We start from the raw sequence: 288,358 nt of genomic DNA on the forward strand, positions 1-288,358 counted from the left end.
AGCATGCCGTGGTGCATTCTCTGCTGCACAGGAGCAGCTCTGTCCCCCCATTGGAGGTACAGTACCAGCACTTGTCCTAGAAATGGCCCAGCATGCCCTGGTACATTCTCTGCTGCACAGGAGCAGCTCTGTCCTCCCATTGGAGGTACAGTACAAGCACTTGTCCTAGCAATGGCCCGGCATGCCCTGGTACATTTAGGGTTGCCAGGTGTCCGGTTTTACACCGGACCGTCCGGTTTTTGTGCGCTGTGTCCGGTGCAAAAAGGCATGCTAAACCGGACAATTAAGTTGTCCGGTTTAGAGCCCCCCCCCCCCCCCCCCCGCAGCGCAGGAGGAGAACAGCGCAGCAGAGAGAGAGCTGGGAGCAGCGGTGGAGAAGGGGGGCAATCTCCCCCCCTTCCCTCACCTTAGGGTGCTCTCTCTCCCCCGCTGTCTCCTCCAGGATGATGTGCAGGCTGGCGAGTGGCTGCAGGCGGAACTTACCTCTGTGTCGCTCCAGCGCCGGAAGTTCGGGTCCCGCAGCCACTGAGATTCGACTCAAAAAAGATCCGGATCAAAGATCCGAATCATTCATGAGCCGGACAACACTAATCAGTCTGAATAGTGTTGTCCGGCTCATGAATGATTCGAATCTTTGATCCGGATCTTTTTTGAGTCGAATCTCAGCGGCTGCGGGACCCGAACTTCCGGCGCCTGCAACACAGAGGTAAGTTCCGCCCGCAGCCACCCGCCAGCCTGCACATCATATTGGAGGAGACAGCGGGGGAGAGAGAGCACCCTAAGGTGAGGGAAGGGGGGGAGATTGCCCCCCTTCTCCACCGCTGCTCCCAGCTCTCTCTCTGCTGCACTGTTCTCCTCCTGGGGGGGGGGGGGGGGGGCTCCTGGCTACCTAACCTATTCTGGGCACATATAGCCCCTGGCTACCTATTCCGGGCACATATACCCCCTGGCTACCTATTCTGGGCACATATAGCCCCTGGCTACCTATTCTGGGCACATATACCCCCTGGCTACCTATTCCGGGCACATATAGCCCCTGGCTACCTATTCCGGGCACATATAGCCCCTGGCTACCTATTCTGGGCACATATAGCCCCTGGCTACCTATTCTGGGCACATATAGCTCCTGGCTACCTATTCTGGGCACATATACCCCCTGGCTACCTATTCTGGGCACATATACCCCCTGGCTACATATACTGGGACATATATACCCCTGCCTACATATACTGGGACATTTATTTCCCTGCCTACATATACTGGGACATATATACCCCCTGGCTACATATACTGGGACATATATACCCCTGCCTACATATACTGGGAACACTGGCTGTTTGTCATTATGTGCATTTAGTGGTGAAAAGCTGTCTCTTTTGTGCATTTACTGGTGAAAAGCTGTCTCTTATTATGTGCATTTACTGGTGAAAAGCTGTGTCTTATTATGTGCATTTACTGGTGAAAAGCTGTCTCTTGTGCATTTACTGGGGAAAAGCTGTCTCTTATGTGCATTTACTGGCGAAAAGGTGTCTCTTATAATGTGCATTTACTGGTGAAAAGCTGTCTCTTATGTGCAGTTACTGGTAAAAAACTGTCTCTTATGTGCACTGGACCAGTACTACTGGTGAGGACAGTTAGTGACATGGCTATGTACTCTGTAATGTGCTGCAGAAGATGTCAGTGCGATATAAATACTATAAATTTTTTTTTTAAAAAGCCCATTGCTTAGCCCCACTCTACATAAAAGTGTGCTTCTGACTCCGCCCCTAACTCCACCCCTAACTCCACCCCCTGTCCGGTTTTCTCCATCAGCCGACCTGGCAACCCTAGGTACATTCCCTGCTGCACAGGAGCAGCTCTGCTCTACCATTGAAAGTACAGTACAAGCACTTGTCCTAGAAATATCCCAGCATGCCCTGGTGCATTCTCTGCTGCACAGGAGCAGCTCTGTCCTCCCATTGGAGGTACAGTACAAGCACTTGTCCTAGAAATATCCCAGCATGCCCAGGTACATTCTCTGCTGCACAGGAGCAGCTCTGCCCTCCCATTGGAGGTACAGTACAAGCACTTGTCCTAGAAATGGCCCAGCATGCCCTGGTACATTCTCTGCTGCACAGGACCAGCTCTGTCCTCACATTGGAGGTACAGTACAAGCACTTGTCCTAGAAATATCCCAGCATGCCCTGGTACATTCTCTGCTGCAAAGGAGCAGCTCTGTCCCCCCATTGGAGGTACAGTACAAGCACTTGTCCTAGAAATATCCCAGCATGCCCTGGTACATTCTCTGCTGCACAGGAGCAGCTCTGTCCTCCAATTGGAGGTACAGTACAAGCACTTGTCCTAGAAATATCCCAGCATGCCCTGGTGCACTCTCTGCTGCACAGGACCAGCTCTGTCCTCCCATTGGAGGTGCAGTACAAGCACTTGTCCTAGAAATGGCCCAGCATGCCCTGGTACATTCTCTGCTGCACAGGACCAGCTCTGTCCTCCCATTGGAGATACAGTACAAGCACTTGTCCTAGAAATGGCCCAGCATGCCCTGGTACATTCTCTGCTGCACAGGAGCAGCTCTGTCCTCCCATTGGAGGTACAGCACAAGCACTTGTCCTAGAAATGGCCCGGCATGCCCTGGTACATTCTCTGCTGCACAGGAGCAGCTCTGTCCTCCCATTGGAGGTACAGTACAAGCACTTGTCCTAGAAATTACCCAGAATGCCCTGGTACATTCTCTGCTGCACAGGAGCAGCTCTGTCCTCCCCTTGGAGGTACAGTACAAGCACTTGTCCTAGAAATGGCCCAGCATGCCCTGGTACATTCTCTGCTGCACAGGAGCAGCTCTGTCCTTCCATTGGAGGTACAGTACAAGCACTTGTCCTAGAAATTACCCAGAATGCCCTGGTACATTCTCTGCTGCACAGGAGCAGCTCTGTCCTCCCATTGGAGGTACAGTACAAGCACTTGTCCTAGAAATATCCCAGCATGCCCTGCTACACTCTCTGCTGCACAGGAGCAGCTCTGTCCTCTCATTGGAGATACAGTACAAGCACTTGTCCTAGAAATATCCCAGCATGCCCTGGTACATTCCCTGCTGCACAGGAGCAGCTGTGTCCTCCCATTGGAGGTACAGTACAAGCACTTGTCCTAGAAATGGCCCAGCATGCCCTGGTACATTCTCTGCTGCACAGGACCAGCTCTGTCCTCCCATTGGAGGTACAGTACAAGCACTTGTCCTAGAAATATCCCAGCATGCCCTGGTACATTCTCTGCTGCACAGGACCAGCTCTGTCCTCCCATTGGAGGTACAGTACAAGCACTTGTCCTAGAAATGGCCCAGCATGCCCTGGTACATTCTCTGCTGCACAGGAGCAGCTCTGTCCTCCCATTGGAGGTACAGTACAAGCACTTGTCCTAGAAATGGCCCAGCATGCCCTGGTGCATTCCCTGCTGCACAGTAGCAGCTCTGTCCTCCCATTGGAGTTACAGTACAAGCACTTGTCCTAGAAATGGCCCAGCATGTCCTGGTGCATTCTCTGCTGCACAGGAGCAGCTCTGTCCTCCCATTGGAGGTACAGTACAAGGACTTGCACATTTGGTGGACTACAAGGTTTATACCTTAAAGAAAACCTGAACTGAAAATTAAAAGTCAAAATAAGCATACACAAGTCATACTTACCTTCCATGTAGTCTACTCCTCAGTGTCTTCCTCCTGTCCCGCGTCCTGTTTGTTCACTGTGATGAAGGGAATTTTCCGTCCTCCATTTTGAAAATGGCCATTACCCATAACAGATTTCTGGTCAGCACACAGTTAAACTGTAACATCGCCCACTTGAGCCATAGGGAAACATGGACATTACCTGGTACATCAGTTTTCCTCTCAGCTATAACTGACAGCAACTGATATTTTACTGACAGCAACTCTTTAAAGAGAACCTGTACTGAGTAAAAATATCTAAAATAAACACATGAGGTAACTTCAAATGAACATTACATAGTTACCTTGCCATCAGTTCCTCTCAGAAGATCACCATTTTCTTCTGACAATAATCCCTTCCAGTTCTGACAACATTTTGTCAGATCTGAAATATATCAGTTGCTGTCAGTAAAATATCAGTTGCTGTCAGTTATAGCTGAGAGGAAAACTGATGTACCAGCAGGTAATGTCCATGTTTCCCTATGGCTCAAGTGGGCGATGTTACAGTTTAAATGTGTGCTGACCAGGAAGCTGTTATGGGTAATGGCCATTTTCAAAATGGAGGACGGAAAATTGCCTTGATCACAGTGGACAAACAGGACACGGGAGAAGACAAAGATATTGAGGAGTGGACTACACAGGAAGTAAGTATGACTTGTGTATGCTTATTTTGACTTTTAATTTTCAGTTTAGGTTTTCTTTAAGGCTGCATAGCCAGTCACTGAATAGAAGCAACTACTGGCCTCCTGTGAGTGGCTCCGATACCTCTATGGGTGGGACTTGCAGCACATGTCCTGCAAAACTTTCTGCTCACACTTGAGCAAATCATGAAGCCTCTCTTCAAACTGCAGCCAATCATGATAAGCCACTCGCATCTGTAATGCAAGTGGCTCTGATACCTCCGTGGGCGGGACTTAGCACTCTCCTCTGCTCTCTCCTTAGTTTTGCAGCGAGTAGGCCCGCTCTGTTCTGCACTACAAGTCAAAGTAGCCTGTACTGCGCTCCACATGCTACCAGGAGCGTCATCGCTAACAAGGGAAGAGATACCCGGGAGTTTGTAAAACCCGAGTTTATTATAAGGAGATTATGCTGTAACTATTTCTCACTCCCCGTCCCTCCAACAAGGGAAGGGATCTTCTCCAGTAAGGGCTCATTCACACTATGAGCATTTGCGGGGGTTTTTTAAGCGCTGACGATTTCAGAAGTCGCCCTAAAAGCGCTTGTGCAATGATTCCCTATGAGAGTGTTCACTTGTAAGCGGTTTGATTGCAATCCGCTTACAAAAGCACTGTCTCTACCGTTTCCGGGGAGATTTGGCTATAATGGAAGGTATAGGGAAATCGGAGGAAGTGACATCAGGAAGTGAAAAAAAATTGCTCTGCAAAAGCGCTTAGGAAGCGTAGGGAAAGGCGATTTTAAAAAACGCTATAAATTGCTCAGCGCTTGAAATATCGCTGGCGATTTATACTGTGAACATAGCCTAAGTCTGCAGACGGCAAAACAAGACCGACCGATATTAATTAAAAAGAAAATTTCAGCAGGGGTGTAGTTTAATCACTTTAGGGTCAGCAAATTTGGAGAGATCCCATCTAGGAGGGGCCCGGCTGTGTGATGTCAGAGGATAATCATGGCTCCCCAGAGATCTCACTTTACTGTCAGTCCGCCTCTTAATGTATTCCTGGCTCCACAAGGCCATACAGGAACTCTTCACTAAAGCCATAAAGTATCAGCTGGCAGACATTGCTGTCAGAGCATGATACATGATCTATAATGCACTGAGGATGGAGGAGGAGGTGGGGGAGTCTTCCGGGGTGACATCAGCCAGACTGTCAGGATACCTCAATCCGTCTGGACACTGCGTCACCCCGGGGGGCTCCCTGGCACCCCCCTGCGTCTCTCCGATCATGTCATCCTGCGTCCCACACTGCAAACATTGCATACACCTTGCATCACCTCTGCTACTGTTCCCAGATCATTCATACCCAGCAAGTTCCTGGCATGGAAAAGAGTATAACTAGGCTGTGTCCCCCATAGCTCCCAACTGTCCCTTTTTTGGATGGACAGTTCCTCTTTAGGGAACCAAATCACTCTGTCCCTCTTTCTTCTTCATTTGTCCCTCTTTCAGGACTGATGTACAGATCTGTATGCAGTATATACTCGCATATAAGCCGACCCCTGTATAAGCTGAGGTACCCACTTTTCTCTCAGAAACCAGGAAAAAGGGATGGACTCATGTATAAGCCCCTCCCCAGTATAGGCCCCTCCACAGTAGCCAGATGTGCCCCCAGTGCACGTCAGCCCTCCCTCCCCATAGCCAGATGTGCCCTAAGGATGGTACAGCTGTGTCTCAAGAGCCACTAAATGGCATCATGGATATGAGACACAGCGATTGCCACACAGGAAGAATCCCTGATCATTGCACCGCTGACATGTTGCTGGCACGCTCTGCTCCACAACCCAGGGGACACAGGTAGTCTTGAGCAGTGCACTCTGCACACCATGTTGTAGTGAATGGGGGGGCATGGACACAGCAGGGAGCCAGCTGGCAAGAGCAGCATCACTAGTGCCCGACCCTTACGCTTCTCTTCCAGTAACAAAACCTGCTCCACCATCCGTTCTGCTCCACTGACTCGCATATAAGCCCAGGGGGTAACTTTTCAGCGCTTTTTTTATGCTGAAAAATTAGGCTTTATATGCGAATATATACAGTAATATATGTATACATAGCTCCCTCTGGCCCTCTTTCTCCCTCATGTGTCCCTCTTTCAGGGCTGACGTACAGAGCTATGCAAATATAGGTATTTTTCTACTGAAAAATGTGTTTAATTGTTAATATGAAGGAAAACTACTGACGATAGAGAGGACTATTGTGTTCTGAATTCTAAAATTACATCTGTTAATTAATTCTTAGTGGTATGTGTGGCTAGGAGTGTGGCAGAGGTGTGATTAGAGGTGTGGCAGAGGTGTGATTAGAAGTGTGGCAGAGGTGTGATTAGAGGTGTGGCAGAGGTGTGGCTAGGGGTGTGGCAGACGTGTGATTAGAGGTGTGGCAGAGGTGTGATTAGAGGTGTGGCTAGGGGTGTGGCAGACGTGTGATTAGAGGTGTGGCAGAGGTGTGATTAGAGGTGTGGCAGAGGTGTGATTAGAGGTGTGGCTAGGGGTGTGGCTAGGGGTGTGGCAGACGTGTGATTAGAGGTGTGGCAGAGGTGTGATTAGAGGTGTGGCAGAGGTGTGATTAGAGGTGTGGCTAGGGGTGTGGCAGACGTTTGATTAGAGGTGTGGCAGACGTGTGATTAGAGGTGTGGCAAGGGCATGTCTTAAAGTGTCCTTCTTTTTCATAAAAAAAAATTGGGAGGTGCGTGTTCCTTTATTTTATCACTGTGGCCCGTACACACTAGGAGAGTTTTACAGCGATTGTTCTGATGACCGTTACCACAATCTCACGAAGTGAGTACGGGCGCACGAATATTCGAACAATGTTTGGCAACATGCAACGATAATGACCCCTGCAGAAAGTACTGCGATCATTTGTCTTCCCATTTGCGCCTGTTGCGTAGAGTCACATGTTCCCGCGGGTAGGAAGACGGATAGGGGAACCTCGATCATCGGGAGGCATCAATGTGAGGTTCTCCGATCCATGGTCAGGTGAGTATTCAGCTTCACAGTTTACACTTCCATGACTCAGAGGTTCAGCCTTTCTGCAGTCGGAGCTGTCGGATTGTAGCATAACTCATTCCCATAGAGTGCAACCTCACCGGACTAAACAGAGACCGCCACTGCGCTAGACCCAACCTACACTTCAACCACTGACAGAGAATACAACGGCACATTGTGACTGGACTGTGGAGTTCATAGTGACGGCTAAATCCAGCGCCAGTTGACCTCCTCCGTAAGAGGAGCTTACAGTCTAATCCTACCATAGTCATAGTCTAATGTCCTACCATATTATTATTATGTATTTATATAGCACTGACATCTTCTGCAGCACTTTACAGAGTACATAGTCATGTCACTGACTGTCTTCAGAGGAGCTCACAATCTAATCCCTACCATAGTCATAGTGTAATGTCCTACAATATTATTATTATGTATTTATATAGCACTGACATCTTCTGCAGCACTTTACAGAGTACATAGTCATGTCACTGACTGTCCTCAAAGGAGCTCACAATCTAATCCTACCATAGTCATAGTCTAACGCCCTACCATATTATTGATATTTATATAGCACTGACACATACCTCCCAACTTTTTGAGATGAGAAAGAGGGACACTTAAGCCACGCCCCTGCCACAACCCTGATAACGCCCCCGTCACACATACCATAAAGATGTCATAAGAAAAATATGTTGTTTTATAATTTAAACCACACTGGTCCTTTCTATCCTGGCTCATTTTCCTTCAAATTAACATTTTAAAATCAGTAATATATCAATTTAAAGGATGGGAATAAAGTTTAGAGTCAAACACATTTTAATAGAGAAATATATATATTTACATAGAAAGAGGGAAAGTGGGACAGAGGGACAGGGCTCCCAAAGGGGGTCTGTCCCTCCAATAGAGGGACAGTTTGGAGCTATGCTGACATCTGCAGCACTTTACAGAGTACATAGTCACGTCACTGACTGTCCTCAGAGGAGCTCACAGTCTAAACCCCACCATAGTCTAGAGCCAGTTAGGGAGGAATTCATTTATCTATTAACCTTGTAATACAGTATTTATATATTATCATGAAACACAGCCCCCTACCCCACGTCCCACCATGACCACAGGATGCCCATTACAGCACTAGCAGTTCATTGATCAGACCTGTACATTGCCTGGACTTGCATCATGAATGTCTGAAGTGTTTCCATAGATGACATCATAAAGGAGAGACAGGCAGGCTTTATAGCATGGTCCTGCAGTTTCCTGGCCTTGTATAAATGACAGGATATGCTTATCTCAGTCATAGTTTATGTGAAGCTCGATATAAGCGATGCTGTGATGGCTGGACTGGTCCCAGCATTGACATTACCAGGAAACCTGATCATTTACATTGATGATGAGTGACTGCAGTATGCGATTATTGTTATAGTTATTATTATTATTGTTATTTCTAAAGAGGAACTGTAACCAAGAATTGAACTCCATCCCAATCAGTAGCTGATGCCCCCTTCCCCATGAGAAATCTTTACCTTTTCTCAAATAGATCATCAAGGGGCTCTGTATGGCTGATATTGTGGTGAAACCCCTCCCATAGTGTGATGTCATGACCATGGTCCTGACCGTTTCCTGTCTGTGAGCCTCATTGCATTGTGGGAAATAACGGCTTTTTCCAAATGCCAAGCAACCTGTATCTCCCTCTGTGCATAGAACTCTCAGTAACGAACATTCTGGCCCCTTAAAAGGAACCCGAGGTGTGATCGCTGTAACCCGATTTAAACGTTAGCCTCAGGCCCCGGCTGAGGGGAATCCACCAGACACTGACTCAGATGAAATTATCAAAGATTTATTTGCGACCTAACGGTGGTCACTGGTAGCTTCAATCATCCCGTAACACTTCAACAACACAATACACCTCCCTTGCACATCACAGGTCAAAATACACAATCTTCTAGTCTTCACAGCCGGTGCACCGGTAAAAACTGCGGAATAAAAAGGTTACATACAAATTATATTTGAAAGTTGAGCTACAAAGGTCTTCTCGTACAACAATCAATCACTTTACATCACATTACCACTGTTGGGGTGTGGGCTGGGAAAGGGGATGGTCTACTGAGCAATTTCAGTTCCTAAACAGTTCTCAGTCCCTTGCAACCAAGTCCAAGCTATATTGCTCAGCAAAACCCGAAGGGAACTAGTGACAGTTCTTAAAGATGGTATTGTATGGCACAGTTCTTTGGTTGATCCCAAAAAGGATGTTCACCTTGCTCACAGATCTCTTATGCTGGGAATACACGGTTCGTTTTTGCCTTCGTTTAAACCTTCGTTTCGATTGTGCCTTTTGTCCTTTTCGATCCCGAAATAATCGGTCATACGGTTAATATCACCACCCACGGTTTCGTTTTTTTTTCGATTCTGATGGTTTCGTTTTTCCAATGATCGAAGGCTGCAAAGAAACGAAACGAAAATCCCTTTTTACAGGGACGGACTAGCATAAACGAATATATAATCGATCTGAACAGCCATCAAGCCTACCAATGGCTCGATTAGATGGATAAAGAGAGATAATATCAAACATGTTCGATCACTAGTCGTTCGTTTTTGGGGTCTATTAATCGAAACTATAATGAGATTATGACTATTTTCACATACGTTTTCAACACTCGATTCGTTTACCGAACGAATCGAAGGTTTAAACGAAGGCAAAAACGAACCGTGTATTCCCAGCATTAGACTCTTTAGCCTTGATAATCTACCACAAACCCACTTTACACTTAACACACCTCTCTGGACAGGGCCTCACAAAATAACAAACAAAACAAAAAATATAAATCAAATAATCAAAAAGGGTTAGGAAAATAAAGTAAACAAAATAAACGTCGTGACGTCACAGGGAGTCCCGATCCACCCCATAGCGCAGCCTGGCGGTGATTGGCCAGGCTGCGCAAGGGGTATGCGGGGGGGGCCCTGTATCCGCGGCAGGTAGCGGCGCATCGGCGGCGATCAGACCAACCATGCAGCTAGCGAAGTGCTAGCTGCGTGTTTGGAAAAAAAAATTATGTAAATCGACCCTGCAGGGCCTGAGCGGCACCCTCCGGCGGCTTACCCCGTGTCACACACGGGGTTACCGCTAAGGAGGTTAATACTGACAAGTTCTCTTTACCAGCACAGCCTTAGTTATCTCCTCTTTCTTTAGGATCGTGTACTCAGGAAATATGCATAAATCACACTTTATATTGGTAGGTGAACAGAGGCGCCAGAAGGATAAAAGTACATAAAATTTTTAAAAAATTGCTGGGAGGAAGTGGTGGACTCACCTCCGTTAAAGAAGACACCAAGGACTGTAAATATATAGATATACACATTTATTGAAAATACCCCAAAGATGCAACGCGTTTCACGGGCACAGCCCACTTCTTCAGGCAATAAGCAGGGGATAAACAACAGCAATTCAGTTATAGCAAGCAGAGCACCTCTGCTTGCTCTGGTTGCTGCGTGGCCTCCTCCCCAGTGGCGTAGCTAAGGAGCTGTGGGCCCCGATGCAAGTTTTACAATGGGGACCCCCAAGCACTCTATACATAACAATTGATACGGCGCACCAAAACCTGCCAATGGCAACTACAGTGTCAGAGGTGCATGAAGGGGATTGGGAGCAGTTTTGTTAATAATTACCACTATTCAAAATATCTACAGAAGTGATTATTATGAGCACAGAACCAATAGAGAGCTAATATTGTAGTTGAGGGAGGGCCCTTTGTGGGGCCCCTCTTGCCCAAGGGCCCCGATGCGGTGGCTACCTCTACACCCCCTATTGCTACGCCCCTGCTCCTCCCCGCTCTCTCTGTCACCTCCTGACTTTCTCTAAGTTCCTCTCTCCTCTGCTCTCTGGAGCGCTCTGGCTGGTTCTAACCAGTTCCCTCTGGCTACACCCCTCTAGCTCTGCCCCTCTGCGACTGCGCTGTAGCCTCCGACAGGCCACGCGGGGCTTCTGGAAAGTTTCACTGCTCTGTGTGCTTTGGTCGCCTAGCAACAGTCTATGCGACCATTACAGTGCCTCCACTCCTTTTTCCATGCGTCATTTTGATTCTACAGGCAAACATCTAAAGCGAAACTAGCCTTAGATGCTAAAGTTACCTCACACATAGAAATACATTAGCAAAATGTTTCTTTTAGAGGGTTACAGCGCTATGGAAGCTGCCATATTTATTTCCTTTTAAACAACACCACTTGCCTGGCAGCCCTGCTGATCTTTCTGGTAGTAGTAGTGTCTGGATCGCACACCTGAAACAAGCATGCAGCTAATCTTGTCAGATTTTTCATAGACATCTGATCTGCATTCTTGTTCAGGGTCTATGGCTTAAAGAGACAGAGGCGCTCTACCTGGTTCATGACCTGATTTTGCACCCTCCAAATAATCGTTTGCCTGAAGAAGCGGGACTGTTACCCGTGAAACGCGTTGCACTTTTGGAGTTACTAATAAATGTTACTTTAGACTGTAAGTAACCTGTCCATTGTCCGGCCATTTTTTTCAGAAGGGAGGTGAGTCCACCCACTTCCCCCTTTTTAACAATTTTAACTAATTTTATTCTGCTTGGCGCCTGTTATCGTATTTCAATAGTGTAACAAAATGTTCAGCCTTATTTCTTCTATCCTATAAGTTCCTATACCTAGTCTAATGTTCTCTGGCTTACTGCAGCCTTTCCTTGTTGCACAGTGGCTGTGTTATCTCTGTTATATAATCTAATCTTCTTTCCTCTGTCGGGCTCAGACACTCAGGCTGGAATGTGCTGGTCTGCTTGTGATAGGATAGAAGCTATACACACCCTCTCCAGGCCCCCTCCAAGCTCTGTATGGCTCACACACTGAGCTACTCTCAGCCTATCACATGCTGTTAGCAGCCATGTCTTTTGTTTGTAAACACTGCCTAAAACTGGCAATTACAAGCCAGGATTGCAGCAGGGAGTGGCAGAAACAGCACAGAGGGGCCCAGGAGAACATAATGAATAGAATGGTATGCTTTTTATTGTAAGAATTTTAGAGTACAGATTCTCTTTAAAGTATTAGAGGAAGAGGATGAGCAGGACAGCCAGGCAATGTGGAATATTTAAATGGAAATAAAAATGGCAGCCTCCATATCCCTCTCATTTGAGGTGTCCTTTAACCACTTGAGGACCCACCCTTTACCCCCCCTTAAGGACCAGCGCTGGTTTGATTGATCTGTGCTGGGTGGGCTCTGCAGCCCCCAGCACAGATCAGGGTGCAGGCAGGGAGATCAGATTGCCCCCCTTTTTTCCCCCCTATGGGGATGATGTGCTGGGGGGGTCTGATCTCTCCTGCCTGCTGTGGGTGGCGGGGGGGGGTACCTCAAAGCCCCCCTCCGCGGCGAAATTCCCCCCTCCCTCTCCTACCTGCTGCCTCCCCTGGAGATCCGGGCTGCACAGGACGCTATCCGTCCTGTGCAGCCAGTGACAGGACGTCCCCTGTCACATGGCGGCGATCCCCGGCCGCTGATTGGCCGGGGATCGCCGATCTGCCTTACGGCGCTGCTGCGCAGCAGCGCCGTACAAATGTAAACAAAGCGGATTATTTCCGCTTGTGTTTACATCTAGCCTGCGAGCCGCCATCGGCGGCCCGCAGGCTATTCACGGAGCCCCCCGCCGTGATTTGACAGGAAGCAGCCGCTCGTACGAGCGGCTGCTTCCTGATTAATTAGGCTGCAGCTGGCGACGCAGTACTGCGTCGCTGGTCCTGCAGCTGCCACTTTGCCGACGCACGTTATGAGTGTGCGGTCGGCAAGTGGTTAAAGCGGGATTGTCACCATAAAAATCAAATTTCAACAGCAACTGGTCTGAGTGTATTAAGTGATAAAGATGCTAATTCTGCATTCAAAACTTTCAAAACATTTTCTGCTGTTATGGTTTGGAGTTAAAACATACTTTAGGAGCACTGGCCCTTTAATTGGCATTGCGTGCTGGGGGGTCTTTTTATCTATATATTCCTCCTCCCCCCTTTATTTCCCCCTCCTTCTAATGACATAAGACAGTGCACTTCCTAGTATAGACCTCTGTGGGAGTGTCTGAAGACTGGGAGGAGGGGCTGGTAACTAATACACAATTAGCAAGAGGAGAAAAAAAGAGTGAGGGAGGAAATGATGTCAGGATTAGCTTCATTCAGAGGTAACCAACATGGAAACTGTCTAGAATATGATTATCTGCTTTGCCTTTATAAAATTCACAGGAATCATAATGTGGACAGTGCAATTCATCTGTTATGTAAAATAGAACTAGTATTTATCTACTTATATATGTGTTTTTTATTTCTAGGTTAGCATGGGTGTCACTTGTTCTTTAAGTGCACATAAGAGAGCCCCAATACGTGAAGTTTGACTTTTGTAACAACAATGCAAAAATACTTGAATTGCCGGGGTAACCCCCAAATTTGGGAAAACAGGTTCAAAAAGACACTTCTGCATTTAGTTTTTCCTACTTGGTTTATTTGCATCATACAAGAAATAAAACTAGAATAAAAATATAAAACAGTATAGACAGAATTTAGGTGCCGGAGATTCTGCTGAGGAGGACGGAGGTCCCGGCGGTCGTCAGTTAGTGACGCCGTGCAGTTATCTCACATACCGGCGCGTTGCGTAGTGACATCTATAAATAGACGGTCGGATCAGGAACTGGTGTGGCAGGTGGTCAGCGCGGGGTTAATTGCTTCCTGAGCTATATCTGTCCTTCCTCTTTTGGTTACAGCTGCGTCCGGCTAACCTTGTGCAAAGTCAGAGGAGGACGGTGACTCACGGGCTGAGCTATCCGCGGAAACGGCCGCAGTGACACGCAGAGCCTGCCCTCATTCTGCTGCTGATCTGCCCAGTGATGTATGAAGGATCACATAGCTACCTCTTTTGGAGGGACAGTCCCTCCCTCTTTCTTCCTTATTTGTCCCTCTTTTAGGACTGATGTATGTAAATATATGTAGTTTTCTACTGAAAAATGTGTTTAATTGACCCTAAGCTTTATTCTTATCCTTTAAACTGATACATTTCTTATTTTCAAATGTAAATATAAAGGAAAATGCACCAGGTTAGAAAGGACCAGTGTGGTTTGAATTATAAGGGCCGGTTCTCACTACGGCAATTAGCGGGTGATTCTCGCTCAATGCCAAAGTGCTCGCGCTTTTTAAAGCGCTAGTGCAATAGTAGCTATATGGCAGTGATCTCGCTGCATCGACTGCCGCCGATCGATTTCTTGAGTGCTTAACAAAGGGATGATCGCGATCATCGGGAATCGCAAGGTTGTCCATTGATTTTACTGCGCTAATCTCGGTAAAATCACCCGAGCTTTCAAGTGTGAATGGGCCCTACAACAACATTTTTCTCCTGAAATCTTTATGGGATGCATGACTAGGGGTGTGTCAGGTGGTGTGATTAAGGGTGTGGCTTAAGAGTTTCTCATCTCAAAAAGTTGGGAGGTATGGGATCAGAACAGCCCAATTCCCAGCTCTGCTGAATAAATCTGAGGTCTGTTCTAAGTTCTGCTGAATTACGACACTTTGAAGTCAGTGATGCCGATTTTCTCTGTTGTGTGCAAATCTCCCATACATGCTATGTTGTCAGACTGACGCCGTCACGTCACTACAAACACTTCCTCCTTCCGGGTTGAAGTAGGCAGTTTTTGTAATCACGTGACAGCGGATTGGAACGCATCATGGGAAGCGCCGAGGGACGAGCGAAGAAGACGTCAGATAGGTAAGCTTGACCCCCCCGCCCAGCCCGCACAGCATTACTGGGTGCTACCCAGATAGTTACTATCACCCGAATCCGAATTTAAGCCCATGCCTGGTCATGGCACTGATTGCAGTGCTGGGCCGAAATTACGCATGAGCGTAATTACGCATCGTAATTCAATGCAAATTTACACGTAACCGCTTCGCGTAACTTACGGTCTCATGCGTAATTTTTTACGCGTAAGCAGTTAAGTGGTATCGTAATTACGCTGTCTACCGTAATTGCTAGGTATGCGTAATTTTACGAAGACTTACACGTAATTTTACGCGTAATTACTAACGTAAAAACTCTCCTTTTCTAAGAGTAGCCAATCAGTCAACATCCTAAGCAACCAATAGTATCTTCTACCGCCCTTCAGTATATAAGCGTAGGTTTTGACGCATACGAATGATGTGTACGCAATAGCTGTCACATTGACGGCTATTGCGTACACATCGTCCGTATGCGTCAAAAAGTACGCATTAATGGTTATTACGGCACTACGCGTAACATCGTAGCGTAAGCACCTACATTATGGTATCCTTACGCGTAACTGCGTAAGTTAACACGTAATTACAGTGATGAACTGTAGATAATTTCCTACGCCGTAACCATAATTGCGTAATGCGTAATAGCGTAAAATTACGCGTAATGATCTGTAAGCGTAGATTTTTCCATTACGACCAGCACTGACTGATTGTCCTCAGAGGAGCTCACAATCTAATCCTTACCATAGTCATACTCTAATGTCCTCCTGTACTATTATTATTATGTCTTTATATAGCACTGACAACTCTTGCAGCACTTTACAGAGTACATAGTCATGTCACTGGCTGTCCTCAGAGGAGCTCACAATCTAATCCTACCATAGTCATCATAGTCTAATGCCCTGCCATAGTATTATGTATTCATATTGCACTGACATCTTCTGCAGCACTTTACAGATTACATAGTCATGTCACTGACTGTTCTCAGAGGAGCTCACAATCTAATCCTACCATATTATTATTATTACTAGCTGATGGCCCAACGTTGCCCGGGTATGTTTTTGGCTGGTGTTGGCTCCGCCCACTTTTCCTAACCCTAACACACAATTACTCAATGACCTAGTTTGTGAGCTTTGTGGTCTTTGGCATCAATATTTTGCATTGAAATGAAACACATTGCTTGTTTGTGGCTACACCCCCTTTCTGAATTTGAACCCCAGTCACCCAATGACCAACTGTACCAGGTTTGAGGCTTGTGTCATTAACAGTGCAAGAATGGCAGCAATTAAATATTCCCCTTAAAAATCAATAGGTGAATTTTGATTGGCGTTTGTAGGCTCCACCCATTTTTCTGAATATTAATCCCAGTCACCCAGTGACCAACCGTGCAAAGTTTGAGAACTCTGCCATTAACAGTGTAAGAATGGCTGCAGTTTACATTTTCCCAGTGAAATTTGTATTTGTCTCCGTCCACTTTTTGGTTATGGGGATATAAAGTATCCTATGTGTTGTTCCAGGTAATGTACTATGTGTGTGCAAAATTTCATTCACATCCGTTCAGCCATTGTTGCGTGATCGAGTAAAAAACATCCAAACTTTCGCACTTATAATATTAGTGAGATGCAAATCTAATGTGAATTGCATGCAGCCTTGGGCCAATCAGAATGGACAGGGAGCTCTGCTGGTGAACGCTGTCTACAGTTATCTAGTGGTGACCAGGTGTGGTAGGGAAAGGCTGTGCTGGGATTGGAGGCCAATTCCATGTAAAACAGTAAGTTAAAGAACTTTACTAAATAAAGCTGAACCACTCCACCTCGAAGGGTTTTTCCCCTTAAAAAAACCAGAGCAATTTTTACCTGTCAGCCTCCTTCCATTAATTCGCCTATAACTTTATTACTACTTATCACAATGAAACAATCTATATCTTGTTTTATTCGCCACCAATTAAGCTTTCTTTGGGGGGTACTTTTTGTTAACATTATTTTATTCTAAAAATGTTTTATCAGGAAAAAGAAGAAAAAATGGAATTATTTCTCAGTTTGCGGCCATTATAGTTTTAAAATAATACATGCTACTGTAATTAAAACCCACACATTTTATTTGTCCATTTGTCCCGGTTATTGCAACCTTCACATTTTTTTCCTGGTACAATTCATGGCGCCAATATTTTATTTGGAAATCAAGGTGCATTTTTTAAGTTTTGCGTCCATCCCTCATTACAAGCCCATAATTTATATAGTAATAGTAATATACCCTATTGACAAACATATTAACAAAGTTCAGTCCCTAAGGTAACTACTGTATATTCTGGCGTATAAGACTACTTTTCAACCCTTGAAAATCTTCTTAAAAGTCAGTGGTCGTCTTATACGCCGGGTGTCATTGATGCCGGGTGATACGCCCTATCCTGTTACCGCCTCTCAGATCTCGCTGCTGAGGACTGTAGTGAAGCGGCGCAGGTGCACATGTGTGAGATCTGAGAGGCAGAGAAGGAGGTAAATAGGATACAAGGGCGGGCAAGACGGGTGAAAAAGGCGTGTTTTATGGGCACAGCGTGATCTACTCTTATATACGTCTCTGATAAACAGGGAGACAAGGAGAGCCAACCAATCCACTTAGGGAGAGGAAGAGTTCACCAATCCAACCAGTCAATCGTCCATATACTGGATACCACATACAGTACAACACCAGTATCTGTTCATACATAGCACCAGTATACTTTTTTTTTTTTTTTTTATTTGGTGTACACTGAGTATATCCCAAACTCTATATTTTAACTGGAAAACTTGGGAGGTCATCTTATACGCCGGAATATATGGTTATTTATGTATTTTTTATTTATTTTTTTGTAAAAAAAAATTTGCCAGCTATTAGGGAGTGTGGGAGGTCAGGGTTTAATTTTAAAATGAAAAATAAGGTAAAAATAGATGCTTTATTGAAAAAAAAATGCAGATGTAATTTTACTATTTTGCCACAAGATGCCCTCACAGGCCCCTTCTGTATGCATACTATTAATACGCAGAAAGAACTACGTGGACAGGTTTTGTGAGTGGCAGAGCCGTCTAATAAGACTGCTGCGGTCATTCTCACTTCACACGGGGACTTAGAGCAATGAATGGTAACTGTGTTACGGCGGTAACGAGCACACCCAGTTGATGAGGGTCGAGCGGGAACGTGTGCCAGGGAGGGAAAATGGTTAATTAATAAAATTATTTGTTTTTTTTTTTCAGTATTGATATATGGATTATTTCATCAGTGTTTAGCCATTGAAAAATCTTTCCTCTCCCTGATTTCCCTTCTGACATTTATTACATGGCGACATATTTACTGCTGGCAGGTGCAGCACTGCGGAATGTTTGTTTGTTTTGTGCTCAGAGCAAAAATAACATCTGGTCTCCCAGAACGCATTGGGAGGAGAATGCTGCTAGCTGATTAGCCTAGACCAGGCATGGGCAAACTTGGCCCTCCAGCTGTTACCCATTTCAGCCGCCCAGACGTGAAGCTCACGTCCAGGCGGCTGCTGTGCTGCGCTCCCGCTTTTAGCCGCACTCCCGCGCGCGATCGCAGGCGCGCCCCGTGTCCCCGTGGTGTCCCCCGCTAGCCCTGGGATTAGTGAAAGGGAACATGGTTCCCGATCACCGATCCCTTTCCCCCGTTGAAAAACCGAAGCGCTCACCCGTGAGACTTCAGTTCTTCTGCCCGGAACAATTTCCGCATCCCCCTTGTACTTCCGCTTAGCGAGAAGTACAAGGAGGGAGGGAAAACAAACACGAAGGTGGCCATCTTGTGGCCAAATAGTAAAACTACATCTACACATTTTTTACATTACACTCTACACATTTTACAACATTAAAAATGCCCTGTTTATGTCCCACACCAAAATATTACCCAAATTAATTTTTTAATGAAAAAAAAAAAAAAAAAAAAAACATAAATAGTTACCTAAGGGTCTGAACTTTTTAAATATGCATTTGAAGGGGGTATACTACAAACATTTTTTAAATTATAAGCTTGTAAATAGTGGTGGATGCAAAACGGAAACAATGCACCTTTATTTCCAAATAAAATATTGGCGCCATACATTGTGATAGGGACAAAATTTAAATGGTGTCATAACCGAGACAAACGGGCAAATAAAATACATAGGTTTTAATTATGGTAGCATGGATTATTTTAAAGCTATAATGGCCGAAAACTGAGAAATAACGAATTTTTTCCATTTTTTTCTTATTAATCCTGTTAAAATGCATTTATAAATCAATAATTCTTAGCAAAATGTACCACCCAAAGAAAGCCTAATTAGTGGCGGAAAAAACAAGATGTCGATCAATAAATTGTGATAAGTAGTGATAAAGTTATTAGCGAATGGGAGGTGAAAATTGCGCTGATGCATAAGGTGAAAAATCCCCGTGGGCTGAAATGGTTAAGGAACTACAAGTCCCACAATGCATTGCAGGAGTCTGACAGCCACAGTCATGACTCATAAAGGCAAATGCATTGTGGGACTTGTAGTTCCTTAACAGCTGGAGGGCCAAGTTTGCCCATGCCTGGCCTAGGGAGGGTGGGGCCACATACCAATATACAGGAACATATACAGTAGATATAATCACATGCAGATCAGCCATGGCCACGGACCCTGAATAAGCATGCTGCATGCAGCAGATCAGGTGCTCTGACAGATTAGCTGCATGCTTGTTTCAGGTGTGTGATTCAGACACTACTGCTGCCAAATAGATCAGCAGGACTGCCAGGGAACTGGTATTGTTTAAAAGGAAATAAATATGGCAGCCTCTATATACAGTAGCTCTTGCTTCAGTTTCTTTTTCAATTGTACTCTACTCAGGTCTCCTGTACTATCTATATCTACCACCAGATGGAGACAAACTCCAGCATTGCACATATATATACTCTATGTCTATGCAAAACTATCTACGTGTGAAAACTTAGGCCTTGTTTACATTGCGTTCCGTCCGCGTGTGCGTCCACGTTGGGCGGTTTTTGACGCATATTTTTTTTCCTGATTCCCGGCGTTTGGTTGGCGATTCGTTTTTTGTGCTTAGCGGCTTTCTAAGTGTTTTTTTGGGGGCGGTTTTGTAATTCACTCCCTGACGCAATGTATTTATTCTTAAAAACGCAAACACAATTGCCTTATTGTGCGTTTTTGTACACGTTTTCCGTTTTTCCGATACTTTCCATTGAGGCGGAATCGGCCTGAAAATGGAACACGCACCGCTTTGCTAGCCGCACCGTGCCAGACCCGCGCTGATTTGAACCTTCTCATAGACATTCATTGGCCTCGCGGTCGGGGGGCGAAAACACCTGCAGTGTGAACAAACCCTTAAAGCGGACCTGAACTCTTGCACAGGACAGAAGGAAAACAGAGAAAAGCACCCTGTATGTATTTAGAGTTTAGCCGATCTAATTCCCTCTCGTCTGTGACTAAACGACAAGTGTAATTTGATCTCTTCAGTTGTGTCAGCTGACAGCCACGCCAGAGAGCTTATTGGTAATCACAGGCTGTTAACAATATGTCTGCTTCCATGAAAGCAGGAAGTAGACAAACTTCTGATTTATTGCAGGATTTGTATCAGCTGTAAAAAGGAATGCTTTTCTTTAAAGTTCTTCCGAAGCGAAATATCAAATCTATTTTTACAATTTAGTTGCTCTGCTGAGGACTGCCGTGCTTCCTGAGCTGACACAGCTGAGAGATCAAATTACAACTTGTGATTAGTCACAGATGAGGGGGAATTAGACAGGATAAACTCTCTACATACAGGGTGCATGTCTCACTTTTCCTTCTGTCCTGATGAGTTCACCTCCACTTTAATAACTTTTTTTATACATTTTATTACATTTTAACAGGAAGAATCTGGATGATACCATTTATTGGCTAACTTAGAGCAACTCGGAGGGAGAAATAATTCAGGGTTTGGTTATTGCTAGCACCCCAAATTACCCTTGCATGGGCCACAGGCATTGCTGCTATACCGCACCACATGAGCGGCGCACGGCACCAAGATGACCCGCTTTGTGGGAGAGGGGAGGAGTTGTCTCAAGGTTATAGGCCGAGGCAGGGTTTTTTCCAACTAGTGCTGAGGCTCTGGCCACCCCCATCTGCCCTGCCATGGCCCGCCCCCAGCTCGGCCGCTGCGACCCATTTGGAGCCCGGGCGTGGCAACACAGGCAGAAGTTTCAGAAATGTTACCGCAGACTTGGGAATCATGGCTGCGAGTGTGTTCCCGAGGAGCAGGGCGGAGTGTCGTATTCAGCTGACCAGGTAAGCAATTAACCCGCCCCCCGATCCTGCAGCTAGAGATATCGCGAACATAGAATTTTCTGTTCGCGAACGGCAGATGCAAACTTCCGAAAACTGTTTGCGAACAGGCGAATCTTGCGAACCGTCATAGCCTTCAACGCCATAGGCAGACAAATTTTAAAAACTACAAAGACTGTTTCCGGCCACAATGAAAAAGTTGTTTCAAGGGGTGTAACACCTGGACAGGGGCATGCCAGAGGGGGATCCATGCCAAAAGTCCCACCAAAGATTACGGAGATGATGCAAAGTCAGGTTTTAATCCCTAAAGAGCAGAAATCACATTATGCACAGCTCTGGTTGTCAGTGGGCTGTGGGGTGTCTCACACAGAGAAATGCAATAGTACTATCAGAATACAGTGATATAATAATGCACTGAAGTGGTTCTGTGCCTGCAACTTAATGAGGCAACAGCAGTAGTGTGCACACAGCTCTGGGTGTCAGTGGGCTGTGGAGTGTCTCACACACAAAAAAAACACAGGAAACCAATGTTGTTTGAAGTGCATTCACAGCAAGTGAGGAACAAGAACACAGGCCTAGCTAATGCTTTCCCTACCTATCTGCAGCAAGTCTGACCCTGCTCTCCCTAGCAGTCAGCAGCCAGCAGAGAATGAATCCAATATGGCCACCACAACTGCTTTTTGATAGGGGGTTGGGGGGTCCAGGAAGGGGTGCTAGCTGATTGGCTGCCATGTGCCTGCTGACTGTGATGTAAAGGGTCAAGGTTTATCTCAATGATAATGTATAGGGGCGAATAGAACACGCCAAATGTTTGCTGTTTGCCGCAAATGCGAACAGCCGGTGTTTGCAGGATACTGATCGCAGGTGAACAGTTTGGGCCATCTCTACCTGCAGCATTAGTCAGAGCCTGGCCTGACAGACTCTGTCTTTTATAGTGGACAGGTACTCTTTAAATTCACTGCATTTGCTGCATGCTTGTTTCAGGCGTGATTCAGACACTTGATGAATGAAAGACCAGCAGGACAGCCAGGCAACTGTTATTGTTTAAAATATGGCAGCCTCCGTATTCTTCTCACTTCAGGTGGCCTTTAAGGACCCCACCTGCCCCATATGTGAAGATAATGTACTCCAGGGTGGAGGTTACTCCATAACTCTCTTAGTACGGCAGTGATGACAGGTGGGCGGACAATCGTGGGGGCCGCCGCGGTCCAGACATATAATATGCACACAGAAGATCCTGGTGATAATATAACACTCTCTTTCCATTGCCATGGTGCCTTTTAAGCAGATTAGACCCCCGCTGGTTCCTGAGAAGCCCCCGCCAGCATCCTGGCTGTATATGTGCGCAATTAGCTGGATGTAAAGTGCACGGAATCCACTTATCTGATACAAGCCCTCCCCTCCCCCTCTAACAAATTCCTTATGGCCGATCGATAAGAAGAGTTTCCACTCCTTGCTGTGATTCTGGACCAGGTAATTAATGACTTAACCCCCGACGGTCCCAACTACAGTACAAGTCAGGGAGCTGCTTCCTCCGCACGCCAATACTGCAGCCAGGACTGAGGGGAGAGGTACATGGAGGCTGACATACTGCTTTCCTTTTAAACAATACCAGTTGCCTGGCTGTCCAGCTGATCCTCTTAAGCCCAATCTACACGATACGATTCTTTGTGCGATTCGATTACGATTCTTTTTAAGATCCAATTAAATCTGACATGTCCGATCGGGATTCGATTCGGTTCAATTGGATTTGCCATTGCAAAACAATGGCAAAACGAATTGAATCGAATCCCGATCGGATATGTCTGACTTAATCAGATCGTAAATAGAATCGTAATCGAATCGCACAAAGAATCGTATCATGTAGATGGGGCTTTAAAGCCGCATCTACACGAGTAGATGCGGTCACAGTGCTCCTTATCAATCGAGCCGCTGATGCGGCTCGATTGATAAAATCCGACAGGACGGATCTCCGCACCGCCGATTCCCTGCTCGCTCCCCGCTAGGGGACAATGGCAGGGAATCGTGCGGGAGATAAGCGGCGCCGGCGGGGACGAGCGGGCACGAGCGGGGAATCGAATGTGGCGCACGCGCGGCGAGCGGGGACGCGGCGGGCACGCGCAAGAGGCCGCCAATCGCCACATCTCCCCAACATCTCCCCGTGTAGACGGGGCTTAAAGGGAACCTAAACTGAGAAGGATATGGATTTTTCCTTTTAAAATAATACCAGTTGCCCGACTCTCCTGCTGATCCTGTGTCTCTAATACTTTTAGCCACAGCCCCTGAACAAGCATGCAGATCAGGTGCTCTGACTGAAGTCAGACTAGGATTAGCTACATGCTTGTTTCAGGGTGTGATTCAACCACTATTGCAGTCACAGAGATCAGCTGGACTGCCAGGCAACTGGTATTGTTTAACAGGAAACATCCATATCACTCTCAGTTAAGGTTCCCTTTAAGGCTCATACACAGGCCTGACTAAGGTGGCCATACACTGGTCGATTTGCCATCAGATCGACCGACAGATAGATCCCTCTCTGAACGAATCTGATAAGAGAGGGATCGTATGGCTGCCTTTACTGCAAACAGATTGTAAATAGATTTCAACATGAAATCGATTCCCCACCTGTGCCGCTGCCGCAGCTGCCCCCCCCCCCCCTCCCCGCATACATTACCTGATCCGGCCAGCGCAAGTCCCCCGGTCTCCACTGTCTTCTTCTCCACTCTGGACTCCAGCTTCACTATACCTCCTGTCCAGGGAAGTTTAAACAGTACTCTACTGTTTAAATTTCCTGCCCGGACAGGAAGAAGTGAAGCCTGGCCACATTATATTTTGCTTAACAGTCCCCTTAAAGTGGACCAGAACTCAGAACTTCCCCTCTGCTCAAAAAGATAAGCAACAGCATAATGACCTTTACAGAAAAATATTTCTTTGTTATAGCGCATGCAAAACCTGCAATAAATCTGCAGTGTGACTACTTCCTGCTTTCATGGAAACAGACGTAGGGTTAACATCCTGTGTTTACAAAACAGCTGCTCTGCTGAGGTAGGCAGCTGACACAGCTGAGACCAGGCCTGGATTTACATCACAGGTGCCTACAGGCACAGATGTCCTGGCACCCTAGACTCCGCCCTCCATGAACCTGCAAACACCCACTGAACAGGACTTCAAGTGTGCTGGCTGGTGTGTGCTCAGCTGTCACTTTTCCCTTACTTACTTAGCCCATCATAGATAGCTACAGATACCCTTTAGCATTAGATATCCAAAACTATCCTTAGACCGGCTGAACTCTATAAATACATGCAGGGTGCATTTCTCTGTTTTCCTTCTGTCCTGTGCAAGAGCTCAGGTCCACTTTAAGGAACTGCATTTATAAGAACTGTATATTTTCTTTATCCTCTGGCTGAGTTATATGATTGCGATGGGCTGACTGCTCAGTGGCGATGGGAGTCGGCGAGCGCAGCCGGCCCCACTGAGGCTTGCTCTGCACCTGCACGCGATACGCTCCCTGTCATCAGCTCAGCTGCTGAAATACGGGGCAATCAGAGCTGCCATTCTGTGTCTCATTCAAGGGAAACTGACAATGACCTTGTCCATAAACCCTAAACCCAACATAACAAAAGCCGGAGCTGACAGACTCATCATCGCTTCTTACACAGCTGGAACACCACTTATATATGTCCGCACTGCATGTGGCATGTCTCCCCCTGCATGAGCTGACAGCACTGTGACGCACGCAAGCCATGAAGAGGACCTGTCACTACGATGCCCATCACCTCACTACCTATTCCTGACTACCTATTCTGGCTACACCAATTCCTGACTGCACCTATTCCTGACTATCTGTACTGGCTGCACCTATTCCTGACTGCACCTATTCTGATTACTTTTCCTGGCTGCACCTATTCCTGGCTACCTAGTCCTGGCTATACCTATTCCTGACTACCTATTCCTGGCTGCACCTATTCCTGGCTATACCTATTCCTCCTGACTGCACATATTCCTGACTACCTATTCCTGGCTATACCTATTCCTGACTACCTATTCCTGGCTGCACCTATTCCTGGCTATACCTATTCCTCCTGACTGCACCTATTCCTGATGACCTATTCCTGGCTATACCTATTCCTGACTACCTATTCCTGACTGCACCTATTCCTGGCTATACCTATTCCTCCTGACTGCACCTATTCCTGATGACCTATTCCTGGCTATACCTATTCCTGACTACCTATTCCTGGCTGCACCTATTCCTGGCTATACCTATTCCTCCTGACTGCACCTATTCCTGACTACCTATTCCTGGCTGCACCTATTCCTGGCTATACCTATTCCTCCTGACTGCACCTATTCCTGACTACCTATTCCTGGCTGCACCTATTCCCGAGTAGCTATACTGACTATACCTATTCCTGGCTATACCTATTCCTGACTACCTATTTCTGGCTATATCTATTCCTGACTGTCTATTTCTAGCTGCACCTATTCCTATCTATACTGGCTACCCCTATTCCTGGCTGTACCTATTTCTGGCTACACCTATTCCTGGCTATCTATACTGGCTGCACCTATTTCTGGCTACCTATACTGGAGCACCACATGTACTTGGATATCTATACTGAGGCACCTATAGCTCACTACCTATACTGGGGCACCACCTGTACCTGGATTCCTATACTGCAGCACCTATAGCTCACTAACTACTACTGAGGGCACCACCTGTACCCTATCTCATATATTAATAGGGGACTACCTGTATTTTGCTAGTATTTGGCTCCACCCACATCATGTTTTGGCCATGCCCACTTTTTGACACGGCACTTTCTTCAATGGTGGGGCTACACCCATTTTTGCACCACTCCATTCATGGAAGGGGTTGGGGGGGGCTCAAGTTATAGTCTGCTCGGGCCACCAAAACCCCAGTTGCACCCAGGGCCGGTTTAAGCAACAATGGGGCCCCAGGGCAAATTAAACCTGGGGAGCCCCCCAACAGATACCCCGGAGCAAAAATTGGCATTAAGGGACCTTTTTTGCAGCTGGTATAGTCAGGGTTTGAAGCCCCAATCGGTCGGAGCTCCACATTCTGGCTACCCCAGTCTGCATGGGGGACAAGGGGTTAAAAAGTTTCAGGAGGGGGGACCCCACATAATTAAAAAAAAAAATTCCCACACTCTAAACATAAAAAAAAAAAATTGGGGAAAATAGAAAAAAATGCCAGAGATCTTCATACAGACATATTGCGGCTGTATAGCGATCCCTGGCCAAAGCGCTGCGGCTGCGTATGGACCCCCTGGAAACCCCGTCAGGAAATGTATTGCGCTTTCGTTTGATGCATGTAAAATTACACTACCGTTAGGTTTGCTACTAAAAGTGACATTTACCGCATTTAAAAGTATACTATTTTCCTTCGAAACTTTAAAATCGATTTTCTCAAAAACTATAAGGTCTTTTTGAAAAATTGTTTTTCCTCTTATTCCCAATGATCTCCTTAACATATCCTGCAAATTTAGGGTTTCTAGCATTTAAGGTGGATTTGCTATTAACCATCGGCTGGTTTTTAAATGTGTATTTTTTTTACTTTGAAACTTTAAAATCGATTTTCTCAAACTATAAGGTCGATTTGAAATGTTTTTTCCTCTTGTAGCCACTGGGGGCCCCTACAAGCTCTGGGGCCCTGGGGCAGCTGCCTCCTTTGCCTCTATGGTAGCGCCGGCCCTGGTTGCAGCCCTGTTCTTTTCTGGTTCATGATGGCTCCATTCACGTGAATGGACTTCTGGCAGCTGCACAGAGAAGAATGCTGAGCTCCCTGCACTAAGATCACGCACTTAGCTGGATAATCTCGCCTCTGATCCACTTGGCGCAGGATGGTTTGGCTGCAGGGCTCATCTCTACAGCTGACACATTGGACAGAGGGGGGTATATTGGAGGAAGAGTCATGGCAGTTTGCATGGGCTGAAAGAGCAGGAGGGACCAGAGAGGGTAGAAGGAATACTACTAGGCACTAGGGAAAACATATTAGGTTTGGCATATCCGGTAGTAGAGGTTTGGGGGAATAGAATTACTGGGCATAGCAGGATCATCCACAAGGCAACCTAGGCAAGCGCCTGGGGCGTAGCAAGCATCAAGGGGCCCGAATTCCATCTTCTCTGGCCCATCTCCCACCTCAGCTTACTAAAAGTACCATAAAGGGCAGGAAAAGTTTCTTGTTTGCCCCTCTCCTCCCCCACCTGCCCCACCTATCAGTGCCTTCGCTCCCAGGACATGCATTTTGCATACTCGCAGCTGGATATAAATAGCAAACCTATCCTTTGGGGGGCAGCGTGGAGGGTCCCCTCTGGGCTTTGGCCACACCTGGAGGGTGCACTTTCTCTGACAACAGTGATTGTGATGTGGAAATCGCTCCTATGGAATCAGCTCCAATAACGTAAATAAGCGATAGTACTTTTATATTCGCCGCCGATCGCCAGCGATACGGAAGTGCTGCTGAAACAGCTCTGTATAAAGTACTCAGCGAGCCGTATAAAGTACTCCTACGCAATATGTATTTGTCAAGGCAGGGGGTACTAGCGATGTTACTCACCACAGGGGGTACTTGGCCAACACAGTCAATAATAATGGGGGACATGCTGTCATAATGTTGAAAAAAAAAACACTGCTCTACAACAGAACATGCCTGGGTGAAGAACTAAATGCATTTTTGGGGGGATATCGCCTGATCTGGATAAATGAGAACCTTCACTGTAGTTGAATAACACTGAACCAGTGGCGTAGCAATAGGGAAGGCAGAGGTAGGCCAATGTTTTGCTTTTTCCAAGGTAAAATGAACGTCCATAGACTTTCATTTTACCTTTCACATCTAACGCTGCGTTTTGGCGCATTGACTTAGACGCACCCGGGAGCTTTGAATTGTCCGGCACCTGCATTTTCCCGTCAAGTGAATTATAACTACCACCGCTATTCAGCGCCGCTCCGCAACTTACTGATGTCACTCAACGCATGCACGAATTTCAGTTTGTGCATGCTTTGGCTAATGTGAAAGAGCCCTCGTCTCAGCTCTCCCCGCAGCCGTTCGCCACAGCTCCGACCCGGTCCCCGGCGATGACGTCAGAGCGACCTGGAGGTCGCTCTGTACGGTGTCTGCGCGAGCGGCGCTGTCAATCACCGCCACGCGGGCCGGAGCGGACTGCGCTTATACCGACGTCATCGCCGAGGACCGGGTCAGAGATGTGGCGAACGGCTGTGGGGAGAGCTGAGACGAGGGACATGCTGGGAGCTTGGGACTGGAGGAAGCCCCCGGTAAGTACCACTTATTTTCTTTGAACTTGCCTGATGACTCCTTTAAAGGACTACTGGGGTGGGGGGAAAAATAGTTACGCTTACCCGGGGCTTCTAATGGACCCCTGCAGACCTCCTATACCCGCGCAGCCACTCACCGATGCTTCTGTTCACTTCTGGAATTTCCGACTTTAAAGTCGGAAAACCACTGCACCTGCGCGGCCATGTCCTCGCTGCCACTGACGTCACCAGGAGCGTACCGTGCAGGCACAGACCGTACTGGGCCTGCACAATACACTTCTGGTGACATCAGCAGGAGGGAGGGCGCGGCCACGCAGGCGCAGTGGTTTTCCGACTTTAAAGTCTGAAATTCCAGAAGTGAACCAGAGGCGGGGCCGGAGCATCGGGGAGTGGCTGCGCGGGCACAGGATGTCTGCGGGGGAACATTAGAAACCCCGGGTAAGTTCAACTCATTTTCCCCCTACCCCCCTTACAGTCATCATTTAACTCTTCCTGTACTGGAAAACAATACGAGACTCTTTTTCTTTGCTACTAATGTTCTATTTCTTAGCTGTACAACACATACATTTCATTATCTCATATGTTTATTTTCAGGTTTGCTTTAACACACGGTTTCCCTCCTCTGCTTACACCTCTCATACTGTGCTTGTCCTTGGCTGGTATTGTGCCATATGCATTGTTATGTATAGAATGCTTGGGGGGGGGGGGGCAAGGTACAGCTTGCACTGGGGCCCCCAGCTCCTTAGCTACGCCACTGAACATATAAAGCCCAGCTTTGGGCAGCCGTGGTCCAGATTTGCAGCGGATGTGTAGCAGGAGCGCACGTCTCCTGGCAGTGAAGGAGTTAGCGGAGCCTGGGCAGCGATTCATGAATGGGAAGAGCAGTGACACAAGTGAGGCTTGTACCCTGCAGGGGATGCAGTGACTCTGTATGCCTGATGCTGGTCCATCTCCCCCCATCCCCATCCTCCCTCCCCTCATCCTGGGGGTGGGGCCAGCCAGAGCATCACTGAAAGCTGCATTCCCAGTGGATGTGTGGAGTGAGATGGGGGGGTGGAGGTGGTGCCTCTCTCCCTCCGCTTGTCCTGGAGAGAGATCCCTGATGAGGCAGCCTCACTAGGAGAAGCATGGCACAAACAGGACCAGCTGCTGCCCCCCACCTGCCCCGGAGCTGCCGCGTGACGCTGGGACCCCTGACGCCCGCGCCGGCCATGGCACGCCGGGACCCCTGACTTTCCGCACTTTGGGGATATGCAGCAGCCTGGGGACAGCCATGGAGAAACTGTCCGCAGGCATCTCGGAGCTGAACTGGAGCTCGGTGGCCTTACCCCTGGATGTGATCGTCAGCAAGTTCCGAATGCCCACCCTGGTGAAGCTCGGCAAAGGTAAGGACCCCCGTACTCCCACCGCGGTCCAGAGCCCACTGGCTGCATGCTTCTTCCAGGTCAGCGACTAAGCCTTGTACACACGCCAGATAAAAGTCATTTAAAACATCCGGCAAACTACAGATTTTGCCATTTCCGACAAAAATCATAGTTACATAGTTATTTGGGTTGAAAAAAAGACATACGTCCATCGAGTTCAACCAATAAACACAGTACAACACCAGCCTGCTCCCTCACATATCCCTGTTGATCCAGAGAAGGACGAAAAACCCTTACAAGGCATGGTCCAATTAGCCCCAAAAGGTAAAAAATTCCTTCCCGACTCCAGATGGCAATCAGATAAAATCCCTGGATCAACAAATCGTTGTTAAAAACTTAGCTAAATGACAACGATGGGAGACTGATATCGGGTATTCTGGCTTATCTAACTGGCAGATCAATCCAGATGACTGTTGGGCAGATATCGAGCAGTCGGCTGGTGTGTACAAGTCGTTCAAACCACATTGTTCCAAAGCATGTCATGTGACATCACTTCCGCTTGCCTGCGCAGTTTTCAAACATCATCGTTTGGAATATCGGTGTGTGTGTGGACGATGTCGTTTAAACTATATGTCATTTCTTTTTGCTGAAAAATGTTGTTTGAACAGCATTGGTCGCTTGTTGTATCAACTTTTTTGTAGCGTATATACGGACCTCAAGCCAGGATTGGGTTGGAGGTCCAAAGAGAGCGTCTTAGAAAAAAAAAGACAAATGTAGCTATGGCATCTCTTGTACTTAACATACAGCCAGTTCTCGTGTAAGATAATCCCACCTCCTTTCCCTGATAAATCTAGCATTAAAATGGCAAATTTAAGCAATGCTTAATGAGTTCTACAGAGTCACAAAGTCTTCAGTAAAACATCACTTTTATGGCATCACTTTAAAAGTCCATCTTTTGGATGAAATTCCTCCTGTTTCCTTACAGCAATGTGATTCCAAAAGCAGCCTTGTATTTGTGTGCTTTGAAGCGACCTCAGGAGATCTATACAGAAAACGCATCGCTGTCTTTTTCTTTCGCCTGTTTTCTGATCGGATGGCGGCTGTTATAACCGCTGTTTCTATATAAAGGTGATCGGATTCATTACGGTGGCGATCGGTGCTTTGACTGCCCCAGAGAGACTATTTGCGTCCCCTTTTCACTGAGCGGAGCTCCGGTTGACAGTGATATAGCAATGATCCGGAACTGGCTGCCGTATAACGCAACATCATAAAGGGGGCAATCTATGGTAAACTGGTGAATAGGGTGTCTTTAGCAAACCCTGTGAACTTTCCAAGCGGACTGTCTATAATGTGGTGATTGGCACTTTATAAATAAGCCAGTTACCGACTTCTGCTGTGTTAAACTCCCCATACACTATTCGACCGCAGCGCCGGTATTCCCACCATCAGTGAAGGCATTTTTCGTGGGATTGTCCCACAATCTCAGTCATGTTGATCACGGGACAATCCAGCAAAAAAGGCCTTCACTGATCCTGGAATATTGACTGTGGGTCGATTGCAGGACAACCGTTGCTAACCACAATTGTATTGTGTATGGGTGCCTCAAAGTTACTCAATAACGATAGAATCCTGATTATATAATTTTTCCATTTCTATGTAATATGAGGGACTACCTAAAATATCCATTCAAAGTATATTCACTCAGTTTACCCCTCTACTGCATGGATTTGGTAAGATTGTACAATCAAGATTGTATCATTAGTGGGCACTTTAAAGCCTGGTACACACTTTCAATTATGATTGGCCAATCACTGACCGATTTTACCAGCTCCAAGTAGTATGAGGGTTTACCTACATAATCTGTTCATAGTATTCAATATCTGTTGATCCTCATACTACATGGAGGAGGTAAAATTGGTCAGTGATTGGTCTATCATAATTGAAAGTGTGTACCAAGCTTAAGAGAGCAGATTGGCATGTTTATAAATATTGGAATCTGTAAAGTCTAATTGCGTCTGCCGGAATATCGTTACTCTCTGATCGATGACTTTATAAATAGACCCCCTACTGTTCCTATCTTTACAGGTGGTTAAAATGTTTCAAAATGAGGCTGTGATCGGTATTGCAATCTACTTGCATCATTATGTTAGAACGCTGGCGTGTGACTCATGCTGTTTACACTAACAAGACTCCTCCCCCTCCGTAAGCCATGCCCAGTACTCAGTGCTGCAGTGCTGAAAGACAAGCACAGGGATGATAATCAGTGCAGACTCATACAAGAGGAGGTAGAAATAGGGAAGAGGATGACAGAAGCACATTGTTGCTGTCACGAAACATTGGAATGTTGTGTATGCAGCAATAAAGATTAAAGCAAATTTGAAGCAAAAAACAAACCCTTATGATATACTGAATTGTATGTATAGTATGGATAACAAATAGAATGATTGTAGCAAAGAAAAGCATCTCATATTTTTATTTTCAGTTCTATAGCTTTTTTTTTATAACATTGTATCAGACTGTCACAGTTGCAGTTTTAAATGCACACTCTGTCTTTTAAGCAATAAAACAAAAAACAAAGCAGAAATAATGACCCTTTGAACCTTCCTGTAGTAAAACCTTATCCCAAGCTGTCTCTCACCGTTTCTTGGCTGCTTAAGTGCTTCAGAAAACAGGACTGTATTTCACCCAGTGGGTGGAACAGCTCAGAGAAGCTCTTTTGCATAGATAACTGAGGTTTTTTTTGTTTAAAGCCAATGGGTACCGGATTAAAAAAGAAAAAGTCAGATACTCACCTAAGGAGAGGGAAGGCTCGGTCCTAATGAGCCATCCCTCTCCTCTCCCGGTGCCCTCAGTGCTGCGCTGGCTCCCCCGTTCGCATCCGCCGCCGCAGGGTCTTCGGAGGTCTTCGGGAGCACTCGGGCTTCCGAAGACGGGCCGCTCCATACTACGTACGCGCGAGTGCGTCATAGAGGGCGCATGCGTAGTATGGAGCGGCCGCGTCATCGGGAGCCCCAGTGCTCCCGAAGGCTTCCGAAAGCTCCCTTCGGCATGCGGAAGTGGCAGTATTTGACCGAACTGGTCGAATACTGCTACGGGGGATCCTGCGTGGGACAGGGCACCGGGAGAGGAGAGGGAAGGCTCATTAGGACCGAGCCTTCCTTCTCCTTAGGTGAGTATCTGACTTTTTCTTTTTTAATCCGGTAAACATTCACTTTAACTCTTCATGTACTGGAAACAGCATGAGACTGTTTTCTTTGCTCCTAATGATTTATTTCTTAGCTGTACTAAACATACAATTTTATCTCATAAGTTTATTTTCACTCCAAGTTTACTTTAAGTCACATCGTATATCTGGAGTGCCGGCCATGCACTCTGATTATATGGGCCGAGGTTTGCACAATGTTTCTTGAATTGAATCCCTCTGGGAGTTTCAGTCCTGCTCTTCTCTTCTGCCGGTAAAAGCAGGGCTGGTTCTCTCATGAAGCAGGGTGAAACATTTGAATCAGGCGCAGAGATTACAGGGGAAGCATATTTCTACTGTGTTTACACTAACAGCATGCAGTCAGAGTAGGAAGATAAGGAGTCTCACAGAGGGACATTTATCAAGAGTGTCTGAGACAAAATATTGGTAGGATTTTAGAAATCCGTGCAAAACTGCCTCAGACATCCTAAGAAGTCACTAAATTGTGCAGGTTCCTTCTTAAACTGTTAGGAGTAGGAGGAGTTAGGAAGGCCTCTCAGACAGTGCAGTGTGTGAGGGAAATTGCTGTTGCTGAGGTAACCAATGCATCTGCTGTATTGCATCATTGCCCAGCACTGGAAGGGTTAAGCACAGAACAGCCTCACAGGACACCTGTCAGCACCCCCTGCTGACAGGTGTCCTGTGAGGTTGTTCTGTGCTTAACCCTGAAGTACCCTGAAGTGAAGTACTCCGCCCCCCGCGGAGTACTTCACAAATCAAGCCTAGCCTGCACTGCTGCACTATCTGTAGAAGTGCTATTAAGCACTTCTTAATCTGCAACAGTCTAGGGATGGATTTGCACTTTTCTTAACTGTAGTGCAGCCCTAGAAATCCACGCTAAACTGACGCTATTAAGTAGGATATTAGAAGTTTCTTATTATCATGCAGAACAGTTCCTCTGCTGGTTAGATCATAAAAAACTGTCAGTAATGCTTGGATAAATCTGGCCCACAGACTCACAGCCACCCAGTGTGCTATTGTGTTGAGCTGCAGCATGTCATGTGAGAACATTAAATGAAGCAGAGTATATTGTCGGGTGCTGTGCGATCATCCTCACAAGTTTGTCTCAGTCTAGAACCGGCCCTGTGTACAAGGTGGTCCACATGCCCAGAGAGACGCATAGCGATTTACCCTATGGAGAGTAGAACAATGGGGGAGAGTCAGAAATATTCCAACACACTGGAAAATCTTTAAATCTGTGAAAACTCACAATGACCCGACAGTCACAAGTTATTTCTTCAGAGCTCTGCTGTTGTTAAGTGCCAGGGAACAGAGACTTTGTAACTGACCAATAGCAACAGGTAAACGTCAAGCATCTATCAAGTTTATGCAAAGGATCAATAGATCTGCATATAGGTCACACCGCAGATCAATTTATATCTGTCAATAAATCAGTCTGTATTGATATACATGTTTGTGGATCAATATTGCTTAAAAGCGACCACTCTCCATGCACCATACAATTAAACGTTACAATTACAAAATAAAAATAAATCTACCCAGTGCATCATCATCCATTTCCTTCAATTTGATTCCAGAACACAAACCAAAGCTTAAAGGGGAACTGAAGTAAGAGGTATACGGAGGCTGCCATATTTATTTCCTTTTAAGCAATACCAGTTGCCTGGCATCTCTGCTGATCCTCTGCCTCTAATACTATTAGCCATAGCCCCTGAACAAGCATGCAGCAAATCAGGTGTTTCTGACTTTAAAGAGACTCTGTAACAACAAAAACCTCCCCTGGGGGGTACTCACCTCGGGTGGGGGAAGCCTCCGGATCCTAATGAGGCTTCCCACGCCGTCCTCTGTCCCACGGGGGTCTCGCCGCAGCCCTCCGAACAGCCGGCGACTGTGCCGACTGTCAGTTCAATATTTACCTTTGCTGGCTCCAGCGGGGGCGCTGTGGCGACTTTCGGCACGGAAATAGACGGAAATACCCGATCTCCGTCGGGTCCGCTCTACTGCGCAGGCGCCGGAAACTTGCGCCTGCGCAGTAGAGCAGACCCGACGGCGATCGGGTATTTCCGCCTACTTCGGCGCCGAGAGGCATCAGAGCGCCTGCGCAGGAGCCAGGAAGGTAAATAATGACGTCACCGCTGCCCGGACTGCACGGAGGGCTACAGCGAGACCCCCGAGGGACGCAGGACGGCGTGGGAAGCCTCATTAGGATCCTGAGGCTTCCCCCACCCGAGGTGAGTACCCCCCAGGGGCCGTTTTGTTGTTACAGTTCCTCTTTAAAGTCAGATCTGACAAGACTAGCTGCATGCATGTTTCTGGTGTTATTCAGATACTACTGCAGAGAAATAGACCAGCAGGGCTGCCAGGCAACTGGTATTGATTAAAAGGAAATAAATATGGCAGCCTCCGTATACCTCTTACTTCAGTTCCCCTTTAAACTACAAAATAGACATTTTTAAACATTGGTTATTTTAAAGAGGAACTGTAACCCAGGACTGAGCTTCATCCCAATCAGTAGCTGATACCCCCTCTCCCATGAGAAATCTATTCCTTTTTCTCAGACAGATCATCAGGGGGCGCTGTATGGCTGATATTGTGGGGAAACCCCTCCCACAATGTTTCCTCTCTGTGAACCTCATTGCATTGTGAGAAATAACAGCTTTTTACAACTGCCAAGCAAGTAGCATCTCTCTTTGTGCATAGAACTCTCAGTAACAAACATTCCATACAGATCACCTGACAGAACGAAAGATGTCACCACCATAAATGCCAGACTGTAAATCAGGGAGAGGAAAGATCTTACAATGGGCAAACACTGACTAAATCATCTATAAGTGAATATTGTAAAAAAAAAAAAAAAAGCAATTGTATTCATTATGTTATTTTCTCTACAGTTCCTCATTAAGTACCCCCTCCCCCCCCCCCCCCCCCAAAAAAAAACAAAAAAACTACCCAAAATCTATTGCCTAAAGGTGCCCCTTAATGATTCAATCTCCTGAACAATCAACCATATGATCGATTGGCTTTGTTGAGGTGTCCATACATGGGCAGATCAAATATGAAGCAGATCTCTCTCTGATTGAATCTGATTGCAGAGAGAGATCTGATGCCTGCCCATACACCAGTAGAGCGATTTCCAAGAGATTTCAGCATGAAAATTATCAGAAATCGGCATAGCAAGGCCTGCCTGGCCACCCCCTTAGTATGAAATTCAATACATTTATTGAATCGGATAGTTGATCTGCCTGCACAATCGCTGCATGTATGGCCACCTGGGATGTTGGCGATCGACCACAATCGTTTTATCAATCGTTCCGTCGATCTGAAGTTAGAAACAATTCTTTTAGTCTGATCATATTGCTTCTCGTCTTCCCCTCGTTTGTTCCGTTGAGCACCCTTATAGATGCAATACGTTGGGGCAGCAGATGTCTGGCAGATTTGATCCCAGTGATTGGATGGGCAGAAAGAGTTGATAAGTGTGCTGCTCGCTTTACTTTACTTTGGCTGAGTGATTTATTGATGGCGTCGGCAGACATCCGCAGGCGTGATTGGAAGGATGGATATTTTCCAGCACGCTGAGGAAGGGGGGGGGGGGGGGGGAGGTTGTCAATGGAGGATATAATATCTCTGAATCACATGATGTATTCATTTACTCAGCCTTCATTCAGCAAATGATCCTAAAGAACGCGTAGCTCTCTGCATATCTAGTTATCTACATATTCTATAGGCAGCCTGGCCTCAGGACAGCCTCTCGTATACCTATCATCTGGGCTACACTGAGAACAGCCAATCAGCAGGCCTTCTTGTTCTGAGTCACCTGATGTGGCGGCAGGAGCTAACTCCTGATTGGCTGTTGTTGGTGAGGAGTAAACTGAATTGTAGAGGACAGATATTGATGGGAAGATGCAGGAAACGCCATTCCATTCAGTGCTGGATTTGGACTTTTTACCGCTGGAAGCTTACTGTCACTAACTCCGCCTCCTACAGCCTGTCCCCCTGTCCTGTTTGTTCCCTGGTCCTGTGCTCTCGTCTTGTGCTCCCCCTATCCTGTGTATTTCCCTGGTCCTGTACTCTCCCCCCTCCCTTCTGTACTGTGTTTGGGGGGGAAGCACAGCACAGGATGAGGATGGACCAATGCTCCATTGGGGGCAGGGCTGCCACGGACTGTGCTTGTGACTCCTGTGGTTTGCATGTTTGGTAGGATAACTGCCTTGTGTGTCAGCCCGCCCCTTGCTTCCTGGCGCCCTAGGCCATGGCCTTTATGGCCTTGCCTCAAATCCGGACATGATCCCATTCATTGCAGAAATTATTACAAACGCTACTTCACCTACCTTGTTACTTTGTGTGTGTGTGTGTGTGTATGGGGGGGAGGGGTTCTGTACAGACAAAGTATGACCATCCCACAGTGTTCCTCACAGAGTCTGTCACATGACAATGTTAGGGCTTCATGAATAAGCGCAGCTGTGGCAAATGGGTAACAAGGGCTACTGCTCAGGGCAGCTAAAATACTTGTGCAAGAAGGAGGAATGTGTAAAGCAGTGTGTGCCTCTGCTGGCAATTTTTAATGAACTCTGAACTTCACTTTACAAGGAAGGCTTTTGGGGACCCTTGTTCTTAAAATAAGTTTATCCACAAGGTAACCCAGGCAGGTGCCTAGGGCCTAGCTGGTGTAAGTGGGTCCAAATGCAACTTTCTCTGAACCTTTCTCCCACCTCAGATTGCCAAACGGACCATCAGGATAAGCCTGCCTTGCCTAGGGCCCCATTTTATCCTAGAGTCAGATCATTCAGCAGGTACTCCTAGGAAGGTGCCTAGGGCCTGAAGAGAGACTAGGGGCCTGATTGACACTAGCTCCCAACAAAACTTACAAAAAAAAAAAAACAAAAGCCAGGTGACCATCAAGAGTGGGCACAAAGTTGCTATTTGCCCCCATTCCACCATGATTCTCATGTTCGAAGTTATTTGGTTACTTTGCATAGTACCAGCATTATAGATGGTCAATGCGATGCAAATATACAGCTGCATACAAATTGTATGCAGCTCAGAAGGGGGGGGGGGAATCAAAATCCACAGAAAGTGCTCTGTGTGAAGTTTATAGGTACAGATGGCTGCATTGTGCAGGGTGCTTTGTCACAAATGAACCCCCCCCCCCCCCCCCAAATGAAACCAGCTGAATCCTTCGTCACACAGTCCCGGCAGTGCAGAGATCTTCCCGGGTGTGTTAGGGGTTAAAGCCCGCGGGAGCGTTCAGCTCAATCCAATCATGTCTGTGATTAGCCGCCGCGGAGCTGTAGTGAAGGCCTTGTGTCTTCATATAGGTTTCAGGGGCGGCAGGCCTGGTCTGGGGGCAGCAATGCCCGATTATCAAGGTCAAAACTGGCGTTCATTTTTATTTTCGTGTAGAATGTTGTTCTTTGCAGCTGTGTGTTTATAAAGCTGCCCCTGCAGGTTCTCTCAGCTCGCGGGCGACACAGCTTCTCTGATCAGTCGTTTTCTGTGAAGAGGAACTGTAATCCAGGATTGCACTTCACCACAATCAGTAGCTGATACCCCCCTTCCCACAAGAAATCTTTACCTTTTCTCTAATAGATCATCAGGAGGCTCTGTATGGATGATATTGTGGTGAAACTCCTCCCACAATATGACGTCATGACCATGGTCCTGACAGTTTCCTGTCTGTAAACCTTGTAGAATTGTGGGAAATAACAAACTGCCAAGCACGCAATATCTCCCTCAGTGCTTAGAAGTCTCAGTAATGAACATTCCACACAGATCATCTGGCAGGACTAAAGATTTCACCACCAGTGATAAATTTAAGAATGTAAATCAGGGAGAGGAAATATTTTACAATGAGAAAACACTGACTAAATAATCTATAAATTAATATTGTAATAAATAAGACATTTTATTCATTATTATTTTCCCTACAGTTCCCCTTTAAAGTGTGTCTCCGGCCACAGAATTAGGGAATGGACCCACTAGGAATCGCTGCGGCACTTTGAACCCGCCATTTCTAGGGTATTTGCGACCGCAATTCCCGGTGTTTTAAAGCTTCAGATTTGCGTTTCTGATCTGCGTTTTCTAGAGGGGCCCATGAGGGGCATGTGACCCAGCAGCATGTACCGGGATACATGAGGAGTCACTCCTCATGTATCCCGGTACATGCTGCTGGGTCACATGATAGGAGGAGCCCCTGGAGCCATGGACACAGGATGCTGAGGGGAGGAAGATGCATCTCTGGAGTACGGACAGGTGAGTCCCTCTCTGCAAACTCTGCTCCATTCGCCACTCAGGGGGCCCACTGCAGGTGTCCATGAGGCTTGCTGCAGCCCCCTTACCCCTGGCCGTTCCCACAGGGCCCGAGGCAATTGCCTTGGTTGCCTTCTTGGTAATCCGGCCCTGGGGAACACGCTCAAACAACAACTGGAAGATTAACAATTCAGGCTATGATTTAAACAATTTCCTGCTACCTGACCCCAGTTTCTGGTATAGCTCCTTTAGAAAACATCAGATCAGACATCATTGTTATGTGGGGTATTTAAAGCGGACCTGAACTCAGAACTTCCTCTCTGCTCTAAAAGATAAGCAACAGCATAATAACCTTTACAGAAAAACATTTCCTTGCTACAGCTTATAGAGCTCGTCAGAGATGCTGCAGTGTAGTTACTTCCTGTGCTGGGAGCACAGAAAGGGTTTACCTCCTGTGTTTACATATTAGCTCTTAACCTGGCAGACAGCTGGGAGCTCAGATTACACTAGCTTATTACTTGCTGAGAAGGGAGAATTAGACAGTCTGTTAAACACATACAGGGTGGACACAGGTGGATTTCTCTGTGCTCTCCTACTCTCCTGTGAACCAGTTCAGGTCCACTTTACCTGTATACATTTGAATGATGCTTGTCATGCATTTGAATGGTGTTGATAAGCATGTAATTAAGAACAAGTGATTACCATTGCCATCAAGAGCCTTTGAAGGAGCGCTGGTGATGCTGATGTAACTCGAGTCACAGAAAGGACTGACTTACTATTGATGAAGAGGCTAATCTAATGTGATTGCTCTGCTCGCTTCCTGTGTTGGCTCTGCTTGCTCTCTGTGACCGCTCTGCTCGCTTTCTGTGATCGCTCTGCTCACTTCCTGTGATCGCTCTGCTCGCTTCCTGTGATCGTTCTGCTAACTTCCGGTGACCGCTCTGCTCGCTTCCTGTGATTGCTCTGCTCGCTCTCTGTGATCGCTCTGCTCGCTTCCTGTGTTGGCTCTGCTCGCTCTCTGTGATCGCTCTGCTCGCCTCCTGTGATCATTCTGCTCGCTTCCTGTGTTGGCTCTGGTTGCTCTCTGTGATCGCTCTGGTCGCTTCCTGTGATCGCTCTGCTCGCTTCCTGTGATCGCTCTGCTCGCTTCCTGTGATCGCTCTGCTCGCTTCCTGTGATCGCTCTGCTCGCTTCCTGTGATTGCTCTGCTCGCTTCCTGTGATCGTTCTGCTAACTTTCTGTGATCGCTCTGCTCGCTTCCTGTGTTGGCTCTGCTCGCTTCCTGTGGTAGCTCTGCTCGCTTCCTGTGATCGCTCTGCTAACTTCCTGTGATCGCTCTACTCACTTCCTGTGATCGCTCTGCTGGCTTCCTGTGATCGCTCTGCTGGCTTCCTGTGATCGCTCTGCTAACTTCCTGTGATCGTTCTGATCGCTTCCTGTGATTGCTCTGCTCGCTCTCTGTGATCGCTCTGCTCGCTTCCTGTGTTGGCTCTGCTCGCTCTCTGTGATTGCTCTGCTCGCTTCCTGTGATCGTTCTGCTCGCTTCCTGTGATCGCTCTGCTTGCTCTCTGTGACCGCTCTGCTCGCTTCCTGTGATCGCTCTGCTCACTTCCTGTGATCGCTCTGCTCGCTTCCTGTGATCGTTCTGCTAACTTCCTGTGACCGCTCTGCTCGCTTCCTGTGATTGCTCTGCTCGCTCTCTGTGATCGCTCTGATCGGTCTCTATGATCGCTCTGCTCACTTCCTGTGATCGCTCTGCTCGCTTCCTGTGATTGCTCTGCTCGCTTCCTGTGATCGTTCTGCTAACTTCCTGTGATCGTTCTGCTCGCTTCCTGTGTTGGCTCTGCTCGCTTCCTGTGATAGCTCTGCTCGCTCTCTGTGATCGCTCTGCTAACTTCCTGTGGTAGCTCTGCTCGCTTCCTGTGATCGCGCTGCTGGCTTCCTGTGATCGCTCTGCTGGCTTCCTGTGATCGCTCTGCTGGCTTCCTGTGATCGCTCTGCTGGCTTCCTGTGATCGCTCTGCTGGCTTCCTGTGTTGGCTCTGCTCGCTCTCTGTGATCGCTCTGCTCGCTTCCTGTGATCGTTCTGCTCGCTTCCTGTGTTGGCTCTGCTCGCTCTCTGTGATCGCTCTGCTCGCTTCCTGTGATCATTCTGCTCGCTTCCTGTGTTGGCTCTGGTCGCTCTCTGTGATCGCTCTGGTCGCTTCCTGTGATCGTTCTGCTAACTTCCTGTGATCGCTCTGCTCGCTTCCTGTGATCGTTCTGCTCGCTTCCTGTGATCGCTCTGCTTGCTCTCTGTGACCGCTCTGCTCGCTTCCTGTGATCGCTCTGCTCACTTCCTGTGATCGCTCTGCTCGCTTCCTGTGATCGTTCTGCTAACTTCCTGTGACCTCTCTGCTCGCTTCCTGTGATTGCTCGCTCTCTGTGATCGCTCTGCTCACTTCCTGTGATCGTTCTGCTCACTTCCTGTGTTGGCTCTGCTCGCTCTCTGTGATCGCTCTGCTCGCTTCCTGTGATCATTCTGCTCGCTTCCTGTGTTGGCTCTGCTCGCTCTCTGTGATCGCTCTGGTCGCTTCCTGTGATCGCTCTGCTCGCTTCCTGTGATTGCTCTGCTCGCTTCCTGTGATCGTTCTGCTAACTTCCTGTGATCGCTCTGCTCGCTTCCTGTGTTGGCTCTGCTCACTTCCTGTGATAGCTCTGCTCGCTCTCTGTGATCGCTCTGCTAACGTCCTGTGGTAGCTCTGCTCGCTTCCTGTGATCGCTCTGCTAACTTCCTGTGATCGCTCTGCTGGCTTCCTGTGATCGCTCTGCTGGCTTCCTGTGATCGCTCTGCTGGCTTCCTGTGATCGCTCTGCTCACTTCCTGGGATCGCTCTGCTCACTTCCTGGGATCGCTCTGCTCACTTCCTGGGATCGTTCTGCTCACTTCCTGTGATCGTTCTGCTCACTTCCTGTGATTGCTCTACTCGCTTCCTGTGATTGCTCTGCTTGCTTCCTGTGATTGTTCTGCTAACTTCCTGTGATCGCTCTGCTCGCTTCCTGTGTTGGCTCTGCTCACGTCCTGTGATCGCTCTGCTCGCTTCCTGTGTTGCCTCTGCTCGCGTCCTGTGATCGCTCTGCTCGCTTTCTGTGTTGGCTCTGCTCGCGTCCTGTGATCGCTCTGCTTGCTTCCTGTGATAGCTCTGCTCGCTCTCTGTGATCGCTCTGCTCGCTTCCTGTGATAGCTCTGCTCGCTTCCTGTGATTGCTCTGCTCGCTTCCTGTGATTGTTCTACTCCCTGTGATCGCTCTACACACCTCCTGCGATCGCTCTACTCGCTTCCTGTGATAGCTCTGCTGCTGACTTCCTGTGATAGCTCTGCTCTGGGCTGCTTGTCACTTATGGGCCCTATAACAATGTGTCCTTAAAGGTAACCCAAGGTGAGAGGGATTCCGAGGCTGCCATATTTATTTCCTTTTAACTAATGCCAGTTGCCTGGCTGTCCTCCTGATCCTGTGTCTCTAATACTTTTAGCCATAGACCCTGAACAAGGAGTTTACGGTGCACCATGAGCTTGCTGGGTATTCTGTAAGCCTTGGTGAAGGTATCCCTCCTAGAGAGAGTCCTGTGTTGTTGTTGTGGTAGCACATTCCCTGCAGGCGCCCCGGCCCCCCAGCCTGGCACCCGGCGGCTGCATCCAGCTCACGTTCTGAGGCTATAAAGGAATGACTGGCACTGAATAGAAGAGCTGGGCAGAGAGCGGCCCCTTTATAGAGCCAGTGAGGAGGGAGGGGGGAAGACACAACAACAAGAGAGTGACAAATATCCCATCACCAGAGACTGGAGGCAAACTGCACCATGCACACATAGCACACTGCCCATACTGCCATACATACACTGCTAACTGCACCATGCACACATAACACACTGACTCCCCATACTGCCATACATACACTGCTAACTGCACCACGCACACATAACACACTGACTCCCCATACTGCCATACATACACTGCTAACTGCACCACGCACACATAACACACACTGACTCCCCATACTGCCATACATACACTGCTAACTGCACCACGCACACATAACACACTGACTCCCCATACTGCCATACACACACTGCTAACTGCACCACGCACACATAACACACTGACTCTCCATACTGCCATACATACACTGCTAACTGCACCACGCACACAACACACACTGACTCCCCATACTGCCATACATACACTGCTAACTGCACCACGCACACATAACACACACTGACTCCCCATACTGCCATACATACACTGCTAACTGCACCATGCACACATAATGCACTGACTCCCCATACTGCCATACATACACTGCTAACTGCACCATGCACACATAATGCACTGACTCCCCATACTGCCATACATACACTGCTAACTGCATCATGCACACATAGCACACACTGACTCCCCATACTGCCATACATACACTGCTAACTGCACCATGCACACATAACACACTGACTCTCCATACTGCCATACATACACTGCTAACTGCACCACGCACACATAACACACACTGACTCCCCATACTGCAATACATACACTGCTAACTGCACCATGCACACATAACACACACTGACTCCCCAAACTGCCATACATACACTGCTAACTGCACCATGCACACATAATGCACTGACTCCCCATACTGCCATACATACACTGCTAACTGCACCATGCACACATAATGCACTGACTCCCCATACTGCCGTACATACACTGCTAACTGCATCATGCACACATAGCACACACTGACTCCCCATACTGCCATACATACACTGCTAACTGCACCATGCACACATAATGCACTGACTCCCCATACTGCCATACATACACTGCTAACTGCACCATGCACACATAACACACTGACTCCCCATACTGCCATACACACACTGCTAACTGCACCACGCACACATAACACACTGACTCCCCATACTGCCATACATACATTGCTAACTGCACCATGCACACATAGCACACTAACTCCCTATACTGCCATACATACACTGCTAACTACACCATGCACACATAACACGCACTGACTCCCCATACTGCCATACATACACTGCTAACTGCACCATGCACACATAGCACACTGACTCCCCATACTGCCATACATACACTGCTAACTGCACCATGCACACATAACACACACTGACTCCCCATACTGCCATACATACACTGCTAACTGCACCATGCACACATAATGCACTGACTCCCCATACTGCCATACATACACTGCTAACTGCACCATGCACACATAGCACACTGACTCTCCATACTGCCATACATACACTGCTAACTGCATCATGCACACATAACACACACTGACTCCCCATACTGCCATACATACACTGCTAACTGCACCATGCACACATAACACACACTGACTCCCCATACTGCCATAAATACACTGCTAACTGCACCATGCACACATAACACACACTGACTCCCCATACTGCCATACATACACTGCTAACTGCATCATGCACACATAGCACACACTGACTCCCCATACTGCCATACATACACTGCTAACTGCACCATGCACACATAACACACTGACTCTCCATACTGCCATACATACACTGCTAACTGCACCACGCACACATAACACACTGACTCCCCATACTGCCATACATACACTGCTAACTGCACCATGCACACATAGCACACTGACTCCCCATACTGCCATACATACACTGCTAACTGCACCATGCACACATAACACACTGACTCTCCATACTGCCATACATACACTGCTAACTGCACCTCGCACACATAACACACTGACTCCCCATACTGCCATACATACACTGCTAACTGCACCTCGCACACATAACACACTGACTCCCCATACTGCCATACATACACTGCTAACTTCACCATGCACACATAACACACTGACTCCCCATACTGCCATACATACACTGCTAACTGCACCACGCACACATAACAAGCACTGACTCCCCATACTGCCATACATACACTGCTAACTGCACCATGCACACATAACACACACTGACTCCCCATACTGCCATACATACACTGCTAACTGCACCATGCACACATAACACACACTGACTCCCCATACTGCCATACATACACTGCTAACTGCACCACGCACACATAACACACTGACTCCCCATACTGCCATACATACACTGCTAACTGCACCATGCACACATAACGCACTGACTCCCCATACTGCCATACATACACTGCTAACTGCACCATGCACACATAACACACACTGACTCCCCATACTGCCATACATACACTGCTAACTGCACCATGCACACATAACACACTGACTCCCCATACTGCCATACATACACTGCTAACTGCACCATGCACACATAACACACTGACTCCCCATACTGCCATACATACACTGCTAACTGCACCATGCACACATAACACACACTGACTCCCCATACTGCCATACATACACTGCTAACTGTACCACGCACACATAACACACTGACTCCCCATACTGCCATACATACACTGCTAACTGCACCATGCACACATAACACACTGACTCCCCATACTGCCATACATACACTGCTAACTGCACCATGCACACATAACACACTGACTCCCCATACTGCCATACATACACTGCTAACTGCACCATGCACACATATCACACTGACTCCCCATACTGCCATACATACACTGCTAACTGCACCATGCACACATAACACACTGACTCCCCATACTGCCATACATACACTGCTAACTTCACCATGCACACATATCACACTGACTCCCCATACTGCCATACATACACTGCTAACTGCATCATGCACACATAACACACAGTGACTCCCCATACTTCCATACATACACTGCTAACTGCACCACGCACACATAACACACACTGACTCCCCATACTGCCATACATACACTGCTAACTGCACCATGCACACATAATGCACTGACTCCCCATACTGCCATACATACACTGCTAACTGCATCATGCACACATAGCACACACTGACTCCCCATACTGCCATACATACACTGCTAACTGCACCATGCACACATAACACACTGACTCTCCATACTGCCATACATACACTGCTAACTGCACCACGCACACATAACACACACTGACTCCCCATACTGCAATACATACACTGCTAACTGCACCATGCACACATAACACACACTGACTCCCCAAACTGCCATACATACACTGCTAACTGCACCATGCACACATAATGCACTGACTCCCCATACTGCCATACATACACTGCTAACTGCACCATGCACACATAATGCACTGACTCCCCATACTGCCGTACATACACTGCTAACTGCATCATGCACACATAGCACACACTGACTCCCCATACTGCCATACATACACTGCTAACTGCACCATGCACACATAACACACTGACTCTCCATACTGCCATACATACACTGCTAACTGCACCACGCACACATAACACACTGACTCCCCATACTGCCATACATACACTGCTAACTGCACCACGCACACATAACACACACTGACTCCCCATACTGCCATACATACACTGCTAACTGCACCATGCACACATAGCACACTGACTCCCCATACTGCCATACATACACTGCTAACTGCACCATGCACACATAGCACACTGACTCCCCATACTGCCATACATACACTGCTAACTGCACCATGCACACATAACACGCACTGACTCCCCATACTGCCATACATACACTGCTAACTGCACCACGCACACATAACACGCACTGACTCCCCATACTGCCATACATACACTGCTAACTGCACCATGCACACATAATGCACTGACTCCCCATACTGCCATACATACACTGCTAACTGCACCATGCACACATAACACACTGACTCCCCATACTGCCATACACACACTGCTAACTGCACCATGCACACATAGCACACTAACTCCCTATACTGCCATACATACACTGCTAACTGCACCATGCACACATAACACGCACTGACTCCCCATACTGCCATACATACACTGCTAACTGCACCATGCACACATAGCACACTGACTCCCCATACTGCCATACATACACTGCTAACTGCACCATGCACACATAACACACCGACTCTCCATACTGCCATACATACACTGCTAACTGCACCACGCACACATAACACACTGACTCCCCATACTGCCATACAAACACTGCTAACTGCACCATGCACACATAACACACACTGACTCCCCATACTGCCATACATACACTGCTAACTGCACCATGCACACATAATGCACTGACTCCCCATACTGCCATACATACACTGCTAACTGCACCATGCACACATAGCACACTGACTCTCCATACTGCCATACATACACTGCTAACTGCATCATGCACACATAACATACACTGACTCCCCATACTGCCATACATACACTGCTAACTGCACCATGCACACATAACACACACTGACTCCCCATACTGCCATAAATACACTGCTAACTGCACCATGCACACATAACACACACTGACTCCCCATACTGCCATACATACACTGCTAACTGCATCATGCACACATAGCACACACTGACTCCCCATACTGCCATACATACACTGCTAACTGCACCATGCACACATAACACACTGACTCTCCATACTGCCATACATACACTGCTAACTGCACCACGCACACATAACACACTGACTCCCCATACTGCCATACATACACTGCTAACTGCACCATGCACACATAGCACACTGACTCCCCATACTGCCATACATACACTGCTAACTGCACCATGCACACATAACACACTGACTCTCCATACTGCCATACATACACTGCTAACTGCACCTCGCACACATAACACACTGACTCCCCATACTGCCATACATACACTGCTAACTTCACCATGCACACATAACACACTGACTCCCCATACTGCCATACATACACTGCTAACTGCACCACGCACACATAACAAGCACTGACTCCCCATACTGCCATACATACACTGCTAACTGCACCATGCACACATAACACACACTGACTCCCCATACTGCCATACATACACTGCTAACTGCACCATGCACACATAACACACACTGACTCCCCATACTGCCATACATACACTGCTAACTGCACCACGCACACATAACACACTGACTCCCCATACTGCCATACATACACTGCTAACTGCACCATGCACACATAACGCACTGACTCCCCATACTGCCATACATACACTGCTAACTGCACCATGCACACATAACACACACTGACTCCCCATACTGCCATACATACACTGCTAACTGCACCATGCACACATAACACACTGACTCCCCATACTGCCATACATACACTGCTAACTGCACCATGCACACATATCACACTGACTCCCCATACTGCCATACATACACTGCTAACTGCACCATGCACACATAACACACTGACTCCCCATACTGCCATACATACACTGCTAACTGCACCATGCACACATAACACACTGACTCCCCATACTGCCATACATACACTGCTAACTGCACCATGCACACATATCACACTGACTCCCCATACTGCCATACATACACTGCTAACTGCACCATGCACACATAACACACTGACTCCCCATACTGCCATACATACACTGCTAACTTCACCATGCACACATATCACACTGACTCCCCATACTGCCATACACTGCTAACTGCACCACGCACACATAACGCACTGACTCCCCATACTGCCATACATACACTGCTAACTGCACCATGCACACATAACACACACTGACTCCCCATACTGCCATACATACACTGCTAACTGCACCATGCACACATAACACGCACTGACTCCCCATACTGCCATACATACACTGCTAACTGCACCACGCACACATAACACGCACTGACTCCCCATACTGCCATACATACACTGCTAACTGCACCACGCACACATAACACACTGACTCCCCATACTGCCATACATACACTGCTAACTGCACCATGCACACACTGACTCCCCATACTGTCATACATACACTGCTAACTGCACCATGCACACATAACACACTGACTCCCCATACTGCCATACATACACTGCTAACTGCACCATGCACACATATCACACTGACTCCCCATACTGCCATACATACACTGCTAACTGCACCATGCACACATAACACACTGACTCCCCATACTGCCATACATACACTGCTAACTTCACCATGCACACATATCACACTGACTCCCCATACTGCCATACACTGCTAACTGCACCACGCACACATAACGCACTGACTCCCCATACTGCCATACATACACTGCTAACTGCACCATGCACACATAACACACACTGACTCCCCATACTGCCATACATACACTGCTAACTGCACCATGCACACATAACACGCACTGACTCCCCATACTGCCATACATACACTGCTAACTGCACCACGCACACATAACACGCACTGACTCCCCATACTGCCATACATACACTGCTAACTGCACCACGCACACATAACACACTGACTCCCCATACTGCCATACATACACTGCTAACTGCACCATGCACACACTGACTCCCCATACTGTCATACATACACTGCTAACTGCACCATGCACACATAACACACTGACTCCCAATACTGCCATACATACACTGCTAACTGCACCATGTACACACTGACTCCCCATACTGTCATACATACACTGCTAACTGCACCACGCACACATAACACGCACTGACTCCCCATACTGCCATACATACACTGCTAACTGCACCATGCACAAATTACATAGCTCCCAACTGTCCCTCTTTTGGAGCCCTGTCCCTCTGTCCCTCTTTCTTCCTCATGTGTCCCTTTTTCAGGACTGATGTACAGATCTGTGTAAATATATGTATTTTATCTACTGAAAAGTGTGTTTAATTAACTCTAAACTTTATTCCCATCTATTAAATTGATATATTTCTTGTTTTCTATTGGTATTGCTAATTTTATTGTTAATATGAAGGGAAATGAACCAGGATAGAAAGGGCCAGTGTGGTTTGCATTATAAAGCAACATATTTTCCTTATGAGATCTTTAACCGTAAAGTCCTGTGGCTTCGTTTTGCAGGAGATCGCGTGCACGCTGCGCGCACATCTCCACTTGGTGGGCGGAGTACAGCTCCGCCTTCAGTCTCCCAGCGTCGATCGCCGCTCGGAGACTGTTGGAAGGCGAAACCGCCGTCTAATTAGCATGCACAGCGCTGCGATCTGCAGCAGCGCTATACTGGGGACAGCTGTATGACACGGCTGTCCCCTCCAGAGTCTCGGCGGTGATTCGCTGTCATAGGCTAAGGCCTTTGACAGCCGATCATAGTGATAGGCTGGGCGGCGGAGGGAGGGTGGGGCCACGGCATAAATAATTTTTTTTTTAAAACGCAATTTTTATTAAAAATAAAACAAATATTTATAAAAAAACAAGCAAACATGGGGGGAGCGATAAGACCTCACCAACAGAGAGCTCTGTAGGTGGGGAGAAAAGAGGGGGGGGTGAATTGTGTGCTGAGTTGTACGGCCCTGCAGCGAGGCCTTAAAGCTGCAGTGGCCTATTTTTCAAAAAATGGCCTGCACTTTAGGGGGGGTTAACACTGTGGTCCTCAAGAGGTTAAAGGGGAACTTCAGCCTAAACAAACATACTGTCATTAAGTTACATTCGTTATGTTAATTAAAATAGATAGGTAATATAATCTCTTACCCACCCTTTTTTAAAAGAACAGGCAAATGTTTGTGATTTCATGGAGGCAGCCATCTTTTTGGTTGAAAGGAGGTGACAGGGAGCAGGAGACACAGTTCCAACTGTCCTGTGTCCTGATCACCCCTCCCAGCTGCTCCCGCTAGGCTTCAAATCTCAAATTCAAAATGCAAAAAAAAAATTGCACCAAAACAGCAGAACGAGAACTTCAGACATCCCATCATGCTTTACACAGCATCAGGGGAAAAATGCCCGGGCAGCTTTTTTCTGTTCTGATGCTGTGAAACTGTTAAAGAAACACCAAGCCTTTTCAGTGCTGCTGAGTAGATTTTTAGTCTGGAGGTTCACTTTATGGTATGCGTGACTGGGGGTGTGCCAGGGCATGGTTAGGGGTGTGGCAGGGGTGTAGCTTAAAGTGTACCAGAGACAAAGCACCCTCATGTATTTCACCATATATATCAGTGGGAACATTAAATAAAAGACCCATAGCCTATCATCAGGGGCGGCGCCAGGGGGGTGCTTGGGGGTGCTCGAGCACCCCCTAGAATTGTCCAAGCACCCCCAAAGCACCCCCTGGAGTGAACTGACTTCAGGCGTCTAAAAGACGCCAAGTCAGTTCACACACCGGCAGCACGGAGCAGCAGGCAGGGCTACGGTAAGATGGCCGCCTGGAGCCCTGTTCTGCAGACTTCGGGCGGCCATTTTCCCGTAGCCCTGCTCTCTGCATGCAGGCAGGAAGTCTCGTGGTGACGTCGGGAAGGAAGAGGATCGTGGGCGCGCGGGCGCTGCGCGCCACAATGAGGTCGGGACTCGGGACAGGAGGTCGGGAAAGAAGGTCTTCTGGCTGTAGGTGAGTAAATGGGTTTTTCTTTTCTTTTTCAGGTGATGCGGATTGTGCATATTGGGGTCATATCTGCTACGGATTGTGCATATTGGGGTCATATCTGCTACGGATTGTGCATATTGGGGTCATATCTGCTACGGATTGTGCATATTGGGGCGATATCTGCTACCGATTGTGCATATTGGGGTCATTTCTGCTACCGATTGTGCATATTGGGGTCATTTCTGCTACCGATTGTGCATATTGGGGTCATTTCTGCTACCGATTGTGCATATTGGGGTCATATCTGCTACCGATTGTGCATATTGGGGTCATATCTGCTACCGATTGTGCATATTGGGGCTATATCTGATAACGATTGTGCATATTGGGGCTATATCTGATAACGATTGTGCATATTGGGGCCATATCTGATAACGATTGTGCATATTGGGGCCATATCTGATAACGATTGTGCATATTGGGGCCATATCTGATAACGATTGTGCATATTGGGGCCATATCTGATAACGATTGTGCATATTGGGGCCATATCTGATAACGATTGTGCATATTGGGGCCATATCTGATAACGATTGTGCATATTGGGGCCATATCTGATAACGATTGTGCATATTGGGGCCATATCTGATAACGATTGTGCATATTGGGGCCATATCTGATAACGATTGTGCATATTGGGGTCATTGGACGTGTTTTTTGTTAAAATCTGCTCACATTACGTGTATTTTCTTGAGAAAACCTGCACAATTATGTGAATTTTCTGGGAAAAGGGTCACCAAAACTTGGGCCCTCTGTCTTTGCGTTGCACTTTTAAAGGGAACCCGAGGTGAGAATAATATTGAGGCTGCCATATTTATCTCCCTTTAAGCAATACCAGTTGCCTGGCTGCCGTGCTGGTCCTCTGCCTCTTATTCTTTCAACCATAGACCCTGAACAAGCATGCAGCAGGTCAGGGGTTTCTGACAATATTGTCAGAACTGACAAGATTAGCTGCATGGCTTGTTTCTGGTGTAATTCAGTTCACTACTACAGCCAAATAGATCAGCAGGGCTGCCAGGCAACTAGTATTGTTTAAAAGGAAATAAATATGGCAGCCACCATATCACTCTCACCCTGGGTTCACTTTAAATTACAGTTAGCCCCGCCCTCATCCGGTCATGACCACGCCCATTTTTTCGCCGCGGCGCGCTTCGCGCGCCGCAGGTTGTAGCCACACCCATTTTAGGCGCAGCGCGCTTCGCACGCCGCAGGTCGTCAGCTCCCCCGGAAATTGGTCCAGCACCTGCATAGCACCCCCTAAAAAAATTTCCTGGAGCCGCCACTGCCTATCATGAGGCTGCTGACAGACTTGGGGGGGGGGGGGGGGGGGGTGATAAGGCAGATAGTGGGTGCTGAGGATCTATGAACTGCTGAGGCTCAGAACTTCCTCTTTGCTCTAAAAGATAAGCAACAGCATAATAACCCCTAGAGAAAAACATTTCTTTGTTACAGCTGATGTAAATCCTGCAATAAATCTGCAGTGTGTCTACTTCCTGCTTTCATGGAAGCAGGCATATCCTTAGCAGCCTGTGCTTACAAATTAGCTGCTCTGCTGTGGCAGAGGATATTTTTGAGCTGACACAGCTGAGAGATCAAATTACAGTTGTGATTAGCCACAGATCAGGGGGAATTACATAGTTACATAGTTATTTGGGTTGAAAAAAGACATACGTCCATCGAGTTCAACCAGAGACGGGCTAAACTCTCTAAATACATACAGGGTGCATTTCTCATGTTTTCCTTCTGTACTGTGCAAGAGTTCAGCTCCACTTTAATCATGTTATGGTACCCATACACAGTACAGTAAAAAAAAATTCGATTTTCCCGTTTTTTTCAACCAAAACAATCGAATCGAAAAAGTTGAAAAAAAACTTTTTCTTTTCGATCAAAAAAAAACAAACGATCATCCTGTTTTTCTATTAAAATCCGATTAGACGTGTTGGAAAATGTTTTATATTCGATCTAACAGAATAATCAAGCTAAATTATCTAATCGAAATAAAAAAGAGAAAGTGTACCATGTATGGGCACCTTAAAACCCCAGGGCTGGATTGAAGGATTTAGCTGTGGGATGGTGTATTAGTGTCAGTGCCCAGAAATGGGCCCTCGTGTGGGACGGATAATGAAGTCACACTATCGGCCAATCCTTTTGGAAGGAGTAGAATGTTCCTGACAGGCGATGACACTTTATGGACGGGGAGACCAGTTCCCAGCGATGGAGGAATTAGGGGTGTCTGTAGGGGGACGGCAGTGGCTCCCCTCAGTGTCAGACAGGAAGACCCCCTAATCCGGGCCCCCCCTGCAGAAATGGCAGAGTGGTTGTGCCCGCTGAGAGTGGCATCCTCGGGCACAGGGACTCATTAGCATGCAGGCCCATGGAAGCATTCCCATACACAGCGCTGCCATTCTCACCACCCCTCCTCCCAAACTACCCAACCCCCCCAGCAAGAGGGAATTACAGGCCTATTAACCCCCGCTGTGCCAGCCCTAGCAGAAGAGGAAAGCGCTGAACCACTGAATGAGAAACTGGGTTTATTCAGTAGATTCCCTCTAAGTGGACCTGTCACCTCGCATGAAGTGGCCAAATAAAAAACTGGCTCTGAGATTAGGTGAATGTCAGACACGGCTGTAGTGTTACCAAAGTGCAGCAAATAAAGAAATCTAGTATATAGCATAAGGCAATGTAGTAAAAATCTAGGGAAAAAGTGGGTGGCCTGGTGGTATAGTGGTTAGCACTTTTGCCTTGCAGTGCTGGGAGCCTGGTGCGAATCTGTACAGAGTTTGTATGTTCTCTTCGAAAATAAAAAAATCCACTTACCTGGGGCTTCCACCAGCCCCTGCTAGCAGTCCTGTGCCTACGCCACAGCTTCGGTCACCGATGGTGGCCCCTCCGGCGCAAGAACCCACTGCGCATGCGTAGTTCTACACCTGGGTAGTTCTGCGCCTGTGCAAAATAGTCCGGTTGACGTCAGCGTGACCAGTGCGCTGCATGCTGGAGCGCAGAAGAAGCCGACCTGGACGCCGACCTGGTAATGTCGGCTTCTCCACCGGAGGGGACCGGGAGCCACCGGAGCTGCGGGGAGGGCACAGGACAGCTGCCAGGGGCTGGAGAAAGCCCGAGGTAAGTGGATTTTTTATTTTTAGGTTGCTCGGACCTTCCCTTTAAGTGACAAGACAGTATACTCTGTACAAGCTAGGGAGGATGTCGGCACTATATAAATAATAATAGAAGTGTTTTAGTAGTCCTGTAGAAGCTCCCTGATTAGCTGATGTCAAATTAAGAACTTTTACAGACCTTGCACACTTGACTTGTCCCCCCCCCCACACACACACATTGACTCCTCCCTGCAGCACTGACCATAGCTGCTACAGGCAGCAATCTTCTCCTTGCACTCTGAGCAGCAGGATGATGTAATCCGAGCAGCAACCCCTAACACGAAACCTAAAAGGAAACCTGAAGGGAAAAAAAGTGCTCTAAATGAGTACCCACCTCATTAGAGGAAAGCCTCCGGATAATGCAGGGTTTCCCCTGTCCCCCCACCTCAACCAGTCCAGTGCCCCCAAACCACAACAAGGGAAAAAGGCAAGCCGGAGTGGCTCTGTGCTACTGCACAGGTGCTAGGTGTGTTACTCCTGCGTAGTGCGGCTGTGCTTGTTGACAGATGGGAGTGTGCCCACCATACAGCTCATCTAGCCTGCACTGCTGCACATCTGTAGTACTGCTATTAAGCACTTCTTAATCTGCGGCAGTTTAGGAATGGATTTGAACTCTTCTTAACTGTAGTGCAGCTCTAGAAATTCACGCTAAACAGCCGCTATTAAACACTTAAGGACCGGGGTGTTAACTCCCCTAGTGACCAGGCCTTTTTTTACAAATTGGGCCACTGCAGCTTTAAGGCCTTGCTGCAGGGCCGCACAACTCAGCACACAAGTGATCCCTCAGCTGTCTGCTTACAATTCTCTTTTGTAGTCTACATGTGGGGTTCATATAGCTCTGTAGAATTTAAAGCTATAGGCTTGCTATACACCAGCGATTCTGGATGCAAACCTGGCTACAGTGGCAGAAAGAGATAATTTGCATATTCAGTGGTGCATTGTGGGTAAGCAAAGATGTTCACTTAAAGCTGAATTATCACAAGTACTGGATCTTCTGTTTCAAGAAGGCAAATCACCAATGATTTTTAGTAGGAGGGCATTTTCGGTCACTTTTAGTCCCCTTTACATTCCTATTGGTTTGGGTCACCCCGTGCTGCTTGGTTACTCTGTAGTAGAAGTTGTGAATGTGCCCTCATTGGAAGTACAATACATCTTCCACAGATACTATCCAGTGCTGTGTATAAAGTGTACACTGTCCAGGGTACTAGCTCCACAGACAGTATCCAGTGCTGTGCATACAGTGTACGCTTTTCAGGGTACTAAACACCACATCTGGAAATACAGGGCATAGGCAGGGTAGGCAAATCTCATCCATGCGTTTATTCAGCTATCTGCTTATAATTCTCTTTTCTATTAGTTGTGAATGTGCCCTCACTGGAAGTACAATACAGCTTCCACAGACAGTATTCAGTGCTGTGCATACAGTGTGCGCTGTCCAGGGTACTGAACACCACATCATAGCCATATATTACTGAGATCTGGAAATACAGGGCATAGGCAAGGTAGGCAAATCTCATCCATGCGTTTATTCAGCTGCCAACTTATAATTCTCTTTTCTATTAGTTGTGAATGTGCCCTCATTGGAAGTACAATACAGCTTCCGCAGACAGCATCCAGTGCTGTGCATACAGTGTACCCTGTCCAGGGTACTTCCACAGACAGTATCCAGTGCTGTGCATACAGTTTACGCTGTCCAGGGTACTGCCACAGACAGCATGGAGTGCTGTGCATACAGTGTACGCTGTCCAGGGTACTTCCACAGACAGTATTCAGTGCTGTGCATACAGTGTACGCTGTCCAGGGTACTTAACACCACATTACAGCTGTGTATTACAGAGATCTGGAAATACAGGGCATAGGCAGGGTAAGCAAATCTCATCCATGTGTTTATTCAGCTGTCTGCTTATAATTCTCTTTTCTAGTAGCAGTTGTGAATGTGCCCTCACTGGAAGTACAATACATCTTCCACAGACAGCATGGAGTGCTGTGCATACAGTGTACACTGTCCAGGGTACTGAACACCACCTCATAGCCATATATTACTGAGATCTGGAAATACAGCCACGCCATTCTTATCCTAATGTTTTACTTCTGAACAGAGTTGGTTAATGAGATGTTCATATTTTACAGCTTGCTACTATATATGCAGCCCAGAACTGAGTGAATCTCAGCCCCTGGCAGCCGTCCTGTGCCCTCGCCGCAGCTCTGCTCCCTGCCACTGGCTCGAGGTCCTCTCCAGTACAAGAGGCCTACTTGTGCTCCAATGTGCGTCTCACGTAGTCGCGCTGACGTCAGCCGGACTGTACTGCGCAGAAGCAGTAGTTCTGCAGAGATGCACCTGACAGGACTAAAGATGTAGCCACCTGTGGGCGTGGAAAACTGTGTGCGGGAAAACTCAATCACAATTGCGAGCACAGGACGACAGAAAGCTGGGAATCATGGGTAAAAATGCAGCGACGAGTGTGTTCCCTGCCTAAAAGAACAATAGATAGATATGAGATAGATAGATATGAGATAGACAGACAGACAGACAGACAGACAGACAGACAGATAGATACCAGTAGATAGATAGATATCAAATTCCTTGTAGGTGCAAACTTACTTGGCGAAAATAAATTGATTCTGATTCTGATTCTGATAGATAGATAGATAGATAGATAGACTGACAGATAGATAGATCAATATTTAAGTTTGCCTATCCTCAAGAGGAACTGTAGTGAAAATAATGAATAAAATTGCTTATTTTTTGACAATATTTATTTATAGATTATTTAGTCAGTGTTTTCTCATTGTAAAATCTTTCCTCTCTCTGATTTACATTGTAAAAATGTATGACAGGTGGTGGTGACATCTTTAGTCCTGCCAGGTGATCTGTACGAAATGTTCGTTACTGAGAGGTCTATGCACAGAGAGAGATACTGCTTGCTTTGCAATTGGAAAAAGCATTTTTTTTCCATGGTCATGACATCACAGCGTGGAAGGGGTTTAACCACAATATCAGCCATACAGGCGTCCCTGATGATTCTATACAGAAAAGGTAAAGCTTTCTGGTGGGAAAGGGGGTATCAGCGATTGAGTGGAATGAAGGTCAATCCCAGGATAAAGTTCATTTTGAAACCAAGCCCAACTAGGGAGTACTCAGTGCTCTACATTGAAACCAGACATCTACTTATATATTTCCATCCAATGAGGCAAAATGAATGATTCTTCTCTGATTAGAATCGATTCAAAGAGGTATTGATTCCTACCACACACAGCACTTCAATGTTCAATAGATTCCAGCAGACACAGACAGCAGTAAAAAAAACCTTTCCACGCTGTCCATGGCATAAGTAAGATATTTGCTGGATTTGGGATCTCATCACTGAGCCCTCCCTGGTGTTACTCTTCCACAACACATAAATAGATGTGTGGCTGCCGGTTGTGACGCTGCGGTGAGTCACGGCGAGGGTGCGCTGGATGAATGGCGGTGTGACGCAGCCCACGTGGAGCGGGCAGCAGCTGGCAGTGCAGATGGATGGTTACACAGACCGCAGAGGGACGCAGAGATGACAGGATGATATCCGGGTCCCCGGAGTCATCATAGCGGGACAAACAGGCTGACACACACACAGCAGGGCTCGTCTAATGGAAACACTTCTGCAATTTCAGCACACTTAACACACAGGAAGCTCTTATTCATCCCGGTCCCTGCCTGTGACGCCATCATGTTCAGGTCATCCATTCACAGCTGCGGCATACAGAAACACACTAAAGGATGGCTCAGAGAATTACGTGACTACACTGAGCACTAGTCAGACCTGATGAGCAGGGGACAGATGTCAGACCTGATGAGCAGAGGACAGATGTCAGACCTGATGTGCAGAGGCCAGATGTGTGAGTTCCACTCAGACACTACCTTGCGGGATTACACTGAGCACTGGTCAGACCTGAAGTGCAGAGGACAGATGTCAGACCAGATGTGTGAGTTCCACTCAGACACTCCCTTGCAGGATTACACTAAGCAATGGCCAGACCTGATGTGCAGAGCACCGATGTGTGAGTTGCAGAGAGCAGGAGAGGCAGATATCCACTCAGCGCTAAGCACTGGTCAGACCTGATGAGCAGAGGACAGATGTGTGAGTTGCAGAGAGTACCAGAGGTAGATATCCACTCAGACACTCTCTTGTGGGATTACACTGAGCACTGGTCAGACCTGATGAGCAGAGGACAGATGTCAGACCTGATGTGCAGAGGCCACTCAAACACTCCCTTGCAGGATTGCACTGAGCGCTGGTCAGACCTGAAGTGCAGAGCACAGATGTGTGAGTTGCAGAGAGCGGGAGAGGCAGATCTCCACTCAAACAGTCTATTGCAGGATTACACTGAGCACTGAACAGACCTGATGAGCAGAGGACAGATGTCAGACCTGATGTGCAGAGGCCACTCAGACACTACCTTGCAGGATTACACTGAGCGCTGGTCAGACCTGAAGTGCAGAGGACAGATGTGTGAGTTGCAGAGAGCAAGAGAGGCAGATATTCACTCACTCCCTTGCAGGATTACATTGAGCACTGGTCAGACCTGATGTGCAGAAGACAAATGTGTGAGTTGAAGTGAGCAGGAGAGACAGATATCCACTCACTCCCTTGCAGGATTACACTAAGCACTGGTCGGACCTGATGTGCAGTGGACAGATGTGTGAGTTCAAGTTGTAGTGAGCAGGAGAGACAGATATCCACTCAAACAGTCTGTTGCAGGATTACTCTTAGCAATGAACAGACCTGATGTACAGAGGACAGATGTGTGAGTTGCAGAGAGCAGGACAGGCAGATATCCACACAGACACTCTCTTGCGGGATTACACTGAGCACTGGTCAGTCCTGATGAGCAGAGCACAGATGTGTGAGTTGCAGAGAGCAGGAGAGGTAGATATCCACTCAGACACTCCCTTGCGGGATTACACTGAGCACTGGTCAGTCCTGATGAGCAGAGCACAGATGTGTGAGTTGCAGAGAGCAGGAGAGACAGATATCCCCTCAGACACTCCCTTGCAGGATTACACTGAGCACTGGTCAGTCCTGATGAGCAGAGCACAGATGTGTGAGTTGCAGAGAGCAGGAGAGGCAGATATCCCCTCAGACACTCCCTTGCAGGATTACACTGAGCACTGGTCAGACCTGATGAGCAGAGCACAGATGTGTGAGTTGCAGAGAGCAGGAGAGGTAGATATCCACTCAGACACTCCCTTACGGGATTACACTGAGCACTGGTCAGTCCTGATGAGCAGAGCACAGATGTGTGAGTTGCAGAGAGCAGGAGAGGTAGATATCCACTCAGACACTCCCTTACGGGATTACACTGAGCACTGGTCAGACCTGATGAGCAGAGCACAGATGTGTGAGTTGCAGAGAGCAGGAGAGGTAGATATCCACTCAGACACTCCCTTACGGGATTACACTGAGCACTGGTCAGACCTGATGAGCAGAGGACAGATGTGTGAGTTGCAGAGAGCAGGAGAGAGATATCCACTCAGCACTAAGCACTGGTCAGACCTGATGTGCAGAGGACAGATGTGTGAGTTGCAGAGAGCAGGAGAAGCAGATATCCACTCAGCACTAAGCACTGGTCAGACCTGATGGGCAGAGGACAGATGTGTGAGTTGCAGAGAGCAGGAGAAGCAGATATCCACTCAACACTAAGCACTGGTCAGACCTGATGTGCAGAGGACAGATGTGTGAGTTGCAGTGAGCAACAGGAGAGAGACAGAGGAAGTTGTTGAATTAGCCGGCAGATTTTGCTAATGTGATAGCAGGATGTCTGTCTAGCAATTCTAGGTTTTCAGCAATGGCAGGTTCTGCATTATTCTCAGCACAGTCCGCCTTTTGACTATTATTTACTGAGAGGCTTCCATTATTCAGTTGGGCATGTCCCTGTAGTGCAGCCGCCCCCCTGTACCGTGTGCTACGAGTCACATGCAGGCCTCTGCTCGGCAGTCTGAGCGGTTCATTTAGGGACAATCCAATAGGGCAGCAGAAATGGACCTGTAAGTGATGTTGTGGGGATACAGCGCTCATTACACATCACTCAGTCACCAGCCAGGGCAGCGATTAGGTTAGCAGTCTCCGCCGGGGCCTGCTGGCTGCATGATGGACAGGTAAAGTGCTTGTGGCTCCATTACTGGGAACAGGGAGACCACTCCGGGGTCCGCAGCTATTAGAGGAGGCGCAGTGTTTAGAACTTCCGGCAAGTCTCCTCAGTCCTCTGACAGATCGTGTGTGTGCTGAGATCTCTGCGCTAGTAATGTTATTGAGAGGAAGATGAGGCATGCGCCTTAGACATTGTCGGTCTCCTGACAGCAGGGGCGTAACAATAGACCCTGCAAGGGATGCAGCCACAAGGGGGCCCAAAAGCCGCAGGGGGCCCTGTGGGGGGGGGGGGGAAGAAGTTTATTTTCCCTGTCCTGAAAGACTGACAACTAAAGGCACAGAGAGAAAAAAAAACTTTCTGCTCTTTGCACAATTGTTCTAATGACTGCATCTGCTCAGCCACTGATAACAAATAATACAAAGTTTTGTAGACAAAAATTCTTAGACAGTCCCTATTTAATGTGGCAGCCGGGTCTTGTGTACAGCACCCAACCCCCAACCTCTCTACCCCACCCCAAGTGCTCTGTACTGCAGTGATGCTGGAGGAGTCTGCAGAGCCAGTTCTGCTTCATCAGAGATGGACAGAGTGAGTGTAATAAGCTGAGACTGGGAGCTCACTCATCTGTTAGCTTTCTCTATGCGTTTTCTGCGCACCATGTGTGTCTGTTTGCATGAAAACATGCACTTTTATCACAGAATCTAATGTAATAGATAGAGTAAATGCCTGCAGTGCTTCACTGCTGTCTGTGTATGCAACACACATGGGGGTTGATTAACAAAGCCGTGCTAACTAGTAGCATGGCCGCGCTATGCTTCACTTAAAACTTTACATGCGCTATAACAAACATTTGTGCTCGTTCACGCGGCCCAACGTGCGCACAAGTACACATGGCGCCGCATGAACGCGCGCAAATGTTTGTTTTAGTGCATGTAAAGTTTTGCGAAGCATAGCGTGGCCGTGCTACTAGTTAGCATGGCTTTGTGAAGCAACCTCTTGATGTCATAGGCATCAGCCTATGAGAGCCAATCGCTCCTGTGCCTCTCCGGGGGACAGCTGTGTTACACGGCTCTCCCCAGTACAGCTCTGCCATAGATCGCAGCACTGTACATTGTAAATAGATGGCGTTTTCACCCTCTAACAGTCTCCTAGGGAGACTGATGGCGGAGTGGAGCGATCTCCTGCAAAACCACATTCCAGGACTTCACGCCAATTGGTGTTGAGCTGTCCTGGGACTGCCGCCACGTCCACGCCAATTGCCGTGGAGCGGTCGGCAAGCAGTTAAACAATACTAGTTGCCTGGCTGCAGGGTCGGGCCGAGGCATAGGCTGGAGAGGCTCCAGCCTCAGATCGCAGTGTAGGAGGGGGCGCACAATTCATTCAGCTGTCATTCCTAATTGTGTATGAAGCAGAAAGAAATAAGAAAAGGGGATACATAACAGTGACTGCAAGCCAGATAACTAGAGATTAAGGTGTTGGGGAGGCTGTGGGCCCTGTGGCCCTCTTAGTCTAACAGCAATCAGTGTGTGACGGCTGGGGTGGCAGGGATGGAGGGGCGCACTTTGGTGTCTCAGCCTTGGGTGCTGGAGGACCTTGTCCCTGCTCTGCCTGGCTGTCCTGCTGATCTCTTCGGCAAGGCAATATAGGCACTTGGCTGGGGTCGGGGGTGAGATTGAGAGGCCTGTACTGAGTGAGATCGGAAGTTCAGCAGAAAGGTATGTGAGTGCAAGGAGTGACAGCAGCTAGTCAGTGGTGTGCAGGGTAGCACAGTACCCTGTAACTACTGCATATTCTTTACACCCCCCCCTTGCAGAATGTCATAAATGAGCTGTGCAGCATGGCATGTAGGTGTATAGCGGCTGGAGATACAGTACATTATAATTTCCTGTAATAATGGGATATATTAATGTGGTGGGATCAGATGGGATGTCTCCTGACTGTGTAGCACTGAGTGGGCGATGATTACAGCGGGTGATAGTTTATTTCTGCCCACCAATGTCCTCAGCATGAGTCAGCTGAGATGGAATTAGTTTTCTCTTCCTTCTTATTCATAAACGATATATTGGTTGCTAACCAACTGCACCTCAGACAGGCCATAGAACTCTTGTACTGGAGCAACACATTTGTTTTTAGGCTTAGGCATGCTAGGTAGTTGCTTAGGGCACCATTTGTTCATGAAGGGCACCAAAAAAACATTTATCACATGATGACAATATTATTGCTGGCAGGTGATGTCAGTGGAAGGAGATGATGCTTGTTTTTCAGGTTCTATTTACATAACTGCATGGAAAAAAGGGAAGATGAGGTATAAATTAAGCTATGCACAAGGGCCTAATTCAGCAAACAATGAATCACTTCATGGGCTAAAACCCAGCAGTTATAATCAATGTACCACATTATACCACATGCTACTGACCTGATTAAAGAACCAATGAAGAACCATGGCCTGACTCCTATAACCACACCCCCTAACAATGCGATAGGCTAAAAGGTTGTTTTTTTTATAGTTACGGTATATATATGCACAGAAGGGATTTTGATTTCTTGGCAGTTGGAAACAGTTGTTATTTCCCACAATGCAACAAGGCTCACAGACTGGAAACTGCCAGGACCATGGGCATGACATCACACTGTGGGAGGGGTTTCACCACAATATCAGTCATATAGACCTCCCCCTTATGATCTATTTGAGAAACGGTAAAGATTTCTCATGAGAAAGGGGGGTATCAGCTACTGATTGGGATGAAGCTCAATCCAAGGTAAAAGTTCCTCTTGAAGATGAAAGTTTCAGGAAGAGCAGAGTGTGGTCACCAGTGGGAGATGGTCCTAGGAATCAGGATCGCGGTACCTGGGTAACAACTATGAACAGAGAGATGCTGGGAGGTGGTCTGAACATCCTCCGTAGTCTGGGGAACATTCATCTGTCTCAGTGACAGAGGCGCTAGGCTGGGACATAGACACTTGTTGCTGTATGCTCCATCCCCTATTGCCTGATGAAGCGAGGCTACACCTGCGAAACGCGTTGCCATGACCCTTTGGAGTGTATATATAAATAAATCTGCTTGTTGATATAATATCAACCTGTTTTTGTGTCTGTTTGGAGGGGGTAGGTCCACCACTGCCTCCCCCCATTTTATTTTACATTTTAACTACTTTTATCTATTTGGAGCCTCTGTTCATTTCTACATTGTTCGAGTCCACCCATGGTGGAAGGGTGCTAACCCCTTGTTTCCAGATCTACAGAGTGAGACTTCTTAACCACCTTAGCGGTATGGACGAGCTCAGCTTGTCCATTACCGCCAGAGGGTGCCGCTCAGGCCCTGCTGGGCCGATTTGGATGAAATAAAGTGCAGCACACGCAGCCGGCACTTTGCCAGCCGCGTGTGCTGCCTGATCGCCGCCGCTCTGCGGCGATCCGCCGCGAGCAGCGGCGAAAGAGGGTCCCCCCAGCCGCCTGAGCCCTGCGCAGCCGGAACAAATAGTTCCGGCCAGCGCTAAGGGCTGGATCGGTGGCGTCGCCATGGCAACGAAGTAAGCAAAACACGGAAGGCCGCTCCTTTTGGCCACCGGAGGCGATCAGAAGAACGCCTCCGGAGCGCCCTCTAGTGGGCTTTCATGCAGCCAACTTTTAGTTGGCTGCATGAAATAGTTTTTTTTTTTATTTAATCCCTCCCGCAGCCACCCTGGCGATCTTAATAGAACGCCAGGGTGGTTAATCCTGAGTGTGGTCAGGTCTAATCTCCCCACCTGTATCTACAGTGGTTGCCTTAGTGGTACCCCATGTTTGTGAGTATAACTTTACATACTTGCCTCTCATCACCCACATCCATCCAGTACATACTGCACTATATTGGGCTCTCGGTGTTCTCTCTCGTTTTCTCGTTGCAAATTCCTATGTCTCAGGCTGGGCACACACGTAGCAGTGTGGGAAACGTCACGTTTTTATGCATATGCGTTTGTATTGCGTTCCCCATGCGTTTTTGATATGCGTTTTATGCAAATCACTAGGAAGACAACAGGAAGCGGAAATACATCAGAAAACATTGTTTTTTTTTAATAAAAATGCATATAAAAACACATGAAAACCGCATAGAAAATACATTACATTGCGTCACCATTGACTTTCATTATGTGCGTTTTTGATAAATATGCAACAAAACCAGCGTTTTTAAAAACGCATATTACAAAACGCATAATCATGCATTTTTTATGCGGCCCATTGAGTAGCATTATACGCAACGGTAGTGTTTCTGCCACGTGTGTTCCCAGCCTCGGTGGAGGCATGCGGCTCCCGCCAGGAAGGACAAGGCTCTATGCTTGATTTGTTGGGAAGTTTATTGACAGGACTATATTATGTCTCTGAATCTGTCCGCCCAGCTTTTACCATATTGATTGCTAAATGAGGAATGACCATCGGTGCGGAGTAGACATCGGGCTCACCCTAATATCAACCGAAGGCCAGCCAGATCTCACTATATACACCTGGCACACAAGACTGAGGGCTCTTTCAGATGGGAGGATGAACTACACAATTGTCGGCAGAGCCGGGAAAAGGTCCTCCAGCCCCCAAGGCTGAGACACCAAAGTGCACCCCACCCACCCCAGCTGTCACACACTGATTGCTATTAGACTAAGAGGCGCCCCAGGGCCCCCAACACCTTAGGGCTCGTTTCCACTATAGCGAATCCGCACGCGGGCACTGCATGTGGATTCGCATACTCAATGTTAGTGGATGGGGCTGTTTCCACGTGTGCGGCGGCGGCGGCGTTTTTCGGTGCGGGAAAAATCTGCACGACAGGGTCGTCAGATTTCGCGTGCGGCAGGAATGCGGGCGAATCGCCGCTAATGCATTCAATAGGGAAATCGCATGCGGCTTTGTCATGCGGATTTCCCCGCGATTTCGCAGGCGATTTCGCATGAAAGGCAATGGAACTTTACACAGGCAGTGACATGGTTAAATTCGCCTGGCTCCTTGCCATGCAAAATCGCATGCGAAATCGCGGGTAAATCCGCATGGGGAAACGCAGCCGCATGCGATTTCTTCAGCGGTGGAATCCAGGCGATTCCGCACCACAACAGTGGAAACGAGTCCTTAATCTCCAGTTATCTGGCTTGCAGTCACAGCCTTGTATATCACCTTTTCTTATCTCTCTCTGCTACACACACAATAGAGGAATGATAGCTGAGTGAGTTGTGCGCCCTCTCCTACACTGCGCCCTGAGGCTAGATCCTCTCTCCCCTCTGCCTCGGCCCCACCCTGTGTCCCCCTCCTACACTGCGCCCTGAGGCTGGAGCCTCTCTTGCCTTGGCCCCGCCCTGCACCCCTTCCTACACTGCGCCCTGAGGCTGAAGCTTCTCCCGCCTCGGCCTCGGCCCAGCCCTGATTGTCAAACCTTTGTGACCTTACCAGAAATCTGGCCCTGGGCAGGCATAGAATGTACTATCTTCAACCAAAAAAACAAAGATTAAGATGAAATAAGGCCCTAGGCAAGATAGCAGTTTTTGCCCACCGTTGATGATCACCTGGCTTTGGGGGTGGGGCTGGCATCCACCAGGCACCTAGACTCTATAAACTGCCTACAATTGTATGCATAGTAGAGGGCAGGACAGTCAGAGCCCCGCTGGTGCTTTGACCTGTACTCAGGGTTGTTTTTTGGCATAGGCAGACCAGGCAGCTGCCTAGGGTGACAACTGTAGGAGGTGGCACCACAATGCTAGTCTGAGAACGTTACACTTTAAAGAGGAACTTCAGCGAAAATAATGTAATAAAAAAGTGCTTCATTGATTTAGTCAGTGTTTTCCCAATGTAAAATCTTTCCTCTCCCTGATTTACATTCTGACATTTATCACATGGCGACATTTTTACAGCTGGCAGGTGATGTCAGTGGAAGGAGATGCTGCTTGTTGTTGTTTTTTTGGCAGTTGGAAACGGCTGTAAACAACTGTTATTTCCCGCAATGCAACAAAGCTTCCACAACGTGATGTCAGAACCATGGTCCTGACATCACACTGTAGGAGGGGTTTCCCCACAATATCAGCCGTACAGCGCCCCCTGATGACCCGTTTGTGAAAAGGAACAGATTTCTCATGGGAAAGGGGGTATCAGCTACTGATTGGGATAAAGTTCAATTCCTGGTTACGGTTTCTCTTTAAAGAGAACCTGCACTGAAAATAAAAAGTCAAAATAACCATACACATGTCATACTTACCTCCTGTGTAGTCTACTCCTCAATCTCTTTCTCCTCTCCCATTTGTCCACTGTGATCAATGGAATTCTCTGTCCTTCATTTTAAAAATGGCCATTACCCCATAACAGCTTCCTGGTCAGCACACTTTTAGGGCTGGTGCACACCGAGCGGCTTTTTGGGCGTTTTCAGATCCGCTTGCGGCTGCGGATCTGCTTGGTCAATGTATCTCAATGGGGTGGTGCACACCAGAGCGGCAGGCGTTTTGCAGAAACGAAAAATGCCTGGGTGAGGCATTTTTTGGATTTCGGATGCGTTTCTGCCCCAATGTTAAGTATAGGAAAAACGCAAACCGCTCTGAAAAACGCCTGTTCAGAGCGGTTTTGCAGGCGTTTTTGTTACAGAAGCTGTTCAGTAACAGCTTTACTGTAACAATATATGAAATCTACTATACTGAAAACCGCAGCAGCAATCCGCAAAACGCTAGCAAAACGCCTCATAAAAATAAAAAAAAGCGTTTAAAAATCTGCTAGCGTTTTGCGGATCTGCTAGCGGGATTTGGTGTGCACCAGCCCTTAAACTGTAACATCACCCACTTGAGCCATTGGGAAACATGGACATTACCTTGCACATTCAGTTGTAACTGACAACTGCTGATATATAACTGACAGCAACTGGTATATTTCAGTTCTGAAAAAATATTGTCAGAACTGGAAGGGATCACTGTAAGAAGAAAATGATGAGCTTCTGAGAGGAACTGACGGTGAGGTAACTATGTAATATTCATTTGCAGCTACGTCATGTGTTTATTTTAAATAATTTTACTCGCTTCAGGTTCCCTTTAAGAAATTCTTATAGCCAACTGCTAGTTTTGTTGAGAAAGGGCTGGTGCACACCGAGCGGCTTTTTGGGCGTTTTCAGATCCGCTTGCGGCTGCGGATCTGCTTGGTCAATGTATCTCAATGGGGTGGTGCACACCAGAGCGGGAGGCGTTTTGCAGAAACGAAAAATGCCTGGGTGAGGCATTTTTGGGATTTCGGATGCGTTTCTGCCTCAATGTTAAGTATAGGAAAAACGCAAACCGCTCTGAAAAACGGCACTTCAGAGCGGTTTTGCAGGCGTTTTTGTTACAGAAGCTGTTCAGTAACAGCTTTACTGTAACAATATATGAAATCTACTATACTGAAAACCGCAGCAGCAATCCGCAAAACGCTAGCAAAACGCCTCATAAAAATAAAAAAAAGCGTTTAAAAATCTGCTAGCAGTTTGCGGATCTGCTAGCGGGTTTTGGTGTGCACCAGCCCAAAGAGATGATTGGTTATATTAACAGCTAAATGGGCACTGCTGTGTTGATTGTTGAAACTCTGGTTTCAACCCAGGCTGTACATAATCAGTATAATGTTTATAAACTGGATAAACAGCCCTCAAAACCATTATTGGAAGGGTTTGTGCCAGTGGTTTGTATGTGTATAAAGCTGGGTAATAATGTGTGTATCCTTTACAAACATTATTTTTATGTAAACTATTAATTTCTTATTGGAGCCCATCAAACAAATTGACGTAGGTTATGATCTTCCTGTTCAAGAGATTGGGGTAAGAAGACAAAAAGTGCCTTGCCAGGGGCCCAAAAAGGCCAGAAACAGCCCTGCAGCCGTACTGTACTTGAAATGCCCAGAAAGGCAGAGCAATGAGGGCCAGTTCACAGAAGCAGGAGAATTGGGGGCCTCCGTAGGCGTCCATAGTAACTTCCGCTATTTGTAGCCATAGTTTGCATAGGGGGCGGCCCCGGCGTCCGAGACAAACGTCGAGATACAGAACACAAATGTCCCACCCCATCAATACGCCGCCGGCATTTCTAGAGTGTCTCTGTTTGCTTACTACCGGAGAAGTTTGCATTTTTCGATGACTCACCATCAGAGACTCAGAGACTCATTAGTGATTTATTATTGTGCCAGTAATCAGGTCATTGTGCTCACAGCCCTTTCCTGTTGGTTGATTAAACAATCAGCCCATTTTATGTAAAGAATCGGCTAATTAGAAGAAGACAGAAATAGTGCCCAGGGCCGCGCTGTGATTGGCCAGTTGCTATAGCAAATCAGTGCCTCTCTTTCCATTGGTAGCAGCCAATCAGTGGCTTTGCAGAAACTAATGTGGAAAAAAAATGCTATTTTTTGATGCAGAGTTGATTGTGCCCGAGGTTTCTGGGTAGCTGTGTCGCGGGATAATGTATCAGAAAGCATTGGGGTTAGGTGACTATTAGTATCCACAGGCCTGTCTATTATTATTTAGTATTTATATATCACCGACATCTTCCACAGCGCTGTACAGAGTATATTATCTTGTCACTTAAACAGAAACTGTGACAAAGAACTGAACGTCATCCCAATCAGTAGCTGATACCCCCTTCCCATGAGAAATGTTTATCTTTTCACAAATAGTTCATCAGGGGTGTCTGTATGGCTGATATTGTGGTGAAACCCTGCCCACAGTGTGATGTCAGAACCTTGGTCCTGACAGTTTCCTGTCTGTGAACCTCGTTGCATTGTGGAAATTAACAGCTGTTTCCAACTGCCAAGCAACCAGTATTTCCCTCTGTCCATATGCATATCTATAAAAAAAACAGCATTGTTAGGGAGTATGGTTATATGGCAGTTAGTGGTGTCTGTTTTTTTCATGTCTGGCAGTTGTAAAGTTGATGACCTGCAGGCTGATTGTGGATCAAGCAATATGAACAAATTACACGGCAAATATCAATCATTTCTTGCTCTCTCTCGTTTTATCTCTCTTGTTTTACTTTTTAACTTCTCACTTTGCCATGTTTTGATTTATTCCCCCCCCCCCCCCCCCCCCTTTTCACTAAATTTCCTCTTTTACATTCCCTCAGAGGAGCTCCTAATCTAATCCTACCATAGTTATTTGTCCATCAAAGGCCAAGTAAGGAGGAAGCTAGTTTATCTGTTTGCTTTTGAGAGTGGGAGGAAACGGATGTGCCCGGAGGAAACCCACACAGAGAGGACCTTCTTGAACTGGCTGGGATTTGAAACCTCAGACCCAGTGCTGCAAGGAGAAAATAAATTAAAGAAATAAACGATTGTATCTATCTTCCTTCTCCTAAAAATGACTTTTTAAGATATTCCACAGTTTTATTTTATATTTAAATCTACTTTTTACTGTTTTTGCTCAATGACACATTCATTGAAGTATGCCATAACTAAACTCTATGAACTAATTTTCCCTTTTTATCTCTTTCCTGCTCTCAGAAGCCATTTTCTACTAGGAAAGTGTTTTATAGTTGGAATTTCTTATCAGTGAGGGTCACACTGTGGTCACTTCCTGTCTGAGTCAGGACTGAGTCAGCCACTTACATACCTGATATTTAACTCTTTCAGGCAGAGAAAGAAAAAATGGAACTCAGCCTAGTTATTTGTGTGCTAGGCACTGTACATACCCATGTCTATCTCATCATGTCACATGTCACTTCAGGTATCCTTTAATAATGTATCCATAGCCCCAGCCTGGTGGTAACATCCAAGCGGCAGGCTGGTAGCCATAATAATAATAGCTATTGCAGTTCAAAATATATGCAGAGTTCAAAGGGAAAGTGTGCTGAACATTGCAGTTTATATAGCACTAGTAGACCCAAGCCCGTTTAAAAACGTGCTCTAGGGTCTGTTTCTCGCCGCTGCCGCATGTTAGTGTGCACGCGCACCCGCCGCGCGCCCGGCTCCCTGGCCCCATCCTCCTGTCTCTGTGAGGCTGGGTCCGTGCTGCGCACATGCGCAGTAGCAAAAAGCACGGACCCAGCTACACAGAGACAGCGTGATGCAGGGACGCAGGGTTTTTATTATAGAGGATTGTGTTCCTCCTCTTCAGGAAGTGACATCACTGGTCACAAGATCCTGCAGGGCACTTAGGAGACATGCTGACCAGCACAGCGTCCCTGCAGACTCTGCATCTGTGTCCATGGGCTGTAATAGTGTACCTGGGGCAAGGGAGACATGCTGACCAGCACAGCACCCCTGCAGACTCTGCATCTGTGTCCATGGGCTGTACTAGTATACCTGGGGCAAGGGAGACATGCTGACCAGCACAGCACCCCTGCAGACTCTGCATCTGTGTCCATGGGCTATACTAGTGTACCTGGGGCAAGGGAGACATGCTGACCAGCACAGCACCCCTGCAGACTCTGCATCTGTGTCCATGGGCTGTACTAGTGTACCTGGGGCAAGGGAGACATGCTGACCAGCACAGCACCCCTGCAGACTCTGCATCTGTGTCCATGGGCTCTACTAGTATACCTGGGGCAAGGGAGACATGCTGACCAGCACAGCGTCCCTGCAGACTCTGCATCTGTGTCCATGGGCTGTACTAGTGTACCTGGGGCAAGGGAGACATGCTGACCAGCACAGCACCCCTGCAGACTCTGCATCTGTGTCCATGGGCTGTACTAGTGTACCTGGGGCAAGGGAGACATGCTGACCAGCACAGCACCCCTGCAGACTCTGCATCTGTGTCCATGGGCTGTACTAGTGTACCTGGGGCAAGGGAGACATGCTGACCAGCACAGCACCCCTGCAGACTCTGCATCTGTGTCCATGGGCTATACTAGTGTACCTGGGGCAAGGGAGACATGCTGACCAGCACAGCACCCCTGCAGACTCTGCATCTGTGTCCATGGGCTATACTAGTGTACCTGGGGCAAGGGAGACATGCTGACCAGCACAGCACCCCTGCAGACTCTGCATCTGTGTCCATGGGCTATACTAGTGTACCTGGGGCAAGGGAGACATGCTGACCAGCACAGCACCCCTGCAGACTCTGCATCTGTGTCCATGGGCTATACTAGTGTACCTGGGGCAAGGGAGACATGCTGACCAGCACAGCACCCCTGCAGACTCTGCATCTGTGTCCATGGGCTATACTAGTGTACCTGGGGCAAGGGAGACATGCTGACCAGCACAGCACCCCTGCAGACTCTGCATATGTGTCCATGGGCTATACTAGTGTACCTGGGGCAAGGGAGACATGCTGACCAGCACAGCACCCCTGCAGACTCTGCATCTGTGTCCATGGGCTGTACTAGTGTACCTGGGGCAAGGGAGACATGCTGACCAGCACAGCACCCCTGCAGACTCTGCATCTGTGTCCATGGGCTGTACTAGTGTACCTGGGGCAAGGGAGACATGCTGACCAGCACAGCACCCCTGCAGACTCTGCATCTGTGTCCATGGGCTATACTAGTGTACCTGGGGCAAGGGAGACATGCTGACCAGCACAGCACCCCTGCAGACTCTGCATCTGTGTCCATGGGCTGTACTAGTGTACCTGGGGCAAGGGAGACATGCTGACCAGCACAGCACCCCTGCAGACTCTGCATCTGTGTCCATGGGCTATACTAGTGTACCTGGGGCAAGGGAGACATGCTGACCAGCACAGCACCCCTGCAGACTCTGCATCTGTGTCCATGGGCTATACTAGTGTACCTGGGGCAAGGGAGACATGCTGACCAGCACAGCACCCCTTCAGACTCTGCATCTGTATCCATGGGCTGTACTAGTGTACCTGGGGCAAGGGAGACATGCTGACCAGCACAGCACCCCTGCAGACTCTGCATCTGTGTCCATGGGCTGTACTAGTGTACCTGGGGCAAGTGAGACATGCTGACCAGCACAGCACCCCTGCAGACTCTGCATCTGTGTCCATGGGCTGTACTAGTGTACCTGGGGCAAGGGAGACATGCTGACCAGCACAGCACCCCTGCAGACTCTGCATCTGTGTCCATGGGCTATACTAGTGTACCTGGGGCAAGGGAGACATGCTGACCAGCACAGCACCCCTGCAGACTCTGCATCTGTGTCCATGGGCTGTACTAGTGTACCTGGGGCAAGGGAGACATGCTGACCAGCACAGCACCCCTGCAGACTCTGCATCTGTGTCCATGGGCTGTACTAGTGTACCTGGGGCAAGGGAGACATGCTGACCAGCACAGCACCCCTGCAGACTCTGCATCTGTGTCCATGGGCTATACTAGTGTACCTGGGGCAAGGGAGACATGCTGACCAGCACAGCACCCCTGCAGACTCTGCATCTGTGTCCATGGGCTGTACTAGTGTACCTGGGGCAAGGGAGACATCCAGAATGTTGTTATGGAATCTTATGATGTGTAGCTTTTCCTCTGCCAAGCTGTATCTGTTATTGTCAGAGTTCTGTGCAGCACTGTCATTTTTCCCCACCTATCTCTCACAGATCCCACCTTCTTATGGCCCATACTCATGGGCTACTTTTGCTGCCTGTCGCTAGCACACGGGAGCGTGTGCACGACAGTTTGGCGACAGCTTGTCACCAGGTCCCTCCGCATACACACGCGGAAGTTGGACTAGGGATGCGACGGAAGCTGTTGCCGACGTTCCTCCCGCTGCCGGAAACTCAATGCTCCGGTTATTAGGTTGCTGTCGCTAGTCCGCATACACACACGGACTAGCGACAGTTGCGGCGAAGTTGGGGCGGCAACTGTCGCCATGCGATTGACCGCCGCCAATCGCCTGACGACAGCAGCGACGAGCGACGGTTTGGGGTGCGCGCTTCATACTCACGGGCGACCTGTCGCCGCAACACGCGCGCGCCACGTGGTTGTGGCGACAATTGTAGCCCGTGAGTATGGGCCATTAGTCTGAGACCCACCAGCATACCGGACACACCCCTGCCACACCCCTAATCACACCCCCACCACACCCCTAGTCAATGATACCAGAAAGAATTCAGAAACAAAAGACAAAGTTGTATAATTCAGACCACTCTGGTCCTCTCTATCATCATTAGTTCTCCTGCATTTTATCATTTTAAAATAAGAAATACATCAATTTAAAATATAGAAATAACATTTAGGGCCCTGGCACAGCAGAGAGCTCTTTGCGGGTCGTTTTCATTTAAAAAAAACCCTCTTCCATTGACTTTCATTAAAATCACACTAAAATCACAGCTAAAATTGATGTGTATTTTAAAAATTGCTGCAATTTAGCAGTGATTTTAATGCAAGTGAATGGAAACTTTAAAGGGGTTCTCTGTGGGGGTGTTGAAAATGAAAATAGACACTTACCATGGGTTTCTACCGGCCCCCTGTAGCAGTGATGTCCCACACCGTCATCCAATGATCCGACGTTTTCCGCTGCCGGACCCGGTCTAACGCGGCATCTCATCCGGCGCGTGCTCATTCCTGCGCGTGTCATTGGAAGTTTAGTGCGCAGACGTAGTGGTGCTCAAATACCCCTTTTCAAAATTCGAGTTAGGTCGAATTCGAATAGTAAATTATTCGAGATCAGTCGAATATTCGAGTCGAATAATTTTTACTATTCGATTCGACCTCGGAATTCAAGCTCACTATTCGAGTCGGTATTCGAGCTCATTATTCGAGCTGACTATTCGAAATGGCCTTAAATAGCTTCCAACACTTGTTTTGGGGGTGAATGATGCAAGAAACCTCTTTTTTTCCAAGTAACAACAGCAAGTGATTATGTGGGGATGTTCCTTTAAAAAAAAAAAGTTGAAAAGAGAAGTTGTGTCCAGAAATTTGTTCAGTACTGTATATACTTCTTCTTCTTCTTCTTTATCTTCTATATCATCTTCTTCTTCTTCTTCTATATCTTCTTCTTCTATATCTTCTTCTATATCTTCTTCTTTTATATTGTCTTCTTCTTATTATTCTTCATCTTCTTCATCATCATCTTCTTCATCATCATCTTCTTCTTCTTCATCTTCTTTTTCTTCATCTTCTTCTTCATCTTCTTCTTCATCTTCTTCATCTTCTTCTTCTTCTTCTACATCTACTTCATCTTCAACTTCTTCATCTTCTTCTTCTTCTTCATCTTCTTCATCTTCTTCATCTTCTTCATCATCATCTTCTTCTTCTTCATCTTCTTCTTCTTCATCATCTTCATCTTCTTCTTCATCTTCATCTTCTTCTTCTTCATCTTCTTCATCTTCTTCATCTTCATCTTCTTCATCTTCTTCTTCTTCATCTTCTTCATCATCATCTTCTTCTTCTTCATCTTCTTTTTCTTCATCTTCTTCATCTTCTTCTTCATCTTCTTCATCTTCTTCTTCATCTTCTTCGTCTTCTTCGTCTTCTTCTTCTTCTTCTTCTTCTACATCTACTTCATCTTCAACTTCTTCATCTTCTTCATCTTCTTCTTCTTCATCATCTTCATCATCTTCTTCATCTTCTTCTTCTTCATCATCTTCATCTTCTTCTTCTTCATCTTCTTCATCTTCATCTTCTTCATCTTCTTCTTCTTCTTCATCTTCTTCTTCTTCTTCATCATCTTCATCTTCTTCATCATCTTCATCTTCTTCATCTTCTTCATCTTCTTCTTCTTCTTCATCATCTTCTTCTTCATCATCTTCTTCTTCTTCATCTTCTTCTTCTTCTTCTTCTTCTTCATCATCTTCATCTTCTTCTTCTTCATCTTCTTCTTCTTCATCTTCTTCATCTTCTTCTATATCGTCTTCTTCTTCACTTATTTCTCTTTTCAAATTTTTTTTAAAGAAATGCAGCTATTTTTGAGCGTAACAAATAGCTGGTGGCGCACCCAGGGCTGTAAATAAACACAGCAGGCAGGAGGTCCCAGACAGCGGTCGTGCAGCCCACATTGTGTCCAATACACAACTGGGACAACACAGTTTTCAACCCGGGCACCTCAGAAAAATTAAACCTTTTTTTTTTTTTTTTTTTATGGTTTTGTAGTTTTGGTTTTACAACCAATTACACAGATATAGCTATTTTTTGACGTAATAGCTGGTGGCAGAGTGGCAGCAGAAGGTAAATCTGTGTACCCTGGCGTTGGGAAACACAGACAGACAGACAGACAGCAGCAGCAGCAGCAGGAGGAATGGAGGAGTAATGTGAGCAGCTATTGTTTGACGTAATAGCTGGTGGCAGAGTGGCAGCAGAAGGTAAATCTGTGTACCCTGGCGTTGGGAAACACAGACAGACAGCAACATCAGCAGGAGGAATGGAGGAGTAGTGTGAGTGTGGCAGCAGGCAGGCAGCGTGACATAATAGCCCTGGTACCTAGCGGTGATACCAGGGCTGTAAATAAACACAGCAGGCAGGAGGTCCCAGACAGCGGTCGTGCAGCCCACATTGTGTCCAATACACAACTGGGACAACACAGTTTTCAACCCGGGCACCTCAGAAAAATTAAACCTTTTTTTTTTTTTATGGTTTTGTAGTTTTGGTTTTACAACTAATTACACAGACAGATATAGCTATTGTTTGACGTAATAGCTGGTGGCAGAGTGGCAGCAGAAGGTAAATCTGTGTACCCTGGCGTTGGGAAACACAGACAGACAGCAGCATCATCAGGAGGAATGGAGGAGTAGTGTGAGTGTGGCAGCAGGCAGGCAGCGTGACATAATAGCCCTGGTACCTAGCGGTGATACCAGGCCGTAAATGAACACAACAGGAGGTCCCAGACAGCGGTCGTGCAGCCCACATCGTGTCCAATACACAACTGGGACAACACAGTTTTCAACCCGGGCACCTCAGAAAAATTAAACTTTTTTTTTTTTTTTTTTTTTTATGGTTTTTTGGTTTTGTTTGTAAAACAAATTACACAGATATATAGCTATTGTTTGACGTAATAGCTGGTGGCAGAGTGGCAGCAGAAGGTAAATCTGTGTACCCTGGCAGTGGGAAACACAGACAGACAGCAGAAGGGCAGTACACAGCAGCCCACTGTAGGTGTAAAATGTGTGGCTGCAGGCGACGTAATAGTCAAAGTGAACCAGGCTGGCTTAGTGAGCAGGAGCCAGGAGGTGGTAAAGGGTGGTAAGGCACATTAACGATGGTTCTTAGCCAGTTCATGTCCCCCTCTCGCCGACAACAGGGGCCAGGAACTCGCCTTCCACCAACGCCTGGTTCATCTTGAGAAACGTCAGTCTGTCCACAGACTTGTGAGACAGACGTGAGCGTTTCTCGGTGACCACACCACCAGCTGCACTGAAGCAGCGCTCGGACAGCACGCTGGAAGGGGGGCAGGACAGCACTTCCAGGGCGTACTGCGCCAGCTCGCTCCAGATCTCCAGGCGCTTGACCCAATACTCCATGGGATCAACAGGGGCATCGCTGTCAAGCCCGCTGTAGGACCCCATGTAGTCAGCCACCATGCGGGTCAGGCGCTGGCTGTGACCGGTGGAGGATGCTGCTGCATGCACCTCCTCTCTAGTCACTGCTGCCGGAGCCTCTACAGTCCTGTAGAGCTCGTGGCTGAGAGACAGCAGGTCTGTGGGGCGCTTGCTGCTGGATGCAGGCACCTGCTGCTGCCTCTGTGCTGGCTGCTGGACAGTGGGGGTGGAAGGCTGGGGGAAGGCTTCCTCCAAGCGCTCAACAAGGGCCTGCTGCAAGCTCCTTATTTGTTGCGCTGGGTCTCCTCCTGCAGGCGGCAGGAACTGGCTCAACTTCCCCTTGAGGCGTGGGTCCAACATCATGCTGATCCAGATGTCCTCCCTCTGCTTCATCTGGATCACCCTGGGGTCTCTGCGCAGGCACGTCAGCATGTGCGCTGCCATTGGGAAGAGGCGGGCCACGTCTGCTGGCACATCGACGGCAGTGCTGCTGTCCTCATCCTCCTCCTCTGCCTCGTCAGCCTCATCCTCTCTCCACCCCCGCACCAACTCAGCTGCACTGTGCTGATCCCCCTCATCAGCAGCAAGGTCAGGGACCTCCACTAAGTCTTCCTCCTCCTCCCCCTCAGAGGTGGACTGTGCAGCTGCTTGCCGCTCCTGCTGGTCCAAGGCTGCCGCTCCCTGTTCCAGCAAAGCATCGAGGGCCCTGTTCAGCAGACAAACCAGGGGCACCCACTCGCAGACCATAGCATGGTCCCTGCTCACCATGTTAGTGGCCTGCAGAAAGGGAGCCAGCACTAAGCACACCTGCTGCATGTGCCTCCAGTCATCATCGGGGACGATGGACGGGATGTTGCTGGTCTTGTCCCTTCTCTGAGCGGCGGAAACAGTGGCCAGGGCAAGGTACTGTTTGACAGCGCGCTTCTGTTAAACCAGACGCTCCAACATCGCCAGGGTGGAGTTCCAGCGAGTCGGAACGTCAAGGATCAGCCGATGGCGTGGCAGATCCAGCTCCTTTTGCACGTCTTCCAGGCTCGCACAGGCTGCAGCCGAGCGCCGGAAGTGACGCACAACGTTCCTTGCCGTTTCCAGCAGTTCGCCCATCCCCTGGTAGGTGCGCAAGAACTTCTGCACCACCAGGTTCAGCACGTGGGCAAGACAGGGGATGTGGGTCAGGTTTCCCCTGTCTATTGCGGCAACCAGATTGGCCCCATTGTCGGCCACCACCTCTCCGACTCTGAGGCCTCTGGGGGTCAGCCAAATCCTCTCCTGCTCCTGGAGTTTGGCCAACACATGGGTTGCCGTCAGCTTGGTCTTCCCAAGGCTGACCAAGTGCAGCAGCGCTTGGCAGTGGCGGGCCTTCACGCTGCTGCTGAGGCGGGGGGTTTGGCCAGGTGTGCCGGAGGATGGCAGAGGATCGGAGGAACCTGCTGCAGTTCCCCTGACCCTGCGGGGTGGCACCACCCACTGTGTTGCTGCTGCTGCTGTGCCCGCTGCTGCTCTCCCATCCTCACCACCTTCCACCAAGCTGACCCAGTGGACAGTGAAGGACAGGTAGCGGCCTGTCCCGAAGCGGCTGCTCCAGGAGTCCATGGTGACGTGGACCCTTTCACCAACCGCGTGCTCCAGCCCTCGCTCCACATTGGCCATCACAAAGCGGTGCAGTGCAGGAATGGCCTTGCGGGAGAAAAAGTGTCTGCTGGGGAGCTGCCAGTCTGGGGCTGCGCAAGCAAGCAGCGCACGAATGTCGCTCCCCTCCTGCACGAGCGTGTACGGCAGGAGTTGGGAGCACATGGCCCGTGCCAGCAAGCCGTTCAGCTGCCGCACGCGACGGCTGCTGGGAGGCAGAGCCCTAACCACCCCCTGGAAGGACTCGCTCAAAAGGCTCTGGCGTGGCCTTTTGCTGGCACGGGAATCAGCAGACACAGCGGAGGAGGCCACTGAGGACTGGCTGCCAGAACAGGCCTCAGTGTCGGCGGCAGGAGTTGCAGAGGGGGGAGGAGCAGTGCGTTTCCGCACTCCTGCTGGTGCTGCTGGAGGAGCAGGAGGGCGGGTGGCTGCTGTTGCTGCTGCTGCTGAAGGCTGTGCAGTGATGGGTGTGGTGCCACTGCCAGCACCAGATGCCTTCAGCCTCTGGAACTCCTGATGCTGGTGGAAATGTTTCGCAGCAAGGTGGTTGATGAGCGAACTGGTGCAGAACTTTAAGGGGTCTGCACCTCTGCTCAACTTCCGCTGACAGTGGTTGCAAGTGGCGTACTTGCTGTACACTGTGGGCATGGTGAAAAAGCGCCAGATTGGTGACAGAAACATCCCCCTACGGCATGGAAGCGCTGCTGCCTGTCTCCCTGTGGTGGTTTGGGGGGGGGGCTTGGGGGGCTTGGGTGCGGCTGGTGGTGGTACTGGCAGATGCTGCTGCTGCTGCTGCTGAGCCTGAGACACCAGCAGGCTGTGGGACCTGCCTACTGCTGCTGCCAATGCTTGCAATGATGCGCCTCCTTGCAAGGCCCACAAGAGCATCCTCCTCCTCCTCCTCAGAGCTGCTGAGGACGACATCCCCTGGAGGTGGTGGCACCCAGTCTCTGTCTGTCACCGGGTCATCAACATCCTCCCCCTCCTGAAACATGTCCTGCTGGGATGAGGACCCCCCAAACTCCTCTCCTGATGCATGGATGGGCTGCTTGACTGTCGCCACAGTCTTGCTGTCCAATCCCTCATCCCCCAAAGTGCCCATCAGCATCTCCTCCTCAAGATCGCCAACAACAGCAGACAATTTACTCATGATGCCTGGGGTCAAAAGACTGCTGAATGACAGGTCGGCGAGTGACGGTGAACTGGCCTCCTCCCCAGACCCTGCTGGGCGGCTGCTGCGAACAGGGGTGGTGGTGGTGGTGGTGAGGGTGGAGGCCTCAGATGCAGAGCTGATGGCGGGCTGCTCATCCTCCGTCATGAGTTGCACCACAGTGTCTGCATGCTTTTCCTCAATGGGACGTTTCCGACCCGGCTGGAGGAAAATCGGAGCAGGTGCTACACGCTGCTGCTGCTGTGTCTCTGCAGCGTGAGTTGCAGATGCTCCTGCTGGGCGGCGCCCAAGGCGTCCACGGCCAGTGGCTATGGGAGGAATGTTAGCCACTGACGCTGCTGCTGCTGCTGCGGAACTGTGCATGGTGGCGCGCCCGCGCCCGCGGCTTGCCACAATGCTGCTCCCTCTCCTCCTGATTCCCTTGCTGCCCTTCCCCTTGCCCAAACCGCGCTGGCTGCCACTTCCAGACATCTTCGATGTTTTGGGCGTATAGACAAAAGTTTTTTAAAAGGGCGGGTGAAAAGTGGGGTACTTTAATGGAGTGGGTTGGTGGGTGAGGTGACTGAGTGAGTGTCCCTAGTACAGTAAGTAAGTAGTAACAGTCAGGAAGTACAACTAGCAGTTACAACTTACAATAATCAGTAGTAATCACAAGTAAATTTAGTGTGTGTACACTACAGACAGTGAGTGCACGCACGCGCAAACACGCGCAGGAGCTAGCCTATGAACAGTGACTGAGTGAGTGTCCCTAGTACAGTAAGTAAGTAAGTAGTAACAGTCAGTAAGTACAACTAACTAATTACAATAATCAATCAGTTATCAGAAGGAAATAGAGTGTGTGTAGTGTGTACACAGACAGTGAGTGCACACACGCAGGAGCTAGTAGCCTATGAACAGTGACTGAGTGTCCTAGCCTCCTAGTACAGTAAGTAGTAACAGTAAGTACAACTAACTAATTACAATAATCAATCAGTTATCAGAAGGAAATAGAGTGTGTGTAGTGTGTACACAGACAGTGAGTGCACACACGCAGGAGCTAGTAGCCTATGAACAGTGACTGAGTGTCCGAGACTCCTAGTACAGTAAGTAGTAACAGTGAGTACAACTAACTAATTACAATATTCAATTACAATAATCAATCAGTTATCAGAACTTGGAAATAGAGTGTGTGTAGTGTGTACACAGACAGTGAGTGCACACACGCAGGAGCAGCTAGTAGCCTATGAACAGTGACTGAGTGTCCTAGACTCCTAGTACAGTAAGTAGTAACAGTAAGTACAACTAACTAATTACAATAATCAATCAGTTATCAGAAGGAAATAGAGTGTGTGTAGTGTGTACACAGACAGTGAGTGCACACACGCAGGAGCTAGTAGCCTATGAACAGTGACTGAGTGTCCGAGACTCCTAGTACAGTAAGTAGTAACAGTGAGTACAACTAACTAATTACAATATTCAATTACAATAATCAATCAGTTATCAGAACTTGGAAATAGAGTGTGTGTAGTGTGTACACAGACAGTGAGTGCACACACGCAGGAGCAGCTAGTAGCCTATGAACAGTGACTGAGTGTCCTAGACTCCTAGTACAGTAAGTAGTAACAGTAAGTACAACTAACTAATTACAATAATCAATCAGTTATCAGAAGGAAATAGAGTGTGTGTAGTGTGTACACAGACAGTGAGTGCACACACGCAGGAGCTAGTAGCCTATGAACAGTGACTGAGTGTCCTAGACTCCTAGTACAGTAAGTAGTAACAGTAAGTACAACTAACTAATTACAATAATCAATCAGTTATCAAAAGGAAATAGAGTGTGTGTAGTGTGTACACAGACAGTGAGTGCACACACGCAGGAGCTAGTAGCCTATGAACAGTGACTGAGTGTCCTAGACTCCTAGTACAGTAAGTAGTAACAGTAAGTACAACTAACTAATTACAATAATCAATCAGTTATCAGAAGGAAATAGAGTGTGTGTAGTGTGTACACAGACAGTGAGTGCACACACGCAGGAGCTAGTAGCCTATGAACAGTGACTGAGTGTCCGAGACTCCTAGTACAGTAAGTAGTAACAGTGAGTACAACTAACTAATTACAATATTCAATTACAATAATCAATCAGTTATCAGAACTTGGAAATAGAGTGTGTGTAGTGTGTACACAGACAGTGAGTGCACACACGCAGGAGCAGCTAGTAGCCTATGAACAGTGACAGTGAGTGTCCTAGTACAGTTACAGTATATAACTACAATACTAATACAATCAGTAGTAAAGGACAGCAGAAATACTGGTATAGAATAGAGAGAAATAAACAGAGGACAGGAGGACAGCTGCCCACACAGGCAGGCCCTGAGGCCTAAAGCTGTACGCCTGCAGCAGCTGGCCTGTCTCTATGTAACACAAAAGCTACTAACTAAAATACAATGTCTAACTAACTAACAACAATATAGGTGTGTATAGGAGGTGTATGTGAGCAAAAACGCTAGGTAAATGACCACAATAAAGCTCTTGCTAAGCCAAAGCACAAAGGAGCAACTCTCTCTCTATGCAAGTCTCAGGCAAGGACGGAGAAACGTAACATGGCGGCCGCTATTTATAGGGTAGGGGCTGGCCAGGGTCCCCCTCTGTGATTGGCTGCCGTCAGAGGGCCTGGGAGCCCTCTGATTGGCTCTAAGGACATCAATCTGGGCTATGACGCTATTCGAGCTCGGTACCGAGCTCGAATAGCGCCGTTTGCTCGAATAGCTCGAATAGTGAATGGGCTATTCGAGTGTACGCGAATAGCCCATTCGAATAGCTGCAGCTATTCGGAGCTCGAATACCGAGCTCGAATAGCTGAAAAAGAGCTCGAATATTCGAGCTACTCGAATATTCGAGCTCTGCTGAGCACCACTGCGCAGACGCAGTACAAGAAAACTTCATACTGGGCCTGCGCAGTAAGCTCCCGATGATGCGAACTGGAGCGCAAATTATTCGTCTTGTTAGATGAATAATTGCCCAGCGATGGGGGACGGGTGATCAGAGGAGGACAGCGCGGGACATTACTGCTTCAGGAGGCCAGTGCCGGCGACGGGTGATCAGAGGAGGACAGCGCGGAACATTACTGCTTCAGGGGGCCGATAAAAGGCCCAGGTAAGTGTCTGTTTTTATTTTCATTACCCCCCAGAGAACCCCTTAAAAAAAAAAAAACAGGAAACGACTTGCAAAATGCTCTCCGGTGTGCCAGGCCCCTTAGGGCTCATTCACACTGGAGCGTTTTGCGGGCGTTTACCACAGATCTTCGAATCACCGGCTGCTGCTAGTGCTAGTGTGATAAAAGGTATATGGCAGTGATCTTACTGCCGCAATCATGGCAATTCGCTGTAAACACAAATGCGCAGCGTGCAGCGCTTTATTGCAATTTTGAATGATCGCGATTGAAATGTAAAAACAATGCGAATCGCGATTGCTCACAAATCTGGAAAATGTCCAATAAAAAAATACGTGTTAAAAATGAAAAAAAAAAACGAGTGCCAAAACGCTAGCGGCGCTTAGAGTATAATAAACACATTTTCAGTAAAAATATACATATATTACCATAGATCTGTACATTAGTCCTGAAGGAGGGAAAAAAGAGGGGAAGAGGGGTACTTCCCAAAGAGGGACTGTCTTTCTAAAAAAAAGGGACAGTTGGGAGCTCTGCCCACCAGCCCTGACTACTTCTAGACACCAATAATGTCACTGACAATATTAACGGTATTAATAAGGATTGAGATAACACAGCTGTGTGCTGCCAGGAAGATGTCGGAGGGACAGCAGGAGGTAACAGCTGAGTCTAAAGTATAGAGACCGTGAATTATAAAAAATTAATTGTAACTCATAATGTGGTCGGGTTCTCAGCAGGTCAGTCGACTAAGCAAAGATCAGCACATTGTAAGACCTGGGTTGAGGCGCGGTAGTTTTATCTGCATTAAGAGAGTTGAATTATGCATTAAAAAGTTTCGTAGATACAGCTGTATACTTACCAGATACAATCTTCCAGACTTCACCTCCCTCTGCTGTTTCCCAGCAGTCCTGTCCCCTGCCACGCCCCTTTCTTGATGGCGTGCATGACTCCTGACGTAGTGGTTACTCCACCCTAGCAGTACTGGAAAGGTCTGGCAGACGAGGATGTTGTCCGACGCAACAAAGTAGTGGAACATCCAGGAAAAGAGGTGGGAGGAGCATATGTAGCCCTGCCCATCCCTAAAAGATACATTTGACTTTAAAAATGAGAAGGCCCGTCCCCTGCCACACCCATTCTTGATGACGCCTGACGTGGTTAACGCAGTGGTTACCCCACCCTGGCAGTACTGGAAAGATCTGGCAGACGAGGATGTAGTGTGACGCCACAAAGTGGTGGAACATCCAGGAAATGAGGTGGGAGGAGCAGATGTAGCCCAGCCCTAAAGGATACATGTGACTTTATAAATGAGAAAAGTTAGATACTCACCTTAGTAGAAGGCAGCCTTTAGATAATCCAGAGGCTCACCCCGCCCCCCTTTTATCTCTCATTTCTAGCGCAGGTACCCCCTGAAGCTTCTTGACAAGGTCTTGTTGACAGGAAGGAGGCCCAGAGTAGGATCATCCACCAGGCAACCTAGGCAGATGCTTGTAGGCAAGTGGGCGATAAGGGGGCCACCTGCCACCTTCTCTGACCTCTCTCCAATTCAGCTCACCAAAAGGACCACAAGGGGGCCCCAAAATCAACTACCTTGCCTAGGGCCCCGTTATATCTTAATCCATCTTTGGTGGGCTGCACTGTGCAGTAGCATGGGGCCAATCGGCCTCTGCTTTTTGCAGTGTAGCTATGCCTGTTCATGGATGGGAGCCCCCCGCAAACTTCAAGGGGGACCCCGCAGCCAAGGAGGATGTGGAAAGCCTGAGGAGGATACAGGGGCTTCTCTCTTTGGGTAAGTACAGCGCTGCCTAATATGTCGGCGCTATACAAATATTTAAACAAATAAAGAAATAAAATACGTATAGAATGTTTCCTTTTAAAAAAGTCACTGGTTTGCTTTAAAGCCCTATCGGCCTTTTGAGCTCCCCTACCCCACCTCCCCAGGTAACACTAATGTGGGTACTACTCTTTCAGAAACTGCCAGCCCAAGGTTTCAGTACAGATGTTGGTCAACGGAGAGTGTTGTTTGGGGGCCACAGGGATTTGGGAGTGGTGCAGAGGATTCTGGGAAGCAGAGCAGGAGGTTGTGAAAGGGGGAGGAACTGGGAGAGCACCATTTTGTGCCAAAGCAGCCGTAAGTGCTTTACAGTGGCGTAGTTAGTTAAGGAGCTGTGGGCCCCGATGCGAGTTTTACAATGGGGCCCCCCAAGCACTGTATACATAACAATTGATACGACGCACCAAAACCTGCCAATGGCAACTACAGTGTCAGAGGTGCAAGAAGGGGATGGGGAACAGTTTGTTAATGATTACCACTATTCAAAGTATCTATAGAAGTGATTATTATGAGCACAGGACCAATAGAGAGCTAATACTGCAGTTGAGGGAGGGGCCCCTCTGGACCAAGGGCCCTGATGCAGTCGCAACCTCTGCACCCCCCTATTGCTACGCCCCTGGCTTCATTTCTGTTCTGGCAGATGGTGAGGTCACATGAACCTGAAGGTAAAGACCTTCATAGGTGAGTATGGGGATGGAGAGAATTAGAGAATCAGCGCTGCGTAATATGTTTGTGCTTTATAAATACAACAAATAAATAAATAAATTAGAGTGGGGGAATTCTGTAAGGTTGGGGAGCATGATTAGGTTAGTTGAGGGAAGAGTACAGTTTAAAAACAATTGGTAATGGGGTTTTAGGGCCGGTTTAGACTGACGACTGCCGGCATTTGTGCATGTTGCTTACCACCGGAATCCACCGCGTCTCACCTTGAGATGAATACTTGTACCGTTGATTGCGCAAGCGCTGCAGGCGATCTGATTTTCTGAGATGCTTCATGTAGCTTCTAGTCCCAGCTGCCTTCGCAGTTCCATATCCGCCTAGGGGCTAAGAACGCAACACAGCGTCGCACCAACGGGAAACCATGCCAAGCACGTTTCTGTTTGGTAGCAGAAGAGCGTTTGACAAAACGAGCCGCCAGCAGCAGGGCAAGCCAACCGGCCCTTCTGCAAACAAATGAGGCGTTGAGACGGTAGGGCTACGTTCCTCTAGAGGAATGCAAATCACATGTGGTTATTCAAATGCGAAACAGCATACGCATGTATGCAATTTTTTACATGCAAATAAGCATGCACATTCGCACAATTCTTTTTGTATGAATTCCTAATGCTGCTATTGATTGTGCATGCAAAAATGTGAAAATCCCATCGCAAGCGATTTTCCTGCATGTGATGGCTGAAAAAATAGAAACATCAGGTTTTTTTCTGGATGCGAATTTCACATGTAAAGCGAAAAGAGTCGAGGCACTGCTGCAGTAAAAAAGAGGTACCTTTAATCCACGGTGTTCAGACACAGCGGGGTATACAGTGGGGGTGAGGGGATGCCTGACAGCTGTTTCGCTAAGAAAGCTTCTTCAGAGGCCTCTGAAGAAGCTTTCTTAGCGAAACAGCTGTCAGGCATCCCCTCACCCCCACTGTATACCCCGCTGTGTCTGAACACCGTGGATTAAAGGTACCTCTTTTTTACTGCAGCAGTGCCTCGACTCTCTTCGCTTTACATGATTACTGTTTGTCTCTGAGTGCACGCTGCAATATGGAGTACATAACCCGGTGAAACCCAGGACCTCTCTACCCGCATTTAGTGCCTGTCTTTCCTCCTCTCACTGCCGAATTTCACATGTAGTGGAAATCATTGCTGTGAGAATTTGTGTGGCAATAAAAAACCGCACAGATTTGCACCTAGTAGAAAAAAGCTCTAAACAAGATGCAAATAATTCTGACTTTTTTTTTGCAAATTTAGTGCAGATTCTATGCAACTTGAAATTGGGCCAGTCTACTCCCCCTCCCCACACTAGAGGGGAAATGTACAGATCTGCATATAAACATAGACCTAAATATGAGAAGCTGGGAAATAAGGACAAACCCCATTAACTCATTAGCAAAGGAATTATCTTGTTTGAGATAAGTGCACTGCTTCTGACCTCAGCCAGCAACTCGTTGTGCTGTAAATTATTGGAATGCTTTGATCTCTCTCTCTACTTAGCAGAAAATAAAGAAACTGAAAGCAGAAGTCCTTTGTTATTGCCTCGCAGTCCGCTCCGGTCCACGTGGCGGTGATTGACAGCGCCGCTCGCACAGACGCAGTACAGGCCGACCTGGAGGTCGGCCAGACGTCATCGCCGGGGACCGGGACGGAGCTGCAGCAAACGGCTGCGGGGTGAGCTGTGGCGAGGGACATGCTGAGAGCTTGGGGCTGGAAGAAGCCCCGGGTAAGTTGCGCTTGTTTTATTATTTTTTGCCTGATAACTCCTTTAAAGTGAACCCGAGGTTAGAGTGATATGGAGGCTGCCATATTTGTTTCCTTTTAAGCAATGCCGGTTGCCTAGAAGCCCTGGTGATCTATTTGGCTGCAGTAGTGTCTGAATAACACCAGAAACAAGCATGCAGCTAATCCAGTCAGTTCTGATAATACTGTCAGAAAACACCTGATCTGCAGCATGCTTGTTCAGGGCTGAAAGTATGAGAGACAGAGGATCAGCAAGTATTGCTTAAAAAGAAACAAATATGGCAGCCTCCATATAACTCTCAACTTGTGTTCACTTTAAAGGTTCCAGCGCTGCCCTCCGTATGAAGCTGCTCTGTATCCCCCGCAGGTATTCTTTCCTCACAGCGCGGATAATTGTCTTCTACTTGTAAAACCTGACAACAGTGACAGAGTGACGCTTCCAAAGAACTGATAATCAAAATATTAAACTTCTTCCCCCAGCCGTGACCTACTTAGTAGATCAAGCCAGTAATTAAGGCTTATCAGGATATTCTGGGGGCCTGACACGCTCCTGACAACCGAGAGTTAAAGAGGATTGTCGCTGCTAATTACCACCCCCCACATATAAAGCCCGCACTGTATTCACAGAGCTGTCAGCAGCACGGTACACGGTGCAGTCACCCCACTTATCACTGGCGGAAGTACCTGAAAATAGCGCCTATCTGTGCCTATGTGCATTCATCACTGCTGGGACCTCCCTGATACGCCTAACAAGTCTTATACCGCTACCTCAGCAATGTACTCTACACAGGCATCTATATATGGGGAAAATACAGGGAACGTATGACTATATACTGTAGATTTCCTCCCACCTGCCAAAACACACAGATACATTAGTTGGCTTCTCCCTTGCATTTGCCTAGACTACAATGGTCATATGACTATGGTAGGATTAGATTGTGAGCTCCTCTGAGACAGTGACATGACTATGTACTCTGTAAAGTGCTGTAGGAGATTTTAGCGCTATATAAATACATAATAATATGGTAGGACAATAGGCTATGACTATGGTAGGATTAGATTGTGAGCTCCTCTGAGGACAGTCAGTGACATGACTATGTACTCTGTAATGTGCTGCAGGAGATGTCAGTGCTTTATAAATACATAATAATAATATGGTAGGACATTAGACTATGACTATGGTAGGAATTAGATTGTGAGCTCCTCTGAGGACAGTCAGTGACATGACTATGTACTCTGTACAGTGCTTAGATTGTGAGCTCCTCTGAGGACAGTCAGTGACATGACTATGTACTCTGTACAGTGCTGCAGAAGATGTCAGTGCTATATAAATACATAATAATAATATGGTAGGACATTAGACTATGACTATGGTAGGATTAGACTGTGAGGTCCTCTGAGGACAGTCAGTGACATGACTATGTGCTCTGTAATGTGCTGCAAGAGATGTCAGTGCTATATAAATACATAATGATAATATGGTAGGGCATTAGACTGTGACTATGGTAGGATTAGATTGTGAGCTCCTCTGAGGACAGCCAGTGACATGACTATGTACTCTGTAAAGTGCTGCAGAAGATTTTTGTCATTTTTTGCATTCTAATTATTTTATTCTATATGCATTTTAATGGGAATAATAAGAAAAAATCATTATTTCTCAGTTTTTGGTTATTATAGTTTTGAAATAAAAATGTTCTATGGTGGATAAAAACCACACATTTTATTTACCCATTTTTCTTGGTTATTGCAATGTTTAAAATATTTCCCTGGTACAATGTATGGCCCCAATATTTTATTTGGGAATAAAGGTGCATTTGCGTCCATCACTAATTACAAGCCCATAATTTAAAAATGAACAGTAATACGGTATACCCTCTTGACATAGATATTGAAAAAGTTCAGTCACTAAGGTAACTACTGGGCTGATGGTGTAATGGTTAAGGGCTCTGACACAGGAGACCAGGGTTCGAATCTCCGCTCTGCCTGTTCAGTAAGCCAGCACTAATTCAATAGGAGACCTTTGGCAAGTCTCCCTTACACTGCTACTGCCAATAGAGCGCGCCCTAGTGGCTGCTGCTCTGCTCTGGCGCTTTGAGTCCGCAAGGAGAAAAGCGCAATATAAATGTTATTTGTCTTGTCTTATTTATGTGTTTTGTTTTTAATTGTCATTTTTTTTAAAATGCAAAATTTTTTGGGAGGTAGTAAAGGAGAGTGTGGGAGGTAAGGAGTTAATTTTAAGTAAGTGTGGGGCTTTTGTATGTAGGTGTAATTTTACTATTTTGGCTACGAGATGTCCTCGCGCATTATTTCCTATTTGCGTACTATAAGTATATGAACAGGAAGTAATGCTTGGATGTGTTATTTCCTTAGTTACAATGATGCAGGCAGGTCCCTAATGCCGGCGATCATTGACACAGGGACTTAGACCAATAAATGGGAACTGCGTTCCCCTCACTGATCTCCCTACTAACCGGCGGCAATGTGAACGAGCACGGGAGCACGCATGGGAGACAGCGGGGAGCGCGCACAGCGTCCTCCTGCAGGGTGAAGATATACTGCCTGAAAAACAGCAAATGGTTAAGTTCCGTGAAATCCAAGTGAGCACCCCTAGTATCAGCCCTTCCTGTGAACATCTGGCTGGTCCCATCTGGTTGGTGCGTACAGCATAGTAGCAGCTATTCCTGTCTGGTGGTTATCCATTAATCTGTCTGCACAGCGCTCCTGACATTATGTATTGATCAGTGCCTCTTTGTGGAGCGGGTGGACTACATGTGATTGGCAGCACCTGACCTGCTTATATCTGGCCCTGCCAATCTCCAGACAGCTGAGCAGTGTATTGTGCTGCATGATTGCTATGATCTGATATTATTATTATTTACTATTTTATATAGTGCCGACATCTTTCACAGAGTATGTTGTCTGGTCACTTGACTGTCCCTCAGAGGAGCTTAGAATCTAATCCCTATGTATGGCCCAGTGCACACCGAGCGGTTTTTGGAGCGATCCGCCGGCCGCATCCGCCTATAAAAACGCTTGTCTAATGTTTGCAATGGGATGGTGCACACCGGCGGTTTGCGGTTTTTGCCAAGCCGCAAATGCGCCTCCTGCTGCGCGTTTGCGGTTTTCGGAAGCGTTTCATCCTCAATGTAAAGTATAGGAAAAACGCAAACCGCTCTGAAAAACGCTAGTTCAGAGCGGTTTGCCAGGCATTTTTGTTACAGTAGCTGTTCAGTAACAGCTTTTACTGTAACAATATGTGTAATCTGCTACACAAAAACGCACCCAAAACCGCTAGGTATGTTTAGAAAACCTCTCTAAACATACCTAGAATCGCTCTGAAATCAGCTCCCAAAACCGCTAGCGTATTGCGGATCTGCTAGCGGTTTTGGTGTGCACTGGGCCTAAGTATTGTGTAGTGTATGTATCAGGCCTGGAACACACCAGAGGAGTTTTTCTGAGCATTTTGAGTTTTTAAATCTGCTGCTAATGTTATCCTATGTGTCTGTGCACACTGGAGCAATGAGGTTTTGTAAAAAACCCATAGCATTACATTGGGAAGAGCTTTTGAAACCTCTAAAAGCTCTTCCCAATGTAATGCTATGGGGTTTTTTACAAAACCTCATTGCTCCAGTGTGCACAGACACATAGAATAACATTAGCAGCAGATTTAAAAACTCAAAATGCTCAGAAAAACTCCTCTGGTGTGTTCCAGGCCTCATAGTCTGGGGCCAATTTAGAGGGAAGCCAATTAACTCATCTGTTTTGGGATGTGGGAGGAAAACAGAGTGCCCAGAGGAAACCCACGCAGACATGGGGAGAACATACAAACTCCTTGCAGATAATAATAATAATCCTCTGTAACACGACTGCCCAGTGTGTATGGTGTATCCATGTTACAGACATGTTCTTCAGACAGCGATCTAAGCATATCATCTAGTGACACAGCAAGCACGTTGGCCAAATGTTACTTCTTCTGCCAAATGAGCTTCTACGGCTAATGTCCAGCATTAAAAATCAAGTTTTCTTACCTGATAAGCCTAGCTGAAGGTGTTAAGCCTAATCTACACGATATGATTCTTTGTGCAATTCAATTACGATTATATGTACAATCCGATTAAATCCGTCATGTTCGATCGGGATTCGATTCAATTTGATTTGCCATTGCAAAACAATGGCAAATCGAATTGGATCGAATCGAATCCCGATTGGGCATGTCGGATTTAATCGGATCGTAAATAGAATCGTAATCGAATCGCACAAAGAATCGTATCGTGTAGATGGGGCTTAACACCTTCAGCTAGGCTTATCAGATAAGAAAACTTGAGTTTTAATGCCCGACGACCTACGCAATACAGCGGGTATACATTACCTGTTCCGCCGGCGCGACTCCCCTGGTCCCCGCTGTCTTCTTTCCGCGCTGGGCTCCGGACCGCTGCAGCTACACAGAACTTCCTGTCCCAGCAGGAAGTTTAAACAGTAGAGCGCCCTCTACTGTTTAAACTTCCCCTGGACAGGAAGTTCAGTAGCTGCAGGAACGGTCCGGAGCCCGGAGCGGAGTAGAAGGGGGGGAAGGGGGGCGGCAGCAGCGGCAGCTCCACAGATTGTGATCGGTTTCAGGCTGAAATCGATTCACAATCTGTTTGCAGTAAAGGCAGCCATATGATCCCTCTCTGATCAGATTCGATCAGAGAGGGATCTATCTGTTGGTCGATCTGATGGCAAATCGACCAGTGTATGGCCACCTTTTAAAGTGAATTAATTCCCCCGACTTGCCAGAATAAACAGCGTGAGTAAGCTACAGTTAACAGCCTTAAAGGACAACTGAAGTGAGAGGTATATGGAGGCTGACATATTTATTTACAGGACCACTCCAACAAAAAAAGCAGTTGAAATCTGACAGAACTGACAGGTTTTGGACTAGTCCATCTCCTCATGGGGTATTCTCAGAGTTTTCTTCATTTTCAAAAGCATTTCCTGAATGGCAGTTTTTAAGTCTAACTAACAAAATAGGGAGTAGGGGGGGCTGGCTGGTATCTTACTATTTTGGCAGTAAACTGTCATTCAAGAAATGCTTCTGAAAACAAAGAAAACCCTGAGAACTCCCATGAGGAGATGGACTAGTCCAAAACCGGTCAGTTCGGTCAGATTTCAAATGTTTACTTTTACTCGCTGGAGTGGTCCTTTCATTTTAAACAATACCAGTTGCCTGGCAGTCCTGCTGATCCTTTACCTATTTGCCATAGACCCCGAATAAGCATGCAGATCAGATGTTTCTGACGAAGATATGACAAGATTAGCTGCAGGCTTGTTTCAGAAGTGATTCAGACACAACTGCAGCCAGAAAGATCAGCAGGACTGCCAGGCAACTGGTATTATTTAAAGGGAAATAAATATGGCAGCCTCCATATACCTTTCGCTTCAGTTTACAGGCAATGGCCCCCCTGTCACCCTTGTCTTGACACGGGATGGGACCTGAATCTCCACTTTCATTGGCGCACTCAGTGTCTCAAAGAGGCCAGAAAAATGTAAATAAATTAGCTGTGGTTCTTTTACTGTGACACTGGGTGGGTATGAAAATGTTGCCCACCCTTCAGCAGAGACATTTAATATAACAAGTCTAGGCTTGCTGGATCATGCTATCTCTCTAGACCATACATGTCAAACTTCGGCCCGTGGGCCAAATCTGGCCCTCAAAGCCATTAAATTTGGCCCCCAAGTGGTATCCCCTCTTTGCATTATGTTTGGCCTACTCTAGACCACCAGAGAAGCTATACTGGAGGTGAAGCCCTAGAGACCACCAGGGAAGGCATATGAGGGAGGTAGGGGGAAAGCACCTATCACTAGGGAACTGTATAGGGGAGGGTGGAGGCCACTAGACACCGGGAAATATATTTGGGAGGGAGGACCACTAGACACCAGGGACCTGCATAGGGGTTGTTGGGGGGGCCATTAGACACAAGGGAACTTTACTTTATAAGGGAGGAAGGTGGCTAGCCCGCGACTTGGTCCCAGTGTTCAATTTCCACTTTGTATTTGACTTTGACACCCCACGTCTAGACCTTTAGTAAATCAGCAATGCATTTAGCCTGTAACCAGACAGACACCATTTTGCTCTGGACCTTTCTGTCCTCCCAGGGTCGGATTTCAGGAGAGTCTGAAAAGGCTAGGGCCTTGGGCGGCTGCAGCCCCGGGGGGGCACCTGGACATGAAATAGGGTCTGCTGCATATGAAAGACGAGGCTAAAAATGGGGAGCAACACCTGGAAAATGGAAACTTATGCTCAAGGTTCATGAAAGAAAGGGTCCCTCTGTGAAAAAGGGAGACTTCAATCAGCTTTTTATCTTTGTTTCTGTGTAACTCCTGCATGAACTTTTTCTCCAGACTTTACAATTAGCTGGGCGGCCAAATACCGCTCACTGGGGGATCACTAAAAATAACAGCCTCCTCATCCCCTGTCAACACCTCCAAGGGAAAAGCGAGTTTCATCGCTTGACAGGACCGCACTGACTGGAGCAGCCTGCGAGGGGTTGCCATGGAGACACTCTAGCGAAGGCCTGAGGCCTTTCTAAAATAGAAAATCAATGGAAATCAAATCCATTTAGGCTACAACTAAAAGCAAGAGTGCTAATCCTCTGCAAATCAAATCAGGCCTCATCGCCAGGCCCGAATGAAGACCCATCTCCTCATTACACATGTGCCTTCAGACCTCCGCCATCACCTGACCCATGAAGAGACCGCTCTATTGATCATTTTATGGAGCATTTGCCAGGAAACCGGCCTTCTTTACAACATGCTATTCTGTTACAACTCAGGCTCTACAAAAAGAAAATAATAGCAATAAAAACAGGGGGGAAAAAAAATCTAAAAGCCATTAGATATATCAGACTCCTATATGTCACATTTCCTGAAATTATTATTATTATTATTACTACTACTATTACTACTTAAGCCTAAAGTACACACTTTCAATTATGGTTAGCCAATCACTGACCAATTTTACCACCCCCATATAGTATAAGGGTCAACAGATATTGACTACTATTAGCAGATTGTGTAGGTAAACCTTCATACTACATGGAGTTGGTAAAATTGGTCAGTGATTGGCCAGTCATAGTTGAAAGTGTGTACCGAGCTTCAGACCATTGTCCTGTATTATTCATACTATAATTAAACTGTTTATTATTATTATTTATACTTATTTCCCCCTGAGCCCCATGCATTTGGTACAATGTTTTTCTTTTTCCAGGACGTTTAAATAAAAGTCCTTTGATTACCCCTCAAACCAGCACGTTTGGAGTCAGAAAGGTCCTCAAAACGTTGCTCTTCAGGTGTTTCTTTAAGTTGAGAAACAGATAATAGTTCAAAGGGGCGAGGTCAGGTGAGTTGGGGGATGGTGGGCCAATCGTAAACCCAGAGTACTCAATTTGGCAGCCATAGGGCTTGATTCACAAAGCTGTGCTAACTGTTAGCGCGCGATCTGATTGAGAAATCCGGTGCTAACCTACTTAGCACCCTGGTTAGCACGTCTAAAGACTTTAGACGTGCTAAGTAGGTTAGCACCGCTTTGTGAATCAAGCCCATAATGTTGGAGGTGCATTGTGCATTGTCCTGCAAGAAAAGAATCCCTTTGGTCAACTTTCCATCTTTTAATTGCCTCCTTTAGCTGGTCCTAGAGGTTAGCAGAATACTGTCCCGGCAATACTGGAACCCTAAGGTAGATAGTCCGTCAACAGTATACCATCTTTGTCCCAGAAAACAGACACAATGACTTTTATGGTTGATTTCTGGGTTACGGAACTTGTTTGGCCGCGGGCACCCACTGTGGCGCCATTTCTTTGACTGTTCCTTGGTTTCAGGATCATAGATGGGAAGCCAGGTTTCATTCCCAGTCACTAACCTAGTCAAAAAACCTGGTGCAGCTTCAAAATGGGCCAACATGGCTTTTGATGCTTCAACTCATTACTTCTTCTGATTACTGTTCAAACATTTCGACATATTGGTGATAACAAAGCCAACATGCTCCCGTGAGATGTCCAGTATCTGGGCTATCTTTCTGTGGTAATTCATTGTTCCTCAATAATCAGCTCATGGACAGCATTGCAGGTTGCCGGGTCAGTTGAGTTCGGAAGGGGGGGGGGCGGGGTATACTGCAGGGCGCATTTTTAATGTCAATGTGCCCAGTCTTGAAACAAGATATCCAGGCTCTGACAGGGCTTTAGGAAGGAAACGTTTCATCCAATGTTTGTGACATCTCAGTGTCTTGACTTGAGAAACAAAAACTTCATGATGGCCCGTTTCTCCATTAGTGTGAAACTTGCTGGTGCCCAGGGCCGGTTCTAGTGTCAATGGGGCTCCTAGGCAAAATTAACTTGGGGGGGGGGGGGGGCAGCAGACACCCCCATGACCAAAAAAAACAGCATTGGGGCCCTTCTGTCTCCCCCCAGGGACCTTGAACCAGCTGCACCTCCCCAAATCACCCCCCAACTTAATCCCCTGGGGCCCTGCAATTCACTGAGACAGGTGAGATGATACTCAGCCAAAGACATTGTAAGGCCCCAGAGAGCACAGTTAAGTTAAGGGGAGAAGGAGGCACCTTGAGGGCCCTACAAGCTTCGGGACCCTGGGGCAATTGCCCCTTTGCCTCTATTGAAGCTCCGCCCTGCTTGTGCCTCAGCCATCACAGCTTCTTACTAAACAAAGAAGAAAAAAACAGTTTTAAGAATCACAAACACCTGATATTTGCACAGTAACACACAGTACTACAATATTAGGCTGCCATGTGCCCCCACACCCCTCTCTGGTACTGTCGTAGTGGGTTCATATACTTGGATCCATACTCCACTCCAGGATCCCTATAAATAACAGGAGAGTCAGTCATCCTGGGCAGGTAAAACTTCTCAATCAGAGGATTATTACAACAAGCGCGTATTTGTGGCTGATTCTCCTTAATGGGAACAAATCATTCAAAGCTTTCTTTGTACAGACAGGAGTCTGAGGTTTAATGAGCTCAGGAAGTAATTCCTTCCATCAGAAGTATCCCGGCCTTGTCTATATATCACCGGGGAACTGATCAGATGTCTCCAGCCTGATAGCTTGTGAATCATCATCACCACATGAGAAGCATCAACAGAAAACTAGGCCGAGAGGGATACGGAGGCGGCCATCTTTATTCCCTTTCTCAAAGCAAACATCCGAGCAGCAAAAAAAAACAATGAGATCTACTTATCTGGGGCTTCCTCCAGCCCCTGGCAGCCGCTATTTCCCCTACGCTGCAGCTCCGGTGTGCTGGATCCCTTCCGTTTCAGATGCTGACCTCGACAGGTCGGCCTCTATTGCCTCTGCGCAAGCGCTGCTCTCAATCGAGCTCGTGTGGTCCTGAGTATTCTGTGCAGGCAGAGCTGGGACAAGGTCCTCCAGCACCCAAGGCTGAGACACCAAAGTGCGCCCCTCCATCCCTCCCACCCCAGCATCACACACTAATTGCTATTAGACTAAGAGGCACCCCAGGGCCCCCAACACCATAATCTCTAGTTATATGGCTTGCAGTCACTGCCATGTATCCCCTTTTCTTATTATTACAAACACAATAGGGGAATGATAGCTCAGTGATTTGTGCTCCCCTCCTACACTGCACCCTGAGGCTGGAGCCTCTCTTGCCTCGGTCCCGCCCTGCGCCCCCTCCTACACTGTGCCCTGAGGCTGGAGCCTCTCTCGCCTCTGCCCGGCCTGCACTGTAGTTCTGCGCCTGTGCAGAACACTCAAGACCACGTGAGCGTGATTGACAGCGGCGCTTGCGTGGGCGCAGTAGAGTCTGACCAGGCGAGGTCAGCATCTGAAACAGAGGGGGTCCTGGGATACCGGAGTTGCAGCGAGAGACAGAATTTCAAGAAAACCTGAAGTGAAATTTAAATTTAGGAGATTGAATTGTAGGAATTCTATGTGTAGTACAGCTAAGAACATTAGTAGCAAATAAAGGAGTATTATATTGTTTTCCAGTACAAGAATAGTTAAAAAAAACTTTTGTTATCTATGCAAAGGAGCTTCTCTGAGCTATTTGACCCACTGGATGTAATATAGTCCTGTTTTATGAAGCACTTAAAGGATATCTTAGCTCAAAAGCCAATTTAAAAACAAGGGGAGCTGGCATGTGTAGTTGGCTCTCGTCATGCCCACCGCTCCCTCCGTTCTCCTTTGGTGCCCTCTGTTACTGTGTACCGGCCCTCCGAAGCTACTTCCATGTCGGGAGGGTCAGTAAAGACTGCGCAGGCGCTGCCTGGCGACACGTGTCCTTGGTTGTGCGCCCGCAGCTGGGAGCGATCTGCACATACGCACTACGTCACAACTATGTAGTGCATATGTACAGAGCACTGACGGCCGCGTGATTAGACCAGGGAGTAGCTTAGGTGGATTGGCACAGAGTAACAGAGGGTACTGCAGGAGAACAGGGGGGGGGGGGAGTGGTGGGCCTGGGGAATGCCCACTAAGAATGCCTGCTTCCCCCATTTTTAAATTTGCTCTTAGGCTAAGGTATCCTTTAAAGGGACTCCGAGCACCTCTCATGGGCATGCCTTTGAAGAAAATCTGTAACGGAGGAGCCTTTTGCAATGGCCATGCGTGTCACTTCCTCTTCCTGCTTCATTCAGTGATGCACTTCTCTAACAGAGAAGACAGGGGTGACCCAGAAGTTATAACATAGCCAAGATGGCAGCCGCAATTAGGATCCGGAGGCTTCCCCCTCCCGAGGTGAGTACTCCCCAGGAGACGTTTTTGGTTTTACAGTGTCTCTTTAAGACTCCAACCAGTACTGCAAAGTACTTAAAGCATACCTCTCTGTAGCTTGTGCTCTCTTCTTTCATTTGATGCCAGAATCGCCGTTCTACACCAAATAGTTTTCGTTCAATTTAAACATCGCAGCTGCCATCTTGGCTATGTTATAACTTCCGGGTCACCCCTGTCTTCTCTGTTAGAGAAGTGCATCACTGAGTGAAGCAGGAAGAGGAAGTGACACGCATGGCCATTGCAAAAGGCTCCACCAGAGGGGTCATAGCACAAGTTTGTTGGAAGTGGTCTGGCTTAGGCCTCTTGCACACTGCAAACAAATCAGATTCAGATTCCGCTTTTTAATCAGTTTTTACCTCCGATTCAGATTCAGATTTGCAGTGTGCAAGGAGCAAACTGCAAATCTGAATCGGAAGTAAAAACAGATTAAAAAGCGGAATCTGAATCTGAATTGCTTGCAGTGTGCAAGAGGCCTTAAAGAGAGGTGTTTGGAGTCCCTCTAAAGGACCACTATTGTGACAAAAGTAGGCAGTTAAAATCTGACAGAACCAACTTTCTTTGTTTTCAACAGCATTTCCTGAGCAGCAGTTTAACTGCCAAAATAATAAGATACCAGCCAGCCTCCCTACTTACTTGCACACTGTTTTGTCAGTTAGACTTAGCAACTGCTGTTCAGGCAATGCTGTTGAAAACAAAGAAAACCCTGAGTATCCCCCATGAGGAGATGGACTGGCCCAAAACCTGTTGGTTCTGTCATAAAAGTGAAAAGCTTGGATTTTGACTTGCTTCAGAGTCTATAGCTAGTGCTAAAACACCGCATCCCCACGGCAAAACGAGGGGTTTATACCCCCCTAATCAAGACCAAATCCACAACTTCCTTGGTCGTGGATTTTGCTGCCCGGGGAGGCAGAGCTTTGAGCTGCAGCTCTGCCTCCATGCGCTTCAATCTGCCCGCGGATCTCCGCCTCTCCCCCCCCCCTCTCAGTGAAGAGGAAAGGCGGCAATCAGTGTGGATTGATGCGACGAGAGGCAGAGCTACAGCCCTAAGCTCTGCCTCAATCAGAAAGCGCTCCCCGCATGTAGCCCGGGGGATTTGGGGGGTATAAACCCCTTGTTTTGCCGCGGGGATGTGGCGTTTTAGCACTAGCTATAGTGCTTAACATTAATAAAAGCATTGATTTTGACTCGCTTCAGAGTCTCTTTAACTGCCTACTTTTTTTTCCGCAATAGAGTTCCTTTAAACAGCCAAGGACCAGTGAGAGAAAGGCTTGAGACAAGGTTTTACTTCAGGAAAGTTCAAAGGGTCATTATTTCTGCTTTGTTTTATAACTTAAAAGACAGAGTGTGGTATTAAAACAGCAACTGTGACAGTATGATGCAATGTTATTAACAAAAAAACAACCACAACTAAATAACTGAAAATAAAAATAGGAGACTCTACAAACAATATCATTATATCAAGTTTTTGCGCTTTAGATTTGCTTAATCAACGTCAGAACTGGTTGAACTAGTTGTGGTTGAACTTGAAACGGATCCAGCGCTGATAGGGATATAATGAGGCTCAGAGCAGTGATGTACCGACAGCCTGCCTGGCAAGGAGTTGGGTTTGGGAAATGCCAGTTTTGTGAAGGAATGGGGGAAGAATCGGGGCTTGGAATAACATTGGGGGGTCCCGGGGAGCCGTTGCCAGGCGCTGGAGTGTCGGCAATCTTGATTAAACTTCTGTCCAGGGAGGGAATCTCTCCGCTTTCTTTATATCAGGCTGGGAAGCTCTGCATTCCGTCACCTCAGGGCACTAAGTGGGAGCTGAACAAAGTCTGTCTGGATTATCCTGCAGGGGGGTGATGGGGGGAGGGGGGGCTTTCTGCTGATTAAACAAGCAAAGCTGTGAGCTGCACAGGCCAGATTGTGTTACCATAACGTCCTGTAACTGCACATCTGATACCGGGCAGCTCGGGTTATGACTAGGGCATGACTTGCGATTAAAGGGGAACTGAAGTAAGAGGTATACGGAGGCTGCCATATTTATTTCCTTTTAATCAATACCAGTTGCCTGGCAGCCCTGCTGGTCTATTTCTCTGCAGTAGTATCTGAATAACACCAGAAACAAGCATGCAGCTAGTCTTGTCAGATCTGACAATAATGTCAGAAACACCCAATCTGCTGCATGCTTGTTCAGGGGCTATGGCTAATAGTATTAGGGGCAGAGGATCAGCAGGGCTGTCAGGCAACTGGTATTGCTTAAAAGGAAATAAACATGGCAGCCTCCATATACCTCTCACTACAGTTCCCCTTTAAGGGCGTTCACTCTTTCGCATCAAACTATGCAAATTTAAAGAGGAACTGTAGCAAAAATAACGTAATGAAGAAAATTGCTTACATTTTACAATATTACTTTGTAAATTATGTAGCCAGTGTTTGCCCATTGTAAAATCTTTCACTGATTTACTCACCCTGACATCACTGCGCAATGTTGATTATTGAGAATTACTGGGGGGAGGGGGGAGGGGATAAGGGCCCTTTTCCACTGGCTGTGATCCGATTCAAAAAGCGGATCGCAGCCATTTTTTTAATCGCTAGAGCACCGCGATAACATGTAAATCGCGGTGCTCATTTTCCACTATGGCGCTTCGATCGCGATTCGTTTTTCGCCAAAACAAGATCGCCATCCAGCGCGATTCTCGCCGCGATTGCGTTACATTCCTGATCGCTGTACAGCGGAATGCGGACAGTGGAAAAAGGAGCTTGCGTGATTGCAAACGCAGGTGATTTGTGCTTGCGATCGCGCTTGCTAGTGGAAAATGGCCCTAATTCTATATAGCTAGTGAACCTAGGCTGAACATTACTGGGAGGGCAGTTTTTCCCCTTTATGGACCTCACATTTCAGAGCTCCTCCCTTTCATTTGTCAATAACTTTACCACCACTTATCACAACAAAATGATCTATAACTTGTTGTTTTCGCAACCAATTAGGCTTTCTTTGGGTGGTACATTTTGCAAAGAATTATTTTATTCTAAATGCATTTTAATGAGAAGAATACAAAAAAAAATCATTATTTCTCAGTTTTCAGCCAATATAGTTTTAAAATATTTTCTAGTAACAGCATTATTTGCCCATTTGTCCCAGTTATTACACTGTTTAAATGATATCCCTTTCCCAATGTATGGCGACAATATTTTATTTGGAAATAATAGTGTATTTTTTCTGTTTTTCTTCCATCACTAATTACAAGCCCTTTTTTGCAAAAATAACAGTAATATACCCTCATGACATACATATTTAAAAAGTTCAGTCCCCATGGTAACTATGCATGTATTTCTTTTTAAATGTCACTTTTTTTAGACAAGTGTTTTAGTTTGGTAACTATGGATAGATAAGGGGTTAATTAATGGGGTATTTTATGTATTTTTATTTAATGGAATGTATTTAGGTGTAATTTTACTATTCGGCCACTAGATGTCCCCCACCACTTTATTCCTGCTGTGTACTGTTTACTGCATACACTCGGTACAAGAAGTAACACGTGGATGCTTTACTTTCACTTTTATTAATGACCACCGGCATCTCATTAATGCCGGTGATCCCTGATCACAGCAACTTAAATCAGTGAATGAGAGTGCGCATGGGAGCGAGCGGGAGCGTGCACCGCAGCTATTGCGGCGGGAGACGTATATCTACACCCTTGGAACGGTAACAGTCCTCCCACGGGGCATAGATATACTGTCTAGATTGAAGTGGTTAAGGAATTTACACACATACAATTTTTATTGGCCACTGATTTGCCAATTTTGCCACTTCCATGTATAACAAGAGCGTACTTACACAATCTGTTTATAGTGTTCAAAATCTGTTGGCCCTCCTACTACATGGAGGTTTTAAAATTGGTCAGTGATTGGCCAATCATAATTGAAAGTGTTTACCTGTGTAGTGGCTTAAGAGAGAGGATCAGCAGGACAGCCAGGAAATGTGCATTGCTTAAAAGGAAAAAATATGGCCTTTATAGCCCCAGTCTCATTTAAGGTGTCCTTTAAAGAGGAACTCCAGTGAAAATTATGTAATAAAACAAGTGCTTCATTTTTACAATAATTATGTATAAATGATTTAGTCAGTGTTTGCTCATTGTAAAATCTTTCTTCTCCCTGATTTACATTCTGACATTTACCACGTGGTGACATTTTTACTGCTGGCAGGTGATGTCACTGGAAGTAGCTGCCGCTTGCTTTTTTGGCAGTTAGAAATAGCTGTAAACAGCTGTTATTTCCCACAATGCAGCAAGGCTCCCACAGTGTGATGTCAGCACCATGGTCCTGACATCACACTGTGGGAGAGGTTTCACCGCAATATCAGTTGTACAGAGCGCCCTGATGATCCGTTTGTGAAAAGGAACAGATTTCTCATGGGAAAGGGGGTATCAGCTACTGATTGGGATGACGTTCAATTCTTGGTTACGGTTTCTCTTTAAAGAAAACCTGTAACTTTAAAAACCTCCCCTGGGGGATACTCACCTGGGGTGAGGGAAGCCTCCAGATCCTATTGAGGCTTCCCCCATCCTCCTGTGTCCCACGGCGGTGGCGATAAAGCTCCCCGAACAGCGGGGATGTAAATATTTACCTTCCCGGTTCCAGCGCAGGCGCAGTATCGGCTCTCCACTCGGAGAGAGGCGGAAATAGCCGATCGCTGTCGGGCTGCTCTACTGCGCAAGTCTCCTGCGCCTGCGCAGTAGAGTGGACCCGACAGATCGGCTATTTCCGCCTCTCTCCGTGCTGAGAGCCACAACAGCGCCCCCGCTGGAACCGGGAAGGTAAATAAATCAGCGCTTGTCAGGCTTGTCGAGGGAGGATTCCATGACTCTTCGGGGGAGCCAGCGCTGGATTGCCTGCAGCTACAGGGGAGGGGGAGGTCTCATTGGGACCCTGAGGCTTCCCCCTTACGAGGTGAGTACTCCCCGGGGAACTTTTTTTTTTGTTACAGGTTCTATTTAAGTCACAAACTGGCTTATGTAAAGAAATGTGGTATATTATTATTTTTAATACCAGAGTTCTTCTACTGTAATGAGTGTGAAGTGACGGTGAATATTGCTGTCTCGCAGGGGAATACGTTGAGGGGGTCAGTGACCAAGACGTCATCCTCATCCATTCCTGCCGCCAGTGGACGACAGTGACCGCCCACAGCCTGGAGGAGGGGCACTACGTCATCGGGCCCAAGATAGACATCCCGCTCCAGTATCCAGGTACTCTTATAATATAATCAATTAATCAATGTGCCTCTGAGATAAAAATATATATATTACCGGGTTCTGCTGTTCCATACATCTGTCTACATCAATAGCAGAAGTCCTGCATGAACGTCATATCTACAGTAACAACATTTTGAGATAAGAAGGAGGTACACCTTTAAGAAACGCCCCTGCCACACCTCTAACCACGCCCCCACCACAACCCTTGTCATGCATGCCACAAAAAATCACGAGCAAAAAACTTACCTCCCAACTTTTTGAGTTAAAGGATATCCGAAGTGAGGTGTGACATGATGAGATAGACATGTGTATGTACAGTGCCTAGCACACAAATAACTATGCAGTGTTCCTTTTTTTTTTCTTTCTCTGCCTGAAAGAGTTAAATATCAGGCGTGCAAGTGTATGCTAAGTGTATATATCAGGTATGCTCAGTCCTGACTCAGACAGGAAGTGACTACAGTGTGACCCTCACTGATAAGAAATTCCAACTATAAAACACTTTCCTAGCAGAAAATGGCTTCTGAAAGCAGGAAAGAGATAAAAAGGGTCAATAGTTGGAATATGGAATATCTTAAGTCATTTTTAGGAGAAGGAAGATAAATACAATCATTTGTTTCATTAGTTTATTTTCGCTTCGGGTGTCCTTTAAAGCGGAATTGAAATATGGTTAAAAAAAGACTTTCATTTACCTGGGGCTTCTGCCTCCTGCAGCCCCCCTGTGCCCGCGCCGTCTCTGACTGATTCTCCGGTCCCCCGCCGCGGCCCTGTTTCTTGACCGCAAATCCTCGTCCACTGCACCTGCGCGGCCCTGACTGCGTGCGTCCTCATTCGCGTTCCTCTCGCCGGGAGCATCCTGCGCAGGCACAGTAGAAGGTTTGTTCATACTGCATTGCGCAGAACCTTCCAAGCGGCTGGGGGCGCAAATGAAAACACGTGTGGCTGGGGCCGTGCAGGTGCAGTGGCCATCGACTTGTAAGTTGGCGGTCAAGAAACTGAGCCGCTGCGGGGGACAGAGACAGCGTGGGCACAGTGGGGCTGGAGGAGGCAGAAGCCCCAAGTAAGGGAAAGTCTTTTTTTAAATCATATTTCAGTTCTGCTTAAAGAGAAAGGGACAATTTAGGACACGCCCCTGCCACATCTCTAGCCACGCCCAGCCACACAACTAGTTACACATACCACAATTCATAACCAAAATATGTGTATTTCTATCATTATTAGTTTTAATTCAAAATAACCTTTGAAAGTAAAAAATACATCAATTTAATGGATGAGAATAAAGTTTAGAGTCAACTAAACACAATTTTAAGTAGAAAAATACATGTATTAACACAGATCTGAAAGAGGGACAAATGAGGGAGAAAGAGGAACAGGGAGATTTGATTCCAAAAGAGGGACTGTCTCTCTGAAAACAGGACAGTTGGGAGGTATGCTGTGACTGCTGACAGTACATATCCTTCAGACAGGGGTGAAGTATGAATAGGAGAGTGACCAGAGAGGTATATACATCCCTGCTTCCTGGCCCAGCTCTATGCTGACTGGCATCCCTTGGGCGAGGGTCCGGTCTGGTTCATTTGATCACCATCTCATGTGTATGGAGGGCTGAGGACAAGGACGTACCCGGCTCTCTGCTCGCTCCGGTGACTCTCATCTGACCACCGTCTCATGTGTATGGAGGGCTGAGGACCGGACGTATCCGTCTCTCCGCTCGCTCCGGTGACTCTCATCTGACCACCGTCTCATGTGTATGGAGGGCTGAGGACCGGACGTACCCGACTCTCCGCTGGCTCCGGTGACTCATCTGATCACCGTCTCATGTGTATGGAGGGCTGAGGACCGGACGTACCCGGCTCTCCGCTCGCTCCGGTGACTCTCATCTGACCACCGTCTCATGTGTATGGAGGGCTGAGGACCGGACGTACCCGACTCTCCGCTGGCTCCGGTGACTCATCTGATCACCGTCTCATGTGTATGGAGGGCTGAGGACCGGACGTACCCGGCTCTCCGCTCGCTCCGGGGACTCTCATCTGACCACCGTCTCATGTGTATGGAGGGCTGAGGACCGGACGTACCCGACTCTCCGCTGGCTCCGGTGACTCATCTGATCACCGTCTCATGTGTATGGAGGGCTGAGGACCGGATGTACCCGGCTCTCCGCTCGCTCTGGTGACTCTCACCTGACCACCGTCTCATGTGTATGGAGTGCTGAGGACCGGATGTACCCGGCTCTCTGCTCGCTCCGGTGACTCATCTGACCACCGTCTCATGTGTATGGAGGGCTGAGGACCGGACGTATCCGGCTCTCTGCTCGCTCCGGTGACTCTCATCTGATCACCGTCTCATGTGTATGGAGGGCTGAGGACCGGACGTACCCGGCTCTCTGCTCACTCTGGTGACTCTCATCTGATCACCGTCTCATGTGTATGGAGGGCTGAGGACCAGACGTACCCGACTCTCCGCTGGCTCCGGTGACTCATCTGATCACCGTCCCATGTGTATGGAGGGCTGAGGACCGGACGTACCCGGCTCTCTGCTCGCTCTGGTGACTCATCTGATCACCATCTCATGTGTATGGAGGGCTGAGGACCGGACGTACCCGGCTCTCTGCTCACTCTGGTGACTCTCATCTGATCACCGTCTCATGTGTATGGAGGGCTGAGGACCGGACGTACCCGACTCTCCGCTGGCTCCGGTGACTCATCTGATCACCATCTCATGTGTATGGAGGGCTGAGGACCGGACGTACCCGGCTCTCCGCTCTCTCCAGTGACTCTCATCTGACCACCGTCTCGTGTATGGAGGGCTGAGGACCGGACGTACCCGGCTCTCTGCTCGCTCCGGTGACTCTCATCTGACCACCGTCTCATGTGTATGGAGGGCTGAGGACTGGACGTACCCGGCTCTCCGCTCGCTCTGGTGACTCTCACCTGACCACCGTCTCATGTGTATGGAGGGCTGAGGACCGGAACTATCCGGCTCTCTGCTCGCTCTGGTGACTCTCATCTGACCACCGTCCCATGTGTATGGAGGGCTGAGGACCGGACGTACACAGCTCTCTGCTCACTCTGGTGACTCTCATCTGATCACCGTCCCATGTGTATGGAGGGCTGAGGACCGGAACTACCCGGCTCTCTGCTCGCTCTGGTGACTCTCATCTGACCACCGTCCCATGTGTATGGAGGGCTGAGGACCAGAACTACCCGGCTCTCTGCTCGCTCTGGTGACTCTCATCTGACCACCGTCCCATGTGTATGGAGGGCTGAGGACCGGACGTACACGGCTCTCTGCTCACTCTGGTGACTCTCATCTGATCACCGTCTCATGTGTATGGAGGGCTGAGGACCGGACGTACCCAGCTTTCCGCTCTCTCCAGTGACTCTCATCTAACCACCATCTCATGTGTATGGAGGGCTGAGGACCGGACGTACCCGGCTCTCCGCTCGCTCCGGTGACTCTCATCTGACCACCGTCTCATGTGTATGGAGGGCTGAGGACCGGACGTACCCAGCTCTCCGCTCTCTCCAGTGACTCTCATCTGACCACCGTCTCATGTGTATGATGGGCTGAGGACCGGACGTACCCGGCTCTACGCTGGCTCCGGTGACTCATCTGACCACCGTCTCATGTGTATGGAGGGCTGAGGACCGGACGTAGCCGGCTCTCCGCTCGCTCCGGTGACTTTCATCTGACCACCGTCTCATGTGTATGGAGGGCTGAGGACCGGACGTACCCAGCTCTCCGCTCTCTCCAGTGACTCTCATCTGACCACCGTCTCATGTGTATGGAGGGCTGAGGACCGGACGTACCCGGCTCTACGCTGGCTCCGGTGACTCATCTGACCACCGTCTCATGTGTATGGAGGGCTGAGGACCGGACGTAGCCGGCTCTCCGCTCGCTCTGGTGACTCTCATCTGACCCCCGTCTCATGTGTATGGAGGGATGAGGACCGGACGTACCCAGCTCTCCGCGCGCTCCGGTGACTCTCATCTGACCACCGTCTCATGTGTATGGAGGGCTGAGGACTGGACGTACCCGGCTCTCCGCTCGCTCCAGTGACTCTCATCTGACCACCATCTCATGTGTATGGAGGGCTGAGGACTGGACGTACCCGGCTCTCTGCTCGCTCCAGTGACTCTCATCTGACCCCCGTCTCATGTGTATGGAGGGATGAGGACCGGACGTACCCAGCTCTCCGCGCGCTCCGGTGACTCTCATCTGACCACCGTCTCATGTGTATGGAGGGCTGAGGACTGGACGTACCCGGCTCTCCGCTCGCTCCAGTGACTCTCATCTGACCACCGTCTCATGTGTATGGAGGGCTGAGGACCGGACGTACCCGGCTCTCTACTCGCTCCGGTGACTCTCATCTGACCACCATCTCATGTGTATGGAGGGCTGAGGACCGGACGTACCCGGCTCTCTGCTCGCTCCGGTGACTCTCATCTGACCACCGTCTCATGTGTATGGAGGGCTGAGGACCGGACGTACCCGGCTCTCTGCTCGCTCCGGTGACTCTCATCTGACCACCATCTCATGTGTATGGAGGGCTGAGGACCGGACGTACCCGGCTCTCCGCGCGCTCCGGTGACTCTCATCTGACCACCGTCTCATGTGTATGGAGGGATGAGGACCGGACGTACCCGGCTCTCTGCTCGCTCCGGTGACTCTCATCTGTCCACCATCTTATGTGTATGGAGGGCTGAGGACCGGACGAACCCGGCTCTCTGCTCGCTCCGGTGACTCTCATCTGACCACCGTCTCATGTGTATGGAGGGCTGAGGACCGGACGTACCCGGCTCTCCGCTCACTCCGGTGACCCTCATCTGATCACCGTCTCATGTGTATGAAGGGCTGAGGACCGGACGTACCCGGCTCTCTGCTCGCTCCAGTGACTCTCATCTGACCCCCGTCTCATGTGTATGGAGGGCTGAGGACCGGACGTACCCGGCTCTCCGCGCGCTCCGGTGACTCTCATCTGACCACCGTCTCATGTGTATGGAGGGATGAGGACCGGACGTACCCGGCTCTCTGTTCGCTCCGGTGACTCTCATCTGACCACCATCTCATGTGTATGGAGGGCTGAGGACCAGACGTACCCGGCTCTCTGCTCGCTCCGGTGACTCTCATCTGACCACCATCTCATGTGTATGGAGGGCTGAGGACCGGACATACCCGGCTCTCTGCTCGCTCCGGTGACTCTCATCTGAACACTGTCTCATGTGTATGGAGGGCTGAGTACTGGACGTACCCGGCTCTCTGCTCGCTCCGGTGACTCTCATCTGACCACCGTCTCATGTGTATGGAGGGCTGAGTACTAGACGTACCCGGCTCTCTGCTCGCTCCGGTGACTCTCATCTGACCACCATCTCATGTGTATGGAGGGCTGAGGACCGGACGTACCCGGCTCTCTGCTCGCTCCGCTGACTCTCATCTGACCACCATCTCATGTGTATGGAGGGCTGAGGACCGGACGTACCCGGCTCTCTGCTCGCTCCGGTGACTCTCATCTGACCACCGTCTCATGTGTATGGAGGGCTGAGGACTGGACGTACCCGGCTCTCTGCTCGCTCCGGTGACTCTCATCTGACCACCGTCTCATGTGTATGGAGTGCTGAGGACCGGACGTAGCCGGCTCTCTGCTCGCTCTGGTGACTCTCATCTGACCACCGTCTCATGTGTATGGAGTGCTGAGGACCGGACGTAGCCGGCTCTCTGCTCGCTCCGGTGACTCTCATCTGACCACCGTCTCATGTGTATGGAGGGCTGAGGACCGGACGTATCCGTCTCTCTGCTCGCTCCGGTGACTCTCACCTGACCACCGTCTCATGTGTATGGAGGGCTGAGGACCGGACGTACCCAGCTCTCCGCTCGCTCCGGTGACTCTCATCTGACCACCGTCTCATGTGTATGGAGGGCTGAGGACCGGATGTACCCGGCTCTCCGCTCGCTCCAGTGACTCTCATCTGACCACCATCTCATGTGTATGGAGGGCTGAGGACCGGACGTACCCGGCTCTCCGCTCGCTCCGGTGACTGTCATCTGACCACCGTCTCATGTGTATGGAGGGCTGAGGTCCGGACGTACCCGGCTCTCTGCTCGCTCCGGTGACTCTCATCTGACCACCGTCTCATGTGTATGGAGGGATGAGGACCGGACGTACCCGGCTCTCCGCTCGCTCCAGTGACTCTCATCTGACCACCGTCTCATGTGTATGGAGGGCTGAGGACTGGACGTACCCGGCTCTCTGCTCGCTCCAGTGACTCTCATCTGACCACCGTCTCATGTGTATGGAGGGCTGAGGACTGGACGTACCCGGCTCTCCGCTCGCTCCAGTGACTCTCATCTGACCACCGTCTCATGTGTATGGAGGGCTGAGGACTGGACGTACCCGGCTCTCTGCTCGCTCCAGTGACTCTCATCTGACCACCGTCTCATGTGTATGGAGGGCTGAGGACTGGACGTACCCGGCTCTCCGCTCCCTCCGGTGACTCTCATCTGACCACCGTCTCATGTGTATGGAGGGCTGAGGACTGGACGTACCCGGCTCTCTGCTCGCTCCGGTGACTCTCATCTGACCACCGTCTCATGTGTATGGAGGGCTGAGGACCGGACGTACCCGGCTCTCTGCTCGCTCCGGTGACTCTCATCTGATCACCGTCTCATGTGTATGGAGGGCTGAGGACCGGACGTATCCGGCTCTCTGCTCGCTCCGGTGGCTCTCATCTAACCACCGTCTCATGTGTATGGAGGGCAGAGGACCGGACGTATCCGGCTCTCTGCTCGCTCCAGTGACTCTCATCTGACCACCGTCTCATGTGTATGGAGGGCTGAGGACCGGATGTACCCGGCTCTCCGCTCGCTCTGGTGACTCTCACCTGACCACCGTCTCATGTGTATGGAGGGCTGAGGACCGGACGTACCCGGCTCTCTGCTCGCTCCGGTGACTCTCATCTGACCACCGCCTCATGTGTATGGAGGGCTGAGGACCGGACGTACCCGGCTCTCCGCTCGCTCCGGTGACTCTCATCTGACCACCGTCTCATGTGTATGGAGGGCTGAGGACCGGACGTATCCGGCTCTCCGCTCGCTCCGGTGACTCTCATCTGACCACCGTCTCATGTGTATGGAGGGCTGAGGACCGGACGTACCCGGCTCTCTGCTCGCTCCGGTGACTCTCATCTGACCTTGTCGTTGGCTTGCTGACATTAATAGCTGAGGCGGCAGATCGTGATCACCGCGTTCAGCTCTTTTCTGATTCATTAGATGGGAAAACCACACAGTGACAAAAGCTTTGTCTTCTGCAGGAACCTCCCGCTCGCCGTGACATATTAATTACAACCTTTCCTCCGGCAGTCAGCGCACGCCTGCAATAATTACATCTTCCAGCTGCGACATAATAAAAATCATATTACTGCCGCTAACATTCGCTCCGGGAGGACCTCGTGCTGGAGAAACAGAGCTGACTGGGATCCAGCAATAAATCTGTACATGCTCTCCGGCCATTGTTGCCAATAAAGTTATCTTCGCATCCATGCTCACTCCATCTTGTATTGTCCCTGTCATGCCCCTCTAGATTGGATGAGTTATTATTATCATGCATGTAGGGGGCACTAAATTCTGTGATGGTCCTCATTTATCTGGTGCATGGGGAAATGTTTATGGGCCCCTCCTGTAAGGGTCACAAAACAAGTGTGGACATCATAATCAGAGCCGGGACAAGGTCCTTCAGCACCCAAGGCTGAGACACCAAAGTGCACCCCTCCATCACTCCCACCCCAGCCGTCACACACTGATTGCTATTAGACTAAGAGGCTGGAGCCTCTCTCACCTCTGCCTCGGCCCGCCCCCAATAGCCCCTCCTACACTGTTCCCTGAGGCTGGAGCCCTCTGCCTCGGCCTGGCCCTGATCATTATTGTCACACCCATAACAAGTGTAGCCACAGTAACACCTGATCTGAAGGCTGGACCCTTTTATCCGAGAGAGTGAGGTAGTAGAGTGAAGTTAGGGGGCCCCATTTCAGCTATGGGCCCCTGCAGGACAGGGAGCAACATGGGGTGGATTTTGCTATAATTATCATTTAAGGGTTTTCTGTGCAAAACATTACAAGGGGCTTCTGTCGAAAAAAGGTGCATGGAAATTTGGGTGCCCAGTGATACCGATAGTAAATACCGATATTTTACTATGGCTAAACCTAAGCCTACTCTCACTAGAGATGGCCCGAACCTCCAATTTTCGGTTCACGAACCGGGAACACGAACTTCCGCAAAAGTTCGGTTCGCGCAAACTTCCGCGAACCGCAATAGACTTCAATGAGGAGGCGAACTTTGAAAACTAGAAACACTTATGCTGGCCACAAAAGTGATGGAAAAGATGTTTCAAGGGGTCTAACATCTGAGTTTTTGCATGGAGGAGTGGGATATACACCAAAAGTCCCGGGGAAAAATCTTGATTTGACGCAAAGCAGCGTTTTAAGGGCAGAAATCACATTGAATGCTAAATTGCAGGCCTAAAGTGCTGAAAAAAACCTTGCATGTGTATACATCAATCAGGGAGTGTAATTAGAGTTCTGCTTCACACTGACACACCAAACTCACTGTGTAACGCACCGCAAACAGCTGTTTGCGTAGTGACGGCCGTGCTGGACTGGTGCGCACCATGGCAAGAGTGCAGGCCGTGGCGGTTTTCAAGCCCATGTGGTCGCCGGGCTGTGGTAGCTCAATGATAGAACAACAATGACTGTCCAGCTGATCAAATTTGGTCTGACCACAATGAACCAACGACCTTATTATCTTTGGTGTGCCCCCCCCTCCCCATAGACACTCATATAGCCGGCAGTCATTGCTTCATTGTGATACGCAAGCCCCTTCACCGCGGCAAGGTAATGATCACGAAGGGGAATTGACACATGTACATGCCTTTTGTTACAACCCCAAATATCCCCCCCCACGCACAAACTAACGCCTAACCCTAAACCCCCATTCACAACTTCCTACCTAATGCTTGACCCTAAGCCCCTCCACACACTTAACCTTCACCAATCGTCGCCAATCCCACCACAAGAAAAAAAACCAATTTCTGGGGCACCAACATAGTAGGCGCCTATTGAAATATCGACATTGAGGTTAAATTTTGGCAACCGAATAGCAGGTACTGTACCAGTGCCCACTCTTTATTGGGCACCGCGGGTGCTCAAATTATCACTCATTGCCAATATCTCAATAGGCGTCTATGGCGGGGCCCAAGCGCCCGGCACTAGTGGCTGCCTAAACTGCCTGCTTTGTACAAGAGTCCCTCCCTCTCTCTGTATTGGATTACTAATATTTGTTATTTTAGATATGTAACCATTATAGCAATTTAATAGTGTGCAAATTCTGAACGTCATTCCAGATCCACCTGAACAATTCAGCACCATTCAGCAACAATTCAGAACATTTGAATTCACCCAAACATCCTACTTTAGTACCATTCAGCACTGAACAAGCGGACAGGGTAAGGTGGACAGAGCCACCTTCAGGGCACCACAGGGGGGACTACTGTGTGGGGCCCGAGTGAATATGGGGCCCGGCAACCAGTGCCACACACAGGCCCAGCTACAGTCTGTGTCTTTCCTTCTTGCTGCCCAAGTGCCCATTAACATGGTGAGAGCTGTTGGGAGGCACATGTAGGAGTTAAATCAACAAGTAAGAATTCCGGTATAAGGATCCGGCACTGCATCATTGGTATAAAAAGAACTTTATTTCTAACGGCTCTTCCAAATTGCTAAAAGTTATTGTTGCATATCATCAGATATTTTGCACATACCCGTTGTGGTCAGATGAGGTTGTGGGGCATGGTGGTGGTGGTAACGGCCCGCCTAACGTCCGTTTCGCTTTACAGCGTCTTCAGAGGCAGTGTGGCCACACGCTGGATTGCGGGGCACTGTGCATGCGCTGTTCTGGGCTGCCTGTGCTCCTCCTCCATAATGTTCCCATAGCAGGGAGCATTCTGAACATGCGCAGTTACAGTCTTCATGAACTGAACATGGACACATAAGCCTTAGTGTGATCAGGCTGTCAAACATTGGGATTTACCATGTGGGACAGAGGAGTGAGGGGGCCCAGTAGGTTGGCCCAGTAGGGAATCCAAAAATTTCTGTTGGCAGGTGGAATTCACTAACTTACACTTCACCACATATTCCAGGTGACTCTGATATTTACTCCTCCTGGCTTTGGAAGGAAGAAGACTCGGAGTTACATGAAACGTATTGTGAAGCACAAGCAAGTGACCTCCCCCTGGCCCCGTCCGCTTCTTCGGTGCTGAATGCTGCTGAAGTGTTCGGATGCATTCAGATGTTCTAAATTCGATGTCCCGAAGTTGAAGACCAACAACACTAGTAAGAGTGAGTCTCCCAGATGCAGCGCCCCGCCTTCACCAACAGAAATGGGTCTCTAAGCCCTCTTTCACACCATTGCTGGATGGTTCAGCCCCCCCCATCTGGCAGTACTGGCACTTTCCAGCTGCAATTTAACCCATTAGCAGCTTCCACAGAGTTATCTTGTATGAGATAAGTGATCTGCTTTTGACTTGTCGTGTTTGTAAATTCTTGGAATGCTTTGATCTCTCTCTATAATATAGAAGATATAGAAAAGGAAAGCAAAAGTCCTCTGTTATTGCCTCACACTGCCCCCTAGTGACATGTGGCCATAAATACACATTACAGCAGTACTAATTAGAAGCTGGGAAATGTAACAAATAGGAAGAAAAATGTGCTAAAATAAATTGGCCTGGAACAGTTGCAGGCCTCTAAATAAATTGGCTGCTAACGGGTTAATACAGTCATGTGGCGGTATTTGTAACTCCACCACGACAAACGCCTCTCCGCCACCCATGGTGAACGCTAGCAAGTCCCTTGCCGGTGAACAGGAGCAGGTGATGGGTGGCGGATTCACTGCCCTCCGCGTAAAATGGGCCTAAACCAGCGCTGGGCAAACCACGGCCCGCTTGTACTGTACGTATCGGCGGGCCGGATTCCTCTGTCTCCTCACTCCCTCCCTGCAGAGTTGTGAGCGGGTGATTAGCAGGGGTTAAAATCCATCTGCTCGCCGATTCCAGCACGGTGTCTCCATGGCAAAAGGGCATCACATGACATCTGCCGTTGGGCGATGTGGAAGCGTAGTACACACTGGCTGCCAGCATGTGACACGTGTCACGTGATGCCCTGTTGCCATGGCGATGTGATGCAGGAATGCAGCCCGCGGTTCTCAGAATGAGGCCCGTGCTGCGCAAAGTTTGCCCAGGCCTGGCATAAACTCATTAGAAACTGTTCTGGAAGATCACGCCTCTCGAAAATGCACAAGAAATATTCTGATCCAGCAGTCGTGTCGGCACACATTTACCGATGTCACATTACTATCTGGGTTTGTATTTGAGATTCCTCCCTCGGCCATTTGACACCCAATCCAAGAAACGTCTGAGGCCCTCGTTATCACTACCGCCAGCCCACAATCACCAGAGGAAGCGGTGATGAAATCCTCCCATCGTCATAAACACGCTAATTATATCTCACCACATCCGCAGTGACTAATGGCTTGATCACACTATCACACGCCATCTATCAATATCCTTGGCTGATTATCGCCATGGCGACTATCGTCACGGCAAAGTGATGCTGAACTTCCTGCCTTTTATGCAGTAGGAACCAAACATTCCTCATTAACTGCTAACGGATCATTAGTCCTCTGCTACTGAGGCGCTAATTTATAAGAATACTATACTTGTCCAACTTTCATGAGATTAATAAGAGCTGACAGCTGGTGAAAGAAGTGGGCGGGTGAACGTTTCAATTTCATCACAGGTCTGGGTCATAATTTTAGGTGTATTTTTCCCCCATGACCTGAGAACATTTAAAGGCCTATTCCATTATTTTTTTCCCCTCTAACCCCTTCAATGTCTTCTAACCGTCCGTATGTTCCAGCCACGTTTAATCTGGGTGCAGAGAGAAGCCAAAAAATGCCTCGCCTTGGGCTAGATAATCTTAGGAATATATTAAATATATTCCCCTACTGATTGCTTCCTTTGGACGTGTAACTCGGGGGTCCGACCCAAATTACAGTAATTTTAACGTAATCCGGTCTGTGCCACTATAGCCGTATTTAATATTATGGCCTATGGCGGTGCCCAAATCAGGCACTGCCTGGCGCCGAGATGACCTGACTAGTAGCGCTAAAGCCCCACCTACAAGAAACAATAAATGTTGGGTGTTTGATATTATGTGCCATGGCTCCTCCTACAAGGAACAACAAGAGGGTGGGTGTTTGGCAATGTTCACCATGGCTATTCCTACAGGAAACAACAGGAGGGTGGGTGTTTGGCACTATGCACCATGGCTCCTCCTACAGGGAACAACAGGAGGGTGAGGGATTGGTTCTATGAAATATGGGCCCTCCAACAGGAAACCCTGGAAGAAGGGGTGATTGGCACTATGGCTCCTCCTACAAGGAACAGGAGGGTGGGTGGGTGTTTGGCACTATACACCATGGCTCCCCCTACAGGGAACAACAGGAGGGTGAGGGATTGGTTCTATGAAATATGGGCCCTCCAACAGGAAACCCCGGAAGAAGGGGTGATTGGCACTATGGCCCCTCCTACAGGGAACACCGGGAGTGTGGTTGATTGGAAATTTGGCGCCTCTCACAGGGAACACTGGGAGTTTGGATAATTGACACTATGGCCCCTCCTACAGGGAACACCGGGAGTGTTGGTAAATGGCACTAAGGCCCCTCCTACAGGAAACACTGGGAGTGTGGGTGCTTGGCCCTATGGCCCCTCCTACAAGGAAAACACCAGAAGTGTAGGCGACTGGCACTATGGCCCCTTCTACAGAGAACAACATGGACATTATCAATAGACCATCAGTGGAAATTTTGGTAGTATCAGGGTTTTTTGGATGAAGATGTTTTCTTAAGCTGGACTAGAACATTGAGGAAATGACCAGGGAAAGACAATTCTTTGCCTTTCATCACCTTGGGTCAGTTTTGGTTGGAGACGGATACAGTTTAGCTTTCAGGCCGTATCCAGCTGCCACGCTGACCACAAAACCACAGTACGGGGTAAGACGAGGCCACTCTCTGATATCAGTAATGTGGAATCATCAGTTTCCCCCTCAGAACACTTAGCTCGGATGGCGTTGTCGTCGTTGTGCTGATATTTTAAGGCCTCTGAGATCATCTCCATTGAGTCGAGGTTTAATGAGTCTCTCATTGTGACATTGATTCACCCTCATGAATTTATAATGTGAAATGTATCCAGGCCTGGCCACACTGAGGAGCGGAGAGGAACATGTTAACATCTCTTTCCGTCTCCATTCATAAAGCCGCCACGCTAGGATAAATGGCTCTGTGTTCCTCCATGTTTCTCAGCAGCTGGACCAGGCTGGGACTTATCCTCCGCACTGCTCGCCTCTTCTAAACTCTGCGATCTGCAGGGACTCTGCATGTCGTGGCAGGAGAAGGTTGTACGGTACACCTGGGTGGGTATAGCCAGGGACCCAGTCTTGCAAGGTCCACCAAGCTCTTGGCCTGGAGGGCTGCTTCACATGGAGGTTCTGCACATCTTAATGGGGCTGCAAATGGAATAGGAGATCTGTACGCTGCACATAAGGAGGAGGGGAGGGGGGCTTCTGAACATGAAGAGCTGGACATGGAAGAGGTTACCCATGGGGGCTGAACGTGGAGGAAACGGACTGCTATACATGAAAGTGCAAATAGAAATCAGCACAAGGAAGAAATGGACTGATTCCCATTGGAGCTAAATATAGCAGAAGAGGACCATCACACCTGGGGGGCTGCATAAAAAGAGGGTTATGTGTCTGAAATTGGAGTGAGCTGCTGCACATGGAGAAGGGGGCTGCATATGCAATAGGCACTCTTGGTGTCCATGGTGGGAGAACACTATCAGGCACAGGCAGCAATGACTTCTGGGTAGAGGCCTTAACTTAAGAACACTCTCAAGCAGCAATGCCTTTTGGGTAGAGGTCTTAACCCAAGAAAACTATCAGGCAGCAATGCCTTCTGGGTAGAGACCTTAACTTCCAGATCACCACCACACAGCAATGCTATCTGGGTAGAGGCCTTAAAGAGAAACCGTAACCAAGAATTGAGCTTCTTCCCAATCAGTAGCTGATACTCCCTTTCCCATGACAAATCTTTTTCTGTTCACCAACAGATCATCAGGGGGCGCTGTATGGCTGATATCGTGGTGAGGCCCCTCCCACAGTATGATATCAGGAGTCAGACCATGGTTATGACATCACTCTGTAAGAGCCTTGTTGCATTGTGGGCAATAACAGCTGTTTACAACTGCCAAAAAAGCAAGCAGTATCTCCTTCCACTGACATCACCTGCCAGCAGTAAAAATGTCACCATGTGATAAACGTCAGAATGTAAATCAGGGAGAGGAAAGATTTTACAATAAGGGAAACACTGACTAAATCATTTATACATAATTATTTTAAAAATGAAGCACTTTTTTTATTACATTATTTTCACTGGAGCCCCTCTTTAACTCAAGACCACTATCAGGCAGAAATGCCTCCTGGGTAGAGGCCTTAACTCAAGAACACTATCAGGCAGCAATGCCTTCTGGGTAGAGGCCAAGAACACTATCAGGCAGAAATGCCTTCTGGGTAGAAGCCTTACCTCATCAACACTACCAGGCAGCAATGCCATCTGGTGGAAGCCTTTACTCAAGAACACTATCAGGCAGCAATGCCTTCTGGGTAGAGGCCAAGAACACTATCAGGCAGCACTGCCTTCTGTGAGAGGTCTCAACTAGGGATGATCGGAACCAGCAAATTCCGTTCCGCCGGAATTCACGGATTCCGTCAATGATAAATTCCGTCGCTATGAAAATTCCGCCGGATTTGTATGAAATTCCGCGGAATTCCAGATTCCGTCGGAAATTTTTTTTAAAAAAATCTCTCTCTCTCTCTTTCTCTCCTTAATCATCTCCTCAATCCTTAATCATGCTACTTTTTCTATTGGATTGATCATAATGGTACATGCTAGGCCAGCTTTAGCATGTAGTGTGGTTGGTGGTCTAGGGGGTAAGACAGATACCTACTACACACTGAGACCTGGGTTCAAATCCCAGCCATGAAATGTAAGCTGTTTCGAAAAACTGCAATTCCCTACAGGATGATACAAGAAGATGGATGGATGGATGGATGGATGAATGGATGGAGGGAGAAGGAGGAGAAGGAGGAGGAAAATGAGAGAGAGAGAATTCCGCGGAATTCCGTTTGAGAGGTTTAGCAATTCCGTTCCAACTACCGGAATTGGAATTGACCTAATTCCGGCCGGAATCACGGAATTAACAATTCCGCGGAATCCAGCGAGCATCCCAAGTCTCAACTCAGGATGTCCAAGCGTTCCTAAAGCTGCTGAAGACAAAGTAGCCCAGTACATTATATTACTCCAGCCTTTCATGGCACCTACATGAACTATAAGGGAATCAGACATATTCCTCGGCCTGTCTCTGATGCCCTATTGATATAGCATTGTACACAAGTTGGTGGTGAAGGCTCATTGTCCCGCCTACACTAGAGGAATCCTCCTGATATCCGGGAAGGTAGACTGAACCTTCAGTGTGTGAGCTCAGTAACATTCAATATTTACTCCGGAAGGAAGACAGATGATAGCCTGAATTATTGCTGGCGGGGTCCCTTGGGGAAAGGGGAAAGATAATTGCAAGAGCAGGTAGAGTAGTGGAGGGGAGGGAGATCCAGGGTCAATGAAAATAAACAACGCACAAGGTCAATATATGGCTTAAAGTGAAGGTCCGAGGTGAATAAAAATAAGAAATCTACTTACCTGGGGCTTCCTGTAGCCCCTGGCGGCCGCCCTGTACCCTCACCGCAGCTCCGCTCCCCAGCCGTGGCCCGGGGTCCCCTCCATTACAAAATGCGTCATTCTGCGCCACCGCAGTACAGTCCGGATGATGTCACTGCGACTCCATGAGCCGCACGCTGGAGCGCAAGTAGATGCCGACCTGGCAAGGTCTGCATCTGCACCGGAGGGCACTGGGAGCCACCGGAGCTGCGGCGAGGAGCAACTTTAGGTCAATGGCATCCATATACTGTATAAGTATTAGGCTTTTGTTTATGGAAGGTAACCCCTGTAAGCATTAATCGGTGTAGCACAAGTTTGGGGTTTTTACCCCTGTTATTTAATGCTAGCAGAACCATCGTGGTCTTCACTTTGAAGTTCAACTTGCTAAGAATTAGTCAAAAAGATTCCAGAACTGACTGTGAGTTCCAGTGGCAGTTGGTGACTGCGGCAACAGTATTCTGTTTGGAATACATACTGCCAAGTTACCCCCATTGCAGGACTAATAAGCTGCACAACTAGAAGCTCTTGTTACTTTTTTCTAAATGCCTGCATTTATCCAGAAAATATTGACACTTGTGTTTGCCAGTTTCTGTGAAGGGCACTGTGGAAGGGGTTTGTTTTATAGGCACAGATAAAACAAAGTAACCAAGCTGAATATTCACAATGATTCTTGCTATAGACAGGAACTGTTTGGGAAGTGCTGCTAAGTACTGGTGTATACATTTGAATTCTTATCTCTTTGTTTACTGTTATCTAATTCCTTTCACACTTTTCTGCTGCAATTCTGAGGGCAGACTGAGCTATGAGGGGAGGGGGGAATTCCCTCACAGTGCATCTGTTAACCCTGTGTGTGCAGAGAGCTCAGTCAGAGACAGGCGGAGCTTTCTCTCACAGAGAGCAGTGGAAATGTATCTTATGTGCAACATAAACATTTGTAATTGTGTGTGTGTGAAACCTGATACCTGACAGGCTTTTAATATAGCTCTGCTTCAATATCACACTGTTCTTAGCATGTCAGGTTGCAGAGATTCATACAGATTCATACCTTTGCAAACGAGACATTCCAAACGTAGCTAAAATCCTACACACAATGAATTACAGCTTTTGCCTCTGATATTTAACATGAAAAGCAGGAAAATGTTTACACAGCTACATCGACATTATTTGTATATTGTCCTTTTAGAACACTTGGTGTAAAAGTGTTCCTTTAACACTGTACACAGGATGGGGGCACTTATACACTTGGGGGACACCGGCCCTGGTCCCGTCGGTCATCACAATATCGAACGTGTACGCAATTGAGCTCTTGCGACCGATATTTTGCCAACATTCCTGATCGATCCTTTTTCGACGGATTTCGCTCCCGTGAGGCTGGCCATGTTGCGGCACTGATTCTCTTCAGAATTGATAAAATGATGAAATCAGAAGGGTGATTGGGCCGCAATTTCGGGTGATGTATGCGCACCTTTTTATTCTGCTATCGGGCATACCTCCCAACATTTTGAGATAAGAAAGAGGGACACTTAAGCCCCACCCCTTCCACACGCCTAACCACACCCCTGACACACCCCTAGTCATGCACAGCATAAAGATTTAATACGAAAAATATGTTATTTTATCATTCAAACCACACTGGTCCTCTCTATCCTGGTTCATTATCCTTCATATTACCATTTCAAAGTAAGAAATATATCAGTTTAAAGAGAGTCTGAAGCGAGAATAAATCTTGCTTCAGACCTCATAGTCAGCAGGGGCATGTGTGCCCCTGCTAAACCGCCACTATCCCGCGGCTTAACGGGGGTCCCTTCACCCCCAAATCCCCTCCGTACAGCCGGGGAGCGCTTCCGCATTGGGGCAGGGCTAACCGGCGCAGCCCTGCCTCCCGCGCGTCTATCAGACGCATACCTCCGCCTCTCCCCCGCCCCTCTCAGTCTTCCTTCACTGAGAGGGGCGGGGGAGAGGTGGCGATGCGCGTCTGTCTCTTTAAAGTGAATTAAACACATTTTTCAGAAGATAAATACAAATATTTACATAGATCTGTACATGAGTCCTGAAAGAGGGACAAATGAGGAGGAAAGAGGGACAGAGGGACAGGGTCCCCGAAGAGGGACTGTCCCTCCAAAAGAGGGACAGTTGGGAGCTATGTATCAGGGCTGTGATCCTTGCCCAAGATTTCCAAATGACTCCATATCTATTTTGAGAATGAGTATTAGGGTGCAGGAGTCACCCAGCGTTAGAATTAGATCCCCCCCCCCCCTAAAACCGCATATTGTTCCTCCTCTTCCTCCAGCCCCATCACAGCCTCCTTTCAGTGAACCGCTAATGAACTTGCAGCTAATTAATCTGAATTTCGGAGCATGTGGCGTACCAGGGTAATATCCATACAAGAGACGAGCGAGGTGCCAACTGTACCCGCGCCAGCCTGCCTCTGCCATCTGCTTCTAGCTCAGAGGGGAACCATCGGAGGGGCTGTCATAAAGTCAGCTGTCTGAAATGTCAGCGTCAGCCCTGGAATTTCACGTATTGGTGGCAGCTGATTGGTCCGGTTCCCTTGGCACACGTGTAGCGGGAGAATGTATGCTGGCCGCCGACGCCTTTCAAAATCAGTGTTGATATTTAGCGGAACTCGGCTGCCAGTCCCCGCGATACCCCTGACTTGTCTGACTTGTACAGTGACAATTTACCTAAAGTGCACCCGAGGTAAAAATAAACTGGTGAGATAAACAATTGTATTTATCCTTCTTCTCCTAAGAATGATTTTTTTTATTAGATATCTCTGCTCAGTGGCAGCCTATTAGATGTTCCTAAATAAAATTACATGAACTATTGACCTTTTTGTATCTCTTCCTGCCCTCAGAAGTTGTATTCTGCCAGGAAAACTTTTGTGGCTGTAATTTGCTTATCAGTGATGTTTACTATATTCCTGACAAGCATCCGACAAGACAGAAACTGTCACTTCCATGCCTGGAAATGAACTCTTTCAGGCAGCAAAATAAAACAAGTAAAACAGCCTGGTTATTAATATGTTTGGCACTGTACATACACACGTTTTATCATCATGTTACATGTCGCATCTGGTACACTTCACAGTGGATCTACCACTGTTTAATATTATTTTGCAAATGATTTAGCAAAGTCCAAACAGATATCCTAAAAAGAAATATTTTTAAAACTTGAGATGCATTAAAGGGGAACTGAAGAGAGAGGTATATGGAGGCTGTCATGTTTATTTCCTTTTAATCAATACCAGTTGCCTGGCAGCCCTGCTGGTCTATTTCTCTGCAGTAGTATCTGATTAAAACCAGAAACAAGCATGCAGCTAGTCTTGTCAGATCAGACTTATAAGTCTGAACCACTGAAACACCGGATCTGCTGCATGCTTGTTCAGGGGCTATGGCTATTGGTATTAGAGGCAGAGGATCAGCAGGGCTGCCAGGCAACTGGTATTGTCTAAAAGGAAATAAACATGACAGCCTCCATATACCTCTCTCTTCAGTTCCCCTTTAAATTCATTGTAGGCGGAGAGTACTTTTTAACCTTTTGGGCACCGACGTAGTTTGAATCTACGTCCAGCAGGTGGTGCTGCCGCCTTGACTGGACGTTGATTCAACGTCTGCACTAACGAACCATCCTGACGCGATCATGCGCACCGGAGAGGGGAGATTAAGCTGTCGTATGACAGCTGACATCTCCTCTCAGTGATCAGCAGCCATCGCGTACGGCTGCTGATCACGTGATCACTATGATCGCCGGCGGATCATAGTGATCACATACAGAGCTGCGGCGGTAGGGGGAAGGATGAGGATCCACTCACCTTCCTGCCGTTCCCCCGACGATCGGCGCTCCCCTCCGCTCTGGCCGGCATCCCTGCTGTATTGACACTAAGTGCCAGGCCCTGGCTTGATGACGTCATCAAGACGCGACCCGGGACTTAGCGTCAGTACGGGGAAGCCAGCGAGAGCGGAGGTGTCTACAGCTGCTCATTGCTGGAGCCTGGGAGGTGAGTAAAGGCTGCCAGCAATACAGGGGACACCTGGCCACCCAGGGGGGACCATACCTAGGTGCCCACAGTAGGGATCCGGCTGCCTGACCCCCTCCAAACACGCCCCCTCCCCCCCCCCCCCGCATGTAAAATGCCTGGTCCTTAAGGGGGGGTAGACAGTTGGTTACGAGAGGGTTAAAGTACACTTGAAGTGAGAGGGATATGGTGGATGCTATATTTATTTCCTGTTAAACCATGCACATTGCCTGGCTGTCCTGCTGATCTAGTTGGCTGCAGTACTGTCTGAATCTCACCAGAAACCAGCATGCAGCTAATATTTTCAGATCTGACAATCATGTCAGGAACACCTGATCTGCTGCATGCTTGTTCAGGGGCTATGGCTAAAAGTATTAGAGGCAGAGGATCAGCAGGACAGCCAGGCAATTGGTATCGCTGATTCACTTCACAAAAGGAAATATAAATGTCAGCCTCCATATCCTTCTCAGTTCAGGTGTGTCCTTTAAATATGACTTATGGAGAAAATGTAAGAGACAGGCTGCTTTTCAAGTGAAGTAAGATTTATGGTGCCCACACATGGTACAATTTTTGTCATCCAATCTTACCATTTCTATGTAGTATAAGGGGTAAAGTAAGTGAATATACTGAAGGATAATTTAGGCAGTTTCCTTATATTACATAGAAATGGTAAGATCGGATGAAAAAAATTGTACCATGTATGGCCACCACCCTCTGTGCTCCCAGCAAAGCAGGAAGTAACTACACTGCAGCATCTCTGAAAAGCTCTATAAGCTGTAACAAGGAAATGTTTTCCTGTTAAGGTTATTATGCTGTTGCTTATCTTTTACAGCAGAGAGGAAGTCCTGGGTTTAGGTCTGCTTTAAGTGAAGTACCGGTAGTTGCCCAGGGCAGCCAATCAGGTTTCAGATGTGGAGTGACACGAGGGTTCTGATTGGCTGCTATGAGTTTTCATGGCGCCTGCCTTAATAAATGAATCTCAGTATTCTTCCTGTTACAGCAAATAGGTTTTACTAATGTTGTTAACTGTAAACTATGATCTCCTCTTGTGACAGTTCTGGATTAGGCCTATAGAGCTCTCCAGAGGCCGATTAGGTTGGGTTTGCCCCCCTGACCCCCCACTTGTCTCTGAATGACAAATGGTTTGACCACCTCAGCAGAGTTCAGGAAAGGGGAGGCCCCCTTAGCACCCGGCAGCGCTTCCATCTTGTCATATTCACTTATAGGCCTTGTAGTGATGGCGTTTGATTGCCCCCCCATCACGCCTCTCAGCCCGGGGACTCTGCAGGAAGTGGCCAGGGGCTGCGCGATTGAAGCCATCTGTCAGGGGAAGCGGAGCGGGGGCTCTTTAACTCATCCAGCTCATCAATACTGAATGATGGTAATATGGCGTAATGAATAAATGATAAGCTGTGCTGCGGATGGGGGAATGTGCGGGTCCAGCTGGGGCCCGGCGGTGAACATATGGAGAGTAATGGGGGGAGGGGGATTATGGAAGGGAAGCTGAGAGTATATCATACACATCCATAACCTATAGAAAACTTTACAAATCAGTTTAGTGACTGATAGATCATTGTGCAGGGGAACCTTAAAGTGACACTGAGGTGAAAAAAAAACTTATGAGATAATGAATAGAGATGTATATTACAGATAAGGAATAGAGCATTCGTAGCAAAGAAAAGAGTCTCATAGTTTTATTTTCAGTTATATAGCTTTTTTTTTTTTTTTTTTTTAGAACTTTGCATCATTTTGTCATATTTCCAGGTTACAAACTACACTTTGTATTTTAAACTATGAAACAGAGCAGAGCTAATGACCCTTTGAAATTTTCTGCAGTAAAAATCTTATCTGAAGCTGCCTCTCCCTGTTTCTTTCATGTATAAGTGCCTCAGAAAGTAGGACTGTCACTGACCAAGTTGGTCGGAGAGCTCAAAGAAGCTCTTTTGTACAGTATAGATAACGAGTGAAACTTCTTAACTCTTCCTGTACTGGAAACAATATGAGAATAATTTCCTAGCTAGTAATGGTCTATTTCTTAGCAGTACTATACATACAATTCATTATATCATACGTTTATTTTCACTTCAGATTCCCTTTAAGTGACATGTGACATGATGAGATAGACATGTGTATGTACTGTGCCTAGCACACAAATAACTAGGCTGTCTTCCTTTTTTTCTTTCTCTGCCTGAAATAGTTAATATTCAGCTATGCAACTGACAGGTTCTCTCCAATCTGGGACATGGTGGGACTACTGATAAGGAATTACAGCCATAAAATACTTTGCTCTAAAGGTGGCCATACACTGGCCCGATTCCCGGCTGTTTCGACAGCAGATTCGATCCTGGGATCGAATCTGCTGCCAATCGTTCGCGGTAAACGCCGCCGACGATCCGATTTCCTCCCGAAATCGGATCGGTCCGTCGATCGCGCCGTGCGGGAAATTACCCTCGATCGCCCGCGGGTAAAGTGCGCGTCGCTAGCGGCGGCCGATCCGATGAAAAATACATTACCTGATGTGGGCTCCCGGGCGTCTTCTCTGCATCTTCTCAGCGCTGCACCCGCTCCATCCCGGCGCTTCCTGGGTCACTGCAGTGACCCAGGAAGTTCAAATAGAGGGCGCTTTATTTGAACTTCCTGGTCACGGAGTGACACAGGAAGCGCCGGGATGGAGCGGGTGCAGCGCTGAGAAGATGCCGAGAAGACGCCCGGGAGCCCACATCAGGTAATGTATACGGGGGGGGGACAGGCGGCAGGAGCAGCTGAACAGATTGTGATCGGTTTCAGGCTGAAATCGATTCACAATCTGTTGGCAGTAAAGGCAGCCATACGATCCCTATCTGATCAGATTCGATCAGATAGGGATCTGTCAGCTGGTCGATCTGATGGCACATCGACCAGTGTATGGCTGCCTTTAGAAGCCCAGTTCTCTGCCAGGAGAGGATAGATAAAAAAGGTCAATAGTTCATATATTTGAGGCCTCTTAAATACTGGGAATACACAATCCGTTTTTACGGTTGATTTACCGTTCGATTGTTTTTTGAATTCGTTTTTCTGCTCGATTTCCCGCTCAATTCTCTTATCTTTTCTTATCCATTTCCATTCACTTCTATGAGAAATCAAACGTAAGATCGGCTGTAAAATCGAACCATCTATCTGCCGAAAAACACATGGTGTATTCCCAGCAGAAGACACAGAGACATTACTATATCTATAAATCTGTTTGTTTGGTTTTTTTAAACATACCGTAATATAAAACTGTGGGCATCTAAAAGTCATATTTAGGAGTTGGAGAATAGATACAATTGTTTATCTCTTCACTTTGTTTTAACTTTAACGTGTACCAGAAAACGTCATTTAAATAAGATTTGATACTTACCCGGGGCTTCCTCCAGCCCCATAAGCACGTGTGAGTTCCTCACCGTCCTCCCGCGGTCTGCCGTTCAGCCGCAATCAGACTCCGGTAACTGGCTTATGTGCAGTAGACCCGGACTGATGTGACTGAGCCAGTTACCTGGGCTGATTGCGGCTGAATGGAAGACCGCGGGAGGACGGGGAGGGACTTGCACGTGCTTATGGAGCTGGAGGAAACCCCGGGTAAGTATCAAATCTTTTTTAAATGCCGTCTTTGGTTTCCCTTATGGTGGCCATATATCTAGCAATTTTGCAGCCTGATCCACCATCCGATTCTATAATTTAATGGAATCTGATGAAAATCCGTTCCGCAACAAGTACGCCCGATTGATGATTTGATTGATATTGGCCAGGATTTGGTTGAATGTATCAATCGACCATGATGGAAAATCTCGATCTGATACGGTCGATCGGATGTGCGGTAAGAATGTGTAATATCGCGATGACCAGTGAATGGGACAGATGCCCCCAGTGCCCATGAAGTGTAAAATCTCACCTGTCCCACTCCTGTCACTCCCGGCCTCCTCTGCTGTCACTCCGTGTGGCACCAGGTATGTGTGTGTGACATCACATGTGCCATGTGGTAGGGGCGCCACCGCATGGTTGTGATCGGTGCGACAGCAGACACGGGGTGATGGTGAAGGAAGCTGGGAGTTGCAGCAGTGGGACAGGTGAGATTTTACACCACGTGGGCACCGGTGGAAGGGCAGGGCCGGTTCTTTCATGAAGCAAGGTGAAACCAATGCATCAGGAGGCAAAGTTTACAGAGGTAGCATGTTTGTACTGTGTGTTTACACTTACAGCATACAATCAGATTTAGGAGGAGAGGAAGAGATCATCATTGGGGAAAATCAGCTTGTTGTGCTGTGTGAGGAGTCAGTGAGTGGGGGGCGGCAGGAGAGCAGCAGTGTTTCATTTGACTTGCACAGCAGAAGGAAGGAGGTGGCACTGCTGTCCTGACTGAGGAGGAATGGAGGACGGCCGACTGGCTGAGGGTGAGCAGTTTGTCACAGACTCACAGCCAGCCAGTGTGTTATTGGGTTGAGCTGCAGCAAGTCATGGCTCAAGTTGCATATGCTCCCTTGCTGACTGAGAACATTACATGAAGCAGAGTAAACTGTTGGGTGCTGTGCCATCATTCCAAATCGGGGGGGGGGGGGGGGGGGCGGTACCACAATAAGTTTGCCTCAGGCAGCAAAAAGTATAAAACCGGTCCTGGGGAAGGGGGGTGGAGTCATTTACATTTTAGGGGCACCCAGGCAGGTGGTGAAAGCGCCGGTTCCTGATAGATTTCATGCTAAAATCTACTATGAATCAGCCTGTGACGTATAGGCAGGCACAGATCGCTCTCTGATCAGACACAATCAGAGAGAGATCTGTCTCTTGGTTGATCTGCCGATACATCACCAGAGATCGGTTACTGTGTTGGAAAACTCGGGTACTGATGGTGACTGTGGCACAGTGGCAGTGGAGGTCGGACACTGTGTAGCTAAACTCCGGGTAGTGACAGGGTTAGTGTTCGGCATAGGTAGGGGGAAGGTTAGTGGGAGGAGAGTATAAGACATGGTGATGGAAGAATATTGGTAACATTACCAATATTCTACTATTGGCAATATCTCACGCCCAAATTGCCATGTGGTAGAGTGACCAGACGTCCCGGCAGGGGTGAGCCTGGGGTGCCTGGCACCTGGGTGCAAGATTTTCTCTGGTGCCTATGGGAGTGGTTAAATTAACCACACCCAACCACATAACCACACCCATGTCCTTCCTAATCACACCCACACCTTCCACCTCTTTATGCATGCATGTGATACCCCATTCCTACCCCTCTTCCATGGGCTTGCTCCTGGCTGGCTTTGGCTTCCTGCGAGTGACAGTCTGCTAGTCTCTGGACTGACTCAGGCTGAGAGGCTCTGCGAGTGCGACGCAGTCACACACTGCGTATTTATGGCTGCCTGCGGCCACCCTACTCTCGCTCGCTGACGTCGGCTCCTCCCCCTGCCAAGCCCAAGGTGGGCTGCCTGTATCTTTCCCGTTGCGCCACACAGCCTGCCAGTGTTGCCAACCTTTCACTTTATTTTTTTACTGACAAATACCTAAAAATTTACTGACAAAAGATTATTTTTACTGACAAAAATTCCCCACTAAATGCACATAAGAGACAGCTTTTCCCCATGTAAATGCACATAACGAGAGACTGCTTTTCCGGATGTAAATGCACATAACGAGAGACTGCTTTTCACCAGCAAATGCACATAACAAGAGACAGCTTTTCACCAGCAAATGCACATAACAAGAGACTGCTTTTCACCAGCAAATGCACATAACAAGAGACAGCTTTTCACCAGCAAATGCACATAACAAGAGACTGCTTTTCACCAGCAAATGCACATAACAAGAGACTGCTTTTCACCAGCAAATTCACATAACAAGAGACTGCTTTTCACCAGCAAATGCACATAATGACAAACAGCCAGTGTCCCCAGGATATGTAGCCAGGGGGTATATGTGCCCGGGATAGGTAGCCAGGGGGTATATGTGCCCGGGATAGGTAGCCAGGGGGTATATGTGCCCGGGATAGGTAGCCAGGGGGTATATGTGCCCGGGATAGGTAGCCAGGGGGTATATGTGCCCAGGATAGGTAGCCAGGGGGTATATGTGCCCAGGATAGGTAGCCAGGGGGTATATGTGCCCAGGATAGGTAGCCAGGGGGTATTATGTGCCCAGGATAGGTAGCCAGGGGGTATTATGTGCCCAGGATAGGTAGCCAGGGGGTAATATGTGCCCAGGATAGGTAGCCAGGGGGTAATATGTGCCCAGGATAGGTAGCCAGGGGGTAATATGTGCCCAGGATAGGTAGCCAGGGGGTAATATGTGCCCAGGATAGGTAGCCAGGGGGTAATATGTGCCCAGGATAGGTAGCCAGGGGGTAATATGTGCCCAGGATAGGTAGCCAGGGGGTAATATGTGCCCAGGATAGGTAGCCAGGGGGTATAGGGTCCCCGTTTAGGTAGTGACAGGAGCGCACCCAATCCTCCCCTCCCGCCGCTGCTGCCTCTGCCGCCGCCGCCGCTCCCTCCTCACCTTGCAGCAGCTTCAGACCTCAATCAGCGGGCGACCCGACCAGTAAGAAGGCGCCAGGCGCACCCGCTCTATATGCGGAAGTGATGTCACTTCCGCATATCAGTGCGGCGTGCTAGGTCCTAGCGCCCGCCCGCCTGATCGAGGTCTGACGCGGCACCGGCGGCTAGAGGGAGGGAGGGAGGGAGGGAGCGAGCGGCAGCCACAGGGGGAGAGCGGCGGCCGGGCGGCGCCTCTCAGAGGCAGGCGCCTGGGTGCCTTGCACCCGCAGCACCCGCCCAGGCTCGGCCCTGCGTCCCGGATTGCCCGGGACGCGTCCTGGATTCTGGGTCCGCTGTCCCAGGCTTAATGAGGTCCCGGGAAACGTCCCGCTTTTAGCAGCGGGACGTCCCGGCCTCGGGACTCTGGCCACTCTCTCCTCAATGAACTGGCAGCGGCGTCTATAGACGCCGTGCCAGTTCATTGCCTGCAGCCCCGCTCCAGCCTCCTCTTCCGGTGTCTGTTTCCGACACCGGCAGGCGAGCAGGGCTACGGCAAGATGGCTGCCGAAGCCCTGTACTGGAGACCTATTTGTGTCTCCAGTGCAGGGCTTCGGGCGCCATCTTGCCGTAGCCCTGTCAGCGCGGGAGACTGCAGGAGAAGTAAGACGGTCCTAGGAGCAGCGCGCCAGAGGCCGGAGACTTCTGCCAGGTGAGTAAATGCTTTCTTTTCCAGGTGTAATGTTTGCCCGCATTGTTTCTTTTCTAGCGAAATGTTTGCCCGCATTGTTTCTTTTCTGGTGAAATGTTTGCCCGCATTGTTTCTTTTCTAGCGAAATGTTTGCCCGCATTGTTTCTTTTCTAGCGAAATGTTTGCCCGCATTGCGTTTCTTTTCTGGTGAAATGTTTGCCCGCATTGCGTTTCTTTTCTGGTGAAATGTTTGCCCACATTGGGCTCTATTCTCAAAGAGCCAAAAGTACCACAAAATTTTACCGCTAAATTCCCGCCAGCGGTAAACTCCGCATTTTTTCAGCATTCACTAACATTTTCCGCATGTTTGCCGCATGCGGGAAAAAAGATGCGGAAACAGCCATTATTCATGCGGGAATCATGCGGTAAAAAGGTCGCATGAAAAAGTGTTTAAAAAAAAAAAGTTAAAGTCCAGCAAGCACAGCCCTTAAGCCACCAGACTTCATTAAAGTCAATGGGATGCAGAATATATCACCTACTACTTGTAGGTGATAAAAAATCGGTAATTAACGACGAAATGATGCGCCTGAACATTTTTGAGAATTGATCTGGTCACTCTACATGTGGTGCTTTGTAATATAAGCAGGTGGGAGGAGTTCATAGCGGTTCTGTGTGCTCTGTGTTAAATGAAGACGGTTGAGCTCAGCACTACCGCCAGTATCTGTTCCATGCATGGCCCTGTGCGCTGTATTCCCAGGGCTGTGGTCACATGGCAGGTTACGGGGAACTCATGTAACCAGACCCGGCGCCCCCTCCTCCCCCTCTCACGCCAGTCCTTTCTGTAAATGGGAGAACTGTGCCCTCTGGAAGCTGCAATGAGGATAAATCAATGTTTAAACAAGGCCTGATCGATAAACGCTGGCTGCCTGCTATGGTGGAGTTATAGACTCCGAAATGACATGACTTAGGCTTCCTGTGTAAAAACAACATATGAAGTGCAGCAGCAACCCTGCACTATGGCCTGGTGCACACCAAAAACCGCTAGCAGATCCGCAAAATGCTAGCAGATTTTGAAACGCTTTTTGTTATTTTTCTGTAGCGTTTCAGCTAGCGTTTTGCGGTTTTGTGTAGCGGTTTTGGTGTAGTAGATTTCATGTATTGTTACAGTAAAGCTGTTACTGAACAGTTACTGTAACAAAAAACGCCTGGCAAACCGCTCTGAAGTGCCGTTTTTCAGAGCGGTTTGCGGTTTTCCTATACTTAACATTGAGGCAGAAACGCCTCCGCAATCCAAAATCTGCAGCAGCCCGGGAGTATGCGTTTCTGCAAAACGCCTCCCGCTCTGGTGTGCACCAGCCCATTGAAATACATTACCCTAGCGAATCCGCACCCGCAAGCGGATCGCAAACTGCAGCCGAACCGCTCTGGTGTGCACTAGGCCTTAGGGCTGGTGCACACCAAAACCCGCTAGCAGATCCGCAAAACGCTAGCAGATTTTTAAACGCTTTTTTTTATTTTTATGAGGCGTTTTGCTAGCGTTTTGCGGATTGCTGCTGCGGTTTTCAGTATAGTAGATTTCATATATTGTTACAGTAAAGCTGTTACTGAACAGCTTCTGTAACAAAAACGCCTGCAAAACCGCTCTGAAGTGCCGTTTTTCAGAGCGGTTTGCGTTTTTCCTATACTTAACATTGAGGCAGAAACGCATCCGAAATCCAAAAAATGCCTCACCCAGGCATTTTTCGTTTCTGCAAAACGCCTGCCGCTCTGGTGTGCACCACCCCATTGAGATACATTGACCAAGCAGATCCGCAGCCGCAAGCGGATCTGAAAACGCGGAAAAAGCCGCTCGGTGTGCACCAGCCCTCACTGCTGATTTTTTTCTTCTTCATACAATCAGCTGGTAACTGTGTTGGAATTTGAACACAGCAGGCTTAGATCTACAGCTCCGCCCATCCTGTCTGCTGACTTCCTTCACAGCCCCTCCCCTCTGATGAGTCATGCTGTCTGGTTTCCTGTGCACAGCAACAGACAGTCTACCAGAGAGAGTGCTGTACACACAGAGCAGCTGTCTTGTCTCCACACACACATAGGTGCCCTCTGCATCAATCTGAAGGCACAGGAAGAGATTGCATCGGGAGTGGTGTTGGGCTGCACGGGCCTCATCAGGAACCAGGATGTGGTGGGTCGCACAAGTTAGTGGATGTACACCTACTTCCACAGCAGCAGGAATGTAGAAGAAATGGTAGAGCCTTGAAGAAAAGCAGATTTTACATAGACACAAGACATTAAGGGCTAATCACTAGAGAGCGAATGAGATGCTTGTTGGCAGTATCAACAGAATTACTTTAAACTGCAGTATAGTAAAGCAACCACAAGATGTCGCTATCTGTAGAATGATGTGATGATCTCTACGGTATTGTTATTGCCTGTATTCACTCTATTCTCTGTTCTAAGTAAGCTGCATTTCCTGATGGTGTAGGATTTATGTCTGCATGTTTTCTTCAGTAAAGAGTTCTAATTTGTTATACTGGGTGCCTGTCTGGGTGTACAGAACACTCTGCTCCATCAATGCTAAGAATTCTGGCTTGCATGCAAATTTAATGCAAATTGTGTACAATCCCAAGATGCATACAATTTGCAATAAATTCACATATAAGTCAAAATTCGTAGCATCTCATTGAACATCTCATTATTAATATCTCATTGAACACATCACATGTTGAGCAAATCAATATGGCTGCACTTCCTGTGACCTCAGCATTCAATGTTATTCATTCGGGAATCCCCGCCCACCTTATGCACTCAGCACTACTGCTCAGCCAATCCCTGATCGTTCTCCGACACAGAAGAGTATGAGCAGCTAACAGCTGCTGCAAGGCATCATGGGAAGCGTAGTCTTGTATCTCTTGCATCATTCCCCCTCCAGTAGCCCTCCTGCTGGAAAAGTGCATCAGGGCTAGCAGGATGAGGTCATCGGGATAATTAAAACTTAGAGAACGCAAGCTGCTGGTTAATAGAACGTGAGTGGCCTTCCACTCAACAGAGATCAATAACCAGCAAAAACAGTGTGTCCGTCAAGCACAATCAATAAACACAAATTAAGTGCAAGCAATTTAACTGACCATAACAAACCAGGAAGAAATCGTATAAATCCGTATATACAGGTGAAACTCGAAAAATTAGAATATCGTGCAAAAGTCCATTAACTTCAGTAACTCAACTTAAAAGGTGAAGCTAATATTAAATAGGAACCCTTTGCAGATGTTTTGGATGAATTAGCTTATTAGGGTCTGACACTTTGAGCCGAGAATATTGAACATATTCACAATATTCTTAATGGTCTGAGATTTTGAGGTTTTTATAAACTGTAAGCCATAATCATAATCAAAATTACACTGCCACCTGGTGTTGGAGGAGGGGTGATGGACGAGTCTCTTCCATTACTTCCATCACCCCTCTTCCACCACTGGGTGGTGCTGTAACACACGGTCTCCTGGATCCCGATCATATGTCATATCATGTGATCGGGACCCAGAAGACATGCTGGAAGTTCAGAATCACTGGTGGAGGAAGAGAAGAAGCCATCCAGAACAGGTGAATATAACTGCGCCCTGTCGTCCACTACACTAGGCAGTCACACGATATGCCGACAGAGAGCGTGCAGAGCAGTTTCAAACTCAATATTTCTTATGAAACTGCTAACAGGATAATGAGCCCCCGGCCCGCCTTCCCATGTGTCCTTATTCTTATAGATGAGGCCCTCTAGGCTGTCCACAAATACCCATGATCCCGCATAAGTCATTAACTGAGCAGAATAGGGGCCAATTTACTCTTCTTGAAGTAAAACTGAAGCAAAAAAAAAAAAAAAGCCAGATACTTACCTAAGGAGAGGGGAGGCTCTGGGTCCTATAGTCTTCCCGTTCCTCTCGTCTTGGGGTCCCCTCATTCCATCACTGTATCCCCCATTGCACATATGCCACCAACTGGTCAAATACGGCTTTGGGGATCCTTGGAAGCACTTGTGTCCCTGGTTGCTTCCGAAGACCGGCTGCTCTGTACTGCGCATGCACTCTCTCACACACTCGCACATACACAGTATGGAGCCACCACTCTTTGGAATCACTGAGGATACGAGTGCTTCTGAAGCCTTCTGAGGGCTACTTAAAGTGAACCTCCGGACTAAAAATCTACTCGGCAGCACTGAAAAGGTTTGATGTTTCTTTAACAGTTTCACAACAAAAGAACTTTGTTTTTCTTACCCAAGCCTCATTTTTAGCTGCACAGAAGCTAAGCCCCACCCCATCAAATAAATCTGCCCGGGCATTTTTGCCCTGATGCTGTGAAATGCATGATGGGATTTCTGTTGTTGTTGTTCTCCTTCTGCTGTTTTGGCGCAATTTTTTTTTTTTTTAAATTATGAATTTGAGATTTAAAACGTAGCGCGCGCAGCTGGGAGGGGTGATCAGGACACAGGACGGTTGGGACTGTGTCTCATGCTCCCTGTCACCTCCTTTCAAACAAAAAGATGGCTGCCCCCATGAAATCACAAACATTCGCCTCCTGTTCTTTAAAAACAGGGTGGGTAAGAGATTATTATATTATCTATTTTAATTAACATTACTAATGTAACTTAATAACAGTATGTTTGTTTAGGCTGAAGTTCCCCTTTAACTACTTAAGCCTACAGGGTTGTTCATTTTGTGCATCTGAGCAACTTTCACCTCCCATTCATTCGCCAATAACTTTATCACTGCTTATCACAATGAAATGAGCTATATCTTTTTTTTTTCCGCCACCATTTAGGCTTTCATTGGAGGGTACATTTTGCTAAGAATTATTTTATTCTAAATCCATTTTAACAGGAAGATTAAAAAAAAAAATTATTATTTCTCAGTTTTTGGACATTATAGTTTTACATTAATACATGCTACCGTAATTTAAAATCCATGTATTTTATTTGCCCATTTGTCCCGGTTATTACACCATTTAAATTATGTCCCTATCACAATTTATGGCTTCGATATTTTATTTGGAAATAAAGGTGCATTTTTTCAATTTGCGTCCATCGCTATTTACAAGCCTATAATTTAAAAAATTATATTAACATACTTTCTTGACATGCATATTTAAAAAGTTCATACCCTTAGGTAACTATTTAGGTTGTTTTTTTTTTTTAAATTGTAATTTTTTTTATTTTTATTTTTCAATTAAAATTTTATTTGGGTAATTTTTGGTGTGGGAAGTAAACAGCTAATTTTTAAATGTAATAGAATGTATTTATTTATTAAAAAATACATGTGGGCGTAGTTTACTATTTGGCCACAAGATGGCCACAGTCAAAAAAGTCCTGGAAGTGTATGATCACGCTTCCAGGAAGTAGAAAGAGGAACTTTTTTTTTTTTTGCAGAAATACAGCGGTCTCTGATAAGAGATCGTCAGTTTTTCTGCGGGGGACAGGGATCAATGAATGGAAAGTATATTCCCATCCATTGATCAGGGAGCTAACGGCGATCGCGCGCACCGCACACTGACAGCGGCACAGCCTATCCGGACGAACATATTCGTCTAGATAGGCTTAAGTGGTTAAGGGGGAAAATTTGAACCGGTGACAGCACTGGAACAAGGACACCAAGAGGGCCTGAAAGGCTATATGAGATCCAAAGCCTTCCCTACTAGTGAGTAGTTAACATTTTTTTTTTAAATATCCAGTCTCTGAGCGCAAACTTTCACCCTGTCATCTGACGGTTTTTGTTAGGTTTGACAGTGATTTTCATGCACCTAAAAACAATGTTGCCATTAATCCTTCCAGTATATACTAGACTTTTTGCTGCCCGAGGCAAACTTGTGAGGATGTACCCTACCCTCATCAGATCACACAGCACCTGACAATTTGCACCGCATGTTATAGCTGCAGTGAGCCCTCCAAAAAACACCCTCAGTATAGGTAGGTAGCCCCTAGTGTTGGTAGCTAGGTAGATTTTCCCCCAGTATAGGTTGGCCAGTCACTCTCTTCACTTCCTGTTTCTGCCTGGTGCCGCCCCCAGACTTCTGCCGCCTGAGGAAGTCACCGTACTTGGCATCATGGGCCTGTATACAGCTGAACTGAATGCTGTAGTTTTCCCTGTAGAATGTCCCTTTAAGTTCTGCCATAGCAGCCCGTATCTATGGTCTGGAGCAAGTCCTGAGTTTTTAGGTTCATATTGACCTATTTTGGGTTAATTCTCAGGGAGAGCTCTCCAGTTAGGCCTCAGTCCCTCGTCGCCATGGTAACATGATGCTAGGCAAGGCTGAACAGGAGGCCCAGCCAGTCGCCGATACATAAATCTCATTTTCCAGCAGCTGTCAGTTGTGGCGGACATAAACCATCCCGTGTCAGACAAGGCTGAATCAACATCAGATTCCGACAGCGCTGGGCAAACATTTGCAGAGAACGCGAGGCGTTGCATAAGAATATGATGGCGGTGGGGTCAGCGTGGGCAGTGGTTGTAGTGTGTTTCCATGGTTACTGCCAGCCAGTAGCTCACATTCCTGTACACAGCGCATAATCATTTTCCATAACTTCTACCTCCCAAGTTTATTTAATAAAGTTGTTTTTTTTTGTGTAAATCAGCATGGAACAATTAAGTTTTCTTAAGAAGATGATGCATGGAAGAGCGGTGTCATGGCAACCGATATTAGCTTTATAAGTTCAAACCAGGCCGACATTATCCTGACAACCGCTAGCTTCTGAGACGAGTCCTCTGCTACTGGAAAACAGCTCACCTGTGTGCTGCAACATAAAACTCCACATTAACACACTGGAGGCTTTTTTTTTTTTTTTTAAGCGCCTGCGATTTTTCAAAATCACCCCGAAAGCGCTTACACCACGCTATCCTGTACGCTAGTTCAGATTAGGGCGATCCGTCCACTTTCCGCTCAGAAAAGCGCTGCATGGACCATTTTCGGGGCGATTTTGCTTCAAGCTTGGAAGGTATAGGAAAAACGCAAAACGCTCAAAAAAGCGCTTTGTGCAGCGATTCTGTTTGCGTTTTTAACAATAAATACATTGTATTTATTCTCTTCCGGATCAAAGTGTTCACTTCCTGTCTGACGTCAGGAAGTGAAAAAATGTAATTGCTCTGCAAAAACGCCTACAAAAACACTTACCAAAAACGCCTAACGAACAGAAATCGCCGGGAAGGGGAAAAAAATCTCTTCAAAAAAACATCCAACGCAAACGCTAACGTGAAAGGAACGCAATGCGAACGAGGCCTTAGGGCTAGTTCACACCAAAAATCGCAGAATTAGCAAATGCTTAGCGATTTTATTTACCATTCACACTTACAATCGCAAATCGATAGCAATTAACGCTAGCGTTTTGCCATGGCGTTTTTTTTTACGTGATAATTGTGTATTTTTTACTAGACATTTTTACGATTTGCAATTGAAATACATTGCAATTGTGATCGCTTTTAAATCGTGAAAATATGCTGCAAGTAGCGTTTTTTGTGTTTAGAGCTAATCGTGAACTACCGACGATCATTGCACTAGCTCTTACGATCGCCAACGTTTCGGCGATTAGCAGTAAACGACCGCTAATCGCCCCAGTGTGAATGGGCCCTTAGTAGCAATTTGCAGCAGCGATATCGGGCACGTGCCGAGTGATTTCCTCTTTATACCTAGCGTTTTTGGAGCGTTTCGGTTTACCGATTTTGTAGCTCTCATACATTTTGATCTGGAAGGGAACAGTTTTTGCCAAAAAAAAGAACACTTTAAAAATTGCCCCGTGGAAAATACATTATATCCTGCTTTTTAGGTGCCCCCAAATAATCAGCCCCTTTTACAGGACAGGCTTTGTGGCTTGTGGGATTGTTCCCTGTGTTTCCCAGTCTTGTATATCACCAAGGCTGACACTGAGAACAATAGCGACCAGCCTCCCTCACTGCAGACCGCGGGACGAGAATGCGGGGGGTTATAATTCTACACGCCGCAGTGAACGTTGGAAGGAAAACAGTTATGCCGCTTCATTCACTGGGGCTAATTAGCTGCCGATGACTTCTCCTTGAACCCGGCGCTATGGATTAAAGGCTATTTTCGTGTTTTTGCGGACAGCCAGTGCGATTCCTCAGTGCCAATCGGTGCACTGACACTATTCCTGAGAAGAGGCAATACCTCTGGTCTATACATCGCGAAAGACAAATGGCAAGCCTTAAAGGGGAACTGAAGAAAGAGGTATATGGAGGCTGCCATGTTTATTTCCTTTTAAGCAATACCAGTTGCCTGGCAGCCCTGCTGATCCTCTGCCTCTAATACTGAACAAGCATGCAGCAGATCAGGTGTTTCAGACTTTAAAGTCAGATCTGACAAGACGCTTGTTTCTGGCGTTATTCAGATACTACTGCAGAGAAATAGACCAGCAGGGCTGCCAGGCAACTGGTATTGATTAAAAGGAAATAAATATGGCAGCCTCCGTATACCTCTTACTTCAGTTCCCCTTTAATTCAGATGCTTACAAACCATTTGTGTGCAAAACAGCAGGTTCCTCACAGAGATTCTTTTCAGCGAATAAATAGCGGAGTATTTAAGTCTTGGTTTTCACTTTGGGCGGCCAGGGAGAAGGTGGAGGCAGCGTCACTAGGCCGATTCTGGGTAGATTTCATGCTGAAATCTATCAGAAATTGATGTGCGGTAATATGGGCAGGGATCAGATCGCTCTGCGATTAGATTTGATCAGATCTGTCTCATGGTCGATCTTCCCATACATTGCCTGATATATGGACACCTTAAAGGACAACTGAAGTGAGGGTGATATGGAGGCTGCCACATGTATTTCCTTTTAAACAATACCAGTTGCCTGGTAGTCCCGCTGATTCTCTGCCTCTAATACTTTTAGCCATAGCCCCTGAACAAGCATGCAACATATCAGGTGTTTCTGACATTGTCAGATCTGACAAGATTAGCTGCATGTTTGTTTCTGGTGTTATTCAGACACTACTGCAACCAAATAGAACAGCAGGACAGCCAGGGAACTGGTGTTTAGAAGGAAATAAATATGGAAGCCTACATATTCTTCTCACTTCAGTTGTCCTTTAAGAGTCAAAAATAAACTTTCCATAAGCAGACTGTGGTGGGTACAATACGATGACTAGATTCGCAGTTGATTAGACGTTGCTTTATATGCTGAGGTCTGCGTTCTTCATCTGATAACGTCTCTGCGTACCCTCACGGCTCTCGTAACGAAACAAAAATACCATTTAATGCCAAACGCTATAGAGCGCTCTGCAGGTCTGTCTGACCACAAGCGTAACACGGTTAATGCAGCACAGACAGCGATCACTCAGTGATGCTGCTGGTATGCAGCGGAGGGGCTAACGGCCCTGGATACACGTAAGTGGTCGGCTATCCCAGGGGGTCACTTACTAGCATGAAACAAAGGAGAAGATTGCCGGTAATAGTCTGCACCCCCCCCCCCCCCCCCCCAGGTCTGCACACACAGCATAAGAGGCCAAGGCCCCCTCCCTCCCAGGTCTGCATACACAGCATAAGAGGCCACATACAGACAGGCATAGAGAATGCCCCCTCTCCCAGGTCTGCACACACAGCATAAGAGGCCACATACAGACGGACATAGAGAACGCCCCCTCTCCCAGTTCTGCACACACAGCATAAGAGGCCCATATACAGATGGACATAGAAGAATGGAGGCTGAGAGGACACCTGTAGCTGACATGACACGTGAATCAATCATGTACATGTTAGCATTAGCCTATCATTATTGTTCAGAGTAAGCGTTCCTCTCTTGCCATCAGCAGAAAGCCGCGTCTCCCAATCTCTTGTCAGGTCTCCTGCTACCCAGGCAAACGTTCACATGGATTGCCGGGAGCATTAGGGATGTTACACAACCACTTCCTGCTCCTCACAATAGGCACTAGAGGCCAAATGGAGAAACAGGAAGTGCAGAGCAGCAACACTAAAGAGAAGACAGACGGACCTGCAATGCCTGGAACTTGGAGGAGGCGATTGTGTGCCTGTTACCACTACCTCTGTAACGCTGCGGAGGGAGGGTGAAGGAGATATCTAGTGAGGTGGTGGCAAACACTTGGGGCCCCTATGAACGCTGGGACCTGGGGCAATTGCACCCTTTGCCCATATGGTAGCGCCGGCCCTGTACACAACTTTGAAATGTTAGGGCACTAACAGTAAATGCTTTCTCCAGGCACACGTGTTTCTGGTTCTAACTGACCACTTAGTTACAGACCTAGTCTTTGTTTAATTTGCTGATCTACAATCATTTTTAAGGTACCTCAGTTTTAACTGAGCACCTACAATAAAAAAAATCAAAATATATCTAAAATTGGTCCCTATATGTCCCTCGATTTTTTTTCTCTCTTTTTACAGCATGCAAATAGCAGAAAGCTTCCTATTTAGGATAAGATAAGTACAGTATGACCGGTAATTAATTGAACTGGGGGGAACTTTCTGTAATTTGCATGCTGAGATAGCAGTTATTAATCTGCTGCCAACTCTATCTGAAATTAAAAAGTGAAGGTAGGTGTGCCTGGAGTCCCTTTAAAGTGAGAGGGATATGGAATCTGCCATCATTATTTCCTTTTAAACAAAACCAGTTGCCTGGCAGCCCTGCTGATCTCTTTGGCATCAGTAGTATTGGAATCACAACCCTGAAACAAGCATGCAGCTAATCCAGTCAGACTTTAGTCAGAAACCTTTGATCTGCATGCTTGTTCAGGGTCTATGGCTAAAATGAGTAGAGGCAGAGGATCGTCAGGACAGCCAGGCAATCTGCATTGTTTAAAAGGAAATAAATATGACAGCCTCCATATCCCTTCACTTCAGGTGTCTTTTAAGGCCTGGGGCCTACATGAGCTGTTACTGCTATTACTACTACAAATTAACACCTTACTAGCTCTCCTCTTAAAATCCTTTGGGATACTCAGGAAACGCAGAAGGGGGCGGAGAGGTAGTGGATCCAAAAATAAACACCAGGGAAGCAACACCAGGCAAAGGATAACAAGTTTGACAGTGAAGCCTAAAAAACATAGCTGTCCCCAGGAAAGCTCAACCACAGCCACACTCTGCAATGCCAGATCGATAAATAATAAGACTGCAACTATACATGACCTAATAGAGCTCTCTGATTTGACCTTTTTGACAGAGACCTGGCTTGGGAAACATGCAGGCCCAACTCTTGAAGCAACGGTGCCGACCAATTATTCAGTCTTGCACTGTGAGAGACAAGTCCGCAAGGGTGGGGGGTGTTGCCATATGCTTCAGATCCTCTTTGAACATAAGGCCCCTGGCCATAGGCCCCACTGAAACCTTTGAATGTCTTGCAGCTCAACTGTCAGCAGAAGTAAACAACATATTGCTCATATACCGCCCCCCCAAAAAATGGTCCAGCCTTTCTTAAAGAAATCTCTGAACTCTTATCCTGCCTTACAGTGGAACACCCTAGATGGATCATTCTGGGAGATTTTAATGCATGGGTGGATGATCATGACTCCCGCCTAGGAAGTGAACTACTTCTCATAATGAATGAACTGGGTTTCTCTCAGGCTGTCAACCTCCCCACCCTCAAGAGAGGGCACACCCTGGATCTTATATTTCATTCCGGACTTTTAATATCACACATGGATGTAAACCCAGTGGTATGGTCAGACCACCACACCATCCACTTCTCTCTGACAGCACCAGCGATAAAACACAGAGGGAAAGAACTCACCCCAGCACGTTCAGAATATCCCCAACTTCGACGCATTAACCAATCATTGCGCAGACCCAGACTCCATGGTCTACACCACTTCACCATGCACGGTGGTTTGACAGCTCACTAAAGGACCTAAAGAAAGAAGTGCGCAGACTAGAAAGGAAGTAGCGAAAATCTCAGAATTCAAAAGATAAACACACCCTTGTCTCTCACCTGGAAAGCTACCAAAATGCGATCACCAAGAAAAAATCCTCCTACCTATCACTAGTGTTGGGCGAACATCTAGATGTTCGGGTTCGGGCCGAACAGGCCGAACATGGCCGCGATGTTCGGGTGTTCGACCCGAACTCCGAACATAATGGAAGTCAATGGGGACCCGAACTTTTGTGCTTTGTAAAGCCTCCTTACATGCTACATACCCCAAATTTACAGGGTATGTGCACCTTGGGAGTGGGTACAAGAGGAAATTTTTTTTTAGCAAAAAGAGGTTATAGTTTTTGAGAAAATCGATTTTAAAGTTTCAAAGGGAAAACTGTCTTTTAAATGCGGGAAATGTCTGTTTTCTTTGCACAGGTAACATGCTTTTTGTCGGCATGCAGTCATAAATGTAATACATATAAGAGGTTCCAGGAAAAAGGACCGGTAACGCTAACCCAGCAGCAGCACACGTGATGGAACAGGAGGAGGGTGGCGCAGGAGGAGAAGGCCACGCTTTGTGAGACACAACAACCCAGGCCTTGCATGAGGACAAGAAGCGTGCGGATAGCATGCTTTGTACCGCCATGCAGTCATAAATTTAATAAAGATAAGTGGTTCAATAAACAGGGACCACGCGGCAACGCTAACCCAGCAGCAGCAGACGTGATGGAACAGGAGGAGGCGCAGGAGGAGAAGGCCACGCTTTGTGAGACACAACAACCCAGGCCTTGCATGAGGACAAGAAGCGTGCGGATAGCATGCTTTGTACCGCCATGCAGTCATAAATGTAATAAAGATAAGAGGTTCCATAAACAGGGACCGGCAACGCTAACCCAGCAGCAGCAGCAGCACACGTGATGGAACAGGAGCAGGCGCAGGAGGAGAAGGCCACGCTTTGTGAGACACAACAACCCAGGCCTTGCATAAGGTACCGCCATGCAGTCATAAATGTAATAAAGATAAGTGGTTCAATAAACAGGGACCACGCGGCAACGCTAACCCAGCAGCAGCAGACGTGATGGAACAGGAGGAGGCGCAGGAGGAGAAGACCACGCTTTGTGAGACACAACAACCCAGGCCTTGCATGAGGACAAGAAGCGTGCGGATAGCATGCTTTGTACCGCCATGCAGTCATAAATTTAATAAAGATAAGTGGTTCAATAAACAGGGACCACGCGGCAACGCTAACCCAGCAGCAGCAGACGTGATGGAACAGGAGGAGGCGCAGGAGGAGAAGGCCACGCTTTGTGAGACACAACAACCCAGGCCTTGCATGAGGACAAGAAGCGTGCGGATAGCATGCTTTGTACCGCCATGCAGTCATAAATGTAATAAAGATAAGAGGTTCCATAAACAGGGACCGGCAACGCTAACCCAGCAGCAGCAGCAGCACACGTGATGGAACAGAAGCAGGCGCAGGAGGAGAAGGCCACGCTTTGTGAGACACAACAACCCAGGCCTTGCATGAGGTACCGCCATGCAGTCATAAATGTAATAAAGATAAGTGGTTCAATAAACAGGGACCACGCGGCAACGCTAACCCAGCAGCAGCAGACGTGATGGAACAGGAGGAGGCGCAGGAGGAGAAGGCCACGCTTTGTGAGACACAACAACCCAGGCCTTGCATGAGGACAAGAAGCGTGCGGATAGCATGCTTTGTACCGCCATGCAGTCATAAATTTAATAAAGATAAGTGGTTCAATAAACAGGGACCACGCGGCAACGCTAACCCAGCAGCAGCAGACGTGATGGAACAGGAGGAGGCGCAGGAGGAGAAGGCCACGCTTTGTGAGACACAACAACCCAGGCCTTGCATGAGGACAAGAAGCGTGCGGATAGCATGCTTTGTACCGCCATGCAGTCATAAATTTAATAAAGATAAGTGGTTCAATAAACAGGGACCACGCGGCAACGCTAACCCAGCAGCAGCAGACGTGATGGAACAGGAGGAGGCGCAGGAGGAGAAGGCCACGCTTTGTGAGACACAACAACCCAGGCCTTGCATGAGGTACCGCCATGCAGTCATAAATGTAATAAAGATAAGTGGTTCAATAAACAGGGACCGGCAACGCTAACCCAGCAGCAGCAGCAGCAGCACACGTGATGGAACAGGAGCAGGCGCAGGAGGAGAAGGCCACGCTTTGTGAGACACAACAACCCAGGCCTTGCATGAGGACAAAAAGCGTGCGGATATAGCAGCAATGCTTTTTGCCGCCATGCAGTCATAAATGTAATACAGATGAGAGGTTCAATAAACAGGGACCGGTAACGCTACACCATCCCAGATGTTCATTGGTCATGTTACTTGGTTGGGGTCCTGGAGTGTTGCGTAGTCGTTTCCAATCCAGGATTGATTCATTTTAATTTGAGTCAGACGGTCTGCATTTTCTGTGGAGAGGCGGATACGCCGATCTGTGACGATGCCTCCGGCAGCACTGAAACAGCGTTCCGACATAACGCTGGCTGCCGGGCAAGCCAGCACCTCTATTGCGTACATTGCCAGTTCGTGCCAGGTGTCTAGCTTCGATACCCAATAGTTGAAGGGTGCAGATGGATTGTTCGACACAGCTACGTCATCTGACATGTAGTCCTTGACCATCTTCTCCAGGCGATCGGTGTTGGAGGTGGATCTGCACGCTTCCTGTTCAGTGGGCTGCTGCTGCATGGGTGTCAGAAAATTTTCCCACTCCAAGGACACTGCCGATACCGTTCCCTTTTGGGCACTAGCTGCGGCTTGCGTTGTTTGCTGCCCTCCTGGTCGTCCTGGGTTTGCGGAAGTCAGTCTGTCGGCGTACAACTGGCTAGAGGAGGGGGAGGATGTCAATCTCCTCTCTAAAGTCTCCACAAGGGCCTGCTGGTATTCTTCCATTTTGACCTGTCTGACTCTTTCTTCAAGCAGTTTTGGAACATTGTGTTTGTACCGTGGATCCAGAAGGGTATAAACCCAGTAATTGGTGTTGTCCAGAATGCGCACAATGCGTGGGTCGCGTTCAATGCAGTCTAGCATGAATTGAGCCATGTGTGCAAGAGTCCTACCAGAATCCTCATCATCCTCTTGTGAGCGTTGTGATAGTTGTTGTGATGCATCATAGTCGTCACCTTCCTCCTGGTCTGCTTCTGCTGACCATTCGCGCTGAATTGTGGAAGTCCAACGTGCACCGCTCTGGCCCTCGTCAGTGGTGGCATGAAATTCCTGCTCCAACTCCAGCTGTTCCTCCTCCTCTTCTTCGTCATAGCTGCTGGGGCCAGCGTTCCCTGAGGCGGATGGCCTGATGTTGGTACCATCACGCTGATCGTTTTCTCCTTCAGATTCCCCCAGTTGCATCATGACAGCTGTTTCCTTGATTTTCAACATTGACCTCTTCAGTAAACACAGCAGTGGTATGGTAATGCTGACTGAAGAGTTGTCACTGCTCACAAGCAACGTGGATTGCTCAAAATTTTGGAGGACTTGGCAGAGGTCCAACATGTTGGCCCAATCGGATCCACAGAAGCTTGGCAGCTGGCCGGATGCGCCTCGGTACTGCGCCGTCATGTACTGGACCACTGCACTCTTCTGCTCACAAAAGCGTGCTAGCATGTGGAGCGTAGAATTCCAGCGCGTAGGGACATCACACAGCAAGCGATGGTGGGGGAGATTGAAGCGCTCCTGCATCTTGGCGAGTGCCCCCGAAGCAGTACTGGAATTTCTACAATGTTTGGCCACTCGACGCACCTTCAACAGAAGATCGGCCACGCCTGGGTATGTCCTCAGGAACCGCTGAACTACTAGGTTCATCACGTGCGCCAGGCAAGGGATGTGTGTCAGCTTAGCCAACCTTAAAGCGCGAATAAGATTACTCCCATTATCACACACAACCATGCCCGGTTTCAAGTCCAGCGGTGCCAGCCACAAATCCGTCTGTTCCTTTATTCCCTTCCAAATTTCCTCCCCTGTGTGCTGCTTATCCCCAAGGCAGATCAGCTTCAGCAACGCTTGCTGACGCATGCCAACAGCTGTGCTGCACTGCTTCCACGATCCTACTGCTGCTGGGTTAGCGTTTCCGGATGAGGTACAGCTTTGAGATGCGTTGGAGGAGAAGGAGTCAGAGAGGTAGGTGCTGCTGTTGTTATCCAGTGGGAGGGACGGCGGTGCAGCTGTTTGCGGCGTGGGCAACACCCGCGCCGTAGCAGGTGAGGAATCGCTGCCAGGCTCCACAAGGTTCACCCAGTGCGCGGTAAGGGAGATGTATCGACCCTGGCCGAACGCACTCGTCCAAGTGTCAGTGGTGAGGTGAACCTTGCAGGCAACGGCATTCTTCAAGCTTCGGGTTATTTTGCTGACCACGTGCTCATGCAACTCAGGCACTGCAGAGCGCGCAAAGTGGTAGCGGCTGGGAACCACGTAACGTGGGATGGCCACTGACATCATGCCCTTGAAGCTGTTTGTCTCCACCACTCGATATGGCAGCATTTCGCAGGCCAGAAGCTTGGCTATGCTGGCTGTTACTGCCACGGCCCGGGGGTCATTTGCTGGCAATTTCCTCTTGTGCTCAAACATCTCCGACACAGACAACTGAACCGTAGCGCTGCACACGGAAGGGCTGTTGGTTGTTGTGTTTGATGAACACTGGGAGACCTCAAGAGCACTACTCCGGAAAGTGACAGTGTCAGCGTCGTCTGATGTTTGTGAATGTTGTGAACCACGCAATGGCTGGGCTACTGCTGCTGCTGAGGCGGGTCTGGTGGTGAGTCTGGTGAACCCAAGGGAGGCAGTGTTGCTGGTACCCTGTCCTGCCGCGTTTGCCCACAGAGTGGGATGTTTGGATAGCATGTGGCGGCTCATGCTGGTGGTGGAGAGGTTGTTAATACTTTTCCCCCTGCTCAGGCGAGTCTTGCACACCTTGCAAATCGCCATGGTAACATCCTCAGTGCAGTCTTCAAAGAAAGCCCAGACTTTGGAGCACCTGCCTCCTTGCTGGCGATTTCTGTTTCCTCCTCTTTTGCCTCTCACTCTAACTTCCACGCTTGTGGTGCCTGAAATTGCGCGCCGCCTACCTTGTGGCACAAGGCGAACTCGTGCAGCAGTGGGTTCTTCAACAGACTCATCTGTGCTGCTGCTACGACGGCGATGTTCTCGTTCACAAATAAAATCTGGGTCTCTGTCCACATTGTCCATACCCTCCTCTTCCATCTCCTCAAACTCGTCATATGTCATTGTGGGGGGCCGCCGCCGTGGAGTAGAGCTCCCCAGAACAACCTCTGCGCAGCTCACTCCAACGTCGTCTTCCAGATCTTGTCGGCTGACCTCCTGCAATTGCAACCCCTCCTGCTCAACTTGCTCTGGGATTTGGGTTTCCGAGTCCTCCTCGGACTCGCCTTGTATTTCAGTGCGCGGTGCATTTCCCACAGTTAATGGTTGTGAATCCGGGCACAACATTTCTGGCTGTTCCTCCATTGACCTTTCATAGGTGGAAGTTTGTTGGGCTGGGAATAGCTCCTGCGAATACCCCATTGTGTCCTGAGGTAATTCATAGGACTGGTTATCTGGCAGTTGTGTGCGTGGTGTCGCTGCCGGTTGTGTCAGCTTTGTGCCCACTGGCTCCTTGTAACTGGCTGAGGACTCGGACCTCGTGCGTGATGTGCTGGTGCTGCTTAACCCACTGCTGGACGCTTGAGAGGTCATCCAAGTAATTATCTGGTCCTGTTCTTTTGGATTTGTGAGGGTTGTTGTCCTGGACAACATGGGCGGTATTGAGTGGGTTTTCTTGGGTGCTCCCCTGTGGCCTGTACGTGAACCGTCAGGGGAAACACCTCTTCCCTTGCCCCTTCCTCTTTCACCGGATTTCTTCCTCATTTCACTTATCCTTACAGTACACGCTGACTGGCAGCAGTACAGTGGCAGTACAGAAATGCTATACAGTACCACTATTCCCAGCAGCGACACAGAGCACAATGCTATACAGTGGCGGGTGAGCGGTGTACTACTGTTCCCAGGCCCAGCAGACACAGAGTGGAAGTAAACACAATGCTATATAGTCTGGCTGAGCGGTGTACACAGAGTGGCAGTACACACAATGCTATATAGTCTGGCTAAGCCGTGTACACAGAGTGTCATTAAACACAATGCTATATATAGCGTGGCTGAGCGAGGTGCACAGTGGCAGTACACACAATGCTTTATAGTCAGGCTGAGCCGTGTACACAGAGTGTCAGTAAACAATGGTATATAGTCTGGCTGAGCGGTGTACACAGAGTGTCAGTAAACAATGGTATATAGTCTGGCTGAGCGGTGTACACAGAGTGGCAGTAAACACAATGCTATATATAGCGTGGCTGAGCGAGGTGCACAGTGGCAGTACACACAATGCTATAGAGCCAGGCTAAGCCGTGTACACAGAGTGTCAGAAAACACAATGCTATATATAGCGTGGCTGAGCGAGGTGCACAGTGGCAGTACACACAATGCTATATTAGTCAGGCTAAGCCGTGTACACAGAGTGTCAGAAAACACAATGCTATATATAGCGTGGCTGAGCGAGGTGCACAGTGGCAGTACACACAATGCTATATTAGTCAGGCTAAGCCGTGTACACAGAGTGTCAGAAAACACAATGCTATATATATAGCGTGGCTGAGCGAGGTGCACAGTGGCAGTACACACAATGCTATATATAGCGTGGCTGAGCGAGGTGCACAGTGGCAGTACACACAATGCTATATTAGTCAGGCTAAGCCGTGTACACAGAGTGTCAGAAAACACAATGCTATATATATAGCGTGGCTGAGCGAGGTGCACAGTGGCAGTACACACAATGCTTTATAGTCAGGCTGAGCCATGTACACAGAGTGTCAGTAAACAATGGTATATAGTCTGGCTGAGCGGTGTACACAGAGTGTCAGTAAACAACGGTATATAGTCTGGCTGAGCGGTGTACACAGAGTGGCAGTAAACACAATGCTATATATAGCGTGGCTGAGCGAGGTGCACAGTGGCAGTACACACAATGCTATATATAGCGTGGCTGAGCGAGGTGCACAGTGGCAGTACACACAATGCTATATATAGCGTGGCTGAGCGAGGTGCACAGTGGCAGTACACACAATGCTATATATAGCGTGGCTGAGCGAGGTGCACAGTGGCAGTACACACAATGCTATATATAGCGTGGCTGAGCGAGGTGCACAGTGGCAGTACACACAATGCTATATTAGTCAGGCTAAGCCGTGTACACAGAGTGTCAGAAAACACAATGCTATATATATAGCGTGGCTGAGCGAGGTGCACAGTGGCAGTACACACAATGCTATATATAGCGTGGCTGAGCGAGGTGCACAGTGGCAGTACACACAATGCTATATATAGCGTGGCTGAGCGAGGTGCACAGTGGCAGTACACACAATGCTATATATAGCGTGGCTGAGCGAGGTGCACAGTGGCAGTACACACAATGCTATATTAGTCAGGCTAGCCTAAGCCGTGTACACAGAGTGTCAGAAAACACAATGCTATATATATAGCGTGGCTGAGCGAGGTGCACAGTGGCAGTACACACAATGCTATATATAGCGTGGCTGAGCGAGGTGCACAGTGGCAGTACACACAATGCTATATATAGCGTGGCTGAGCGAGGTGCACAGTGGCAGTACACACAATGCTATATTAGTCAGGCTAGCCTAAGCCGTGTACACAGAGTGTCAGAAAACACAATGCTATATATATAGCGTGGCTGAGCGAGGTGCACAGTGGCAGTACACACAATGCTATATATAGCGTGGCTGAACGAGGTGCACAGTGGCAGTACACACAATGCTATATATAGCGTGGCTGAGCGAGGTGCACAGTGGCAGTACACACAATGCTATATATAGCGTGGCTGAGCGAGGTGCACAGTGGCAGTACACACAATGCTATATATAGCGTGGCTGAACGAGGTGCACAGTGGCAGTACACACAATGCTATATATAGCGTGGCTGAGCGAGGTGCACAGTGGCAGTACACACAATGCTATATATAGCGTGGCTGAGCGAGGTGCACAGTGGCAGTACACACAATGCTATATATAGCGTGGCTGAGCGAGGTGCACAGTGGCAGTACACACAATGCTATATATAGCGTGGCTGAGCGAGGTGCACAGTGGCAGTACACACAATGCTATATTAGTCAGACTAGCCTAAGCCGTGTACACAGAGTGTCAGAAAACACAATGCTATATATATAGCGTGGCTGAGCGAGGTACACAGTGGCAGTAAACAATGCTATATATAGTGTGGCTGAGCGAGCGGTGTACTACTGTTCCCAGCAGCGACACACAATGACTGGGGGGGACCCTGGCTAGCGTGGCTGGAGAGCGAACTACCCTGCCTGCCTACCCAAAGCTAAACCCACAGACAAATGGCGGAGATATGACGTGGTTCGGGTATTTATTTACCCGAACCACGTGACCGTTCGGCCAATCAGAGCGCGTTCGGGCCCGAACCACGTGACCCGTTCGGCCAATCACAGCGCTAGCCGAACGTTCGGGGAACGTTCGGCCATGCGCTCTTAGTTCGGCCGGGTGGCCGAACGGTTTGGCCGAACACCGTCAGGTGTTCGGCCGAACTCGAACATCACCCGAACAGGGTGATGTTCTGCAGAACCCGAACAGTGGCGAACACTGTTCGCCCAACACTACCTATCACAGGAGATTGCAAAGGCTGCCAACAGACCAGCCCAACTATTCCGCACAGTTGATAGACTATGTAACCCATCCTGCCTAAAGCCTACTATAACTCCCTCAAAGGAGCTATGTGAGAAATTTGCTTGCTACTTTGCTGCCAAAGTATCTTCTATTCGGTCTCTCATTCAGTCCACAGCACCCAAGACTCATGCAACTAATGGAAATAGCTGCAAAAACAACCTAACACCCTGGACTGACTTCAAAAGTATTAGTGAGGAAGAGATCTCAGACATCCTCCGTCGCCTCCGCCAGACAACCTGCGACCTGGACCCTGGACCAACTAAACATATGCTGAAATGCCCTGACCTGCTTGGTCCAGCATTTCACAAAATAGTAAATTGCTCTCTGCAAGCAGGGAGGTTTCCTACCTCTCTAAAAGAAGGAATCATCAAGCCCCTTCTTAAAAAACCTTCCATGGATCCAGATGCTATGAGCAGCTACAGACCTGTCTCCAACCTCCCCTTCTTAGGTAAAGTTATTGAAAAGGCTGTCTATCTGCTACTTGAAACCAGGCTGTCAGTAAACAACATCCTGGACCCTCTACAATCTGGCTTTAAGAAACACCACAGCTGTGAAACAGCCCTCATCCAAGTCTGCAACGATCTGCTCATGGCAAGGGACAGAGGGGAATGCTCCATCCTAATCCTGTTGGATCTCTCAGCGGCTTTTGATACAGTTGACAATGAAATCCTGCTTAACAGACTGCAGGAGTACTGTGGCATCAGTGGATCAGTCCTCCAGTGGTTCAGCTCATTCCTGACTGACAGAACACAGAGAGTATCCCTAGGACCTATAATGTCCAAACCTGCACCTCTACAATTCGGAGTGCCACAAGGATCAATCCTATCCCCTCTGCTGTTTGCAATCTACATGTTGCCACTCGGTACACTTATCCAACGACATGGCCTGACGTACCACTGCTACGCCGATGACATACCTGTCCTTCAAACCTGGTGGAACAGACCCTACTCCAAAAATAAACTCTTGCTTAGCTGAGCTTCAGGCATGGATGAATGATAACTGGTTGAAACTGAATGCTGACAAAACTGAGGTCCTCTTTGTCCACAGCCAGTGCTCGCCATCAAAACAGCTCTATCCTAAAGCAACACCAATCAGGATTGGGAATTCAGACATAAACAGCTCCAACCTTGTGCGCAGCCTTGGCGTACTAATCGATGGGGATTTGAGTTTCAGAAACCAAATTTCATCTGTAGTTAAATCTTCCTACTTTCATCTAAAGAACATTGCAAAGATTAAACATCTGATTTCCCCAGAGGATCTTCCAACCCAAGTTCACGCCTTCATCACATCACGGCTGGATTACTGCAATGCCCTTTATGCTGGCCTCCCCAAAAAGGACCTGCGTCGCCTGCAATTAGTGCAGAATGCTGCTGCCAGATTGCTAACAAACCAGCCTCGCCACTGTCACATTACACAGATCCTTCGCTCACTGCACTGGCTACCAGTAGAATGGAGAATACTCTTCAAGATTGTACTGCTGACATTCAAATCCCTGCACAATCTGGGCCCTGGATACATAAAGGGCTTGCTGAAGCTGCAACACACCTCTCACAACCTCAGATCAGCAAGTTCTATAAACTTGGTCACTCCCAGAGTGCACCTAAAAAAATCTGGAGATAGAGCCTTCTATCATGCTGCCCCTACTCTTTGGAACTCCCTGCCACACCCAGTAAAGACAGCACCATCCCTGGAGCTATTCAAATCCAGACTGAAAAGCCACCTGTTTAGCCTGGCATTTCCGGACTTATAAAATTCTTCCTCTGTACCACGATGGTCTGAGCCATGCTTATGCGCTTTGAGTCCTATGGGAGAAAAGCGCTCTACAAATATTATTTGTTGTTGTTGTTGTTGCTATACATGAGTGATTGTGATTACCGTATATACTCGTATATAAGCCTGCGTATTAGCTGAGGTACCCACGTTTCCCTCAGAAACCAGGAAAAAGTGATTGACTCGCGTATAAGCCCCCTCCCCAGTATAGCCCCCTCTCCAGTATACCACCCAGTATCCACAATAGCGAGATGTGCCCCCAGTACAAGTCACTCATTCTCCCCATAGCCAGGTGTGCCCCAAGGATGATACAGATTTGTCAAGGGCCGGTTCTAGTAACAATGGGGTCCCCAGGAAAAAGTAACTCAGGGGCCCTTCAATAGACACCCCCAGCCAAAAAGCATCAGTATGGGCCCTTTGTTGCAGTCAAATCTCCCCCCAGGGCCCCTGAGGCGTGTTCTTCCCCCCCCCCCCCCCACCAGCCCTTAACTGTGCTCCCTGGGGCCTCTGCAAAGTCTTTGTCAGAGTAGCATCTTACCTCCTCTGTCAGTGTGTGGCTCCATGCACTTTCCGACTTCATCCTCGTAAGGATGCCTCTCCATGACCTGGTGCAAATTACAACACAATAACATGCTGCAGGTCATAGAGAAGATGCAGCCATAGGTGGATGAAGACAAGAGAGCAAGGAGTCACAGACTGGAAGAGGAGTGTGCCCACTAGGGCAGGTAAGACACTACTCTGCGAAAGGGAAGCAAGCATTAAGTTGGGGAAATGACATCTTGAGGGCCCCTACAGGCTCTGGGGCCCTGGGGCAATTGCCCCCTTTGCCTCTATGGTAGCTCCGGCCCTGGCTGTGTCTCAAGATGTCACTAGATGGTGCTATAGATATGAGACACAGCGAGTGCCAAACAGGAAGAACCTCCGATGATTACACAGCTGACTCGTTGCTTGCACGCTCCACAACTTTGGGGACACAGGTAGTCTTGAGCAGCGCACTCTGCACACCATGTTGCAGGAGATGGGGGGCATGGGCACAGCAGGGAGACAGCTGGTAAAAGCAGGATCACTAGTGCACGATCCTTGCGCTCCTCTGCCAGTAACAAAACCTGCTCCACCATCTGTTCTGCTCCACCGACTCGCATGTAAGCCAAGGGGGTAACTTTTCAATTAGGCTTATACATGAGTATATAAGGTACTCTAAATTGCGGGTCTTGCAGCATTTTTGCAAGCATTTGTGCCTCAATGCAAAGTATAGATACACAAATTGCAATTACTGTACAATCATTAGCATTACACTAAAAATAGTTTTAAAAGCAATGGAAATTGTTTCAAAAATGCCACAAAAAATACGCTAGCAAAAGAGTTCAGCGATTGCGATTGGGATACACAATTTCTAGTGGGCTCCAGCCCTAAAGCCTGCTAGAAGAGACAGTCTATTGTTTCTTTTACTAGCACCCTGTATTACGACATCAGCACTAAGCAAAATTTTAGTTGTTTTTTTTTTTTGTGAAACGCAGAAGCCAAACCACTAAAATTCTTTTTTTTTTTTTTTTTTTTTTTTTTTTTATGAAAAGCAAAACTGTATGTTTTGTAAATTTTTTTCAGGTTTGCACCCAAAAAAAATAAATCTTGAACCATGTGTAGTTAAAGTGAAGCTTAAGTCAAAACAAAAAGAGTTTACCTTACCTGGGCCTTCTACCAGCCCTCTGCAGATGTCCTGAGCCACAAACAGATCCTCTGGTCCCCCGCAGCGGCTGAGTTTTGATTTCGTTGACTGGGCCAGTCGATGGTCACTGCGCTTGCACGGCCGGGCTGTGCGCATCCTCAAACACGCTCCCGTCGCTGGGAGACTTCTGCGCATGCACAGTACAAGAACATCGCTCCAAGCGATGGGAGTGTGATTGAGGACGCGCACGGCCCGCAGGTGCAGTGGCCATCGACTGGACGTCTGCAGGGGGCCGGTAAAAGGCCCAGGTAAGGTAAACTCTTTTTTCTTTTTCTTTTTTTTAGATTTCCTAAAAGACAACTGCAGTGAGAATATGGAGGCTGCCATATTTATTTCCTGTTAAAAAATATCAGTTACCTGGCACTCCTGCTGATCCATTTGGCTGCAGTAGTGTCTAAACCACACCAGAAACAAGCATGCAGGTAAGCTTGTCCGATCTGACAATAATGTTAGAAACACCTGATCTGCTGCATGCTTGTTCACTGTCTAAGGCTAAAAGTATTAGAGGCAGAGGATCAGCAGGACTGCCAGGCAACTGGTATTGCTTGAAGAGGATCTGTAACCTCAAAAAATCCCCTGGGGGGTACTCACCTCGGGTGGGGGAAGCCTCCGGATCCTAATGAGGCTTCCCACGCCGTCCTCTGTCCCACGGGGGTCTCGCTGCAGCCCTCCGTGCAGCCGTGACATAATATTTACCTTCCCGGCTCCTGCGCAGGCGCTCTGACTGCTGTCGGCTCCGAACTACACGGAGATACCCGATCGCCGTCGGGTCTGCTCTACTGCGCAGGCGCAAGTTTCCGGCGCCTGCGCAGTAGAGCGGACCCGACTGAGATCGGGTATTTCCGTGTAGTTCGGAGAGGAAAGCAGCCACAGCGCCCCCGCTGGAGCCAGCAAAGGTAAATATTGATTTTACAGTCGGGCCTGTCGCCGGCTGTTCAGAGGGCTGCAGCGAGACCCCCGTGGGACGCAGGACGGCGTGGGAAGCCTCATTAGGATCCGGAGGCTTCCCCCACCCGAGGTGAGTACCCCCCAGGGGATCTTTTTGTGGTTACAGAGTCTCTTTAAAAGGAAATAAATATGGCCGCCTCCATATGCCTCTTGCTTCAGGTGTCCTGTAAGTGTTTGTTCACTTGTGGCCACAGCAGGTCTGGCCAGCAGTCAGTCAGTCAGCGTGGTACAGGACAGGCCTGAGCAGAGAGTCCCCTCCACACTCAGACAGGCCTGGCCAGCAGTCAGTCAGGTGGTACAGGACAGGCCTGAGCAGAGCGTCCCCTCCACACTCAGACAGGTCTGGCCAGCAGTCAGTCAGGTGGTACAGGACAGACCTAGCCAGAGGAGTCCCCTCCACACTCAGACAGGCCTGGCCAGCAGTCAGTCAGGTGGTACAGGACAGGCCTGAGCAGAGAGTCCCCTCCACACTCAGACAGGTCTGGCCAGCAGTCAGTCAGGTGGTACAGGACAGGCCTGCGCAGAGAGTCCCCTCCACACTCAGACAGGCCTGGCCAGCAGTCAGTAAGGTGGTACAGGACAGGCCTGCGCAGAGAGTCCCCTCCACACTCAGACAGGCCTGGCCAGCAGTCAGTCAGCATGGTACAGGACAGGCCTGGCCAGAGGAGTCCCCTCCACACTCAAACAGGTCTGGCCAGCAGTCAGTCAGGTGGTACAGGACAGGCATGCGCAGAGAGTCCCCTCCACACTCAGACAGGCCTGGCCAGCAGTCAGTCAGGTGGTAGAGGACAGGCCTGAGCAGAGAGTCCTCTCCACACTCAGACAGGCCTAGCCAGCAGTCAGTCAGCATGGTACAGGACAGGCCTGGCCAGAGGAGTCCCCTCCACACTCAGACAGGCCGGGTGCTGCCAGGAGAAGTTCCCAGACACTTCTGCAGCCCTCCATAAACCTCTCCAGCCCGCCTCCTTTGTTCCCAGCACAATCCTGGGACACGGCCATTGTCTGCTGGGGAAAAAGGACAAGTGTGAACAATGCGTCATTCAGCAAGCAGCGAATCTACTTCTCATCGTCTGCTGATACATGAACAGTCCGCTTCATCCGGGGGGGGGGGGGGGGGGGTGTCCGAGAACGTGACCTGGATTCACTACGCTGAGCACATTAGGGGAAGAGGGGTTCTATCATCCGTATACATGGAAAACTTTATAAAGTAAATATTCAACCTAAAATACAAGTACAACCAGTTACAGCTTTGCCATTGGCGGAGGGTCAGACGCTATCGGTGGAGGAGCAGCGGATTGGGCGGCGATGTTTGACCAATCCGTAGCCAGAAGTTAACTTATCATGATCAGGGTGGGATTTGTACATTTTACCGCCAAAGGCCCACTAACCGCCCACCCGCCCCAGACCTGTGCTTCCTTCACCCTGTCCTGTGATGTCCTTCACTGACACGGACCGGATCTGTGACCGCTGCCATTTACATGTTTGCCAATTTAACTGCCCGAGTTTTCTGGACTGTCGCCCTCCCCTTGCTTCCTTGTGCCCTAAGCCATGGCCTTTGTGGCCTTGCCTTAAATACGCCCATGATCACGGTATTGGAAGCTCAAAGAAGATAATGATGGCGTAACACCAAATAGGATTAGTATTAACCTCCTTGGCGGTAATCCCGAGCTGAGCTCGGGGTATGCCGCCGGAGGTCGCCGCTCAGGCCCTGCTGGGCCGATTTCGGTTCTGAAAAAAGCAGCACACGCAGCTGGCACTTTGCCAGCCGCGTGTGCTGCCCGATCGCCGCCGCTCCGCGGCGATCTGCCGCGTGCAGCGGCGAAAGAGGGTCCCCCCAGCCGCCCGAGCCCAGTGCAGCCGGAACAAACAGTTCCGGCCGGCGCTAGGGGCTGGATCGGGCGGCTCTGACGTCAGGACGTCGACTGACGTCCATGACGTAACTCCGCTCGTCGCCATGGCGACGAGGAAAGCGAAACAAGATAGGCCGCTCATTGTTACTTTCGATTGCCGGAGGCGATCGAAAGTACGCATCAGGAGCGCCCTCTAGTGGGCTTTCATGCAGCCAACTTTCAGTTGGCTGCATGAAATATTTTTTTTTTAATAAAAAAAAAACCACATTGCAGCCTCCCTGGCAAAATAAATAAACCGCCAGGGAGGTTAAAGCAAACCTGTAACGTTAAAGAAGACCTGTAATGAGAAAAACCTCCCTTGGGGGGTACTAACCTTGGGTGGGGGAAGCCTCCAGATCCTATTGAGGCTTCCCCTGTCCTCCTGTGTCCCACGGCGGCGGTAAAAATCCTTCCGGGATGGCGGAGATGTAAATATTTACCATCCTGGCTCCAGCGCAGGTGCAGTATCGGCTCTCCGCTCGGAGATAGGCGAAAATAGCCGATCGCTGTCAGGCCGCTCTACTACACTGGTGCAAGTCTCCTGCACCTGTGCAGTAGAATGGACCCGATGGAGATCGGCTATTTTCGCCTATCTCCGAGCGTAGAGCCACAACAGCGTCCCCACTGGAGCCAGAAAAGGTAAATAAATCAGCGCTTGTCAGCCTTGTCGCGGGAGGATTGCGGGATGCTTCAGGGGAGCCAGCGCTGGACTGCCTGCAGTTACAGGGGAGGGGGAAGCCTCATTGGGACCCTGAGGCTTCCCCCTACCAAGGCGAGTAACCCCCAGGGGACTTTTTTGTTACAGGTTCTCTTTAAGACCAAAAAAGTTACCCTAGTAGAGGGAAGTTTCCAATATCCTACTCAAACCCACCATTTCTTGCAGAGTGCCTCCGAAAATATCCAACAAGAGCTTGTCTGATAGGTTGTCGTGGACACACACACACACACTAAGCCAAAGCCACTTGTAATCCTTGCAATAGTCTAATATGACTCAGGAGAGGGATGGAAACTTTAACTGCCCAATCTTGAAGTAACAATACGGTTTGTTTGGGGTTCTCTTCAGGGATCTGAACATTCTATTATTTCTGAAAAAAATGGTTTTCTGATGAACAGCTTTGTCTCTTTATCAAACTCCTGGTGTTGTTTCACAGGAAATAAATATGGCAGCCTCCGTATCCCTCTCACTTCAGGTGGCCTTTAACACCGTGGCCCATATGCAATTCACTTTTTTATCCTGCATTTTCTCCTTGTCATAAAACGCCTTCTAAGCCACCAAAATACTCAAAATAATTCTGATACTTTTTCACCAACTTTTAGGTACTTTTTCAATTGTAAAATGCTTAAAAGTTATTTTAAATAGAATATAAAAATTATCTCCCAGGAGATAACACAGGAGAAAAAGTGAATTGCATTTGGGCTTCAATGTTGAAGGGCACCTGAAGCGAGAGCAATATGAAGGCTGCCATATTTATTTCCTTTTAAACAATACCAGTTGCCTGGCAGCCCTGCTATCTCTCATGCATCATCAGCACTGTCTGAATTACACACCCGTAACAAGCATGCAGCTAATCTTATCAGATCTCCATGCTTGATCTGGGTCTATGGCTACAAGTATTAGAGGCAGCAGAGGATCAGCAGGGCAGCCAGGCAATCTGTATTGTTTAAAGAAATATGTCAGCCTCGATATCCCTGTCAGTTCAGGTTCCCTTTAAAAAAAAAAAAAAAACTTTTCTGCCATCTGTATTGATAACAATAATATTGGTATTAAAAAAATGAAGTGTAGCATTCCCCTACAGTAATGTGATGTGATAACTCCAGCCAATGCCCAGGAATAGAGGCAGCGATGTGCGGAGCACACTCTATCCTCCTGCTGAATACTAACACTGGCCTCTCTTGTGTCTGAGCTGTCCTGCAAGATAGATAGTTTTCCTGAGTTTCCCTGCAGCCCCCTCCAGACAAACAAATCTTCCCAGCTACCAGCCCTGGAGACTAGAGAATGTACCACTGCTGGTGCTGAAGGGACAGCTCACACTGGCTCATCAGCTGGGGTTTCCTGCCCTCTAGTGGAGACACTGCAGAAGACATTTATGCATGGAAACCAGATTAGTTCTAAAGGCCCTTAAACTAGACTAGTGCCTGATTTTGCACTATGTCTAGCCCTTGACAAATGGCACTTTCTTTGTGATGACACTGAAGGCCATGTGACTGACTCTCTTACTGATGCTCTTGTGTCTCTCTTCTGATTGGACAGGCAAGTTTAAGCTCCTGGATCAGGACCGGGATGTGCGGGAACCTGTGCAGTACTTCAGCAGCGTGGAAGAGGTGGCCAGCGTCTTCCCGGACAGGGTGTTCGTCATGGAAGCCATCACATTCAGCGTCAAGGTCAGACACTGCTGGGGGAGGGGCAGGGGGGGTCAGTGATGATGCAATAAAATAGTCATTTGATTTTTTTATTACAACTCCTTTTACGATCCGTATAACAATTATTTTATGACTAGCTGAAGACCAACATTGTGGATCTCTCAGAGCCAGATTATCAACAAGGCAATCCTAGGCACTTGCCTAGGGCCCGGAGAGAGTCTAGGGGTCTAGTGGATGCTACTTCCCCACCAACACCACCAAGTCTTATTAAAAAAGCCAGGTGACCATCAGCGGTGGGCAAAAACTGTTAGGTCCCATTCCATCTTAATCCTTTTCTGGGGAATACTCTTTAGGACCCACTACAGAGACTCCTGCAGCTGGCTTTTCTGATCGCTGGCAATCGATGCAACAGTGGCACCCTATGAGAGTGACTCCACTGTCACAGGAGCACTGCATGAAAAACTTTTGGAAAAGATCCCAGAGTGATCGCATTCAATGGCTGCAAAGCCAAACTGGGATTCTTTTAGGAATAGCGCTAAAATTGTGGTACTTCCTGATTCGGAAATCACAAGTAATTTCCAAGTCGGAAATGTGGCTGCTAGTTGGGGCCTTGTGTCATGCTGCCCCTACACAATGGAACTCCCTGCCACACCCAATCAAGACAGCATTTAAGTCTTAAAGTGAATGGGAACCGCATTTAAAAAAAAAATGAAGCAAATACTTACCTAAGGAGAGGGAAGGCTCTGGGTCATATAGAGCCTTCCCTCTCCTCTCTCGGTTGTCTCTCTATCCTGTGCTGGCTCCCCCCCCCCCCCCCCGTTTCAATCCCCCACCAGGGTATTTGGAAGTCTTCGGGAGCCGTTTCCTCCCGAAGACGTGCGGCTCCATACTGCACAGGCGTGAGCGTGCAAGAGAGCGTGCTTGTGCAGGTGCAGTACAGGGCCGCCCTTCTTCAGGAGCACTCGGGCTCCCTGAAGACTTCTGAAGCCACCGTGGGCCTGATAAATCAGTATTTGACTAATTTCGTCAAATACTGCTACGGGGCGAGCCAGCACTGGAACGAGGGGACCAGGAGAGGAGCCGGAAGGCTCTATAGGACCCAGAGCCTTCCCTCTAATTGGGTATCTATCTAATTTTTTTTAAATGCGGTTCCCATTCACTTTAACCTCCTTGGCGGTTATCCCAAGCTAGAGCTAGTTGGAAAACCGCAGCGAAGAGCGGTAATCCCGGCCTCTGCTCGGGGCAGCCACCGGAGGCAGAGCAATGCGCGCAGCGGGAGAGTTTCTACTTACCTCCCGGGGTTTCCGACATCTGCTGGCATTCTTCTTCCTCTCTTCCGGGGCTCTGCTTCCTGCTGGTGAGATCACTGGTTCACGACAACCGGCATTTTCACTTTATAGTTGCAGCGCCACCCGGAGGATGGAGGCTTAGCTGCAGCACTAGACAGGGAGGTGAGTGATTGCTGGGCTGTTGCAGCTCTCCCTGGCAGCAGGATTTTTACAGGTTTTAGGGTCTGAAAGGGTGCAAAAAAAATTGCACCGCTTTTAGACCCTAAAATCCGGAAAGAAGCAGAACGCCAAGGGGGTTAAGGTACCCATAGACCTGATGATTATGGGCAGATTCGACAAAGAGCCAAATTTATCTCTAATCGTATTTGACTAGAGGTAAATTAGTTTTTTGTTGATTCTGCCCATACACTACAGGCCGATTCCCATCTGATTACAGCATGACATCTTCAGGGAATCGGCTGAGTCCGCACCGCCGCTGCCCCCAATGTATAATGTGCACCCCCAGTGTGTGCATTTATACGTTACCTGTCCTGTAGCAGCCTCCGCGCGCAGTCAGTAATCCTCCTGGCGGCTATCCGTACACGTCACTGGCGCATAGCGTCTGACGTCAGACACTATGTGCCGACATCAGACAATATGCGCCAGTAGCGTGTACGGAGAGCCACCCGGAGGATACAGACACCGCACGAATGCTACTACAAGACAGGTATTGGGGTTTTGTTGTCTCGTCGCTCGTTCCAGGAACTCACCGCCGTACCGCCACACACCCGACCATAGGCCTGAACGATTTTGAGAAAAGATTGAATCGCACGATTTCTGTCAGAAATTGCGATTTCGATTCGATTCACGATTTCTTCAAAATCGAGGTAAAGCATGTGCCTGTTCGTCTGCGCAAAGGAGGCGGAGCAGAGCTGTGATAAATCCTAAGCTCAAACAAATAGACAGTAGGTCAAAAGTAAAAAAAATTAGACCAAGTCGAGGGGGTGGGGAGTTATCATGCCACTGTCCCTTGATTCCCCATGCAGTACAAATTACTATGCTTGGGGTGTGTGCTTGGGATAAAAGCCATGTCACAGAGGCGGTGGGGACGGTTAATGTCAGGTGTGGGATAGGTAGCGTAAAGGTAAGCCGTGGGGGGTTGCGCTGATACACATCCATCTCGCACTCAGCACTTACACACACACCACACACACACTTCTCCATCTTGCAGCACTCACCGATACACACATCCTGCAGCATATCTGATATACACATCCTGCAGCACACACTAATATGCGCACACACACAGGGCCGGCCCGCTCATGAGGCGGGGTGAAACTTTTGCCTCAGGCAGCAAACTTCTAGGGGCGGCATCCGCCCGTCCGTGGGTGCGGGGGTGGCCGGCCGCTGAGCTGGACGGGTAGTGGGCAGGACGGGGGTTTTGGGCCTAGCGGTGGGGAGGGGGGTCAGACCCCCCCCCTCCCTCGCCTGGGTCCCCCGATCTGCGCTCCCCTCCAGTTTTAAATAGCGAGTAAGCAGCCGTCCAGCCGACAGTAAGAGGCACGGGCGGGGGATCACTCACCTCTTCCTTGTTCCAGCGTGTGCTCCACTGACGTCACTTCCTGCAACGCCGCCCACTGTATTGTACGTAAAATTGTCATTGGGGCGACAATTTTTTCAAAATTTGCCTCAGGCGGCAAAAAGTCCAGGGCCGGCCCTGCACACACACAATCAAACTTCTCCAGCACTCACTGATACGCACATACTGAAACACACAGTCATGCACTCAGTCTTGCTTACTCAAACTCCCCCATGCTGTGCAGCTCCATTCACATGCTCTCTTCTCCTGTACTTCGGCAATGAAGGCAACCGTTTGTTTTTCTCGGCAATGAAGGGTTAGGGAATTCCTTCTCTGCTCCCTGCTTTCATGGGAACTGTTGAATAAGGGGGGAGAAAAAGTCAGCCAGACATTAGCTAAATAGCCGTTGTCTCTCCCCTCCCCGTGGTCTGCAGAATTAAACAATCTGTGGAGGAAAGTGTTTGTTCACATTAGCGAGAGCGAGAGCCTGAGCCGCTCTCGCAGCAGGGCTGATGACGTAGGAGGGGAGGAGGGGGAACTAGGCAGAGAGAAAGATAAGCTGCCGCGGGGAGTGAAAGCCACTGCTATTTTACACACAGAGCTGCGCACAGCGGGAGGGCACAGGTCCGCAGAATATCGGCAAAAATCGCCACTGTGGCGATCACGGAATCGTCGTTTCCGTGATCGCGATTTCGATATCAAAACGATAAATCGTTCAGGCCTACCCGACCACTCAACTTCGGCCCGACATCTTGCGGCATGCGCGATCAACCATGACGAAATTGGTCGCTTTGTCGGTCGGGAATGCACTTGGTGACACCACCTTTTTTCATGATCGATCGGCCACCAAGTCACCTGATGTATGCCCACCTTAAATTGAAAAGTCACCTGTTTAGTCTGGCATTTATGAACACCTCCATAACACAGTCCAGCCTGCAACCCTGTATTGATCTGAGACATATCTATGCGCTTTGAGTTCTATTGGAGAAAAGTGGTTTACAAATGTTATTGTTATTATTAGATATACACTAATCTGTACCATGTTCCATTCTTGCAGGTGGTATCGGGGGAGTTCAGCGAGGACAGCGAGGTCTACAATTTCACGCTACACATGGGGGATGAGTTGACTCTTATGGGGCAGGCGGAGATCCTGTGCGCCAAGACCGTCAAGGAGAAGTCCCGTTTCAACACCATCTTGAGGAAACTGGGCAAGACGGGCACACTGGGCAAGCAGGTGAAGGGTAAAATGCCCTGCCTGATCTGCATGAACCATCGCACCAACGAGAGCCTGAGCCTTCCGTTCCAGTGTAAGGGCAGTTTCAGCACCCGCAGCCCGCTGGAGCTCCAGATGCAGGAGGGCGAGCACACCATCCGCAGCATTATCGAGAAAGTGCGGCTGCCGGTCAATGTCGTAGTGCCTACCCGCCCTCCACGCAACCTCTACGACCATCACATCATCCGTGAGGGTCACCGCTACAAGCTGGTCAGCATCATCTCCAAGACTGTGGTACTGTGTTGTCTTCTACGGAAGGAAGAGGTTGCCCCCTTCCACTTCCTGCTGCTCACGGACATGCCCCGCTTCTCCCTCCCCGAGGGTCTCCTGTGTGGAGACCCCCACTTTGACAAGCTAGTCAGGGATTGTGCCCACTACTGCCAAGAACAGAAATTTAATCCAGATGACTATTCTAAGGCCGTTCGGGAGACTAAGACGGACTTTGGCGAGGAGTGCGCAAGCCCACGTAAAATTCGGGTGTGTTTGCAGGGCTTCTCGGCGAGCTCGATAAACTACACGAGGGAGGAACTAAGTCAAGGGCTTCAGCGATTATCCCTGTGCGTTTACAGTGGGACGGTGCCTGAGGACACCAGCCCACAGGACTGTCAAGAGACCCAACGGCGGGGCCTGAGATCGACTTCCGAGAGCTCGGACTTGGATAGGGAATACATGACTCCAGACTGGGTGGAGCATGACTTTAGGACTCAGGAACAATTAGAGATACCCTATGAGGAACTTTGGACAAACCAGAACGTGGAGAACTACTCTGAGCCCAGCAGTAAGCCCATTGGGTTAGAAAGTGGCAACACCAAAACCCATCAAGACCTTATCTCCTTCGTGACCTCTCCTCCTTCTCCTGTAGAGGGGAAATCATGTTCTCCAACCCCACCAGCCTTAACCGTCGAAGAAGTGAAGACCGAAATACCTCCACCAGTGCCCCCGAAATCTGAGGCAGTAAGTGGCAAAATCTTAAACTCATCCTACCTAGCCTGGTATAGAAAGAACAGCAAATCTGATGAATGTTTTGGTTTCTACCATGCCGTTGAATACTTTTACATAAATTTGCTTGACACTTTGTTGAAAATGCATTCCTTCCTGTTTTGCGGGGCTTTTTTTTACGTTTGTGAGTTTACATGCAAGTCAGAATTATTTGCATCCAACTGGCCACCTCTAGCATTCTTACAACTATAGTGTCACCAACGTTTTAGTAATCCTTGCTGTAGTCTGATATTGTTGGAGCTTAGTGTTCTGTACACACAGACAGGGCTGCCATCACAAATTTTGGGGCCCCTCACACATCATCAGGCCTGGGCCCCCCTCCTCCCTGGGCCTACCCACTGGCTGCTGTGCCCACCCACTAGCCACCATACCCTCATGTATGTGCAAGAAGTGCGCAGCGGCGAAAAATGTGCATGGCTCTGACACTGATGAAAGCAGCATGCACAGCGTGATGCGGCAAAAAGTGGGCATGACCATGGCATATTATGGGTGGAGCTAAATACTAGCAAAATACAGGTAGTCCCCGGTTTACAAATGAGAAAGGGACTTGTAGGTCTGTTGTTATCCTTTATCCATTCTCTTTTGACGCCTCTTTTCTTCCTGTGCCTCTTTTGTCCCCCTCTGTCTCACCTCAGTTTGTGCCTCTTTTGTCCTCCTCTGTTTCACCTCAGTTTGTGCCTCTTTTGTCCTCCTCTGTTTCACCTCAGTTTGTGCCTCTTTTGTCCTCCTCTGTTTCACCTCAATTTGTGCCTCTTTTGTCCTCCTCTGTTTCACCTCAATTTGTGCCTCTTTTGTCCCCCTCTGTCTCACCTCAGTTTGTGCCTCTTTGTGTCCCTCTGTGTGACCTCATATTCCCGTCTCATCTCTTTTCTCCCTGTGCCTCTTTTGTCCGCCTCTGTTTCCCCTGTGCCTCTTTTATCCCCCTGTGTTACCTCCTGTCCCCTTCTGTCTCAGCTCGTCTACCTCCCCTAGCCAGGTATAGGTGCCCCTATAGTGCTGGAACGCGATGTGCAGGCCCGCAGTCAGCACATGCGCCCTTTGCAGCGCTTTGGGGGGCCCTGGGCCCCCAGAAGCCCTGGGCCCCTCACTGCAGTGTCAGTTGTACCCCCCCTGATGGCTGCCCTGCACACAGATAGGCACCCAGTAGAGTAAGTTAGAACTATTTATTCTGTCACAAGTGTCTGTTGTGCATGAGGTACCCGTCCTTAGATCCAATCTGTGTGTATGGTGTATCTCCTTGCTGAGTAACACAGGGGCAGATAGCTTACTCACAAAGAAAACTGCTTTTGGTTCCAATGATTCTTTAATCCAGTTGAGAATGTACAGGATACAAGATATCTTTGAATTATCTTTGAGTTTGAGATTCCTTAGTAATCTTTGAGGTAAAAAACAATAATTCTACAGCCCTACTGCTCACTGTGGCTGGGACACTCACATATCTAAAATGGAGGAGTCTGAGAACAGGGAGTGGCTAGTGGGGCATACTACATAGCTAAAAAGTGCAGGTGGAGAAAGGGCATACCAATACAAAGAAAAATAAACAGGTTGTTGTGACAGCACACACTTTACTGAAGAAAAACCTGCAGTGATATATCATACACAACCATCAGGAAGTGCAGCTTACTTAGAACAGAGAGAATACAGAGGGAATACAGGAAATAACAATCCCATTAAGATTATCATCACATTTTACACACAGTGACATATTGTGTTTGTTTTACTATACTGCAGTTTAAAGAGACTCTGAAGTGGGTCTAAATTCATGATTTTAACTTTTATTATTGCTAAGCACTATAGCTAGTGCTAAACCGCAGCATCCCTGCGGCAAAACAAGGGGTTTATACCCCCCAAATCCCCTGTGAAAAATCCACAACTTTCTTGGTTGTGGATTTTGCTGCCCGGGGAGGCAGAGCTTTGAGCTGCAGCTCTGCCTCCATTCGCGTCAATCTGCCCTCGGATCTCCGCCTCTCCCCGCCCCTCTCAGTGGAGGAAGGTTGAGAAGGGCGGGGAGAGGTGGCGATCAGTGGGGATGGATGTGTGAAGAGGCAGAGCTACAGCCCTAAGCTCTCCCTCAATCAGGAAGTACTCCCCGCAATTAGACCAGTGGATTTGGGGGGTATAAACCCCCCGTTTTGCCGCAGGGATGCGGTGGTTTAGCACTAGCTATAATGCTTAACATTAATAAAAGTTAATAACGTGAATTTAGACTCACTTCAGAGTCTCTTTAAGGCATACATGTCAAACTCCGGCCCGCGGGCCAAATCTGGCCATCAGAGCCATTAAATTTGGCCCTCAAGTGGTTTACCCACTTTGCATTATGTTTGGCCCACTCTAGACCACCAAGGAGGCTGTATTGGAGGTGAAGCCTTGGATCACCAGGGAAGCCATATGGAAAGGGAGAGGGAACGCGCTAATTACTAGGGAACTGTGTAGGGGAGGGAGAGGGGGCCATCTGGGACCTTTAAAGGGGTGAAGGTGGCCAGTAGACATTGAGGTTGGCCTGTGACTAGGTCCCAGTGTACAATTTTGGCCCACTTTGTATTTGAGTTTGACACCCCTGCTTTAAGGTAATAGGGATTTTTAGGGATCTGAAATCGGTGCTGCAAAAATCATCTTTTTATCTTTTATAGCTTTTGAGATATTCAAGTTTTTGTAAAAGTCAAAAGTTCACTCAGCCTTGGTAATGTTGTAGGAGGGGCAGAGTGAACTTTTGAACTTTATAAAAACTTGAACATCTCAAAAACGATGAAAGATAGAATGATGATTTGTTTGGCACCAATGAGAACAAACATTGGGGCGGTGTAGTGCGTCAAATAGATTCACTGCTACCACACTCCAACGTAACCCTATGGAGGAATTCACATTACCTGCATCGCAGTGTGGTCCACAGGAAGTCCTCAATCTGACGCGGCTCCTAAACTACGTTATTGGCCATCTTCTGCAGCGACTTGGAGCAGTCTGCGTCAGCCCAGAAGTCATGTTAGTCTATGGCGATGTCTGGATTTTAAAAAAAAATACCGACACAATGGCCTCTATACATAAAGCATTCCCGCATGCGGTAATGCTCAAAACAGCTGACTTTACCGACCATTTAGCAAAGTGTCTATTCATAAAAGCTGTTGCCGCATGAAAAGCTACAATTCGTGAGCCGCGTTATGCAGTGATTATCACAACACATGTCACTAATGTCAATTCATAAAGATTAGAGCAAGCGGAATTGGGACGGAGAATACCGGCTGTTTAGAAAAGGCAATAAGCCAGCGGATAACAGCTAAGTTAAAGGGGACAGACCTCCCAGGCAGCAGCAGTGAGAACAGTACAAAAAAGGCTTTCCGGAATACCCACGCTGTGTTTTTAACCCCTTGGGTACCCGTTTCCAGATATATTTCACATCAGAAAGCCTGCATGTGTAACATTTCTTGAAGTTCTTCTAAGCTACGGCAATAAAATTGATTGTTTAGAAAGACTAATAGACAGATTGAGAGAAGATTCAGGGCAAGGAGAGGCAGTTTAAAAAAAAAAATGCACATCTAAAGGGAAATTGGGGCTGCCTCCATTATAGTAACTCTGTCTCTGCACAGAGAAAATGTAACAACTCAGCAGCAAATGTAACAACCCAGCCAGCACCACCAGTTTAATGCGGGAATTCCCCGACCTTTCATCGCAAGTGTAAACATTTTTATGAATTAGCACACAAAAGTCTAAAATACCGATGCAGTGTTTTCCCTCCAAGATTTTTTTTTACCGCAAATGTTTTATGAATAGAGCCCATTGTCGTAGTGGGCATGTGCGTAAGCATATTTTTGCAATAGGCTTTCGTGCACTTACGCATACCCCGAAGCAGGAAGTGACTGCAAGCGCGCGTCACTTCCTGCTTGGCCCAGTGCAATATGGGGAATACGGCATAGTGACGCACTTACTTCTAAGCTGTAATATTCTCCATCTTTCTGCTTGGTGTCTTCCTGTGTCATCATGGCACTACCATTACTCAGTTATTGGGGAGAGGGGGCGTCTTCACACTTACAGTATATGCTATAAGGAAGACAAGTAAATGTGCATTAGTGTGTGACAACATGAAACTTATGTTGCAGAGTTCTGTGAATGTGACGCTGTTGTCATTTTGTTGCAGGTGAGGCAGGAATGCCGTCTTCTGAATGCACCGCCTGTGCCCCCGAGAGACGGACGACTCTTCTCCTCCAGCCCTCCGGTCCCACCCCGCCTTCCAAAATCCCAGCTGTCCCAAACACAGTCGCCCAGCCCCAGCCTGTCCTACTACTCCTCCGGGCTGCACGACATGTGAGTGGCTGACAGTGCTTGCTGCATGTGCTCTCTATCACTTATTTCATTATATACGCTCAAATATTACTTAAAGTGGCATACTTCGAGTAGAAAAACACATACAAAGTCAATGCATTAGAGATTTTAGCTCTGTTTTAAAATACAAGCATGCCATTTCTATTTTTAGGTTATACTTCTCAGGCTCTAGTACTGGAGTGCAGAAAAAAGATAACACCTACACTACGATAAGGAACAAAGAGGGCATGCTTCACTAGTAGGGACTAGGGAGACAAAAGAGGTACTTACAAAGCAGCGGACACCAGAGACTAAACTGCTTGCTAGTTGTGCAGTTCAAACTCTAACCTGCAGGCCACTAAGTGCTTTCTGGCTGCAATTTAATGCAGCGTTTGTGACCTCGCGAGTGTCAGCGTTTCACACGTCATGCGGTTATCTAGCCGCAAACTACGTTATGTTATGTCTAGGTGCAGCCATGGGCGCAACTACTATGCCAGGCATGAGCAAGTGCCCGGCAGGTCTACTGGAGCAGCTGACCGTTGGTGAATGCACTGCCTGCAGCTGATTGTGTGAAATAGGCTGTGCAAAAGGAATCTCCAAAGATTTCCAGTAATTGCCCTAAACCTCAGCCTGTTTGATTTTCATATTATAAGTGCATCAATCCTTTGAAGGATACCCGAAGTGAAGTGTGACATGATGAGATAGACATGGGTATGTACAGTGCCTGGCACACAAATAACTATGCTGTGTTCCTTTTTTTTCTTTCTCTGTCTGAAAGAGTTAAATATCAGGTATGTAAGTGACTGACTCAGTCCTGACTCAGACAGGAAGTGACTACAGTGTGACCCTCACTGATGAGAAATTCCAACTATAAAACACTTTCCTAGCAGAAAATGGCTCCTGAGAGCCATTTTGAAAGAGATAAAAAGGGGAATTTCTTATCAGTGAGGGTCACACTGTAGTCACTTCCTGTCTGAGTCAGGACTGAGTCAGCCACTTACATACCTGATATTTAACTCTTTCAGGCAGAGAAAGAAAAAAAGGAACACAGCATAGTTATGTGTGTGCTAGGCACTGTACATACACATGTCTATCTCATAATGTTACATGTCACTTCGGGTATCCTTTAAAATGTATTTTTTTGACATCAGATGACATCTGTATCAGTAACATGAGATATAGAATACCTCTGCACCTAGCCCTGCACAGAGACAGGAGAACATTGGTGCCCATATGACATGTTATTGGGGAGGGTCCATGAGATGCTAGTTATTACTGTTGGTGTTGTTCAGATTCAGGGTTCTTCACTCCAAAACACGAATTATGCCACACACAGCACTTCAACGCCAAAGCTAGTGGAGCGGGTCATGTGACTGATGCTTCCTCCTTCATTATCAAAATCACATGACCAAAACCCCTGACCCTCTCCACTAGATTTGGTGCTGAAGTGCAGTGTACGGCATAAGTTGTGTTTCTGAATGGAGAAACTCGTATTTGACAATCAACACTACTAATTTTGTAAGACAAAAAGAGGGAGAGCCCAATATAGTGTAGTATGTTAGTAGATCAGGTGGCATATGAATAGTCATGTAGTGATATACTCACAAGCCTCACAAGCAAGTTCCAAGGCAACCACTGTAAGGGCAAGTGTGGAGAATATACCTGACCCCACTCTGGTTAGAAAGCCGTTCTCTGTAATAAATAAAGGAGTAACATCCCTCCACCAAGACTGGACAATCAGCAACAAAATCAATGTAACAGAGCTGCCAACAAATGTAAAATATACCAAAGATTGGTGGGAAAGAGGAAGTAGTGGTGGTGGACTTTCCTCTTCAATGATGACCCAAATAGTTAATTTTAGTAAAGACTTAATTGTCATTTTAAAAACTCCAAAATGCTGATGCGTTTTATGGGACACAGCGTGCTTCTTCAGGCAAAAAAATGTAGCGTCTCTATCAGGATCAGTGTGTCCCCTTTTTTGCCGGAGGAAGCAGGTTGTACCCCCATGAAATGCGTCAGCTTTTTGGAGTTTTTATAGTTACAATTAAAAATGCTTACTAAAAATGACTATTTTTGTCATCATTGGAGAGGTAAGTCCACAACTACCTCCTCTTTCAATCAATTTTTGATATATTTTACATTTGTTGGTGCCTCTGTTACTTTGTTTTTGATGACGCTACTAAGTATTCCAGGCAGATGCAGATTTTATGCAAATGTGTGCAGCTGCTGCATTTACAAGTTACCTACCAATTCCATAACATTTACATCTTATTGACCACCCCTACTGGTTATATAATACACCGATATCTAGCTGCCTTGATTGTGAGTGATTGCTCTCTTCACGATAAACAGTTTGATGTGTGTCTTCACAGATCAGGAAATCGCAGTGGCAGTTGTTCCCCCTCTCCGGACTCCTATTCGCTGTACTGTTACCCCTGTACCTGGGGAGACTGCAAGGCTGGAGACTCTTCCACCCGCCAGATGTCCAACAGCATGGCCTCCACTGCTCAGCCCACTCAGACTTCCTGGTCGGACTCATGGGCCTACGCGGACACCGGTCCCAGTGTGGCCAGCGGCCGCTCCACCCCTCTGCTGAGCACAGATACTACTATTAAGACTTACTACAGCTGCCCCAGGCTCAAGCCTCCTCAAACTCAAAAACGCTTTGCCCCCTTTGGAGCCTTAAACCCTTTTGCCAACCCAGCCTTTACCTCTACTCCTTCTTCCTCCGGAGAGTGGTTGGACCCTCCGGAGCATCCAAAATCAACCTCCTCTTCTGTCTCAGATGTTCTTGATCCTTTCGATGTCAGTAACAGTCAAAGCACATCGCCTGATTCATCTTCTATTGGGTCGGAGTTGAGATTCATACCAGATCCTGTATTTAAAAGTGCAGGGACAGGGACTTGTCCTGCCCCACCACCCCGACCAGCGAAAGGGTTTGAGACAGAAAATATAGTCATTAGGAGCACAGCCCCCCTGTCACCGACTATTGTACGAGGCGCAGAAGGTGGAATCACAAGAGTGTATCTTACTCAAGGTGTTATTGAGGTGCCACCAATCTCATCCAGGAGTAATTTAGATGCCTCCTCTCACACTCCTGGTGTGGCCAGAGTCCCCGCAGAACCTGCAGTTTGGCATCCACCACCTGATCTGTCAGCTCTGTCGGTGGAGGAGGTTTCGAGATGCCTCAGGTTCATCGGACTTTCTGAGGACGTTGTGACTTTCTTCGTAAGGGAACGCATCGATGGCAGCATCTTCGTCCAGCTGACGGAGGAGATACTCTCCGACGACTTTAAACTAACCAAGCTCCAGGTCAAAAAGATCATGCAGTTCATCAAAGGCTGGAGGCCGAAGATTTAAGTGGCACGGGCTCAATGGACGACAAACTCAACTTTTTGCATGACAGGAAGTTGATAATGTGAAGTAGATCAAGCTCCCAGGACATAGACTAAAGGATATTTTCTATCAATAGACTTAACAAGTTTTCAATCTCCCATATTTTGTGGAGGATAATTGTTTGTAACAGATAGGTCCTCACAACGGTACACATAGCACAATTTGCACAAAATGTAACACAAAGCAACAACTGATGAAAGTTTATTATTGGAGCTGAGTATTAAACACTGAAAATGGCACAACTGCTGGAAATTGGTTGAACATGATGCTTGTATGAGTCGGTCTGGGCTATTTTATTATTTATTGGTTACTAGGGTAATAAGCTACAGGAGGGGGGGGGGGGGGGGGCTGAGTCAGATAATATAAGTGAAAGGAAAAAATATTAAGAGACTTAAAGCGGACCTGAACTCATAACTTCCTCTCTGTTCTAAAAGATACACAACAGCATAATGACCTCTAAAGAAAAAATGTCTGTTACAGCTGATACAAATCCTAAAATATATCTGCAGTGTATGTACTTCCTGCTTTCATGGAAGCAGACATGTTGTTAACATCCCGTGCTTTCAAATAAGCCTCTCTGCAGTCAGCTGACACAGATCAATTTACAACTTGTGATTAGTCACAGATGAGGGGGAGGGATTAGACAGGCTAAATTCTCTAAATACATACAGGGTGCATTTCTTTATGCTTTCCTTCTGTCCTGTGCAAGAGTTCAGGTCCACTTTAAAGAGGAATTTTAACACAAAATTGAACTCCATCCCAATTAGCAGCCTACACCGTTTTCCTATAGGAAATCTTTACCTTTTCTCAGATAAATCATCAGGAACATCCATGTGGCTGGAATCGAGACAAAACCCCTCCCACAGTGTGATGCCATGGCTACGACAGTTTTTTGTCTGTGGCCCGTGTTGCATTGTGGGAGATAACTGCTATAGCCAAACCTAGCAGTACCCCCCTCTGTGCATACACATACATACATACATACATGATATATACTGTACTTTTCGGAATACAAGATGCAGTTAACGGTCATTAAATGGGGGAGGATACATCTTCCACAGCTTAAAAGGAACAAACCTTAGGAGGGCAAATACTACTTGAAGTGGATTTTATTTCAGGCATACATAGTAATGGATGCCGTAGAACAGTGCTGTCTAACTTCAGAGGCATGGAGGGCCAATTTTTCTTTTTCAGAGTACACAGTGGACGGCCGACTTCAATAAATAGTGTTCTTGCTATTCCCCTTTCCCACAAGAAACCACCTCCACAAAACCTGGCTGCAGCTCCCCACAAAATACACATAATCTGACAACAGTTTAACATAAAAAAACAGCCGACCGCTCCACACAAAATACACATAATCTGACAACAGTTTAACATAAAAACAGCCGACAGCTCCCCACAAAATACACATAATCTGACAACATCTTAACATAAAAAAACAGCCGACAGCTCCTCACAAAATACACATAATCTGACAACAGTTTAACATAAAAAAACAGCCGACCGCTCCCCACAAAATACACATAATCTGACAACAGTTTAACATAAAAACAGCCGACCGCTCCCCACAAAATACACATAATCTGACAACATTTTAACATAAAAACAGCCGACAGCTCCTCACAAAATACACATAATCTGACAACAGTTTAACATAAAAACAGCCGACAGCTCCCCACAAAATACACATAATCTGACAACAGTTTAACATAAAAAAACAGCCGACAGCTCCTCACAAAATACACATAATCTGACAACAGTTTAACATAAAAAAACAGCCGACCGCTCCCCACAAAATACACATAATCTGACAACAGCTTAACATAAAAACAGCCGACAGCTCCCCACAAAATACACATAATCTGACAACAGCTTAACATAAAAAACAGCCGACCGCTCCCCACAAAATACACATAATCTGACAACAGCTTAACATAAAAACAGCCGACAGCTCCCCACAAAATACACATAATCTGACAACAGCTTAACATAAAAACAGCCGACAGCTCCCCACAAAATACACATAATCTGACAACAGCTTAACATAAAAAAACAGCCGACAGCTCCCCACAAAATACACAAAATCTGACAACAGTTTAACATAAAAACAGCTGACAGCTCACCACAAAATACACATAATCTGACAACAGTTTAACATAAAAACAGCCGACAGCTCCCCACAAAATACACATAACCTGACAACATCTTAAAGAGAACCCGGGGTGGGTTTGAAGAACATTATCTGCATACAGAGGCTGGATCTGCCTATACAGCCCAGCCTCTGTTGCTATCCCAAACCCCCCTAAGGTCCCCCTGCACTCTGCAATCCCTCATAAATCACAGCCACGCTGCTGACAAACAGCTTGTCAGAGCTGGCTGTGTTTATCTCTATAGTGTCAGTCTGCTGCTCTCCCCGCCTCCTGCAGAACTCCAGTCCCCGCCTGCATCCCTTCCCTCCCTGCTGATTGGAGGGAAGGGACGGGGGCAGGGACCGGAGCTATGCAGGAGGCGGGGGAGCAGCTGAGACTGACACTACAGATGTAAACACAGCCTCACAGCATGGCTGTGATTTATGAGGGATTGCAGAGTGCAGGGGGACCTTAGTGGGGTTTGGGATAGCAACAGAGGCTGGGCTGTATAGGCAGATCCGGCCTCTGTATGCAGATAACATTCTTTAAAACACACCTCGGGTTCTCTTTAACATAAAAAAACAGCCGACCGCTCCCCACAAAATACACATAATCTGACAACATCTTAACATAAAAAACAGCCGACAGCTCCCCACAAAATACACATAATCTGACAACATCTTAACATAAAAAACAGCCGACAGCTCCTCACAAAATACACATAATCTGACAACAGTTTAACATAAAAACAGCCGACAGCTCCCCACAAAATACACATAATCTGACAACAGTTTAACATAAAAACAGCCGACAGCTCCCCACAAAATACACATAATCTGACAACAGGTTAACATAAAAACAGCCAACAGCTCCCCACAAAATACACATAATCTGACAACAGCTTAACATAAAAACAGCCGACAGCTCCCTACAAAATACACATAATCTGAAACAGCTTAACATAAAAACAGCTGACAGCTCCCCACAAAATACACATAATCTGACAACAGTTTAACATAAAAACAGCCGACAGCTCCCCACAAAATACACATAATCTGACAACAGCTTAACATAAAAACAGCCGACAGCTCCCCACAAAATACACATAATCTGACAACAGCTTAACATAAAAAACAGCCGACAGCTCCCCACAAAATACACATAATCTGACAACAGCTTAACATAAAAACAGCCGACAGCTCCTCACAAAATACACATAATCTGACAACAGTTTAACATAAAAACAGCCGACAGCTCCCCACAAAATACACATAATCTGACAACAGTTTAACATAAAAAACAGCCGACATCTCCCCACAAAATGCACATAATCTGACAACAGCTTAACATAAAAACAGCCGACAGCTCCCCACAAAATACACATAATCTGACAACAGCTTAACATAAAAAACAGCCGACAGCTCCCCACAAAATACACATAATCTGACAACAGCTTAACATAAAAAACAGCCGACAGCTCCCCACAAAATACACATAATCTGACAACAGTTTAACATAAAAACAGCCGACCGCTCCCCACAAAATACACATAATCTGACAACAGCTTAACATAAAAACAGCCGACGGCTCCCCACAAAATACACATAATCTGGAAGCAGTTTACCACAAAATGCAATTAGATTGCCAACGTTGTCCCCCATGTGCCACCTCTTGTGCCCCTGTTCCCCCAGTGCCTTTTGTGCCCCTCGTCCCCCTATACCACTTATTGTGCCCCCCCCCCTGGTCCCCCTGTGTCACCTATTGTGTCTCTCTGCTTCCCATGTGCCACCTCTTGTGCCTGTTCCCCCTGTGCAACTATGTTCCCCATGTTCCACCTCTGCACCCCCTGTGGCACCTCATGTCCCCTCTGTACCCCCTGTGGCACCTCTTGGCTCCTGTGTCCCTCCTGTGACACCTCATGTACCCTCTGTACCCCCTGTGGCACCTCATGTCCCCTCTGTGGCACATCATGTTCCCTCTGTTCCCCCTGTGGCACCTCTTGGCTCCTGTGTCCCTCCTGTGACACCTCATGTTCCCTCTGTACCCCCTGTGGCACCTCATGTCCCCTCTGTGGCACATCATGTTCCCTCTGTTCCCCCTGTGGCACCTCTTGGCTCCTGTGTCCCTCCTGTGACACCTCATGTCCCCTCTGTACCCCCTGTGGCACCTCATGTCCCCTCTGTGGCACATCATGTTCCCTCTGTTCCCCCTGTGGCACCTCTTGGCTCCTGTGACCCCTCATGTACCCTCTGTACCCCCTGTGACACCTCATGTACCCTCTGTACCCCCTGTGGCACCTCATGTCCCCTCTGTACCCCCTGTGACACCTCATGTACCCTCTGTACCTCCTGTGGCACCTCATGTCCCCTCTGTACCGCCTGTGGCACCTCATGTCCCCTCTGTACCCCCTGTGGCACCTCTTAGCTCCTGTGTCCCCTCGTCACTCTCCCTGTGCTCTGCCTCTGTGGCCCCCTTCTGCCATTATCTCACATAGCGCTGATCCAATGCTGAACCTCGCTGCTCTCCTGCAGGCCACTCAGCTCCAATCCCCAGTTACTTCAATCCAGCGCCTCTGACATCATGAGAGGCGCAGGCTGTGGTGACAGGATGCTAAGCAAGAGAGTTTAGCGTCGCTACTCGCTACACCATGGTTAAAGGACAACTGAAGCAAGAGGGATACGGAGGCGGCCATCTTTATTTACTTTTAAACAATACCAGTTGCCTAGCAGCCCTGCTGGTCTATTTGGCTGCAGTGGTGTTTAAATCACACCAGAAACAAGCATGCAGCTAATCTTGTCAGATCTGACAATAATGTCAGAAACACTTGATCTGCTGCATGCTTGTTCAGGGGCTATGGCTAAAAGTATTAGAGGCAGAAGGTCAGCAGAACAGCCAGGCAACTGGTACTGCTAAAGACCCTGAAGCGGAAAAAAAATTATGATATAATAAATTGGTTGTGTAGTACGGATAATTACTAGAACATTAGTAGCAAAGAAAATATTCTCATTTTTATTTTTACTACTCAGCAATCTAAATGATTTTACAGAGCAGGCCAGTGAACTATCGAACTGTTCTCTGTAGAGAAAAAGAAGATAGTAACTGATACTTGAGATAAGAAGCTTCAGAAGACAAAGCTCTCTGCGACTTTGAAAGTCGTGGAGCTTAATGGCTTTTTTGCATAGATAACTGGAGTTTCTTAACTCTTCCTGTACTGGAAACGATATTAGACTTATGTCTCTGCTGCTAATGTTTTATTTCTTAGCTGTACTACACTAACAAATCATATCATTTTTTTCACTTCAGTGTCTCTTTAAAAGGAACAAAATATGGCAGCCACCATATCCCTCTCGCTTTAGTTGCCCTTTAATGCCAACCTGCGCCTCTCATGACATCAGAGGCGCTGGACGGTAGTAACTGGTAATCGGAGCTGAGCGGCCTGCAGGAGAGCGGTGAGGTCCGTGGTTGGATCATGGCCATGTTATGGCAGAAGCGGGCCACAGAGGCGTGGCACAGGGAAAGGGACGAGCCAGCAGCTGGCGAGCCGCAGCAGGATTACTTGAGAGCCGGATGTGGCCTGTGGGCCGCCAGTTGGACAGCGCTGCCGTAGAAGATGGTTCTGCTATTGCAGTATGTAATGTGCAGTCTTTCTTAACCTTTTCACCTTGGAGGAGCCCTTCAAATCATTTTTTGGAGACAGAGCGCCTCAACACTAACCCACCGGAAGTGACAGGGCACCTGTGCATAGCGCTTTGTAGTGGGTTCCAGGCCTAAGGGCCCATTCACACTACAGCATTTTGTCTGCAATTTTGGCAAACCGCTCAAGCGCTAGTGCAATAATACCCTATGGTATTCTCATTCTCACTTGGGCGACTCGCCAGCGCTTAACGCAAATCGCCAAACGTAAATGTGTAGCCTGCACCATTTTCAGGCGATTTCCTGGCGATCCCGTTTCAGTGCTATAAAAGCGCTAAAACGCGATTGCTAAAAAATTGCCAAGGGTTAATGGCGATTTTTTTTCACACAACGCAAAAAAAAATAATCGCCATAGCCAAACGCTAGTAAAAGCTCTAGCGGTTTGCATTTAGCAAGTGTGAATGAGCCCTTACTCCTGAAGGCAAGAGCAGGAAGATGGAGTGAAAAGGGTGAGGGTCAAAGGGAACCTTGGTCGCTCTCTTTCTGCACCTGCAGGCAGTGCTGGTCATCCAGATTCCGGATATCCGGGTACCCCGGATATCCAACCTTTTTTCAGCTATCCGATTCGGATTCCGGATTTCTGTAGAAATCCAGATAGCTATCTGTGGATATTTGGTCGCATACCCGAGTATACAGTTGCTAGGCCAGCAGCACTGGAGCATGTCTCTCAGTGAGCAGTCACAAGCTAGGACGATATTTCTCATCATGGCAGCCCTCATTATATAGGGGAGCCTGGCCAGGGTTCCTTTCTGTGATTGGGTGCCAGGGGCTTAGGCTGGGAGCCCTCTGATTGGCTCAATGATGTAATCTCCTTAGTTACAGTATTCGGATCCAGATGCGATATTTGGTCGCATACCTAGATCCGAATACTGTAACGAAGGAGATGACATTGAGCCAGAGGGCTCCCAGCAGAAGCCCTAGCAACCAATCACAGCAGGGAACCCTGGCCAGCCCCACCTGACCTCACTGAGCCAAACAGAAGGCTCCCAGCCTAAGCCCTGGCACCCAAACACAGAAAGGAACTCTGGCCAGCCCCTCCCCCCCCCCCCCCCTGTATAAGGAGGGATGCCATGATGAGAAATATCGTCCTTCCTAGCTTGTGGCTGTTCACTGAGAGACATGCTCCAGTGCTGCTGGCCTAGCAAGTGCTGTATACAGTGATAAACCTAAAGCTGTTCAGTGGTTAACCCCTTCACTATCACTACACTATTGTTGTATTGTTAATTAGCTTGATTTTATTGTGTGAGTCAGAGTGTGTGCTGCAGGGCTGCTGCGTGTCTGTGTGCTGTGCACAGGCCAGCTGTTGCCTGCTGGCCAACTAGCCTACTGCAGTCAGCGCTAGTAGTTGTTAGAGTAATAGTACTACTGTGTTAGTTTACTACAGAACTGCTGTGCTGCTGAGCAGTGCCAGTGTCTTCTCCTCTGCTGTCTGACGTGACACGTGCAAAAGTGCCACTGCCAAGTGCCACATCCAGCATGCTCCTGGCAGACGTTACACCTGCTGCTGCTTTGCCCTGCTGCTCCCACCGCCACGGTGCCACAGGCCACTGCTGCTGTGCTGATACCACCTATATTTAACCAAAAAATTACACAGCAATTGTGTTTTGGGAGGTCTCTGGGCTGAAAACTGCCAGGTCCCAGTTGTGCGGTTGGACTTTGGACACAATGTGGGCTGCACGACCGCTGTCTAGAACCTAGGCCTGATGTTAATTGACAGCCTTTTTTTTGGGGGCGGGGGGAGATTTTAAGTTCCCACATCATCAGTGTTTCTCTTTGCAAAATAATGATGCTACATGCCTCATTTACTCTAAAAAAACATTTTTAAGGCAATTTAAAGGCCACTTCTGGTTTTTCTATCCAGATATCCAAATTTGCCCGGATATCCCAGATACTGGGTTCAGATATCCGACCCGGATATCTGGGTAATCAGGTCCAATCCGGATTTTGAAAAGGAGTATCTGAGCAGCACTACCTGCAGGTTAGAATGTAAAAGCTGAGGATATCAGCAAAAAATGGATGTGGATATGGAACTGGCGATGAAGCAGAAGACAAGTGGTGGAAGTAAATAGATCATTCTCAAAATAGGAAATAGTTAGCAGTGGAGAACTGCAAGGCTCAGAACTTGGTCCAGCTCTCTTTATGCATGAACTTAATGGAGTAGAAAGTTATGCTGCCATTTTAGCAGATAAAACAAAAATTACAATATGTAGTATTGTCAACAGACCGTTACAAGATTTTGATAGCTTGGCTATAGGGGAAGGTATATAGCAGGTAAAGTTTAAAGGGAAGGTTTAGGAAGAGAGGTAAAAAAATAAAAATCAATATCCACTTACCTGGGGCTTCCTCCAGCCCGTGGCAGGCAGGAGGTGCCCTCGCCTCCACTCCGCAGGCTCCCGGTGGTCTCTGGTGGCCGACCCGACCTGGCCAGGCCGGCTGCCAGGTCGGACTCTTCTGCGCTCCAAGGCCTGGCACTTCTGCGTCCCACTTTGGCGCGCTGATGGCATCGTCCGATGACATCAGCGCGCCCGCGTGGGACGCAGAAGTGCCAGGCCTTGGAGCGCAGAAGAGCCCGACCTGCCAGCTGGCCTGGTCGGGTCGGCCACCAGGAGCCTGCGGAGCGGCGGCGAGGGCACCTCTTGCCTGCCACGGGCTGGAGGAAGCCCCAGGTAAGTGTATATTGATTTTTATTTTTTTTTTACCTCCCTCCCTGAACCTTCCCTTTAAAAGGCAACTGGAGTGAGAAGAATATGGAGGCTGCCATATTTATTTTCTTCTTAATATCAGATGCCTGGAAGCCCTGCTGGTCTATTTGACTGCAGTAGTGTCTAAACCACACACCTGAAACAAGCATGCAGCTAATCTCATCAGATCTGACTGTCAGCAACACCTGATCTGCTGCATGCTTGTTCAGGGGCTATGGCTAAAAGTATTAGACATAGAGGAGCAGCAGGGTTGCCAGGCAACTGGTATGGTTTAAAAAGGAAATAAATATGGCAGCCTCCATATACCTCTCACTTCAGTTGTTCTTTAATACTAGGTACACCCCATACAGTTTTCTGGCAGATTTACCTGCATGATAGATTATTTCCAACATGTCCGTTCTGAATTTCGATCGACTGTCTGGTCGATTTCCATAGAACTGAATGGAAATTGACCGGGCAAAAAGCAGCTCTAACATGTTGGAAGTAATCAATTTGTCAGGTAAATCTTCCAGAAAATTGTATGGTGTGTACCTAGCATAAGGTTGATAAATGTACAGTCATGCCAGTTGGTCATGCCAATTGCAGGGCGCTAATTAAAATAAATGGGATACAACTAAAAACATAAGACTTGGAAAAAGACTTGGGCATACTGGTTGATAAGTTAGGCAACTGTATCCAATGCCAAGCAGCCAGCACAAGATTGCTAGTACACTACTCACTGTATAAACCACTTGTGAGGCCATATCTTTTTGTAAACATTCTATAGGAAGGACAAAGATTTTACAGCAAAAACAAGCTACTAAATTCATGGAAGGTGTAATTTTATCATTATGTATTTATATAGCACTGATATCTTCTGTAGCACTGTACAGAGTACATAGTCATGTCACTGACTGTCCCCAGAGGAGCTCACACTCTAATCCTACCATAGTCAGTGTAGTATCTTACCATATTATTATCATGTATTTATATAGCACTGACATCTTCTGCAGCACTTTACAGAGTACATAGTCATGTCACTGACTGTCCTCAGAGGAGCTCACACTCTAATCCTGCCATAGTCAGTGTAATATCTTACCATATTATTATCATGTATTTATATAGCACTGACGTCTTCTGCAGCACTTTACAGAGTACATAGTCATGTCACTGACTGTCCTCAGAGGAGCTCACACTCTAATTCCTACTATAGGTATATGCATTGTATCCATCTTGTATCAATTGTAGCCTAGGGCCAATTTGATGGGGACGCCAGATAAAAGACCTGTATGTTCTTGGGATGTGGGAGGAAACCGGAGTACCGAGAGAGCCATCCGTACAGATAGTGCTCTGGCTGGGACTTAAAGGCGAGAGTACTATCCACTACACCACCGCATTCACCTAGATAGGTGCCATATTTACTTCCTTCTAACCAATACCAGTTGCCTGGCTGTCCTGCTGCTCAGCTGCCTCTAATACTTCTAGCCACAGCCCCTGAACAGACATGCAGCAGATCAGGTGTCTGAAGTGTGACTGGTTTAGCCACATGCTTGTTTCAGGGTGTGTGATTACGATACTACTGCAGTCCTCGAGATCAGCCAGGTAACGTGTATCGTTTAAAAGGAAATATAGCATCTTCCATATCACTCTCACTTCAGGTGTCCTTTTATTGCAGTGTTGGGTATAAATAGTAGTTCATAAGCAGCTTCTGTCTCTCAGATCAGATTTTCTTACTTGCACATTGGAGTTAAATATATATATTTAAAAAAAAAACACGTTTTGCTCCCAGCAGTTGCCATTTACAAACACTTTACAAGCCTGTGAATGAACCCTCCGCACTTTACTATTGATTTCAGCTCACACACCTGCTATGCTAGCCAAATCAATAGTACAGTATCTAAATGCCACTAAGAACCCTTTCTAAACAGAAGGTGGTACATACCAGCCTTGCTTTTATGCAGAGGAAGGCTCTATTAGTGGAGTCAATAGCAAAGCGCACGTCACAGCTCAGTGCTCTATTACTAATCCTAACAGGCCTCAGGCGGAAATCCAGCAAAAAGAAGTTGTATGCGACACTGAAAGGGAGACTGAAGCAAAATAAAAAAAACAAAAAACAAACAGATCCTCACCTATGAAGAGTGGAAGGCTCTGGGTTTTATAAAACCTTCCCGTTCTCTTATGTTCCCTTCATTCTAGCGCTGTGCGCCCCGTTGGCAGTCTCCGACCCATGTGTCTGTGCCGCCGCGGTAGACTTCAGAAGCACGAGTGCCTACAATGGTATTTCTATCCATACGGACTTATGACCTCTCTTGCCTGGCTAGCTTCTGGTTGAATAGTTGTAGGACAACAGTCTAACATCTACTTCCTGCACCTCACAATGTTAAGGGACCACTATCACGAAAATTGTAACATTTAAAATCCATGTAAACACATACAAATAAGAAGCCCATTTCTTCCAGAGTAAAATGAACCATAAATAACTTTTCTCCTATAATGCTGTCACTTACAGTAGGTAGTAGAAATCTGACATTACCAACAGGTTTTGGACTAGCCCATCTCCTCATAAGGGATTCTCAGGGTTTTGTTTATTTTCAAAAGCAATCAGTGAATGGCAGTTGCTCTGTCCGACTGCCAAAAAACTAGCGAACAGGGAGGCTGGCCAGCATCATTGTATAAATCCTTTTTAGGTAATATCTTTATAAAGAATAAAAGCCTTGCTGAGAATCCCCTATGAAGAGATGGACTAGTCCAAACCCTGTCAGAATTCTACTACCTACTGTGAGTGACAGCAACATAGAAGAATGGTATACGCGATAGTGGTCCTTCAACACAGTTTCCTGCACAAGTCCCTCCTCCTCATGTGGACACACTTTCTACTGTAATGCAAGGATGTTGGGAAATGCTAGTCCTATTTTTCTCCCTACTTTGGGTTTCACATCACATTGACCTGCCCACAAGCTAAATTCAGAGAAGGGAGGAAGTATGATGTATTGCACTGGCAAGCACATCTGGCCCATGAAAGGGTATTATGTCCGCCATTTTCAATCTATATACTGTTTATATTCACCTACTGGCTACCAGGATGTGGCTTATTCAGTGTTTAGTTGGGCTTCTTTCCCTGGACCATGCTAAGGTCTGATGTCTGCTATGTAGCTTTCAGTCACTCAAAGCACGGAGGAGATAACCGAATAAAAAGACCTATCAAAGCTGCACCCTTTACACCCCTCATAGAGCCAAATACTGGAAAAGGCTTTGACATTGGGGGCCATCTTGGGAGACATGGCTGTATGATCTTCACTAGAGAAACAGGGAGAAGACATCCAAAGAAGGAAAGAAGAGGAAGTCCAGGGACCAACGAGATGCCTTTCCTTGGATAGGATTGTGGGATGATTCCTGGTGGTTATACTTCAAACCACCAAGGTTCTGTAATGAGAGGGACCAGGAGCCCCATGGTGCAGTATCGTTAGGTAAAGGTGGTTAGGATAGAGTAAGGCCCAGTCCACACTAGGTCCGGAAACGTATCCGTGGCTGCATTTTTCAAACCTGATGAAAAACGGAGTCCCGGATTCTAATGTTGAAAATAGCAGCCGTCCTCACCCAAGAAAAAAACGGATCCGTCTGCGTTTGCGGGGATCCGTTTTCAAAACCTGAACGGAAGGTCCGGACCTGCTGCATTTTCACGCAACGGATCAGGACCACGGATACACGCAGGGGGTAGTGAAAAGCAATGAGAAAACGCATCTCCAGCTCCACAGGCAAAAAACTGATGTGAAAACGGATAGCCTGAGCTTTATGATTGGCCCCAAAAAAATCCTTCCTAATGATGGAGACGTTTTCTGTCAGGGAAAAACCTGAACGGAAACTGATGCAAAACTGATGCACTTTCAGTTTGCAGTACGGTGGGTACTTCCCCTGATCCGGACTGCAGTGTCCGTCCTGCAACCGGGTCTAGTGTGGACCTAGCCTTATAGATTATACTCACAAGGGTGGCTTTCACTCCTGCAAACCACCGACAGAGCCTACAGGAAAATAACCGTTCCCGTTCGGTATCCCAGATCTGTTGGTCTCTCTCCTTAGGCATTTGGACATGTGGTGTACCATATACTGCCCCGAAGGGTTGGACTATAGCTGAGAAATACTTGTAAGAGGACCAAGAATATAACAAACTTTTAATCATAGAGTACAGAAGTAAATCGTTCTGAACTCCATCAACAAACAAACGATATGATGGGTTGAAATACATTTAATGATGCACAAAACAATAAGACAATGCGTTTCATGGGTACTGGCCCGCTTCCTCAGGTTAATAAAGTGCCTAAGTCTGCAGCAGTTGCGGGCGCCTCTAAAGATTGATGGAGGTTAGAAATTGACTTCTATATTCTATGATTTAAAGTTTCTGGGCACCTCCTACAAGTTTTTCCTCAGCTTTCCATGGATAAGGAGTCATTTGTCTTCTCTCTACTGGTTAGTATTTAATCAAAGCTGGGAATTCCACTTTGGGTTCACCAGTAGCCGCTTTTTAATGATACCCTTTAATACAAAAAAGAATCAGGACCAACCCCAAACAAAAAAGGAGGCGAGAGACAAATGAAAAGAAAGGCTTTATTAATCTTGTCCACGTTGCATGGAATGGACGTTTGGCTGGGGTGCGAGCAACCTCGTTTCCTCATCCACAGGGGACATTAGAGTCTATCAGCCAGCGCTAAGTGCAAAAATTCAACTCCATCCGAGAAAAGCTTAATCAGGTCAGGGACGTGGTACCTCAGTAGTGGTAAATCTAAGGCACCTACGGCTTCAAACTTTAGTAACGGTCAAGCCTTGTCTCTCCTCAGCAGCCTCCATACAATCACCCGTCCTAGGTGTTCAGATACTGATCGGGACCCCCTATGGGGGAGTGGGGGCAGGTGGTTAGTGGTGGAACTTCTTGTTGGGGTCCTTCGCGTGATCAAGAAGAAGCTGGCAGGGTGTGAACTGGCTTCCGTAAACGCTCTCGTATTTCCTCATCTTGTCTACGATCCGACTTGCTCCAAAGGCGTCTGTGTATCTAAATGGGCCTGTGGTGGATAGAGAAGTTTATAATTAATCTGCAGCATGTGACATTACATCCAGTGTTCTACTAGAGAGGTACCATGATCCTTGTTAAGCCCAACAATACAACCCAGGGTCCCTCAATATCTATTCGACTCAGTGCAAGTTGAATAAATGCCTTCTGGGGGTGCTCCCGGCTGTGGACAAGCACATTCGGACTGGGCATGTCTGAGTAAGGTCTAAGCATGCCCAGTAGAGCAAAGTGCATGGAGGAATAAAAAAAGCTGTGGATGAGTGGCTTTGTTCTACTGGGCACAAGAGGACCTTACTCGTCCACAGCTGGGAGTATTGCCAGAAGATAGAGGGACCATGCACTGGAAGGGTGGGCTTGACTGGGACTGAGGAAGCCTCTAGACCAGGGATGTTAAACCGGTCCTTCGAGGGCCAAGATCCTCACACATTTTTGACACAGCTCAAATTAATTGATGGGTGTGAATCGGGAAAGGTGTGGTCCACCAAGTAGAACACATTCCTCTCTTTCTCAGTCCATCTAAACGCTGGCATGGATCTGGCCCTCCAGGCCTGGGGTTCGACACCTGTGCTCTAGACTACTCAAAGCTGAGTTAAGTATCTAATCGCTTCAAGGGTACTTTAGGAACTGTATACAGTACACTGAAAAAGCAGAATTAAAGCCTGGAAGAAAAAAATGCTGAGACTGTCAGGACAGGACTGTCTTCTTCCTAGGCTGTACTGAAGGTGGGCTTAGTGGCATCATCTTCTAGTTTGTGAAGGGATCACACACTTACCCCCAAGGCATGGTGGGAAGCCGAGGCCAAACACGGCACCGATGTCTCCTTCAACGGGATTGCTCAGGATACCTTCCTGCAGACACAAGACGGCCTCGTTCACAAACCGGGTGAGCAGACGCAACTGGATGTCCTCATCGGAGGAGCTACGAGGGAAAGAGACACCATCACAAAGAATCCAAGTTGTACAAGAAGGACAAATCCTGCTAAAATAATTGTATGAATTCTGGTGAGCAAAAGCACTTGGCGGCTTCCATCTTCAAGAGGCTTTAGCGGGAAGACCTCCAGACCAGAATGCTCAGGTGTTATTGAAGCGGGATGGTCAGCCACAAAATCAAATTACATTTACTCACTTGCTCTGTGTTTATTATGCAGTATGCAGCCTGACAACACATTGCAAGCATTCCAATATAATCATAAATGTGTCTGCTGTAATCAATCTTATCTCAGTAAACCTGGCTCTATTCTGGCACATTTCGGAGAGAGTGAAGCTTGTTATCTACCTTCCCACTTTCCTGCTCCTCACCGACTGGCTGAGGGCTGTTCAGTGAGCTGCTGAAATCTGATCTATTCTGTGCTTACAAAAAAGCTAGATATGACAGTGCAGTTTCAAGGAGAAAAAATAAACAAACTAAAGAGTAAGGGAGGAAATGACATCAAGACTGGCTTCAGTCAGAAGACGTAAAAATGGAAAATGCCAGGAACCAGTTTCTTTATTTACTATACAAGATTAACTGAAATGAAATGTGAACAGTACAATACATATGGTATGCGAATAGAACAAGTATTTATCTAATATATGCGGTCCCCCCCCCCCCCCCCCCCCCCCCCGTGATAGTATAACTGTCCCTGCTTTAAAGGACAACTGAAGTGAGAAGAATATGGAGGCTGACATTTATTTCTTGTTAAGCAATACCAGTTGCCTGGCAGCTCTGTTGATCTATTTGGCTGCAGTAGTGTCTAAATCACACCAGAAACAAGCATGCAGCTAATCTTGTCAGATCTGACCATAATGTCAGAAACACCTGATCTGCTGTATGCTTGTTCAGGGTCTATGGGATTTGGGTCTGAACGGGATTTCCTGCTTACTCCGATCGCCGGAAGCGATCAGAGTGGCTGCAGAGCTGCCGCTGCTCAGCGGCTATCATGTAGCGAGCCCTCGCTACATGATAAAAAAAAAAAAAAAAAAAAAAAAAAGTGCTGCGCTGCCCCCTTGCCGGCGGGTATTGGACCGGCAAGGGGGTTAAAGGGAACCAGAGACGAAAGCACCCTTGTGTATTTTACCATATATATCAGTAAGCACTTTAGAGAAAACACCTACCCTGCTCTCTGTTTCATCCTCACTGCTAGAAGTGTCTGTTCTCAGCTGTGATAAGAATCCCGGACTGAGCATTCAGTCTGGCTTTGCAAGGAATAATTATAACAGTCATTATAGCAGAGCCACAAGGGGGCAGGCTTGGGCTTGAAAAGACACCAGAGAAGACAGACTCAGCTATAATCTTTCCGTAGCAAAGCTAGACTGAGTGCTCAGTCGGGGATTCTTATCAGAGGTAATAACAGTCAGATTAAACAGAGAACAATGAAACAAAGAGCAGATTAGGTGTTTACTGTCATGTTCCCACTGATTTATAAGGTAAAATACAAGAGGGTGCTTCATCTCTGGTTCTCTTTAAAAGGACTTCCGAGGCCAAAATGAAGAAAATTACACTATACCTTTTTATTAGCAGAATCCACGGAGGACGTCCTGCACGTCCCCCACTCCGTTCCACCCATGGCCCGACCCCACCGAACGGGTCGCATCGATTCCACCTCTAAGATGGCCACCGCCTTGATCCGCGGCTGCGCAGTACGCTTTGCCGTGAGTGCGACTGCGCAATGATGTGAGCACGCCCGACGTACACATGGGGAGCATGCCGGGACCCACTACGCGGCGGGAGGCGGGCTAAAGGCTGCGCAGTCGCACTCGCGGCAAAGCGTACTGCGCAGCCGCGGATCAAGGCGGTGGACATCTTAGAGGTGGAATCGATGCGACCCGTTCGGTGGGGTCGGGCCATGCCCTGGGGGAACGGAAAGGCCTGCATTGACAGCGGAACGGAGTGGGGGTCGTGCAGGACGTCCTCCGTGGATTCTGCTAATAAAAAGGTATAGTGTAATTTTCTTCATTTTGGCCTCGGAAGTCCTTTAAGAAACGTGAGGAAGCAAAGCTGAAGTGACAGACTGGATAGAAAAGTTTTTTCAATCAGGGGCAGGGCAATAGCGGTAATCGATAAATGGGCATATTTCAGATGCAGTGCGACGCTTCGATCAATTTCCGATGGAAACAATTGATGTGCAGTACAAGTAAATTCTGTAGAATGAGCAACTGCACAGGCACATTGGCTCAAGCAGGCCATGTATTTATAGCTTTACATGCCAGAATAAATGGGATCACTTGTTTGCCGTCATCTCGCCTCTCATTCCTGACAGCTGGACTGGCACAGTTGTAGATCTAAAGGCAGACACACACACACACACACACACACACACACACACACACACACACACACACACACACACACACACACACACACACACACACACACACACACACACACACACACACACACACACACACACACACACACACACACACACACACACACACACACACACACACACACACACACACACACACACACACACACACGTCTTTGGAAAATGAAAGATCACAGACCAATGTTACCTCCCTTCATGTAGTATGAGAGCCATACTCTACACAGTCTTTTCTATGGAGCTGAACTCCCCATCAGATAGAAATCTTTGCAAGATGCTGCACACACAGATGCTGTACACATGCAACAGATCAGTATCTGCAAAAGATCTGTTCCTGCAAAATGCATTCATAGTCTATGAGATCTGCAGATCATCATACACACCTTTTTAACTGATATTCATCTGCAGATCTGAAAATCCATCCTGGTGGATCTGATCTGCAGATGAATGTCTGTTAAACAAGGTGTGTATGAAGATCTGCAGATCTCATAGACTATGAATGCAATTTGCAGGAATGGATCCTTTGCAGGAACAGATAATGATCCTTTGTGTCTGTACAGCATCTGTGTGTGCAGCATCTTGCAAAAATTTCTGTCTGATGAGGAGTTCAGCGCCATAGAATAGACTGTGTAGAGTATGGCTCTCATACTACATGGAAGGGGGTAAAATTAGTCTGTGATCTTTCATTTTCAAAAGACTATGGTCTGATGTGTCTATGTGGCCTAAGTGTGTATGGTATGTTCCTGCATTTAAGCCTAAAGGTGCATATACACTTCCAATCTTTATTGGCCAATTTAACCACCTCTTTGTAGTACGAGGGCTAACAGACCGTGTAGGTAAAGCTCTCATACTACATGGGAGTGGTAAAATTGCCCAATCAAAATTGGATGCGAGTATGCACCCCAAGTCCAGACGCATAAGCAATAAAACATCTTTGTGTGCTGAGACAGGTCTACTGAGACACAGTGTAGCTGCAATAAGGAGGCCACATACTGTACTATCCGGATAGGTTACACATAGCGGGACTTACACTTCGGGTTTGGCCGGCATCTTGAATTTCTCCAGAAGCTCCTCTGTGCCGGAGTTGATGGCTCTCTCCCTCACACCCTCCTGGTACACATAGAAGCCTTTGCCTGACTTACGGCCTGCGAGAAAGAATCACAAACATTCAGGATATGCTGCTTCTCTCATCCTCAAACGAACATCATTCTTCATCAATACAACAGAACAGGGCTCCGTCTCTCACCTACCAAAACCAGACTCTGCTCCTGAACTGCTGCATCTAGAGCTTCTTAAAAGGGGCACTATAGCGAAAATTGTTCCATTATCCCCATCAGTTATTTAATATAATATTCACCATAGAGCTTGTGTAAAAAAAAAAAATTTGCTACTGACACCAATTCTGTTCTTCTACACAGCTGATCTGCATCATTACACCAGCTGTCCCTCACGCGGATGCAATGGGGTGGGAAGGGGCAGGGCTGGCTGTTATCTGCTCCCCCTTAACTGCCATCAGCCTTCCATCTCTCGGACACAGCTAATTTATTACTCATTATGTTGCAGGCTTCTCACATGTAGCTGCAAAGTAAATGTGCAGGTTCTATTCCTGCCAGCTTCAAAATATTTACAGCTTGTTTATTAAAGGAATCAGGCGAATTAAATGAAAGCAGATTTACTTACCTGGGGCTTTCTCCAGCTCCTTGCAGCTGACATGTCCCATGCCGCAGCTACGCTCTCCGGTGCCGGCCGGGGACACAGGCAATGTCTCTCCAGGCGTCCTCTACCGCGCCTGCGTGAAGCGCCGCTGTCAATCAAGGCCACTTGTCCGTAGAAGTACTGCACAGTACGCCATGTACAATGTGGGCTTGATTGACAGCGGCACTTCGCGCAGGCGCAGTAAGGACGATCTTGAGGTAGTCTCCTGCACCCTGTGGGGACCTCGGGCCGGTGGCTGCAAACGGTACTGTCAGCGTGGGACAGTCGGCTGCAAGGGGCTGGAGAAAGCCCAAGGTAAGTAAATTGGCTTTCATGTAATTTGCCAGATGATTCCTTTAAGTTACGTTGTAGCTACATGTGAGAAGCCTACAACAACACAGTGCGAGCAGAGCAATAAATCAGCCGTTTCAGAGAAACGGAAGGCTGATAGCAGTTAGGGCTCATTTCCACAGGCGGCTGAACAGTGTGCTCAGCAAGCAGTTACCAGGCAGCAGCAAGCAGTTGTGTGAGTTTGAGAGGCTTTTAATGGCCTATATCAACTGCTTGTGGAAATAAGGCCTTAGGAGAGAGCAGGGAACAGCCAGCCTGTCGCTACCCTGTCAGGATAAGCTGATGGAATGATGCAGAATTGGTGTTAGGAGCTATTTTTTTTAACACAAGTCTATGTAGAAATGTATGCTGTCCATATTAAACTGATGGTGGGGATAATGGAACAGCATAATTTTCACCTCAGCACCCCTTCAAGTTGGCCACACAAACAACAAAGATTTGATTTTACTTCAATTTGATACAACAAATGCGTTTTTAAGCCAAGTACCCACAGAAGGATTAGAAGGAGAACTCCGAACGATCGTTTCCTGATCTATCATTCATTATTGCGCTAAGTGTAACACGTGGGACAGGATGCGAATAAATATAAAAATGATTGTTCAAATGAACAAAATATTTCTGCTAAAGTTAATTGACTTTAGCGAAAATGTGAACGATCATTTGCAATGTAATCTGGCACGACGGCTGTTCAAAACAAAAACGATTGTCGTGGGTCGTTGGCCTTTCTTAACCATTGTTTCTTTTTGTTAAATGATGGTTATACAATATTGCCTAGAATGAGCAATAGTTTGCCGTAAATCGTTTGCCGTAACCATGAAATCTTGCCATGGGTGTGGACCTTTAGCTTAGGATATGGAGGAGGCCCCATAATAGTGCTCTTACCCAGAAATCCCTTCTGCACCATGGCTTTCAGCAGCTCAATGTTCCCTCCTGAGAAGCGCTCTCCAAAAGCCTTCCCCAGATCCTCAGCCACGTGAGCCGCCACATCGATACCCACTTCATCCGCCAGCGTGGAGGCGCCCACAGGGAACCCAAACCCAGTGGTCAGGGAGTCCAGCTTCTTAGGCCCAACCCCTTCCTGTTACAGAAAAGAGAACGCAGACAAAGGGTTCAGAGAGGTTTCCAGAAATAATGTGATCTTCAAACAGAGGAGAAAGATCATCACTGACCTGAAGGACCCGCACAACCTCAGCCATCATGGGAGCCAAGCACCTGGTGGTGTAGAATCCAGGTCCGTCCTGAAATATACAGAATATTCAGATTTACCAGAAAAGACATTAAAGCGGGATTGTCAGTCACAAAATCGAATTCCATTTAAACACTGCACTGTGTTTATAATGCAGCCAGGAATCTCACCCTGCAGTGCAAGCACTCCAATCTATTCAGAGTGTCTCTGCTGTAATTATCTCATCTCAGTCAGCCTCTATTTTCTCACCATCAGCTCATAAATAGGACAATCAAATTCAGCCAGTAGCACATACAATCGACCCAATCCCAAGCTGCATACAATTTGCATTAAATCTGCATGCAAGATGGAATTATCTGGAAACCCTTCCCTCTGCCCCACCATGCACAGCTTACTGCAAAAGGAAAGTGATGAATAATCAGCAGTATACTTTCCCAGAAGGCACCGTACTGCATTTTTAAACGCAGGATGTTAACCTTATGTCTTCCATAAAAGCAGGAAGTAGACACAATGAAGTTTTATTGCAGGATTTGTATCAGCTGTAACACAAAGGTTTTTCTCTTTAAAGGTCATTATGCTGTTGCTCCTCTTTTAGAGAAGAGAAGAAGTCCTGAGTTCAGGTCCACTTTAAAGGGTTAGCACTTTTTCCTCGCTATCGCCTAGTAAGCCTGCCATATCCCTTACCTGCCACTAGATGGCACCAAGCTACACACAGCTCACCTTCACCACGATGATGACTTTGCCTTGCTTGAGGCCGATGGCTACGGCGGAGGCTGCTGTGTCCTGGGAGGTCTTGTCTGTAGTGATGATCTCCAGCAGCTGCATCTTGTCCACCGGAGAGAAATAGTGCATCCCGATCACCTGAGCAGGGGAGGGAACGGCACAGCCGGGGTTACTCACAGCCTACCACACTTATCATTCACAGTAACGTAACTGGACAGACAGGCTCATAGGGCCAGATTTATCAAGAGTGTCTGACAAAATATTGGTAGGTTTTTAGAAATCCATGCAGAACTGTCTCAGGCATCGTAAGAAATCATTAGATTGTGCAGATTCCTTCTAAGACTGTTGTAAAATAGGAGCTAGGAAGGTCTCTCAGACAGTGCAGTGTGTGAGGGGAATTGCTGTTGCTAAGGTAACCAACACTACTGCTGTATCGATAGCAGCACGCTCTGAGGAAAAATTCAGCAGGGGGAGGAGCACATCACAAATCATGTCTAGCCTGTAGTTCTACATCTGTAGAGCTGCTATGAAGCACTTCTTAATCTGCGACAGTTTAGCGATGGATTTGCACTTCTCTTAACTGTAGTGCAGCTCTAGAAATTCATGCTAAATTGCCACTATTACCTAGGATTTAAGAAGGTTCTTACTATCATGCAGAACTGTTCTCCCTGCTGGTTAGAACAGATTACCGTATATACTGGCGTATAAGGCGACTGGGCGTATAAGACGACCCCCCAACTTTTCCTCTTACAATATACAGTTTGGGGTATACTCGCCGTATAAGACTACCCCTGTCTGTGAGCGAGCATGCCGGGTGCCAGGCAGAGTTGTAAATACCGTACTTATGGTGCAGTCCCCTGGTTAATAGATCGCATTCTCCGCCTAATTGCTCCTTGCGAGCAGCCGCTCGCACGGGTGCAGTGCCTCTTCCGGGGTCACCTGACTGGTGATGCGTGCGCTCCACTGATGACGCTCATGGAAGAGCCCGGCAATCTCTTCTATGAGCGTCATCAGTGGAGCGCACGCATCACCAGTCAGGTGACCCCGGAAGAGGCACCGCACCCGTGCGAGCGGCTGCTCGCAAGGAGCAATTAGGCGGAGAATGCGATCTATTAACCAGGGGACTGCACCATAAGTACGGTATTTACAACTATGCCTGGCACCCGGCACCCTCCTGACTGACATCCGGCGTATAAGACGACCCCCGACTTTTCAGAAGATTTTTAGGGGTTAAAAAGTCGTCTTATACGCCAGTATATACGGTAAGAAGAAAAAACACTGTCGGTAATGCATTAATAAATCTCCCCCATAATCCCTCCCTTCCTCCTCCTGGGTGGTACATGGCGGTCACACAACAGGAAGTGAGGCTATGTCTCTGCAGCAGGGACACAGACAGAAAAACAGAAGTTTGGCTACAATCACAATTAGGGCCGGTTGAAATACGTGGTGGAGCATGTACTGCCCAACAAATATGAAACACCAAACTCAATATCTCTAAAATATCTGATTTTATTAATTGTTGAAAAAGTGAAGAAGTGAAAGTGAAAGAAGTTAAAAAACACATAAAAAACACATGGGATGGCCACCCCGCCACGACACAACCGCAACCACACTGACACACCAATCACACGCCGGCAACTACTGTATGGACTGTTCCTATGACAGAACCTGGCAAGGTTCAGCAGCAGTGGGTATAACTGTAAGGGCTAATTTTGGCTACAGTCCAGCTCTATGCCTGATGAGTGACCATTCTATAGACTTCTGAACTCCGTGACGAGGGATGGACGATAAGACGCTAAGAATTACCAGTTTACCTATATTTCTAGCATCAACTCCAAGCTATTAGCATCTCTCCGACCAGTCCTATCTAGGATAGATCGCTGGAATTCACGAGTTGAAATATGGAACAAAGTCACACGACTGCTAAAGTGTAAACACCCCCCCCCCCCCCGCCAAAAAAAACACTGGTATATAAAAGGTGTACCTCAAGGGAATAAGTGCCCCAAATGTATTCTCACCTCAGTAGAAGGAAGCTTCTGGATAATCCAGAGCCCATACCAAACTTCTTCCACAAGGGGGGGGGGGGGGGCTTTATCACAGAGCGATTTAGACAGAGCTGAGCAGACATGGGGCGTCCTGCGCAGTGCAGCCACGCTCATTCACAGAAGTGAGCGCGGCCACAAACTACAGACGTGTCTCTTATGTTTTAGGCCCCTTTCAGACAAACGTCTGTTGTCTGCCAGTGCAATTCAGGTGCACTTTAAAAGCTGCCGAACTGCAGCAGTTGTTAAACCATGCGCGTCAAGCGCGGCATAGCAGTGGTGGTACAGGGCAACGGAGGAACGCGATATGTCGAGTGAGGGTGGCTGTGCTCAGATTTCACTGTGTGGGTTTTTTTTGGAAGGGGAGGGTCCAGTACAGCGCCGGTAACTAGCGCTAGCTAAAACCTACCGGTGCAGGAGCGCAGCTGACAGGCAGTGAATTCAACACTTGTCAGCTGCCCATGCGACAGGACCCCAAGGATAATATGGGGGAGAGGGGGGAACCAGGTTGGGCAATACATTATATCCCTGGAGAGAGGGTGTCTAATGGACCCATTACTCACAGACGTCCCATGGTAACGCTAACCAGACACCGCACTAGCGTTGCGAATGCTCAGGGCCTGACGCTTATGATAACCAAAATCTAACGTAATACAGGATGGAGTCGTGTCCAAATCCCCAGTGCCAATGTTATCCAGGAAAAGGGATCTAATCAAAGCTTATACCAACTGCAATAAGTCCAGTCAACGCCATTTAAAGTTTGGATACAGGAAGAATTACGCAATCCTATCCGTGTCAAATGAAGTATTTACGGTAAAGCTCACCTTGTCGGGTCTCTTGCTGACAGCAGCGATCTGCCCGATGGGCAATGCGGACGTGTTACTGGCAAATATACAGTGCGGGGGCACAACCTGTGGAGGAGACGGAGGAGATTATTAAGCAGCAGAGGCAATGGCGGGATCGTGAGCGCGATGCACAAGAGCTGACACTCACTGCTTCCACCTCCTGCAGGACTTTGTGTTTGATTTTAATGTCCTCGAAGACGGCCTCGATCACCATGTCGGCCTTGTCGAAGCCCTTGTAGTCCAGCTGGCCGGTCAGGTGACTCATCACGGAGTCTCTCTCGAAGGAGGACAGAGTCTTCTTCTTCACCTTGTCATTCAGGCTGCAGAGGAGAGAAAGGATCTTGTGACCCAGAATCTTGCTGCATGAAGAATGTGAATACGCACAGCACAACCCGATATAAAGGCCAGCACCCACAACGCCATTTTTTGAGGAGATATCACACACACATTTAACCAAAATTCGATTAAGAATGTTTCTCGATGTACGTCGCCCACAGCGATCGTTCGGTTCTGAATGATAGCCATGTTGTATTCAATTGCGGAAAATAGTTCCAATCCTCATTGACTTTCGCGGTTTTCCACGATTGTGTGTATGATCATTAGTTTACGATGGCGCCAATGACGCTTGCCAATCCGGTCAGATGGATCAGGGAACGATCATTCATTGGTGGAGTTCCCCGATCCATCTGGCTGTGGGTACTCCGCTTAAGGGTGCAAACACATCCGATTTTGATCAGTTAATGATTGGCAAGGTTTACCACCTCCTTGTAGTACGAGAGCTCACCTGCACAATCTGATCATAGTATTCAATATCTGTTTGCTCTCACCCTACATAGAAGCAATTAAAATGTGCCAATCATTGGCCAATTAAAATTGAAGGTGTATACCAGGCTTAAAGGAACACTATTGATTAACATTTTTTTTTCAATTGCGATAGGAAATGTTTTTAAAGTGCTGCTAAGTACCGGTGTATACATTTGAATCCTTATCTGTTTACTGTAATTCATTCCTTTCACATTTTTCTGATGGCAATCTGCTGTAATCTCGGCAGACTGAGCCATGAGGGGAGGGGGGGGGGGGGGGGGGGGATTCCCTCACAGTGCATCTGTTAACCCTGTGTGTGCAGAGAGCTCAGTCAGAGACAGGCAGAGCTTTCTCTCACAGAGAGCAGATAAAAGGTATCTTATGTGCAACATAAACATCTGTAATTGTGTGTGTGAAACCTGATACCCGACAGGCATTACACTGTTCTTAGCATGTCAGACTGCAGAGATTCGTACCTTTGCAAATGAGAGACATTCCAAGCGTAGCTAAAATCTACACACAATGAATTAAAGCTTTTGCCTCTGATATTTAACATGAAAAAGTAGGAAAATGTTTACACAGCTACTTAGACACTATGGCCTTAATTCACTAGGCTTTATCGAACACTTTTATCGAACATTTGATAATTTACCTCATGGGTGAAATCTAATTTTGAATTCACTAAGGTGTTATAGATTTATTGGACGTTTATCGATAAAACATTTGATAAATATATAACACCTTAGTGAATTCAAAATTAGATTTTACTCATGAGGGAAATTATCAAACGTTGAATAAAGTGTTCGATAAAGCTCAGTGAATTGAGGCCTATTTGTACATTGTCATTTTATAACACTTGGTTTGATATTGTTCCTTTAAAGCACACCTGAAAAAAGAGGGATTACGAAGGTTGCCATATTCATTTCCTCATTTCCTTTTAAACAATACAAATTGCCTGGCAGACCTGCTGATTTCTCTGCCTCCAACAACAGTGTTCTCCCCAGGCTCTTTTAGCTGGGTGCTCCACCCGGCTAGTTTTGATGAGCACCCGGCTGTCATCAGCTCACCTCCTCCTCTGTAAGCAGAGGTGTGCACAGAAGCACCAGCCCTGCATTCTCATCTCGCTTCACCCGACTACTCTTTCATGCCACCCAGCTGGAAAAAAATTCTGGGGAGAATACTGAATACTCTTAGCATTAGGCCCTGAACAAGCATGCAGCAGATCAATTGCTCTGACTGAAGTGTGACTGGGTAAGTTGCATGCTTGTTTCAGGTGTGCGATTCAGACACTACTGCAGCCAAATAGATCAACAGGCTAGCTTTGCAACTGGTATTGTTTAAAAGGAAAGAAATATGGCAGCCTCCATATCCCTCTTACTTCAGTTTATGCCAGTAGGAATGATACACCATTATCTTCATACAGACAATACATCAGTGTTCGCCCCCAAAAATGTTTTCCAGCCGGGTGGAATGAAATAGCCGGGTGGCAAGAAAAAGTCGCCAGGTGGGGCGAGATGAGAATGCATGGCCAGTGCTTCTGTGGGTTACTATGCTTACAGCAAAGGAGGGGGTGAGCCGTGACAGCCGGGTGGTCACGAAAACAAAAAAAAAAAGAGCCTGGGGAGAACACTGTACATGGTGATCGTTTGGTCAACAATCCAATGTCTGTACCCGCCTGTGCCATCTTCTGGAAAAGATCTAGAGAGTTCAACTTTTTCAAACTGACTGCTACTGCATTCTGAGGAAGGCAACTGCCAGCTCCCCGCTCATCTCGATAAAATTGAACTGGCATACTTGATATTTTTAAAGCGGTTTAACACCCAGCATTACAACTTTGCTTTAAAAGATTGCTTACAGCTTACAAACTATTATGCCAGATTTTTTTTTAAGCAGAAATTCACTGAATGGGTTAAACATGACATTTTAGTGTTGGATTTAACTAGGAATCCGCATCCCATCCGTTCTTATCTTTAGTTACAAATGTATCTTTATTTGGAATACAAATAGACCTTTGAAAAGCCTGCCAGGGAAGCCCTCTTTGTCAGAGCAGTGTTTGTTTGTTACATTGTAGATAGATACATTTGTAACTAAACAAGCAAGCACGGAGGAGGATTTCTAGCTAAATGCAGCACTAAAATGTCATGTTTAATTCATTCAGTGAATTTCTGCTAAAAAAAAAATCTGGCATAATAGTTTATAAGCTGTAAGCAATCTTTTAAAGCAAAGTTGAAATGCTGGGTGTTAGACCACTTTAAGTTTGTCTAAAAAGAGGAGTTTAAAATCACTTGTAGGGCCACATCTGGAGTATGGGATACAGTTTGGGGCACCAGTCTATAGGAATTACTTTGATCTTCTTGAACTGGTAAAAAGATTGGCAACTAAATCAATCGGGTGGATGGAAGATCTTAAAGAGGAACTCCAGTGAAAATAATGTAATAAAAAAGTGCTTTATTTTTACCATAATTATGTATAAATGATTTAGTCAGTGTTTGCCCATTGTAAAACCTTTCCTCTCCCGATTTACATTCTGACATTACATGGTGACATTTTTACTGTGGGCAGGTTATGTAGCTGCTGCTAGCCGTTTTGGCAGTTGGAGACAGCTGTAAACGACTATTTCCCATGCAACAAGGTTCACAGACAGGAAACTGCCAGGAGTACCGCGGTACTCAGAGCTTCTTGTGGGAGAGGTTTCACCACAATATCAGCCATACAGCGCCCCTTGAGGGTCTGTTTGTGAAACGCAATCGATTTCTCATGTAAAAGGGGGTATCAGCTACTGATTGGGATAAAGTTCAATTCTTGGTCGGAGTTTCTCTTTAAATACTAACAAAGGTTGGGCAAACTGGGCCTATTTAGCTTGGGAAAAAGATGGCTAAGGGTTGACCTGATTAACCTTTATAGATCCATCAGCTTTATTACAAGGCTATAAACCGATATTAAAGGACAACAGAAGTATGGGGGATATGGAGGCGGCCATATTTATTTCCTTTTAAATAATACCAGTTGTCCGGCAGCCCTGCTGATTCTCTGCCTCTAATACTATTAGCCATAGCCCCTGAACAAGCATGCAGCAGATCTGGTGTTTCTGACATTGTCACACATCTGACAGTATCGCTGCATGCTTGTTTCTGGTGTGATTCAGACACTACTGCAGCCGAATAGATCAGCAGGACAGCCAGGCAACTGGTATGGTTTATAAGGAAATACATATGGCAGCCTCCATATCCCTCTCACTTCAGGTGTGCTTTAAGTGGTCCAGTCTGAACAGGTTGGAGCTCAGTCTGCTGGTTGCAAAAGAAAAGGTAATACTGTATGATATTTTTTCATAGGTAATATTTCTGATTTAGGTGATACAAATTCACAAGAACAAAAAAAAATAAAAAAAATTAAAAAGTTGAAAAACTCCAACAAGAGGATTCTGGGTGGAGAACGGTTTGGATAGAAATCGCACGTTGGCTTTCCACTCCAAACTCCAATACAGGAAATAAAATGACAAAAGCATTGGGTGTTCAAAGGGGATCTGAACTTCCTCTCTGCTCTGAAAGATAAGCAACAGCATAACCTTTAAAGAAAACCATGTCTGTTACAGCTGATACAAATCCTGCAATATATCTGCAGGGTGTCTACTTCCTGCTTTCATGGAAGCAGACATATTGTTATTCTGTGTTTACCAATTAACTCTCAGTCAGCAGACACAGCTAAATGATATTACACTTGTGATTAGTCACAGATGAGGGGGAATTAGGCTAAACTCGCTGAATACATACAGGGGGCATTTCTCGATGTTTCCCGCCTGTCCTGTGCAAGAGTTCAGGTCCAGTTGTCACATAACTAGGATTCAGTAGCAGTATTACTCCGCCAGTCTTACCCTTTGAAGACCTGCTGTTGTCCTCTGCCCAGACCTTCCACCGTCGTGTCCTTCAGGATGGTATTCAGCCCTTTATCTACAGAGACTTGAGCAATACCGGCTCCCATCAGCCCCGCCCCCAGGATGGCCAGATGCCTGCAAGGAGAAACAACGCACTCATTATATACATCAGACGACCCAACAAAGGGACAATCATCCTCTTACACTCAGTGGTCCTTAAAGCAGAATTAAAACCCGAAAGAACATGCAATAAATACCCATTCCTGTATTCTTTATTGTCCATACAGTTACTCCAGTGTTTAGTCCACTAAGGGCCCTTTTCCACTACCCTGGCTTTTGCGATCTGATTGTGATTGCCAACGGATCACAAAACACAGGGTACAGTAGAACTAACGGAAATGGCAGTGGCCATTTCCAATAGTGCGATCCAATTGCGTCGTGATTTTGGGCCGAGCGCATTTGTCGTCCTGTTGCGTTTTGAATGTGATTGAACTTTGCTGAGTATAGCAGCTCAATCGCATTAGTGGAAATTGGTTTGAAATGCAATTCCGATCTCATTTCATAGTGGAAAAGAGCTGTAACTAAGAGCAGGTGGCTTGTGCACTGCAGAGAAGCACACTGCATTATCCCCATAATTGGCCTGCTCAGCAGGTATTCTCAACCTGTGCAGCTGTAGTGCACATAACAGTGCAGGATTCCAAGTTGGGCACATTTTATTGAAGTACAACAGGAAGTTGTGCAAACCAAATTGTGTTTTTGTGGGTTGGAACAGGGTGGCAGTGAGAGCGTAGGCCACAGAGTCGGTTAGCAGGTGCCCAATATCAGCATCATCAACATCCTCTGCAGTCTGAGGAATTTGTGGTACCTGGAGTTGGCGTAGGGAAGAAATGCACCAACTACGAATTCTAATAAAATAAGACTAATCAAAAGAGAAAAATATGATAAAAAGTTCCCGATAGGTCGGTGCATGCGAATGCCCATTGGGATCTTACTGTCAGCGCAGTACTCTCCAGATGAAGTGAGCACACCTGCACAGAAGGTTCCAGGGGGGGTTGTGGTGGGGTGTGGGGGGTAAGGGGGAGGGGTGAAGCTGTAGGCTTGAGGAGAGCCCACTACACATGCCTGCTACTCTTTTTTTTTTTTTTTTTTCACAACGGTTTCCTTTAAAGGGAACCTAAACGGAGAAGGATACAGATTTTTCCTATTAAAATAATACCAGTTGCCAGACTCTCCTGCTGATCCTGTGTGTCTAATACTTTTAGCCACAGCCCCTGAACAAGCATGCAGCAGATCAGGTGCTCTGACTGAAGTCAGACTGGATTAGCTGCATGCTTGTTTCAGGTCTGTGATTTGGCCACTATTGCAGCCAAAGGCATCAGCAGGACTGCCAGGCAACAGGTATTGTTTAAAAGGAAACATCCATATTCTTCTCAGTTTAGGTTCCCTTTAAGGACTTACAAGGCAGAAAAAAAAAAAAAAAAAAAAAGCCTTTTAGGCCCCATTTACACTTAAAAGCGCAATTGATTTTTCTGCGATTAACGCGGAAAAATCACTGGACACTGCAGCAATTTTTCTGCGATTAGAGCTTCTATAGCACTAAACGCGATCGCTGGGAAACCGCCTGGAAATGGTGCAGGCTACATGTTTGGCGATTTGAGTTAATCACCGGCGAGTAACGCAAATCGCCCAAGTAAGAACGGGCCCATAGGGTATTATAGCACTAGCGCTTGAGCTTTTTGCCGAAATCGCCAGCAAAACGCTCATGTGAATGGGACCTTAGGGTTCTAAAGAGCTTAAGCACTTGTGCAGAAGAGGACTCCGGTGGTTATACTGAAGCCCTCAGATACTCACTTAACTTCTTTCTGGGGGGCTCCGAACTTATTCTTTTTGCATTGGACCTGCCCATGGTAGAGCCCGATGAGAGCTTTTGATTCGCTGGTCATGGCCAGTTCACCAAATTTCTGTAAGAGAAAAATGAGATTATGAAGATCGCTATAATTAATAACTTAAATTGGTATTGAATTTTCAAGAACCAATTATTTTTATTCTAAACCATATTAACAGGACTTCTTACTGTGAAAAGTAGGTAATGTCAATGAGATGATCATTTTTTAGTATTTATATAGCGCCGACATCTTCCGCAGCGATGTACAGAGTACATAGCCTTGTCATTAACTGTGCCTCAGAGGAGCTTGCAATTTAATCCCTACCATAGTTGTAGGTCTCATGTAGTGTATTTATTGTAGTCTAGGGCCAATTTTTGGGGGGGAAGCCAATTAACTTATCTGTATGTGTTTGGAATGTGGGAGGAAACCGGAGTGCCCGGAGGAAACCCACGCAGACACAGGGAGAACATACAAACTCCGTGCAGATGTTGGCCTGTCTGGGATTCGTACTGGGTACTGAGCGCTGCCAGGCGAGAGCGCTACCACTACGCCACCGTGCTGCCCAGCATGGATGCAGATGCAAATACCAGGTTGATTTATATTCTAAATGCAAATGTAAGCAGCTTGAAAACTAACCAATCAAATCCCACCAAGGAATTTGATTGGTTCATTCTCAAGCTCCATAAATTAGCATACGAAATTTGCATAATCCTGCATCAGCTCCGAGCTATTTCCATTTCACTGACCACTCCTAGTGAAAAGTCATATGTATGCCAGGGACACAGATTTAGTAACCTTTGGGTTACTGTACTTATCAGGGTCATCAAATCACATGCGGATAAAGTGATGTGGGAAACCATGTATACAGTGGCTGAAATCTGTACATGCAGGAGTGAATGGAGATCACAATTTGTTATGCTTGTAAGAGTGACTTTCATTCTCGCCCCCTTCTTCTCAGGCTGCGCAAGCAAGCTTAGGTCTGCCTCTCCCTCCTATTGTATCTTGGAATTGCTCTATTTGCCGACTTACCCCTCTATGCTTACTTAGCGCAATATGTGCTTTGCGCCATAATGCCCTTGTTTCTCTATGTAACTTATCTGTAAACTATTTACTGGCGTAGAGCTGTGGGCTACGTTGGTGAAACATAATTTAAGTTTTAGGAGCTTTAACTATTTTACTGGAGTGAATTGTGGATTTACATTTTTTTCATTCAAGTCAGACTTTCCAAGGTATTTTTGGTACGTTCACAGGAGGCTTTATATGGCTGTCAAAACTTCAAAACATTTTAAAAGGTTTTAAGATTACCTTTAAATAGCAACATTATGATTCAAAACCTTTGTTCTAAACTCAGCACAGCATGTGAGTGACATGACACGTACAACATTCCGGTACAATCAGATCACACTGACTGACTGATAGCGGTCAGCAGGGGCCACGGATAGGGCCTCACAGGAGGGATATCAGTATGGGACAAGAGAGGAGGCTGGGGCCTTAACAGCGGTAGTGCCACAGCTGCAGTTAGTGATCGGCTGCAGCCGGGATGTGCACCCGGGGGAGGGGGGAGGAGGGAGTGTGTGCGATGTGAAAGCAGACCGGCAGATCATCAGCTCAGTGTTCTCGCCTCACTCCACTCTCTTCTCTGGATTTTCCTGCAACCCTCCAATCATTTTACTCTGCCTTCATTTGCTCGGCTCTTCCATATGTCGCAGATGCACATCCCGGCTGCTGCCAATCGCAAACTGCACCTGGGTCACATGTGGCACCGACGCTCGTGCGGGTGAGTTGCCACGCTGATCTGTCGGTCTGCTGTGGGAGTGAGAGAGGCAACACTGCGGGGAGGGGGGGGGGGGGGGACCTTGGGGTGAAAGTCTGTGGCCCCCTCCGAAGGGTCTGATTGCAATGCAGTGAGCGCTATACCCACCTGTGACTCTGCCGTATAGCCAGCCTCCGATCCCTGCTCCACTCCAGTCTTCACAACCTGACAGGGAAAAACATGGAGGGTATTACATCAATTGTAAACAATATTCCTTTATAATATACGTGTCATCCCCAAATTCCAAATGTCTCACCGTTCTGATTGCAACGCCCAACGATGGGTGGAAGGAGACAAAGACGTTTGGGGGAGGGGGGGGGGGGGGTGTGGAAGTAGGCAGGAGTGCAGAAGAAAAATAGAGGAAGGCACAGGGGGAAGAGATGGAGATCCAGACATGGGGTGGAGGGGAGGAGACCCGGGGAAGGATGGAAGGAGACCATGGGGGCAACTGGTAGCAGTTGAAGGACAAAAGGAGACACAGGGCAGGACTAAAGGAGGCATGTTCCTGAGCAAGCCACTGATATTGTTGATTACTGGAGGAGGGCGGGGGGGGTGGGGGGGATTCAGGATCCAGAAGCTTCCCCTTCCCGAGGTAGATATCGGTTTAAATTTAAAAAGTCACAGATTTGCTTTAAATGTTACCTGCACGCTGGCACTTCTCTGTATGTCATGTGTTGAGATTTGACTCTGCGTTTCTTTAATGCCAGAAGAGTCCATATAACTGGGGATCTACAATGTGACAACTGAAATAGCTCTTACCTCGATGATCTTCAGTGGGGCTGGGTAAAGGCCTTTGGTCTGCTTCATAACTTTCTTCTCCACAGCTTTGTAGATCTGCTGCCTTACAAATGGGAAGGACATGACGTAGTCTGTGATCTCTGGAATGAGAGGGGAGACAATGTTCAAATCGCTGAAGAGCCAAATGGAAACTGCCAGAAGTTTTATCCACCTCTAAGGGCAGAAACACTGCAGAGTGCTCTGCGTTCCGTTTTCAAAAACACGCTCCCATTGACTGGAATGAAAATCGCTGTAAAAATCGCATCCATTTTGCAAGAATTTTAATGCAAGTCAATGGGAGCATGTTTTTAAAAGCTAAAAAAGCGCTCTCCAGTGTATGAGCCAGATCAGATCCACATTCCCATTCCATATTTGTATCCAATCGGAAGAGAAATTCAACATGGCCTCCTGATTGATTTTCCGATCGGGAATGGCGGAGAAATTTCGGTCGCAAGGGCTTGATCAGGTGTACGGCGGTAACGGAATTTAATATTGCAACAACCAATGTTGTTCCCCAAAGTGTGCCCATGTGCCCGGGGGGAGGGGGGGGGGGGGGTGGTTGCTCGCGCAGGGACTCCCCTGGTGGGCTGCCCAGCAGGCCGCAACGGAATGATTTCTAATAGATAAATTCCTAATAGCTTTCATGATGAAGTCTATTAGGAATTGCATTATGTGGTGAAGCAATAGATCCCTCTGATCAGATTAAATCAGAGAGGGACCTATCTAATGATAGATCTTGCAGCTCAGCTCATGTGATCACTGCTGACTAGGGATGGCGGTTCACTTTCTTCAGTCCCATAACGACCACTGGCCTGATGCCAGCTAGCCAATTGGGACAGAGCTTGCAGTGGCAACCGTACATAAGCATGAGTGCGGTCACTGAGGCAAACTCCATCCCTGGGCAGCTTACGCCAGGCCAGAGGTCACGCTGTGCATTAAGGGATTGACGTTTGCCACTAGTGGAGCAGCGAATTACCAACTGTACTCCTGCCACCAGGCGCACTGCTGAGGCGCGCTGTCCCCAGTGTCAGGTGATATTTTTGACAAGACAGCTGCTCTGTGTGTTATGTAAAAGAGGGCAGCATGGCTCACCAGAAGGGACAGAAGGAGTAAAGATCATCTTACTTGCTACCAATCCCTTCTTCTTCTTCAAGGAGATCTGGTTGTTGGCAATTCCTCTAGCGAAATCCACAGCGACCTCCTCCAGGTACTCCACAGTGCGATCCTCTGGACTCTTCAGACCAGGACCTGCAAGAGGAGGGCGGACAAGGGAGAGGTCACGCTGAGGCCACTCCTTACAGAAACAGTAAATATGCTGAACCCCTCAACTGAGGGCCAAAGCAAAAACCGAGTGAGCGAAGTCAGGAGGACTCACCCAGGGGGTCCACAAGCTGATCCACCAGGCCCATCTTCTTGGCTCGGTCAGCCCGAATGTTCCGCCCTGTCAGCATCATATCATAGGCAGTAGGAAGACCCAACTAAGGAAGAAGGTACAAAATATAAGCAGTCAGGCCTCTGCACACGGACTATAACACATTGTACAAGGGCCTTCAGGAAAATCCACATTTATTAGTTGCTGTGAAAATCAGGCCAGTGTTCTCCCCAGAAAAAGATTGGGAATCGAACACCAGAGGCTGTAGAAAAAAGTCAACATAGGCAGAAATATTTACTACCAGTCCCTCCATCCCTGCCACAATTGGTCTTCCTGGAGGTTGGGTTGTGCTCTTATGAATTTTAGGAATGTGATAAAAAATATGGGATAGATGGATGGCTCGGGACTAGAAACCTTTTCTCTGATTCATTGACAATTTTATTCCCATATGCATTATTTACTAGTTGTTGTAGCTCATTTTTATAGGTGATTGTGGGGTCAGTATGAAGCCGTTGGTAGGTGGTTGCATCTGATAGTCTAACCCCCTCATTTAGGTAGTCAGAGTAGTCCATTATGACCACTCCTCCTCCTTTATCAGCCTGTCTAATTACTATCTCCTTATTGTCTGCGAGTTCATGCAAAGAGCTCTTTTCTGCCCCTTTTAAATTTTGATGTTTACCTAGCGGTTTCTCTTTACATAATGTCTTAAATTGGTCCAGTACTACATTATAATAAGTATTGACATACTGTCCTCTTGCATGAGTCGGGTAGAAGACCGATTTAGGTCTAAAGTGTGTGTGCTTGATGTTTGTGTCAGGCACATATTGTAGCCAGTCATCTTCTATCCCTGATGGAAAGTCACTGTCAATCGACTCTTCAATGTCTACATGTGCCTACTAATAAAGTTTTTTCTTCGGCTTCCCCTGTCGTCATGGTGATTGACATCAGGGAAGCCTATATCCTGTGTGCTCTAACGTACGACGTCATCTGACGAAGGCGCCGAAACGCGCAATGACGTCATACGCGTGCTAAGCGTCAGCCACGCCCACCTCTAGCGAGATGGAACCCTGGCGATCGGGACCCGTGCTGCTGGCCACAGCGCGTCATCCTCCACTGAGCTTAAGCGGTTGGCTGTCCGCTGACACGCGCTTACCACATATACCTTTGTGAATATAACATTGAACTTGAATAAACTTCCTCTCTGGATTTAATGCACTATGGCGCGCTCCTCTTTTTCTTAGAAGTTCTGCCAAGCACCCTACAATGGAGCGTCGCAGTGCACGTATCTGAGAAGGAAGCATCTGTATGTGTTGACTTGTGACTAGGAGCACAAGAATCTTGTTTATAGCTACAGTGTTCTCCCCAGGCTGTTTTAGCCGGGTGCTCCACCCGGCTAATTTTGGTGAGCATCCGGCTGTCATCGGATCTCCTCCTCATCCTCCTCCTATACAGTAAGTAGAGTTGCACCAGACCTGCATTACCCTGCTGTGCACCACCCGGTTACTTGTTCTTGCCACCCGGCTGAAAAAAAAAAAAACTCTGGGGAGAACACTGTAGGCTAATGTCGCACTGGTATTAAACACTGGTGGTATCCCATCGTTCGATCCCTGGGTGAGCAATGGGAGAACAATGGCAACAACAGACACAGGTGTTAAATTGTGGCATTCACAGCAATCAACATTTACAGTGAACCTTCTGACTAAAAATCTACTCAGCAGAACTGAAAAGGCTTGGTGTTTCTTTAAGGGCCTGTTTCCACTACACGCATATTCTGCATGCAGAAAACTGACTCCAATGAATGTCTATGGGCCTGTTTCCACTGAACGCAATTTTTCTGATGCAGATTTCCCATAGGCATTCATTGGAGTCAGTTTTCTGCATGCAGAATCTGCGTGTAGTGGAAACAGGCCCTAACAGTTTCACAGCATCAGAACTTTGTTTTTCTTACCAAAGCATCATTTTTATCTAAGCTCCACCCATCAAAGAAAAAAAGCCCGGGCTTTTTTCCCTGATGCTGTGCAGAGCATGATGAAATTGCCTATGTTATTCACATTGCCTAGCAACTGGGAGAGGTGCTCAGGACACAGGACAGTTAGAACTGTGTCTCATGCTCCCTGTCACCTCCTTTCAACCAAAAAGATGGCTGCCCTCATGAAATCAAACATTTGCCTGTTCTTTTAAAACAGTGTGGGTGAGAGATTATATTACCTATCTATTTTAGATAACATAACTAATGTAACTTAATGACAGTATGTTTGTTTAGGCTGGAGTTCCTCTTTAACTGCTGCTATGTTCTGTAGATGCCACTTGCAGCATTTTTTTTTGGCCATTTCATGGGAGTTCCTTAGTAATTTCCTCTGCAGGAAATGCACTCATCCTTGCGCACTGAAGGCCAGTCTCTGTAGCTGCACTCAGTATTGCGCAGAGGGCCAGTCTCTCTAGCTGCACTCATTGCACACGGAGGGCCAGTCTCTGTAGCTGCACTCATTGCACACGGAGGGCCAGTCTCTGTAGCTGCACTCAGTATTGCGCACGGAGGGCCAGTCTCTGTAGCTGCACTCAGTATTGCGCACGGAGGGCCAGTCTCTGTAGCTGCACTCAGTATTGCACACGGAGGGCCAGTCTCTGTAGCTGCACTCATTGCACACGGAGGGCCAGTCTCTGTAGCTGCACTCATTGCACACGGAGGGCCAGTCTCTGTAGCTGCACTCATTGCACACGGAGGGCCAGTCTCTGTAGCTGCACTCATTGCACACGGAGGGCCAGTCTCTGTAGCTGCACTCATTGCACACGGAGGGCCAGTCTCTGTAGCTGCACTCATTGCACACGGAGGGCCAGTCTCTGTAGCTGCACTCATTGCACACGGAGGGCCAGTCTCTGTAGCTGCACTCATTGCACACGGAGGGCCAGTCTCTGTAGCTGCACTCATTGCACACGGAGGGCCAGTCTCTGTAGCTGCACTCATTGCACACGGAGGGCCAGTCTCTGTAGCTGCACTCATTGCACACGGAGGGCCAGTCTCTGTAGCTGCACTCATTGCACACGGAGGGCCAGTCTCTGTAGCTGCACTCATTGCACACGGAGGGCCAGTCTCTGTAGCTGCACTCATTGCACACGGAGGGCCAGTCTCTGTAGCTGCACTCATTGCACACGGAGGGCCAGTCTCTGTAGCTGCACTCATTGCACACGGAGGGCCAGTCTCTGTAGCTGCACTCATTGCACACGGAGGGCCAGTCTCTGTAGCTGCACTCATTGCACACGGAGGGCCAGTCTCTGTAGCTGCACTCATTGCACACGGAGGGCCAGTCTCTGTAGCTGCACTCATTGCACACGGAGGGCCAGTCTCTGTAGCTGCACTCATTGCACACGGAGGGCCAGTCTCTGTAGCTGCACTCATTGCACACGGAGGGCCAGTCTCTGTAGCTGCACTCATTGCACACGGAGGGCCAGTCTCTGTAGCTGCACTCATTGCACACGGAGGGCCAGTCTCTGTAGCTGCACTCATTGCACACGGAGGGCCAGTCTCTGTAGCTGCACTCATTGCACACGGAGGGCCAGTCTCTGTAGCTGCACTCATTGCACACGGAGGGCCAGTCTCTGTAGCTGCACTCATTGCACACGGAGGGCCAGTCTCTGTAGCTGCACTCATTGCACACGGAGGGCCAGTCTCTGTAGCTGCACTCATTGCACACGGAGGGCCAGTCTCTGTAGCTGCACTCATTGCACACGGAGGGCCAGTCTCTGTAGCTGCACTCATTGCACACGGAGGGCCAGTCTCTGTAGCTGCACTCATTGCACACGGAGGGCCAGTCTCTGTAGCTGCACTCATTGCACACGGAGGGCCAGTCTCTGTAGCTGCACTCATTGCACACGGAGGGCCAGTCTCTGTAGCTGCACTCATTGCACACGGAGGGCCAGTCTCTGTAGCTGCACTCATTGCACACGGAGGGCCAGTCTCTGTAGCTGCACTCATTGCACACGGAGGGCCAGTCTCTGTAGCTGCACTCATTGCACACGGAGGGCCAGTCTCTGTAGCTGCACTCATTGCACACGGAGGGCCAGTCTCTGTAGCTGCACTCATTGCACACGGAGGGCCAGTCTCTGTAGCTGCACTCATTGCACACGGAGGGCCAGTCTCTGTAGCTGCACTCATTGCACACGGAGGGCCAGTCTCTGTAGCTGCACTCATTGCACACGGAGGGCCAGTCTCTGTAGCTGCACTCATTGCACACGGAGGGCCAGTCTCTGTAGCTGCACTCATTGCACACGGAGGGCCAGTCTCTGTAGCTGCACTCATTGCACACGGAGGGCCAGTCTCTGTAGCTGCACTCATTGCACACGGAGGGCCAGTCTCTGTAGCTGCACTCATTGCACACGGAGGGCCAGTCTCTGTAGCTGCACTCATTGCACACGGAGGGCCAGTCTCTGTAGCTGCACTCATTGCACACGGAGGGCCAGTCTCTGTAGCTGCACTCATTGCACACGGAGGGCCAGTCTCTGTAGCTGCACTCATTGCACACGGAGGGCCAGTCTCTGTAGCTGCACTCATTGCACACGGAGGGCCAGTCTCTGTAGCTGCACTCATTGCACACGGAGGGCCAGTCTCTGTAGCTGCACTCATTGCACACGGAGGGCCAGTCTCTGTAGCTGCACTCATTGCACACGGAGGGCCAGTCTCTGTAGCTGCACTCATTGCACACGGAGGGCCAGTCTCTGTAGCTGCACTCATTGCACACGGAGGGCCAGTCTCTGTAGCTGCACTCATTGCACACGGAGGGCCAGTCTCTGTAGCTGCACTCATTGCACACGGAGGGCCAGTCTCTGTAGCTGCACTCATTGCACACGGAGGGCCAGTCTCTGTAGCTGCACTCATTGCACACGGAGGGCCAGTCTCTGTAGCTGCACTCATTGCACACGGAGGGCCAGTCTCTGTAGCTGCACTCATTGCACACTGAGGGCCAGTCTCTGTAGCTGCACTCATTGCACACTGAGGGCCAGTCTCTGTAGCTGCACTCATTACACACTGAGGGCCAGTCTCTGTAGCTGCACTCATTACACACTGAGGGCCAGTCTCTGTAGCTGCACTCATTACACACTGAGGGCCAGTGTCTGTAGCTGCACTCATTACACACTGAGGGCCAGTGTCTGTAGCTGCACTCATTGCACACTGAGGGCCAGTCTCTGTAGCTGCACTCATTGCACACTGAAGGCCAGGCTCTGTAGCTGCACTCATTGCACACTGAAGGCCAGGCTCTGCAGCTACACTAATTATTGCACACTGAAGGCCAGTCTCTGTAGCTGCACTCATTATTGCACACTGAAGGCCAGTCTCTGTAGCTGCACTCATTATTGCACACTGAAGGCCAGTCTCTGTAGCTGCACTCATTATTGCACACTGAAGGCCAGTCTCTGTAGCTGCACTCATTATTGCACACTGAAGGCCAGTCTCTGTAGCTGCACTCATTATTGCACACTGAAGGCCAGTCTCTGTAGCTGCACTCATTATTGCACACTGAAGGCCAGGCTCTGCAGCTACACTCATTATTGCACACTGAAGGCCAGTCTCTGTAGCTGCACTCATTATTGCACACTGAAGGCCAGGCTCTGCAGCTACACTCATTATTGCACACTGAAGGCCAGTCTCTGTAGCTGCACTCATTATTGCACACTGAAGGCCAGTCTCTGTAGCTGCACTCATTATTGCACACTGAAGGCCAGGCTCTGCAGCTACACTAATTATTGCACACTGAAGGCCAGTCTCTGTAGCTGCACTCATTATTGCACACTGAAGGCCAGGCTCTGCAGCTACACTAATTATTGCACACTGAAGGCCAGTCTCTGTAGCTACACTAATTATTGCACACTGAAGGCCAGTCTCTGTAGCTGCACTCATTGCACACTGAAGGCCAGGCTCTGCAGCTACACTAATTATTGCACACTGAAGGCCAGTCTCTGTAGCTGCACTCATTGCGCACTGAAGGCAATATTCTCTACTTGCACTCATTGCACACGGAGGACAAGTCTCTGTAGCCATCACTCACCAGCTTAGGCAGCCTCTGAGTGCCTCCAGCACCTGGCAGGAGCCCCAGAAGAACTTCAGGTGTACCGAGAACCGTCTTCTTGTCCTTGGTAGCCACACGGTACTGGCAAGCAATGGCCACCTACAACCGTTAGAGAAAAACGTTAGCTGCAGACACAGGGAATATGGGAAGAGGGTGCAGCATGTACTGTACTATGGAGACAGACATGGGAAGAGAAGCAGCGAGATCGGACACCCCTTGCCGCATTGCCTAGGGGTACGAGCGAAAACACCCACCTCCAGGCCTCCTCCCAGGCACGATCCATTAATGGCAGCCACAATGGGTTTTGGGGACTTTTCAAGTTTTTCAAACATCTTCTGACCTTCGGCGGACAGCTGAATTACTTCCTGAGCACTTGTGCAGGATTCAATCATGCTGGAAACATAACATAATACATTGCATTCAGTGTTTAATAAGGTCCACGTTAATTCTACATCATTTATCCTGAGGAACCATGTTCTGCACAACGATAATGTTTTAGATAATATGCCTGCAGGTGATACTTTCTGCCCTGCCAGTGTTAAAGTCTTGTTTCAGGGTTTTGTTTTTTTGAAGAACGCCTTCTGTCCCCACATCTGCCAAACCCCCCTTCACACTCACCTCACTCACGTGACCCCCGAGCATCTGTACCGACATACACAATCCTCCTCTCCACTTCACTGGGGGAGTCCTGCCCCAATACTGGGCCCCTCCCATGACACCATGTACTGCCCCACACCATTTCCTGTGAAATGCCACAGTGCCACATGCTTCATCCCACTAGAGCCACGCACCCTACTGTCTGACAGGGTGGGGGAGGGAAAGGTTAGCCTCCATCCAATGGGTTGCCTTCAGAGGGAACGATTGACACCTGCGCCACACTCCCACCTGGACAGCTAGGAAAGTGAAGACACAGTGGCCTCCTCCAGAATCCTACCTGAATAAAGCAGAATTCCATTATCACAAGTATGGGGGCTATGGAACTCTCCTTAGGCTGGGGTCACACTGCCGGAGGGGTACCGTACCCTCTGAAGGACATGTTTAGAGTTTCTTTGTTGCCTCCTCTGTTTTCATTCTACAAAGTATTTTATGTCCATTTTTAAAAGTAAATTCAGATTTTTCCTAAACACTGTATTTTCCCAAATACAAATTAACAGTGTCCCCCTCATGATTTTGGACCCTTGTGTCCCATGCAGGTCGGAAGTAACAAAATGGCCAATCTGGTTGGCGTGGGCCTCTGCCACCGAAATACCACCAGCCTCCATAGTCCATGGCATGAACAACAGCAGCAGAAATATTTTCCTTTCTAGAAAAGCTCCTTCGTCCGTGCAAAGGGGCTCATCCCCAACTGCCAAGTCCAGTGTCTATGCGGGAAGGCACATTTAAATGGGCACTATGGCTAATTTCTTGCTTTTAAAGTGCCTTTAAAGGGGTTCTGTGGGGGTTCCTGAGGAGAAAAACTGCCACTTACCTTGGGCTTCTATCAGCCACCTGCAGTGGTAATGTCCCACGCCGTCCTGCTCCCATCTGCCGTTCCCCGCAGCCGGCACCGGGCTATTATTCGGCTGTCACACAGACAAATAATGCGCGTTGCCGTGCCTCCGCTCGCGTCATCTGAGGCTTACTGCGCAGGCGCAGTACAACGGAGCCTTGTACTGCGCTTGCGCAGTAAGCTTCCGATGACGCAGGCGGAAGCGAGCGGGTGCGCGGCCACTGTAGCGCAGCCGCAGTTGGATCCCATGCCGCTTAGACCGGGGCCGACGGCGGAGAATAGCAGATGGGAGGAGGACGGCGTGGGACATTACCGCTGCACGGGGCTGATAGAAGCCCAAGGTAAAGGTCTGTTTTTCTTCTCAGGAACCCCCACAGAACCCCTTTAACATAAGTATTAGTATGTGAAACATTGTCAATGACATTTATTTTGGCTGATCAAAAGGTTGTTTTTTTTTTTACACTGCCACTAGCCATTTATTCCTAAGGAGGCACGTCGGAAGATTTACCTTCCTGACGTCGAATCGGCATAATCCATCGTCATGTAGGAGGCATCTGTAACTGTGGTCTGTGTTGCTAATTCTTTCCCTCCCACCCTGTCCGCTCGAGGATCAATCCAACCGGTAACTGATCGTGCAGTTACTGAGATCTGTGTAGCCTGCAGCTGCTTTATGCTTCACGCTGCCCGCTGAGGACCCCTGGCACAGTGACGGACACCTATTGTTGTCTGTTGCTGTGGTAACCAGCACGCAACAGACAACAATAGGTGTCCGTCACTGTGCCAGGGGTCCTCAGTATACGTAACACAGACTACAGTTACAGATGCCTCCTATAGGACGATGGATTATGCCGATTCGGCGTCAGGAAGGCAAATCTTCTGACGTGTCTCCTTAGGAATAAATGGCTAGTGGCAGTGTAAAAAAAAACAAAAAACGTTTCATCAGCCAAAATAAATGTCATTAACAATGTTTCACATACTAATACTTATGTTAAAGGCACTTAAAAGGAAGAAATTAGCCATAGTGCCCCTTTAAAGAAAACCAGAGGTTGTGTAGGGGAAGGGATGGGGGGCAGATGGGACACAGAGGCATGTTCTCTGCCTCCTGACATGCCTCTGTGCCCCCCCCCCATGCTGCTCTCTGCCCCTCCATTGCCACACTATAGCCCCCCATAATCCCTGCACACTGTGAGCTGTGAATGAGGGACAGTCTCATTTCCAGCGCTGTGGCCCAGAGAACACAAAAGAGAAAGTGGACCATCGCAGCCCACAGGAGCGGCAGAGATTGGCGGTTTTGGAGGCTACCTGATCCATTCAGCCCCCCAGACCAGGTAGCACAATTTTTTTTATTTTAGGAGCCCACCACGGCTCTCTATAAAGTGGGATTAGAATTCTAAAGCTAAAAATTAGGGATGGGACGACGAATCCGGCGAATCCCTCGAATATTGGGAAATATTCGAGATTCGTGGATTCGAATCCCGACGCCATTTTCCACTTTGCGAATCCGCCGAATCCCGACGCTGCATCGCCGCGCATCCGCCGCTCGCACTCGTCCTCCTCCGAGCCCCCCCCTGCGTCTCCTCCGCCCGCCCCGCGCCTCCTCCGCCCGCCCGCCCGCATACATTGTATCAACTCACCTGTCCAGTGGAGCGCAGAGCGGCAGACCTCTCGCTCACTTCCTGGTTCCCTCTAGTGACGGCTTTTACAATGACGTCATCAGTAAAAGCCGGTCCGGCCACTAGAGGGAACCGAGAGGTAACGAGGAGGTCTGCCGCTCTGCGCTCCACTGGACAGGTGAGTTGATACTTATGCAGGGGTGAGCGAGGAGGCACGGGGGACGGAGGAGGCCGTTGGGGTGAGCGGAGGCGGCACGGGGGGGAGGGGGAGCGACACCTACCTACCTACCTACCTCTATACCTACCTAAAGGCCCCCTATACGTACCTACCTACCCGCCACTATACCTACCTACCTACAGGCCCCTATACCTACCTAAAGGCCCCCTATATGTACCTACCTACCTAAAGGCCCCTATACCTACCTACCTAAAGGCCCCTATACCTACCTACCTACATATCTACCTATACTTAAGGCCCTATACCCTGCTACCTATACTGAAGGTCCCTTTAACTACCTACCTACCTACCTACCACTATACCTACAGGCCACTATACCTACCTACCTACCTACAGGCCACTATACCTACCTAAAGGCCCCCTATACGTACCTACCTACCTAAAGGCCCCCTATATGTACCTACCTACCTAAAGGCCCCTATACCTACCTACCTAAAGGCCCCTATACCTACCTACCTACCTACCTAAAGGCCCCTATACGTACCTACCTACCTACCTAAAGGCCCCTATACCTACCTACCTACAGGCCCCTATACCTACCTAAAGGCCCCCTATACGTGCCTACCTACCTAAAGGCCCCTATACCTACCTACCTACCTAAAGGCCCCTATACCTACCTACCTACATACCTACCTATACTTAAGGCCCTATACCCTGCTACCTATACTGAAGGTCCCTTTAACTACCTACCTACCTACAGGACACTATACCTACCTACCTACTGGCCACTATACCTACCTACCTACATACCTACCTATACTTAAGGCCCTATACACTGCTACCTATACTGAAGGTCCCTTTAACTACCTACCTACCTACAGGACACTATACCTACCTACCTACTGGCCACTATACCTACCTACCTACATACCTACCTATACTTAAGGCCCTATACACTGCTACCTATACTGAAGGTCCCTTTAACTACCTACCTACCTACAGGACACTATACCTACCTACCTACTGGCCACTATACCTACCTACCTACCTACAGGCCACTATACCTACCTAAAGGCCCCCTATACGTACCTACCTACCTAAAGGCCCCTATACCTACCTACCTAAAGGCCCCTATACCTACCTACATACCTCCCTTTACTTAAGGCCCTATACCCTGCTACCTATACTGAAGGTTCCTTTACCTACCTAAAGGCCCCTATACCTACCTACATACCTACCTATAATTAAGGCCTCTATATACCCTGTTACCTATACTGAAGGCCCGTATACCCTGCTACCTATACTGAAGGCCCGTATACCCTGCTACCTATACTGAAGGCCTATATACCCTGCTACCTATACTGAAGGCCTATATACCCTGCTACCTATACTGAAGGCCTATATACCCTGCTACCTATACTGAAGGCCCATATACCCTGCTACCTATACTGAAGGCCCATATTCCCTGCTACCTATACTGAAGGCCCATATACCCTGCTACCTATACTGAAGGCCCATATACCCTGCTACCTATACTGAAGGCCTATATACCTTGCTACCTATACTGAAGGCCTATATACCCTGCTACCTATACTGAAGGCCCATATACCTTGCTACCTATACTGCAGGCCCCTATACCTTGCTACCTATACTGAAAGCTACCAATATTGAAGGCACCCATACCTAGCTAGCTATACTGAAGGCCCCTTTACCTCGCTACCTATACTGCGGGCAACTATACCACGGATCGCACAATTCTTATGTGCAGGATTCGTTAGATTCGGGATTCGAAAGGTTCGAGATATTCGGGAACCTTTTCAGATTCGGATTCGAAAAAATTGTGGATTCGTCCCATCCCTACTAAAAATTCAGTACCTACTCGTAGAAACCTAAAACATTTGAAAGCATTCCCAGGCATTCCCTGTGTAGAAAACGGTTCATTTTTTCACACTTTCACTGCAGAGAGCAGTAGAAGCTCTTGTCAAGGGCAGGGAGCTCCCTGTGCCTGTGTCTTCACTCTGCCCCCTTCTGCTGAACAGACATGTCACCCTGGCAACAGCTGAGTCACTTCAGCAGAGAGAGGAAGCAGATTGAAGACACAGGCAAAGAGATTCTTGCCTTTGCTGCTAACCATAGATAAGCAAGCTAGCTTTTAGGATTATTATTACACTTTAAATAATGCATGCAATCATGACTGACAGGAGGGTAAATGCTCAGGCAAGCAGGAGACTCAACCACACATGCTGGGCAGACAGAGAGCCAATAACCATGGCTGAGAACTTGCTGTCACTGTCCCAAGACAAACAAGCTGGCAGTGGATGGCTCAGACACTCCGCCCCGCGCTGGCAGGACGCCCTCAGGCACTCCACCCCGCGCTGGCAGGACGCCCTCAGGCACTCCACCCCGCGCTGGCAGGACGCCCTCAGGCACTCCACCCCGCGCTGGCAGGACGCCCTCAGGCACTCCACCCCGCGCTGGCAGGACGCCCTCAGGCACTCCACCCCGCGCTGGCAGGACGCCCTCAGGCACTCCACCCCGCGCTGGCAGGACGCCCTCAGGCACTCCACCCCGCGCTGGCAGGACGCCCTCAGGCACTCCACCCCGCGCTGGCAGGACGCCCTCAGGCACTCCACCCCGCGCTGGCAGGACGCCCTCAGGCACTCCACCCCGCGCTGGCAGGACGCCCTCAGGCACTCCACCCCGCGCTGGCAGGACGCCCTCAGGCACTCCACCCCGCGCTGGCAGGACGCTCTCAGGCACTCCACCCCGCGCTGGCAGGACGCTCTCAGGCACTCCACCCCGCGCTGGCAGGACGCTCTCAGGCACTCCACCCCGCGCTGGCAGGACGCTCTCAGGCACCCCACCCCGCGCTGGCAGGACGCTCTCAGGCACCCCACCCCGCTGGCAGGACGCTCTCAGGCACCCCACCCCGCTGGCAGGACGCTCTCAGGCACCCACCCTGCTGGCAGGACGCTCTCAGGCACCCCCCCTGCTGGCAGGACGCTCTCAGGCACCCCCCCCCTGCTGGCAGGACGCTCTCAGGCACTCCCTCTGCTGGCAGGACGCTCTCAGGCACTCCCCCTGCTGGCAGGACGCTCTCAGGCACTCCCCCTGCTGGCAGGACGCTCTCAGGCACTCCCCCTGCTGGCAGGACGCTCTCAGGCACTCCCCCTGCTGGCAGGACGCTCTCAGGCACTCCCCCTGCTGGCAGGACGCTCTCAGGCACTCCCCCTGCTGGCAGGACGCTCTCAGGCACTCCCCCTGCTGGCAGGACGCTCTCAGGCACTCCACAGATCATCTTACTTAATATCAGCTCCAGCGATGAAGCAGCCGGGTTTGCTGGAGATCAGGACGGCACTTTTCACAGCATCGTTGGCCCAGACTTCATTCATGATGTCGGAGAATTCGCTCTGCAGCTGCTTGGACAGTGTGTTCACCTACAGTAGCACCATAAAGAGAGACAATTAGAAGGTTCCTTGGCTGGATGTGCTGCAGGATAGGAAGTTCAGAAGCAAAACTAATGCAAAGGTGAAGAGGTGAGACTTGCAGCCCTAAAGGCCCGGACACAGGCTTGATTTATGTCACCCAACGAAGATCAGTACCCAAACCCTGGAGGGGGCATTGCTGGGGTGAGGGATTTACAGGTGAATAGGTGAGCTGAACAGCAGACAATGCGTTCTGTTACCATGTGCGCTGCGAAGGGACAATAGAGCAGTGCTGATGTCATGCGGTGGGCGGAGCAAGCAGCCAGCACAAAGGTATAGGCCGCTGCCCGGGCAAGTTGAGCCACCTGGCTTATCTCTTGCTGGGAAGCAGTTTGGAGCTATTGTACAGCCGCCAAAATATTTATTTTCTACAAAACTTGGCCGGCTCGGGTTCTCCAACTTTTAAAGGGAGCCTAAAGTGAGAGGGATATGGAAGCCGACATACTTATGGCCTTTTAAACAATGCAGATTGCTTGTCCATCTTGCTGATGCTCTGCTTCTAAAGATGGCCATACATTCTTTGATATGTCTCTAGATCGACCATTGAAATCTGATCATAGAGCGATCAATTTACAAACAAACAGAAAATTTATATCACACTTTTCTCCTGGCGGACTGAAAGCGCCAGAGCTGCAGCCACTAGGACGCGCTCTATAGGCAGTAGCACTGTTAGGGAAACTTGCCCAATGTCTCCTACTGAATAGGTGCTGGCTTACTGAACAGGCAGAGCGGAGATTCGAACCCTGGTCGCTGGAGTCAGAGCCCTTAACCATTACACTATCCAGCCATTTACAATAGTTTTTGACATGAACTCTATTGGAAATCGTTCTAGCTGGCCAGGGGTCTGTCGGGGAATCGACTGCCGTTAACACTGCACACCCAATTAACCCCTTGTGAACTAGATCTTCCAAAATTACCGATAAATCAGGGGGCCAGGTTGTAACACCTATTACTCAGATCGGACTGAGAGGTCAATCTGCCCACAAAATCGAGCAATGTATGAACATCCAAATACTGTTAGCCACAGCCCCCGAACAAGCATGCATATCAGGTGCTTTGACTGAGCATATCAGGTTCTTTGATCGGGGGGCATCGGGGAATGCTGTACACATGCGAGCGGTCGGGGGGCATCAGGGGGGGGGGGGGGTGCTGTACACATGCGAGCGGTCGGGGGGCATCGGGGAATGCTGTACACATGCGAGCGGTCGGGGGGCATCAGGGGGGGGGGTTCTGTACACATGCGAGCGGTTGGGGGGCATCGGGGAATGCTGTACACATGCGAGCGGTCGGGGGGTATCGGGGAATGCTGTACACATGCGAGCGGTCGGGGGGATGCTGTACACATGCGAGCGGTCGGGGGCCTCAGGGTATGCTGTACACATGCTGAGCCTTAATCTAAGGCTCTGGTCATGTGACAGTACACAGACAGCAGTAACAAACCCAGAAGTCTTCCACACTGTATGACAGTAAAATAATGGAATAGTACCTTAGAATTGGGGGTGTTAAATCGGACGACGGCGACATCTTTCTTGATTTCATAGTTTACATGCGTTCTTGCTGCAATGACAAAGGAGGAGGGGCCATCAGCTGAGCTGCTACTTCCTGTTTGCAACAACATTACACACCCCGCACATTGACACTGCATCACTACACACACTGCACTGCATCACTACACACTGGCACTCCATCACTACAACATTGTACACACTGCACACTAACACAGCATCACTACACACATTGCATCGGCACTGCATCACTACTCACACTGGCACTGCATCACTACACATACTGCACACTGGCACTGCATCACTACAACATACACACTGCACACTGACAGCATCACTACACACATTGCATCACTACAACATAACACACACTGCATCACTACACACACTAGGCCTGAACGATTTTAGAAAAAAATTTGAATTGAGCGATTTCTGTCTCAAATTGCGATTTCAATTCGATTCATGATTTCCTTCAAATCAAGCTTTGTTCCCCCTCTGTGCCTGTTTGTTCCCCCTCTGTCCTCCTGTATCTCCTTGTGCCCCCTTTGCCTCTTTATGCCTTCTCTGGGTCTCTCTCTTGCCCCCTCTGCTTCTCTCTGTGCCCCGTGTCTCCCTCTGTGCCCGCACTGTCTCTGTGTCTCCTCTGTCCCCCAAGCTGCATCAGTTCTGGACATAGCTTCAAGCACGAATCTAGCGATGCCCGTCTATCCACTTCGCCTCCTGCAGGCTCTAATGCACGGAATACTTCCTGTATGTCATGTGACAGAGTAACCCAGAGTTTTGCCAAGCACCAGACCCGGCAGACGGCGATAGAGGATGGACAGCGTTACTCGTGCGAAAGGTACGTCCAACGCTGCGAGCCGCATGCGCCGGGACTTTGGGGGGGTTTGAAGCCATTTCTTTTCAAATTCCCCCAGGTGGAAATGACGTGATTGCGATAATTGTCACTTTGACGATTCCGAAATTGTGATCTTGGTGATCGCGATTTCGGTTTAAATTCGATTTATCTTTCAGGCCTAACACACACACTGCACACTGGCACTGCATCACTACACTGCACACTGGCACTGCATCACTACAACATTACACACACTGCACACTGGCACTGCATCACTACACTGCACACTGGCACTGCATCACTACAACATTACACACACTGCACACTGGCACTGCATCACTACAACATTACACACACTGCACACTGGCACTGCATCACTACACTGCACACTGGCACTGCATCACTACAACATTACACACACTGCACACTGGCACTGCATCACTACAACATTACACACACTGCACACTGGCACTGCATCACTACACACATTGCATCACTACAACATTACACACACTGCACACTGGCACTGCATCACTACACACACTGCACGCTGACACTGCATCACTACACACACTGCACGCTGACACTGCATCACTACAACATTATACACACTGCACACTGGCACTGCATCACTACAACATTACACACACTGCACGCTGACATTGCATCACTACAACATTATACACACTGCACACTGACACAGCATCACTACACACACTGCACGCTGACACTGCATCACTACAACATTATACACACTGCACACTGACACAGCATCACTACACACACTGCACGCTGACACTGCATCACTACAACATTACACACACTGCACGCTGACATTGCATCACTACAACATTATACACACTGCACACTGACACAGCATCACTACACACACTGCACGCTGACATTGCATCACTACAACATTATACACACTGCACACTGGCACTGCATCACTACACACACTGCACGCTGACACTGCATCACTACAACATTATACACACACTGCACACTGACACAGCATCACTACACACACTGCACGCTGACACTGCATCACTACAACATTACACACACTGCACTCTGACACTGCATCACTACAACATTACACACACTGCACACTGGCACTGCATCACTACACACATTGCATCACTACAACATTACACACACTGCACACTGGCACTGCATCACTACACACACTGCACGCTGACACTGCATCACTACAACATTATACACACACTGCACACTGACACAGCATCACTACACACACTGCACGCTGACACTGCATCACTACAACATTACACACACTGCACACTGGCACTGCATCACTACAACATTACACACACTGCACACTGGCACTGCATCACTACAACATTACACACACTGCACACTGGCACTGCATCACTACAACATTACACACACTGCATCACTACACACACTGCACGCTGACACTGCATCACTACAACATTATACACACTGCACGCTGACACAGCATCACTACACACACTGCACGCTGACACTGCATCACTACAACATTACACACACTGCACACTGGCACTGCATCACTACACACATTGCATCACTACAACATTACACACACTGCATCACTACACACACTGCACGCTGACACTGCATCACTACAACATTATACACACTGCACGCTGACACAGCATCACTACACACACTGCACGCTGACACTGCATCACTACAACATTACACACACTGCACACTGGCACTGCATCACTACACACATTGCATCACTACAACATTACACACACTGCATCACTACACACACACTGCATCACTACACACACACACTGCATCACTACACACACACACTGCATCACTACACACACTGCATCACTACACACACACTGCATCACTACACACACACTGCATCACTACACACACACTGCATCACTACACACACACTGCATCACTACACACACACTGCATCACTACACACACACTGCATCACTACACACACACTGCATCACTACACACACACTGCATCACTACATCACTACAACATTACACACCCTGCACACACTGCACACTGGCACTGCCTCACTACACACACTGTACACTGGCACTGCATCACTACACACACTGCATGCTGACACTGCATCACTGCAACATTATACACACTGCTCACTGGCACTGCATCACTACAACATTATACACACTGCACACTGGCACTGCATCACTACAACATTACACACACTGCACACTGGCACTGCATCACTACAACATTACACACACTGCACACTGACACAGCATCACTACACACACTGCACGCTGACACTGCATCACTACAACATTACACACACTGCACGCTGACATTGCATCACTACAACATTATACACACTGCACACTGACACAGCATCACTACACACACTGCACGCTGACACTGCATCACTACAACATTACACACACTGCACACTGGCACTGCATCACTACAACATTACACACACTGCACACTGGCACTGCATCACTACAACATTACACACACTGCACACTGGCACTGCATCACTACAACATTACACACACTGCACACTGGCACTGCATCACTACAACATTACACACACTGCACACTGGCACTGCATCACTACAACATTACACACACTGCACACTGGCACTGCATCACTACAACATTACACACACTGCACACTGGCACTGCATCACTACAACATTATACACACTGCACACTGGCACTGCATCACTACAACATTACACACACTGCACACTGGCACTGCATCACTACAACATTACACACACTGCACACTGGCACTGCATCACTACAACATTACACACACTGCACACTGGCACTGCATCACTACAACATTACACACACTGCATCACTACACACACTGCACGCTGACACTGCATCACTACAACATTATACACACTGCACGCTGACACAGCATCACTACACACACTGCACGCTGACACTGCATCACTACAACATTACACACACTGCACACTGGCACTGCATCACTACACACATTGCATCACTACAACATTACACACACTGCATCACTACACACACACTGCATCACTACACACACTGCATCACTACACACACACTGCATCACTACACACACACTGCATCACTACATCACTACAACATTACACACCCTGCACACACTGCACACTGGCACTGCCTCACTACACACACTGTACACTGGCACTGCATCACTACACACACTGCATGCTGACACTGCATCACTGCAACATTATACACACTGCTCACTGGCACTGCATCACTACAACATTATACACACTGCACACTGGCACTGCATCACTACACACACTGCAAGCTGACACTGCATCACTACAACATTATACACCCTGCACACTGACACAGCATCACTACACACACTGCATCACTACACACACTGCACACTGGCACTGCATCACTACACACACTGACACTGCATCACTACAACATTACACACACCGCACACTGACATCACTACAACAGTACACACACTATATACTTACACAGCATGGCTGATGACATCGACAGAGACCGGCATGTGAATCCTAGAAACAAAACATTAGCATAAAATTAGCATCATTCTTGCATAAGGAGCGACTCTCTGAGCATCCCTATTGCCTCACCTCCCCAATAGTCAGCGTATACCAGATCCTAACCCACCAGTCACATGACCTCTCCTAAACGGAGCTGGAAGAGAGAGGGATATGGAGGCTGCCATATTTATTTACTTTTTAACAACGCACATTGCCTGGCTAGCCTGCTGATCCTTTGCCTCTAATAAGTTTAGCCATAGCCCCTGAACAAGCATGCAGCAGATCAGATGCTCTGACTATTATGGCTGGATTAGCCGCATGCTTGTTTCAGGTGTGATTCAGACACTACTGGTGCCAGAAAGATCAGCAGGACTGCCAGGCAACTGGTATAAAAGGAAATCCATACACCAGCCTTCATATCTCTCTCTCCTCAGGTTCCTTTCAAAGGAAAACAGGAATGATAGAAGCATGGAATACGCCATTATCTCTTCAATACAAGCAACGAGCAAAACAAACTAAAAAAAGACAGCTCCTGCCATTATAGTGATCTGTCGGGTGTGACATCTGGAGCTGGAATGATGCACAATTGGATACACACAAAACAGTTACATATCGTTACAGTGTTGCTGCACTTCATGGAATTCCAGATAATCGCTACATATTTACTCTCACTTTCCTGGCTTCCATACATATTACTGTATCGTGTGTGCACAGCAGCAGCTACTTTCACTAAACAATCTCTCACTACCCAGCCTTTCTGCAATCCGCTATAAAGTGGGCGCCTTGATCGTTTGATCCTGCTCTGCCAACCTACTGTAAATATACCTCTGGCGTTAAGCTCACAGAGGCACAGGTAACTCTCTAGTGTCTGGTGCTGATTTCAGAAAAAAAATCAGCTCTGATCAGTTCCAGAATCTCCAAAAAAGCAAGATGGCTGCACCTGTGAAGGTTCTGCAGCTCTGGGCTCGAGCTAGCAAGGCAAGAGCGTAATGCACTAGTAAATTAATGCAATGTATGAGCATAGCAGTGATGGGCTTAAACTGACATAACACTCAATAATAATGTGTTTGCCTACATGTTATCACCCATACAGTTACCATAGTTGCTTTTTGTGCACAAGTAATAGCCCTAAAGAACAGTTTATCTGCTCTGAAAGCTGCCATTGCATTTTATTGCATATCTGCTGTATTTATATATGAACATCTATATTGTGGTCACTTCTCAGCTCTTTCTGATTGTTAGCCAACTACAGCTCAGTTTCAGCAGTTTGCTAATGCTTACTCAATGTATCTGACACAGTAACCAAGTAGCTCGGGGGTGACCCAAAACCACAAGTATAGGTATCTGAAAGGAATGTAAACCAAAGCTAATGTTATCACCTCTTGGGAAGCGGCCAGAAGCTGCCCACTGAAGCAAGAAGCTTTACACTGAAGAACAAAGTGCTGTGTTTAACTGTTTGAATGCTGTTCTGCTACTTTTTTTGTGGTAGTAGGTTTAAGGCTGTAAATCTTTTAGAACAAAGAGGAAATGCTAAATTTCATACCACTAATGTTAGCTCAGGTTGTTTTTTTTTTTTAATATATATATATATATATATATATATATATATATATATATATATATATATATATATATATATATATATATATATATATATATATATATATATATATATATATATATATATATATATATATATATATATATATACCTAAAGGAGATTGCCCTCACTGAAAATCCATTCCAGTAAGATTGTAATGTTCTTGTATCTGCTGTGCTGCCTCTCCTCTGCCCTTGCTGAGAGCAGCCACATTACTACCATCAGGAAATGCTCCACCCAGATGTGCAAAGTCTGCCATATTCAGGCGAGGTACACCTGAACTGTGCCCCGGGGGAGCAGAGGGCGGATGAGCTGGCGGAGAGACAGATTGCTGGCGTACCTATCCCTGCTGCAGAAGTCAGACAACACCCCCCTCTGCTGTATTACACATTCCCATATCCTGATCCTCACATAGCGATATCTCAGGGGTGATACATTACACTTCACCATTCTTCTCATCCAACACAGAGTTCATCAGGGCCATAAACTGAGAAGGGTAGTATGTGTGGGGAAAACAATTCTCAATGCGACTGCTCAAAGGCATATGGAGGCTTCCATATTTATTTCCTTTTAAACAATACCAGTTGCCTGGCAGTCCTACTGATCTCTTTGGCTGCAGTAGTATCTGAATCGTACACCTGAAACAAACATGGGGCTAATTCAGTCAGAGCACCTGATCTGCATGCTTGTTTAGGGGTCATGGCTAAAAGTATAAGAGGCGGAGGATCAGCAGGACAGCCGGCAGTCTTCATATCTCCCTCACTTTAACTTTAGTGTACTTTAACCCTTTACAATCCAATTATGCAATCACCCACATCCCCCAGAACCTACTTTTCCTACTACTAATTGTGCAAACAAACCTAGCTTGGAAATACTTAGTATTAGCATCTCCCTAAACAGTAGTAATTCTAACATACCAGTTATGTTGCAAAGCACGTGCCAGTTGGATATGTACGCCTGTTGGACAGGCCTTGAGGCAGGACACAATGCAGAATGACAATGCTGACATAATGGCTGCAATTTACTGTCACTGCCGGCTGACACCTTTCTGCTTAGCTGAAGAGACTTTTCCCCCATATTACTCACCCAACCTTTACCCTACATACATAAATACCTACAGAGTGATCCGGGCACTCAGCCAGCATACTCTGCACTTCTCATGTCTATTGCAGCATAAGCCTGCTGAGTGTGTCTACACCTGCACAGGGCACATATACAGCAGCGGGGGGGGGGGGGGGGGGGGGGAAGAGAGAGAGAGAGAGAGAGAGAGAGACTCAGCCAGCATACTCTGCACTACTCAACACCCTCACGCCTATTACAGCATAAACCTGCTGAGAGTGTGTCTACACCTGCACAGGGCACATATACAGCAGGTACCAGCACAGAGAGAGGCACTCAGCCAGCATACTCTGCACTACTCAACACCCTCACGCCTATTACAGCATGCACCTGGTGAGAGTGTCTGCACCTGCACAGGGCACATATACAGCAGATACAGGCAGAACAAGTCTCTAATTACAGACTTATGTAACCATTCGCCTCTGTAAGATGACATACTTGTGGTGGTATCCCATTCATCACTGATCCTCTTGAGGGCAGTGTGCGCACTGGAAATATCCCCCATTCACTTCAAGGTCACTGGTCACTTGTGTCTTTCAATGTGAACTTGTGACATGAATTGGCCGGCTTTCAAATCCGCACAACACGTCCAGATCACTTAGCTCCGATTCCATTGGAAACATGACTAATGACAGACAGCTGGTAAACGTGGAACGTGTCCTTTCAAGTGCACTGGTTAGAGCGGACCTGAACTCACAACTTCCTCTCTGCTCAAAGATATGCAACAGCATACTGACCTTTAAATAAAAGCATTTCTTTGTTATAGCTGATACAAATCCTGCAATAAATCTGCAGTGTGTCTACTTCCTGCTTTCATGGAAGCAGACCCAGGGTTAACATTCTATGTTTACAAATTAGCTACTCTGCTGTGGCAGCCAGCTGAGAGATGAAAGTACAGCATTACCATGAATACATGGTAATACCCATGATATAAAGCTTTCTGCCGCCCGGTCCGACCGGTGTCTCTCAGCAAAGTCGCGCTGTGACATGCTGCTCGTGCATAGGCATGCTATTTACACAGGCCGGACCGGGGGGCAGAGCTTTACTTCAGGGGCGTTAGGGTGAGGGTGTATTGCCATGTATTTATGGGTATGCTTAAATGCAGACCCACACTGTCTGCTCTGGGTTCCAAAACTGAATACTGTATAAAGGAAACAAAAATGTTTGATTTACCTGGGGCTTCTGCCAGCTCTGTGCAGCCTTCCTGTCCCGCGCCATTCCTCCATGATCCTCCGTTCTCCCGCCGCCAGCTACTTTCAGTTCGATCATACTGTCGATTTGTAAATTGACGGCAACTGCGCCCCCCAAGCCACATGTATCTTTCTTCTCACTCCAGCCTGCAATAGCGTCCTGCGCTAATAGTGGAGGATGCTATTGTGGGCGGGAACTCAAAGAAAGTCGCATGGCCCGGGGCGCGCAGGCGCAGTTGCCGCTTCGATGGAAAAGAAAGTAGCTGGTGGCGGTAGAACGGAGGATTGTGGAGGACCGGCGTGGGACAGACAGAAGCCCCAGGTAAAGTGAAACTTTTTTTTTTTTTTACAGTATTCAGTTCAGCTTTAAGCGTTTCGGCAATAGATCTGCATTTTTACACAATGGTCTGACAAAGAAGAGTTCTTCTTTAACATGTATGCCCTGTAGGATAACTCTAGCTTAAAAAAGCAATAAGCAAGGGCAAAGGGTAATTATAAACCTGGCAGAAGCCAGCAATGACCTAGCTGACATTCCAGTGACTGCTGCACTAAACACAACATAAAGCCACTCAGTGCAGACATTCCTGTGTGACGGGATCCTGCCTTGTGAGAGGTCATCTGAGGACCCATAGCTGGAGGTGTGAGCAGACAGCAGGCTTACAGGAGTGGCAGCAGACTTACAGGAGTGGCAGTATACATGCAACCTTCTGGAGAATAAGGGAATCCATCTGTGTGGTGAATACAAGCTACTGATTACACCTCTGAGAAGTTATCACTGCCTAAGCCGCCGGAGGATTTCTCAGCCCCTGGTTGGACAATTTGCACACCTTTTGCTAACTGCGTGTACAAGCCGATTTGACGCGTTAGAGGCCCCCCCCCCCGAGACCCCATTGCGCAGCCTGGCCAATAACCCCCAGGCTGCGCTAAGAGGTGGATCGGGACTCCCGCAGACGCCATGACGTGGATGACGTCATCCCGATCGTCGCCATCGCGACGGGGGAAGCCAAACAGGATCGGAAGGGGTGGGGGGAAGCCGCTGCACAGCGGCTATCATGTAGCTAGCGCTAGGCTATCTATCTATATATATATATATATATCTAATATAAAAAAAAAAAAAAGTGCTGCGCCGCCATCCTGGAGGTTTTAATAGAACAACTGAACAAGAGGGATAAGGAGGCTTCTTCCATCATTTATTTCACCTCTATGGTGCTGACCCGAAGTAACCCGGAGGTACTTCCAGGTCAGTGCCAAAGCAGTGGATATGCCGGCTGATACGAGAAGATACGGTGGCTGAACGGGAGAGCTCACAAGGCGGAAAACACAGTGAAGGGACCCAGGAGTAGGTGAGTTGTGCGGTGGTGTCGATGTCCCAATATTTATGGACCTGACTGCATAACTGAGGATTGTTTCGGAGCCACAAAGATCTCCTTCTTCAAGGCAGACAGACGTGTAGACTGTGTGCGGATTCCTCCCTTGGACTTTGGATTGGTATTGCCTAGGGATCAATCACCATCATCCACCCCATACAGGTGTGCAGATCTTACTTACTAACATACCAATAATTCCAAATTGTATGCAAGTTTCATGCAAGCTGTGGGTCACTTGGACATGGGCCCATCACAATCATCAGGAAAAGTGCATCTGACTGGTGCAATTCTAAATAGCCTTGATGAATGTGGTGGAAGGTTATAACCGATTTTGGAAAAATTTTTTGCTGTCCTTTTTCTATCTGATTATTTCCACTACTTCCTGTTCACACAGGAAGTGGCAAAATCAAAATCTCTCAAAGAGACTCCGACTGAAACGCATAAAAATAATAAGTATAATCCCGCTATGAACGGAATATCTATCCTTCCTGTGTGGCCTGGTGGAGAGGACTCCCGCCTTGCAGGCCCAGACCTTCTGCACAGAGTCTGTAGCTAGGAACACACGGCAGAAACGCTAGCATTGCGGAAGACACAGTGTTTTTGCCGTTAATGATAGTCTAGGGGTCGCATGTAAAAGCATTTCGGTGGATTTTTTTAAATATATTGCTGTATTTTATTCCAGTTGTCACTAGGACAGCCTTGTGGACTACTTTTATTTTATTCCATTAAGAACACAAACATGAAATGCACAAAAAAATGCAAGAGAGAAACACAATTGCTAACGCATACAAAAACGTAGCAAAAATATTAAAAATGCATAGTTTGCTGCACTGCCTAGTGCACACTCAGCCTCCATGTCCCCCCCTGGGCTTGCATGGCTCTCCTCCATGCACAAAAATCATATGATATATGAATGAATGGTACCCTGTTAATGTAAATGCATACCAGGGTATTTTGTGTGCCAAATAGCTGCAGGCCAAATGTAAATGAGCCCTAATGACACAAATCTCCATGGAGATCCCAGGGGCAGAAAGTCAGAGGTAATCTCTCTAACAGAGCTGCATTAGAGTAGCATCCCAAGCATTCTGAGCTGTTAATCCCATTTTCCCTGCATTAGTTAGGATAACTGGTGGGCAGCGCGGTGGTGTAGTGATTTATGCTCTTGCCTTGCAGCACTGAGTCCCTGGCTTTTATCCCAGCTGGGGCATTATTTGCAGAGTTTTTATGTTCTCCCTGTGTCTGTGTGGGTTTCCTCCGGGCACTCCAGTTTCCTCCCACATCCCAAAAACATCCAGATAAGTTTATTGACTTCTCCTTAAATTGGCCCCTAGACTATGATGGACATGTGACTATGGTAGGGATTGGATTGTGAGCTTCGAGGAGCAGTTCAACTCCATACACATGCTCAGTCGGTCGTAAAAACAGCAATCCTCGGCAATCAATGAACAACATCAGAGCATGGTTGTACTCAACAATTGAACAACGATGGTTCACCAATCAAATCATTAGCCGAAGAAATTTGAATGGAACGATCGTTTGTAGACGTTGGATATGGACAGCTAAGAGTGATTATCGTTTGAACCGATCCGCCATGGCAGATCGGTCTACATGAGCGATAATCACTTAACGTCATTGGAACACTTTTTCTTTTTTAAAGCAAACCTGTAACTTTAGGGGGTAGGCAAAGGTTAGATATTTACCTCCTCCTCCTGCAGACCACTGATGGACACCTGGAAGCTCCCTGCCGTGCTCCTGTGCGTAAACGAACGCAGCCGTACTGCGCAGGACAGCTTGCATCTGTGCAGTAGCAAAGAGCCACCCCTTGGCGCAGTACAGCCAAGCTCTGCCAGCAAGCCCTTGCCCATGAGTTTCTGGTGTGTCCCGGCACTGGAATGGCAAGGGGTGTGTGTGTGTCTTTTTTCCTTTCTCTGCCTGAAAGAGTTAAATATCAGGTATGTAAGTGGCTGACTCAGTCCTGACTCAGACAGGAAGTGACTACAGTGTGACCCTCACTGATAAGAAATTCCAACTATAAAACACTTTCCTAGCAGAAAATGGCTTCTGTGAGCAAGAAAGAGATAAAAAGGGGAATTTCTCATCAATGAGGGTCACACTATAGTCACTTCCTGATTGAGTCAGGACTGAGTCAGCCACTTACATACCTGATATTTAACTCTTTCAGGCAGAGAAAAAAAGGAACATAGCATCATTATGTGTGTGCTAGGCACTGTACATACACATGTCTATTTCATCATGTCACCTCGGGTATCCTTTAAAGGGAGCCCGAGGTGGGCTCATACAATAAAGAAAAAAAAAAGTGGGCTACCTGATCTGCGGGGCTGAGCAGATCAGGTAGCCGCAAAAACTACCCCTCCTGTGGCCCACTTTCATGACCTCTGGGTCACGACGCTGGAATGAAAGACTGTCTCCCATTCACAGCGGGCAGGGAGGCGGGGGAGTGTGCCCTAATCGAAAAAAACAAAAAAAATTGTACCATGTATGGACACCTTAAAAACCACTTAACGACCAGCTAACTCCGATAGGGGTCGGCAGGTCTTAAGTGGTATAGCATGGAAACTTTCCATGCCAGTTCACGGAGACTGTCTCCGTGAACAATGTGCGAGCCGCCGATCGCGGCTCGCACGTGTAATGTACACACGCGGGGAAGGAATCCCCGCTGGTTACATCAATACGGCGCTGTGGTGCAGCAGCAACGCCGTAAGGCAGATCGGCGATCCTCGACCTCTTATTGGCCGGGGATCGCCGGCATCTGATAGGCTAAAGCCTATCCTATCCGGCGCAGGACGGATATCCGTCCCGCGCCACACACACGTACAGGGAGAGGGAGGGAAGGGCAGAAATCGCTGCGGAGGGGGGCTTTGAAGAGCCCCCCCCCGCAAGGCCACAAGGAGCTGCGGCGATCAGACCCCCCGCAGCAGGTCATCCCCCTAGTAATGAAAAGGGGGGGGGGAGGGGGGAGTCTTATCGCCCTGCCATTAACACGATCAGTGCTGTAGAGCCCGCGCAGCACCGATCCTCCACAAATCCCCTGGTCCTTAAAGGAATACTTAAGGCAAAAATAAAAAATGAGTTTTACTCACCCGGGGCATCCCTCAGCCCCCTGAAGCTGGATGGTGCCCTCGCAGCCCCGCTCCGATCATCCTGTCCCCGCCGGCGGCTACTTCTGGGTTCGGCGACAGGCTAGGAACGCGGCTGATTCTCTGCGTTCCCAGCTGCTATATCACCCTCTATGCTGCTATAGCGTATATATATATATACGCTATAGCAGCATAGAGGGTGATATAGCGGCTGGGAATGCGGAGAATCAGCCGCGTTCCCGGCTGTCGCCGAACCCGGAAGTAGCCGCCAGCGGGGACAGGACGATCGGAGCGGGGCTGCGAGGGCACCATCCAGCTTCAGGGGGCTGAGGGATGCCCCGGGTGAGTAAAACTCATTTTTTATTTTTGCCTTAAGTATTCCTTTAAGTGGTTAATAATGCCCATACATTATACAATTTTTTTCATCCAATCTTACCAGCTCTATGTAATATAAGGGAACTGACTAAATTATCCTTTCAGTATATTCACTTAATTTACCCTTACAACTGCTAATGGACAGCCAGCACCGGAACAAGGAATCTGCGAGAAGGCTCTATAAGACCCAGAGCCTTCCCTCTCCATAGGTAAGTATGTTAGTTTTTTTTTTCAAATTCAGGATTGCATTAAAGGGACTCCGAGCTCATCTAAAAAATGAAAGTTGTACTCACCCGGGGCTTTCTCCAGCCCAGTGCTGGTCGGGAGGTCCCACGACGGCGTCCTGGCTCCTCTCCTTCTCCCCGCTTTAATCGCGCATGCGCAGTACTTTCACGCCGGCCGCCGTGATGACGCGAGGCGGCCGGCGTGTGACGTCAGCCGCGTCATACACGGAAGGAGCAGCCCGACACTCGGCCGAGTGTCGCCCAGGCTGCGGCCGGACAGCCATTCCGGAGCGGGGAGTAGGAGAGGAGCCAGGACGCCGTCGTGGGACCTCTCCCGACCAGCACTGGGCTGGAAAAAGCCCCGGGTGAGTACAACTTATTTTTTAGATGAGCTCGGAGTCCCTTTAAAGGGACCTGAGATGAGAGAGATATGGAGGCTGCCATATTTATTTCCATGTAAACAATGTCAGTTACCTGGCAGCCCTGCTGATCTTCCAGCATAAGTTGGCTGAGTCAAAACCCTGGAACAAGCATATGGCTAATCCAGTAAAACCTGAGTCAAGAGTACCTGATCTGCTGCATGCTTGTTCAAGGTCTATCACTAAAAGTATTGAGACAGGGTATCAGCAGGAAAGCCAGGTAACTAGCATGGTTTAAAAGTAAATAAATATGGCAGCCTCCACATGTTCCCTCTAAAGCAGCAGCAATATACACTGCATGAGTACTTGGCACAGGAGACAGCTCTGCTCCAGCAGCACACTTCCCCCCCCCAGCCACAGGCAGCACAGAGGAGGCTGCAGAGGGGGAGATGCTGTTGCCCAGAGCAACCAGTGTGCAGAGAGCAGGCGTGTGATTGGCTGCAGCGGCGCGTGGATGAGGAGAGCAGGCGTGTGATTGGTTGCAGCCCTGTGTGTGTGTGAATGCGGGCCCCAGTGAATGGCGCGCCTATCGGCTTACAAGCTCCCTTTCCCCCGGTACCTCTGCTCCCGCCTAGCCGGCATAGCGCTCCCACACTCCGTACAGCCGCCGCCATCTTGTCCGGGGTGACACTGACAGGCCGCCCGCTGGCCGCTCCTCACCTCCTGTCCTCCCCCCGGGGCTGTCCTCCGCACTGCCTGACCCGCCGCCCGGCACCTGCCGCTGTTATTCCGCCGGTGCCTGCGTGCGGTGTGATCGGGGAGGCAGGCCTGGGGGTGAGGGGGAGAGGAGCTGATAGAGAGCGGGGAGAATGAGGGTGAGCTGGAGACAGGCAGTGCGCCGGGCAGCCCGGAGAGGCAATGACAGCGGGGGCCTGGCTGACACCTCACGTGACGTCACCAGCGGCAGGCAGAGCGGCGCGCGGACACCGGAGAGGTGAGGAGGGGAAGGGAAGTGGGGGCTTGTCTGTGTGCTGCACCATTGTCTTGTACTGCACCGTACCCCTTTATCACACCCTGCTGCAGCTGTAGCCTATGCTGTACACACCACCCTACTCTCCTGACAGCTGCCTGCACACTGCCAGCCAGCTCTATCACCTGCGCCTTTTGCACTGCTGGGCCTGGGCTGTGTGTGTGGAGAGAGAGCAACAACTTTCCAAAAGTTTACTGATGAAGATGTAGTGACGTAACTACAGAGTCACGGACCCCAGTGCTAATCGTAGGCCCCTCTTTCCCAGCACCAGTTCCCTACAGGCCACCAAAACTACCTAGGATAGCCCCTGTGTGATTAAAGTGAACCTGAGGTGAGAGGGGTATGGAGGCTGCCATATTTGTTTCCTTTTAAGCAATACCAGTTGCCGGTGTTATGTCTGATTGCGCTGCCTGTGGATTTGCGCTGCCCCGCATGCGCAGTAGGAGATTGTGGCCACATTTCCTATTTAATAATGCTGCAGGTGGTAAAATACTAAATATCTCCGCTCCCACACCAATTACACTCCCCAAATTTTCAGGGTAGGGAGGGAACCCCCAGAACAACTTCTATACCAAATTGCAGCCCCGAGTCCTGCTGGTTCCCAAGATAGGTTTCCGTAATCTATCTCTTGAACCAGAGGGTCTCGGGGGGCTGCAATTTGGTATTGAGGTAGTTCGGGGGGTCCCCTCCCTACCCTGAAAATTTGGTAAGTGCAAGAGGTGTGGAAGTGAAGATATTTAGTATTTCACCTCCAGCAGCATCGAGCATGCGTGCTACTCAGTGTGGAAGGAAGCTTCCGGACAGCACAATCAGACATTATAGCGGCAGCCCTGCTGCTCCTCTGACTCTGATTTGCTGATGCCAAAGAGATCATTAGGGCTGCCAGATAATTAGCAGTGTTCTCCCCAGGCTCTTTTAGCTGGGTGCTCCACCCGGCTATATTTGGTGACCACCCGGCTGTCATCGGCTCATCTCCTTCTATGCTGTAAGCAGAGTTGCCCTGCATTTTCATCTCGTCCCACCCAGCTGCTTTTTCATGCCACCCGGCTACTATTTCATGCCACCCGGCTGGAAAAAAATTCTGGGGAGAACACTGAATAAGTATAGTTTGAAAGGAGATAAATATTTCATCCTCTATATATATCTCTTTTCAGTTGTCCCTTAACGATCACTTTTAGGCCCCCTGCACTCTGCAAATCCGATTTGCGATTCTGATTTTCCCTGGACGCTATCAAAAGGAAAACGCAGAAAAAACCCAGCATGCAGTAACGATTAAAAATCGCAACTCATAATCTCATGTTAAAATCGGAATCAGAATCGCATGTAGTGTGCAAGAGGCCTAATACAGAGCATGTATATGGTGAGCATTACCTGCACAGCACCAATAAAGATCTAATGCAAGGACTGACGGAGTTCCCCTTTAGGTCCAGGGGCCCTGGCGAACACTCGCAATCCAGGGCAGGAGATTTGGGCGCAGCTGGCGCCACCATAGACCCGTAATAGGAATTACATCTATAGCTGCGCACAGTGAGTAACTTCGGCACCATCAGAAGACGAAGCTGAAGTTACTTTGAAAACACTGTAATTCGTCCGTCAGCAATAGCTGGAAGCCGAATTGCATCATTCCCCACCATCCATGTGGACCCTGAGGGGGAATAGTAATTAACGCCGCCTGGACCTTGTGCAGCAGAAGGATAAGCCATACCGGCTGTATCCTGCGCCTAAGTCTTCTAGCGGCAAATCCTCTCGTACCCGTGCCCTGGTGCTGTTGCAACCATAGCATCTCCCATAGCCAGGCCACTGTGTAGAGATCTCCCTTGACACAGTGTCTCTTAGGTTGCAATGCATACACACCTCCAATTTTCACACTTCTGTGTAGTATGACTGCTTACCTAAACAATCTGCTTATAGTATTCAGAATCTGTTGGCCTTCATACTACACAGAAGTGGTAAAATTGGCCACACAAACTGGGTGTTAGATTACTTTAGGGAAGCCAGCTAGAAACCTCATAGTGAACAGTTATTTAATCACAGCGCCCTCTACAGCAAGAAGCATTGTGATTGGCCAAATAGTATAAGTATAGTTTATTACTACCTAGCATTTCGAGAGAGTGCTGTCCACCCAATCACATGAGGATTTCCCATAAGGTTTTCTGCTGGTTCCTTTAAACAAGCACCCAGAGCTGTACCAGGAAACCTGGATTGGGGGGTAGAGTTGAAACTTGCGTAGCTGAGGCTTCTTTCAACCTTCTGAGTGTCTTCATGATCCACTCCATTGTTCTGCTGTCACCCCAATTAAAGTCTGCAGCTGGCTGACACTATGGCGCATGCACTGTCTGGGACTAGTATGGTGTGGGGACACTAGGCTAGTTTAGGGGACCCATCAGGAAACCTCATAGGGAAATTACACTGTGTTTGGGTGGACGGCACCCTCTCGTACTTCTAGGTTTCAGATAGGTTATAGTAAACTGCACCTACACTGTTCGGTCAATCACATTTCGAGGGTGCTCTGATTGGAGATCTGTTCCCTATGATGTTTTCTACTGGGTTTCCTAAACTAGAATAGTATCTGTTTAGGGGACTCAGCGAGAGAGTCGATAGAGAAATTCCTTTTAAAGAGAGACTGAAACCTTCTAAAATTCCTCTTTTTATTTGACATTTATCTTCAGCAGAAAAAGCATACCTAAAATGCCACATTCCCGCGTCAGAATGATTTAATTAACCCCCCCAAATCCCGGGGCAAAATGTGGGAAGCGCTTCCTGGTAGAGGCAGAGCTTTGGACAGTAGCTCGGCCTCTACTCTCATCAATCCACGCTGATCGCCGCCTCTGTCTTCTTTCACTGAGAGTGGCGGGGGAGAGGCGGGGATTGACACTAATGGAGGCAGAGCTACAGCACTAAGCTCTGCCTTCCCGGGTAGCAAAATCCACGACCTGGAAAGTAGTGGAATTTTGCCCCAGTATTTTGGGGGGTTTTAATGACGTTGTTCTGCCACGGGAATGTGGCGTTTTAGCACTGCTTATACTGCTGAAGATAAATGTCAAAAAAGGGGATTTTTAGAAGGTTCCAGACTCTCTTTGAAGAGAATCTGTAAAAAAAATTAAAAAAAAAAAAAATCCCTGGGAGCAAGGAGTACTTGCCACAGGAGGGGGAAGCCTCTGGCTCGTAATGAGGCATCACCTTCCAGTGCTGGCACCCCCTGAACAGCAGCCATGTAAATATTTACCTACCGCAACCCTGCGCATGCACAGCAGCTGCTTTCTGACAGGCTCTGGCACGCGCCTGCGCAGTAGTGCTGATCCGATTGGGCTCAGCTATCTATTTCTGCCGGAGCCCATCAGAAAGCCGCTACTGTGTCTGCTCAGGAGCGCCGTAGGTAATTACTGCAGCCGCTACTGTGTCTGCGCATGAGCGTGGTAGGTAATTACTGCAGCCGCTACTGTGTCTGCGCATGAGCGCCGTAAGTGAATGCTGCAACCGCTACTGTGCCACAGCCGACAAACTTGTTGGCTGATTTTTTTTGGGGGAGCCAGCTCTGGATTTCCAAGGCTGAGGAGGACCAGGGCAGCCTCATTAGGCTCCAGAGGCTTCCCCCTCCCGAGATAAGTATCCCTGAGGGGCTGATTTTTTTTTTTTATTATTATTATTATTATTATAACAGATTAACTTTAACGGTATTCTGTGGACAGCACCCTCTTGAACGTCTAGTTTAAGACAGATTGTAATAATAATACACCCACACTATTCATCCAGTTAGAATGCTTCACGTTGTAGAGGTTGCTGTGGGAACTGTTCCCCCGTGGACTTTCAGCCATACTATTGTCCTGGCCATGCACCCTATTGCATTCTCATAGCTGGGAGTGTTCGTTACAAGTCTGTACGGACTGCACATGGTTAAAACACGCCCAGCCACGGAAGCATGGTCAAGAAGGCCTATGGCTGGGACAGTGCATGCGCCGTTTGATGCCACGCCTTCTCTCTTTTATGACCGTTTGATGCCATGCCTTCCTGCTACTAACCTTAAAGCGCACCTGAACTCAGAAGGTCCTCTCTGCTCTAAGGACCGGTGCACACCAAATCCGGCTAGCAGATCCGCAAAATGCTAGCAGATTTTGAAACGCTTTTTCTTCTTTTTCTGTAGCGTTTCAGCTAGCGTTTTGCGGTTTTGGGAAGCGTTTTTGGTGTAGTAGATTTCATATATTGTTACAGTAAAGCTGTTACTGAACAGCTTCTGTAACAAAAACGCCTGCAAAACTGCTCTGAACTGCCGTTTTTCAGAGCGGTTTGCGTTTTTCCTATACTATGTACAGAAACGCCTCCACAATCCAAAAACGCCTCCCGCTCTGGTGTGCACCAGCCCATTGAGATACATTGACCAAGCGTATCCGCGGCTGCAAAAACACCAAAAAACCCGCTCGGTGTGCACCAGCCCTTAAAGATACACAACAGCATAATAGCCTTTACAGAAATACATATCTTTGTTACATCTGATACAAATCCTAAAATACATCTGCACAGCTTCTACTTCCTGATTCATGGAAGCAGACATATTGTCTCCCCTCCAGTGCTTTCAAATGGGCTTATCTGCCCTCTCTGCCATAGGCAGTCATGTGACACAGGGGAGAGATCAGATTACAACTTGTGATTAGACACAAATGAGGGGGACTTATACAGGCTAAACTCATACATGCAGGGTGCATTCCTATATGTATTTCTTCAGCCCTGTGCAAGAGTTCAGGTCCACTTTAAAGGAAACCAGAGACCAAATATAAAAGATAAGTTTTATACATACCTGGGGCTTCCTCCAGCCCCATGTGCACGGATCGCTCCCACGCCGCCGTACTCCGCTGCCTGCAGCTCTGTTATGGGGTCCTATTCTTCCAGTCACGCCCAGTCTGTGCAAGAGGAAGAGCGCTCTCTACGTATCTCTGCGGTGGCCGCTGGAGAGATACGTAGAGGGCGCACTTCTCTTGCGCAGACCTACCCTGACTGGCAGAACTAACAGGACCCCCATGTGGGAGCGATCCGTGCACATGGGGCTGGAGGAAGCCCCAGGTATCTATAAAACGTTTTATTTCATCTCTGGTACACTTTAAAGTAAACCTGACATGAGGAATAAAAAGTTTCATACATAACTGGGGCTTTGTCCAGCGCCCTTCAGTCTAATCAGTCCGTTGCTGTCCTCCTCCACCGCCTGGATCCACCGGTAGGCGGCCCGGTAATCTTGCAGCTTTGGGTGTACTGCGCATGCGAGTGTGGGTGAGAGACCTTAAAGGGAATCTGAAGTAAAAATAAACCTATGAGATGATATGTATGTGTAGTACAGCTAAGAAATAGAACATTATTAGCACAGATATGAGTGTCATTGTTATGATCATGTCTGCAGCGTTTATTGCTGGCTGCAGTGGTATTGTAATCCAAGCAGTTCTGATGTCATTACATGCATTTTCTTGCATAGTTTGGTTTGCACTTGAACTAGTTGCTGATTCCATCTGCAGTCACTCTGAAATTAATGACAGTTTGACATGCTCTTGTGTAAACAAACATTGTCTGCTGCAGTGGAGGGGCAGTCCCTTTCCTGCAGGCTGCATATCATTGTCTGCCTTTTCCTGCTATCAGCCTGTGATTAATTACCATTCACTTGTGTGGGAATCTGCAGGTCTGCTCCCATTGGATGACCTCAGTATAAAGAACTGCTTCCTGCAATGTCTCATGGGCTACCATAGTTTCAGACTCTATCTGTTACTCTGCTCGTGCCCCACCTCGTTCCTGGTCCGTGTGGACTGCGCTGACTCCTGCGAAGGGGTCAGCGAGTCCTCCTAGTTCTGCTCTTGTTCTAGAAGTTGCTACTTGCTTGTCTTGTGTCATATATTGGTTCATCGCCAATATATACGCATACTTGCGCATTTTGTTATTTTCCTTGTATTCGTGTTACGTTAATATATCAGTGTCGCTGATATATACGTACACGAACTGTTTATTTCCTGTGTTCAGCTAGTCAGTTTTCCAGCACGTTTTGGTAGTTTGCGCGTATCGTGAACACCCGTGCTGAGCTAGTTATCCTGTTCCTGGTCCTGTTTGTGGATTGCGTTCATCTCTGCGAAGAGATAGCGAATCCTTCTGAGCCCTGTTCCCTGTTTTGCTCCAGTGTTAGTCAGCGTTCCTGCTTATGTCATATATCGGTTCATTGCCAATATATACATATGTTAGTCAGACGTTACGAATAGTTTCATTGATAGCTGTAATTGTAATACGCTAGGAAAACATACTTATTGTATATTTATCTGTGTTACGTTCATCTATCTCGATCCTGCTATTTCCTGTCTCTCCTGTCCTGTCTTTGTGAGGCACGCCATCGCTGCAACGCATTGGCTGCCTCATTCCAGTCTGTCTGGTTTTGGACGCTTGCTGTCGCTAAGTAATCGCTAGCTAGCAAGCGTTCATTCTGTCTACCTGTCCTGATCTCCTCAGTCCTGGTTTATGCGCTCAGCGCTACCTTGCGCTGAGACGTTATTACGAAAGTGTTTGTGGCTGTCAGATCTGCACCGGCTCTGTGCACCACAATCTCCTATTGGAGTCAGTCCTCTCCTCCACTAAACTGGGGATATCCTGATCCCTTGTGCTGGTGTGTGTACCTCCTTCACGTCAGCTTATGTGTTGTATGCTGACTGTGGAGATTACACCCCCAAGCTTAACAGTCATATTGTTTCCAGACCAGGAAGAGTTAAGAAACGTCACTTGTTATCTATGCAAAAGAGTTTATATTCCGGCATATAACGACTGGGCGTATAAGACGACCCCCCAACTTTTCCAGTTAAAATATAGAGTTTGGGATATACTCGCCGTATAAGACTACCCCTCTTCCAACGCACACCGAATAAAAATTAAAAAAACATTATATACTGGTGCTATGTATGAACAGATACTGGTGCTGTATTGTATGTGGTACCCAGCATATAACAGTATATAGGTGATTGACTGGTTGGTCAACTCTGCCTCTCCCTAAGTGTATTGGTCAGCTCTCCTTGTCTCCCTGTTTTTCAAAGGTTAAAGGGACACTTAAGACAAACAAAAAAAGATGAGTTTTACTCACCTAGTGCCTCCAATAGCCCCCTGCAGCTGTCCGGTGCCCTCGCCGTCTCCCTCCGATCCTCCTGTCCCCACCGGCAGCCACTTCCTGTTTCGATGACAGGAGCTGACAGGCTGGGGACACGAGTGATTCTTCGCGTTCCCAGACACATTAGCACCCTCTATGCTGCTATATGGTATATGATATATGCTATAGTAGCATAGATGGCACTATTGTGGCCAGGAACGCGAAGAGTCACTTGCGTCCCCAGCCTGTCAGCTCCTGTCACCGAAACAGGAAGTGGCTGCCGGCGGGGCCAGGAGGATCAGAGGGAGACGGTGAGGGTACCGGACAGCTGCAGGGGGCTATTGGAAGCCCCAGGTGAGTAAAACTCATTTTTTTTTTACTTAAGTGTCCCTTTAAAAAGTAGTCTAATACACCAGAATATACAGAACCTAAATTAAAATGAGATTTTCTTTGCTACGTATGTTCTATTAATAATCAGTACTACACATAGAAATCATTACATCATAAGTTTTGGGTTTTTTTTGGAGTCAGTTTAATGTTCTGTTGCAAGTACATTTTTGTCCTGGAACTGTGGTGTTAATACCCCAACAGTTTTGCCCTAGGAAGTAGAATATAATCAATATTAACATTGGCGAAAAGTAATTAAAATGCGTTGACCAGAAAGGCTTTATTGCAGAAACTCAGAAAGTCTGCACACAGTGGTTTTGCAGAGGTATGTGTGCATTGAATGGTCCAGTGGAGCAGCTCCTGGTGTATGGCAGGGGGTGGGCAGTGGGTGGGGTCACCCTTACATTGATAGTGCAGCATGTGGCTGTAGGGTGGAAGCATTGACCTTGAGGCCATGTGACAGTGTATTGTGCTGTGGCATGGTGTGCTTCCTCGCAGGGGATGGTCCAGTGGAGCAGCTCCTGGTGTATGGCAGTGTGAGGGCAGTGGTTGATAGTGCAGCATGGGGCTGGATGGTGAAAGCATTGACCTTCAGCCCATGTGACGGTGTATTGTGCTGTGGCACGGTATGCTTCCTTGCAGGAGATGGGTCAGTGGAGCAGCTCCTGGTGTATGGCAGTGTGGGCAGGGGGTGGGGTCACCCTTACATTGATAGTGCAGCATGTGGCTGGATGGTGGAAGCATTGACCTTGAGGCCATGTGACGGTGTATTGTGCTGTGGCACGGTGTGCTTCCTCGCAGGACAGTCTGCTTACAGAATTGGGTGAAAGGTGGTGGCTGGGAAAGTAGGGTAAAGGTCGCAGCTTGCAGAAGGATGAGTGGAATCTTAATGGGAGGAGGAGGAGGGGATGAGGACTTCCTGCTGGTGACATCACACATCATGGCGTATGCAGCATGCGTTCAGTTTACACTGAGATTACATGAATACAAAGAGAAGTAAAAATAGAACTGGAATTCTGAGCAATTTTATTCACTTTTTTTTTTGTTGTTGTTGTTTTTTAATGGAAAATCATTTTCATTTTCTGTCAGATCAGTGTATTAGCAAATTAGTTAAGGCAACATTTTGCAGCATGGATGATAATTATTAATTTATAAAGCGCCAGCATATTCGGTGGCGCTGTACAAAGTAAGAAACAAACATGGGGTACATAATAATACAGACAATGGTGTACACCAATATACAAGATACATAATTAGTGACAAAATACAAAAATGATACAAAAGACAGTGATAAAAGTAACAAGATAAATAAAATGTATAATGATTTCCAAGACACAAAAGGGGAGAGAGCCCTGCCCTTGCGAGCTTACATTATAAAAGGAATGGGGATGATAAAAATTTAAGGGCTAAAGGTGGCCACACACCATACAATTTTTATACCGGTATTTCTTTTCAATTAGGAGAATTTCAATTCATTTTTCTGATTGTAACATTTGACCGAAGTACCACACATGTGCTCAATTTTTCCCCGATTCTGAAAATAAATGATTGAAAACTCTCTAAGGCCTTGTTCACACCATAAATCGCATGCACTTGATCTTTGCTTTTTTTGTAGGCAATTTTTTCCATCGCCTCCAGGCGCTTACCTTCACGATTTTAGGCTAAGCGCTTTTTTCATTTCCTGACGTTAGTCAGAAATTAAATGCTTTCACCTGGAAAAGAATAAATACAATGTATTTATTCATGAAAGTGCTCGGGAAATCGCTATACAAAGTGGTTTTTTTTTTCAAGCGCTTTGCAATTTCCTTATACCTTCAATGGAGGCAAATCGCCCATAAAATGGTACAGGCAGCGCCAGGGCTGTGGAGTCGGTACAAAAATATTCAGACTCCTCAGTTTACGAAACTACCGACTCCAACTCCGACCCCAGGTACCCAAAATGACTCCGACTACTTAGTCTAATACTTACCAGGGCTGTACATTTTGTGCAAAATCATCCGACCCCTTAGTTTATGAAATCACGACTCCAACTCCGACTCCAGGTACCCAAAATTACTCCGACTCTTCAGCCCTGGGCAGCGCTTTGGTGAGCGGATCGGAATCGAACCGCTCATATGTGAACACTCTAATAGGGAATCCTTGCACAAGAACTTTTAGGGCGATTTTGAAAATCACCGGCGCTTAAAAAAAACCCCAAAGCCCTTAGGGCTCATCCACACTATAAGCGCTTTTCTGAGCACTTTTTAAAAATCACTCCCCTTCACTTCATTAAAATCGTAAAAATCGACGCGATCGCGTATGCAAAAAATCGACGCGGTTTTTACTACAATTTTAATGAAAGTAAATGGGAGTGATTTTTTTTAATCCATGACAAGCGCTCAGAATATCGCTTATAGTGTGGCTGAGCCCTAAATCAAGAATTTGCCCATTTACCCCACACCATTACATTTTCATGAAGATTGATCAGAGAAATCCTCTACTCCTGTTTGAATTGTGGTGGAAAAGAATGGGAAATTCGATCCGATATCTTGAACAAAAACAAAAATTACAAAAGCTTTCAGTTTTATTGTACAACAGATCGCTTTTATTGAAGTGATTTAACATTGGATAATGTTTAGTGTTAATACCGGCCCTGTATTCTTTCCAGGCTCTTTTAGCCCGGTGCTCCACCCGGCTAATTTTGGTGGGCACCCGGCTGTCATCGGCTCGCTTCCTCATTCTCCACCTATGCTGTAAGCAGAATTGCACCGGCCCTGTATCCCCCTCCCTCACCGCTTCTTGCACCCCACCTAGCTACTTTTTTATGCCACCCGGCTGGAAAGAATTTCTGGGGAGGACACTGATGTTGTTGTATAGTGTGTTGCCACATTTACACCTAACAGTGAAGAAGTGAGTACAGTATTTACAAAAGCCTTATTAGCCAGTAGCAATGAACAGTAACTAATGCTATATATTGTGTTAGGCAAGGGAATTATGCCATTTGAACGGCATGCTGCAGTTCACCGCAACACACATCCAAATCCCTATAGCCGTGTATGGCTGTGGCTTTGTAGCAACACGGGTGAATCTGAATCGGAAACGGACGCGGCAGCCAAGTGGAAATAGCCATTTAAAAAATTGGGGACGAGAATGGACGCAACACAGGCTGCTTTTCAGCCCATGCGAGCTGTATCTGATGTTTGCATAGGAAGTCAGAATTGTAAACCCAATAATTGTTACCTAAATTATAAACAGGGCTGTGGAGTTGGTACAAACGTTATCCGACTCCTCAGTTCATGAAACCTCCAACTCAGACTCCAGGTATCCAACATTTCTCCGACTCCACAGTCCTGCTTATAAACAAACAAAATCATTCAACAAGATTTTTTTAATGTTTTTTTTGAAGGATATCTGAGGCGAGTAATAAAATCTCTCTCTAGTTATCTGGGGCTTCTTCCAGCTCCTAGAGGTCACGTGTCCCTCCCCACAGCTCTGGTCTTCTCCTGTCTCCCGCTGGTCGCCTCTGAAGTATCACTGACCCCCAATGGGTTGTTGTCTTCTGCGCATGTGCCGGTGTGCGCCCACATCACCAGGAGCGTACTGGGCCTGCACAGTACTCCACAGTATTCCTGCACAGGTGCAGTATGCTCCCAGTGATGTGGGCACGTATGCATCATTGGGGTCGACAATACTTCAGAGGTGGCCAGCTGGACCGGAGAGAAGACCAGAGCTGTGGGGAGGAATACACGTGACCTCTAGGGGCTGGAAGAAGCCCCAGGTTGGAAAAGATCGATCATATTAATCACCTCGGATATATTTTAACCTTCTGGGGACTGGTAACCTAACCCCCCTTAAAGCGGAACTGTAAATACTTTTTAAGCACAGTGTTTCACTTACCTGGGGCTTCTGCAAGCCCCCAGCAGCCACCCTGTCCCTCGCCGCTCCTGCCCGAGCCTCCGTTCTCCCGCCTCCGTTCCGTACCTAGACTTCTAAGTCGACACCAGCGCAGCCCTGCCAAGCGTATCTTTTCTTCGTGTTCCCCTCTGCAATTGCGGGGGCGCGAAGAAAGGATGCGCGTGGCCAGAGCCGTGCAGTTGGCCGGCGGCGAAACCGAAAGTAGCTGGCGACGGGAGAATGGAGGCTCGGGCAGGGCCGGCGTGGGACAGGACGGCTGCTGGGGGCTTGCAGAAGCTCCAGGTAAGTGAAACTATGTATTTAAAAAGTATTTACAGTTCCGCTTTAAGGACCAGAGAATTTTCACATGTGGGGTGGGGGGGCGTTTAGATAGCCAGGCAGCGGTATCCCCAGTATAGATAGGTGTCCCCAGTATAGCCAGCAGCCATTACTCACCTCCCCAGCTCCAGCGATGAGCAGCTCCACCCCCCTCCGCTCTGCCTGGCATCCCTGCTGGCATTTCCGCTAAGTTCTGGGTCCTGGCTTGATGACGTCATCAAACCGGGACCAGACATTAGAGTCAGAGCGGGCAGAGATGCCGGGCAGAGCAGAGGGGGAGCGACGATCGCCGGGGGAATGTCAGGAAGGTGAGTTCGGTCCTCTTCTTCTTCCCCTCCTACTACCACTGCTCAACAGTGATCACTACGATCAGCCGGCGATTGTAGTGATCACATGATCCGGAGCCAATCGCCATGGCTCCTGATCAGTGAGGGGAGATGTCAGCTGTCATATGACAGCTGATTCTTCTCCGCCGGGTGCGCATGATCACGTCGGGAGCGCTAAAAGCAGGTGGTGTTAATCCTGTGCCGCATCAGTTTTAGGCAGCCACAAGTGCGGCGTAGTATTTACTATGGGCGATCCCCAGGAGGTTAAGCAATGAACAAAATGTTGTTTTGTAAATGGATGTATCCCATATAATTATACAATTAAAACTGTAGATCAGTCTTGTGGTGTTTTGCTGCAAAGTTTATTTGAATCGGTCTGCTTTATTTTCCTACTCCTAGAATCCAAGATGGCCTTCATGCTAAGACAAAGTGCCCGATGCCTCCCCACAGCCAACAGGCTTGGTAAGTAAACACAGTGCAAGAGTATTCAGGATACACACTGTATGGAGCCACATACTGTCCATATACCCCCTATGATCCTGCAATGCTGTGCAGCTTTTAGCACCAATTCTATCAGCAGCAAGCAGATCAGGTTCTGACTGACGTGTGACTAGAATCAGCTGCATGCTTGCTTCAGGTGTGAGATTCAGACACTACTGCAGCCAGAAAGATCAGCAGGACAGCAAGGCAACTGGTAATGTTTAACAGGAAATAAATATGGCCTCCGTATCCCTCTCACTTCTGGTGTGCTGTAGAACGTACCTTTGCTTGACTGTTATGCTGCACTTTTGACTGCTGTTTCTCTGATTTGCACACCTGGAACAATTTTCAGCCAGATGGACCAGAGTGACACCTGATCTGTATGCTTGTTCTAGGACTATAATTAGCAATATTACTGGTCAGGGATCCAGACAATTAGCATTTTTTTTTTAAAAGGGAGTTAACGGTTTCTGTTTCTTTTAAACAATTCCAGTTGCCTGGCTGGCCTGCTGATCTATTTGGCTGCAGTAGTGTCAGAATTACACACCAGAAATGAGCATGCAGTTAATCCGCAAAACAATAAGCAAACTCATATAAGCGCCTGCAAGGCATGATAACTATTTAATGCGCAAAACACACACATATAAATTATACCTAGAGGGTAGAGGTGATGAGCTTGAACGAACGCCAGCGGTGTAGGACAACGCTGTCATAAACAAGTCTGTCAAATTCAGGCAGCGTGCGCCCTGGCACTACACTGGAGGTCACATGTCACTACGTGTTTTGGGGGGTCACTCTCTTCGTTAGGTGAAGCCCCTACTGAAACTAGGTTAATTTAGGCCCCGTTCACACTTGCGGTTGTCTGCCAAACGGACCGGATGACCTGACCGGATCCGGTCAGGTTGCATCAGGTGTTCATCAGGATGCGATCCGGATCCGTTTGGCAAAAGTTACGTAAAAAACAAAAAAAATGTTGGGGTCTGGGAGGTCAGCAGAAGGTGGACCTGTGGAATCAGGCCCTCCGCTGTTTAGCACTCACCTCCACCTCCAACATGCTGCCAACATCTCCAGCTCGTGCTGCTCCACTCCAAAATGCTTGCCCATGTGTCCCCGATCCAATATCGCCGCAACAATCCGCATAGGAAGTGGGGTAGAACATCCGGATTTTTAGCCAGTGTGTTGTGCGCTATCCGGTTCTCATTGATTTGTATTGGCCGGATGGTGCAGTCCGGCTCCGCCCCGGATACGGCTGCCGGAGGAGCCGGACCAAAAAATAGCGCATGTTGGAACGGACGCCGGAGTCCGGTCCGGCTCCGGTCCGGACGAAACGGACGCATGTGAACGGTGGCATAGACTTACATTGCTATGCCGTGCGTCCGTTTCGTCCGTTCCGCATGCGGTGCGGCTCCGGCACGGCGATTCCGGATAGCCACCGCTAATGTGAACCGGGCCTTACATGGAGCTTTGTCCTTTATTGTGGCTCGGGGCAGTGCCATCTTGTGGCTAAAATATAATATAGCATCCATGCAGCTAATCCAGTCAGAAAAAAGAAAACACCTGATCTGCATGCTTGTTCAGTGTGTATAGCTAAAAGTATGAGATGCAGAGGATCAGCAGGGCAGCCAGGCAATGTGTATTGGTACCCGGAGCCCAAACTATGGAAAACCGGCTTAATTCAGCCACAAAAAATAGACTGAGTGTGAAATATGCTGACAAACACAAAATCAGTTAGTCAGTAGGGGACTATATTGGGAAATAGGAAGGAGTATAGTTATAGGGAGGCGAGCTGTCTTTTGACTTCACGCTGCGCCCAATGATGCCTGCAACGCTTTTTGAATGTGTGCGTTCAGTGTTCTCCCCAGAATTTTTTTCCAGCCGGGTGGCATGAAAAAGTAGCCGGGTGGCATGAAAAAGTAGCCGGGTGGGGCGAGATGAGGGAATGAAGGGCTGGTGCTTCTCTGCACATTTCTGCTTACAGCAGAGGTGGAGTTGAGCTGATGACAGCCGGGTGGTCACCAAAACTAGCCGGGTGGAGCACCCGGCTAAAAGAGCCTGGGGAGAACACTGGCGTTGAAGGGATATAGCCACTTCCTAATAGACAAAAACCGAAGCCCAGGTAGCGTAGTATGTTGGGTGAAACATGGTAAATAAAAATGTCACAAAGGGCTACTCACAAAGATGGGTTGCAGAGGAGCAACCAACCGCTTGAAATAGCGGCCACTCTTTCCTGGTCCAAGTGGTGTTTCCTGGCTTGATTTTGCCCAGGTGGTATCCATCCTATATTTTTATCCTGTAGATTACACATTATTTTAATGGTTTGTGAGGCCTGAAGAAGGTTTTTCCAAAACAAGTGGACGTTGTCGCCTTTCTAAACAATTGCATACTTCATTATAGGTTTTCTGTATCTTAAAATGGGATGTTGTTTACAAAGATGAATCCATTTGAAGATTTGTGAACTCTGTTTTTACAAAATAACTTTTTGATACATTAAAATATAAGAGCGTCTTGAAACTTTTTTTGTCTCTTCAAAAATATTTCCTGCTATATTTCCTTGTTCACACATGGTTATATTATTGGTGTTGTGGCGCACCATTGAGGATATGATTTTTGGGCTCCCAGTTTTCCCAATTATTATGGTACAACGGTTTAAATCATGTCGGGCCAGACGAATCTCCTCTCGCATCTCGTGTGAGAGGGTGACGCTCAGCACAATGGGAGTAAGAGGCCCCCTGGTGTGGGTAAAGTGAAGTAAAAACAACAAAAATCCTAAGAGCAAATGAGGTGGCTTATCTCAGACGACCGTCTCATGTGACAAAAATAATTTATGAAAGCACGAGCAACGCGTTTCACGGGTCCTAGCCCGCTTCATCAGGCCAGCAGCAGGGCCAGAAGATAAGAGCCAGAAGGTATCGGGCGCCTCTTACCCTTATTGTGTTTCACTTCCTAAAAGGTTGTAAAATGGAGAGGGAATGTGACCCGGGTGAGGATGCAGAAATCACTAAAAATCACAAGATGGTTCTGACAGCAATCTACATTACAGAAAAATATTTGTTGACAGTTAATGTAAATATAAGAATTTACTAATGTTCCTGTCTTTTTCTCCCTGGCAGTGGTCAGACCCATCAGCTGCTCCACCAGTCTCCAATCTCCAGGTAATGTCAGCACTGGCTTTTCCAATGACTGGTCTTCCTTAAAGTGTACCTGAGATGGGGGGGATTGATACATACCTGGGGCTTCCTCCAGCCCCCTTCAGACCTTTGGCTCTCTCGCCGTCCTCCTTGGCCTCCTAAATCCGCTGCTAAGGTCCTCTGAAATGTCTCCAGTCGAGGCAAGGGCAGTTTGGCTGTGCACTCTGGGCCAGCACGGTAGTACACCACACTTGAACATGACTGCAGCTTGCACTTTTATAATAATGTACTTCATAATAATTCTCCTAACATTTGTATAGCGCTTTTCTCCTGTTGGACTCAAAGCGCTCAAGACAGAGCTGCAGCCACTGGGACGCGCTCAAGAGGCCACCCTGCAGTGTTAGGGAGTCTTGCCCTAGGACTTCTTTGTCAAGGACCGCAAGGGCAGATCTGTGATTGGGTTAATTGCTCAGAAACTCAGTCTCGCTGTCCCTTTACGCATAGATGCCCATAAGTGGGTTCGCAATCTATGAACCGACTAGCCGAGAGGAGCGATCTGATTCCAAGGGACTCCTATGTCAGGCGGTGGCCTTATCCAGTGCACTATCCAGTCACTTTAGTGTTGGTCTGGGCTACAGGTGGATGGATCTTAGATGGGGAGTCCTGCATATATATCAATAGTTTTATCTCTCCTCTGTTTCACCACTGTAGCTGTTCAGACAAAGAGCAAAAAGACATTGGCCAAGCCGGGGGTGAAGAACATTGTGGTGGTTGATGGCGTCCGCACCCCTTTCCTGCTCTCCGGAACCACGTAAGTTCCTATCTTCCTAGACGTTGTATGTTGTGTCACATGTGCAGTTCATACATTGAGAACCATGAGCCCTATACTCCTTCAGCATGGCACAAAGCCTGGCTGACTGGACCTTCCTCCTCTCTGAATCCCCCCGCCCTCCAGTATCCCCCCATGCAGTTCCATCCCGACAGTGTCACCCCTCTCCATAGTTCCATCCTCTCCTCATAGTCCCAACCCCTCCAGCAGAACAACAGGAAGAGGGGGAGTGGTGCTTGTACCATGGCTTCCTCCCAGAAAGCACTGCAGGGGTTTTGCAATGATGTGGCTGCTCTCTCCCAGTCAGCATTGGGACCCATGTAGGGTGCGCCACCGTGATATCATTTTATACGGCTATAGCGTATGCATATATATGTATGTATATATGTATGTATATATGTGTGTGTGTGTATGTATGTATATGTATGTATGTATGTATGTGTATATATATATATATATATATATATATATATATATATATATATATTTATATATATATATTTATATATATATTTATATTTATATATATATATATATATATATATATATATATATATATATATATATATATATATTTATATATATATCTATATATATCTCTCTTCTCAAAAAATTAGCATATTGTGATAAAGTTCATTATTTTCTGTAATGTACTGACAAACATTAGACTTTCATATATTTTAGATTTATTACACACAACTGAAGTAGTTCAAAGCCTTTTATTGTTTTAATATTGATGATTTTGGCATACAGCTCATGAAAACCCAAAATTCCTATCTCAAAAAATTAGCATATCACGAAAAGGTTCTCTAATTGAGCTATTACCTAATCATCTAATTCAACTAATTAACTCTAAACGCCTGCAAAAGATTCCTGAGGCTTTTAAAACTCCCAGCCGTGTTCATTACTCAAAACCGCAACCATGGGTAAGACTGCCGACCTGACTGCTGTCCAGAAGGCCATCATTGACACCCTCAAGCAAGAGGGTAAGACACTGAAAGAAATTTCTGAACGAATAGGCTGTTCCCAGAGTGCTGTATCAAGGCACCTCAGTGGGAAGTCTGTGGGAAGGAAAAAGTGTTGCAGAAAACGCTGCACAACGAGAAGAGGTGACCGGACCCTGAGGAAGATTGTGGAGATGGACCGATTCCAGACCTTGGGGGACCTGCGGAAGCAGTGGACTGAGTCTGGAGTAGAAACATCTAGAGCCACCGTGTACAGGTGTGTGCAGGAAATGGGCTACAGGTGCCACATTCCCCAGATCAAGCCACTTTTGAACCAGAAACAGCGGCAGAAGCGCCTGACCTGGGCTACAGAGAAGCAGCACTGGACTTTTGCTCAGTGGTCCAAAGTACTTTTTTCGGATGAAAGCAACATTTGCACGTCATTCGGTAATCAAGGTGACAGAGTGTGGAGGAAGACTAGGGAGAGGGAAATGCCAAAATGCCTGAAGTCCTGTGTCAAGTACAGGTCAGGCGCTTCTGCTGCTGTTTCTGGTTCAAAAGTGGCTTGACCTGGGGAATGTGGCACCTGTATCCCATTTCCTGCACACACCTGTACACGCTGGCTCTGGATGTTTCTACTCCAGACTCAGTCCACTGCTTCCACAGGTCCCCAAGGTCTGGAATCTGTCCTTCTCCCCAATCTTCCTCAGAGTCCGGTCACCTCTTCTCGCTGTGCAGCGTTTTCTGCCACACTTTTTCCTTCCCACAGACTTCCCACTGAGGTGCCTTGATGCAGCACTCTGGGAACAGCCTATTCGTTCAGAAATGTCTTTCTGTGTCTTATCCTCTTGCTTGAGGGTGTCAATGATGGCTTGCTGGACAGCAGTCAGGTCGGCAGTCTTACCCATGATTGCGGTTTTGAGTAATGAACCAGGCTGGGAGTTTTTAAAAGCCTCAGGAATCTTTTGCAGGTGTTTAGAGTTAATTAGTTAATTCAGATGATTAGGTTAATAGTTAGTTTAGAGAACCTTTTCAAGATATGCTAATTTTTTGAGATAGGGAATTTGGGTTTTCATGAGCTGTATGCCCAAATCGTCAATATTAAAACAACAAAAGGCTTGCACTACTTCAGTTGTGTGTAATGAATCTAAAATATATGAAAGTCTAATGTTTATCAGTACATTACAGAAAATAATTAACTTTATCACAATATGCTAATTTTTTGAGAAGATCATATATATATATATATATATATATATATATATATATATATATATATATATATATATATATATATATATATATATATATATATATATATATATATATATATATATATATATATATATATATATATATATATAATTTTGTACAAAATGTTGACACTTTGTCAGCACAGTTTTTAGTGCCTAAAAAGAAACTCCCACCTAGTGTCGAAACCCTTTACCTAATACCTAACCTCCCCCCTCTAAGTGTTTTGGACAAAGCATCTGACCTATTGCTTAATTTATCCCCCCCCCCCCCCACACCGCCACCCTTGCAAAGTGGTTAGAACAAGCCACATAATCCCGGTGCGCAAATTACTGTGATCGGCTACAACCATTAATTCCTATGTAGTAGCCGCTCAGTTTCTTCTGAAACCGGCCACCCAACTCACCACCGGATGCCCATTTACACCTGCCGATCCCCACCCTCTAATGACCTGATCCTCTGCTGTAGGCTTTGAGCTGTTAGGAGGGCGCCCCAGTATGTCTGTCTCTTGAAAAAGGAGAATGTAGGTGGCTAGAAAGGACTTCTTAAAGCACGTGTTTTAACTCAAGTAGTTTTGTTCCATTGCTAACTTTAGAGCAAGCTTATTGGCCAGGCAATGACTTGCATGTTACTGGGGGATGATGATTACAGCTGAGCCACTGATGGAAGATTTGCCTTGTGAACCCCGACAGTGACTGTGCTCTCTTCTATTGCAGATACGTAGATCTGATGCCTCACGACTTGGCCAGAACAGCGCTGCAGTAAGTGGTTTCACTCCTCCAGTAAATAGTAGCGTACATGGTTGGGTTTCTTATGCTTCTCCAAGCTCAGGGAAAAAAAATAAACCATTCCCTCTAAGACCTTAATATGCATTGCAAACGCATCATCAGACATTGGCTAGCACAGCAAGGAGCTACACGATGAATCCATCCGGGGACTTTCAATATATCTATTGCAAATGCTCTGTGCACAAAGCGTTATACATTGGTAGTTAATGCCATACTTCACAGCACTTCTTTTTGGCATCTGAAGTGCTTACTGCTTTGTGCATGACCAGGATGGATGGGACAGAGCTCAGACTTTGAGTAGTCAAGGTCGGAGTTCGCATTTACAATGGCTGTTACCCCATTAGCAGCTTCAGTAGAGTTATCGCGTTTGAGATAAGTGCGTTGCTTTTGACCTCAGTTGGCAGAATTCGTTGTGCTGTAAGTTCTTGGAATGCTTTGATCCCTCTCTACTAGCAGAAAATATAGAAACTGAAAGCAGAAGTCCTCTGTTATTCTCTCACACTGCCCCCTAGTGACAAGTGGCCATAAATACACATTACAGTGTAAGGCTCTATATGTTGGTTGCTATTGGCAACAGCACCACACACCTTTTGCTCCGGCACCAGCAACTCATCAGAGCTGCAACTCACAGTGACAGCATACAGGAGATAGAGTGGAGACAGCCTTCTTCACCTGTCAAAGAGGTTTATTAAGCATCTTGTGTTACAGGTTGATTTCTTCAGAGTATAAATAGTCTTTCCTATGTACATCACCTATATTTACAGCATACAGACAGGAAGCTAGTATTCTAACTAGGAAGCATAGAGGGAGCCGGATAGCTGGAAAGTATAGTACCGTTTTCCCTCCGGTCTCCCTAATTTTATATGAACATCAAAGAGTTAAATTCTGACCTCACCCGAGCCATACCCCTAAGCCTACCATTGGCTGGCATGAGCATATGACCCACCTCATCATTAATATCTCATATTCCATTGCTTTATACCCTACATACAAAGAATGCTATGTTGACCCATTATGTGGCCTTCTAGAGGTACCCGTTCCTGGTAACTGGCTGTATGTGGCCTTACACAAGGGGAACATCTTCTTCTCCGAAAAACTCTGCTTAAAGAGGACCTGTATCTCAAGTCTTTTACTAGACTTCAGTACCTGAGGCTAGAATTCAAGTATACTTACATTCTAACATACAGCAGTACTAATTAGAAGCAAGGAAATGTAACAACTAAGAAATGAAAAAATGTGCTAAAATAAATTGGTCTGGAGCACTTGCAAGCCCCTTTAAAAAAATGGCTGCTAAGGGGTTAATAAGTTGTCTGCACATACTGCAAATGATCTATTGTACTGAAAGGTAGCTGTGTCACATTGTGTTGTCAGGGGACCAGAGAAGTCCAAGGACGGCCTTGTGAAAACAAGGCAGATACCAGAAGCCCCTTATGGTGCAGTATGTCAGGACGATGCCTTGAGGCAGGGAACATACTTGACTGTTTTCGTGCGCTCATTGTTAAGCAATGGGCTAGTTCACACGTAATGCATTTTTCGCGGCGCAGAAAAAAAACACTGACATCATGATTCTGCACATTTTGTCAGTTTTCTGTATCAATTACATTAACTGCTGTGAAAAAATGCATGCGTTTTCCTGCATAGAAACACACTTGGTGTGCAGAAAATGTACGCAGAAAAACACTCGCAGAAAACTGAAAGACAAGTGTGTCCCCAGCCTGAAATCGCAAACAGTAATCAATGGTACTCACAAAGGTAGTTTGCAAAACAAGCAACCACATTATAATAGTTGCTATCTGGATTTCACCCAGTAAACCTGTGCAGGGGGGGGTCAAGCTTACCTGTCTGACGTCTTCTTCGTCCGTCCCTCGGCGCCTCCCACGATGCGGTCCAAGCGCATCACGTGACTACAAACCCTTCCTCCTTTAACCCGAAAGAAGGAAGTGTTTGTACTCACATGACTGCTGCGTGGAACGCATAGTGGGAGGCGCCAAGGGATGGATGAAGAAGACGTCAGACAGGTAAGCTTCACCCCACCCCGCACAGGTTTACTGGGAGAAATCCGGATAGCAACTATCTGGATTCATCCAAATTTGGATTTGAGCATCCCTGATTTCAGGTGAGGAAGTCCTGTCCTCACTTGGGTTCTCTGATCGCACAATGGTGCAGGTCGCACTCCAGGGAGAAAAACAATTGTTCAAGTTCGGGGAACAAAATAAATAATAATAAAAGATGACCGGCTTACGTAAAAGAAGAAGCAATGTCAATTTAAAAATAAAATTTAATAAGACACTTGAACGATAACACGTTTCACAGGGTGCAGTTTGCTTCTTCAGATCAAATAACAAACAGTGTATGGTAAAACATTGCCATCACCTAAACGCAACCAGTGAATAGTGCTGCTTCTTTGGTGAATAATAAAGTTTATTTTTCTGTATTGTTCACCAAAGAAGCAGTACTTTTTACTGGTTCAGCCTAGGTGACGCTGGCTTCTGAAGAAGTGGACTGCGTTCCACGAAACGAGTTATTGCTCAAGTGTCTGATTATTGCATTTTATTTTAGAGGTCATCTTTTATTATTTACGCTATTTAGATCCATTGTCACCTGGGGCACCTCCTCCCTCCCAGTTACACATTGTGCTGCGGCGGGAGTCAGTTTACAAATTCTCTATGTCCTGTTGTATTGAAGGACCACTATTGCAAAAAATTGTATAATTTAAAATGCATGTAAAAACATAAAAATAATAATCATGTTTCTCCCAGAGTAAAATGAGCCATAAATGACTTTTCTCTTATGTTGCTGTCACTTACAGTAGCTTGTAGAAATCTGATGGAACTGTCAGGTTTTGGTCTAGTCCATCTCTTCATGGGGGATTCTCAGCATGGCCGTTATTCTTTAGAAATGCACTCCCTGAACAGGATCTATATATAAAGATGTTGGACAGCCTCCCTGCTCGCTGCACGGAGCAACTGCTATTCATTAAGTGCATTTGAAAATAAAGAAGAACCCTGAGAATCTCTCATGAGGAGATGGACTAGTCCAAAACCTGTCATTTCTGTCAGATTTCTACTACCTACTGAAAGTGACAGCAAGATAGGAGAAAAGTAATTTATGGCTCATTTTACCCTGGAAGAAACATACTTCTTAATTGTGTTTACATGTATTTTAATGTTACAATTTTAGTGGTCCTTTAAGCTTAAAACCCCCTTACGATAGGCAAGCTTCCCACTACAGGCTACCAGCATTTCCTTTGTATTTATGCACCTATCTGTAGTCTCACGCTGTTTCTCTGTACACCACCAGGGGCCTACTGAATCGGACGAACCTCCCCCAGGAAGCGGTTGATTACATTGTGTACGGTACAGTCATCCAGGAAGTGAAGACCAGCAATGTCGCCCGTGAGGTGAGCAGACTCTGCACTTATGTCATAAAAGGAGTACAGCTCATTGGTGTACATTCTAAAAATCTAATCTAAAAGTTTTGAAGACTTCCCTTCAAACCTGGCAAAGCTGTCACACGGTACTTTCAATCACATACTAGGTGCTGCAGCCGTTGGGGAAAGAAAATGACAGACCGAATGCTGCATGCAGGTTCCAATTGAAAAATCCGGTAGCGTTATGCGAGCAGCTGCTCTGCTTCCTGGTGCTGGGTCACATGACTGGTGCGCTCTACAGTTCAGGGACTTTCTCCGGCAATCTCCAGCGTGATACGCATAAGCATACGTCACCAGCGGAGCATGCGTGTCATCAATCAGGTGATCCCCGAACCAGGAAGCTGCTCTGTTCCCCGCGTGGCACGCAAGCGGCTGCTCGCAAGATGCTAATGGTGTGTGGCTACCGGATTGTTCAATTAGAACCTTCCCTTGATGCTGCAGAATTTGGTATGTCATTTAATGTATTATTATGAATTGTACTAGCAGACCCAAGCCCGTTTAGGTCTGTATTTCTTCGCCGCCGCCTGTTACTGCTCATGCGCGCGCACCTGCCGCCACACACCTGGCTCCCTAGCCCCGTCCTCCTGTCTCTGTGAGGCTGGGTTCGTGCTACGCACATGCACGGAAGCAGCTACACAGAGACAGCGTGACGCAGGGACACAGGGGTTTTATTATGGAAGATTTAAAACGTACCAACATATTACGCAGCGCTGGACATTAAATAAGGATACATACATTGCAACAAGGGGTGACAGACAGAGAGGTAGCAAACAGTTATACAACATAGCACAAGGTTATACATGCAATCAGGGTATAAAATGCGGTTTACAGAGACCCAGCAAATCAAGTCCGAGTTAGTCCATGAGAAGGGTTTCATTGCTGGTGTAGTAAAATTAAGAAGGATACACTAAGGGAGGGGGGAGGCCCTGCCAAAGGCTTACATTCTAAAGGGTGAATGTAATTCTGGATTCAAGCAGTGACACCCAGCGGCCTGACACATTCAGTGTATAAGACGACCGCCGACTTTTCACACTTTTTACATTTAAGGGGTTAAAAAGTCGTCTTATACGCTGGAATATACGGTAAAAGTTTTAGTGAATGCCGCTCAGAGCTAATTGGTGTTAGTTTAAACCATTTGTGTAATTCCCACTCAATGTGTGATGTGGCAGATTATTTTATTCCAGACCAAAGAACTCCAGATGTTAAAATAAATTGGGGAATCCTTGAAGGTTATCGTCCTTCACGTGCCAAAATAAATCTCACAACTTAGAGATGAAAGACAAAAGGTTTATACTTACCTGGGGCTTCCTCCTGTAGACAGTGAGCTCCCTCCGTGGTGAACCGGTCTAACCCCCAAACCCCTCATCTGCTCTGAATTGACCGCTGGAGGTGATGACTATAGGATAAATAAATCTAGACTTGGACTTTAAAGGGAACCTAAACTGAGAGGGACATGGAAGTTTCCTTTTAAACAATACCAGTTGCCTGGCAGCCCTGCTGATCTCTTTGGCTGTAGTAGTGGCGAAATCACAGACCTGAAATAAGTATGCAGCTAATCCAGTCTGACTTCAGTCAGAGCACCTGATCTGCATGCTTATTGAGGGGCTGTGGCTAAAAGTATTAGAGACACCAGGATCAGCAGGAGAGTCAAGCAACTGGTAATATTTTAAAAGGAAAAATCCATATCTCAGTTTAGGTTCCCTTTAATGGTTCCCTTTAACCATTTCATGACAATCGCACGTATTAGAACGTCATGCTTTAGCCTGTCAACAGCAACATGACGTTTTAATACGTCGCGCGTTCCTGCGCCGCTGGCGTTTGTCGGTATCCCGTGTTAAGTGATTGGGTAAGCTCGGTCCTCTATCTAATCACAATGCCTGGAGTGAATGGACGTGACCATGAACAGCGGCCACGTCCATTCACAAAAACAGGAATCTGTCACAGTTTAACAAAATGTAAGAAAAAAAAAAAAAGTGATCACTTATAATGGGAGGGTGTTCACTAGCGCCATCTTGTGGTCAAAAAGTATATTACACATACATACTACGTACATACACAATTTTATTAAATATTAATAAATTTCACTTCCAACTCCCCCCCCCCCCTCCCCCCCCCCCCCCCCCAAAAAAAAGAGTTGCCTTAGGGACTTAGCTTTTTAAAATCCATATTTTATGAGGGAAAATGACTTTTACTTACATAGGGGCTTGTAATTATGGCCAGAACGAGAAAAAAAAAGAAAAATAACACCTATACTGTATTTCAAAATAATATATTGTTGCCATACATTGTGATAGGGACATCATTTAAACGGTTTAATAATTGGGACAACTGGGCAAATAAAATGTGTTGGTTTTATCCACAGGAGAATGTTTAATTTGAAAACTATAATGGCTGAAAACTGAGAAATAATGAGTTGTTTTTTTTTTCCATTATTTTTGTATTTTTCCCATTAAAACGCATTTAGAATAAAAAAAATTCTTAGCAAAATGTACTACCCACAGAAAGCCTAATTGGTGGCGAAAAAAACGAGGTATAGATAATTTTCTTGTGATGAGTTGTAATAAAGTTATTCGGGAATAAAAGGGAGGAGCACTGACCGGTGAGAATTGCTCTGGTCCGTTGGGGGTGAACTGGTTAAAGTGCAACTGAAGTGGGAGGGATATGGAGGCTTCTATATTTATTTCCTTTTAACCACTTTGAATCCCTTGCTAGGCTTATCTACTCCCCACAAAACTTCACTTGAAGCTCAGGGGAGTAGATAGGCGTACTTGTGGTAAACAGTGTGCTGTATGCCCAATAAGCTATCTGATTATGTATATAGGGTATCATTTTAACCGTGACAAGTGAGAGAATAGATTTTGTGTTGTTTGACAACTGAGGGCTAAGTCATGTGATTGTTTTTACCAGAAAACTGAATGAAAAGCAATAAAACTGTTGTTTTCATGTACTCTAGTCTGTACCCCTAAATAAATACTTGTAAAAAAAAAAACAAAAGTGACAGCATTGAAAAGAGAATACATAGTTATCCTAGGGACTTAGCTTTTAAAATATGTATGCCATGAGAGTGTATTACTGTTAATCATGAAGATAAGGGCTTTTAATTACTGATAGAGTACAATGAGAAAACAAAAAACACAAACCAGAAACTAATATATTATCGCCATACATTGTACTAGGAACATTATTTAAATGTTGAGATAACCAGGACAAATTAGCAAATACAATGTGTGGGTTTTACCTATGGTAACATTGTTTATTTGAAAACTATAGTGGATGTGGATGGAAATGGAGAAATAGTGTATTTTTACTTTTTTTTTCTCATTTTTCCCTTTAATATGCACAGATAACATAATTACTAAAAGCAAATATAACCCCCACAAAGCATAATTTGTGGCAAAAAAAACAAGATATAGATCATTTACATCTGATGAGTAGCAATAAAGTTATTGGTGAATGAATGGGAGGAGCGCTGAAATGTGAAAATTGCTCTGGTTTTTAAGCAAAAAACCCTGTGGTGCTGAAGTAGTTAAAGGGATACTGTAGGGGGGGGGGCGGGGGAAAATGAGCTGAACTTACCCGGGGCTTCTAATGGTCCTCCGCAGACATCCTGTGTTGGCGCAGCCACTCCCCAATGCTCCGGCCCCGCCTCCGGTTCACTTCTGGAATTTCTGACTTTAAAGTCAGAAAACCACTGCGCCTGCGTTGCCGTGTCCTCGCTCCCGCTGATGTCACCAGGAGTGTACTGCTCAGACACAGACCATACTGGGTCTGCGCTGTGCGCTCTTGATGACATCAGCGGGATCGAGGACACGGCAACGCAGGCGCAGTGGTTTTCTGACTTTAAAGTCAGAAATTCCAGAAGTGAACAGGAGGCGGGGCCGGAGCATCGGTGAGCAGCTGCGCGGGCACAGGATGTCTGCGGGGGACCATTAGAAGCCCCGGGTAAGTTCAGCTCATTTTCCCCCGACCCCCCCTACAGTATCCCTTTAAGCAATACCAGTTTCCTGGCTGTCCTGCTGATCCTCTGCCTCTTATACCTTTAGCCATAGCCCCTGAACAAGCATGCAGCAGATCAGATGTTTCTGTCATTGTCAAATCTGACAAGATTAGCTGCATGCTTGTTTCTGGTGTGATTCAGACACTACTGCAGCCATGTAGATCAGAAGGGCTGCCAGGCAACTGGTATTGTTTAAGAGAAAATAAACATGTCAGCCTCCATATATCTCTCACTTCCATTGCCCTTTAATCTGGGGTTGCTTTACTGACCACATGTTTTGTTCCTTCAGGCTGCCCTCGGCGCTGGTTTCTCAGATAGAACGCCGGCTCACACTGTCACCATGGCGTGCATCTCCTCCAACCAGGCCATGACCACAGGTTTGTTACGGGGTTTACAGACAGTCACTCTTTAAGGGACCACTTTTGCGAAACATTGTAAGATCTTGAAGAGAACCTGAGGTGGGTTTCTGCCATCAATATTAGGACAAAGAGGCACATTCTGCATACTATCACCAGCCTCTGTGTCCTTAATACTGTGCCCCCAGTCTCCCCCCCTGTGCTCTGCTGTCCCCCAATATAAAAACCGCCAGCCTATCGACACGCAGATTGTTGCTAGTCGGCTGTTTACATTTAGGCTGCCACTCGCCGCCTCTTCCCCGCCTCCTCTATAGGGTGGCACCCCGCCTGTGTTCCTTCCCTCCCCGCCTCCGTAAGCTTCCTCCAATCGGCTTACAGAGGCGGGGAGGGAAGGGACACAGGCGGGGAGCCGTGCTATACAGGAGGCGGGGAGTGGCGGTGAGTGGCAGCTTGAAGGTAAAAAGCAGACTAGTAACAATCTGCGTGTCGATAGGCTGGCGGTTTTTATATTGGGGGACAGCAGAGCACGGGGAGGGGGGGGGGTGAGAGACTGGGGCAACACTATTAGGACACAGAGGCTGATGATAGTATGCAGAATGTGCCTCTGTGTCCTAATATTGATGGCAGAAACCCACCTCGGGTTCCTTTTTTTAAAAATTCACACATACACCTACTTATAAGAAGTATAATTCTCCCAGGGTAAAATGTACTATAAATTACTTTTCTCCTATGTTGTTGCCACTTACAGTAGGCAGTAAAAATCTGACAGGTTTTGGACTAGTCAATCTTTTTATGGGGGATTCTCAGTATCTCCTGTATTCTTTACAGAAGCACCCCTTGGAAGGGAAATATATCTATCTATCTATCTATCTATATCTCAACCAGCTTCCCAACTTGCTTGCCACACTATTCTGACAGTGTGACTCAGCAACTGCAGTTCAGTAAGTGCTTTTGAAAACAGAGAAAACCGCTGAGAATCTTCCACGAGGAAATGGACATGTCCCAAACCTGTCAGATCTCACTGTTGGTGTGACAACTTTAGTTCTGCCAGGTGATCTGTATGTTCGTTACTGGAGAGTTCTATACTTAGAGAGAGATATTGCTTGATTGGCAGTTGAAAAAAGCCGTTATTTCTCACAATGCAACAAAGCTCACAAACTGCAAACTGTCAGAACCATGGTCATGACCTCACACTTGTTGGGAGGGGGGTTCACCACAAAATCAGCCATATAGACCTCCCTGATGATCTGTTTGAGAAAAGGTAAAGATTTCCCATAGGGAAGGGGGTATCAGCTACTGACTGAGATGAAGTTGAATCCTGGGTTACAGTTACTCTTTAACCACCCTGGCGTTCTATTAAGATCGCCAGGGCGGCTGCGGGAGGGTTTTTTTTAAATTAAAAAAAAACTATTTCATGCAGCCAACTGAAAGTTGGCTGCATGAAAGCCCACTAGATGGCGCTCCGGAGGCGTTCTTCTGATCGCCTCCGGCGGCCAAAAGTAACACGGAAGGCCGCAATGAGCGGCCTTCCGTGTTTTGCTTACTTCGTCGCCATGGCGACGAGCGGAGTGACGTCATGGACGTCAGCCGACGTCCCTGACGTCTGCCGCCTCCAATCCAGCCCTTAGCGCTGGCCGGAACTATTTGTTCCGGCTGCGCAGGGCTCAGGTGGCTGGGGGGACCCTCTTTCGCCGCTGCTCGCGGCGATCAGGCAGCACACGCGGCTGGCAAAGTGCCGGCTGCGTGTGCTGCTTTTTATTTGGTCAAAATCGGCCCAGCAGGGCCTGAGCGGCACCCTCTGGCGGTAATGGACGAGCTGAGACTCGTCCATACCGCTAAGGTGGTTAAAGAACACCACAGTTGATGCGTGTTAAACTGTGTTCACTCTTTTAGGGGTGGCAGCAAAATGGCCTCAATATATCTTTCATTAAAAAAGAAGTGACATGGAATACTTCACCACTGCACTCAGCACGGTATTGACGGGGGGAGTCCGCTCTGCACTTTGTATCTTCCCAACACTCTGTCTCTCTCTCTCTCTCTCTCTCTCTCTCTCTCTCTCTCTCTCTCTCTCCTCTCCTCTCTCTCTGCTCTCTCTCCTCTCTCTCTCTCTCTCCTCTCTCTCTCTCTCTCTCTCCTCTCTCTCTCTCTCTCTCTCTCTCTCTCTCTCTCTCTCTCTCTCTCTCTCTCTCTCTCTCTCTCTCTCTCTCTCTCTCTCTCTCTCTCTCTCTCTCTCTCTCTCTCTCTCTCCCCCCCTCAGCACGGACATATTCCGTGGCTTGTCTAGAATTACCGGAATCCAAGACCGAGCCGTTTATTGCTGGCCGTTCTAATGTCATTTCTGTCTACCACTGGCCGTGATGATGTCATTTCCTGTCTACTACTGGCAGTAGTGATGTCATTTCCTTTATAAGAAGCTAGGAGGTAACCGCAGGGTGGGTTCAGCTTTTGTTATCCTGGGCAGGGCCTCTGACCTCACTTCGGCATCTTGTGATAACATGACTGACAGCCGTGGCTTCCTCATGATACCTGTGTCTTCTCCTCAGGGGTCGGCATGATTGCAGCAGGCCAGTGCGATGTGGTGGTGGCCGGAGGGTGGAGTTCATGTCCGATGTCCCCATTCGTCACAGCAGGAAGATGAGGAAGACCATGCTGAGCCTCAACAAAGCAAGACCTTGGCCAGAAGCTGGCTTTGGTGTCCGGTATCCGGCCTGCTTATCTTGCCCCAGAGGTAAGCATGTCATAAAACCTTAGAAGAGAAGGAAGGAGCCTCATCAGGTGGGAGGGGCTAGGAGTCCAGCATTGACACGCCCAATTCTCTACCCTGTTGGACATTTGCCTACTTTCAGGAAACCTAGCCTATATAGACATCTACTTACCTGCAAATCCAATACTGAAGGCCTCCTGTGAGCTTTATTACAAACTTCCATGAAAGGCCACCACACAGGCAGACAGACATCCATGGCCAATGACTGCAATAGGCCTGTTCATCAATAGTATTACACAGGGCTGTGGAGTCGGTACAAATATCTTCCGACTCCTCGGTTTATGAAACTCCGACTCCGGGTACCCAAAATGGCTCTGACTCCTTAGTCTAATACTTACACAGGGCTGTGGATTTTGTACAAAAATCATCCGACTCCTTAGTTTATGAAATCAACGACTTCGACTCCAACTCCGGGTGCCCAAAATTGCTCCGACTCCACAGCCCTGGTATTACACACAATATGCACTAAAGTTCTACTTTTTAAAGTGAAACCTTTAAGAGGACATCTGAAGTGAGAGGGATATAGTTCAGGTGTGTGATTCAGACACTACTGCTGATAAGCAGGGCTGCCAGGCAACTAGTATTGTCTAAAAGAAAAGAAAAATGGCAGCCTACTATTTGCTGTTGATAGTTCTAGCAGGAGTGGTAATAGTTGTAAAGAGAACAATTGGCCTGAAGATGTTGGAATACGTGGGGGTTAATGATAATTCTGAAATTGTCAGTTATGATGCTTATCTAGTGTACCATTTGTCCTAAGCTTGGGGAAAGTAGGTAGAGTGTTTCCTGTATTGGACTTTAGTTCTGATTTGATTTCTAATAATTCTTGTGTTCCCTCCTCTGTATTTTAGCTTCCAGCAGTAGCAGAGTTCTCACCAGTGAGACGATGGGACACTCTGCGGACAGACTGGCGGCTGCGTTCGCCGTGTCCCGTGTGGAGCAGGATGACTACGCTCTGCGTTCACACGCTCTGGCCAAGAAAGCCCAGGATGCCGGCTACCTGTCTGATATCATCCCATATAAAGTGCCAGGTGACTCCCTCTGCATTACCGCTTCCCTGCATCCACCAAGGGGGCGTGTCCTCACTCACTGCTATGTTACAGTATAAGTGCATCCACAGGGGGCGTGTCCTCACTCGCTGCTATATTACAGTATAACTGCATCCACAGTGGGTGTGTCCTCACTCGCTGCTATGTTACAGTATAACTGCATCCCAAGGGGGCGTGTCCTCACTCGCTGCTATATTACAGTATAACTGCATCCACAGTGGGTGTGTCCTCACTCGCTGCTATGTTACAGTATAACTGAATAATCAGCAGGACTGCCAGGCAATGTGCTTATGGTAATGTTTTAGAAGGAAATGGATAAGCGCTGCGGAATATGTTGGCGCTATATAAATAAAAAATAATAAGGCAGCCTCTATATCCCTCTCACTTTAGGTATCCTTTAAAGGGAACCTAAACTGAGAAGGTTGTGGATTTTTCCTTAAAATAATACCAGTTGCCTGACTCTCCTGCTGATCTTGTGTCTCTAATACTTTAGTTCACAGCCCCTCAACAAGCATGCAGATCAGGTGCTCTGACTGAAGTCAGACTGGATTAGCTGCATGCTTGTTTCAGGTGTGTGATTCACCCACTACTGCAGCCAAAGAGATCAGCAGGACTGACAGGAAAAAAAACGCGGCACGCAGTACCAATTAAAAATTGCAAATCAGAATCTCATGTAAAATCGCGTCAAAATCGGAATTGCATGTAGTGTGCAAGGGGCCTGAAGGGTAATAATAAAAAAAAATCTTAGTGTCTCAGTTTTCACCAGTGCTGTGGAGCAATTTAGGGTACCTGGAGTCTGGCTCGGCGGTTTCATAAACTGAGGAGTCGGATGATTTTCGTACCGACTTTACAGCCCTGGTCGTTACCTATAATTATTTTAATATAAAAACTACTACTATAGATAATACACTCAATGTGGTTGTTGATACTATTTGTTATAAAGTTTAAATTGCATTGCTACCATAATGTATGGTGATGATATTTAATTTTGAATTAACGGTGTAAGGTTTCTGCATTATGTAGTTTTTCTCCTCTCACTGCAATAATAATTAAAACACGTCTAAAGGTAAATGGGGGAATAAAAGGTTTATAAAAAAGGTAATAGCTTGTGGTGTTATGCTGGGGGTGTGGTTTAACCTCCTTGCCGGTTATCCCGAACTCAGTTCGGGGTAACCTGCACAGGAGAATTTCTCAGGCCCCGCTGGGCTGATTTGCATAATTTTTTTTTTTTTTTGTTACAAGCAGCTAGTACTTTGCTAGCTGCTTGTAACTTCCGATCGTCACCGCCGATCCGCCGCGCCGAGTCGCACCCCCTCCCCAGACCCCTGCGCTGCCTGGCCAATCAGTGCCAGGCAGCGTTGAGGGGCGGATCGGGATTCCCTATGACGTCCCGACGTCGGTGATGTCATCCCGCCCCGGTCGCCATGGCGACCGGGGAAGCCCTGCAGGAAATCCCGTTCTGAACAGGATTTCCTGCTTACTCTGATCGCCAAAGGCGATCGGAGTGGGTGGGGGGATGCCGCCGCTCAGCGGCTATCATGTAGCGAGCCCTAGGCTCGCTACATGATTTAAAAAAAAAAAAAAAAAAAACTCCTGCGCTGCCTCCTTGCCGGAGGAATTGAACCGGCAGGGAGGTTAAGGAGACACTGAAGCGGAAATTTTTTTTATGTGTAGTACGGCTGAGAAATAAAACATTAGGAGCAGAGACATAAGTCTAATATTTTTTCCAGTACAGGAAAAGTTAAGAAACTTCAGTTATCTATGCAAAAGAGCTCCACACACTGCAGAGAGCTCTGTCTTCTGAAGCTTATTATCTCAAGTGTTAGTCACTGTATTTTCTTTTTCTCTCCAGAGGACAGGTCAATAGTTCACAAGCCTGCTCTGTAACATTATTTAGAATGCTGAGTGTAGTTTGTAAACTGCAAATATTAGAGACTGATGCAATGTTCCTATACAACCTATATAACTGAAAGTAAAAATATGATATTTTCTTTGCTAATAATGTTCTAGTAATTATCTGTACTACACATACAATTCATTATATCATCATTTTTTTTCCGCTTCAGCGTCAGCCATACTATCTCTGGAAAAAAAAACCAAATATATAAGTAGATAAATACTTGCTCTACTTAAATAACAGATGTAGTGCGCTGTCCATGTTATGATTCCTGTTAATTTTATAAAGGAAAAGTAGAGAATCCTATTCTAGACAGTTTACATATTTACTGTGGCTATTTTGTGATGTAATATCCGCCCTTAAGGTGCCCATACACTCGTCAGATTGGCAGCAGATAGATAAGAAATGCATCTGATGATCTATCTGATGCGTTTTTAGAACATTTTTTACCAGGATAGAATTCCAATAGATTTCAGTTTGAAATCTATTGAAATTCGATCTGATGGCATTTTTCCATTAAGGCCAATGCAAACTGATAAGCAATCTCATCAGATCGACCTAAATTTTCCACCCTGCAAGTTCGATGGAAATCCATCGAAATCCATCGAAATCGGCCGTCGATCGGTCGATTGGCCAACCGATTAGCAATCGATTGATCGATCGGGATCGATCGGTCGGCCAGAAAATCGGCTGAGTGTATGGGCTGCTTTAGTCTCCTCTGCTTGATTTGCCCGCCCTTCACTATAGAAAATGCATTGTTTCAGCCTGAGAAATTTTGGCCAATCAGAGAGGAACAGAGGTGTGGGAGGGGAAAACAGGAGGAAAAGAGGCTTCAGCCAATCAGGCTGCATTAGTTAAGTCTGAAGGGAAGTAGAGAAGCAAAAAAAGACAAACCAGCATGTCCTGTAACTTCTCTTTTGTGTACCAAATTTTCTGTGTACCAAATAAGTCATGTAAACTGGGGAATGATAATTTATCAACAAGAAAAGTAATAGTGATTTTAACTTTTGGATTGCCTGGTTAGCATCCTTATTACTTGTTTACCTGATAAAAATAAAGAATTGATTTTTTTTTTATTTTATGCCCGACAGTTACTCTTTAAATTGATTGGCTGGAGTACAAGTTGCACACATTTTGCATGAAGTTTGCGTGTAGTGTGGTATTAGTGTCATGGACCTTCTCTATGCAGCCATGCACATAGGACATACGGGATGCTGATCAGCCTCTCCCTTGTTTCCTTCAAGGTAAAAACACAGTGGAGAAGGATAACGGCATCCGACCCTCGTCTATGGAACAGATGGCAAAGCTAAAGCCAGCCTTCATCAAACCACATGGCACCGTGACAGCCGCCAACTCCTCCTTCCTGGTGAGATCTCCTGTGACTGTCACTCCACACTACAGTTCTAATAACTTACTGTACAATATTGCCTTGTACTATTGTCAACAAAGGGAATCTGTAGTAAAAAGATACTCGCCTATGGGTCCTCGAGGTGTATTTGACCAGTTGGTCCAATAGGTGTAATGGGGGTGTCAGCACTTGAACGAGGGGACAGGGAAGCCTCTATAGGGCCCAGAGCCTTCGCCTCTCCATAAGTATCTGGCTATTTTTTTTATTTTTTTAAGAAGCGGCATCAAACTTCCTCTAAGTCCCGACGCTTGCAACCCGCCGCATCAGCGGTGTTGGACAATACCTTCCACACAAGTGCAATGCTGTCCATCCTGCCTGCTCTTGTGCAGCACACTTCCTGGTTCCTGAATGTCACATGACATACAGGAAGTTTGCCTTGCATTAGAGCCTGCAGGAGGTGAAGTGGATAGACTGGCATCACTGGACTCTTGCTGGAAGGTATGTCCAGCACTTCTGCAGCTTGGGGGACAGAGGGGGCACAGAGAGACACAGAGGGATACAGACAGAGGGCACAAAGAGAGACAAAGGGGACACAGAGAGAGAGAGAGAGAGAGAGACAAAGGGGACACAGAGAGACGGGACAGAGAGGCACAGAGGGGGAACAAAGCTTGATTTGAAGGAAATCGGGAATCAAATCGAAATCATGAATTTAGACAGAAATCGCTCAATTCATGTTTTTCTTAAAATCGTTCAGGCTTAGTAAAAAGTGCTTATTTACAAAAATCAGAAACTGAAATACTTGATTGTTTTTGTCTCTGTATTTTCTTTTCTTCTATCTCAACATTCTTCTCTGATGATATAACTGCTATATAAGCGCGTAGCAGACCATGTGACTTTCCCACTTTAGACTCAGTCCACCTATGTTGTTGCTGGGCGGATCTTACCCAAGCAGATCCGCTGGGACTGTGGCCGGTTGCACACCTACTATTAGCGAAGCAATGTGGTGCAAGCACCTCAGAAATCAGCCTGCATGTGACTTCCGCCATGGTGCGGTGACAGGGTCCGGTGTCCTCCCCGGAAAGGTTTTCCAGCCAGGTGGCATGTAAAAGTAGTCGGGTGGGGCGAGATGAGAGCATGCAGGGCCGGTGCGTCTGTGCGCAACTCTGCTTACAGCATCAGAAGGAGGCGAGTGGATGACAGCCGGGTGCAGCACCCGGCTAAAAGAGCCTGGGGAGAACACTAGGGTCATATATAGGGAGACAGCAGCAGAGTGGCGGCGTTTCAGCTCACCTCCCCCGGGATCCAGACACCGGCAGCCATTCTTCTACCGGTCCTCAGAGGCTATGGATCCCTCGGGTGAGATTGCCGTTTGTTGTCATGACTGCGGACGGCGATCTCACTTTAGGGGATACAGCGTCACCTGGAGGACGGGGAAATGTCCTGGTTTCAGCATCAGAAACACTTCCTATATCTATATATTGCAACATAGAGGTATGTAGCCCTGTCCCCTTAGTGATGCTTAGCCTAGGCTGTTTAGCTATGTGGAATCCACCTCCTGCAGCATTCTTAAAGACCGGGCATTATTTCCTCTGGCTTTGGAATTTTAGAATGTACATCGGGGTGAGGGAAACTCTAAATAATTACATTTTATGAATGAAAATTGTACAAAAAATCATTTTAATTACGTTATTTTCACTACAGTTACTCTATAGGGATGTGTAAACATAGCTGTGTGTTTCTTTTTCCAGGATTCAGTGTGACTGTAAGCAGAGGAGAAGGCTCTCCTCATTGTAATGCCTTGTACGAACTAGACTGTTCTAGGCCAAGGCAGTTCAGCTGAGAGTCAAGCATAGGTACAGGTGTCTGCCAAGGTCACTTAATGATCCATTGTCCTCCTCCTTATCTGCCCACTGCTCCCAGCACACGCACGCGATTTGCAATGGCGGTTCCCCCTCCGTGCTGTTATACGCTGCAGAGACTTGGGATTATTACACTGCTTTGAGACTAGAGCAAGCAGCACAACTGTATGGGCAATAAGTCTAATTCTGCTTTTGAAAATGAGACAAAAGTTCAGTTAAATGACTTTTAGGAATGGTAAGTGACGACTGACATTGAGAAGGTTATCAAAAGAGAGGAGCAGCACGAGAAGTTCTGGAAGTGTGAGAAGTTGTTGACTGTTGAGGAGATGGATCTGTACAGGAGTTTGAGGAGATAATACAGGGAGGTGTAAGAAATGCTATAATGTGTCATGTAACACGTGTTTCTATTGTCCCTGCACAGACGGACGGAGCCTCAGCCATCCTGATCATGTCAGAGGAGAAGGCCCTGGCAATGGGATACAAGCCTAAGGCCTACCTTCGGTAAGCAACCTTCCTGCCTGCAGAGAAAGGTGCTCTCCCCACACTGCAAAGCCTGACAAAAAAAAATGACATATCGCCCTTTCTTCCTGGCGAACTCAAAGTGCCAGAGCTGCAGCCACTAGGACGCGCTCTATAGCCAGTAGCAGTGTTAGGCAGACTTGCCTAAGGTCTCCTACTGAATTGGTGCTGGCTTCACTGCAGAAAACCTGTCTGGGTGAATGATTAGAGCCGCTGACATTTGTAGGAGCTATGGGGCTGTTACTGTCATTCCCTGTTTCACAACTTGCCGACCTTTACAGCGGACCCTAACCAACATTTTTTTAAATTCAAAATATTTAGTTGCACCACTCTGACACAAAGATAAATAAACGCTCCTATGAGCATTTCAGTGCATGCATTTCACCCTTCTCTTTTCATAACTAGAGTTATACAGGTGGCAGCCACTACTGAGCTTAGTAGGAGGCTTTAGATCGTGGGTGTGTTTGTCATCAGCGATCCTCCCTCACAGGGGCGTCGTCTATGTGAAATCTCACACAAGCTGACATCACCTCCCCTGTGACATCATCAGTAGCAGCCTGCGTTTTGTTTTTTATCTCCTCCACCAGTCTGCCAGATTCTGTCCTGGCAATATGAAAGGAAGGGAGGGGTTCCTCATGCAGCTGAAAAAAGGCTGCTATTTATTATTATAATTTAGAAAATAGATTTTATTTCTGAAATCTTGTATTTTTAATTTGGGTCCACTTTAATGAGTGTTTAACCCATTTGCAGCTTCAGTAGAGTTATCTTGAAATGCTTTGATCTCTCTTTAATAGCAGAAAGTCCTCTGTTGTTGTCTCACACTGCCCCCTAGTGACAAGTGGCCAGTAATTACAGCAGTAGTAATTAGAAGCAGGAAAATGCAACAAATAAGAAATTGTGCTAAAAAACATTTGGACTTGCAAACCTCTAAATAAATTGGCTGCTAACGGGTTACACGTGAGACGGATACGGAGGTTGACCTGTATTTCCTTCTGATCCTCTGCCTCTATTGCTTCTAGCCATAGGCCCTGAACAAGCATGCAGCAGATCAGGTGTCTCTGACATTATTATTGTCAGATCTGACGAGATTAGGCGCATGCTTGTTTCTGGTGTGATTCAGACATTACTGCAGCCAGATAGATCAGCAGGGCTGCCAGGCAACTGGAATTGTTTAAAGTGAGATAAATATAGCAGCCTCCATATCCCTCTCACTATAGGTGCCCTTTAAATCAGGATGCTTCGCTGTCTGCTTGTTGCTGGCCAGAAACTCCCCAGTAGGTTTGATAGAACCTGTCTTGTTCAGAAACCAGATACAATGACAGCAGTTTCTCCTGGCAGTCATAGACCTGAACAGTAAGTGTGCAGTACATTTGTGAGTGCTGTTTGTGCTGTGCCTCGCTCCTATACACAAGTACCATTATACTGTGTGAAGGGCTGTGGGGTCTCCTAATGTACCAAATGGCAGAAAGCTTCTCCTTAAAGGGGCAAGACAGCAAAAAACTGTAACATTTAAAATAAGTGCAAACATATACAAATAAGAAGTATGTTTTTCCCAGAGTAAAATGAGCCATAAATGACTTTTCTCCTATGTTGCTGTCACTTACAGTAGGCAGTAGAAATCTGACAGAAGTGACAGGTTTTGGACTAGTCCATCTCTTCATAGGGAATTATCAGCAAGGCTTTTATTCTTTATAAAGATGTTCCTGAAAAAGGATTTAAACAATGATGCTGGCCAGCTTCCCTGCTCGCTACACAGTTTTTTGGCAGTTGGACAGAGCAACTGCCATTCGCTAAGTACTTTTGAAAATAAATATATCCCTGAGAATCCCCTATAAAGAGATGGACTAGTCCAAAACCTGTCGCTTCTATCAGATATCTACTACCTACTGTAAGTGGCAGCAACATAGGAGAAAAGTAATTTATGGCTCATTTTACTCTGGAAAAATGTACTTCTCACTTGTATATGTTTGCACATATTTTAAATTTTACAGTTTTTCGTTGTAGTGCTCCTTTAACTTGTCCAGTGGTCTTACTCTTCACTACAGACACTTCATGGTAAAATGTATTTTCTGGAGCATCAAGAGGATGCTTTTATTAATTCATACACATTCTGGAAGTCTCCTTTAAAAACTGCTTCCTTAATATAGTGCTGACTAGTTCAACAGTGCTTTACATGCAGGGACTTTCATAGGTTCAGCAGGGAGAGGCCTCCTTCTGTATGTCATAAGTGGCTGTATCCTTCACAGCTCAGCCATGGTAACTGTCATAGTTCTGGGGCCTCCTCTGACTGTCCTGGCTGGCATAAACATTGCCTTATGCCTGATCTGTGGCAGCCAGGACTGCTGGTGAAAACAGGAAACGCAACAGGTGCTGCAGTCCTGTCTGTGGATAGGAGAGATGCACTGGCACGACAAGGACATGGCATCACTCTGCGGAATCACAGAACTCGCTGTACTGGACGTGTCATGTGCTGCTGCAGAAGCCTCTCTCAGCTGTGTTTCTTTTTTATATGGTTGTCATCTGATTTTACAAGCCAGCCAGGAGTACATTGCGCCCGGGCAGTGCAGTGATTATTCTGTTTTCACTACAGACTCCTGTGATTTATGCATCTTGTTTCTTACCTGCAGGGATTTCGTCTACGTGTCCCAGGATCCCAAAGACCAGCTCCTGCTTGGGTGAGTATTGCTGCATACTCCAGTAGCATATTGTTATATTATAGAGTGACAGCTGAACAACGCTGCAATAAAAAAACACTCACACCGTGAACTTCAAGGCTTGTCAGATACTCGCCCTTCTCGCCTCTGATAAACTGCTCTGGGAACTCCAGAATCTATTATGCCAGTCTGATATTCTGACACTTTCACCATGTGTGCATGACCTGTGACCCCATGTGACCACGCTCAAGACCAGGGATTGTGTACATGTTACACTAGGGGTTGTACACAAAGCGACATCCTCATCTGTCTTCTCAGAGTGGGAGGTAGGCAGGGAGCGGGGCTATACAAGACTGTGGCAGTGATATCACAAGCTCCACCTCCTGGAGGGCGATTGGCTGCAGTGGTAAGACTGTTTTTTGGGGTGGTCCTCTTTCAGACGGATGACTGAATTGCGCTTACCGAGCTGTTCAGCATCCCGTGTGCCAGTGCAATTCAGGGCCTGTACACACTGCTGCGCTTGCACTGCGTCTTTTAAGCGCAAAGCCTTCATGAAAATAGAAAAATTGCATCACACCAGTGTGTACAGGTCTTCACGATTTTCCAAATTTTTCAAAAGACCTTGCGATTAAAATAACGCATGCAATTTTAAAAGGGCAGTGCAAGCGCAGCAGTGTGTGCAGGCCCTAAAATGGAGCCGAAGGCAGTAGTTGTAGCACCAGGTGTTAACACTCAGTTACCCGGTGGCAGAGAACCTGTGACATGTGGCGTCTGAGCTGGACTGCAGCAGGACTCCCCTTACTCAGGCTGTATTCACACAGGCAGCAGAGAGAGGTGGGCTCACAGCCTTCCAGCTACTCCCGTGGATCTGTCAGGCGTTTGCAAGCTTTCAGCATGGGAAGCACCTGTCCCACGCATGAGTGTGTAGCAGCCGCCTGCTAGTCATGACGTGAGGCAGTTTTCTACCGAACAGTAACCACATCACACGTCAACCACTGTGACCTCTGTGCTTGAAAACATTGCCATTTAGTTACACTACCAAGCCACCAGATGGTGCTCATTGCCCAGCAGATCAGCAACTGAAGCACATGGCTAGCATGCAGGCCAGCCATCCATGTGAATTGCTGGTAAGTTAAAGCAAAACCCCGACTCCAGGATGCTTATATATGTTAGTTTATTATAGCAGCGTGGGAACTTCATGGAATTTTGCAGCTTTAACCACTTCTGTACCACGGGTTTTTTGCTGATCGGTGCTGCATGGGCTCTCCAGCCCGCAGCACCGATCAGCTAGCAGCCAGGGCGATCAGACTGCCACCCTTTTTTCCCCACTAGGGGGATGTCCTGCTGGGGGGGGTCTGATCGCCGCCGGCTGCTTGCGGGGGGGGCTCTCTTCAAAGCCCCCCTCCGCATCACTTCCTGGCCTCCTTCCCTCCCTCTCCCTTCCTCTGTGAGCGGCGCAGGACGGATTTCCGTCCTGCGCTTGATGGGATAGGCTTTAGCCTATCAGATGCCGGCGATCCCCGGCCTATCAGAGGCCGGGGATCGCCAATCTCCTCTACAGCGCCACAGCGCCGTATATATGTAAACACAGGGGAAGATCTTCCCCGTGTGTTTACATTTACCCTGCGAGCCGCCGATCGGCTCGCAGGGTGTTCACGGAGACACCCCCCGTGAGCTGACATGGAACGGCCGCTCGTGTTTCCATGGAATCCACTTCAGGATTCAGGGGCGTACTTAAAGGGACACTTAAGTCAAACCAAAAAAATGAGTTTTACTCACCTAGGGCTTCCAATAGCCCCCTGCAGCTGTCCGGTACCCTCGCCGCCTCCCTCCGATCCTCCTGGCCCCGCCGGCAGCCACTTCCTGTTTCGGTGACAGGAGCTGACAGGCTGGGGACGCGAGTGATTCTTCGCGTTCCCAGACACATTATCACCCTCTATGCTGCTATATGGTATGTTATATATGCTATAGCAGCATAGATGGCGCTATTGTGGCCAGGAACGCGAAGAATCACTCGCGTCCCCAGCCTGTCAGCTCCTGTCACCGAAACAGGAAGTGGCTGCCGGCGGGGCCAGGAGGATCGGAGGGAGACGGCGAGGGCACCGGACAGCTGCAGGGGGCTATTGGAAGCCCAAGGTGAGTAAAACTCATTTTTTTTTTTTGTTTGACTTAAGTGTCCCTTTAAGCGTACGCAGAATCCTGAACTGGTTAATATGAAAGGTGCTGATCCTGGGCGCAGAAAAGTAAAACTAGTTTGGAAGTCTAGCTGTACACCTCGCTGCAAAACTTGTTTTATTCCATTAGGGCCTTTTTCCACCAAGAAACTGCTCTTTTCCCACCACCAGATGGAAAAATATTTTGGGTTTCCAGATCGTGAAAAATCCCATAGTGGCATGATTGTTGTGCGATCTTCCTGTGCCTCTATACTTTGTATTGTGATGGGGAAAAAGTGCATCACTAGGGCATTGCAATGATGGAAATGTTCTCCATGGATTACTTTCATTTTTAAAAAGAATCTGTAAAGAAAAAGGTGCCCCTGGGGGTACTTACCTCAGGAGGGGGAGGGCTCTGGATCCTAATGAGGCGTCCCTCATCCTCTGCAGTAGCCCTAATCCAAAGCTCATTACAGTCACTCTGTACATCTCTTATGGAGCAGAACTGGATCTGCAGACTCCGGCTCCAGCACCATCTTCCCGCTCGGTCTCCGGCAGTAGAATGGACCCGAACGGGCTCTGCAGTTTCTGCCGGAGCCCAAGGGGGAAGGTGGTAATGCGCCTGCGCTAGATCCCAAAGGTAAATACCTGCTGCTACTGCCTGGGGGTCCCAGCCCTGGATTCGTTCGACACAGGAGGACGGGTGAAGCCTTATTAGGTTCCAAAAGCTTTCCTCTCCCGAGGTAAGTAGCCAACAGGGGCTCTCTTGAAGTACATAGAGTTTTACAGTTTGCAAGCGATCGTACTGCAAAACGCTACTAAGGGAAAAGGGCCTGTACTGTGCCTGTCACACCTACAGAGATTTCCCCGCTGTCTGAAGAGGACGTCATGATGAGAACACAGAACAGCCAAACAAAAATTCCAAAAAGGAGTTTTAATTCCTTATTGGACTATGCTGAACACGAAACAAAAACTTTTCCTTGGAATTACAGTTAGTATATGTTTGTGTATTTTTCATTGCAGCCCCACCTACGCCACCCCGAAAGTGCTGGAGAAGGCCGGACTGGCGCTGGCCGACATTGATGTCTTTGAATTCCATGAAGCCTTCGCTGTAAGTTACAGATATATTTCTGGAGCCTTCCTTTCCGCTTGTAAACTGTCAAACTTGCTGAGGTTTTCCTTTAACCTTCTCTAAACAAAACAAAAAACCAACAAATTTTATGGTACCGAAAAACGACTAAAAACGCTTCCTAAGGATGGTCAGCGTTGCCCAGACTGGTTGTTTCAGTCGAGAACCATCTTACGTGTGTACAAGGCTTACTTCATAAGTCTTATAGGACAACTGTAATGAGAGGGATATGGAGGCTTCCAGATATTTCTTTTTTAAGGAAATGTCCGAGCTGCAAAAAAAAATAAAAAAAACATCTTCTTACCTGGGGCTTCCTCCAGCCCCTAGCAGCTGAGCTGGCCCTCGCCGCTGCTCCGCTTCCAGCCAGTGAACCATTGCTCCTGCTCAGTACACTCCAGACCACGCGGACGTGATTGACAATGGCTCTCGTGTAGGCGTAGGAGATCCCAACCTGGTTGTCATTACGGACAGAGGGGATCCTGGGCCAGCTTCTGGAAGCGGAGCTGCGGCGAGGGCCAGATCAGCTGCTGGGGAAGGAGGAAGCCCCAGGTAAGTAGATGTGTTTTTGTTTTTTTGCAGCTCGGACATTTCCTTTAAAGTATACCAGAGATGATATATAGTTAAACTTTTATACATACTTGGGGCTTTCTCCAGCCCCATCCGCACGGATCGCTCCCACGCCGCCGTCCTCCGTCTTCTGCGGCGCCGGTACCGGGTCCCATAACTTCAGCCAGTCTGCACAGGAGCAGTGTGCCCTCTACGTATCTCTCTGGTGGTAGACTGAGGAAGGAGGCATGGGAGCGATCCGTGCACATGGGGCTGGAGGGGAAGCCCCAGGTATGTATAAAACTTTTATATTGTCTCTGGTTTACTTTAAGCAATACCAGTTGCCTGGCAGCCCTGCTGATCCTCTGCCTCTAATACTTTTAGCCACAGCCCCTGAACAAGCATGCAGCAGATCAGGTGTTTCTGACATTGTCACATCTAACTCAAGTTTAGCTGCATGTTTGTTTCTGGTGTTACTCAGACACTACTGCAGCCAAATAGATCAGCAGGGCTGCCAGGCAACTGGTATTGTTTAAAAGGAAATAAATATGGCAGCCTCCGGATACCTCTTACTTCAGTTGTCCTTTAAGGAGTGCATACATCACTGATGTGTGGGTAGACCGATATGAGACCGATATCTTTCTGATAGAATCTGATAAAAGAGAGATCAGTTGCCTGAAATGCATTGGAAATTAATGGGATTATTGATCAGGAGGCACTATTGTGACGCTGGTTCTCTTCCAATTATATAAAATTATTGAATTGGAAAGTCGATCGGGCCACAATATTGAATGATGTATGGGCACCTTTAGGGCCGGTTTACTCGGATGCTTGACTGACGTTTACCACCAGCGTCGGTGTCTCGTCGTTAAACGCTCCCATTCAAGTGAATAGGAGGGTTTTGTATCAGGCAGTGAGTATCGTTTGCCAGCGCTTGCGTGAACGCGGCGTTTCAATCCCGATTTTCCCCGCGTTCCATTCGACCTTGGGCTCTACATGCTGCATTCAGCGTTGATTACCGCTGCGTCTTCGTGCGACCGGAAGCTGCCGAAAGCCCCTGAACGAGACGCCGCCTAACGGGACGCCGCTGGAAGCCAGGCAGAAGGCCGTGTAAACCGGCCATTAGTACAGAGCCAAATCAATCCATGCCTTACACTGATGAAGGCCAAAAGGGTCTGAAACCGCTGTCTGCAAGTGGGGGGATGTGACTTTGTAGCATGAGTAGGCTTGCTGTAAACCAGCAGTTCTGAATGCAGGCCTGGCAGTACAGAGTCCTGAAGGAATGATTTGCATATCACTAAAGTGATGCCGTACAGGAGTTATGTGAAGCTGGGGATTAGCAGGTATGGTTGTGCTTGTCATGCCTCGTCATTGTGAGCTTGCAGGAGGGGAGGGGCTGAGGTCAGAAGGTCACTGGATGTTTGTATTGGCTCCCTGTGATGTTCCGGTGTGTCTGTTGACTCCTCATGCCATCAGTACAGACATGTCAGGCCTTGGCATTCATTTCCATAAGCACAGTGTTTACCCAGCATAATTTAATTCCTTTAATAATAAATCCTTTTTTTGTATAGCGCTTTTCTCCTGTCGGACTCAAAGCGCTTGTCAGGCAGCCACTATAGTAGGCAGCAGCAGTGTTAAGGAGTCTTGCCCAAAGAACTCCTTACTGAATAGGTGCTGGCTTACTGAACAGGCAGAGCCCAGATTTGAACACTGGTCTCCTGTGCCAGAGGCAGAGCCCTTAACCATTACACTATCCAGCCACCAATTCAATGCAAAGGCACAGCCAGCTGCTTTCAGCTCCTCTCTGCCTGCACTGCTGACGAGATCTCTACAGTACCAAACAGGGTTCTGCTCACTGGTGCGCAGCTGCAACTTTTGTTGTGGCTTTTAAATCACGCTTTCCCTAAATTAAGTGAAATGTGGTGTCTCCTGGTGGACTTGTAGGACTGGAAAGGGGCAGCCCCTAAGAGCGCGCTCAGTGGGCTCCCTGGACTTGCCCTAAGACTTCTTAAAGTGTAACTGTCGGGCATAAAATCAAAAATCAATTCTTTATTGTTAACTGGTAAACCAGTAATAAGGATGCTAATCAGGCAATCCAAAAGTTAAAATCACTCTTACTTTTCTTGCTGATAAATGATCATTCCCCAGTTTACCTGACTCTTATTTGGTACACACAAAATTTTTTACACAAAAAAAGAGGTTGCAGGGCATGCTGGGTTGTCTGTTTTTTTTTTTTTTTTTTTTTTTCCTGCTTGTCTACTTCCCCTCAGACTTAGAGGAACTCCAGTGAAAATAATGTAATACATTTTTACAATAATTATGTATAAATGATTTAGTGTTTGCCCATTGTATATCTTTTAAATCCCTGATTTACGTTCTGACATTTATTGCATGGTGACATTTTTACTGCTGGCAGGTGATGTAGCTGCTGCATGCTTTTTTGGCAGTTGGAAACAGCTGTAAACAGCTATTTCCCACAATGCAACAAGGTTCACAGACAGGAAACTGCCAGGAGTACCACGATCCTCAGTTTCTTGTGGGAGGGGTTTCACCACAATATCAGTCATACAGCGCCCCCTGATGGTCTGTTTGTGAAAAGGAATAGATTTCTCATGTAAAAGGGGGTATCAGCTACTGATTGGGATAAAGTTCAACTCTTGGTCGGAGTTTCTCTTTAACTAATGCAGTCTGATTGGCTGAAGCTTCTTTCCCTCCTACACACCCACCCACACACGCACACCCCTCTGTTCCTCTCTGATTGGTCAATATTTCTCATGCTGAGACAATGCGCTTTCTATAGTGGAGGGCGGGCAATGCCTACACAATCAGGCAGGGGAGAGTAAGGGAGGAAATGACATCAGGATTGGCTTCAAAATAGACTCAGTTAAAACGGGAAAGGATAAGGAGGATTTTTTCTTTCTGTAGAAAAATCACTAAAATTAAAACATGGACAGTGCAATACATCTGTTATCGAAGTAAAGCAAGTATTTATCTACTTATATATGTGTTGTTTTTTTTCATTTCTGAGATAGTATGGCTGACAGCTGCTCTTTAAAAGACACCTAAAGTGAGCGGGATATGGAGTCTGCCATATTTATTTCCTTTTAAACAAGACCAGTTGCGTAACATGTTGCTGGTTCTGACTAGAGTCTGAATCACACCCCTGAAACAAGCATGTGGCTGATCCAGTCATACTTCATTCAGAATAACCTGACCTGCTGCATGCTTGTTCAGGGTCTATGGCTAAACGTGTTAGCGGCAGAGGATCAGCATGACAGCCAGGCAATGGGCATTGTTTAAAATTATATACACAGGGTGGGATGTTTTTATATATGTTGTGCTCTGGTGTCCCTTTAGGCCCCTTTCACACTTGCACCGTAGAAGCCCTTGATCAGAGTGTGGAGCGATGGGTCTCGACAAGGTCGGTCCTGTTAACAGCATGAGGAGCACCTTAACATTATCAGTAAGGCTTGAACTGTGTGCCTCACTGCATGGTTGCACCGTAGCGGCAACGTGCGGTGCAAAGTTTTAGGACCGCTGCGGTTGTAGAATAAATGCACGGCAATGGAATGTAGCAAGTGTGGAAGGGGCCTAAAGCTCTGTTCAGACTATAGTGTTGTCGGGGTGAGGCAGTTGGTCCGGCCCACCTCAGCCAAGAGTCTAGCACGTTTACAGGTGTCCCCCAAGGTTGGTCAGTCCATCGCTCCCCTACTCGCCTCCCCAGAGATGCTTCACCAGTTGCCCACCTCCCCCCTGGGCTAATGAAGAGGGTCGCTTTCTGATAATGTGTTTCTCTCGTTCTGCAGGGACAGATCCTGGCCAACATGAAAGCCATGGAATCCGACTGGTTTGCACAGAATTACATGGGCCGCAAGACAAAGGTGACGCTTTCTCTCTGCTCCTTTTATATATTTATTTATCACCACTTCATAACTCAACTGGAGCCACCTCTGTTGCTAAAACACAATCTGTTTTCCTTGCTGAGCAGTGCGATGCTCCGCCAGCCTGTAAGGGAGGCCGTATTTACACTGCCACAGACTGAAATGAGCTGTGATGTGTTACACTGCAGTGCGGCGTGCTCTCACATCACTCCTTGTACCGCTGCTTGCACACCTGTGTGTCCTGACCTTGCCGCAGCTCTGTGCTGGGATACACACGCTGTGATACACATCTCTGTGCTAGGATACACACTTGTTGCTGCATTTATGTCTCCTTTTGTTACACTGGCCAGGATACAGCAATGTGTAACAGATAAGCTGTCTGCTATTCTGTCCGTTTAATGCATGTTGGTAGTGATTCCTAAGCCCCCTGCATCATGGCTGGGCTGGCTCGGGCTTCCCTGAACCAGTGTTATAGTGGGCGTGGTCACTAAACACTTAGTGGGTGTGGTCCCTAAACCCCACATTATAGTGGGTGTGGTCTCTGATCCCTGTGTTATGGAGGGCGTGGTCTCTGATCCCTGTGTTATGGAGGGCGTGGTATCTGATCCCTGTGTTATAAAGGGCGTGGTCTCTGATCCCTGTGTTATTATGGGTGTGGTCCCTGAACCCTGTGGAATAGTGGGCGTGGTCTTTGAACCATGTGTTATAGTGGATGTGATCCCTGTGCTATAGTGGGCGTGGTCCCTGAACCCTGTGCTATAGTGGGCGTGGTCCCTGAACCCCGTGCTATAGTGGGCGTGGTCCCTGAACCCCGTGCTATAGTGGGCGTGGTCCCTGAACCCCGTGCTATAGTGGGCGTGGTCCCTGAACCCCGTGCTATAGTGGGCGTGGTCCCTGAACCCCGTGCTATAGTGGGCGTGGTCCCTGAACCCCGTGCTATAGTGGGCGTGGTCCCTGAACCCCGTGCTATAGTGGGCGTGGTCCCTGAACCCCGTGCTATAGTGGGCGTGGTCCCTGAACCCCGTGCTATAGTGGGCGTGGTCCCTGAACCCCGTGCTATAGTGGGCGTGGTCCCTGAACCCCGTGCTATAGTGGGCGTGGTCCCTGAACCCCGTGCTATAGTGGGCGTGGTCCCTGAACCCCGTGCTATAGTGGGCGTGGTCCCTGAACCCCGTGCTATAGTGGGCGTGGTCCCTGAACCCCGTGCTATAGTGGGCGTGGTCCCTGAACCCCGTGCTATAGTGGGCGTGGTCCCTGAACCCCGTGCTATAGTGGGCGTGGTCCCTGAACCCCGTGCTATAGTGGGCGTGGTCCCTGAACCCCGTGCTATAGTGGGCGTGGTCCCTGAACCCCGTGCTATAGTGGGCGTGGTCCCTGAACCCCGTGCTATAGTGGGCGTGGTCCCTGAACCCCGTGCTATAGTGGGCGTGGTCCCTGAACCCCGTGCTATAGTGGGCGTGGTCCCTGAACCCCGTGCTATAGTGGGCGTGGTCCCTGAACCCCGTGCTATAGTGGGCGTGGTCCCTGAACCCCGTGCTATAGTGGGCGTGGTCCCTGAACCCCGTGCTATAGCGGGCGTGGTCCCTGAACCCCGTGCTATAGTGGGCGTGGTCCCTGAACCCCGTGCTATAGCGGGCGTGGTCCCTGAACCCCGTGCTATAGCGGGCGTGGTCCCTGAACCCCGTGCTATAGCGGGCGTGGTCCCTGAACCCTGTGCTATAGCGGGCGTGGTCTCTGAACCCTGTGCTATAGCGGGCGTGGTCTCTGAACCCTGTGCTATAGCGGGCGTGGTCTCTGAACCCTGTGCTATAGCGGGCGTGGTCTCTGAACCCTGTGCTATAGCGGGCGTGGTCTCTGAACCCTGTGCTATAGTGGGCGTGGTCCCTGAACCCCGTGCTATAGTGGGCGTGGTCCCTGAACCCCGTGCTATAGTGGGCGTGGTCCCTGAACCCCGTGCTATAGTGGGCGTGGTCCCTGAACCCCGTGCTATAGTGGGCGTGGTCCCTGAACCCCGTGCTATAGTGGGCGTGGTCCCTGAACCCCGTGCTATAGTGGGCGTGGTCCCTGAACCCCGTGCTATAGTGGGCGTGGTCCCTGAACCCCGTGCTATAGTGGGCGTGGTCCCTGAACCCCGTGCTATAGCGGGCGTGGTCTCTGAACCCTGTGCTATAGCGGGCGTGGTCTCTGAACCCTGTGCTATAGCGGGCGTGGTCTCTGAACCCTGTGCTATAGCGGGCGTGGTCTCTGAACCCTGTGCTATAGCGGGTGTGGTCCCTGAACCCTGTGCTATAGCGGGTGTGGTCTCTGAACCCTGTGCTATAGCGGGCGTGGTTCCTGAACCCTGTGCTATAGCGGGTGTGGTCCCTGAACCCTGTGCTATAGCGGGTGTGGTCCCTGAACCCTGTGCTATAGCGGGTGTGGTCCCTGAACCCTGTGCTATAGCGGGTGTGGTCCCTGAACCCTGTGCTATAGCGGGTGTGGTCCCTGAACCCTGTGCTATAGTGGGCGTGGTCACTGAACCCTGTGCTATAGCGGGCGTGGTCACTGAACCCTGTGTTATAGTGGGCGTGGTCACTGAACCCTGTGTTATAGTGGGCGTGGTCACTGAACCCTGTGTTATAGTGGGCGTGGTCCCTGAACACTGTACTATAGTGGGCGTGGTCCCTGAACCCTGTTCTATAGTGGGCGTGGTCCCTGAACCCTGTGCTATAGTGAGCGTGGTCCCTGAACCCTGTGTTGTAGCGGGCGTGGTCACTGAACCCTGTGTTATAGTGGGCGTGGTCACTGAACCCTGTGCTATAGCGGGCGTGGTCACTGAACCCTGTGCTATAGCGGGCGTGGTCCCTGAACCCTGTGCTATAGCGGGCGTGGTCCCTGAACCCTGTGCTATAGCGGGCGTGGTCCCTGAACCCTGTGCTATAGCGGGCGTGGTCCCTGAACCCTGTGCTATAGCGGGCGTGGTCCCTGAACCCTGTGCTATAGCGGGCGTGGTCCCTGAACCCTGTGCTATAGCGGGCGTGGTCCCTGAACCCTGTGCTATAGCGGGCGTGGTCCCTGAACCCTGTGCTATAGCGGGTGTGGTCTCTGAACCGTGTTATAGTTGGCGTGGTCCCTGAACCCTGTTATAGTTGGCGTGGTCCCTGAACCCTGTGTTATAGTGGGCGTGGTCCCTGAACCCTGTGCTATAGCGGGCGTGGTCACTGAACTCTGTGCTATAGTGAGCGTGGTCCCTGAACCCTGTGCTATAGTGAGCGTGGTCCCTGAACCCTGTGCTATAGTGGGCGTGGTCACTGAACCCTGTGCTATAGCGGGCGTGGTCACTGAACCCTGTGTTATAGTGGGCGTGGTCACTGAACCCTGTGTTATAGTGGGCGTGGTCACTGAACCCTGTGTTATAGTGGGCGTGGTCCCTGAACACTGTACTATAGTGGGCGTGGTCCCTGAACCCTGTTCTATAGTGGGCGTGGTCCCTGAACCCTGTGCTATAGTGAGCGTGGTCCCTGAACCCTGTGTTGTAGCGGGCGTGGTCACTGAACCCTGTGTTATAGTGGGCGTGGTCACTGAACCCTGTGCTATAGCGGGCGTGGTCACTGAACCCTGTGCTATAGCGGGCGTGGTCCCTGAACCCTGTGCTATAGCGGGCGTGGTCCCTGAACCCTGTGCTATAGCGGGCGTGGTCCCTGAACCCTGTGCTATAGCGGGCGTGGTCCCTGAACCCTGTGCTATAGCGGGCGTGGTCCCTGAACCCTGTGCTATAGCGGGCGTGGTCCCTGAACCCTGTGCTATAGCGGGCGTGGTCCCTGAACCCTGTGCTATAGCGGGCGTGGTCCCTGAACCCTGTGCTATAGCGGGCGTGGTCACTGAACCCTGTGCTATAGCGGGCGTGGTCACTGAACCCTGTGTTATAGCGGGCGTGGTCACTGAACCCTGTGCTATAGTGGGCGTGGTCCCTGAACCCTGTGCTATAGCGGGCGTGGTCACTGAACCCTGTGCTATAGCGGGCGTGGTCCCTGAACCCTGTGCTATAGTGGGCGTGGTCCCTGAACCCTGTGCTATAGCGGGCGTGGTCACTGAACCGAATGTTGTAGTGGGCCTGGTCTTGTGAATCCCGTGTTATTTATACTGGATGGTGGTCCCTGAATCCCGTGATTTTTTCTTTTATTAATAAAATGACATGGGCCTCAATTCACTAAGCTTTATCAAACACTTTATCATACGTTTGATAATTTACCTCATGGGTAAAATCTCGTTTTGAATTCACAGAGGTGTTATAGATATATTTAACATTTTATCAATAAAGCATTCGATAAATATATAACACCTTATTGAATTCAAAATTAGATTTTACCCATGAGGTAAATTATCAAACATTTGATAAAGTGTTTGATAAAGCTTAGTGAATTGAGGCCATTGTGTTGCTTCTCTGCATGGTCCACAGCTACTTTTTTATTCAGTTTTTGAAGGTTGCAGTATTTTGCACACGGTTTCTCCAGCTATTGGATTCTGCATATATATTCTGCATTAATACAAGCTGCTAATAACAAGCTGTTCTCTGGCAGGTTGGGGCCCCTCCTCTGGAGAAGTTCAACAACTGGGGCGGATCTCTGTCTCTCGGGCACCCTTTTGCCGCCACTGGCTGCCGCCTGGTGATGGCCGCCGCCCACAGACTGAAGGTGGAAGGAGGACAGTACGGGCTGGTAGCGGCCTGTGCAGCAGGAGGACAGGTGAGCATTCATTGTATGAGGTGTCTGGTCAGTGGTCCTGCATTTTCTTGAACGATACCCCGCACTTCCTGTGTGCCAGTTCTCCCCTCCATTCAGTTATTAATGTCCTGGTCTGGTCCGTTGAAGCAGCGAAGTTGGCGTCACCTGTACACGCACGGACACACACACACACACGCAGCGCAAGATGGGAGCGTGTGTGCATAGAAGCAGCCACCCAGGAAATGTGG

General features: G+C 47.7%; 3 protein-coding genes across 3 annotated transcripts in view; 2 read left to right on the forward strand and 1 right to left on the reverse strand.

The window, feature by feature from the left end:
- Positions 1-29,754: 29,754 nt before the first annotated feature.
- On the forward strand, positions 29,755-173,325 carry GAREM2 (GRB2 associated regulator of MAPK1 subtype 2). Its single transcript, XM_068278973.1, has 6 exons — positions 29,755-30,043; positions 103,773-103,913; positions 160,176-160,306; positions 164,190-165,359; positions 169,534-169,700; positions 172,070-173,325. Exons 1-6 carry the CDS (start codon positions 29,932-29,934, stop codon positions 173,055-173,057), a joined length of 2,709 nt encoding a protein of 902 aa, XP_068135074.1. The 5' UTR covers positions 29,755-29,931; the 3' UTR covers positions 173,058-173,325.
- Positions 173,326-186,187: 12,862 nt separating this feature from the next.
- Positions 186,188-236,088, reverse strand: HADHA (hydroxyacyl-CoA dehydrogenase trifunctional multienzyme complex subunit alpha). Its single transcript, XM_068279924.1, has 20 exons — positions 235,977-236,088; positions 225,996-226,037; positions 221,644-221,714; positions 219,976-220,109; positions 213,647-213,785; positions 213,372-213,491; positions 207,334-207,436; positions 207,084-207,206; positions 205,941-206,059; positions 205,290-205,346; positions 203,334-203,443; positions 201,483-201,617; positions 196,956-197,127; positions 196,787-196,873; positions 193,918-194,058; positions 193,181-193,249; positions 192,894-193,089; positions 190,996-191,110; positions 187,434-187,579; positions 186,188-186,653 (listed from the first exon to the last, which is right to left on the reverse strand). Exons 1-20 carry the CDS (start codon positions 236,029-236,031, stop codon positions 186,508-186,510), a joined length of 2,280 nt encoding a protein of 759 aa, XP_068136025.1. The 5' UTR covers positions 236,032-236,088; the 3' UTR covers positions 186,188-186,507.
- Positions 236,089-236,245: 157 nt separating this feature from the next.
- The window catches only part of HADHB (hydroxyacyl-CoA dehydrogenase trifunctional multienzyme complex subunit beta), a 57,725-nt gene continuing 5,612 nt past the window's right edge, over positions 236,246-288,358 (forward strand). The window contains 18 exon segments of the mRNA XM_068279925.1: positions 236,246-236,351; positions 248,808-248,870; positions 251,999-252,040; positions 252,728-252,827; positions 255,757-255,801; positions 259,129-259,228; positions 263,545-263,632; positions 266,155-266,202; positions 266,205-266,280; positions 266,282-266,339; positions 267,224-267,242; positions 267,245-267,403; positions 270,563-270,684; positions 272,947-273,026; positions 275,672-275,719; positions 278,875-278,962; positions 283,333-283,407; positions 287,967-288,131. Of these exon segments, the coding sequence (XP_068136026.1) occupies positions 236,276-236,351; positions 248,808-248,870; positions 251,999-252,040; positions 252,728-252,827; positions 255,757-255,801; positions 259,129-259,228; positions 263,545-263,632; positions 266,155-266,202; positions 266,205-266,280; positions 266,282-266,339; positions 267,224-267,242; positions 267,245-267,403; positions 270,563-270,684; positions 272,947-273,026; positions 275,672-275,719; positions 278,875-278,962; positions 283,333-283,407; positions 287,967-288,131 (1,452 nt within the window). The 5' untranslated portion in view covers positions 236,246-236,275.

This window comes from Hyperolius riggenbachi, chromosome 4, assembly GCF_040937935.1.
Source record: "Hyperolius riggenbachi isolate aHypRig1 chromosome 4, aHypRig1.pri, whole genome shotgun sequence".
NCBI classification, from domain to species: Eukaryota; Metazoa; Chordata; class Amphibia; order Anura; family Hyperoliidae; genus Hyperolius; species Hyperolius riggenbachi.

Bases quoted from the DNA above. Each gene is read 5' to 3' on its own strand.
- GAREM2 (XM_068278973.1), top strand. From the start codon at position 29,932: ATGGAGAAACTGTCCGCAGGCATCTCGGAGCTGAACTGGAGCTCGGTG. The intron at 30,044-103,772 runs GTAAGGACCCCC...GCTGTCTCGCAG, and splicing joins CCTGGTGAAGCTCGGCAAAG to GGGAATACGTTGAGGGGGTC. The intron at 103,914-160,175 runs GTACTCTTATAA...CTGATTGGACAG, and splicing joins CATCCCGCTCCAGTATCCAG to GCAAGTTTAAGCTCCTGGAT.
- HADHA (XM_068279924.1), bottom strand. From the start codon at position 236,031: ATGGCGGCGGCTGTACGGAGTGTGGGAGCGCTATGCCGGCTAGGCGGG. The intron at 220,110-221,643 runs GTACTATTCCAT...GTGCTACTGTAG, and splicing joins TTAACACCCCCAATTCTAAG to GTGAACACACTGTCCAAGCA. The intron at 201,618-203,333 runs GTGAGTATCTGA...TTCTCCTTGCAG, and splicing joins GCCCCCCAGAAAGAAGTTAA to GCATCTGGCCATCCTGGGGG.